At 37.9% G+C, this 288,358-nt stretch overlaps 2 protein-coding genes and 2 long non-coding RNA genes across 12 annotated transcripts in view; 3 read left to right on the top strand and 1 right to left on the bottom strand.

The window, feature by feature from the left end:
• Positions 1-48,056: 48,056 nt before the first annotated feature.
• On the bottom strand, positions 48,057-272,500 carry LEKR1 (leucine, glutamate and lysine rich 1). 9 transcript variants are annotated; one of them, XM_064492258.1, is made up of 15 exons: positions 272,427-272,500; positions 269,328-269,445; positions 199,625-199,744; positions 191,857-192,032; positions 176,050-176,235; positions 141,409-141,490; positions 130,971-131,048; positions 130,426-130,629; positions 105,932-106,025; positions 94,369-94,533; positions 90,774-91,073; positions 63,261-63,405; positions 62,311-62,350; positions 53,832-53,967; positions 48,057-53,442 (listed from the first exon to the last, which is right to left on the bottom strand). In XM_064492258.1, the coding sequence occupies exons 2-14, from the start codon at positions 269,363-269,365 to the stop codon at positions 53,859-53,861; spliced, it is 1,737 nt and encodes a 578-aa protein (XP_064348328.1). In that variant the 5' UTR covers positions 269,366-269,445; positions 272,427-272,500; the 3' UTR covers positions 48,057-53,442; positions 53,832-53,858. The 9 variants fall into 9 exon arrangements, 8 of the variants coding, with proteins under 8 accessions (XP_064348328.1, XP_064348327.1, XP_064348334.1 ...); XR_010383326.1 differs by lacking the exon at positions 48,057-53,442 and adding an exon at positions 55,001-55,165 and having other exon boundaries at positions 53,838-53,967; XM_064492257.1 differs by lacking the exon at positions 48,057-53,442 and having other exon boundaries at positions 53,779-53,967.
• A 48-nt stretch (positions 272,501-272,548) lies between these two features.
• LOC135322637 (uncharacterized) lies at positions 272,549-278,567 on the top strand. Its single transcript, XR_010383319.1, has 2 exons — positions 272,549-275,734; positions 277,763-278,567. It is a non-coding gene; the product is annotated as an uncharacterized LOC135322637 (long non-coding RNA).
• A 21-nt stretch (positions 278,568-278,588) lies between these two features.
• LOC116149386 (translation initiation factor IF-2) lies at positions 278,589-283,931 on the top strand. The gene is made up of 5 exons (XM_064476896.1): positions 278,589-278,607; positions 278,897-278,955; positions 279,104-279,355; positions 279,588-280,428; positions 281,834-283,931. Exons 1-4 carry the CDS (start codon positions 278,589-278,591, stop codon positions 280,236-280,238), a joined length of 981 nt encoding a protein of 326 aa, XP_064332966.1. The 3' UTR covers positions 280,239-280,428; positions 281,834-283,931.
• A 2,650-nt stretch (positions 283,932-286,581) lies between these two features.
• Positions 286,582-288,358, top strand: part of LOC135322639 (uncharacterized) — a 16,550-nt gene continuing 14,773 nt past the window's right edge. The window contains exon 1 of the long non-coding RNA XR_010383321.1: positions 286,582-288,342. This is a non-coding gene — a long non-coding RNA (uncharacterized LOC135322639). The remainder of the gene's footprint in view (positions 288,343-288,358) is intronic.

The raw sequence follows: 288,358 nt of genomic DNA, 5'->3' as shown, positions 1-288,358 counted from the left end.
GATTAAGTTGAACAGATCTTGAAGTGAAAGATTATTTTGGATTATCTGGGTGTTAAACCCAGAGTCACGAGGATCCTTGTAAGTGAGCGGTGGAGTCAGAGAGAGGTTGGAAGAGGCCCCGCTGCTGGCTTTGAAGGTGGGGGAAGGGGCTTCAGTCCAAGGCGTCCAGGCGCTAGAAGCTGGGAATCTAAGGAGACAGAATCCCCCTTGGCGCCTCCAGGGGGAATCAGCCCTGTCTGCACCTTGATTTTAGCTCAGCGAAGCCCATTTTGGACTTCTGACCTCCTGAGCCATAAAATGTAAGTTTGTGTCTCTATTTGCGGTAATGTGTTACAGCAGCAATGGGTGACTAACACATGTCTCCTGAGCCCTCCATCCCACTGCTATTTAATTGGTGGTTTTAAAAAATAAGTTTGAAAACAAATTTGCCACCCCTTCATTTCTACTTAATGATATAAAAACTAAATAATTTGGAAAATTATGGTAAAAATACCAAGCCCCTTTCATTCAATAATGAATGGTACATCCTTGATCAAGCTGGACTCAGCTGGATACAAAAAATAAACTTAATTTTCCTTTCGTCATTATCCTTTTAAGCCCCCTCTGTTGAATTATTCTTCAGCTTTTGGGGGTGAAACGCTGGGCGTATCCTAAAGCTTTTCTGGTCACTTTCAGGTATTAAGAAACATCTCATTTTTAGGAATGGGAAGTCCAGTGTCACAGCCAAGCTTTAATCTCTCATTTAATATAAAGCTTTTTCCCATCTGAAGCCTGCGGAAGCGCCCAGGGGCACTCGGGAGAAAGGAGGCTACCCTCTGGACTAGTTCCCCACCTGATTCTTCCATGCTCTGCCGCTCACTTTGCTGGCTGTGGCTCCTTCAAGGTGGGGATGAGAGGGGCAGGTTGGCTTCACGGACTCATGTGGCAGATGTGCAAATGATTGCTCTTTGCTCAGGGAGCATTTTGAAGACCTCCAACCACATGGTTCTCCAGCCAAGGGTCTCACCCACTGGCTGCCTCCTAACAACTCTTCCCTCAGTCCCTCTACCCACTGCATCCCCGAAAAGAACCCAACTTTATGTCAGGAGCACAGCACCCCATCTTCTTGGGTGGGTCTCCTTCCAAGTCTCCACTGGAACCACAGTGAACACACCGCCTTGCTTCACCCAGCACTGCAGTTGCAGGCCACCCTCTTGGGCCCTGCCTCTCCACTGTCCTGTCCCCGGCAGCTCCAGCCCTCACCTGGGGTCTCACCTGGAGATTTCTCCAGGTCAGTTTCAGTGTTCTGAGCCATCCTAGACCAATTTGGCCAGGCACGACCACTGGGTTGTTTGTGGGAGGTGACAGGAGCTACCAATGTGTAGAGGTAGGTGAGGGTTATTTCTTCATAACTCTGCTATCAGGTTACCATGAAAGCACTTTGTCTTTGCAGAAAAGATTCACTTATGGGAAACATCATGGTATTCGAGAGGTAAGATTCATATCAACTAGAGGTTTAGCAACAGACCACCAGATTCCTTCAAACCAGGTGGTAGCTCCAGGGCCATGGAGGAATTGAGCCTCCAGTACCTGTCAGGGCACAGGCTACAGGCCCCCACGTCTACACTCAGTTCACACGAGTGTGAGGAGAGTTGCAGATATTGGGCCAAGTCACAAAACTTGAATCCTATTCATTTCACACACATACAAATACATTTTATGCATTCATTATGCTAGTTAGCAAAGCCTCGGATGGTGCCCAAAGAGAGAGAACTGTATCCAGTGGGGGCTGCCTCTGGAGTGTGGGTCAGAGGACAGCTTAACACACAAGCGTCACCCTGCCTATGCTGAAGCCTTTCTTTCAATTTATATCACAGACACGAAGTCAGGCTCCAGTCCCCCTGAACTCCTGAGGACACAGGTCAAGCCCTCCTGCGGAGCCTCTCCCACCTCTGTCTCAGTCCTGTGACAGCATGGGGCCGAACAGGTTCCACCGCTCTGCTTGTCAGCCCCTCCTCCTGGGAGGCACCCCACCTCTTCCCCGTGGTTCTCTGGAAGCTCCCTCCACTTGGCTTGAGATGGAGACTCCTCTTCTCAGCGTACTGACAACTCACCACTCTCGTCCTCCTCATCAACCCTCTCCCCTCCTCCCTGCACCCTGAGGTGACGGGCTCGGGGGCCCTGGGCCCCATTTTATGGGTTGCTGCTTAGCAAGTTCTGTGTGGATGGTTTTGCTGCCCTCCACAGAATGTGGAGTGGCTGATAATCCCTCCGTTCTTAGCTTTGAGGGGTTGGCTGAAATTCTGCAGCAAGAGAAAAAGCTACCCCCGACCTCACCCCCCCACCCCTTAACATCCTGCTACAGAGCAACAGAACTGGTCACGTTCTCCTTTTCGCCCCAACTGCTAAGGCTGGCTTTAATACTGCCTGCAGTAGCTTCTCCTAGGCCTAGATTTTGGAAACCCCTGGATCCGTCTATCCCCCCGCCCCACCCACCTCCTAACTCATTCACGCCGGCTCCCTTCCCCTCTCTTCCCCACGCTCTGCTGTTGTTCTTGTGCCCTTGCTTTCACGATTCTGTCACTCGCTCATTTGCAAAGCTGAGGCAAAGTTATCTAGAAGTAAATGAATCCTTAAAAAAAATTATAAAGTTTTACTGTAAGTTTCCCAGCGGATGTTTCCACAAGGCACCAGGCAAGCATGAGTGTTTTTCCTATGAGAAGTTACAGCCTCAAAGACACACAGGTAGCATTTGCTCCACTAGAAGTGACAACAGCCTTTCTCTTTAATCAGACAATGAAAGATAAATTGTACGACACTGGAGAGACATTTGATCGCAAGTTCTGCAGAATCTGGACAAACATTAAGGGCAAGTGTTTAACACAAACATTTCTTATTTTCAAAAGACTGATGATGGCTAAAGGAGCAGGAATAAGACACAGGTGCTGAGAATGTGAGTGCTCTGGGAGTCACTCTACAAGGCAAAGAGGGAAACATATCCCTGCTTCTGAGAGTGTCAGAGCATCAGGTCAGGGGTCAGAACAGTTATGCAGTCACTAGAAGGGACAGTCTCTGGCCTACAAGATCCAACTAAAACCTTCTGAAGTCTATTAATACAACAAGACTGATAATGGGAGAAGAAACAAGATGGAGGGAACAGAGAAAAGGGAGAGTAACTAAGGCAAAGGCTAGCAGTACCCACCCTACAGTGTCCAGGAGAGGGGAGGGAGTTTAGAGTCTGCAGGCCGATGGCAGGGCTACTCTGAGTGAAGAGATGAATGGAAGGGCTGTAGCCAGTGGACTCTGAGTAACACAGGTTCAGAGGAATTCAGTATTTTTGGTTCATGGTGTCATGATCCCCATCATAAAATGTACAGATCGGGCTATCTTAGCTTGCCGTCCTTTGACATTTAATAGAGAGACTTCTTGGGGGGGGGGCTTGGTTTTCCTTGAAGCTGGGAGAGGATGAGCTGATCGAATCACAGCGTATTAGGGCTCTAGAGAGACTAGTGTACTAGTGCTTCACTGCTCTGTGTAAATGAATTGAACAGATCCTCTAGGTCAGCCTCGGTCTCCGGGCCATTTATTTAGAAGGAGGTGGTCTCAGGGCACTGCCTTCCCTTAGAGCAGTGGCTCTGACTCTCCTGGACGGATCTGTTTTGCTGAGCTCTACTCCCCAAGAATCTGATTCGGGGGAGAGTAACAGCCCAGTGGTAGAGTGCCTGCTTAGCATGCTAAAAGACCTGGGTTCAATCCCCAGACCTCCATCAAAATAAATAAATAAACCTAATTACCCCCGCCCAAATAATAAATAAATTGAAAAAAAAAAAAAAAAAGAATCTGATTCGATAGGTCCAGAGTGGGGCCTGGGAATTTGTGTTTTCAACAAGCAAGCACCGAGATTATACTGAGCTGCAGGTCCAGGAGCCACTTTGAGAACCACCAAGAATGCTCTTCCCCCACTCCTAGGCTATTCCCCAGATCCACTGAATCAGAATTTCTAGGAGAGGGAAACACAGGCATCAATATTTTTAAAACTCCCTGGGCAGTTCCAAAGATGACCCCACTAGCAGGCCTGCCATTCCAAGCGAATGGTTTCTCAGTGAAAGGCAGACATAAAAACACCATCATTTGGGCAAGACAGCAGCAATAAAATAACACGGGGGGTATAAGTGAAGAATGATAGTTAACACCTGCTGAAGGCCTACGTGCCAGGATTGACTAATTTGCTTCTCACAACAACTCTACCCATTTTGTAGACGTACGAAGCAGGCACCTGGGGAGGTTAAGTAATTTGTCCGAGGTCATGCACCTGGTGACAAGGCTGGGCTTTGAACCCTGGCATCCTGGTCTCAGAGCCCCTGCCTGAGGCCTGCACAATAGGGTGCCGGGTCCTCCCAATCCGTGGTGGTGTATTAACAGCCTGGCGTTCTATGAACAGAATTCACAGTGAACATGGAAGAATCCCCATCATCTATCAAACTAGGTTAGAATCCAAGATTCAGCACTTCATAGCGACGTAACTTGAACAAGTCCTCTAGCCCTTCTGAGCCTGTTTTCTCAGCTGGAAGGTGGGTATAAATGTGCCGACCTCAGAGGCCTGCAGGGAAGGTTGAAAACATCTGCCAGGTCCTGGATCCAGACAGTGCTTGGCACACAGCTGAGGTCTGAGAAATGTTCGCTCTCTTCCTCCTAATCAGCCTTTCCTCTGACCCCCAGGAGAGTTTTCCCCAGTTGCTTCCTGAGTAACTTTGCAAATACTTGCCTCACCATGGGCAGATACCTCTGAACAAATACACGAGGGAAATGAGAAAGTTCTCCTGCGGTACAGAAGGAAGCACTGAAGTCAGGCTTTCCCGCACAATGAGTTGAGCACTCAGGACACTTGAATTAAGGAAATCCGTGCTCCTGCCTGAGGAAAACAAGAAATGACTCAGAAGCTGTGGTGTCCCAGCATATCCCAGAGCAGCAGCTCTGCACCCAGGGGCCCACGCTGGGGGTGCTGGGTGGGGCCCCCACAGCTGCAAGGTGTGCTGCTGCCAGTCAGTTGTTACTAATAAAAAAGTACTGAAGCTTGTGAGTGACTCACTTGAAACAGTAACACATTTGACTGGCTCCACTTTCTTGAGGGGAGAGAGGCGAGCTGCGCCAAGCTCGCTGGGATCCTACACATTACAAAATTCCGGGTAGGCCTTTGGGAGTCTTGAAAGTGAATGTCATCCAAAGAGACGACAAAACTAAAAACGATGGCAGGCAGATGGAAAGAACATTCTGAGGCAATCTAGAAAAAAATTTATATCCTCACTTCTGGCAAGTTTTGAGGGGGATCATAAAAGAAGATGGAGGTACCTTAAACAAAGATGGTATAAGTAACTCAGAGAAAGAAAAAGAACAGGTTTAACGATGAACAATTTGATGTGTACGCAAGATACCTGAAAGGCAGTGTGTAGAAGAAAGAGAAGTACCATTTTGTGCTTCTGTCTGGGCAAAAGATGTTGAGGTGAAAAGCATTTGTGTGAATTCCAAATAGATTTTCAAACCTAGAAAAACAAAACCTCCATTGTGGATTAAGTCCTTCCTGTTTTGAACAAAAGCTGGAATAGCTTGCTTTGGTTTCTGAAGTTAACAACAGCAGAAAGGGGACCTGTTTTGAATCTGAAAGAAGCAGGGTGAGACAAGTTAAGAATCACCTTAGTTTTCCTAAGCGTATTAGCTTCTTAAGGGTAAAGGTTTTTGAAATGGTCACTGAATTGTGGCCCAGGACATCGTTCATTGTAAAACTTGGCCTAAGGCACGTTCAGAGCTGAGGGCAGGGTCCTGGGGTTCAGCCCAAGTCACCAGCTTCCCCGGGGCCCCCCAGGACCCCCCCCATCACCTGGAAGGCCCTCCCACCAGCCAGGCTGCCACCTGCAAACTTCCCGCTGTTGGTCGATTGCTGAGCAAACACAGGTCATTTGCAAAAAGTACAAGGTTCAATTTGCCAGGCAGGGAAAACCAGGCACAGGAGCACAGGCATGCAGGGACCACGAGGGTTGGAGGCCGGGACGAGGCCCTCCTGGCTCCCGCCTTCGTTGGGGCCCCCGGGCCCCCGGCCGCCAACTCCCCCCCTCCCCCCGCCCCGGCCGGTGTCGGGCGGCAGATTACGCCCGCGGGGCCTACCTTGCTTCCGCCAGGCTGATAACCTCCAAAGTCCTGGCGGGCAGGGGGGCCCTCGCCTCGCACAGAGCCGCGGCCGAGCCTCCACCTTCCCCGGCCCGTCTCCCCCGGTGCCCGGCTCTGCTCCCCGCCCGCGGCGCAGGGCTACGGGGATGCTCCCAACAGGGCGGCCTTGATCGTCAGTAAGTCAGCTCACCTGTGAGCCCCGTGACCTTCCCTACGGCGTCCTAGATTAAAGGCCAGGGGTTTTCCCTTATATTGACTCTAATTTTAAATGCATCTTCTCTTCCCACACCTAGAAGACTCACTTGGCCTGGGATTTCATATTTCTTCTCCCCTGTTTCCAAGTCCTCTGTGTACACGGGCCTAGGGGCCAAGGACCAGGCATGAAACTTCTCTGGACAGGGAGAACCACTTTTATATTCTCCTCTTCAGACATTTAGGATTGGATTGATGGTGAAAACGATTTTAGGTATTTTAGCCTTTGCCTGAGAGTATTTTTCTTCTTTTTTCTTTTTTTCTATAAAAATAAGTACATAGTTGAGATGACTCATCTACATGTAATTTGACTCATAGATTAACTGCATGTAATTTGGTGCCCTGCATTTTTCATTCAGCATCGTAAGTGTTAATATTTTTCTACCTCATTAGAAGTCTGTAAGGGGAGTATAGCTCAAGTGGTAGAGCACATGCTTAGCATGCAAGAGGTCCTGGTTTCAATTCTTAGATTGAATCTCCTCTAAAAAAATAAATAAGTAAACCTAATTACCTCCCCCGAAAGTAAATAAAATTTAATAAAATATATGTCTGTTGTCATTTGTGCTGGCCATTTCACCACTGAGGAGGCCATGGCATATTTACTAACTCACTCCCCTGCTGTTAGGCATAGGAGTGGTTTCCAGTTTTCCACTATAAAACATAATACTGAAATGAGCATTTTTTCTTCATAAAGATTTTTCTGCTCTCTGTTGCCCTCCTTAGAATAGCTCACTAGAAGAGGAATTCTGGGTCAAAAGTAATGAACATTTTCCAAAGGCGTTTTGATGTGATGAGGTACCAGAGTAGCACTAAAACAGTTTGGAGCCGTGGGGATTTCAAAAATAACTGTGACTGATACTGAGAAGATGGAAAGAGAGATGAGTGGCAGGGGGAATCCTTTTAGGGCTTTAGGGCCTTGTTCTGATACTATAAATAAATAAATACATACACATATACCTAAATAAAATGTCAAAAATACACGAAACAATTGTATGCTTGAAGTCTTAGCCCTGGATTTTAACCAATTTTACTCACAGCCTACACTTAAGTAGAAAGTTGGGAGTGTATCTGGTGGGGGGTGACGACTGCTCACTCCAAGTGCAAATTGGAGCAACAGACCCCACACAACTGGCGTCACAGTTCTGTGACTACAGAAGTAGAAAGGAGCTTACAAGTGTTCACCTTAACTTCTCCTTTTAGTTGAAGAAAAGGTCAGCACATCTAGTACTGAGGTTCTTAACCTTAGGTGCATATTATAATCACGTAGGAAGATTTTTAAAAATCTAGGTTCCATCCCCAGATATTCTGATGTCATTGGTCTGAGGTGGGACCCAGGCATCTATACTATATACCAGTTCCTTAGGTGACAGTAATATGACCTAGGACTGAGAAGCCCTGGTATTGCAGGAAAAATATGGGTTTTTTTTTAATGTGGGGAAATGCACATTTTTCATCTTATTATTGTTATTATCATCAATGGCAGTGCTGGGGATAGAACCCAGGACCTCATGCATGCTGAGCATGTGCTCCACCATGAGCTACACCCTCCCCCCAAAAGTATGGGCTTCAGAGTCATTAGTATTTGGGTCAGATCCCAGCTTTGCCATTTATTAGCTGTATGATTTTGAGTAGATTAGGGATCTTTCTCCTCCTTGGAATCCTCATTTGTAAGTCATAAGACTGTCATGAGGATTAAATGAAATACCATATATAAACTGTATTTCAGGGTTCCTGGCTCACAGTTGGCATTCACAAATGTTGGGTTCTTTAGTATGTACCTAAGGCCTCATAGCTAGTTAGCCAATGGCAAAACTAGACCAGTCAGAACTATGCAGTGCAACCAGTAAGCACCCAGTGAATGCTTGTTGGTGTTCCCTTGATAGAATAATCTTTAAACATGAATATGCATGTTACTGAGAAGTTCAAAATCCATGTTGAGTTGGTATTAGAACAATAAGGCCTTACCTCTAAGAGATTTATCTCACTTGGCATTGATTTGCATCCCATTTTTAGATCTTCAGCTAAAAAGGAAACATTTTTATTCTGATTAAACAATTGATTATGACAGAACTCCTGATAGAAAAAAATATACGTTTATAATTACATAAATGTATGAGAATGTTTATGTAACTCATACAGAAATGTATATAATAAGCTAAAGATATATCAGTTAAAATGTCCTTCAAAAAACTGACATGAAAATTGTAAGACCCCTCAAGCAATGAGCTGACTAATAACTATTTCCCTTTTCACTGACTTTAGCTTAAAGGTCTTTAGCATAATATTTTCTGTCTCCATCCTATGATAGATGATAGACAGAAAGACAGGGCTGGGTTTAGTTTCAAAAGACCTGAGATTGAGGTCTGGCTCTGCTATTCACTGTGTTCAAACCTTGGGTGATCATTTTTCTTTGCCCTGTGCTGCCTCATGAGTAAAATGAGGGCCTTCACCACATGATCTAGTTTTAGCACAAAGTCAGTCTAGAGCTGTGATGCTGACCCAGTAGGACACAGTTATTCAGTATGCGTTAAGCACCTGCTGTGTGCCCAGCACTACGGTAGGAGGTCTTCTGGGAATGACAAAGCCCTGGGCCTTACGGGGAGTAGCTTGGAGTCTAGCTAGAAGAGAAAAATCCAACATATGAGAAACAACTAGGGACCGATTTCCACCTAAGAGCTGTGATTTAGTCCAGCCAAGTATCTCTCGCAAGAAATAACCGGGAACATCTAAGACATGACAATCACGGAGAAATGGAAGGGGGCTGAAATTCACTTTCTGCCTCTGAGCGCTTTATTTCTCTTTAGTCTCCGACACAAAGTCTGGGATGGTAATAACCTGAAACAAAACCGTATAAAGCTGGATGCAGCCAGGCATTCCCTAACCGCACACTCCAGCCTTTGGTCCGTGTTCTACATCCCATTATTTTGTCCAGTTTCCAGCAGCCTTTGCAAGCCCCGGCTTGGCCCCATTCCTCTTTAGACCTTGTGTGCCTCCTACAGCTCTCAACAGAGCCCATACTGTGTAGAAGGTACACAAAGGGGCACAGTGTGCAAATGGCCATGTAGGAAGTGCGGCAGCAGGAATGTCTGAGCCGTGCCATCTCACAGATGGCCCCCAGGAGGGCAAGTCCCGAGCTGTGAGTCACAACCCTTGGCAGGGGTGAGCCTCTGAGAGACTGGTGGGCATTTTTGTCTGACGGCATTCTAAGCAACCCCCCAGTCCTTCAATTACCCATTTGTAACTATCTCTTCCAGCAGCTGAGGGTGGGGGGGAACAATCGTTGCAGCCCATATACAGAACCTCAAAACTAAAACTGTCTGGATTATGAAGATAGAAGAGGAAGTTTGAGGGACTCAAAATGAAAGTTTAACAAGAGCTGCCTGTGAGCGTGTTGCTTCGGAAGCTCTTGGCGCATTGGAAGTGATTTCCTTAACAACGGAAGGGAAATTGACCAGGGGCATGAGTGTTTCATTCACTTTTCAGATGAGTACAGTGGCGTTGCCAAGAGAAAGAGAATGTCTGCTCTAGTTCCGAGTTTCAGCCTTTAGCCCAGCCACACACTCCCTGTGTGTTCTTGGGCAACTCTTTTCATCTCCCTGGGTCTCAGTTTATCCATCTGTAAAATGACTGTTTGATCCAGGTAAAACTGTATGGTCCTTCCTGACTGGAATATCCTGCTTTTATGCAAACCATCCTGAAGGTTGCTAAATTATGCACTGCTTCACCCAGAGAGCTCTAACTTGTGCAAGAGATGAATAAAGCGGACTCATTGACTTTCTGACTAAGTGGGGCTGGGGCCCCTCCATGCTGCTGTGCTGTGCTGTGCTGTGTAGGCATGACGGGTCTCTGCCCCAGGGAAGAGAGAGCTATTTTGAGGCAGGGCTGATTAGAGATAAGGTGTCTCCTTTTTTCTCTGGGCTCTGGCCCTGACTCACCCAAAGTTCTTGGGCTTAGAGCTTAACCCTTAATGGAGGATGTAAGCTAAGCCCTCTGCTTGCCTAGGAAACAGACGCCCGATACACGGCTTCCCAAGCCCCTGCTTTATCAGTGTCCATTCAAACATTCTTTGACCTCTCCTTGCTTAGAGAGCGTCTTTGAAGAGCAGCCCTTGCCTGTAACCTCTCCCCTTGACATCTCTTGTTTGCTCTTTCCTGTTATTACCAGTCTTCTGGGTTATATAAAGGAGAACGTCTCCATAATCCTCTTAACAGCAAAGAAATCTGGCCACCCCTGTTAGGTAAGGGGATGGAAGTGTCACAAGATTGTTGAAAAAGGCACTGGGTAAAGCTGCAGAATACTTTCTCATGGAAAAACCCAGAACATGAATGACACAAAAGACCACTAGAGTTATGCTGTTTTTAGTGCCAACAAAATTAACCTATAAGGCATGATTATCCTAATATTTTAATTTAAAAATTTCTTTAAGTCAACATATATTTTAAAAAAGATATGTTACAAAGTGCTTGAGATTTTTTCCTTTTCCTTTTTTTTCCATTTATTTCCACTCTTGGTGTGTTATCTTTGATTGATATGCTTATTTTTTGGCTTGGGAATGCTGAAAGCGCCCTTGTGACACTTGACATGACAGGACTGTGAGGCCGTGGCTTGGGCTGTGCCTGATTTTATTCCGCTGCTTCACTCCTAACAAGCTGGATGCAGATGGAATTGTTAAAAACTGACTCATTTTTCAAAGACACTTGAGAGAGTTCACCTCTTTAAAAATAATGTGCACCAAAGCCCTTTCTAATGAGAATGATCACCCCTCTGTTTGTTTTGAAAATCAAGGTTTTTTGAATTTTAAGTTTTCTTGAAGTAAGAGACAAAGCCCGTGGAGAGCACTGCTCTGAAAAGAGCTATAGAGTCACAATGACCCAAGACCATGAGAAAATTAAACACACTTCTTTGAAGTTCTCTTTCTTACCTGTGAAAATAGAATTGTGGGTGTGTGTTGAATTCACAGCTGTGGAGCTGGATCAGGGAACAAAAAGAGGCCAGCCGGGGCTCCAGGAGCCCGAGGTCCACTTCAGGCTCTGTCCCCACCAGCTGTGTGACCTTGAACACGTCGCTTTCTGCTCTGTGCCTTGGTTTCCTCATCTATAACATGGGAATTTTGTACACAATGGCTTCTAAGTCCCTCTCAGTTCTAATATTTTAGGATTTGAGCAGTTTATTATTTGGAAGCAGCTACAAAAAAGAAGTTGGTGGTATTAGTTTCGAATCAAGTTACAAAGCAGCTAGTTGGGGCCAGTGCCATCTTGGGGCTGTGTTAGGCCTTCTGTAAGTTATGAATTCAAGCATCCTTTTGCTTAACAAACATTTATGAGCACCTACTGTATGCCAGGCTCTGCACTAAGGGTCAGGGAAACAGAAATGAATAAAGCCCAGCACTTGTAAGAGATCTCTGAGTTACACAGAGGACACAGGCATGTGAAAACTCACCAACCCCCCCCAACCCATGATTTACGTATTTAATCCATTAGACTCTCAGATTCCTGATTACCAAGTTATATACCAGAGACACTTCCCACCCCACCTGCTCAGTTTTACCTCATGCCTCAAAGTCACTGGGTTGAAGTGAAGCCAGGGGTTACTATTGATTGTTTTAAAATTTTTATCATGGAAATTTTAAATGAAAGAGAGAGAAGGAGAGAGAACCATTATGTAAACATTCCTCAGCTTCAATAATGATTAACCTTTTTAATCTGTACCTTCCCTCAACCCCAGATTATTTTGAGGCAAACCAAAGACATCATATCATTTCATCTGTAGATATTTTAAGAATGTATTACTCAAAAACAATGGTTCTTGCAATAAAGAATGAAATAATGCCATCTGCAGCAACATGGAGGGATGTAGAGATTATCATAGTGAAGTCAGTCAGACAGAGAAAGACAAATATCATATGATATCACTTATGTGTGGAATCTAACAAAAACAACACAAATGAACTTATTTACAAAACAGAAACAGGCTCACAGACATAGAAAACAAACTTGTGGTTACCAAAGAGGAAGGGGTGGGGAGGGATAAATTAGGAGTTTGGGGTTAGCAGATTCAAACTGCTGTATATACAACAGAGAAACAATAAGGACCTACTCTATAGCACAAGGAACTATCTTCAATACCTTATAATAACCTATGATGAAAAAGAATATAAAAAAGAATATATTTATACATATGTTTAACTGAATCACTATGCTGTACACCAGAAACTAACATAGCATTGCAAATCAACTATGTTACAACAAACAAGCAAACAAACAAAACCACAGTGGTTCCCTTTTAAAGGACACCCTATAATGTTTGCAGTGGCTGTTTCTGGCAATACAGTGATCTGCAGGCTGGCAATATAGGTGTTTTCCCTTTAAAAAAATTCATCAGGGGTACACATATGATTTGTTTCAGTGTATGTATTATGCTTCAATAAAAAGATAAACAAAGTAAAACCACAACATCATTCCCACACCTGTTAAAAATCTAACAGTCAGCCTAGAGTGACCACATCTTTGCTTCTGCCTGGAAGACACTTAGCATCTAGCTTTCCCAGTATTTCAAACTATGTCTCCAATATGTGTCTCATTAGAAAGTGAATTATGACAGTTGTGACATAAAGGTGTACATCTCTAGTTTGTAAAAAAAATAACGATAATAATACTTTGATACTCAGTCTCTAATTAATGAGGGACAATTTTAAACAATGTGGGGATTCAGCACTGAAGATGGGTGGAGGGCATGAAGAGGGGAAGGGACACCCAGCATGGCCTGGAGTTGGGGTGGGGGACCCTGCTGGTTGCAGAAGCAGCGTCCACAGACACTCGTGGGCGTTCACAACACACACACAACAGGCAGTGAGCGTGGCCTCAGAGGACAGACATTTGGACCAGAGGAGAGAGTTTCAGGGTCAGCTCTGGGCTCCCTGTGATGAGATGGTCAAGGACTGCCCTGTCTGCCCACAGCGCAGGGAGGCCTGGGGCGCTTGGCGCTCTTAGAGCTGCTCCGGGCTGGGCCACCCTGGACCTACCCCGGCGCGCGTGCACACACACACACACATTCATCCCACAGAAATGGGTGAAATGGCGGTGCTTTTTGGCTACTAAGTTTGGGCTGGGCTGCTGTACAGCAGAAGTCAATTGCTACCTTCCCAGCTCCTACACCCGCCTGGGTACACTCCTCCCCGGGGGGCTACAATATTACCAGCTTGTGCAGCCTTCCAACAGTCTGCACAAACAAGCATGTAAATATTCTCCCTTCCCCCTGCCCCCCCCTCCTTTTTAACAAACGATAACACACAGTTCCTAACCTGATCATATTTGTTGGACGTAACTGTCTTTTGGAGATCATTTCCCACCAGTGCACGAGGGGCTGTGCAGCACACAGTTGTATGCACACACCAAACATTTTAAAAATTAGGCCTTGGTTGATGGCATCTAGACCGTTTCCAGTCTTCTCTTTCCAGCTATGCCGCAACGAACACAACCGCCTAGGACTCCATCCTCTGCACATATTTCTGCAGGACAAATCCTAGCTGCAGCTCACAGGATACACGTGCAGTGGGACATAAGCTGGAGGGAAGGGAAAAGCTTTCTGTTCGTCAGTTCACCCTTTGTCCTGGGCCATGGCTGTCCCACGACACATCCCCACCATGTCCCCTCCTGTCTCCTCTGTTGACAAGGGCGAAGCTGCCAGGCCCAGGAACGAGCCCTCTGGAGTCTGCCCAGCTCATCTGGCCCTCTACCACCCGGGACAGCACAGTGAGGGGTGGTCTGACCCCCTGCCTCCCTTCCAAGCACTAGAATGTGAAAACACGGATGGGAGAAGCTTCTGGGAACTGCACAACTGTGCTTGATTCTCGAGACAGTTGAAATGATTTACTGAGAGACACTAACGAGGCCAATAAAGGCAAGAGTCCTGGGGCAAACAGACAAGAGTCTAGAGCAGCAGGACAAAGGGGCCCATGTGGAGTGAATTCTAATTAAACACCCCGCCCCCACCTAACCCCCCAGGCCATGAACCCCAAGGAATACTCTAGCCGCAGACCTAAACAAAGCAGAGCAGACTGGCTATGAAGTGTCCCCTCTGACTCTGGAGGAGGATAGACACCGAGCACTGGCACCCGTGCTAGGGACCCAGGGGCCAAGTCCACGCCCACCTGCCTGGTTTTCAGCTGGCTCCCCTCTTCCCATTTCCATCATCCCAAGACCCACTTCTTAAAAGGCTGGGGCTGGATCTCCCTGCTTCCTGGGAGGAAACAAGTTCCCAGAAGAGACTGAAACCCCACCATGACCTGCTGCCCTCTGAGTGTGGCCCCCGAGGCCCAGAGCTGGGAGTTGCTGTCTTTCTCCCACACCCTCCGCCATCCGCCCTCTCTTCTGCTTGGCCGAGCTCGGCATCTGCCCTGTTCCTTGTCAACACTTACGTAAACCTCCCCCTTCCTCCCGACTCTCTGCCTCATGGCTTTGCTCGCAGACCCCTGTCGTGGCTGCTGATTTGGCAGGTGGCGCCCGCCAGTTCAGTCCCAGAGGTGGCTGGCCCTCCTCCGCCCGGATGTGGGGAGAATCCTGGGCTGGGAGCTCCCGGAGCAGGGAGACAATTCTGTCCACACCTGATAAGACTGACGCCAAGGTGAGGTCAGAGCCGGGCGAGGAGTCCGCCAGGCCTGGGGCAGATAACCTGAGGGTGCGCCGGGTCCTCGGTGGGTCTTGGGAAGGAGAATACCTGCATGAGCCAAAAAGTAAACTCCGAGGAACAGGCAGGAAGGAACAGGGGATGGAAAGGAAGCCTGTGAGGGGGAAGCTGTAATGTGGTCGTAGGGATCTCCTAGGGGCCTCCATCTGCGCACACTCAAGGCTTTTATCTCCAAAGCTGCAGACACTTGGCAGTATTTTATCTCTCGCTTCCTGTATCTCGGATGCTTGAGCTGTTGGATTGCTACACACTGCTCTGGGCTTTATGTACTCCCTGCCTGGGTTCCTCACTCCTGGAGAGGGTGGGCAGGGTGTCTCTTAATCTTCCTGCTTAAAAAAATAGATCTTTAATAAATACTTGTTAGCTCATGCCTTTAAAAAAATCACAACTCCACTTTCCGGGTGGAACTTAGTTTGGATGATACTAAATGGCTACTGTCAACTGAGGAACAGTGTGCTGATGTTACCCAGTTGAACCTCTCTGCCTCCATTTAGTGGGGGAGAAAAGGAAGCCACAGAGAGGCTGAAAGTCTTGCCCGAGCTCACACAACTTGCAAGAGGTTGGGCTGAGGTTTGAACCCTAGTCTGAAGGACTCCCGAGTTCAGGCTCCTTTCCCTCAGCACCCGAATGCTGCTCTGAGGCTGAGGGGGAAAACACTAAAGTTGGGAGCAAAATACCGCCAGGGGATCAGACTTCCTCTCCTCCCACTCGTTGCTATGGGTTATGGGCCCATGATGGGCCCCTGCACCAGGGCCATCTCTGGCATCACGTGGAGGGCAGGAAGCAGCAGCCCACGGTAAGTACAAGCAGGGCCCGGGCGACATCTGGTTTTGCACATACATACCAGTGGGAGAGCCGAGAAGGGCAAACCTCTTCCCCGCTCCCCTGCCGTGAACTGTGGCTTGTTCTGGGTTAGAGAGGGAGGCTCACACAATGCTGGCCGAATACTTCTAAGGCTACCTAAATGGCACTAAAATGGTAATAAAAATAATACACCATCAGATTCTTTCCCTTTATTCTAATCCCAAGTCTCAGAACCTGTGTGGCTGTGGGCAATGTGGGCAAGTTGTATAACCTCCCCAAGGCTCGTCTCTTCACTTTCAAAACAGGCTCAGAACTGCAATGTGTTATAAAATCCAACACTGCACAAATGTTTGATGCTTGAGTAAACGAAATTTAGGGATTGTCCCACTTTTTTTTGCATCTCCTGTAGCACCTAGCATGTTCTGGACTTACGTGTAATTAATGAGTATTTGTGATTTTGAGGTTGTCTTTAAAGTTAAGAATGAGGGCAAGCCTCATCTAAAACAAAACAAAACATTAGCTCCACTTAAACATGGAAAAACTCCTGTTAAGAGAGAGCCTGCAATTTGCTTCAGGACCCACGGGGAGTTGCGGTATTGGAATTAATAATAAAGATCTGTTAGTTCTCTGCCCTTTCCCCAGCCTCCTTCTAAGACGTAATGTGGAATCCTGCTGTTTCTGCTCCAGATAAATCAATAATAATCTTCAACCCAGTGAGAGGCAAGTCCTGGGGACATACTCCCAAGTTCACGGCGCTGCTGAAATCAGATTTCTTGGAACCCATTTACGAGCGGCTTTGCCAGATTGCTTACTGAGCCTAAAATACTGCCCACGTGTGGCAACCTTGACTTGGCTGTTTCCATGAGTCCTCTGTTCCCTTAAACGTGCCCAACGTTTCCAAGTCACACGACAGGGACTGGGCTTCATCTTTATCTTACTGGTAATGACGGTCCAGATTCGGCCCGTTCTCTGTGCACTGCTCACTTCCCGGCATCGATTCTGCTCTGACGGGAGCAGAGAGGGCGGGGGAGGGGCTGCAGGTGCCCACTGAGGGTGGACGCCTTCTCTTCTCCGTTCCTCCACTGGGGCTACTTCTGGGTAGAACTTTTTCTCCTGCTTTCTACCTACTTATCCATTTGTTTATTCCCCCACTTACTTAAATGAACGAACTGAGTCCCTGTAGAAGGGAGCACCGTGGTGGCTGTGGGGGTACAGAAAAGGTGTACACAGAGGGAGGATTTGCACTTCGCTTTCAAAGAGCTGAATGCATACAGAGAAAAAAGACATGAACCTAAGAGTGCTAACACCCTCAAACGCCAGCAGTATGATTATCTCCAGGGTGCAGACTGAGAAATTTTTATGCTCTTCTTTGTGGGTGTCTGTGTTTCTCATTTTTCTTTCAATGAGCATATATCAGTATTTGTGTAATAAAAGTTATTCAAAAGCTGACTACACTGTGAACAGGTGCTGAGTGCACGGGGAGGTGCAGATAAAAACACTGGACAGGCAGAGAGGAGGAAAGTGTCATTTCCAGCCCCAAAGGATTTGAAGAGGCTTCTGGAAAAGGTCATTGTTGAGTTGGGACTTCAGTTGGAGGGAGACCTTGCAGTGGGCACCTGTGGGGTGGTCTGCCTAGCCCTCCTCTCCTCCCTCCTGACTAGCTCCCTCTCTGTGGTCCTCAAGGAGCTGCCTCATTCCTAGATGACCTTGCCCTCATCCTCATGGTATCCTTAAGAAGGGCCCTGCCTGAAAGCTTGGAAGGGCCCATCTTGGGGGCAAGCAGGAAAGCTAGAGGCACAGGTGTTAGAGGTGAGGGTTAGAGGCTGTGCCCCCTGCCCTCGCTCTACAGATTCCCTGACTGAACCAAGGACAGGCGGCTGGAACCCAGGCCTTGGACAATTTCAGCCATGCTACATACTGATGTGGTGGCCCCACACTCAAGTCATTTCAACCCCTCATCTTCTGCCCTCAACCCCACCTTGGCTTCAACATCTTGTCCACCTGGAAATAGTGTTCAGAGAACAGCAGCAGCCACCCAGCTCAGGTGTTTCACCTCAGGTGTCCCTGACCCCAAAACACAGGCTCAGCCTGATCGATTGGCCTGACTGTGACTCTCTGGCCAAAGGGTGCTGTCTGGCCACGCGGGTGGAGGTGGCAAGATCACGTGGTTTGTTTCTGTCCTATGCTCACTCAGTTACCTTAGCAACAGGAGACGAGGAGGCAAAGTACCACTTACCAAGGCTTCATCCATTGATCCCTCGAGAGGCGTAAGTGGAGGGCGCTCCTGGGAGTCAGGTGGCGGGGGGGGTGGTGGTCCTACTGGGCTCTGCTGGCCCCTGTCTGGCTGCTCCCCACAAGTCCTCCCTGGGCCTCTCCTAAACGGTCCTCTGGGGAGAAGACTTTCTGTTCTCAGTGGCTTTGGCAACCATTTGTTGGCCAATCTTCTGCGGCTTAACTTGTCCCTCACCACCTGTGATGGAGAAATGTCTACTGACCAAACAGATGATTGGGCAGGCCTTCAGCTGGGGAAGGAGGAAAATAGCTTTGGTCCCAGAGCTTGAACATATAAAAGAAAAGAGATTGAGGTCAAAAATAATTATGAGCAGCTCAACTCTACAAATATCTGTAACAATAAAAATAGTATCTTCAGTGTGGTCTTTGAAATCTTCAGAGAACTTTCACATCCATTCTCATGTCATGTTCTGATAACCATCCAGGGAGGCAGGCAGAGAAGACAGGATGACCTCCGTGCTGCAGTGGAGGGTGCTGAGGCCCAGGGAGGCTGAAGATCCCAGGGTTTCTTGGGCAACTGCTGAGCCAGACCTGGACCTCTGCCTCCTGGCCTCGGGACCTTTCCCTTGGACATGACCCATGAGAGCTATTACAAAGCAGAAGCATTCTCCAACCTTATTTGTGGTCTTGATTCTTGGACTAAGCACATGTCAAAACCTTTCTGAAGACAGAAAACAAAGATGCATTCATCCAACAAACAATACTGAGCATCTAGCATGTGCCAAGCTCTGGGCTAGGCACTGAGGACTGAAAAACGAAAGATGCGGCCTCTGTCCCTGAGCAGCTCTGTCTATTAGGCACTTGCGCTTGCTTAATTAAATCTCCCATGTTGGTATTGGATGGAATCACCAACCATGAGATCCTCCCAAGTAAAACCTCCCACCCTGCAACCATTTTTGTAACCCAACAGAATTCCACCAGGCTGCACCTGTGCTCGGAAAAGGCACACTTCTCCTCAGATTCCTGGGAGGAAAACCAGGAACAGGGAGCAAAGATGAACAGCCTTAAGCAGATGTTAAAGCCACCTGTGGCTCTGGGATGAGAGAGGCCCCTGGCTTGGTGAGGAAGTGCTTCCTGGAAACCAGTGGGGAGTAGCCGGTCAGACCCAGGCTGAGGGGCTGACAGGGACCCGGAGAGGCAGCCTTGAGAAGAGATGCAAAGGGAAGTTGGAAGGAAACCTGAAGTCCTTCCTTTGAACATGCACAGCCATTAAAGTCCTGTTTCCACAGATGGGGATTTGGGGGCCACACTCCACCTGCAGCAAACCATTTTCTGACCTGATGTGTAGAATCTTAGAGGCAAAGGCTTAAAGATCCAATGTGGCTTGACAATGTGGGGTTTGTCACTGAAGCCTGAGGAAAAGTGTTCAGTGTTTAACCTCTGCATAATCTGTAGCCCAGCACTTACTGTGGGTTACACTGGGTAGACCTGAAGACACAGTGAAAGGGATTCAGAAAAACCCACGACTGAGCGAGTTCACGGTACAAGCAGGAACATCAGAAGGCAAATTAGGGCCCACATGGTTTCGGTTTTAGTGTACAGGGACATAACCCGTAACACAGGAAAAGAAGTTCTTGCTTTGTTGTTTTGCTTATTAAGACCACTTCTACATTAGCCCATCTTTAAAACATCAGAGAAATGCTCCAAGAGCCCGACCACTGATGCAAGTGACAAATGGGGTTGAATTATCCTCATGTTATAATCATGGAAAATTAGACCTGGGAAGTGGAAGAGGCCTTAGAGATCATCTAATTCACCGATTTTATTTCTCTATGAAGAATCTGAAGACTCCGTCATAAAGATAATAAGCCTGGTTACCTACCACTTGTTGGTCCCCTACTCAGGACCCAGTGCCTGTGTAAAGAACATATACCAGTTCCCTGGGGCGGCTGAAACAAGGCAGCACAAATGACCGGGGGGGGGGGGTCTGGGGGCTGGAAGTTTGAGACCAAGGTGCCGGCAGAGCTGGTTCCTGCTGAGGGCTGAGCAAGAGAAGCAGCTCCACGCTGTGCGCTTCCAGCTTCCGGTGCCCTGCTGACATCCCGGGCCTCCCTAGCTTGTGGAAGCATCGCCCTGCCCTCCGCCTTCACGTTCGCATGGCATTCTCCCTGAGTACATGTCTGTCTGTGTCCTCTTTTTTTAAATAAGGACCCCAGTCAGACTGCATTAGGGTCCACCCTAATGACCTCATCTTCAATTAACTAACTGTATCTGCAAAGACCCTAATAGGTCATATTCTGAAGCAGTGGAGTTATCTCAACATACGAATTTTAGGGGGACACAATTCAACCCGTAACAGAACTTAACCTACACTGTATCTGGTCCTCACAACAAGGCTGCAAGCTTGGCACGATCCATCTTCTACAGATGGGTCAGGCCCCGGAGGTGGGTGGTGCCCAGGGGCACAGGCAGGTGAGTGTGGAGAGTGTGGACTCTGGAGCCAGGCTGCCTGGGGTGGGAGCCCCGCCCCTCCTCTCGGGAGTGAATGACTGTGGGTACGTTGTTTCACCAACCTGTGCCTCAGTTTCTTCACCTGAAGAAACAGGGATAATACAGGTCCACCATTTCAAAACCTTAAAAGCTCCAAAGGCCAAAAATTATATTTGTAACATGTCTGGCAATAAAACCTGACCTGAAATAAATTCATTTGATAAAGAAAAATGTCTTGAATTGGCATGAGGCTCCTTGATTTATGCAACATGTACATCTGGCTACAGAAACATTAGGACGTCTGATTACAGGATGCTGTCAGATGCTGCAAGGTGTTGTGTAGCCTGCAGGACATGCACTGTGTTGTCCTTCTCACGTCCCCAAATATATTAAATGTAATAATAATAATAATAACAATAACAACAACAATAACAATAATAAACTGTCTTGTTTAAAGTCACTCAGATGGTAAGCCAGGAAAAGAAGGTTCTAGTCCTTGAGAGCAGGAGTGTCTGACACCATAAGCTGTGCTTTCCATGCTGGCTGAGCCACCTCTGAGACACCCGGGCTGGGACTCATGTCCTGTGGTCCTTAAACCAGCCTTGTTTATTCAGTATACTGAAGTACTCTCTACCTTCTGGGACGATTATTAAGTGAAACCAGGTCCCTTTTTGAATTAGTTGGTGGGGCTTCCATGATAAAGTGCCACAGACTGGGGGCTTAGACAACAGAGACGTGCTTCCCACAGCCCCGGAGGCTGGGAGTCTGAGACCAAGGTGACTGTCGGGTGTTTCTGAGGCCCCGCTCCCTGGCTTGTAGGTGGCTGCCTTCTCCCTGTGTCTTCACATGGTCCTTCTTCTGAGCACACCTGTGTCCTAATCTCCTTTTCTTACAAGGACCCCAGTCATACGGGACTAGGGCTCATTTAAAGACCTTATTTTTACTTAATTACCTCTTTAAAGTTTCTGTTTCCAAATAGGCACATTCTGAGGTACTGGGGGGGGGGTTAAAGCTTCAACATAAGAATGGAGTTGTGTGTGTCACAATTCAGCCCCTGCCACTATTTTAAGAAACTAGATGGGTAGGGGAGGGTATAGGTCAGTGGTAGAGTGCATGCTTACAGCACACGCATGAGGTCCTGGGTTCAATCCCTAGTACCTCTATTAAAAAAAAAAAAAAGAAACTAGACAAATTCCTCTCATACTAGATGCATCCCATACACTTGCTGGCTCACTTCTGCTCCAGTGTTTTTCAAATTGTGGTCCAGCATCTAATTGGACCTGAAGTCCAATCACTTGGGCCCTTAATAAAAATAAGCCTGTTTCCCAGTCTCTGAGTTAGAATCTGGGGGAGGGGATTGCAGGGCTCAGGTATGGAGTTTGCTTGGTTTTTACATTTATATAAAGGCTTAGTTTAATTAAAGAAATTTAGGAAAATCCAGGTAGCAAGGTAGCCCCCCACCCCTCGCTCCCACTGCAGTCCACCCCCGCAACCTCCATCCCCCGTTTAGCGCAGGCCAAAGAGGAGCCGGAGGTGGGGGGCAGCCCTGAGGGAAGTCGGAGGGTGGAGCACAATTCCTCCTGAGGCTCCTACAGGGTGGGTCACCCTACAGGGTGACCACAGGGCCTCCTTTCCTGCTCAGAGCCCCCGAGGCCCCTTCAGTGCAGACAGGCAGAGCTTCGAGGTGTAGACTCGGGCACAGGAGGCCATCCTCCCAGGCAGTGCCAGGGTGTGGCTTGCAGCCTGACCATGGGCTCCAGGCATTGCTGGTGGGCAGCATGCCCACCCCTCGTCCCAGCTCCCACAGACCGCAAAGCCCTCCCCTGCCCCTCAGAATGGCAGATGACCCGAGCCTTAAGAGATTTAAGAGACCGGAGATGGGGCATTTTCCAGAGCCACAAGCTGAAGCAGGGAGCAGAGGGGGAGGTGGTTCCTGCAGTCACTGACTCTGCTCCAAAACTTCCAGTGATCTCTCCCTGGAGCTGGGCAACTGGTGGGGTCCTGCTGGCTCCTTGCAAGCTGATGTTGGGGAGTAGGTTTGCCATCCACGTGAGCACAGCCTTGTAACCATGACCCAAGTGGGTGTCAATGGCGGGTGTACATTTGTGCACACACCCATGTCTCATGCCGGTGTCGGGCTGGCCACCAGCAAAACAGCAGTGAGTGGGAATCTAACTGGGAACAGTTTCCCCAGCACCATGACAACCATCAAAGCAAATGGCGATAATCCATCCCTCTCCTTTCTTTGCTGGTATTGGTTTAGATTTCTCATGTCTTAAAATACTTGCCTGGCGGAAAACGCAGTGACTCACCTGAACTAGGACTGAACAGAATAGGCAGAGGGTGCTGTCTTCTGAAGAACTGTCAAAAATTGGCATAGCGTCTGAAGTCTTTCATGTCACACACTGTTCCTGTCAAATACAGAGACATTTCCTACTCTCTCATCAAGGCTGGAGTTGCCAAAGAAAGTAGTTATGATGTGTCAAACTTTGGCATTCGTATTAAACAGAGTTTAATCAGGTAGGTTCATCTGAGAATCTCTACCACGTGGTCTACCTAGTGCACAACAGGCCCCCTTTTTGTTAGAACACTGTCAAAAATGGAAGTTCCTGAGCAGAAACACTCAGCTCCGTGTCCAGTCCTCTGGTGGCATCTCAGACAGTGTTAAATCTAAATGTTGGGATTCCATGAATCCTGAGCACTTCATTGACTTAAGAACTCCCTCAAAGCTGGTAATTTTGAAACTGTATGGTTTGTAAACTTGAATTAATAAAAAGTAAGGTCAACAATTTTACTGTCCATTAAAGTGTGTTTATTGGTCCTCTCTTACTTCCACCTGAATTCCACAGGCTATAAATTGTGGTTTATTGGAAAATACTCTGGAGCCAGTCCTGATTTCAAAGCCTAGGTTTGCCACTAATTATCTGTGTGACTTTGGCCAAGTTACTTTACTTCTCTGAATGACAGTTTTCCCAACTGCCAAAGTGGAATTGATAGATTACATGGCAGTGAATATTAAAAGAGATCACGAATGTGAAAGCTGCCAGCACAGAGTGTGATCCCCGGATGCACATTTCTTTTCCTGCAATTTGAAATGAGCATCATTTCCGGCTCACTAATGTTCTAATATTGGCACACTTCAGTATGTGGCTTTGCATACTTTTACAATGTCACAAATAATCCTCCAAGAAAAATTAGAAATGCTCAGGATACAGAGCCTGAGACCAGCAGTCGCTGAAGTCAGGAGAGGTGATTTGGGTGCCCAGACAGAAAAAGAAGAGCAAAGGCCCCCTGGTCACTTTCAGAGACTTGGCAGGAGGGAGCTGCAGTTTCTCCTTGAAAGGCCCATAAAAATTCTCTGTGAAACGTGACCAGCTAGGGGCAGCTCCAGGGGCACAGGCAAGGCCCCTGGGAGCCCAGCCTTTCCCACACACTGCCTCCTGGCCTATACCCTGCCCCTGACCTGCCACCCCTGGTTAGGTCCAGCTCCAGTCTGCACTGACTTCCCCAGCTCTTCCAGTCAGAACCTCAGGTTTCAGTATTTGCTGGGGCTTCCCCTCATTCTTTCATTTCTTTGGTCTCAGCTTCCCACCAGGGAGAAAAACAGGCTCAAGCCTAGCTGTACCCCTTTTTAGTTGGGTTATTATGGATAAATTACTTAGTCTCTTTGAAACTCAGTCATCCCATCTATAAATGGGGATCCTACATCGTTAGGCTGTTGTGAAGACTCACGTGAATAAAATGCACATCAAAATATTTTGTGAAGTGCTGAGAAAAAAAAAAAAGGGAATTCAAATCCTCAGTGTGTATACCTTACCGGCACATAGTAGGTGCTCCAAGATTTACGTTAGGTTAATTTTTGATTAAAAATCTTTGCCATGGGAATACTGTACAATTCCCAGACACATCAAGTCCTCCAAGGGGGTCCATGGGTTCCGAGGTGATTTCTAGGGGGTGGGATCTGACATTTGCTGTGCACTGGTCATGTCCAGGCTCAGGCCTGGGGACAGCTCATGGGATCCTCAAGGTCTAGGTGTTAACCAAGATTCCCTCACCACATGTGGGGCAAATGAAGCCATACCAGGATTAATAACCCAAATGTCAGTTTGTTACCACCATCTCTCATGTAGAACTTAATCCCAGCAAAGCGCCTTCCCTCCTGTACTTTCAGGGAGTCCCTGGGGGGCGGCTCAGCGGTCCCACCATCAAATCAACAGGGCGGAGCTCCAGGCCCCGCCCCTTTCCCTGCTCTGCTTTTTAGCAAGCCTGTGCCACGGAGAGTGCCTTCCTCCCTGTTATGACTGTTTCTGGGGTTCCCAAAAAGGTGAGCTTGTACCTCAGTAAACAATCTGTTAGCGTTTAGAGGCAGCTTTGCCCAGGAATCAGACATGAATCCAACACCTGGTAGGGCCCAGGATGCATCAGCCGTATTAACACAGTGTACTCAGAACAATGCCCTTCTTGGACCTGGATGCTTTGTCCCCTGACGAGCTCACAGTGCTAGGTTCCTGGTGGCTCCCCTGACCCCTGGGGTTTCCCCTTAGCTCAGCAGACATGACACGCCCAGCCCAGCGCAGCTCCAACGGGCGCTCCCACTACACCATGAAGACAGGCAGGCTCAGAGCGGGAAGGAACGTATCCAAGGTCACGCAGCCCACAGGCAGCGCAGATGAGAGCCAAACCCAGAGCAAAGTCCAAATCCCATGTTCTCTCTGATCCAAATCCCATGATCAAAGTGGCAACGTGACACGTTGTTCTGACCCCGGCGTTCCTACAGCAGGGCACGCTGTGCTGGGTCACTGTTTACTGTACATACTTTTCTCCTCCCTGGAGGCTTCCGTCTCTTTCTGCTTGGTTTCTATTGGGATTTATGCTTTCAACATAAAAAACTGGGGATTCCTTGCCATTTCACCTTTCTTCCCATCCTGAGTTCCCTCCCCCTTTGACTTAAAAAAATTTATTTCCCTGTGATTTGGCTCATGGTTAAAAGCACCATGGAGCTTATGCAGATGAGAGAACAAGCAGGTCTTGGCTACAGCAAAGAGACACCTTAGCCAGGGTTAGTAGATCTGAGAGAAACACAAACCCTTCAGCTCGTTCCCAAAGACTCTACAACTTGGCCACCCCTCTGCTCCAGCCGAATGGTCCTGACCGTGACTTCTCATTCTGCCCCCAGCGGTAGCTTAGTGCCCAGAGGGGTGGGCCTGTGCCCCTGCGTACTCACCCCAACACAGCTGTCCCTCCCGGGCCATCCCAATGACCTGCCTCTGCTGCTCTTCCTGCCTGACACTCCAGTTTCCAGCAGGGGCCCGCCCCTAGTCCTGGCCTCAGCCCTCTGGGTCCAGGATCTTGACTTTCTGTCTCGGCCTTGCTGGAGCTTTTCTTGGGGAGCTTTTCTTCTCCCTTTGATGCTGCCAGGGGACCTGCCTACATCTAAACCCTTCTCCTGACCCCCAGAAAAGATGACCGCATTTCCTCCCCAAGCACGAGTGCTCGACTTGCTCTAGACTCGGGCTGTACCAGCTCCACTTGTCACACAAGACAACTCTTCGGGGAGGGGGATGGTGCACACCGGGCTGCACCCTGAGCTGGCCACTTCCTGGGGTCAGGCAACCTGTCACTTTCTTCAGTGGGCTCCTAAGGTACTAGCAGCCATGGTTCTTGGGTGCCCAGGCAACTGGGGGAACTGAATCTTTACCTTGATTTCTTAAAGACCCTATTTTATAACACAATCCCCCAACCTCACACTTCGTGCCCTCCCATTCTTTCTTTTTCTCCAGACCACTTGTCACCATTGTGATATACTAGGTGTCCCCCTCCCCTCTTGAGATCTGAGTCTGCTTTGCTTGAGCACCTGGCCCACGGTGGCTGCTCAACCGCTGTCTGCGGAATGGATGACTCGGATGCCCACGGCCTTGGCAGGCAGCACCGAGAGCACATACCAGGATGCTGGGAAGAACAGGAGTTCTCGTTCCTCAGATGTCACAGAGCCCAGCTGCCTGAGGCTGCCAAAAAGGATTTCCACACCTCCTCCATCTTAGCCAGGGCAATAAAATGTCCACAAGTGCTTCCCAGCACCACGGTGGGCACTGTGGGAAATATAAAGCCTTCGGGCAGCTTATTATCCTGGCTAGCCTCTGAGCCACCCACCCTGCTGGAAAATGGACTGTCTCCTGCAAGCCCTCAGCATGCCTGCACATCTCAGTGGAACTCTGAATTATATGCTGTCCCCCCGCCTCCACGCCCCGCTGGCTCCTTCCTCCTCAGACACGAGCAGTCTTACTCATCCTCATATCCCCAGTGCCCAGCACAATGCGGAGAAGCTACGAAGGGTGTGATGAATATTTGATGAATAAATGAACTCCTGGGTTCCACAGGAGAAAGTCAGCCCTTTCTGAATTAATTATGTGACTCAAAAGCCAGGGCATGATGAGTTTATTTCTCCTTATGGTGATTAATGATTTTTTTTCCCAAAGAGTTTTTCAGTTCTGCGATTTAAGTTTTATATATCGTAAACTTTAAGATAACCCTTATGGAATAATGCTCCTTCCAAAAAAGACACAGCATAAATTTTACAGTAAAATTGATGACTATGTTTCCTCTCCCTGGACCTTCCATATCTCCTTTTACTTAGGGCTGATTTTTCTGTTTTGAAATAATGTGTAGTGTTTTATGATATTGAAAGTAAAAGTCTGTGAAGAAAAGCTGATGCTGCCTTTATAATCTCTCCTGGGATAATTAAACTTTGTATTTACTACAGAAAGCTTTTTTTTTAAACAGGCAACAATTATCCAGTTTCTCTTAGATTTAGGAGAGGGTGTTTTACTGTAAAAAGAGGAAATAATACACAGGAAAAGTAAGACAGTCATTGTCACATCCAAGAGAGGAGAGACCGAACAGTTTCTAAATGGAACTATTTATGGGCTGCACTGAGCTTTCAACCAGACTGGACATTGTATTTAGTTGATTATAGTCCTCAAATTCAATGATCAGAAATTAGTTTAGTCAGTGTGGTAAGAAAATTGAAGAAGAGAAAATTTCTGCTTTGATTTATGATTTTCAACATTAGTTGTCTCCACTGATCAACCTATGGATAAGCTGGATAAGTGCCCGGATGCCAACCCACTTCATGCTATGGGAATACTCCACTCGTTCTGAGAGTTTTACAAAGTTAAACCCCTAAAGGCAACGTGGTGTGCCTCTGTTGTGCCTGCAGTACAGCATTTTCTGCTAACAGCATCCTGACTGATTTGGAGGGGGGATGTGGGGAGCCACGCCTCTCCTCACTCTCAGTTCCTGAGGTTAGAAACAGTCATGTGATCTGCGCTTGGCCAATCAGGGATTGACTCAGAGATGGAAACATGAGTAAAGCTGGGCCAACGGGAACCTGATTTGGGATTGCTGCTGACACCATTGAGAAAGACGTGCTTTGTCTTTTGGGCCTGCTTATTACGCTTGGAGCTGCTGCCTGAGAGTGAAACCAACATAGAAGAATAAGACAGATGATAAATTCAACTCACACTGCAGCTTGGATGTATCAATAAAACATAATTTCTCTTGTTTACCCGTGATCAATCTGGCCCTTCACTGGTTAGTAGGGGGTGAAACCAGTTTAAATCTTGGTCCACCCCAATAATTTCTATATCCCCTTTGAGAACATGCTCAGTTTCTCAGATGGCTTCCCTCATCTCCTGCTCCACCAATAAAGATGATAGTCCCTGGCTGATATTCACCTGCTCCCTCCATCATGGCTGACCTGGTTGATAAAATACTGAAACATGCCTGGAGCAGTTGGTAAATAGGCACTGCCTTGAGTTCCCTAAGAACCACCTCCCTGGACTTTTCCCTGAGCTCCTCACAACCCATCAACAAAAACATTAATCACGGATACAGTAGGGGACTCCATTCAGACTGGTCAGTGCCTGAGCCTGTAAGATTTTTAAATGTTTTGGTCATCATCCCTGTAGGGTGTATATGGTGAAGGTAGAAGAGGGGTTTGTGCTTCCGTGTCCTCATGGTGTTGAGAGAAAGGGAACTCTTGGCCTTATACCCATCCTTGGACATAGCTGCCTGTTGTCTGCCCATGTGAGGACAATGTCCACCTCTTGCTTGTACTGGGTGTTCTACCAGCCTCTGATGTGAAGTCTGTGGATGGCGAGTTTGTGGCCCATCCTATCACCTGAGGCAGCGCTCGCTCCCTGCCTGACTTGGCCTCTTCTCTGCCCTTCCGGTGTTTCTGACTTCTGGCCATGACTTCCTATCAGTCCTGATCCCAGGGTCCACCCTGCAGCCAGTACCAATGAATCACCCCACTACAGTGATCACCTCCAGCAAGCTGGCCACAGACTTGCTGCTACGTCTGGATAGGGTCTAAGCTACATGGGGACCTAGGATAGCTTAAAAAAGTCCATTGTGGGCCTCCCTCCATCTGACCAAAACTAGGCTACCCAGGCTCTCTGTCTCATATTCAGGAAGTGTGGCAGGGGTAAGGTTCTCCCATGTCTGTGGGGCTAATCGCTACTTTTCGAACACAAAGGCTCCTCCCAGGCCTCCGGTCTTCTGCTGCTGCTTCTGTACCGCACAATCCTCCTTTCTCCCTGTCTAGACCTCCCATACATAGAACCTAAGATTCAGTCTACCAAACCCAGTCCCTGATCTTCTAAAGAGGAAGGTAATGGAATGAGAGGTCATTTTCTCAAGGTAAGAGCTTGAATTACATGGCTATTGTCCTGTTACACACTCTATTTTTGAATGCTGGAGCTAAGTGTTACCTTTTCTTTCTCTTTGTATATCTTCTGGAAAGAATTTTCATCCCTTCCCCCTCCAGCAGATAAATGCCTAAATTCATATGCTCTGAAAGGCAAAAAAGAAAAGTACATTGGTAACTTCAAAACATAATCCTTGTTACCTCTGCTGACATCTTTTAAGCACCAAAACCTAACCGTGCCTAAAGCCAGTATACCCAGTTTAGCAAACCAGTGGATTCCATTTTGGGTTGAGCTGGTTAGAGCTGCATTTCAGTCACTTACTCCCTGGAGTCCTGACTGACACTGGAATAACAGCATCTCTTTCACATGATTTGTGTGGCCTTTGGCTCAGCTGCACATGCCAATGGGGCTGGTTAAATGCATTTGATGGTCAGACTGCTGCCGTGGCTGAGTCCCGCCGGACATGGACAAAGCCTGTTCTGAAGAGCTCCCCAAGTTCAGTCCTAAGCCTTCCAAATGCATTGCATCCTCTCACATGGTAGAAGGAAAAGAATGAAGTGGGAGGAATCCTTCCTTTGGGTTATCTGGGGTTGGACTCCCCTCTCCTCGCATTTGCCCTTGTGGAGGCTCTACTGAGACTATCCTACCCCTCCCTGTTAACCCTTTCTGCTTCTCTTTACCCTCTAAGCATGTTTCAGTTTCCCAGAGTAAAAAGACAATAAAAAAACCTCATGCCCAGCTGTAACTTCCCCTTTCCTGCCCAACCAACTCCCCTGAAACAGTGGGCTATACCCAGCACGCCTGCTGCTCCTCCTCCCTGACTCCATTTACTTCTACTCCACTGTGACTTGGTTTCTGCTCTCACATCCCCACCGAAACTGGGGTCACACGAGTCATTAATAACTTCCTCATTGCTGAAATCAACAGGCCCATTCCCGTGCTAGCGTCCTGGACATCTCTGTGGCATTTCCCACTCCCAACCACTTCCTCAGCCTGGGCAGGCTCTTTATTTGGACTGTTGGATGCCACTGTTCTTTTTCTAGTTTTCGTCCCACTTCTCTGCCCCCTCCTCAGGATCCCTATTTGATCCTATGAAGCTGGTATCTGTCAGGTTTCAGTTCTCATCCACCCCATGATCTTCTCAGTCTGCTTGCTCTGGGTCATCTCAGCCCCGCCCCAGTTCCAGTGACCACCTCTATGTTGACCCTTCCCCAATGGACATTTCCAGGCTTCTCTCCCATGCTTGGCACCCATGTTCCTAACTGCTTCCTGGAGGTCTTCCCTGGAAGTTCCACAGTCACTTAAAAAATACATTCAAAACAGTCTTCCTCTCAGACTGGTTTCTACTCCTCTGCTCGCTATGGCAGTAAATGGCACCATCATCCATGAAGCTGCACAAAGAACCAGGAATCCTGGGTTCCTATTTTCCTTTCCCCTTTCCCTGCTTATTGAATCAGACCGTTGAACCTGGTAGTATATAATGGATCTCCCAAAGCAGTGTGTGTGAATGGATGAATGAACTACGGGGACAGAGAAAACCAGTGTGCTAACTTGAGTCTAAAACTTGATGCCATTTTACCTTCCACAGTTTTTCCCCTGCTTCCTGGTTAACAGGAGGGATCATCATTGTACCAGATGGTATTCAACTCTGTTCATTCCTGTACTCCAATCTGATGCCCTAGGCACTTAACCATCTTCTTATCCATTTACCCTCATTGCTCCTTCTTGTGTCTGCCCAGGTTAGGAAAAGAGGAGAGAGGCCTCTGTGATAAAGTAGGACTTCAAATATAAATTTCACCACCTTGCAGAACACATTTCACCCTGATAAGAGGTCCTGATGTATCTCAGCAGCCACTGTGAGTCAGAGTGAGAGTTGGGAGGGGAGGAAGGGAAAAGGGAGGGGGAAGGATGGGGCAGTGGGAAGAAAGATAAACAGAAGCCATTTCCTCCTTTCCCTGTCTTGCCAGGTCACGGAACCCTGCGTGAGTCTCCCCAAGTGCTGTGCATGGGAAAGTACCTTCCTTCTCGTGCTGCCTGACTTCTGTCTGGAAATGAGTACCGTGATTGTCTCATGAATGCCTGTGTGTCTAGCAGTTTCGACTTCTTAAAACACTGCAAGGATATCTGAGTGACTTCCAAGAGCAGGCATTGTGCTAAGCAACGTGCACCTTATCTCATTTAAGCCCGGTGACCCTAGCAAGTAGATTCTTTTTTTTTTTTTTAAATAATTTAATCTCCACTTTGTAGACGAGGAAACTAAGGCTTAGAGAGGTTAACTGCTTCAGAAGGTCATCCAGCCAGTAGTGGAGTCCTGCAAATCATCAAATCAAACCCAGGTCTGTCATTCTATGCCCAAGTGTGGGGCGACTACTGATGTATTCGTAGTTATTTTTCATACCATACATACATTTAATACATAGTTACAACCAGGCACCAGATAAATGCTCACTGAAGGAGTGCCTAAACCATGCCAATAAGAGGTGGAACTGGTCCCAGCTGGCAGAATCCAGAAAGGCATTTCCCAACGTCTCCTTGGACGTCAATTTTCTCACCTGTAAAATGGGGGTATGAAACAAATGCCCTCTAAGGAGCCTATAGCGTTGTGTGGCTCTCTTCCAATGGCGCGGTGCTTCCAACGTGTCGCCAGGAATCTGGACTTAGAGCCCGACCACCAGGGCTGGCTCCTCCACTGGCGCCCCCTGCCCCGCCGCTGACGCCCGCGCCCTCCCCCGCCGCCCTCGCCCCAAGCCCAGAGCGACGCGGCCCCTCTCCGCGCATGCGCAAACGCGGGTGGCCGGATTGCAGGCAGAGTGCAGAGGCGACTCCCTCCCCCAGCTCGGGGGAATCAATGCCCCCAGTAGGGTTGGGGTGGTCCTGCCCGGAACGGACCGGGGACCACGGGGCAGGCGCCTGGCTCTCGTTAGGAAAGGCCAGAGCCTCCCCACAAGGCCCCTGGAAAGCTGTTCCCGTGCGGGAGAGCGTGTTCCAGCCTCCGCGCCCTGGCGCTGGACGTGCTGGGAGGCACAGAGGGGCCCTTCTTTCCCAGCACAGATGGAAACGCTCTCCTGGCACTGCGGCCTGGGGTGTGGAGGAGGGGAGGGCCCCGCGGCCCCGCCGACTCAGAAAGCCTGGGAGGATTTTCCACTCAAAAACCATACTGCTGATTAAAATAAAAACGTCTAAGGTCACTGAGGACATTCATCCACCTCGGGGTGGGGAATGGGAGGTGTGAGGCGTCACCTGATAGCATAAGCTACTAAAGGGCAGCAGGCACTGCGGGAGGCTCGCCCTTTACTGCTGCTTCGGGATGAATAACAGAACCTGAGCAGCTATTTTTACACGGGGTGAAACATGGAGAGACAGAGCGAGGGCGCGCGCGCGCGCGCGCTCGCACACGAGGTGGGGAGAGAGAGAGAGAGAGAGAGAAGAGAAGAGGAGAGGAGGGGAGGGGAGGAGAGGAAGAGAAGAGAGAGAGTTGGGAGGAGGTGGGAGTGACAGCGGAGAGGACCTAGGGAGAGACGTGCAACCTCTTCCCTACTCATCCCGTGATCTGAGTCCACTTCCAGCTGCAGATTCCCTCCCCAGAACTTAAGAATTATTTGTTGTTTTGAAATCAGAGAAGGAAAAAGGAGGCTAATCAAAAAGTTGGCCTTAAATGGTGAAAATAAATGCGATATCAACATTCTGAATTTGTCCCTGTTGGTCCCCTAGTCCTTTCTCAGTCCCTTGCTTGTTTGCCATCTTTTGAATGTCTAAGTCCGGGGTGGTGGATCATGGAATGGCCTCTAGGTGGTCAGGGTCAGTGGGCTGGAGGAGACTGGGAAAGAGGAGCCCTTCTACAGGGATGCCATTCAGGTTGTCACTGTTTAGTGTACGATTTCTTCCTGTTTGGACTTAAAGTCCTGCTTTTTCAAACACGGAGTTTTAGGCCATGGTGAATTCTGGGAAGGCAGAAAGATGTCAAGAAAGGGTGATTGCTGACCCAAGAGCCCAGAGCATGTGCCTGTGCTTTCCTCTGTCAGGGGAAATGCGGTGCAGGAACCACCACTCACAGGAGGTGTGTTGAGAGACAGCCGCAAGCTGCCACGGGAAACACTGCTGACATCCGTTCACTTTAGACCACTCCATTTACTTTGATTCCATTGAACTTCATTCCATTTTCTCCCCAAGCCCGAAGAAGTCTAGAAAAGGGGACATTGAAAATAATTTAAAAGTTAAACGAGGCATGAAATAACCCATCACATTAAAGTGAGGTTGCAGAGATTCACCATCTTAAGGGATTGCTTAGAGGACCTTTTAGAAGTTTTCTGTTGGAGAATTATGGACACAAAAAAACGGAACAAAACTAACCCCTTCACTGAGGAGGAAAGGTTACCTGGAGCTCATTATTTCATTTGTCACGTCTAAGATTCATCAGATCACAATAAGGATATAGGAAGGGAATGTGTGGGGTGGGGGTGGGGGTGTGAACATGCTTCATCTGTGACTAATGTCTCCAACAATGAGAAGAAAGTAATCTTTGCCTTCTGTAGAGGGAAGGTGGAATTCAAAGTTGTGAAGAATCATCCTACCTGGAAGCCACCACAGCCTCCTAGGTTCCAGCACAGCTGGGCTCTTAGATGTTCATCCACTTCTTCCAAAGGCAGGTCAAAGAAGATGGTGTTTTATTGAGATAATACAATTCAAGGGCTCTTTCATAGCAGAACCCCCCCCCCCAAATACCCCCATTATCTGGATACCAGTTCCTTCTTAGCCAAGGTTGACAGGAAACCCCTAAATTATTATTATTGTTTGTTTGTATGTATGTTTGTTAATTCTGTTTTGGTCTTAAAAACATAGCAGAACTTCTATATCCAAATGGATAAAGACCCTGAGAGCTTTCAGATCACCAAAAAAAAGTGGGAGCAGAGCCATCCACATCAGGTCCCCAGCGGATGATTCTACGCTAGTACCCTCTCTTCCATTCCCGACAGGTTTTCTGATGGTGCACATGGTATATTCAAGTGTGAGCAAGTCGATCCCTCCCTCCAGTCACCTTTACCGGACTGTCACTCTGTGTCTGCAGCAACTATACACCCGTCTGAAAATGATAAAAGCAGGCTCCTGAGGAGATAGGGTCTTACAAGAGATTAGTATCAATTATCTGCCTTTGTGGATATCCTATCAGTTATCACATTTATTTTTAAGAAAAAAATGTTTAAGCTATTGGAGCTGAAAATTCAGTTTATTTTCCGTATAATATGGTACAGAAGAAAGGGTTCCGGAAGTGGCAACTTAATTTGTATCTAATTTCAGCAATAAATTGCAGACTGCTTTCAGCTTGAATGAGCAGTGAGGTATAGCTCCCAGTAGTTACTTATTTTAGCAGCACTCCCTCAGGATGAATGCTAGCTATTTTCAGTTGCATGTGGGAAAACCAAGGGCACTGCCAAGCTGTGGCAAGTTGGCATCGCATGTATGAGCTGTCAACCTCGATGCTTAGTTCCACTCAGATTCATTTCTGATTTTCAGTTGGCGTGTGACCTTTTTCTTTATTCAACTTGAGGTCCTGATCACTTCCTTTCTCTGCCTTCCTAACTTCCCACCTATCTCTACCCACATAGGCAGCTTCTGGCTGAATCCATCTAATAATAACGGCGTGAATGCCAAGTGGGTTGTATAAAATCCTTAGGGAGAGATGTGAAATGAAGCACATTGTTCTTAAGGGCTCCCAGGGACCACAGTGTACCCATTGACAAAAACAAACTAATATGCTGCGAAATTATACGTCTTTCTCTATAATTTATGCAGAATGAGATAATGCTGGGATCGTGCCTGAAATAGCTATGGTATATGTGGTAGGCAGCCTCTAAAACGGCGCAGGGTACGCCACCTACTCGTATTCACTCCCTGGGTGAACTGTCCTCACATGTGGGCTGGACCTGGTGAACCTCTTTAAACAGAAGATGACAGAAATGATGGGATGTCACTTTGGAGATTAAATTTCAGAAGACTGTGTCTGTCTGTCTGTCTGTCTCTTCCACCCACCCCTCACCTCTATCTTTCTGCCATCTGCCATGTTGTGAGCTTCCCTACAGAGACACATGTGGCAAGGGACTGATGTCTCCAGCCAGGAGCCAGGGATAACCTGAGGCCACCCAACAGCCATGTGAATGAGCCTGGAGGTTGTTCCTCCCTCAGCGGACTGTTGAGATGTCAGTAGCCTTGGCTGACACCTTGAATGCAGCCTGTGAGGACCACTGAGCTATGCCTGGATTCCTGACCCACAGAAACTGAGATAATTCATTTGTTGTTTTAAGCACCTAAGTTTTGGAGTTATGTGTTATACAGCAATAGAAATATAATATTAGTACTAATATTCCCTAAAGCAGGTAGTTAAGAGCCTCCAGTGACCCCATTAGAGGTCTGTCTCCAGCCTCATCTCCCGCCTCCAGCCCCACCATCATCTCTGGGGCTACTTTTTGGCCACACATTATTCTTAGGTAATTTTGTGTCTTTCTATGACATGTTTCTTCTGCCTGTATCAGCCAGTGTCCTCTTTTCCATATAAATTCCTGCTTACCCCCCGACACCTGGCTCAGACTGCCTTTTGGAAAACCTTCCTAACTCTGCCAGGCAGAGCTCCTGTCCCTTGCCTTGGGTTTTGCCTCTGCCTGTGCTGTAGCATGTCATGCTGTGCTGTCTTGATTGGCAGACCCACTAGGCTGCAACTCCTGGGGGGACAGGAAACTTTTATTCATCTTTCAATCCCTGGTACCTTGCACAGCACAGTGATAGAACACCATGCCTGGAACGGAACAATGACTGTTTTGCAGAAGCAAGGATCCGAGGCAGAAGAGGGCCCCTGGTAGCTAGTATCTGTGGCTCAGATGGTGCTCTAGCCTCTGAAGAGGGGCTCACTGCAGGGGAGCTCGTTGGAATAGTACAGGTATGGAATACATTGTAAGCCTATCTCCTCCATCACCATGTCCTGATAATTGTGCCTCCTGTACTGAATCTTCCCCCTTTCTCTCCTCCATGGCTCTTCTCCTAGTCTTGAACTCACCTGTAACACCTTACTAAGTGGTCTCATGACATCCACTTATGATCCTTTGCAAGCTCTTCTTGCCAAGCTTTGGCAGCTGGAGCAATCCTTCTAAAATGCACATTTGATCACATCGCCTAACCACTGAAACACTTCAGTGGCTCCCTAAGCATGGCCTGTCCAGCCTTGCCGTGCATCCTGCCCTTCTCACTGTCTGTGCTCTGGTCACACTCACATCTTTCACTACCTGGAAGACACAAGTGCTGTCCCACCTCAGAAATGCATGGGACCCGCCTGCCCTAGTTAATCCTATTTCTTCAGATTTCATTTCACTTATCAGTTCCTCAGAAATTTCCCTGACATACCTTATTAAATCAAACCCCTTACATACTCAGGGCACCACAAATTGCAATGTCATGTTAATTTGCATATTTGATCAAGGTCATTTCCTTCTCTATTGCGTAAGTTCCATGAGGGCAGGGACCTGTGTGTTTTTGCTGACGTTGTATATTTGGTACCCAGTATGACCCAGCCAAGAGCAGGCATTCAATCAGTATTTGTTGAGTGAAATGAATGAATTATGGGTGCTATTAAGGGTACATGGAGGAAAAACAGGAAGAATGAGGATTGAATGGAACCCAAAGCTGGGGCACAGGAAGGTAATTTGAATGTACACCATCCTAAAATAGGATGTTGGCGTTTCCTTAGACTAATTACAAAATTTACAGAGTGCGCACCACTTATAGTTATACGTAACTCCCCTCCCCCCAGGCCACAACTGCCTCAGGGGAAACCAAGGATTTCAGGTCAGTTACCCGGGGGGCTTTGGCTCTGCCTTCTCACCTTTTCCACCCAACCAGCCACACCAGCTCTACCTCCCTGGGGACTCGTGCCAGCTCTCCTCGGCAAGGAGGTGGGGAGGGCTGTGCTGGGGCCAGAGACTCACCGGGGCCCCTTTCTCAGGGGCTCCGCGTGTTTGCGTCACTGCCACCCCAGCGCGGCCCTACAGCCCTGGTCATACACAAGCGAGGTCGGCTGCCAACCCGCAGCGCCACCCTTCTCCGCTGGGGGCGCAAAGGCCGCATCGCGCTGGCTGCCCCCGGGGGTGCTTCTGCGCCCCTTCCCCCTCACCCGCTGTGGAGGGTGGAGGGGGATTGGTTCCCACCCACCCGCACCCTTACAGCTCATTAGCCTGCGATGGAGCAATAATCCATTTCCCTCGCCTCTCCCGTAGGTGATTCCCACCCTTCCTAGACTGTCATCTCTCCCAGCAGTTTTGTAGCAGGCAAGTCATTTCCTTTTATTTGTTCATGAATCGTAAATCAGGGGTCTAGGGCCTGCCAGTGTGTTTCATTTCCCGATCCGGGTTTCATCCAGGGCCCAGGGAGCCGGACAGGACTCGAGGTAGCAGCCATTCATCCCACAAACATTTACTGCATCAGAGAGGGAGAGAGATGAGTAAATGCTGCCCTTGCCCCAGGAACTCATCATCTTCTGGGGCTCTTTACATGCACCTTCACCTCTGGATGAGGTATTCAGACGTTTGGCCACAGCTGAGAGGCTATCCTCTCTACCCTGATTGTTGCCAAGAGCCAGGAGTTCAGAAGAATGTTAATCTGTTTTTCTTCCAGCTTTTCCTACACAGATGACAATATCATTACCCTCAGCTTTTATGGTGCAAGCCTATACACAGATCACAGGGTCCAGGAGGGGTCGTGAGTCATTTGAGATAATTACCTTTTTTCTTTCCTAGGTCTTCCAGATCTGTGAATCAGTGATGTGGAAAACCGGGCCTCGGAAAAATTCAGGGAGGCTTGAAGTGAGCAAAGCAGAGCAAAGTGTTGGCAGGAGCCGAGGGCTGCCACAGTGGGAAAATCAAGCAGTGCGTCACTTAAAGGAGCTCATGGTGATGTGTACCTCCTCTTAGCAGCCTCTGCACAGGCTGGGACAGTCAGATCACTGTGACTTGGGCAGGGATGAGTACACAGCACAGCCAGGGTGTTCTAGAGGTGTGTGGTGTCAGGACGGCCTGTGCCAGCTTTATTTATTTTCCTGAGTCATTTGAACAAAGCCCTTTTTGGGCTAACCTTGCGGTGACAGGAACCCACCACAAATCCAGAAGCTTCTGCCCCCACTGCCTTTGCTCCCGAAGCACAGTGCTGTTGTCTGTTGAGTGGTGTGGTCCTCATCACATGGCAGCTGATGGATGAGCCGTCCCTTCTCCGGGCTGTGAGCGCCTCCAGGCAGGAACCTTGGCCCAGTTTCTTCCGCGTCTGCAGGGCCCAGCGCAGCGTGCAGCATCTAGTAGGCACCTGATGCATAAATGAATGGCTATCGGGACATACAGGAGGCTTAAGCGGGAATGAGTTCAACAGTGACGTACTGTGTTGGTTCTCCACAGTGTGCAGGACCCAAGGAAGGAAAAATTTGTCCTTTCTAGAAAAGGCCTGTCTCGTGTCGGGGTTGCACAAGGGAAGGTGGCAGCCAGCTGGGGATCCAGGTGGGTAGAGGTAGATGAAAATGGGGAAGATGACACAGGAGATGATGTTCATCTCAGGGAGACATCAGAGCATCCCAGGAAGAGCCCAGATTCTCCAGGAAATTGAGAGAGTGCCTGGGAACAGGGTTGGGAGACCCAAATCTCATCCCCCACAAAGGCCCCCAGGCAACGCTGGCATTTTCCTATGGCTGACCACTAGGGGGCAGGCACTGGCAGGAGAAGAGGTGAGGAGGCCGCATGACTGCTCCTGGGCTCCAGGGCTGGGCTCATCAGGCTGAAGTGCACCCAGGCTCGCATCCAATACACTGGGCTGTTTGTATTACCCAGCCAACAGGGCCCGGCCTCTCTTCCTGCCTGTCGTGGCCTCTGTGATTTTATATGGTGTGGCCTGTGACATGAGAAACCATGAGACCATGGTAACCAAAGAACACATCTCGGTGTGAATGTTAATAAACAGGAAAAAAGTAATCCCTGGCTTTGTTCTTATACTCACCATTTGTGGTTTTTCTACCCATGCCTCACATATCCTTTATTATCCTGAACAATCAAGAGGAACTAAATTCCACTACTTTTAAAAATAAAAAGGTAAATGGGGAAAGTATGCCCGGGTCTCCTGCTTCATCTAGGCTTGAAAATAGTAACACATTTCCTCATGTGCGAGTTACCACTTCCTCCTGATACTCTGTCCACCGCTCCTCATGTGTACCAACATACCATCTCAAGGGAAAATCATTTTCTGGATAATTCCCACATGCCTTGAGGAGTCATTTCCTTCTAAGAAACTCCTGGTGATGGGAACTCTTGGTTTAAAGTTTTCCTCAGCCTCAAGGATTGAATGTAAACAGTCCTCCTGTACAAATTATCCTCCTATACAAATGATCAGGCCCATAGACCCGGGACTCACACTAGAGTGAGCATAAAGAAAGAAAACATTTTACCAGGCCAGACCACAGAAATGAAAGTCCTTGTGTAGAAATGAGTCGCTTCATACAAAATCAGAGGTTCTGCCTGCTGAGAATGTCCGATTAGAAGCCCATCAATGCTTCTTAACATTAATGGAAAGTTTTGTTTTAATTCAGTTAAAGCCTCTTTAATGAATCGCACCTTTAATTGGAATGAGAACAAACCAACCATATTGCATGAGCCAATGGAAAATGGTAAAACCGTGCTAAAAGAAACGGTTTTCTAGTGGAATCAGAATTCTTACACAAACCTTTTCAGACTGCCGACTTTTTTGAATGCTACCCCTGATTTCATTCCAACAGCAATCACAGCTGAGAAATATAAAGATAAAGCATGTCAGGTTACTTCAATGGTTTGCAAAATTCTCAAGAATTTTCTAAAAATATGCATTTCCAATGATACATAGATTAGTTCCTCTAAAATGGCTTGATTTTCAATTAAAAACAAGCAAACAGGCTTGGATATATTTGGACACAGATGTTGCTGGAGGTTCCAGATTCCATTGTTTAAAGGTATTCTGTAAATATGACAAAAAGTGTTGAAAAGGCATCCATCTGATTGGGTATTCAGGCTTACAAAGAAAGTAATTACAGGGCCAGAGACTGGGAGTCAGCCCATATTCATCTAAATTCCCTTTTGCACATCAACATGGCTTGACCTTGATTTTTTTAGATGCAAGTAAAGGACATTGATGTAATTCACATAAACCAGTTTTTAAAATTCCCTGAGGGGTCTGGAATCAGAAATGACAGACTTGATGGACATAAGCTTGAAGGAGTAACCAACTCTTAAGTAATTACAGTGGTTTTAAAAACAGTATCTTCCCTTCTTATTGAGTTAATTTTCATCTTCTTTCTAGGAAACATTTGTTTGCCTGGTACTTTGGAAAAGATCCAACTGCAGGCATTCCCCCCCGGCCCCACCACCCTTTGGCTTTTGAGTCTCCCCACTGGCCCTTGGTGCCTCTGCGGTGGCCTCTGTGGTCAGCAGCCATCTCTGCTGCTGAAGTGACCTCCAACCTTCCTCGCCTTTCTCTGAGGGCAGGGGCCTCGCTTCTCTTCCTGACAAAGCACTTTCAGTCAACTCTTGGATTTCTTCATGGTTGATTAAACTGTCTGTGTTTATTCAGGACCCTTCTCCTCTTTCTGTGTCCGGCTGCTGACCTTTCAGTGGGTTCATTGTAGAGGAGAAAGCTCACAGGGCCGTCCATCTGACTGCTTTTTTGCAGCTCTGGTAAAGACTGGATCCCGGAAAATGTTTAGGCCATGGAAATATTAGTACGTCTTCAAAGCTTATGACTGTTCACCTGGGTATTTTTCTGAGTTGCTGTTACCTAGTGAGGCCTGAGGCGTATGAATAATACTAGGTGCCCTGTGAGTTATAACCCCTTGCATCTCCCTTGAACCTCACTGATGCTGATTATCTTGCCAGTAGGCTCCACAGGGCTTCACATGGTCTGTGGCTCCTCATGAGAATAGATTTAGTCTTTATTGCTTGGAAATGGAAAGGAGAGAGAAACTGAAGTACAGAGAGTTTTGTGCAGTGGCCAAAAGACAGGCCAGAACAAATACCTTAAGGCAGAGCCCCCTTTAAGAGATTCTTGTCAGCATGATCCCTGAGCCCCAGCCTGGAACCCTAGTCTGCCTCCCCCAGTGGCACCCACGCTCCAGGCGCAGGTCAAATGCAAGTTCTATCATGGGCAGGGTCACCCCCTTCACCCAACACTTGTTACTATTTTCAAGCCTAGATGAAACAGAAGACCAGGGCATATTTTCCACATCTACCTGCTGTAGGTCTGAAAATGACATCTTTGTATTTTGCCTGTTTGTGTGTGACTCTTACCACTCTGTCTTGACTGCAAGTGCTGGGGCGCGGGGACTGTGCCTCTGTGTCTTCGCCTGTCTGGACACCTCGGTGCATACTTAGTGAAAGCATGGCTGAACGGAGGTGTTGATGGATGCCCTCCGAAGGCTTTCTCCTACATTCCTTCAGTGCCACCTCACTCACCCATGATAACGCTACCCTCTCTCGCCATTTCGCAGAATGCGCTCAGCTCCCAGCCTGTCCAGTTGGCGTGGCCTGATTTCCCCCTTTCTTTATTTGTCCGTCTCACCTGCATATAAAGTGCTACTGAGTCATTAGTCTCCATCTCACATTGTAAATGCTTAGGGGACCAAGGTGCCATTGAATTTTCTTTGCCAGTTACCTGACAATAACACAGTGAGAGGCCAGATGCTCTCTAGATGCTTAACAGACTTCAGAAGACGATGCTTATAATCAGAGAAGTGGATCACTAGAGGTGACTCCTGGTTCTCTTCGAATTACTTGGCGGTCCAGGACTTGGTGTGTGTTTTCGCTCACCACTGAGCCCTCCCTCGTTATGAATCCCCCATATACATTCTGTTTGGTTTAGCGGCACATGAATTGGTGCAAGATCAGGAGAACAATTCTCTGAAGGCAAGGCTTCTGGGCAGCGGCTCTTCGACATTTGGGGATAATTCTTTGTCGTGGGGGGGCTGTCATGTGCACTGTAGGATGTTTAGCAGCATTCCTCGTCTCTACCCCACTAGGTGCTGGCAGCATTCCCCAGCTGCAGCAACACAACCGGCTCCAGACACTGTCAGATGTCCCCTTTGGGAGGGAGGCAAACATGCAGGTTGGGAACTACTGCCTAAGGGTTAAAGGATGGAGGGGGGAAATGATCACAACCAGGGTTTCTTCCTCTCTTTGGAGGTTTTTTGGTTTTGTTTTTTTAAATGTAACCATCATGGTGTTCTGGCCTAGCCAGCGTTGAAGAGAGTCACCCAAAATGCGTTTAAATTATGTAGTGCTTCACCTCTTTGCCCTTTTTTTCCCTGTTAGGGGCCAATTTTTACCTCCATCATTGCCACTGGGTTGGGCCCTGCTTTCTGTGGCTTGATCTCATCTTGCTTTAGGAATCCCACTGGATTTCAACAAACTCTGTGGCGCACATGCTGAACAGCTGGGAGAGGCAGCCAGCCGGAGGCGCCGGGCAGCACTGCCTGCAGTCCCTGGCCTGGACACTGCCCTTGTGATGACACTGTGCTCCTCACTTTTGGAAAAACTAGATTTTTCTTCCCTGGGAATTAAAAAGCCATTGGGGGCAATAATTCACACGAAACAAACTCACCAGAAACTAGGCTATGAACCAGACTGCTGTGGCAGTACGGCTTTAAAATGCGCATCTTCCCAGAGTCCACCCGGGGTTTGGAAGGCAGGGCGGCAGCATGCATGTGGTCCAGAGTGCATGCAGAGCCCCCAGGCCACGGGCGCCAGGCCCTGGCTGGGTGCCTGGCCCCTTATGTCTGTCTCAGCTGCCAAGGGATGACCCCTGTGGGCTGGTGGGTGGGGGTGAGGGGAGGAGGCTGGGATCCGAGAGGACAGTGAGAGCTGAAAAATGTGCACCATCTTTAGAAATCATTTACAGTTTCTGCTTCATTTAGATGTCAGGTCCTCAGGCTGAGTGCCACTTACCCTTCCAGAGCAGACATCTTTCCAGTAGACACCGTGCCTCCCAGTATCGGGATGATCGGAAAGCTGCAATAGCTGTGACAGAAGTGCAATCAGGACAGAGGAGTCAGGTGATGTCATGAGATATTCTCTCTGAGCAGTGGAAAAGCCTGGTGAAACAGCCCCGCTTCTGAGGAAAGCTCATCTCCCTTGAGATGGGAACAGTCCCCGCTGCCCCATGGGGGGCTGATCACTCATGAAGGGGGCTGATCGCCCCTGCAGGCTCTGCTTCTTCCGACCCCCTTGCCCTCCTTCCCTTGAGGACCACTCCTCTGTCATATGCTTTCCTCAAGGGTCCGGCCACTGTGTTGCTAACACAGTCTCATGGGAGTGACTGCAGGCATTCTGTGCACAGCTTCCAGAACACAGGCATCAGTAAGGGCTTCTCCCAAACAGAGCTGCAGCTTCATGGATGCCCTGAGCAGTGACCCTGGGTCAGGTGTGTTCTCCAGGCTTGTCACACTGTGGGATGTCTTCTTCTTGACTGGAGTCTAACTTTGACAGACATTCTGCTAAGTGGACAGGGAATGCCTTTGTGAAGTTTGTATTTCTCCTAATAGAGGGGTTGGAAAAAGAAAAGCACATTGTGGTCCCCTTGTTTTCAACCAAGGAAAACAGAATGTCACCTCTTCTTCCACGCCATCAAGGTGGCTGGTGCTGCCTTTGGAGACCTGACCAGCAGAGGCTCTCTGCAGCTTGGGTCCTGCTGGGAACACAGCTCAGCGGGGCTGGCGGCGGGTCCTCAGGGTGTGGAAATGCATTAGCTCGACCTGCTTTTCTGTCACGAACCAAATAAGGCAATAAACAAACCATACCGAGGCCCCTTTTTGCCACTTGAGTCTTTCTCACTCCCATTGCTGGGCCTTTGTCAGCATCCTTTGTCACTTTTGAAAATGTTATTTCTTAGAAAATAAAAGAACAGTGTGGCCATGGTTAGTGTTGCTGGTAAGTCCCATTGCTTGAGGTACATTTCATACGATAGAAAAATATGAATCTGATCAGTGTGTTACAAAGCTTGTTACTACCGCAGCCTTCATCTTTGTCCCCACGGCACCTATGCTTCAAAACTGTGTTCTTCAAAAGCCATTGATTGTGCTGGGGAAACGGGATGAGCAGTGCGGTGTGATGCTGATTTCCGTTCAAAAGGAAAGAGAGGAGCACGAGAAAAAGCAGTGTGGTTCCAACAGGGCTCTCTGCAAGTGCTGTCTCCACACCGGTCTGGGTCGGGGAATATTCTATATTTTCTCTGTGTATTTAGTTTGCATGACCTCTTGTTCAGCCCTGTCTAAGCCATTATTCCTGACGCTTGTTTAGGTTGTGTGTCTTTTCCTCCTTACAGGTACCTCTGCTTCTCAGGGCTTTCACACTTGGCGTGAGCATCCTCTATCAACATAAAAAGATGTGGGGTCCTGGGTCCTGAGGACCAATGTGGAGCAGCTTTCTGGATCACTAATTTTACTCACAGATTTTTGGGAAATGTTTTTTATATTAAATAGTGATGTAACAGTGAAGCTGTGTGTTCAACTTGCATGAATTTTAAAGATAATGTACAATGCTTAAAAAACATGTTGTGCTTATAGCAGATGGTATAAGCCACTTCCTGAGACTCCTAAAGTGGGTCGTTCTATGAGCTGAATTGTGTCTCCCCAAATATGTTGATGTTCTAAGTCCAAGGACCTCAGAATATGAACTTACTTGGAAATAGGGTTGTTGCAGATGTAATTAGTTAAGTTTAGACAAGGTCATACTGGAGGGGAAATTCAGACCCAGACATGCACACCGGGAGAACACCATGTGAACACAGAGGCAGAGATGGGGATGATGTGTCCACAAGGCAAGGATGCCAAAGATGGCCAGCAAGCCCCCAGAAGCCAGGAGACAGGCCTAGAACAGATTCTTCCTCTCAGCCTCAGAAGGAACCAATCCTGCCGACACCTTGATTTCAGACTTCTGGTCTCCAGAACTGGGAGACAGTACATTTCTGTTGTTGAAGCCCCCCAATCTGCTGTACTTTGTTACAGAAGCTCTGAGCAAGCTAATCCAAGGAGTCAGTCTTTTCTCTTGCCGGGGATGCTTCAGGGGCAGAGTTTGAGAAGCCGTGAATCGTGCCATTTAGGGTTGGGCAGATCTGGCTTTGGGTTCTGGCCATGCTACCTTCAAGTCGTGTGGCCTTGGGCATGGATCCAAATGTCCCATTGTGATGATGTGAACAAGAGGCTGCATGTGATAACACCAGGGTCGGGACCCGGTAACTGTTGGGTTCTCAGTAGATGTTGTTCCTGTCTCCCTTTTCCCTTCGACCTTCATGTCCCTAGAGGTCATTTTGTCAGAGAGACGAGCAGCTCAGGGCCTGGAGAGGTAAGATGACTTGTCCTCAGTCACACCATGAGCTGGTACAAGGATATCGAATACAGGCCACCAGACTCCACACCTGTGCCATGGTTCCCCTTGATGTTGTCCTTCTGGGGCTCCCCACCCACCACTATGAAAATTCTCTGCACACTGTCTCCCACAAACAGTGGCAAAGGCGAGAACTAGGAGGGCCTCTAGGCCCTGATGCTCTGCATACAGTCCAGTGAGAAGCTCTTGCTATGAAGAGGCTCTTGCACTACCCAGACAGCCTTCTTCTTCTTCTTTCTTCTTCTTCTTTTTTACTGACGTGTAGTCGATTCACAATGTTAGTTTTAGGTGTACAGCAAAGCGATTCAATTACACATATACATATAGATACATATTTCAGGTTCTTCTCCATTACAGTTCATTACAAGAAATTGAATACAGTTCCCTGTGCTATACAGTAGGTCCTTGTTGTTTATCTATTTTATATATAGTAGTGTGTGTCTATTAATTCCAAACTCCTAAGCTATCCCTCCCCACTTCTTTCCCATGTGGTAACCACAGTTTGTTTTCTATGTCCATGAGTCTAAGTCTATTTCTGGGTTGTAAATAAAATGTGTATCCCCCTTTTTTCTTTAGATTCCATGTATAAGTGACATCATATGATATTTGTTTTTCTCTGTCTGACTTACTTCGCTTAATATGATATCTCTAGGTCCATCCATGTTGCTGCAAATGGCATCATTTCATTATTTTTTATGGCTGAGTAGTATTCCATTGTATAAATATACCACAACTTCTTTACCCAGTCATCTGTTGATGGATATTTAGGTTGTTTCCATGTCTTGGCTATTGTAAATAGTGCTGCTATGAACATTGGGGTGCATGTGTCTTTTCGATTAGAATCCCCTCCGGATATATGCCCAGGAGTGGGATTACTGGATCATAGGGTAAGTCTATTTTTAGCTTTTTAATGAAACTTCATACTGTTCTCCATAGTGGCTGCACCAATTTCCATTCCCACCAACAGTGTAGGAAGGTTCCTTTTTCTACACACCCAGTCCAGCATTTATTGTTTGTAGACTTTTTATTGACGGTCATTCTGACTTGTGAAGTGATACCTCATTGTAGTTTTGACTTTCATTTCTCTTGTAATTAGCAATGTTGAGCATTTTTTTGTGTACCTGTTGGCCATTTGAATGTCTTCTTTGGAGAAATACCAGATAGCCTTCTTAACAGAGGAAATGCCTGTTGTTTTATTGTTTATGTTATTCTTTTTACAAATTCTTAACAGGTAATGGTTAGCATGAAGTAATTATTGCCTTATAAAAAGGTTATATTTTGTTTAAAAATCTTTTGCAATGTTCATTACAGGAAAAAAGGGCTTGGGCTTTTTAAAAAGGAATCAGTTGTAGAGTCAGAGGACTGATCAAGGTTCTAACAACTGCGGAGGCCTGTCCTGCAGGAACACAGCCTGGTCCCTGGTAATAAGCCATTGATAAGCAAGGGATTAAATTAGTTGGTGGTGACTAACTCCAGATGCAAAGTGGCCTAAGTTACTTCTTCCCGATAGAGTAGGGTATTGGGGAGAAATCAGTTTGCAGATTTAGGAAGGTTGCCTACATTATGACTCAGTATCGAAAAAGATCAAGGGTTGGTGTAAAACCTGCACAGATTTTGTCCACGCCAGGAAAGCTGGACACTCTCTGGACAAAGCTACGGGTCTCCTTCCCCAAAGCACACCAGGCACACCTCTCCACGGTGTTGCAGTGGTTTCAGGATTCCTCTTCCACTCACTCTTAGGTCCCCAACCCAGGTTAAGAGCCATCACCCTCTCCCTTATTGGCCCCCTAAGAAAAAAGCTAAGTGCTAAGTTAAAGGGGCAGTTATGACTTTTCTATTTAATGACTACAGCTGACTTGGGAAAAAATGCTGTGGCTTAGAGTGAAGAATAATTATTGGTACAGCAGTCTTGGTGGGAGAAACTGAAAACCAAGGTTTACTGAGGTAACAGAACAGTGGAGTCGGGAAGCCCTGGCTGGGTTGCAGGCTGTCAGTGTGCGGTTTCCAGGGCTTTGAATCATGGCTGTGCCTCTTTCAGCCTCAGTTTCCCTGTTTGCACCCGTGGAGGTAACAACACCCACCTCACAGCTGCCTCTTCAGCAGTGAATGGTATGATATCCTCAGTCTCAACGCGCTATGTAAACGGTCATATGAATAGAAGGTGATATTAATATAGAAAATAAACTTAGTGGCTGAAATACCTAACATATTTTTTAGAACTTTGTTCTGCATTTTGAACATTTTAATATATTCTAATAAAAATTATATTTCATGAAAAAAAAACAATGGGACCTGTTCAATCCCATGTTTGAGTTTTTGTATCTCACAAAAAGCCTAAATCTAGAAGTTGCAAACCAGCCCACAAATGTGTTATTTTGCTTGCAGAGTGTTAACCAAGCTTTGTCTGGTCTGTTTTTTAATCAATTGCCAACATTTCAAACGAGAAGGTTTCCTATAGAAAACGAAACTTCTATAGAAAACGAAAACAAAAACCTAGATTTCAGCTTCTCTTGGGGAAATGGAAGCTGAATTCCTGGCACAGCTGGCTGAGATTTCCCAAGGCCCACTGCTCCCCACCCTGTGTTGTTACCTCAGGCCATCCATACCGAAGGCACCCCCATCTCCCTGGTGTCACTTTCCCAGCAAGAGGCCTAGAGTTTCAAAAAACAACTTCCTTGCAAAATCAAACTCGTAAGGAGACAGCAAGTGCTTGAAGGATGCTCACACAGAGGATGTCTCATCTCTTACCCTCAGCTGGGTCTACAGGGACCAGGTGTGGGTGAGTGTGGTTGGTGTGGACAGCATTTCTTTCTTGTAAAATGAGCACAGGATCCCTGTGAGGATTTAATTAGATGACATATATAAGCACCTTGCAAGAATCAACACTTGGTAAACGGTAGCTCTGAGCAGGCCACTCAGGGCATCACAAAGATTCTGACAAGTAATCCACAGTTCAGACTCCAGAGATGATGGCCACAGTCAGGTATGAGGTCCCTATAGCAACCAAGCACCTCTGAGGATCAGGCTGAGGAAGAAGATGCTCCCTGAGTCCTGAGACCACAGTTTCTGAGAACCAGGATTCAGGCCCCTGGACTTGCACAAGAAGATCTGGAACCCAAGGTGGACACAGACCCTTGGTGTAACACAGATGCCCTTGGCCTTCAGTGTCACCAGGAGTGTTAGAAAGCTTGGGAAGTGGGAAGAGCCCCACACAGCAGATTTGACGTGTACCTGCTTCTGCTCCAAAGAAACTTTAACCAGTGTCAGCCTGCTGTGTGTGCCCCGAGCGCTCACTTCCAGTGTAACACACAACTAACTCCTGCAGAGAGCCAGTGGCCAGGAGCCTGAAAACCCACGGGACAGCCTGGGCTTCTTCTGGGTGGGAGGGAGGCGGCTACCCTGACCCTGCCTGGCGTTATCTTGGAAGGTACGGCCAGTCCCTAGAAGCCATATCCAGGAATGAGCTCACCACTTTCTTCTCCCTGCCGTGGATTCCACCCAAGCCTGTTTTATAGGAAGTTGACTTTCATCTGAGCAGAAGGGGACCATCCCTGGGTTGAGTAAAAGATGAATAAATGATTAGTGGCTGCCATTAACGGATCTTGCAAAGCATTTATGTTGTCTCACAAAAAGGATCTGGTTTTTACATATCTGTCTTTTTAGTTCATTTGTGGCAGGTAGAAGGCTGCCAAAGTCATTTAATGATGCCAAGGGTAAGGCTCACTTTAGGAAATGGGGTAGCCAAGGATTTGGGGTTTCCCCACACTGTTTCCTCCTTCATCTTATGACCTGAGAGAGGCAACTCTGAGTCACACACACCGAGTGGCCTCGTATTAAGGAAATAATCCATTTGCTATGATAAACTGGGGAGGTCCCTTAGAAAGAAAACCAGGGCTTTTTTCTGAGTGGGTCCTGCCCTGGAGTGGGGCAAATGATACAACAATGAGCCCAATGTTGGGGATGCTGAAGTAAAAAGGGGTGCATTTTTGACAGGAAAACACAAGGTCATCTCAGTTCATCCTGTAATCAGGGCAGAGCTTCTGAACCAGGGTGGGAGGGTTCCCGGGAAGCCTGGATTCAGGGAAGTCTGGGCTGGAGCGCTTCTCAGTAGCCATAGGCACGCAGGATCCCTGGGGAGACCCAATGCCCCCACCCGAGGGAAGCTGTCCTCTCTGCTGAAAGCCTGAATTTCCTAAAATGGCTCCAGGGTCCAAGGAACCCCTGGACAGACAGTCTCTCCAGACACACTTTTGCTGCTGACTGTTAATAATTTCAACTGTTCCCCACATCTGCTTCTAGGAGATCTCATGGCTCTGTTCCCTCAACTGGTAGAGATGAGGACCCCCACCTCGATAAATTGTGAGCTTGCTAGCTCCTTATTGACCTTTAGGCCTGCATTCTCTCTCTCTCTCTCTCTCTCTCTCTCTCTCTCTCTCTCTCTCTATCTCTCTCTCTCACACACACACACACACACACACACACACATGCCATTGAGATTATCCCCTTGATCTCTGGGCCATCAATTCTGGGCAAAACCATTTGAACAATGGTTACTCCCCCAGATCTGAAGGACTGCACCCCCTAGTCAATGCATCCAATAAAACATCCTGCCATTCAGTACAGGCTTGTTCTCTGCCTGAAATGTGCAGAAACATAATGGTCTCAAGTGTGAAATGGTAATGACCAGGGCTTGTCTGCAGACTGGATATAACTGAACCTGAGTGTTTCTTGAGGTTTCTTCCATTCCTAGAAACTCCCGATTCTGAGATCCTTCCAAATATTCCAAGTGACTTTCTAAAAGCACATTGGGCCTCACAAAAAATTACTAATGACTGAACCAAATAGAGAATCTTATTTAGTTCTGGCCGCAGAAGGAACTGTATGATTTACATTTTAGACAAAAACTCTTTCCCCTATAAATACTGCATAAAAATGGCAAGAGTCTTGACTGAATATTAATGTTACCATAGCAAGCCAAGGGGAACCTATGGAAATCTGAAACAGAAATATGTGGCCTGTTAGTCCAAAAAAGGTAAATGCAACAAAGAAACAAGTTGGCCTCATCTTCCATCCTGAAGCACCACGGAGCCCATGCTGGCCACCAGCACAGCCCTCTGGTCCTCTCCCACCAGGCAGGGTCCTGTCTTTGCTCAGATCTTCCGAAGGCTTTGGAGCTTACCATCCCACTTGGCACGGGCAGAGGTTTTCCCGTTGGTAAAATCCCCACAGTATCAACTCTCTTTTCAGAGGACACTTTGAAGCCCACCTGTCTTCCCCACCAGCGGGAGTTCATCAGCCCCGCATGTGCTGGGCCAACTCTCACCACCTCATCCTAACATGGTGGAGGCATCTGTCTCCACTGCTGGAATTAAGCTTCTGGAAGGCAGAGACACTCTTCTATCTGTGGGCCCTGACCCAAGTAGGCACATTTGATACATTTTATGAAGTCTGCTTGAATTGAAGAAGGATAGCAATTCCTCCACTCCAGATGTGTGCCGAAACTTCAGACTACTTGGAATGTCTTACGAGAGTGGGGGTGACTTGCATCATCAGGATTTCTCAGCTTCGCTACTAGCGACATTTGGGCCGGATCATTCTTTGTGGTGGGCGCTGCCCTGTGTATTGTAGGATGTTTAGCAGCGTCCCTGGCCTCTACCCACTGGATGCCAGTAGCACTCCCCTCCTCCCAAGTAGTGACGACCAAAAACATCTGCAGACATTGCCAATGTCCCCTGGAGGCAGAAAGGGCCCTGGTTTAGAACCACTGATGTAGGTGATTCCTGAAGGAGGCTTGAGAGGACGTATCAGACACCTTGCCCGACAAGGATCCTACATGGACTTGCTCCTTACTCCTATAATCATCATTGTTATAATACATCAGCAGAAGGCTGCTATTTATACCTTCTGGCCAAATATTTCACCCTGACAGGCTGTCACAGCACTAGCCAAAGATTGGAATTTTCTTTTCTTTTTTTTTTTGGAATTTTCTTAAATGGGTTGGGGAAAGAGAGAACCGGGTGAGAGCTCATCCCCTGTGAAATATGAATATCCTTTTTGGAGACGTTGTTGTCTTGGAGACAGCACAAGAGCTACTAGGAGGTGCCTGGGGTCATGCCAGGGAGACTGAAATGGCAAAAAAGAACAACAAAAGCTTTAATGAGGGCCATGGTTTTTTTTTTTCTTACCAGGTTGTGAGGAACCAACACTGCTTAATCAATTGACACATACAACTCAAGGAAGGTGCACACCTATCTTGACATAGGCCCCAGCGCTGTGGGTATAGATAGATGGTTTAAATATTTTTGGTGCAAGGAGATAACCCCCACATGTCATCCACTGGCCTCCGGGGGCTGAAGCCATCCATCAGCCAAGCAGTGACCACAGGCAAGCGCAGTTGTGATGAACTGCATTTGCCCAAACATGGAAAATGCTACTGGAACAAACCACCACCTTTGCTTTTCTTCGAAGCTCTGACACTCTGTCATGTCAGGGAGCCGAGTCCGAGTGATGCCCCAGCAGCCAGGACGGACTCACAGTCCGGGACCCGGGAGAGCTGCGGGACTATCTTCCTCCTCGCCGAGGCGGTGGCGATTGGTTTGAGAGGCAGAGACTGAGGCATTGCGCATTCCTGGCCGCGCAGGGATTTGCATTTCACCGAGCGGGCACTGACGGCGGAAACTGAAGCTGTTACGTAAGGCGCTGGCTCGTTGCCCTTCCACACAGGCCTCCTTCCTCATCACAGCGTTCACCTGCCTGGAGTGGGGGTGGGCTGAGGCCTGTGGAGTTGTGGGGTTGGGTGGGGAATGGCCTAAGGTTTGGTGCAGCACATCTCAATACAGCTGCTGAACGGAGGTCTGCCTGCAGGAGTGATAACACCTGGCCTCTCTCACCTTTGATTTCTGTTGGCTGCATTCAGATTTGGGTAGCCAGCTAGAGGCCACAAATGAGAAAAATCAAAGATCCCTGGCAACAACAGGTTCTGGTACTTCTCTCTGGCACCAGGAGAGAAGCTCTCTGACGTCCTTGCAAGAGACGCAGTAGGGCTTGGCCACGCACTGTTGCACCAGGAACCAAACATGGTAACAAGGACAAGAATGACAAGAGTTACAGTTTCTGCTCTGACGCACAGGTGCTGACAGAAGACTCTGCATGTCTAAGGACAGATCTGCAAAAAAAGTATCGAAGGGAATGTGGATCCTTGGCAAGGAACTGCAGCAATTTGCCAGTCAGAGCAGCCTGGAGGCGTCTCTCTCCAACCTCAGTTTCCCCATGGATAAGTTGGGAGCAATGTCTGTGGCAGGTGCCTTGCAGCCCAGTTGGAAGAGCCAGCTTAAACAGTGGCTCTTAGCTTGCAGCCAATGGCTGGACAGTTTCGGGGGGCCACTGAGCCCTGAAATCAACATTAGCATTTTGTCTGGGTGTTTATGCACATCTTCCTTGGGAGAGGGTGGTCTCTTTCCCTATTTTCTCAAAGAACATACATTAGTTATTCTCAAAAGAATAAGAATCATTGGGTTAGATCATGTGTGAAAGTGGTGTGTAATCCATAAGCACCCCCACATTAACCTGTTATCAGCAAAGACTTTTGAGGAGAAAGGGGCCCAGAACAGCACTTCCTACGTGCGTCGGCCACACAAGATCAGGAAAACACGGTTCCTGGCCTCCTGGAGCATATGACAGACTTTCAGCATGAGATCAACACAGAACAAAAACTGGAAAGAAAACAACAACGTGCTTAGAAGTCAGAGGAATGTATGCACCCCTTAAATTCCGAAACATGGGTGGGGGAATGGACTACTTGCGGTGGGGTTAGAGGAGGCAGGTGGCCCGGGAGAGTGCAGATGAGGCTGGACACCCCTGGATGCGGGGACCCTCCGACCCGGGCTGAGGCTCACACAGGAAGAGGAGGCTGCGAGCGTGAGCCAGTTTCGGGATGATAGTTGGTCCTAGGTGGCCCTACAGACACCTGGCCCACTATCGGTCCCTCAGCCCTGCCCCCCCCCCCCCAGGGCTCAGGCCCCCCCCCCCCCCCGAGCAGCCCTGGGGGAGAGCAGAGCTGTCAGGACAGTCTCTTCCTTGGGAATGCAGCTGGGTGACTCACACGTTCCAGGCAGGGAGCGCTGCACGTCTAGACTTCATTCTTGCTGTGATGAGTCCAGGCTGCCTCCGCACAGCTAGCGTAGTCCCTCTGGTCGGGCCTCATGGGATCACACCCAGCACAGTTAGAAGACAAAGCACTGGAAAGTGGGAGGAAAACATTGGAAACTATTTGCTATTTCAGAAAAAGAATATTGAAGTGTTCATCATGGGAAAAATCAGAACGTTAATGTCTTTCCACACTGTATGGCCTGGCAGTTTCTAAAGCCTGCATGTGGTGGGGCTGCTGGAACCCTCCCTGTGCAGGGGGCTCCCCCGTCCCGCATGGACCCTGGCCTCACTGCCGGGCAAGGCCACCCTCTCCAGCTCAGCAAGGGGCCTGGAGCAAATGGCCATCTCCCCACTCCCCTCCGAGGCCCTGGAAGGGCTTTTCCAGGGAAGTCTTGGGATCTTGCCACAGCCCTGCAGATGTAAAGATCCTGTAGTTTTTTCTAGAATGTGCTATCAAAGGCGGAAGTTGATTCTGGCGACCAGTTCAGGACCCTTCTCCCCAACTAGTGCCCCAACACCCACTTCCCAAGGGAGCAGTTAATTACCTACAGTCCTGATCACCAGAGGGAATATCTTAATCAGCTGGATCAGCAGCACCCCACAGTGATTCCCCTAATGAGAGGAGTGATGGGACTCTGAGACCTGGGCTGCTGTCCTCTTTCCAGAAAGAGTGGAGTCTGCCATTCGCTGACCACCCTCCTGACCCCAGTGTACCTCTTTATGACACACCCCCATCCTAGGAACACCTCCTTGACACCGTGACTTTTTATGTCCTCCAAATACAGTGAGGCTTTATTACCTTGCTTCTGTCCCTGAGATTGACCTACCCCCTTTTCATTCTGTCACTGCTTGGCTGAATGATGGGGTATCTGAGGTGGGAACCTGGTCTCTACTTCCTGTTCCCAAGGACCAGATGCACCTTCAGGGCTGATGACCTTGTTCGTCCCCTGGGATGAGGAGTAACTCCCATCAGCAAGCAGGGAAAGACAAGGCTGGGAGGTACTGCCCTAAGGGGAAGAGCCAGCCTCCTAAAGTTACTCCGTGTCCTGATCCCTGTTCAGTATACCCCCAACAAAGCCAGGCGAAGACATCTTCCGGCTCCTCTCTTCTGCATCAGCTCACCAGGCGGAGGAGGGGACTCCAGCCAGGCAGAAGGCAGCGTGTGGGGCCTGGCTTTGGCCCTCTGTCAAAACTCCTTCCAGTCCACTTGTTCCCTGGTTGCTTTTAATCAGTCAAAGGCCAGTGTTCCAGATGAGATAGAAGAGGCGAGGGGAAGAGGCTAAAACTCTGTTCAAGTTAAAGCAGGATTATTCATTTCAATTATTTGTTCATACCGATTTTCAGAATGGTGCTTCATACATTATGGCTCATATTTAGAATTTCTAATTCCTCTCTCCCCACAGCCTGACGGTCTCTGGGTCTCTTTTCATTTCCACAGAATCCTACTTTGGTGGGGTGTGGCAGGGTAGGGAGGCGGGGGCTCAGTGTGGTAAGTGACTCTGGGCTCAGAGATGAACCACGGTTAAGCATTAGTGTATTTCCTTTGCTAGGGAACGTGGAACGGCAGATTGTTTTTTGGTTTGGGTGGCTCTGCCCTGATTCACCTCTGGGAATTACTTCTTCCACATATGGGAAGCTGTTAGTTGAGGTGCCTGCCTGTCCCTGGCCAAGGTCAGGCACTCGAATCTTTTGAGGTCAGTCAGATCTGCCTTCCCTGGAATCTGAAATTGGAGCAAAGTCATTGCAAGACAGAAACCAGCTGGAGCTCATTCCTTTTCACAGCAGTGTACCCAGGGGACCCTGGTGAGGGGTCCTGTGTCTTAGACCCTCCATTTGATGCTACTTTCTGCCTGTGAAGTTCCTCAGTTCCTGTCCATTTTGTCCTGGTTTCTGAGCCTGGTTTGCTAGCCATTGAGACATCAGCTGTTTTTTCCAGTAAATTCCCTTTTGGTTTAGATTAGCCAGGACTGGTTTCTGTTGCTTACCACCCAAGGAATCTCAGCTCATACCCGCAATGAGCCTGGGTTTCTAAGTCCCTTAAGTCATTCTTGGTCTCAGAATGTTGCCCCAAAGCTGTGCTAGAAGCCAATGAAGTCTTTTCATTGACACAGACTCTTTAGTAGTCATTTCCTAGAATCCAGCTCTTAGTTGCCAAGGACATGCTGGTTATTTGTAGACTGTGGTTTATAACCTGCCTTTTGGTTTCTTTCAGTATTCTTTTGTTCAAGTCAGACGGCGGCAAATCTCTCTGCCCCGTACCTTGGGAACAGACTTGATTCCCACGTGTTCTGCTGTATGATGCTCCTCAAACACACGCTAGGGATATGCAGATTGGAAAGCATTTTTGCAAACCAAATTGCAAAGCCATAACCAAGAGGTTTTTAAATATTCTTTCTTTCTGAACTAGTAATGCAACTAATTGAGGACTTGATTTTTAAAAAATTGTCAGAGAAGCAGAAAGATGAGTAAGCATATTTATTATATTATTATTTTATAGTAATGAAAAACTCAGAAACAACTTAAATATCCAGGGAAATAAACAATGGTCTAGTCATAGGATGATATGTGATATACCCATTCAAAAATCACAGTTTTGTAGAATATTTAATACTGCGAGGAAAATTCTCATACTATCTTGTGTACCAGGGGGTAAGTAAACTAGCACACAAAACTATGTACAGAGTAATCTCAATTTGTTTTATTCAAATTGGGAAGGACTGCACCAACATATGAGCAGTGGTTATCTCTTTATGGTTTAGTTGGAAATCCTCTGAGGGTAGGAACTATGTCTCACTTAAAGTGATAGCTCTAATTCCTAGCTCAGGTCCAGTCATATAGCTTGCCTGGTGAAGCAGTGAGGGAGTTTCTTTATATTTTTCCATGGTTTTCTTTCTTTTTAAGTAATGAATGTACATTTTATGTAAAATTAGAAAAAAATATTTTAGCCAATAAAACTTCAGTGCATAGTGTTTACTGAAATCCTATTCATGCTTCAAGGTCCTTGTGTCAGTTTTAAAACATGGTGACAAATATTTGATTGCTCCTTCTGTAGAGAGGTGGGGTCTGTGTCCCCTCCCTTTACACAGGACTGCTTGGGCAAATGAGCATAGTGGAAATGAGGCTCTGTGACTTCTGAGGCTAAGTCATAAAAAACCTTGCAGTTTCCCCCTTGTTCACTGAGCGTCCTTGATATTGACGCTCTGAAATGCAGTGTAAGAGCTTGACCATTCTGAGGCTGCCATGCTGGACAGGCCATCTGGGGGCACTCTGGTTGGCATTTCAGCTGAGCCTGTCCTTCATCCTACGCACCAAGCACATGAGTGAAGACTTGGAAGTGAATGCTTCCAGCCCCCTGGTATCTGAGTCACTTCTAGGCAACTGAGGTCCAGTCACTATGGAGCAGAGACAGGCTGTCCACATAGTGTCTCATCCAAATTCCTGACCCACAGACTCCCTGAGCATGATAAAATTGTGATTGTTTTATGCCACTAAGTTTGGAGTGATTAGGCAGCAGTAAATGCCAAAACAGCTCTCCTCAAACTTATCCCTTTGTGAAGACTTCCCCTGTCTTTCCCGTCCTTCCCATAATCCCAAATCCTATATTAAAATTAGTCATTCTTGTTTCCCAAAGCCCTTCTCTATACCTGTATCAGAGTACTGACTCATTGAGGCTTTTTCCAGATGATGAGTTCCTTAAGGGAAGCAACTCTGTGAGTCACTTTTGCATCCTCAGGGCAGTGTCTAGCACACTGAATCTAATTAATGGTCCTTCTATTCCTTTTTCTGTTAGTATAATGCACAAGAGAGATGAGAATTGACAGAGAAGACAAATTTGGTGCCTACGTCAGGTTTTCATGGAGTTCTGGCTACCTCCACGCTTCTGGGCTGCAACTCAATATTGCAGCGGGATGGCGTTATGCCTGGAAACCATCCCAATTCTTAGTTTGCTCAGGCTGCCATAACAACTGGGTGGCTTAAATCACAGAAACTTATTTTCTCACAGTTCTGGAGGTTGAAAGTCTAAGATCAAGGTGTTGGTAGGTTTGGTTTCTCCCAAGGCCCCCCCCTTGGCTTGCAGATGGCAAATCCCACTGTGTCCTCACATGGTCTTTCCTCTGTGCACGCACATCCCTGGTGTCTCTCCTTCTTATAAGGATACAGTCCTATTGAATTAGGGTCCTACTCTTATGACCTCATTTAACTTTACGTATTTAAAGGCTCTATCTCCATATCCTGTCATAGTAGGAACTGGAGCTTCAACATGTAAATTTAGGGGTGGAGGGAACACAATTCAGTCCATAACACAGTGGAGTCTTAGTTATTGCTCACACTCCCTGTAGTTGTAGATGTCAGTGAAAGGAAGGACTGAACTCAGGGATCCACATTCTATCCACACGTTGCTGGCTGTAAGCTCCAGGCTTATGCTCTTCTTGCTCTCATATCCTTTTAAATGATGGGATGCTTAGGTGGTAGATGCCTGTGACAGCTCGCCTTTCTCCACAGCCAATGTGACTTCATGTAGCTTTTATTTGCTTGGTTTTTGTTTGGTGCCCAAGGAAACCTCAAACAAATCTTCAGTATCAGCCACAAGACAGTGCTGACTGCAAAGGGATGCACGGCACGTTGCTGCGGACAAGTGGCCTTTCTCCCGCCGCAACCTGGTCACTTTAGAGTAGCTGAATAAAGAGCATCCAAAAAGGGGCCTTGGGAAGAAAGCTGCCATGTGAAATCGGAGGATGATCTTAAGGACGTGCAAGAATGCCAGCAGCTAGGGCGACTAGCAACTACTCTTTAGAATTTCTCTTCTCAGATTAAATCCTAGCAATGTCCTTTTTCGTTAATCTTTGTTTTTATTGCTTTATATCATATTCTGAAGTGAGAGAGAGAGAGAAACACAATATTCTACTGAGATGAATTGGATTTGGGGCTATTTTTTGCCCATATCTGTGAGCTACAGGTGCTGAATAGGGAACAGAGCAAATGTTCAAGGTTATGCACTTGCCTTTTGCAATTCAAATTAAGTGCACCTATCTTGCAATTTTTGTCCCTTGTTTTCAGCTGGTCTCTGTCATACTACCTCACTGTCAAACCAACCCTCTCCCCATCCCTCCCACCACCTTACTTCACCACTTAAGGAATGAGAAAACATTCTGATTCACACTCTCACTAACCTATGCTCTACAAGAATCAATCGGCTTTCATTTTCACATAATGTAACATGTTTACACAATTACCAACTACCCTGCCTGCATGGAGTGTTCTAATATTACAAAGTTCTTTATGTGAAAATCAGTTCACGTTTTTATCTGCCAGTTGAAACTGATAAGAATTTTGTTCCAATCTGTAAGAAGGCTTTATCCCTGCTCAACACTATAAAGTCCTCAAGATTTTATCCTTCTTGAATTATCTAAAGGTAGGGAGAGATTCAATTTGCTAAGAGTCCTTGTTTTTGACACAAAGACAAATATCTGCTCCTGAGCTATACTTCACAAAGCAATGATTCATTTTAAAAACCTCTCAGGACCATGAATCCTCCAGATAGAGAAAATGAACCCAAGTCTTGCTTTTTTCATTAATTTTAGGATGTTCTCTCTCTGCTGCTTCACTTCAGAAAAGAGGTATAATTACTATCTTTATGAGTCAGACTCACAGCCCAGCACCTGTTAGAAAATTAAAAAATATTTTCCCCACATCACATTACAAAGGGAGGCCCATTGTTCGCGTGCAGTTTCTGGTGTTCACTGACTTGCCAAAATGACTATATTGGAGGCTTTAAAAGCCACAGTGATAATGAAAAAGAATGACTGGAGACTTTTCCAACTGCCAATCCATAAAGATAGTAACATGAACTTGATAAATTCTTATTTTCATTCTTTTTAAATTATTTGGAGATTAATAAAGGAGAGTCTGTTTCTCCCAGGCATGAGAAAGCAGCAGATGCAAGGTGTTAGGTATGGAATTCAGTCAATGTGAATTACAGAAGGAGATTCGGTATATGTGAATATATTATTGACATAGAGATTAGGGAATAATTGTAAGTAAAGCTGATGTCATGACACAAGACCTATCCAGTTTTTACTTAAAGTACTTACTATTTATAACTTAGATGACTGATTTCTTGAGTATGTGTAAGCACATTTGACTGTCCGTTATGACTGGATTACTGCATTCTGTTGATTTTTATTTTGTGGTTGGCTTTATTCCTTTGATAACTATGTAAGTTTAAAAAGCTAAAGCTCTAAACTGTTCTTAGAAACAGTGATCAGTACATATATGTAAACTAAAAAAGTGCAGGACATTGTATATATGTATTTACATGCAATATATTGTATATGTGCAGTCAAATTGTAACAACTCTACCTAATAAAATTGAAAAATTAAAAAAAAATACTATCCAGTTCAGGAAGGAGCAGGGTGTGATAAAAAAATCTTTACACAGTCCATTTCTTGCCTAAATGCTGTATAAGGAGATAAGGTCAAAATACTCTTGTTCTCTGCACAACAAATGCAGTGTTTGATCCCAATGCCAAACAAAACACCACTTAGACCATCGCCTCTCTCAACTCTTGAAGTCACTTTCCCAGTGACTTCAAAAGGTGTTTCTGTGCAAGACTAACTTGAAATTTACTCTGAATGAGAAATACACGCTGCACAGTCACAGATTGTTTGGGGTACTGCAGGAGAGTGCTGCTAACACTCACACCCAGCTGACGTACACGTAACATTTCCAGGCTTTTGCCACAGGTGTCAGGGGGAAAACGAAGCAGAGCAGAGATGGTGCATGCCCTGGCCAATGGTGACAGTAAGTGAAACAGAGTTTGGAAATGCCTTAGTAGTGAGGGACGCCAATACTAGTTTTTGTCTTTTTAATCTTGGCTTTTTTGATTAGATATTTTTTATGTTCTTCTTTTCCTGAAGCCATAAATCTATACTGAATGAATTACTGGAGAATTGATTCAATAGGTGATATGTAACTTATGTTCTTCACCTCTTAAAGAAATTTCTTATTTCATCCATTTCTTTGTAAATAATTATGAGTTCAACAGCTTATTAATGACATGGTCATTAGAGCTCCTGGGGTTCATTCAAGTACGCGTTGGAGAATTGTTAGGGGTGATTTGAAACCAGGCCAACCAATGCTTCGTGGTCAAACACTAAGTTGTTATCTGCAGAAAAACAAGGTTTCTATCTTCCTCTCTAAAATTTTTTATAGTATTTAATGCAAGAAATTAACTATCTTGTACAGATGTTCCTTAATTGATCATCTCAGCATAATGATTGGCACAAATAACTTAGTAAAGTTATTGCTACTAACTAATATATAAAAATAGATAAACAACAAGTTTATATTGTATAGCACAGGGAACTATATTCAATATCTTGTGGTAACTTATGGTGAAAGAGAATATGAAAATGAATATATGCATATTCCTATATGACTGAAGTATTGTGCTATACACTAGAAATTGACACAACATTGTAAACTGACTATACTTCAACAAAAATACATTAAACAATAAAGTTATTGTTGAATGAATAAATAAATGAAGAGAAAATAATATAAAGTTAAAAAGTATGGACAAACACTTTACTTAAAAATCAGCATTTCTTTGACTGACAAGGGATTACTTTCCAAAATATACAGGCAGCTCACACAGCTCAATATCAAAAAAACAAACAACCCACTCCAAAAATGGGCAAAAGATCTAAATAGACATTTCTCCAAAGAAGACATACAGATGGCAAACAGGCACACAAAAAGATGCACAGTATCACTAATTATTCAAGAAATGCAAGTCAAAACTACAATGAGATATCATCTCACAACAGACAGAATGGCCAACATCAAGAGGTCTACAAATAATAAATGCTGGAGACGGTGTGGAGAAAAAGGAACCCTCCTACACTGTTGGTTGGAATGTAAATTGGTGTGGTCACATGGAGAACAGTATGGAGGTTCCTTAAAAAAAGTGAAAATAGACTTATCATATGATGCAGCAATCCCATTCTTGGGCATATATCCAGAGAAAACTCTAATTTGAAAAGATATATGCACCCCAATGTTTATAGCAGCATTATTTACAATAGCCAAGACATGGAAGCAACATAAATGTCCATCGACAGATGATCAGATAAAGTCGTGGTATGTTTATACAATGGAATACTACTCAACCACAAAAAGAATAAAATAATGCCAGTTGCATCAACATGGATGGACCTAGAGATCATCATATGTAAGTCCACTTATATGTGGAATCTAAAAAAAAATGACACAAATGAACTTACTTACAAAACAGAAATAGACTCACAGACATAGAAAACAAACTTACGGTTACCAAGGTAGGGAAAAGGGGAGGGAGGGATAAACTGGGAGTCTGGGATTGGCAGATACAAACTACTATGTACAGAATAGATAAACAACAAAGTCTTACTGTATAGCATGGGGAACTATATTCAATGGCTTGTAGTAACCTGTAATGATAAGGAATATGAAAAAGAATATATATATAATTGAATCATTATGCTGTGTACCAGAATCTAATATAACATTGTAAATCAACTATACTTCAATTAAAAAAAAGTTTAAAAATTAGCATTTCTTTTCAGGATTAATTTTAGATAGCAATGTGTGTTCTAATTTGCTATGGACTAAAAATAACCAAAGACTCAAAATAAATGAAACACATACCTTGGGGTTTTTCCAAAAAGAAAAATATATTCTACATTAAGCACTGCATTGATTTGCTTCTTCCAGAAGCAGATGACTAGACGAAATTTCTAGCTTTGAATTTTTAAATTACAGAAAAGAAAGAAAGATAGGTCATATGGTAAGTGAGTTAACTTCTGTTTCTGTCCTTTGGTTCCCAGACCTCTGTATTCTTTTGACTTGGTGATTTATAGAGATCTTCAGTTCAGCACATACACTGCATTTTGGAGAATGTCCCTCCATCTCCACAGAGTATTTATTGCCTTTAGTTTGCTGAACTAGATATGATAAGAAATTTACCCAATGAAAACAACCAAAATGCTAGACAAAACAACAAAGAAAACACTTTTAAAAGGCATCAACAAGATGGCACAAAAGTAAAGAATGTGCAGAGATCAAAATTAAGACAAAAGTAGCAACTTCTGGAGAGGAGAACCAAAGCCAGCTTTCTCAGTGTTTTTGCCAACATCTGGAAACCTTGAACTTTTTGGAATATGTTTGAGAGTAGAGGACAGGAGATAAAGCCTTGGGCCCACACAAAACTGGAAGTCTTATAGGAGGTTCTCAGATAAAGCTGAAATCTCAGAGGGCTTTACTTTCTGTTCAAAGGGTGAGTAAAAAATAACCATTGTAAATTGACTATACTTCAATTAAACAAAAAACCAAAAAACAAACCTGCTATGCAGAAGGAGACAGCCACACATCTGATTCGATCTTTATGCTGGAGGAGAATGGGAGGAAATTCCACCTGAGAATTTGTACCTGCAGCCTGGCCCTCACATGGCTTTTTGTCTGAGTTTATATCAGCTATATCTGAAAACTTGAAAGAAGAGAATTTTAATGAAAGTGCTCCCAATAATGTTTGTATAATTAACTGGGAAGAGCAAATGCAAGTCTTTTATGGAAGAATACAGTCTCAACCCAGGTCTCAAAGAATTTCTATAGATAAAGTTCTGAGGAATTTAAGCTCACATAAAAACACACCTAGGCAAATTCTGCCCGTCACCTCCCCACCCCCCCACCACCGCCAAAAAAGAAAATAAAGCACCGTGAGTGAGAACCAGCAGAAACAACAGGCAGCAAAATTAGGTTTGCAAAGATGATCAGACACAGAATATAAAATAAACATGTTTGGTATGTTTAAAGAAATGAAAAGTTTGTGAGCAAGGAATAAGAGAGATTTTTTAAAAGCACAAATCAAGCAGATTGAAGAAAAACTGAATAAAACTTTTACAAATGGAAAACTGCTTAATGCAGAAAGATTATGAAGCCAAACAGAGGAAGGTCTGAGATGCAAGGAGAAATGGTGAGCAAAGCAATTCTCAAATGTTAACAACCTATAACAATAATAGCAATGGCTAATTTGCGAGGTTAAACAAACAAGATAGAATTCAAATTCAGTCACATTATAATATAAATTAGAACGGGGTGGAAAATTGTAGCTTTAATATTCTAAAGTACTTGCATTGTTTGGGTGAAGCATCAAGAGATTGAGTAAGCATGTTAAAATGTCTGGGTAACTCCTAAAAACAGGCATAGACATAATTACTTCCAAAGGAGCAGAAGTAGGGGGTGAGGGTGGGAATAAGGAAAAGAAGAAAAGAACCAAAATCTATTCAGAAGATGTCAAGAAGGGGAGAAAAAAGAGAGAGAGAGAGAAATAGAAAGCACATGGTAAGATGGCAGAAATATATCCAAGGAAGAAGAGCAAAGATAGAGAGTTAAGATCCTCTGCCCTAAAACAAAACAATGGGAGTTCATACACACTCTAAAATGATGGTGTTAATTTCATACTGTTAACAATGATAAAAGAGCATAAATGACCTTTGAGAATAACAGGCTTTATTTTAAGTATCTCAGGTACAGCAGTGGTTCAGCATATTAGAGACCCATGTTTCTCATCACAGGGCTTTTAATGGGATATTGGAAGGGGCTGCACCAAGGCCTCCTGTTTTATATTAACTTTAAAGTTAAAAGAAACTTTAACTTTTGAAGATCTATGTCTCAAAAATGGACTTTTATAGACAATTTTTAGGAGGACTTTTGTGATTACTAAATTTAGAACATGATTCTATTCTTATAAATTTCGGCCTTTGACTTTATCTGGAGAGTTCTATCTTGTGAACAGCTGTATCATTTATTATTTCTCTCTCCTTTTGTACCAGTCTTAATACTCTCCCCCCTCCCCCATCTGTATTTATAAGGAACTTCTTTGTTAATAAGGCTATAGCTAGGACACCATATTCTAGAAATAAATCAGAAAGCACAGGACCTGAAGACTTAATGTAGAAAATGACACAGTTTAAAAAAAGGAATGTGAGGCCCATAATGTTCTGCTTCTACAGGATGCTAAATCACTTCCTAAAGGGGCCTTGTAGGATTGTGCAGTAGATCTTTTCTGTAGGTCTGTTTTGTTACTTCCTACATGCTTTCTTTCCTTTGTTCTAAGTTGTTTATTTTTCTTTTCCTTCCTTCCTTTCTTTTCTTTCTTCCTTCCTTCCTCCCTCCTTCTCTTTCTTTTTTCTCTTCCTTCCTTCCTTCCTTTCTTACTTCTTTCTTTTTCTTTTCTTTCTCTTTTCCTTCCTTCTTTCCTTCTTACCTTCCTTCCTTCTCTTTCTTTGTTTCTCGATTGCTCATTCTCAAATGAAGCTAGATCTTTATGTCAACAGACAGGGTACAGGGATGTCTCTCAAATTTGTTCTCGGGTGAGGGTTACATCCTTTCTCAGAGAGACAACTAGGGGGCAAGGCGATCCCCAGTCCAGTTCCCAGCTTACAGTGCCTATTTGCCAGTTCAGGCTTTGCCACTTTCTAGCTGTGTGATTTTGGATGAATTGCTTAACCTCTCTCTGCCTCAGTGTGCTTATCTGTAAAAGGAAGCTAATAAATATATCAATCTCATAGGGGTCCTGGGAGGACTGAATGAAATACTTTTAAAGCATGTAGCACTGTGCATTGCCCATCATAAAAAAAATGTCAGCTCTTACCATCTTTTTATTATTGCTGCTATTACTACCGCCACCATACTGCTACTGGAACAGCTGCTCCTCCTCCTCCCGATAGCACTGTCGGGCACATTTCTTTACTCTTGCTGCTCCGTCTCTGCTATGCTGATCCACTGCTATCCCTGAAAGACTTCCACTTCCCAAGATATAATGCATTACTGCCCATCTCTCCCTCCCCACTGCCACTCACAGAAGATTCCTCTTTTTTTTTTTTTTTTTTTTAAAGGAATGGCCATCTCAGAATGTTCCCAGCAAAGTGGCCTGAGTGCCTTGAGGGGTAGCACCCATGTGGCCAGCGATGGTGGTCTATGTTCTTGTTGTGACTTGGTGGTCTGTATGCTGTGTGTATGTGACCTTTCCTTTTCTATCACAGGGCTTTTAATGGGATATTGGAAGGGGCTGCACCAAGGCCTGTTAGTCGGATGCCATGCCATTTTACACTGGAAATCTAGTTCCTGAAACTGAGAACACAAAGTGAGGGCATAAGCCTGATGCCTGTGCAGACCTCCCCTTTCTCCAGGTAAGGAGGAATCCATGCTTTTTTTATTCATGCCCTTTTGGTAATGAATGAAAACCCCTCAGTCAGACCTGCAGTGAGACCCTGATCCTAACCTGAGTTGGCTAAAGGAGTATAAGAGCCTCATTTTTACACACATTTAGATAAGTCATAAGATCTGAGGTAAATTATCCCCTCAGAAGGACTAGGACTAAATCCGAAGGCAGCCAAAGAAAACTGCTGAGACAATATTCTTATCACATTTCCAGGAAAGTTCAGAACCTTTACGAGAAGAGCTATACTGAGACTCATGTTATTACACTTGGATTAAGGTTTGCATTAAACTTTTAATGACTGAGTTTCAATATCATATGAATAGTCAATTTCTGCATTAAATGTTTAATTTCTGTCACACTAAGGAAAGTCAGAAGAGGTATAAATAATGAAAGTAAATAGACAATTCATAAAGGTTTTGTGGTTGAAATACGGTCAAGACCATACACTTAGTGAGGTCACATGCCCTCAGACCCATTCAGATGCCCACCCTTCCTGGCGCCCTTCCAACAGCTGTCCTGATCCTGGAGGGCGGGGATGGTTGCAGAAATTCCAGGTATCTGGGGGCCACTGATAATTAAAGAGTGCACTTATGAAGTCAATATTAGAAACATTTGGGACATCACTAACTAAAGTAGGAATGGCAATATAGATTCTATACACATGCTACTGAAATACATCATTACCAATGAAAAGTATCAAATTACAGGTGGCTTGACCAACATTTTCAAGGGCCTTTAATACATAAACAAAACAAACTCTAATATTGGTTGTATGACTGTATTTGAGTCATAAATAATAAAATCAAAACATGGAAAAAGATCTCTTTCCATCAAGTAGGGCCATCTTTCCTATTACTTTCAGGGCACAAATGATAAAAACAAGGATAATCTCTCTTCCCCAAGTTAAAGCAATGGAGATATCAAGAGTTTGGAGACATTAATAATGACTGGCTCAGAGTTCCAACTATGTAGTTACAAAGAAGTTAAGCCCTTCCTGACCCCAAACTTGATCTTTGTGTCGCCCATTCCTCTTCACTGCTTCTCCTACTGCTGCCTGCTGGGTATTGAAGGAGAACTTTCTTCTTGGTGACTGCAGGTCTGCCTTACATTGCATTAAGTGGATGGGTTTGGTCAGTTCTGGGGTCCCTCTGGTTAAAAGTGTCCCAAGAGTTCCATGGGGACATGGTCACAGAGAACCACAAGGACCCACTGATACTGCACTCAGAAGTTTCCTCTTCTGAAATCTGGGCTCAAGGCACTTGAATCTTGGCAGTAATCTTTATTCCCTAGAAATCTAAAGTTCCAGATAGAAAACTACAACTATAGAACTCATTCACTTTAAGATGACAGAAATGCTTCAACATTTTATATTATATGTCTGTTGAATTCTTGGGTTTAAATTATTATTATTTATGAGAATTATTAATAGTTATAACAAATAATCATACAAGTTAAATATTAGAATGTTAATAAAAAGTATTCAAAGACTTTTAATGGCAGATGAAGTCAATCCCTTCAATTATTTTCTGAATTTGAAAGTTTAAAGAATGCAGTGGTGTAATAAGATGAGCTGACTTAAAGCTCACAGGCAAGTGAGTATAATGCCTTATTTGTTAAATACAGATTTTGAAATTGAGAATCTGGATCAAATTATATTCAGCTGCTGTTAGTTCTACCTTTAAAATAAATTGATCTAGGTATAATACTGCAAGTTACTGTTTTACATTTAAGTAATCTGATTAGGAACTACTTTCAAGGGAGAAAAATTTCCTTCATAATTCTACTAAGTTATCTAAGTATTCTATGTTTCACAAGCCCCGAAAGACAACCAGCATTACCAAATTTTCTTTTGGGAATCAGAGATCCAAATATACATGTTATTATGAAATTAAAATGTAAGATTATTCAATGACTTACTAGTAATCAAAATGAAAGTATTTCTATTGAATTTTTTAAAAAATAGCAAATCTCCAGTTCTTTGCAAACCCAGAAACTTGGGTGATATTTATGAATATTGGCTGAATATTGATTTTCTTTAATTCACAAGTTTTCCTGGAGAGCTCAGATTCATAATCAATAGGCAAAGAAGTAGAAATGGAGAGCAGTGGAAGCTAAGGTGTTGAATGGGTCAACATTGGTGGGGGTGGCGGTGGTCTCAGAGCACCACTGGTTTCACCACTGGCAGAAGGGAACTGAGGATGTCAAGGCTATTTCCGTCCAACACTAATGCATAGCTCTTAGAGGTGGAATATGCTGGGGGCAGTGGCACCACTATGAACAGTGATCTCATACTTTAATATGTACACAAATCATCAGAGGATCTCATTAAAATCAGATTCCATTCAGCAGGTCTGGGTGTGAGGCCTAACATTCTGCATTTCTAATAAGCTCCCAGGAGACACTAATCCTGCTGGAGCACTTTGAGTAACAAACATTTAGAGCACTGATACCATTCTTCCAGTCTAGAAATGAGCTGTGTGCCCAAGAGTTGATGGCCCAGACTCTCTCATCAAGTCAGCTGTTAAGCAGCCATAAGAAAGGAAAATGATTCAGCCTCTAAGGGACCTATCATCTCCTTCTGTAAAGTCACAGGCCTGGGCCAGGTGATGTGTCAGGTCTCTTCAGAACTACAAAATTTAAGGATTTTAAGATAATCCTTATTTTTATTTTGGCAGCTAGCTTCTGTGTTTTCCCTCATAAATGGTTAGCAGAAACTGGAAAGTTTTATTGCATTGTATCACTCCCGAAGGTCACTATTGAGTTGTGCTTTGTACTCTTTGAGCCAAGATGATACCTATTTTTTATGTCAGTTTCCTCATTCTTCCTTCATAATTCTTAGAACACTCTTCAGATGTACATTTTGCTTTAGGGAGAATTCTTATGAATACCGGGCCTGTGGGTTAGTTATCTGTTGTCCAAATTAAAATGTGGTTCCTATTATTTCACATTTTTCAGAGAAGCTGTAATATTCTTAAATAAAGGGTGGTCCTTTAATTGGAGCCCACTTCATACACTGCACCCCTGCTAAGTGGAAATGGCTGGTAATGGTTTCTTTCCCTTCTCTGAAAGGAATCTGAGTCAGCTGCTTCCAGTTTAGTCCCACCATCAACATCATTATTCAAAACTCTTGTCTGGACTACTTTACCAGTCTACCAACTGGTGATCCACCTCCAGCCTCTCCAGTCTGTAATTATTCCAATACAGCCCTGCCAAGGTGAAATTCCCAAACATCGACAAAGCACGTGCCACTTCTAATAGACTCCTGCGACCAGCTCATACTCAACACCGTCACGCTCTGGCCTCAACCTACCCTATTCAGGTTCCCACAGCTTCCCTTCATCAGGTATTTTCTATGTATCTATGACTCTGTTTATACATTTCCTCTACCTGGTATACCTTCTTCTATAAAGCCTTATTCCATTCTTCAAGACTGACTGGAAATTCCAATTCTTGCTTAAGTGTTCCCTGATTCTTCCACCAAGAAGACTTTTGATTCTCTTCTCAACACCTACTGCCTTATATTGTAAACTTCTGCACATGCTTCCTCGCTGCCTCTATTATACAATTCTTGGGCATCTGTAATACATCTTAATTATCTCTGTAACTCTCACAGTGCCTTTTAAATTCTCCATATCTGTTGAAGAAATGAATGAATATAAAATATAGCCTAAGTATTAATCTATGGGTCAAGATGCTCAGAAACTGCAGAAGTTTAAAATTATTCATTAGTCTTATCTAGTGTTTATTTTGGGCAAATTACTTAGTCTCTGTGACCTGGTATTCTTATATACATATATGTAAGATATAAGATATATAAGAATATTATCTATCTATATGTGGAGGGTAAAGGATTTTTAGTACATTTTTTTACTCACTTAATGGATATAAAACAGTATTCTATATAAATGCTAGAGAAGAGAGAAAACTTTGGACTTTCTGGATCATGGTAAATATTGTCATAGGATAAATGTGTTTCAGATTCAACCACTGTGTTACAAAATTTTATCTGTTAATTCAGAATATACAAAGATGATATAATTTATATTTCAGATTCTAAAGATGCAACATAATTGCATTGGCATCACAATTTATTACTACATGGTAAATATTTTCAAAAGGAGAAGTAGGATTTCTTCCCTCAGACACCATAGACATTGTCTTAGGAACACTCTCTTTATTGTCTATGATGGTTTGGGGACCATTAAAGGTATCCTGTGCAAGACACAGCATACATTAACTATTTTCTTAAAACATAAAAAAAAAAAACCCCATAATTACTATAGGATTTGTGAAATTTGGGCACATACCAAATTGATTTCCTGTGCTCTATAAGGTTCAACATGATGGTTAGGAATTTTCAGCTGCAGTGTATTAACCCTTTTAGGATACTAGGTTGTTCTATTAGTAATATTGTAATTATTGTAAGAACATTAAAAGATAAAGCTTGAGAAAACTTGCTGCATAATCAAATAAAAAGAAATTAGCTATAACTAATTTTTAATACAAAACTATTTAGACTAATAGAACAATAAAAGATCTTAGTCTTAAAAATAGACTCACCATATGGTCCAGCAATCCCACTCCTGGGCATGTATCCAGAGGGAACCTTAATTCAAAAAGATACATGCATCCCAATGTTCATAGCAGCACTATTTACAATAGCCAAGACATAGAAACAACCTAAATGTCCATCGACAGATAACTGGATAACGAAGTTATGGTATGTTTGTACAATGGAATACTACTCAGCCATAAAACCTGCCATTTGAAGCAACACGGATGGACCTGGAGACTGTCATTCTAAGTGAAGTAAGCCAGAAAGAGAAAGAAAAATACCATATAATATCACTTATATGTGGAATCTAAAAAAAAAAGAATTTTTTACAAGACAAAAACATAGTAAACGAATTTATGGTTACCGGCGGGGTTAGGGGTAGGAAGAGATAAACTGGGAGTTCAAGATTTGCACATACAAATATATATAAAATAGATAAACAAGCTCCTACTGTATAGCACAGGGGATTACATTCAATATCTTGTAGTGAGTTATGGTGAAAAAGAATATGAAAACGAATATATGTATGTTCATGTATGACTGAAGCATTATGCTGTACACCAGAAACTGATACATTGTAAACTGACTATACTTCTATACAAAAAGATCTTAATCTTATGCAATTTTTAATATTAATGTCTCTTCCAGTCAATTCCATTGCCAGAAAATATGACCTTTAAATAGTTCTAAGTATAAATATAATAATTTAATTCAATGGACTTTAAAAAATTTCTTGATAAGTCTGTGTTAGATATAGAAGAATTCTCCCATCTTCATCCACCAATCCTAGTTTAAGAAAAAAAACAAATAGGATTATAATTTTCTAAGGAATATTTTTTATGATATTATTTTCTTTGGACACCTATGAATCCTTCCACTGAGGTCATGGAAAATGTATGTCTATAGAGAAATTAAAACTATTAGACTTAATATCCATTACATGCATTTGAGAACCCTATTTTGCCATAATATCCACTCTTTTTTTTTTTTTTTAACATTCCTGATACTGTTTCATGCCATAAGTTAATTTATCAGTGAGAAAATTTAGGAAAGTTTGAATGTGTTCTTAACTCTCAGGTTACATAGTCTAATGCTATTCTCTTTTCTTTAAGTGCCTTTCTTCAAAAGATGTAAGTACACAGCTTGAACTGCTTTAAACTGTCTAGGTTGAAATAAATGTAAATATTGTCTCTCTGTTTATCCATGGAATCACTCTCTGACATACTTGTGGACCACAGTGCAGCTTTGCTGCAGATTATGATTCTATTCTCAGAGTGATTATTTACAGAATTACTCATTGTAAAGCAAGAGTGTAACAAGCTGAGAAACCAGGTTTTGCACTGATGGTCCTTACATCACTTTAGAAAAGCTTATGGGTGGCTGTCTTTACAAATTTAAATATGTTCATAATTTAGAAAAGATGTATTCCCATGGCTCTTGAAGAGAGAGCTGAAATGGAAAGATTGCAGGAAAGCATGTATAATATAGCAAAAACTGTCACCCAAAATATTCTCTTATGCTTTTACTAAACCTTCCACCAGCTTTTGCCATCACCTTATGTCATGAATATTTGTAACTGGAACATGCAAACACCAGTTGAGAAGCATGAGGCCTAGTGGAGTGGTCTCCAGAGTGCGGCACGAGTGCTGCTAGAATCATACAACATGGTTTTAGGGGGTAGACCAACAACATTTTACATCTTAATAGATACACATTTATCTTAAAGTATATTAGAAAAAATATGACTGGCATATTAAACTCATTACTTTATAATTATTCTTCCTTGGGTCAAATTTCCTTTTTATATAAATTTAAGTTTTAAAAAATGAGGGCATTTAAAAATATTAGGTAAACACAGCATAGGTGCGTCTGACAAAAGTCATGGTAGAGGTCTGGGACTCTCTGGTGAGTGGAATAGTGAAGTGGAAAGGTTGGGATCAGGTAATAGTGGTTCTGGTTTGAACTCAGCCACTAACTAGCTGTACCATCTTAGCCAAGCCAGAACTCTTTGGGCGTCTATTCTTAATTTGTAAAGAGATTACTCTTTACAAATTGCTCTTTCCCTTCAAGAAGGCGTTAGTGGCAGCTTCTGGCCATGGCCAGATTAAGGCTGGAGACATTCGCGACAAGGAGGTGGAGGAGCTGCTGAAACAACTGGAGGTCCTGAAGGTGGCGCTGTCCCAGCTGCATGTCCTAAAGTGACAGGTGGTGCAGCTTCCAAACTCTCCAAGATCCCAGTTGTTAGCAAGTTCATCACCTATGTTCTCATTGTCATTAACCAGACTCAGGAAGAAAGCCGGAGGAAATTCTGTAAAGTCTAGAAGTACAAGCCCCTGGTTGGTGTGTTGCCCCAGAAAACGCGTGTATGAACCATGGGCTCAACAAGCATGAAGATAACCTGAAGAAGCAGCAGAAGCAGCGGAAGGAGCAGCTGGACCCACCGTGTGAGACACGTCACGGGAGTACTGGTTAAGGCCGCAGCATCCAGGAGCCAATAAAACACAAACTGGCTAAAAAAAAAAAAAAAAAAAAAAGGAGGGGAGGAGATTGTTTGAGTGACCTCTACGGTCCACTGCACCATCACCATTATGTGATGTTATAGTCCCTTGTCAAATGCCATTATAAGGTGCATTATAAACCTTAACACTAGATGTGCTCACTTAAACTAGTCAGGGAAATTAGCGGACCTAATGTGGAATGTTTTGAGATTAAAACACCCTACTGGTAGATTACATAAGTCTTTTGAAAGATTGGAGATAAACTTGGTTTTGCTCAGTAGCTTTACTTGTTTTTGCACACAGGAGGGATTCCAAGTACCTTTGGATTCTCTCCTCAGTGTGGTAGCCAAATAGCAGAGTTTTATGTGCCACTTTTCACATGTGTTACCATCATTCTAATCTGGGAGTAAGAAGCCTGGATGTCCACAATACAGTCAGATGAAGGATTTGTGTAAAATCAGTCATGGAAGAAAAATACACTTCTATTAGATGGAGAAAAGGATAGATGAACACTAGCCTAAGGTAAAGAGTTGTGTTTTAAGAAACAGGAGGAGCCCGAAGCTTTAAGATTACGTAAAATAGCCTGTCTAGTTTCTGGTTTTAATTTTTCACTCTGAAAATAGAAAACATGTTAAACAGATGCCCATTTTCAGGGGTAATAACATTTGAATCCCAAAGTAGCACTGTGCCTGTACTAAACTGTCTCAAATTAGTTTTCTACACAATGACTTAAGAATAATACTAGTTCAAACCAAAATCTGACTCTGAGTACCAAAAAGCATTTGATGTATAAAATCTATACCAAGTGATATTTTCATGACCAAAAAGTAAACCACCTTTTCCTTGGAGTTGCTGTCTCTTTTCCTAGAAGGTCCCCAGACTGTCTTCCTGAAGATTACCTATCATTACTTCTGACCTAACTTAAAAAGAAATTAGATTAACTAATTACATTACGAGGTGAAAAAGAGAAACTTTTGATAATGATGATGAACTCTGCTTATTTCAAATAAGCACTTTGAAAATTATCAAATTAAGGACTAAAGTACTTTCATTTTCTATTTGGAATACTAATTACATCTATTTAAACTACTCAGCTCAACAAACAAATGAACAAACACCAACAAAACCTATATGATCTATTTTTTTGTGGAAATATATCTGCTTGTAATGGTGCAAAAAAAAAATGCTATGGATGAACATTTTTACCAATGATCTCTAAAAGGGCATATTCATAGAATACATCTAAATAACAATACATAAATACAGAAATTGGCCCTCTGGAATACCAACAACTTCATCATCTGCTGTAGTTTCAAAGGCCTCTTGGAAATTGTGACCACAATTTTCTAGCTTTTCCAATTATCTTGTTAAAAATATCTGTCAATATGCATTCGTGATCTGCACTAATAATTTGATCTTTATCATCCTCAGTTACAGTGAGTCTCTGGCCTTCTGGAAAACACAGACATGCTGTGTGGAGCCACTCCTGACTTTGGATCCATCACTGCTGACTCAGTCTCTTCCACAGAATGGCAGCCAGTCTCTGCCTGGTCTCACTGACCGAAGACGGTCGCCCCCGGGGAGGATGTGGCTGGGGAAGAGTGGGCAAACCTGAGCTGCTGACCCTGCTGGGCTGAGCTGAGACTGGGGAAGCAGTAGGTTTTGACACTCCACGCAGGCTGGGGATTCTGATTCCCTTTTCTGAGTTCAGTCTTGCAAGCCTTCTCTCTCCCTGACTGCCGCTGGCTGCGGCAGAGGAGGTTAGGCTGCCCTGGCTGAGGGAGCACGGTGACAGCGGTAACTGTCCCCTGAGATTCCTGAGCTCCAGGAGCTGTTCTCTGGCTTGACTCAAGGCCTCTGTCAGTTCAAAGCGTTCTTCACACTCTCTACGCACTGTTTCCTGAAGAAAAGTGTTCTGAAATGAGAAAAAGGGGGGAAAAAAGGCAGCCCTCGCTTTAAACTGTGTACATATGGATAGTTATTGGAAATATACACTGAGAACTGAACTGGAAACCAGAGGTCTGTGTTCTTTAACTGTCTTTGTAGATATTCTACTGCAGGGACAAACAAGTCTAAAATGCAACTTGTTTGTGAAGCTGGAAAGAACTTTAAGAGAACATTTAGTTCAACCCTCGCAGCTTGCAGAATAGGAAAAAAGAACCAGGGTCACGTGGATGGTGGTGGTGGGGCTGGTGCTGGAACCCAGAGCGTCTAATGCCTACTTCTGTGGAGTTTCATCTCCTCTGTGTGTTGTGTCTCAGACAGTCTGTGCTGCACATGTGATGTCTACTAGTTAATATCTGTAGTGCCATTAAATATGTTATTTTATAATAAAGGGAAACTACAATATATGACAGATAAAAATAGCTCAAATTGTAAAATTGAAAGCATAAAATATATCAGCTATAGCATTTCGATATTAAAATCAGTTATTTTATGTGGTACTTTCTCAATAGAACTTAAATATATTGGCCATCTTCTCTTCTGCAAGATATATATCAAAATAAAGAACAACATCTGCTTTGAACTCCATTCAGTAATCATACATCAAGTTACTGGAAGCTGTAGTGGATTCAGTTCCTGCCCTCAGTAAGTCTGCAGCATTGTAAGTTTGAGCAGAGGCACTTTTTATGTCCCCAACAGAATTTGGAGCCAAGGGTGGAAGCTATGGGGGTTAAGACAAGGAAGAACTTTTTAATAGTCAGTGCGATCTAAGGATACTCCAAAGGGCTAAATGTCATTTGACTGGGAAGTACTGGAGCAAATTTAAGCTTCAAATGTGTGACTGGACTATAGATCATTAAGACTCCCTCCCATAATGAGACTCTACATGTCTAGTTGAAGAGTAATAGCTGTCTTTTATCCATGAAATTCACCAAAAGTACTTCAAGGCCCATGGTAAGAATTAAGTCTTGGATATCCCTAATGTCCCAACATTCATGTCTGCAGGATGTCAAAAAAGAGATTGAAAAGTAAGCAGTTCAAAGTGGTATCCAAATAAGTAAACACAATTAAAGTGATTGTGCTACAGGATTCTTCAACTAAAAGCAACTTTCCATCTGGCAAACAAAAGTTCAGGACTGGATGGCTTCACTGGCAAATTCTACCAAACATACAAAGAAGAACTTACACCAATCTTTCTCAAACTCTTCCGAAAGATTGAGGAGGAGAGAACACTCCCAAGTTCATTCTGTGAAGCCACCATCACCCTGATACCAAAACCAAAGACACTACCAAAAAAGAAAAATTACAGCCCAACATCTTTGATGTATATAAATGCAAAAATTCTCAACTAAATATTAGCAAATCAAATCTAACAACACATGAAAAATATCACACACTATGATCAAGTCAGATTTGCCCCAGGGTCACAAGGATGGTTCAACATATGCAAATCAATGTGACATATCACACCAATAAAAGAAAGGACAAAAATCACATGATCATCTCAGTAGATGCAGGAAAAGCATTTAATAAAATTCAACATCCACTCATGATAAAAGAATCTTACCAAAGTAGGTATACAGGGAATATATCGTAACATAATAAAAGCTATTTATGAGAAACCCACAACCAATATAATACTCAATGATGAAAAGTTGAAAGCCCTCCCACTGAAATCTGAAACAAGACTAGGATGCCCATTCTCATCACTTCTATTTAACATAGTATTAGCAGTCCTAGCCATAGAAGTCAGACAAGAAAAAGAAATAGAAAGGAACCAAATTGGAAGAGAAGAGGTAAATTGTCACTAAATGCAGATGACATGATACTATTCATAGAAAACCCTAAAGACTCTACACAAAATTACCAGAAGTGATAAACAAATTCAGCAAGGTAGCAGGTTATAAGATTAACATACAGAAATCTGTTGCATTTCTTTAAACTAACAATGAAATACCAGAAAAGGAAAGTAAAAAAACAATCCTTTTAAAAATCACATTAAAAAATACTTAGGAATAAACCTGACCAAGGAGGTAAAAGACTTACATGTGGAGAACTATAAAACAGTGATAAAGGAAATTAAAGATGATTTAAAGAAATGGAAAGATATCCCATGTTCTTGAATTGGAATAATTAGTATTGTTAAAATTGTCATACTACTCAAAGCAATCTACAGATTTAATGTGATCTCTATCAAATTACCCAGGACATTTTTCATAGAAATAAAACAAATAATCCTACAATTTATATGGAATCCCCAAAGACCCAGAATTGCCAAAACAATTCTGAATAAAAAAATGAAGCTGGAGGCATAACCCTCCTAGATTTCAGACAATACTACAAAGCTACAGTAATTAAAAGAATGGAATTGGCACAAAAACAGACATATGGGTCAATGGAACAGAATGAGAGCCCAGAAATAAACCCACACACCTATAGTCAATTGACCTTTGACAAAGGAGGCAAGGATACACAATGGAGAAAAGACAGTCTCTTTGGAAAGTGGTATTGGAAAAGCTAGACAGCCTCGTATAAATCAATGAATTTAGATAACTCTCTCACACCATACACAAAAATTAACTCAAAATGGCTTAAAGACTTAAACATAAGACAAGACACACATAAATCTCCTAGAAGAAAACATAGGCAAAAAATTCTCTGACACAAATCTTAGCAATGTTTTCTTAGGTCAGTCTACCAAGGCGATAGAAACAAACCCAAAAATATACAAATGGGGCCTAATTAAACTTAAAAGCTTTTCCACAGCAAAGGAAACCATAAACAAAACAAAAAGACAACTTACAGATTGGAAGAAAATATTTGAAAATGATATGACTGACAAGGGTTTAACTTCCAAAATACAAACAGCTCATATACTCAATAACAAAAGAACAAGCAATCCAATCAAAAAATGGGCAGAAAACCTAAACAGACATTTCTCTAATGAAGGCATACAGATGACCAATAAGCCCATGAAAAGACACTCAATCTCGCTAATTATCAGAGAAATACAAACCAAAGCTACAATGAGATATCACCTCACACCAGTCAGAATAGCCATCATTAAAAAGTCCACAAATAATAAGTACTGGAGAGGGTATGGAGAAAAGGGAACCCTCCTACATTGTCAGTGGGAATGTAAATTGGTGCAGCCACTATGGAGAACAGTATGGAGGTTCCTTAAAAAACTAAAAATAGACTTACCATATGATCCAGCAATCCCACTCTTGGGTATATATCCAAAGAAAACTCTAATTTGGAAAGATATATACACCCCAAAGTTCACAGCAGCACTATTTACAATAGCCAAGACATGGTGGCAACCTAAATGTCCATCAACAGATGATTGGATAAAGAAGTTGTGTGTGTGTGTGTATACACACACACACACATATGTACAATGAAATATTACTCAGCCATAAAAAGAATGAAATAATGCCATTTGCCATAACATGGGTGGACCTAGAGATTATCATACTAAGTGAAATAAGTCAGACAGGAAAAGACTATCATATGGTATCACTTACATGTGGAATCTAAAAAAAAGACACACATGAACTTATTTACAAAACAGAAACAGATTCACAGACATAGAAAACAAACTTATGGTTATCAAAGGGGAAGGGTGAAGAAGGATAAATTGGGAGTTTGGGATTAGCAGATACAAACTACTATATACAAAACAGATAAACAAGATCCTACTGGATAGCACAGGGAACTGTACTCAATAGCTTGTAATAATCTATAATAAAAAAGAATATGAAAAAGAAAAAATATATATAACTGAATCACTATGCTGTATACCAGAAACTAATACATTGTAAATCAACTATACCTCAATTAAAAAAATGACTCCCCGTTAGGTTAGCTTGTTTGTAAGACTAGCCAAGGCATTCCCAAGTCTGATGCTCAGTGGAAAGCATCCTTCTAAGGGCTTACTGACTAATCTACTGTCAGTGGAACTAAATAACAAAGCATCAGGGAAAGTAGCATCTTCCCGTATTTGAGTTTCTTGTGATTATGGTCAGAATTCCATTCAATTCCAAATTTGGTAATCAAAATTGAAGAAAATGGAGCAATTCCAGATTAACAGTTGCATAGTAATATTCTATAAAATCAGCGGCACGCCTGGCTCAAACAGCCTCACCATTTACATATGTTAGTAGTAGACACATATGATCCATATAACCATATATATTTTTAAATAATGGGGGTTAATTACTTGCTTCCAGTTAATTCTTTTTTTTTTTTTTTTGAGGAACAGGAGACCAAGGATGGTGTCTGTGGCTTTATCATCTGGTTCTCATTAAGTCTTCCTGAAATACTTGTTGAAAAGGCAGGAGAGGGAGGGCTAGAGAAGAGATTTATAAAGTGCCTATTAGGCATCATCTCATTCATTTCCTGCTCCCAACAACTCTATTTGCCAAAGAAAGACACTGAAGCTCAGACAGGTATGTAACTTGCTGAGAGTAACCCAGCTTTGAAGTGGTGGGGTCCTGCCTGCCTCCAGGGCCTGGCTCCAAGCTGCCTATGCTTCAGGTAATTGTCTAATTAATTATATCAAGCATGCAGGGGCCATTGTGTTCCAGGACACTGAAGCAATAAAAACAGTAAGACATTGCACCTGGTTTTGCCCAACTTTTCTAAACTTAATCTAAACTTTCTTTTAAAAGGATAAAACAGTGCATTTTGTTCCCTTTCCACTAGTAGATTAAGTAGGCAGAATGTATTGAAGTTATTAGATTTAAGAGGCTTTTAATAAATTAGTATAAAAATTCCCTTGATTAAGAAATCTATGGAAAAGTTAATTTTGCTTGAAAATGTGAAAGTTAGCAGTCAGCAATGAGGTCAATAAATTGGTGACATGAATAATAGGTGCACCAATATGGAAGGATACAGTGATGGGTGATGTGATGACAAGTGCTCTCATTAAAAGAAAAATAAGCTCCAATCCATTTGCTAAAATTAAATTCCAGTCTCAAAGGAAAGGAGTAGTGCTCTATGGAAAACGTCCATAAAGCAAGTCACTTGAAAGCTATTTCAGGCAAGTGACACTCCACTAAAGGAGGAAATGGAAGGGTGGAGTGAACCCAAAGATGTCCCTGTGGCAAGTACAGTGAAAGCAAAGCACCCGCCAACTCCTGACTGAGGTTTGGAAGGGCTGCTGACCATCTTCGTCTCGGGCCCACTGCTCTGGAAATCATCCTTCTTCAAAGCTATTAGCTTCCAGAACAAAGAACAAATCCTCTTTCTTCTGTTCTTTCCCAAACCAGAACCTCTGAACTGAAAACAGGATCCAAAGATAGGACTTCTATTTTTGTCATGTCAAAAAACCATGACATTTCAGATAAATCTCAAATATCTGTACTTCCTATGACACCACTAACCCCTCTTTTAAAATGGGGATGCTTATTAACTCAGTTTTGTATAACACACAGTTCAGATGTTATAATTTATTCAACCATAGAGTTCAAAAATGGAAATAGAACACATCAAGTTTAGGGAATTGCGAGTTCAGAAGTGGAGTGTGCGTGACAGAGCATAACAAGAGCACACGTGGATGTGGTCAGTCAATGAGACACATTGGTGGAAAGTTCCATCGTATGTGGAAAAGAATCATTCACTCGTGGTTATATTGCTTTCAGCAATTTAGGCAAAATGTTTGTCTTTTGAGGTTGTTTATATTTTTGGAAGTTTGTATTGCTGTAGAATTTTGATACGCGTTTTCACTGAACAACATGGGAAAACGTCTAAGATGGAATATGTTTTGTAAGGTTGAAAATTGTAGGCAAACATGAGACTAATCAGTGAAGCCATAGCATTCTAAATCTTCTAGGTGGAGGTATCTTTGGCCATATTTTGGAATGGTAAAATAGTGTTATTACTGGATTGCAACTAAACTGTAAGTCAAAATGGAAGGGAGGCATGAGTCAGGTGCAAAGGGGTGGTGGGGTTCTCCAGGCAGAGGTGGGCAGAGAGTGCAAACCCCTGGCAGTGAGAGAGGGAGAGTCACATCTTGGGATGACACATGGCTTAGTATGACTCAAGTGCAGAGTGCAAAATGGAAGAAGAGACCAGGACTGAGACAGGGAGGAGTCAGGAGAGTCAGATCAAGGATGACTTTGGTAACATGCTAATAATAGAGTTTTAACTTCATTGTAAGGGCCATCTGAAGTCATTGAAAGGTTTATTTTGATCAGGGGCTGGAAGGTCAAATCTGCAAGAAAGGAAGATCCCTTTGCCAATTCTGTGGAAAACGGCCCTGAACAGGGTGAGATGGGAGGCAGGGAGGATAGGAGGCCAAAGTTTCCAGGGCAGAGGTTCCTATCCCTAGTGGGCCTTGGCTAGCATGGTCTAGCAGGAGGTGAGCTAGCATCCCTGGGTCCATAAGCTCTGCCAGTTGGTGGAGAGCATCATCTATAGGTTTGTCTACAACATTTTCTGATGAAGGCCACTTTGAATGGACTTAAAATATGGCTTAAGTGCACTCCCACTGGGTAAGCAAATGTCAAAATGAAAATATAAATTAGCTCACCATCTGTTTGAAATTTCTAATATTAAAAAAATGGCCAATTCCCCTCACTCTCTGCAATGTAAGACTGGTTTATTTTTATGTTTGTTTTCACTTTTATCCTTAGAGACAGCTGGATTGCTTTCAATTCCAAAAACAGTGGAAGAAGCAAGAGAAGGCTTTGCTGGGTAACTTGATCATTCTGAAGGTGAGAATTCCACTTGTGATGGCAATCAGCTGTATCTGGCACAATTTGGGGTGAACATGCCAGGAAAGCAAGTCCTCAGTGAAGAAGCACAGATGGGTGTCTTTGCTCATGCCTTCTACCCAGAGAGGTCGGAATCACTCGTGGAATGATCAGATTATTTACAGTTATTTATTTAACTTAGTTACAGTTTCCACTGACCCAAACTAGATACATCCCAGGGTGAGTGAGTGGTTGGCCAACTGGGTGGGGAGCTGAGGTGAAAGGAAAGTCTGTGGAAAAGGTGTGGAAACCAAAAAGATGAGTAGGAGTTAGCAAAGGATGTGCCCAAACTTCCATTTAAGGCTTCTGTTCAAGTAATCTGATCAGCCCAAAACACTGCAGAAAAACAGTGGATGGAAATGGCCCTTTGGTAAAGCAGGAAGGAGAATGTGAATACATTTCCAGGAAAGAAGTGAAATGGATGGCAGGAAGGTTGTTCTTAACATTGTTATTTCTATGCTTGTGAACATGATGGACCCTGCGAAAACTAAGGCAGACATATCAAAACAGAAGTGGAAACAGAGGGGAATAATCCCTTGGACTGATATGCCTCAAGAGTGGATTTTCAGGATGGAGAGGAAGAGCCGAGGAAGACATGGTGTTCAGGATCTACTTTTCCAAGTCAGTGAGCTAACTTTAATGAAGACTTAATTGGTATTGATTATATACAACAAAAACAATTTCTCTGTATTTTTTCTCATTCTGTCAATTTTCTAGCATCTATTCAGGGCTGACTCTCCAACATGTGAAAGACAGTCTTGCCTGGATCTCAGTCTGAGCCCCCTAGCCCTGCCGAACAACCCTGGGAACGGCCCCTCCGCATGCACCACCCCGTCCTCCCCTGCTCCCTGTGCAGCTGGAGGTTAGAGAACTTCCACTTACCCCTTTACTCTTCGGAAGAGATTCAGATGTTCTCTTTATTCAGTTCCAAATTAAGAACTACTCATTTAAAAAAATAATTTATTATTTTTTAAGCTTTTCTGGGGGGCAGAGGCAATTTAGGTTTAATTATTTATTTAATTTATGTATTTATTTTTTAAGGGGCTTACTGGGGATTGAACCCAGGACCTTGTACAAGCAGTCTACCACTGAGAACTCCTTCCCCCAGAGAACCACTCATTTTTTAACTTACTAACTTTGGTTTCTCATAAATAGAGCTACCAGAGAAATGTGTGCCATTTTCTCTATTCAAATAAATACACAAATGAGGTAAGTATATATCCTAAAACTAAGTAAATCCTTGTAAAAAAAGCGATTTGTATTTGTAAATGCATGCAACCCTAAAATTTAAGCTTAGAGTTTACATAAATCCATCCTTGCCACATTTATTAATAAACTTTCCTAAACAAATAGGTTTTCTTTTCTTTAAAAAGACTTCATATTCGAAAAATATTCAAAACACCAAAAAATTTAAAAGTCATCCACAATCCCAATTTTAAAAAGCTGTAAGAAGTGAAACCCCTGCCCATCTTCCGACTCCCTCAATGGTAACCACTGTAAATAGTTTGGGGAAAATTCTTCCTTCACTTTTTCTTGTCATTTCTCTCTGTCTGTATCCTATAGAGAAACATATATACTCTCCTTTTTTGTTTTTTAAACAAAAACAGATCCAAGATGCCGAGAAAACTGCTGTTATAAAGAAAGAAAGCAAATACACATCTATAATCCATTAGCCACAACTTTGACATTCAAAAAGCTCAGAAAAGAAAAATATGTGTAACTCATAGCATTGGTAATAAAATCTGACTGGACTGATTATCTTTATTTATTTCACTCCGTGGGGCCATTCCTATGTTCCACTGCATAAATATTAATGTCACTGTATGGGAGGGGCTGCCCTAAATCTCCAGGAACATATGTATTTTACTAACTTTCTAAAATTCAAAATAATTTGAATTCCAAAAGCTATCTGAAACCAAAGTTTCTGTACAAGGGGTTGTGGGCATCTTGTCTAAGTTGCATGCTCTCCTCTTTGGACACTTTTTTTCCTCAGAGTCTTTGGTAGTCCTCTCCAGTTTCCCTCCTACCTCACTAGATGTTCCTCCTCTGCCACCCTTGCGGGATTCTCCTCCTCCTTCCAGCCTCTGAAAGATGGAGTGTTCTCAGCCCTCTCCTCTATTACCTCATTCCCTGGGTGATCTCATTTAAGTATCAGCTGTTTGTAGATGTCTCCAAATCAGTATCTCTAGTCAGCCTTCCCCTGAACACACTGCCCATTCAACACTTCCACTTCAATATCTGATATACATATTGAGATTAATATGTCCCAAATCAAATTCTTGATATTCCTCCCCAATTGTATTCTTTACTAGTGTTTCCCGTCTCAGTAAATGTCACTTTCACCCACTCAGTTGTTGAGATTCCAAATTTTGGAGTTATCCTTGATCACATCATCCAACCCATCAGCAATTTCTGTTACATCTACCTTGAAAATATCTGGCCCCGTCTCACCTCTTTTACCACGATGACCATCATTGCTTTTCTAGACCTTTTCAAGAGCCTTGTAATAGGTCTCTCTGCTTTCATTTTTGCCCCCCTCCTTCAACCTATTTTTCACACAGCAGTCAGAGTTTATCCCCTAAAAATAAGTCAGATCATATTGCTCCCTTGTTCAAAATTCCAAGTAGCTTTTCATCACATTTAGAAAACAATCCAAAGTCCTACTGCAGCCCACAAACACGCCACATGAACTGGCCCCTCCAATCTTGCTTTCTATCCACCCTCCTTGCTCGCTAAGCTCCAGTAGTGCTCGCTGACTTCCTTGTGGTTTCTCCCAGGATGCTCCTTGCCACAGGGCCTTCACACTTCCTATTGGCTCTGCCTGGAATGTTCTGTTCCTCACTTTAGGTCTGCTTGAATATTGAGTCCTCTGACTACCCCATTTAATAGAGCGCCTCTCCTTCATCCCTTTACCTGAATTACTATTTCTTCTTAGCATCTATTTAAAAACAACTACTTAAATTTTAGACGAATGCATGAACAACTGTTTTAGGCACACAGATGTATACCTAAGCTTGCCTCTGGGATTCTCTGGGTTCATGGAGGAGCTCTCCTTTTATTCAGACTTGGAATAAATAGAAGTATGTCAGGCACCTGTCACTAAAGTTTAAGCTAGAATCTACTTTTTCTTCATTTTTTAAAAAAAATCTCCTTAAAGGCTCATATTCTGTTATTTGCTTTATCTATAACTTTCCTGGTTTGTCCTTTATCCTTTCCTCTGCCACCCTGTCAGGTCCTCTTTATAATTTACTCCTTTCCATTAATTTAAATTATTTTTTAAAATTAAAGTAATACATTACATACAGTTAAAAATTTAAATAATACTATACAATTATAATGAAAAAAAAATCATTCCTTCACAGTTCCCAGTCCTGCCTCACAGGAACAACCATTTTCAGGTTTTTAAGGTGTCTCTTGTGATATTTATCTCTATGTTCCTAAATAATATCATTACACAGTATCTCATGGCTTTCCATTTTGAGGTTGTTTTCTACTGATTTCATAGAATGAAAGATGAGGAGTTATCTTCTTATTCCAACTCTTAACAGATGTTTCTCCTCCCCTATTAGGAGATATCTCTGCTCCCCTAGGGGAAATTCCTATCTCAGTTTTATTGGGAAATCTTCCCAATTTATATCACAAATTTTAGTCAAAACTATATTTCACCTTATATGATTATAGCGTATAAATATTATTCACATCTTAGCCATGCAGTGCACTGTGATTACCTTTCCTTTCTTGCACAGTTTCCTTCTAGAGTTTATTATTATCCCAGTCTTCATCTACTTCGTTGTCTAGGTGTTGATAACTAATGGTTATCTGTTTCACCAAACCCACTTACAGAAGTGCAAATATACTCTCAACATGGTCAAGCACTCCGTGTAATCCATCAGCTTCTTATTTTTCAGATACACGCTTCTAAAATCCCTCTGTTCTTCTGCTAAACCCAGCCTGATTGTTTTCTAAATCTGCACTGCTGTAATTCTTGGATTTCTGCCCACCATGGTCCTGGGGACTCCCTCTACCTCTCTCTTGTGTCAGAACACTCATTTCCTTATTCCTATGTCTTCTCCTTTCTTAGTTTACTCCTTCATTGTCGTGTCATGCATCCTCTAACGGCTTTCTGAGGAAGGCTGAAAAAGAAGTATCATTTTTGAGAACTCTAATAGCTGCAAATATTATTTGACACTTGGATTTGACTGATCATTTGCAGGATATAGAAACCTAGGTTGGAAATAATTCTCCTTCAGAATTTGGAAGCCATTGTCTTCTATTTTCTACTGCTGCTGTAAAGAATTCTGAGGTCATTTTGATACCCAACCCTCTTTAAGTGATCTCTTTTTTTTTTCTTGGAAGCTTATAAGTACTTATGTTTATCCTTAAGGTAATGATGGCTCATGATGCTGGGTGGACTCTTTCAATATAGAAAATACATGCCCTTCAGTGCCTGGAAAAATTCTTGAATTAGTTCCTGGATAGTTTTCTCCCTTCCATTTTCTCTGTCCTCTTTTTCTGGAACTCCTATTAGTGAGGTATTAGGTACCCTGGCTTGATCCTCTAATTTTCTTTTCTTCTCTCCATCTCTTTGCCTTTCCCTTCTACTTTCTGAGAAGATTTCTTCAGCTTTATCATCAAAGCCAAACATTAAATTTTTAAATTTCAATTCTTGTATTTTAATACTCATTCCTTTTCTTTTTTTATAGCCTCCTGTTTATTTCATGGATACAACATCTCTTTTCTCTCTAAGGATATTAATTATGCTCTTTTTTGAAGCTAACTTTTGCTTCCCGTGTTGTTTTATATTTGTTTCTTATGAGTTATTTTTTGCTTATTTGTTTGATCCTGATTTCTGTCTTTGATATTAGAGGTGTTCTTCAAATGACTGGGGATCCTTGGCTTTTCATGTTTAAAAATGAGTCTCCAAAATGTTCCTGGAACCTCTGTGTGCCTAGGTAGGAGAGCTTATTGACTGGGATATGTCTCAGTGGGTAGATGGGACATGGATATAACACTTCATTAAGAGACCCCAATTGTCAGTGTCCATAGTTTTCTGGCTACTGACACGTAAGCCTGGTTGTCCATGTTCTGGGAAGTGAGCGGGTGACTTGGACTGGGAGGTCTCACTCTGTAACATACAGACTTTACTCCAGCTCTTGCCTTATCCCATACGCTGCTGCTGTATATTACTTAGGTCCAAAAGACCCTGGCATTCAGTTTTTCTAGAATCTAGACCTTGGGTATCCTGCCAGGATGGTGGGTGGAGGCTGCTTGAGGGGTTAGAGAGGGCATCCAAGCACTTATTTGCTCCTTTTACAATCATTCAAACAGTCCTGTTTTCGGATCCACTCTTTTCTCCCTCTTTCAGAGGTATCTGGTGTCCCCAATTCCTGAGTCTTCCCAGTGTCATGTCACGTGATTGAGTTTGCTCCTTTTAGGATTCCAGCCACTCCTACACTCCTCACAGGCATTAGGTTTCCATATCCTACAGTCTGCTAATTACCTATTATCCATACCTTGCTTTCCATTTTCCAAAATTTGGTCAACACATCTTTTTCATCTAGTGTCACCTCTTTTCTTGTTCTCTTCCTTATGGATTTATTCCTTTTTTATTAATTTACTGTCATTTTAGTGGTGTTTTGGGACAGAAGGAGAGATAAACATATGCATTCAATTCTGCATGTTTAACTAAGAGCATTCCCTTCTAGTTTTGAATATCTTTCATCTTCATTAGCTAGCTAGCTACAGGAACTGGTAGAACTGAAAACTTCTGCCCCTTATGTTTTCCTTATCTATAGTCTTAAGACAACAAAAATACTGAACTCTCTGTACTGGCTTTCCTTTGATAGTTGTACACAAATTGTGTTTTGAATTTATCACATTCTTCCTCTGGATCACAAGGCTCCTAACAGTGGGGCCATGCTGTCTTGACAGGACTCACATGGAGCTGGCAGGAAGCAAAACTGCAGCAAGAAGCACGTGATCTATTTTAACCTGATTTTAAATGACAATGCCCTGTTCTTTAACATACTATGTTTCTTTTCTGACTTCTTCTTTTTTTTTTTTAATGTTCTAATTTTTTATGTCTGTGTCTTCTCCCTATGAAGAATTTTCAGGAGGCTCCTTCCCACATTTCCATTTCCCATACAGTTTTCTTTTCCATTTTCTTTCCTCTTACTGACCTGCATCTTTTGTTGCTGCACCTTCTCAATCCTTGTTTCTGTGGCAGCCTCCACTAATCCCTGCTCCATGCAGGAATGTCTATTCTGTCCTTCAGAGGCTATGGCTTTCCTTCTATCCTTGAGAACTTCCTTTATACAATTAAAAACAAAGTTCTACCTATTCTCTGGCCTCTTGAATGAGAGCAGGGCTTTCTTCCCCTTAATTAGCTTCCTTCTTAGACCATTAATTTATCTTCTTTCTAATGGGAATTTGTTCTCCACTTAAATGAGGCTTTTCTCCTCCAGAACCTGAGAAATTTCAAGTGTCCGGAATGCACCATCACAAAAAAAGTAGTGCTTTTCACTTTACACGCTAACAACCTCTATTCTTTCTGGCTCATAGCTCCTGTGACTTGTATTAGCTCATTTCCTATTTTTATAAGAATATTCTGGACTTCACATTATTCACCAGAGAAGCAGCCTTAATTATTTACTCTCACAGTTCAGTTGTAATTATTTAACTTCTAATGGAAAGTCTACCCCCTGGCATGTCTTTAGGTAACTTTACTTTTGGGATGATTCTTTGCTATTCCCCAGTAATGATCCATGATCATTTATATACCAACTCAGTGTTTTGTATCGTTCAAGAGTCCACATTAAAAAATTATTTTTTGCATCTCTAAGTGGCTTCCTTTTACAACTAAGAAGGAGGAAGAACCCCAGTGTACTTCTTTAGTGTGCCAGTCTAGTTTTTCTTGCCAAAATTACCTTCAGGGGCCCTGAGACTGGTAGCCTCTAAAATGGCCCCCAGTTACCCCCACCCTCTTGCTGTTTACACCCCCGTGCAATCCTTTTGTGTTGAGTGTGGGTGGGACTTGTTGACTCATTTCTAATGAGTAGAAAGTAGCAAAAGCAATGGGATGAGGTTAGGTTACAAAAAGACTGTGGCTTCTATCCTGGGCACCTTCTCTTGTACTCTCTCATTCTGACTTGCTTGCTCTGAGGGAAGCCAGCTGCCACACTGCCAGCTCTTCTGTGGAGAGGTTCATGTTGGAATAAACTGAGGGGGGGCCTCTAACCAATAGCCAGCACTGAATTGAGGCTCTCAGCCCAGTATCTGTGAGGAAATAGATCTTGCTAACAACCACATCACTGAGCTTGGAAGCCAACCCTCCCCCAGTTGAGCCTTTAAATGATACTGTAGCCCCAATACCCTAACACCAACTTCATGAGAGGCCTTGAGCAAGAGGCACACAGCTAAGTCCCACATTCAGATCCCTGACCCTTAGAAACTATGAGATAATAGATAGTTGTTGTTTAAAGCCACTGAATTTGATGATCATTTGTTATGCAACAATAGATAACTAATGCAAGCCCTTAAGTCTAATTTTTTAACTTTTAGTCTATGCTTTTTATATAAGTTTCTTTTTAAGTTAATCTTTCTTCTGATGTCAATTTAATCACTCACATAATATTTCCTTTAAAATTCTCTTTGAGAGAAAGGAATGGCAGTTGTCAGTCTTATTCATAATTGCATATTGATGCAATTCATTTCATAATTATAATTAAGGCACAAACTTTTTATTTTGGCTTATAATTTAAATATAGCAAGAACATGGTATATTTTTAATAATCAATATTACTACTAGCACTTTCCTTTTATTAAGATGCCAATAAAACCAACAAGAATATTACTTGTCACTAACATTCAGAATCTTCTTTCATTTGCCTTTATTTGCTATACTGTCATAGATGGAACCACAGATTCTAATGTGACAATATTCTAATTCTAGGTTATTGAAGAATTGCTCCACTGTCTTATTAATCAGTTTGGGCTGCTATAACAAAATTCCAGAGTCTAGGTGGCTCAGACAGCACAGTTTTGGAGGCTGGGAAGTCCAAGATCAAGGTGAGGTGCCTGCTTCCTCATTCATAGACAGCCATCCTCTCGCTGTGTCCTCACATGGTAGAAGGGGCGAGGAAGCTCTTTCATAAGGGCACCAAGCCCACTCCTCTCTCATGACAGAATCACCTTCCAAAGTCCCACCTCTACATATCATCACATCGTGGATTAGAGTTCAACATATAAATCTGGGGGGACATACCAACATTCAATCCATAGCATCCACAATTCCTAAGCTGCTCAGCAGTTCAGAAATAAGACTTTGTTAGGGGAAAAAATTTTCAAATCAAAATAAGTCTACTCCAGTTTAAATAAAAACATTGCTGAAATAATCATGCATACATAGGAAAGAAGACCAATACGTGTAAGTTGTAAGTTTAAGTTGACAGAAAAATAAAACCCCAAGGAATAGTTACATTTAAAATATATGTCCAAAATATTAACTTAAGCAGCAAGTGCTCTAAAAGTTTCCTTGGCAAAGATTTAATGTCAAAACAAATAAGACATAAATATATAAAGATTTCTAATCTTAGAGGTTTTAAATCATCATTTGTAACAGTAGAACTGGCTGAGGAAACCTTAGAGATTATGTAGTTCAATGTCTTATTCATTTTACAGAAAAGGAAGCCAGGTCTAGAGAGGTTAAGTGCCTGCCTAGTTAAGGACAGAGCCAGGATATGACCCCAGGTCTCTGACTAACAGTCTAGGAGCCTTTGCATGACAAGCTGCCTTTCATGTTTTTGTTTGTTCATTTGTTTTTTGAAAGAATATACAACTCATTCACTGATTGTAATGGTTCTATCATCTGCTTCCTACCTCTTCCTGGGACTGGTTGAATTTTTGTATCAGTTGTGTTTGTGCCAGCATCACTCTTTCCAGTTCATCTGACTTCTGTTTCATTTCCTTCCTCAAGTCCTCTGAAATGGAATCATTACTGTCAATTTCCTTCTTCAAGTGTGATTCAAACTCTGCAAGCAAATTTTTAAGGTTTTCAATTTCTTTCTCCTTTGACTCGGATTCTTTAGTATATTGAATATGAGATTCATGGAGTTTTTCTTCAAGAGTGGCCACTTTCAGCCTTAGGTCTCTAGTGGCACCTTCGATTAAGTCAGATACCTGTAAGATAAATCTTGCATTAGTTTGTAGGCAATATTCTCTAGGTAACCACAGAGTTCTCGTGGTTTTAAGAGGCTTATTCTAAATAACTGGTGTTCTCTTCTAATCAGATGAAAGCAAATTCTATGACATGTAGGCCTTCAAGATTTTCTTTTTATGTATGTATGTATTTATTTATTGAGTAAAAGTAGATTTATTCAGAGAGATACTCCATAGACAGAGTACAGGCCATCTCAGAAGGCCAGAGAGGCCATGAGGTGCAGGGTTGGGTGCTTAGTTTAAAGTAAAAGTAGATACACACTCCATAGAGTGCGGTCTGTCTCACTTAGAAAGGAAAGTGGCCACAAGGTGTGGGGCTTGTTTATGGGCTTGGTAACTTCATAAGCTAACAAGTGGAAGGATTATTCCAACTACTTTGGGGAAGGGGCAGGGATTCCCAGGAACTGGGCCATCACCCACTTTTTGACCTTTTACGGTCAGCCCTCAGAACTGTCATGGCACCTGTGGGTGTGTCACGTCCCATGCTAATATAATACAATGAGCGTATAATGAAGCTCAAGGTCTACTAGAAGTCAGATCTCCAACCATCTTGGGCCTCAAGGTCTATTGGGGGTTTACTTTTCCGCCATCTTGGTGCTAACTGCTGTGTCATTCCTTTTTTGGTTGTGCCCTGCCCCATTCTTTCCTGTCTCATTCTCCCCTCAGAGATTTAACTCCTAAATGCTTATAGGGCTGCAGAGGGGTGGAGGTCCATCTTCCATCACTGTTTTAGAGCTGAGTAGGGGCATTGGCCCTGCCTATCATGGAGTAAAAACAAGAATTTCTTTTCAAAAGTTAAGACTAAAATTTTATTTTTTTTCACCTAAAATGGCATTGCATTAGTCACTTGGGCATACTTGGAAATATACAAATCTCTGTGGCTGAACTGGGCTACCAAGGACAACTCAAGCCTTAATCAAAAGTGTCTTGTCTGGACCACTCTAGAGTAGCTTTGGGACCTAGAAATGCCTAATATTTGGGGATGCATGTAGGAGAGCATCACAGTTACAGTCTACTCAAACCATACCGATGAGTTTTCCTTTGATGTATTTCTTTTCTTTCTTGAATGTGATGACTGGAGACACCCTAGATAGTATATCTTCTAGAGCAGCACTGACCAGCAGAACTTTCTGTGATGATAGAAATATTCTGTGCTGTTCTGTATGGTAGCCACTAGCCACGTGAGACTATCGTTGGTGGTGTGCTGGTAAATGTTTAACAATGGACTCACACACACACACAAGCCAGTTTTATATCCAGTTTCCATGGTGTAAATACTGTCACTAAAGCCAGTTCCAAGTTATGAAGGTGACATCACTGAGTTGGAAAGAAATGCACACAATAGACTCTTGCTTCCTCTTACTGGCTGTTGAGCACTCAAAATGTGGCTAAAGTGACTGAGGAACTGAATTTTTCATTTTAATTAATTTTAATTAGCTGAAACTTAAGGAGACCCATGTGGCTCCCGTATTAGACCATGCAGTTCTAGAGGATACCAGAATCATTTGAAAATATAGTTCTTCTCAAGATGGTACCTCTAGACAAAGAGATAAGAGAATAACTTGGAGAAGCTTCTCCTCAAAGTCATGAAAGTCTTTAGAAGGGAAAAGACTGCTTGTTTTCTTTCTCCTTAAAAAACAAAACAAAGAACAAAAAACAGGCCAGGAAGACCAAAGCTGCTTCTGATGAAACATATCCTTATTATTCATGCTATGGATATTGTCATAGCATGTCATGCTATAGGATATTGTCACTAATAAATATTAGTACAACAAGAAAAGCAGCCCATGAAGAATCTGGAAAACATTCATAGATCAAAGTTCCAAGGATTTTGTGAACTACTGCTTAAGAGTTGTGTATCCAAAATCTGTTTCAAATGTTAAATTTACATTAACAATAACTTTTACAAGAAATCTATTCACCATACTTAGTAATTTTATAAATTAAATTAAGATTCCTCTTTCTTCCATTAATCCAGGAACGAAGAGGGTCACTGCTAGGTCTGAACAGTAGTTGCGATAATCCAGAGGAGGGCTGACACTGGAACAGAGCAGGTTACCCTTGGGAGAGGAGGCTCACATAGCCACAAACATGTTTTCATGTTTTTAAAAAGGGAGTCAACATTGAAAAAATCAAGGGAATTCACTCACTGAATCTGGATTTATGACTTCTTGTGAAAAAATTGCAGCCCCTGGCAAGTTGGGGCCTGCCTTTCAGCACGCCCCTGCTGACAGTCCTGAGCCACCCAGGACTGCAACAGAGGTCACAATGTGAGGGGAGGAGGGGGCAGGGGCAGGAGCCAGGAAGCAAGAGGCCTGTCTAGGACAGAGCCTGTCCAGAAGAGGTGGGGCCTTGCCTGAGCCCAGGTTACCAGCTCCCAGCACATGCTCCATTGTCCCAGTAGGACTTCACTTACAAAACATAAATCTGAAGATAAAATTATTAAGAATTTCAAGACAGCATTTGCAGAGCATTAAACCTGAAGCACGAGGCCTTTCTGAGTGGGGCCCTGTGACGCTGCACTTGTCACATACTCAGGCAGCTGGTCCTGCCTCTTGTTCACAGTCAGCTACTGAAAAGACTGTACCACAACCTCTGGACACCAAAGTAGGGGCTAGTTAAGTCTCATTTGGTGTTTAATTTACACAGACTCTTAACGAGTTTATTCAAAACATGGCTTCACCACTGGGTCTTGGTTAACATACACACACACACACACACACACACACACATTCTATGCTCAAGTCTGATAAAAATAGGGGAAACTTGACCAACACTTAATTTTAAGTTTAGGACACATTGTTTAAGAAATTATGGAGGTGTGACTACATTTAAAAATACTACCCTTCATTCAAAAATATTTAGAATTGAAAATATTTGTAATTAAAGGGGATAGGCTTTAGTGGTTGATAAACTTTTAATTATGTAAAACACCTCATTATCTTTTCATGTTAGATATTTGAGGAATTGGAATATCTAACCATGCTAATTATTAGTTATATAATTATGCTGTTTTAAAAATAAGTTTATTTTAGTAGGAAAAAATTCCATACACAGCTGGATTGTATGCTTATATAATTTATCTCAGTTATTCATTCTGGAGAATAGGCAAACCATCCTACCTCCCTAAAACTAAGGCACAATGACTACGAGGTAAGCTTCTGGATTTATAACTACAGTAGTGCTCCTAGGAGGAGATAACCAACATCTATAGTTTTAAACCCCTTAAATAATGATAAACATCATAATGACAGACCTTCATTTGTAGCTCCTCTTGTTCTTTCTTATACTTTTGGATTATTTCTTGATGTTTTTCCTTTTCAATATCAAGTTCCAGTTTAGCTTCTTCCTTAAAGAGAAGAGCTTGCTCCTGAAATTCAACTAAATGTTGGGCCCTTTCCTTGGCGAGTTCAGCTTCAATCTAGAAAACAGCATTTAACACACATATAGAGCCATTTTACCTTAAGATAAGTAAACTGAGCTTATTTTCAACTTTAATATTTTTCCTTCCAGTTTCTACTAGATATAATTGACATGTAGCACTGTATAAGTTTACGGTGTACAGCATAAAGATTTGATTTATATATATCTGAAATGATTATCACAGTAAATTTAGTGAATATCATCATCCCATATAAATACAAAATTAGAGAAATAGATTTTTTTTCTTGTGATGAGATCTTTTAGGATCTAATAATTATTAAAAATTCTAATATTATTTTTAAAATTCTAATATTTAAAAAAACCTGACTTAGAACTTGGTCCAGAAAAGTTGACCTTGGGACAAATATTCTTAGATTTTCTAAGATCTTCAAGACCTGCAGAATGAGTAGAGAAGGTAGGACACTATATTATAACAGTTTTCAGAGATTAAAAAAAAGCTTAGTCTTCTGTACATTTATAGTGTAAACTTAGTCCTTGGCAGGGACCATATAAGGAACAAAACATTGATTTTGAGGCTCATATACCAAGTTCCACTGGAAACTCAGAGTTGGATACAAGATACCAATGTTGATTTTTTAAAAATAGTCCTTTCTTGATGGAGACCAGAGACAGTTTTGGAGCCATAGATTATCATTTTAATGTGACTGAGGCCAGAAGGATGATTTAAGGAAAACACAGTCAGTGGCGCCTGTATCTAGATTTTGACTCAGAATCACAGTGCTGGAAAAGACCTTAGAAATCCCCTAGTTCATTTTCTCAAGCTTCCATGAATTGTGGAAAGAATAAACAAAGGCTTTGGATTCAGAGTTTAAATCCTGGCTCTAAATCCTGGCTCTGCCACTCTAGCTGTGTGATCTTAAGTTGTGACTATAATCTCTCCTGGTGGGGTTATAACTATTTCCCTTGGGGGTCATTATGAGGATTAAATGAGACGAAACATCTGTGTGAAGCTTGAGCATGAGCAGGAATTCAATAGTCAGTGGAGATTATTTCTACACCGTGACTTAAGTCTCTACCATGGAATCTGCATCAAATGATTGTCTCTTCTGTGCCTCAACACCACTAGGAACCATAACTCACTCCTTCCCCAGCAGGCATTTTCATTTTCAGACAGTGCTAAGCATTAGGAAGTTTTTCCTTTCGTTAAGCCAACATGTCTTTCCCTGTGCTTTTTAACCATTGGTTTTGGCTCAGCCTACTAGAGCAAGACAGAGAACAAATCTATGAGTACTGGAGTCATTCAGGTCTAGGAGTTCAACTAGTGAGATTAGAGAAGCGATCCCAGTGACAGGCTGGCTCTAAATTTATGTTGTGCCATGATTATAAATTCTAAGAGAGAGTAAATGCCAGACAACTAGGGAGAAAAAATGCTAAACCTGACTTACTGTGACTGTGACTCTCACGCCACTAAGAGGAGGAGAGAGATCAACTTAAATTTCTCAAGGGAACACTGAAACCATGGTACCAGGAAACAGAAAGTTTGCTAAGTTTGCAGAAAGCCCTTTAAATTACATAAAATGCAGATAGGAGACTAGCCCCAGTGTGGGGTCAATGGGGTTTACTGCACTGGGTGTAGGACTAAGCATTTGCCTCAAGGCAAAACAATTAACTTTTATACTCAATGCACAGAGTTATTTTGGCTCTCTCAAAAATAAATTTCTGGATTGTTTGGGGGAAAGGATACTGAAAATCATTTAGGACATGATAGAATTGTTCAGATGTATTGCTATCCGACTACAAAAGACGAGGAAAGCCTCAGGGTACTCAGAAAAGAGCAGATGTTCTTCTGAATCCCAGGTACTTATATTCACCTGCCTCTTGGTAGCCATTTAGATACGTCACAGGTGTCTCAAATAAATCGTCTGAACCAGAGTTCTTGAAACAACCCCCTCCCCACCTGTTCCCTCCTCAATGCTCCCCATCTCAGGACACAGTGCCACCACCTACCTGGTTATTCAAGTCAGTAACTGGGGCATCATCGTTCACACTTCTCTCTCCCTTACCTTCCACACAAATCCAGCACCAAGTCCTGTTCATTTTGCCTCCAAAAGATGCCTTGAATCCATCCATTTCTCTACATCTCTACTTCTACCACCCTAGTTGTGGCCACCATCACCTCCTGACTGGCCTCCTTACTTCTACTCCTGCCTCTCTCCAGTCCATGATAGACACAGCAGAGTGTTCTTCACAAAATATAAACTGGATTTTTTCATTCCTTCTTCATGGTGCATTAGTATAAAATCAAAACTTCCAGACATGATCTTCTACTGGACCACCAGCAGCCCATATGACACATTTGAGTGAATCAAGAAAACACCTTCCTTAGATGAACACAGCCTAGTGCTGGCACAGGACTTGGTGAACAGAGCCCAGGCTGGATTCAGCTCCCTCCTCTCACCTGGCCTGTGCAGTTATTCACCCCAACACCAAATACGGCAGCCCTGGACTTCTCCAACCTGACTTTCACCACTTACCCCCTTTGATAACTGTGCTCCAGCCACACTGGAGCAGGTAAATCAAGAATACACGAAAAGGGGAAGCCAAATGCAGAACATTTGGGAAAACCTGCAAGGTGTAACTTTAAGAGTTAATAAACCACAAGATACCTTGATACTATTAAAAAAAAAAACCTAAATAAACACTTTTTGAGAAGCTCAAGAAAAATTTGTGCTGAGGTACTAAAATATCAAGTGTCTGAAAGATTCCTTGTGTGGTTAATTGGTACAGCCAAATAGTTATTTTAGGATAAAAAGACATCTTTCAAAATATGGACCGATGGCTCAAATTAAGAGAACAAGAATGCACACAAACTAGGCAGGACAGGACAGACTGTAAACTAGATGACAGAAGGACTTTTAAAAACAGAAGGTCTTTAAATTTCTTATGGAGAAGAGGCCATTTAGGAAATCAGCAGAGTCCCTGATGAAGATGAAACAAAAGAAGCATTCAGGGAAGGAAAGTGGTGGCTGGCTGGGTTGAATGAGCAGAATGTTCTGTTCTACCTGAGTCAGGAAGAAAGGAAATCCTCTCCTCCCTGAACTACTCTTTGAATGAGCTAGTGTAGGTAAGGGGAGGAAAAAAGGGAAGGAATAGATGGAAGGTGGAAAAGAAAAAGCACAGTAGATAGAAGAGTGATTTACTATTTCTGATTTGGTTTTTAATTTGCACAACCTGAGAAAGAGAAGCAAAGTGATGAGCTTCAGGTAGGATTTCTAAACATTTAAGACAGCTATAATGGGAAGCCAAAAAACAACTGAACATATTGACTCTGTAGTACAGAGATGACACTACCGGTTCCTTCATGATCTGAAGAGTTTGAACAAAATGATGAGCCCACAACCACAATGATTTGCTTAAGCTGGTATATTATTTGTCATTGAGAAGACAAATTCATGCCCAGTTGTCATGTTTATGTCTTTCACATGTTGATAGGAGCTGTTTGTTCAAAATATCTTAGATGGCAGGACTTCTGTTTATACAAAATAAATGAATTAGGATACTTAATCACTATGAAATCACCTTCTTTATCTTTGGTAATATTTAAATATCCAACGTTCACAGCAGCACTATTTACAATAGCTAAGACATGGAAACAGCCTAAATGTTCATCAACAGATGACTGGATAAAGAAGATGTGGTATATTTATACAATGAAATACTATTCAGCCATAAAAACTGACAACATAACGCCATTTGCAGCAACATGGATGTTTCTGGAGAATGTCTTCTAAGTGAAGTAAGCCAGAAAGATAAAGAAAAATACCATATGAGATCGCTCTTATGTGGAATCTAAAACAAAACAATACAAAACATAAATACAAATCAGAAACAGATGCATAGACATAGAATACAAACTTGTGGTTGCCAAGGGGATGGGGGGTGGGAAGGGACAGAATGGGATTTCAAAATGTAGAATAGATAAACAAGATTATAATGTATAGCACAGTGAAATATATACAAGATCTTATGATAGCTCACATAGAAAAAAATGTGACAATGAATATATATATATGTTCATGTATAACTGAAAAATTGTGCTCTTCACTAGAATTTGACACAATATTGTAAAATGATTGTAACTCAATAAAAAATGTTAAAAAAATTCTGATTTCTTTCTCTGAAATCTTTGTTTGATAGTAATATAGCTACTCCAGTTTCTTTTGATTTGTTCGAGCCTATCTTTTTTCCATTACTTTTAACCTATTTGTTAAAATATTTCTTTATATAAAAGTACATTTCTTGTTGGCAATGTATAGTGGAGTCTTGCATTTTTGTCCAACATGACAATCTCTTTCTTTTAATGGGGGTATTTAGACCAGAGCGTGGCAGACTATGGCCCACAGATGGACTTCATTTACACACAGTCTATGACTGTTTTTAAGTTAAAATGGCAGAGCTGAATGGTTGCAACAGAGACTGTATGTCCCACAAAGCAAAAATATTTATTAACTGGTCTTTTACAAAAAAAGTTTGCAAACCCCTGGTTTAGACCATTTACATTTGATTATTGATATGATTAGCTTTAAATCTATCTTGTGTTTTACATTTGACCTACCTCATCTTTTTTTTCCTTTTTCCTCTTTTTTTTGTCTTCTTTTGGATTATTTTTTTTAATTCAATTTTATCTTCTTTGCTGGCTTATTAGCTGTAACTCTGTTTTTCTATTTTTGTGGTTGGTTTAGAGTTTATGGAATATATTTTTAACTTAATGCAGTCTATCTTCTAGAGATACATCACTTCATGTATTGTATAAGAATCTAAGTGTTCTCACCACCACTACCAAAACAACAAAAGTAGTTACATGAGGGGAAGGATATGTTACCTAACCATACTGTGGTAATTATTTTGCAATATATGTGTGTGTGTGTGTGTGTGTCAGATCATTATGTTGTACATCTTAAATCTACACAGTGTCACATGTCAATTATACCTCCATAAAGCTGGGGAAAAGAGGGGGCTGTGATGGTTGGTTGAGGGGTATAACTAGACTGAAAGGACCCCTTCCTCCTTCCCTTAGATTCCCTGCCGGTGTTCCCCACTCACCAATCCCAACCAAAGTCAGAGGGTCCAGGAACTATTGCTCTCATCCATTCAATTCAGGCTTTTGGGGTAGAAAGCAGGATTTCAAGGGTGCAGAGTGGCCTTAGTGGGGCAAATGAAAGGAGTCTGGCTTAACCCATGAGGTAAATGGAGACATTCTCAGAGAAGGGTAGTCTACCAGGCAGATACCCCCAGGAGGGTCCGCTGTACTTCCCAGCTCACTGTCAGTTTGTCAGCCCACTGCCCTATCTCTTGGCCCATTTTTTAACTGGAAACTTCAAAGGGGATTTGTTATTTTCCCTTCTAGCCTCCATCGTCCTTTTTTCTAGCAGTAATACCTGCCTTTTTTTTTTTTTTTTTTTCCTCAAGGATTTATTCTTCCCCTACTGTCAGTCTCTGGGTGAAGTGGGATTCTGGCCTGCAAGGGTGAGCATGTGACCCAGTCCTGAGTGAATCAACATGCCCAGTCTTGCTAACTGTGGTAATTGGTCCAAAATTGAGCACATGGTTCAGTTAGAATCGAACAGCCACAGTGAATCTTTTGCTAAGAATGTGGGAAAGAGATAGGAGGAACTGCTGCTCCCTTCTTGCCATCAGGAGAGACAACCTTGAGTCTGAAGACGAAATCAAACTGGCAGAAAACCAGCCTGAGAGCCCTGACTCTAGCTTGGCCTGAAGGGAGCTCACCATTGAACTCTGCAGTTAAGAAAGCCAATAAATAACATTTTCACTTCAAAAAAAAAAAAAAATCTTAAATATTATAGTTCCATCTCTTCCTTCCCAGATATTGTGATATTGTTGTCATATATTTGGCTTCTACATGTTATAAATCTCAGATTTTAATATTTTTGTTTAGTGTATTATAATTTAAAGAAATTTAAATGATAAAAAAATCATGTATTTATCCACATGTTACCATTTCTGGTGTTCTACATTTCTTTGTACAGATCCATATTTCTGTCTGGTACAATCTTCCCTCTAAATAAAGGACTTCTTTTAACATTTCTTATCGTGTAGGTGTGCTGGTGATACATTTTTTCCACATTTTTCATTCTGAAAAGATCTTTATTTCACTCTGTTTGAAAAATATTTTCATTTTGTATAGAACTCTAAGTTGGCAGCTCTCACTGCCACCCTCCCATCCCTATCCCACCCTTCTTCTTCTTTCAGTCCCACTGTCTTCTTGCTTACATTGTTTATGATGAAAAAAAAATCTGCTGCCATCCCTATCTTTGTTCCTCTATATATGTCTTTTAGTCTCTGGTTGCTTTTAAGATTTTCTTTTTATCACTATTTTGTAGCAGTTAGATTATAATGTCTCTTGGTGTGCTTGAGGTTTGTTGAGCTTTCTGAATCTGTGGGTTTACGGTTTTCATTAAATTTTAAGTTTTTTTAGTCATTATTTCTTTAAATATTTTTTATTCCTTCTCCTGTCCTTTGAGAATTCTAATTAGGCCACATGAATTTGTCTCACAGCTCACTGATCCTCTTTGTTTGAGTCTCTTTTCTATTTTATTTTGTTGCATAGTATCTAATGCTGTGTCTTCACGCTCACTAAACTTTTCTTCTGGGATGTTTAATCTTCCATTAATTCCATCCAGTGTACTTTTCAATCTCAGACACTGTAGTTTTAATCTCTAAAAACTCAGTTTAGATCTTATTAATATATTCCACATCTCTACTTTACATGATCAATTTTTCCTGCAGCTTTTGGACATATGGAATACAGTTACTGTAATTATCTTAATGTCCTTGTCTGCTAATTCTAATATGTGTTTTTCTGAGTCAATTTTTATTTGTTGATTTTCTACTCATTATGAGTCCTATTTTACTGTTTCCATGCATGGCAATTTTTGATTGGATGCCAGACATTGTGAATTTTACCTTGTTAAATGCTGGATATTTTTGATTTGTATAAATATTCTTGAACTCTGTTCTGGGATGTAGTTAAGTTTCATCGAATCAGCTTGATTTTTTAATGTCTTCCTTTTAAAATTTGTTAGGCAGGACCAGCTCAGCATTTAGTTCAGGGCTAATTATTCCCCAATACTGATTCAGGACCCTTCTGAGAAGTCTCCCCAGTGCCCTGGGAATTATAGGTTTTCTGGTCTGGCTGGTGACAGCAGGCATTATTATCTGCCTTGTGGAAGCATCTGGTACTCTTCTCTCTAATCCTTTCAGATGGGTCTCTCTGGCTTTGGGTAGTTTCCCCATATATATGCACTGATCATACATATACTTAAGGGAGATCTTTGCAAATATCCAGCATTCTTTGTGCAGCTCTCTCCTAAGAACACTATTCTGTGAATTTTAGCCAGTTTGATCTCTCTGGACTCTTAGTAATGTCTCCTCAACAGAGAATCTGCCAAATTCCACCTGGATTCCCACTCCCTGCATCATGGCCTTAATTTTTTTTTCAAGGCACTATGTCAGGGCAATCATGGGTTACCTTGTTTATTTTCTACCTCCAAGAATCACTGTCCTTCACTGACTGATGTCCAGTATCTTAAAAACATTGCTTTCTATCTTTTCTCCAGTGTTTCAGTTGTTTTAGAAAGGAGAGTAAATCTGGTTCCTCTTAGTCCATCTAAGCTGAATACAGACATTTTGGACTTTATATTTAGCTCTCATTTTTTAAAGAGGGGAGTGGCATCAGTTCTCATTTCCTAGCTGTATAACTTTGGTAAATTACCTAACTTCTCTGATCCTTATATTTTTCCATGTGCAAATAGGAATAATAGTGTTATAATGATTAAAATTACATTGATGAGAGGCATTCAGCACAAGGCTTGGCATATGGTAAACACTCTAATAATGGAGACTATTTTTATTATCTAGATTAAGGGTTTAAATCAGATGACATCTGCAGGCTATTCCAGACCTAAATTTTTATGATTTTATTAATTCAGTTTTGAAAATTACATCGCATAATTTAAAAAACTAAAGTGTGCCCACAATATTCATTTTAGCTGTGTATTTATTATACATAAATGAAAATTGAAATTTGTAAATGACAATTTTATCCCTGTCAAATTTTATTTTACAAGTTGTCCTTTTAAATTTCACTGAAATACATTACGAATTATTAGGCCATTTGGTTTTTCCATTTTGAAGAAGAATTTAAGATTTTTTTTTTGCCTCCCCCCCTCAGTGCTAGAATTGTTTCTTAAAGTAAACTTTTTCTCTCTGTATTTTTACTATCAATCCATTTGCTTAGCCAGGAAGTAAGTTTTGTTTAACTATTGGTTTCTAAAAACTCTATGTACTTTTACAACGGGGGCAATAGTATAATTTTAAAATGTTCCATGATGTGATACCTTAGTAATAATCTATGAAAATATTTGGTTGGAATTTGTTTATGGCACTGCAAAGTGATAGTAAGAGACTACCATTTATTGTAAGCATTCTGGCTATAGATTTTTTAATCACAACATTTTAGCTGAAAAGTAACAACACTTCATTTGGAGCCAGTTTTAAATGTTCAGCATGCACATTAACTTGCTTTCCTCACATCAGAACAATACTTGAAATAAACAAAAATCCATGACAATTAGTAAATATGCAGTTATTTTAAAATGTGCCATCCTTGTTGCATAGCAACTATTGATTCTATTATGTTCTTTTTATATACTCTAAAATAATTAAGCACAGGCACAAATTGCTATCTACTTTTTTTTGAATGTTAAAAGCGTTTAAGTTACGAAGTTTATTCTTATATGTGTATTATATATTTGTAAAGGGAACATTTCATTCCTACGCAGAGGCACAGTGACCCAAGAAAGAGACAACAATGTCATATTAGTGATTCTTCTTTCTCATGAGAGGACTTTCAGGGAACTTTTTATTCATAGTCTCAGTAACTAACAACCAAGCATAACTGGCATTTGTTGACTTTATTGCTCTGGATCTTGATTTACTGCTAAGCTAAATGATAAGATCTATTAACAAGAAGTCATGCCCTTTCAACAAAATGAAATGTCCATTTTTATTACAGAGAATTATACAGGCCAAAATACATCTATGATATAATTAATCTATTAGAAAGATATCATGGTCTTTTTTTTAGCATTTTATTTCATTAATTTTTTTTTGAGGGAGGAGGTAATTAGGTTTATTTATTTATTTATATTTGGAGGAGGTACTGGGGATTGAACCCAGGATCTTGTGCATACTAAGCATGTGCTCTAGCACTTAAGCTATAGCCTCCTTACTTCGTGGTTTTAATAAGAGCTCAGAGAATCTTACATAGGTTTATTTTCAGTAACAAATCAACTTAGTATAAAGGAAGAACCTAAAACTTTTAGATGGTCAGATGCTGCATTAGCACTTCAGGGATGGGCACAGTGAGCAGCAGTACTAGACCCTAGCAGTACTAGGGTCATGAATGCAGAGATTCCACATGTAGATTATATCTGAAGGTTCTTGGTGGGTGTGACCATGGAGATGAGGAACTTCTTACATAAGCAAACGCAAAAAAGTTCACTCTGTCAATCTAAGAGGAGCTCAGGAGCTTGAGGGAAAGGAAAGATCTGTGAATCTCCAACCACATTAATTCCATCAGTGAGATTCCTGAGTCAAAATATGGGACATTTACAATATCTATATATATTATTGCCAAGCTTCCCTCCAAAAGATTGCTGTAATTTTCAGTCCCTTAAACAGTTAAGAATGAAAGACTATCTCATTAGACCTTCACTACAACGTAAAACTGAAGTAGTAAAAAATAATCTCTGATTGCTTTAATTTGAATTTTTTTGATTGCTAGTTAGGTCGATCATCTTTTCATATTTTTAAACATGGATTGGTAAGTATCGGGGAAGTGAATAAGAACAGACTAGCCAAATGAATACACTGAGGCTAAAAAAAATTAAAAAGAAATAAAGAAGTGTGGGCTTTAGAGAAGCAGGAAAAGAAAAAGCCTATGCTACAAAATAAAACAAAATAGTAATGAGACACTTAAAGCAACTTCAATCCATACTCTCAAATTTTAATTGTTGCCTATATGGAACTGTCACTATAGTGATCATTTTTGTTATCGCCTGAATGTGCTGTCCCCAAAGGACAAGGGAAGGAGGGCTGATTTATACTCAGTACTGGCTGAGTATGACCAACTGTGTGAAGACCGGAAGTGAAAGTGATAAATTTAGAATTGACCTGATCCAGCAACAATACCTAAAGGATTTCAATCTGTGGATAGCAGAGTGGGGGATTCCAGGTGAAGATGTTAGTTTGAAGGCAGCTACCACTGGTTGCTTGAGGTTACAAGTTATAGGGTCTAGTCACCAAGGAGAAGAATCCGATTACCAAATAGGTTGTCAGGGCTTCCGTCAAACAATCTGAATTTCAGAAGCCAGCTCTAGTTCTAGATGCAAGTTAAGGCATAATCAGAAAACCAAGACAGGAGGCTAGAGCTAGGGATAGGTGCTGGGAGGGGACGAGAAAACGGCGGGGAGGTTTTGACTCAGTGTGCACCATAAGGCCTAGAGATCAATCAGGAAGTATCAGAAGTTGATGACAGGGAGATGATGTCTCTACCTCCACGACTAGAGCTGTGTGCATGGCCTGAGAAGGCAGGGGCTAACAATTTAAAAAATATGATTTGTATTCTTTAAAATGATGAAAGCAACACACATTCATTGTTGAAAATTTGAAAAATATAGACAAGCCCAAAGGCAAAAATCAATGTAATTTTTTCATACTCTAAGAACAAACATTTTCTTTGTAAGTAGTGAGCTAAATATTTATTCATTTTATTTGCCAAAAGTTCATACCTGAATAATTTTAAGTCAATTTTCATTCTCTTATATTATTTTCTTAAAAGCAGAGAAATTATAAGAATGAATTAATATTCCCCTGCTTTTAGGATGTGGTCAAATGCAGATTCTGTCACTTTATGGGAAAAAAATGTAAATATTTATAAGTAAAAATTACACTTTTACATGAGAATCAAGAGGTATCTTCATCTTACATAATTTCAAATTATATTTTTATCTTTTTATTTCCCATTTGTTGTCTAATATTTTTGAAAACACATATATCATAAGCATGTTTGGTCTAGGAAATTCCAGAAAGAGTCAAAAAAGTGCATAGAAGCAGGGAGGGTGTAACTCAGCAGTACAGTACCTGCTTAGCATGCATGAGGTCCTGGATTCAATCCCCAGTACCTCCATTAGAATAATAAAAAAAATAAGTAAACCTAGTTACAACCCCCCCAAAAAAGTTTTTTTAAAAGTGTGCCTAGAAGCAAATAAATCTATCTGAAGTAGTCTGATAAATGGACAGAATTTTTAAAAAGCAAGTAAGACACATTCTGCTGAAAGCCACATTATTGTTACCTTCTCCCTCCAGTTATCATCATTCAACAGCTTCTGTCTAAGGGTTTCCTGTAGCTGCTCGATGCTTTTCTGATGTGAAATTAGCATCGATTCCCTGAAAACCATAAACACAACAGATGAGTCAAGAGTCACCGCTAACACTCTTCTTAAGTTGTAGTTCCTGCGTCAGAGAATATTATTTCACAACTCAGTCTGTTTATTCTCTTCAGCAATAAATATATGCTGCTATTATATATCCTTTTAACTGTTGTTAACAGCTATTTAAAAACACTGCCAACAAGGTAAGTATTTTCTTAGGTTTAATTTTTGCTTAATAAGTAATACTATTATTTTTGCTTGAAATAGTAACAACATATGTGGAGTCACAAAAATAGTAAAATATCATACACTGTGGTTCCAAAGTTTATGACTAAATTCTAGCACTAGACAATATTTTGTTTCTTTAAAAAAGGAAAATATGTTGGGATATGCCACAAAATCAGCACGTTTGTGGTTCCTGCTAGATTTATTTTTCTTTTATTTATCTCAAATGCTGATAGGAAAAAAACTGAATTAAGTAGAGGGTAAAGTCTGAGATGCTATATGGTACAAAACGTACTAGAAAATAGAAAACACAAAGAACAATTTAATGCACGTAATTGGATCTTAAAGCTTAGTTTGTGATCCTCCAGGTGGAAGTAAGAGTGATAGGCTCACGAGAACATTTCACAGGGGCATTGGAATTGAGCCTTTAAATATCACAAATCGTGGCAAAAGCATGCCTGTTGATCAGGGCTTCCCCCCGCCCCCTACTTATAATCACCATGATCCTTCTCATTTTCTATGTAGGTGATTCCTCCCTATTGCTTATTCCTGTTTCTAAACCCTTTGTTTTCCATCATCACCCTCTTCCCTTTAGCTCTGACCCCTTTTCTGAAACTTGTGACTTTCATTTATAACTGCCTGTTAGACATCTCCACCCTAATGACTCACCAACAGTAAAGATTCCACATGTCAAAACACAAACTCATCATCATCTTCTGCAGTTTGCCTTTCCTTTTGACTTCTGAAACCTTCAAAAGTCAGAATCTTTAGCTTAAAATCCCTGAGTCATCTCTGACTCTTCCTTCTTGTTTTACTACATCCATTCAATAACAAGTTCTAAATATTTTGCTCCTTGGTGCACCTCAAATTATTTCCTCCCTTCCTTTCCCACTACCAACAGTTAAGGTTCTTGACTTTATTTCCCACCTAGAGTATTGTAATAGACTCTCAATCTATTTATTGATCTCTATCCTAGTCTCACTTTTGCAATATTATTAAACATTTTCTTACCATAATAAAAACCGTGTCTATATTTCTAGGTTAGAAAATTTTAAGGACCCAAATATAAGACACATTTGACTTGGTAACCAGGATTATGAATAGCATTTGAGGGAAAATGATTGAAAAGAACAAAACTTCCCAGACTTTTTCTCCCCAGAAGTGTGTCAGACTAGTTACCTTGACAACTTTCCTACTGAAAATAAGTATTTTTTTTCTTATTAAAAAAAAATCTTAAAATTCATCAGTGATCTGGACAAAAAAATGAAAAAGACTCAGGGAACAAAAATCAAGTGAAAACAGAAAAATGTTATCAGTGGAAAACTAGTGAAATCTGAAAAAAGTGTATAGGTTAGTTAATGATATTATACCATGTTAATTTCTTAGCTTTTACAAATGTGCCATGGTTATGAAAAATGGGCCAAAGGGAAACATAAACTCTCTGTACTGTCTCGGTAAATTTTCTGTTAATGCAAAATTATTCTAAGCTAAAGTTTTTTAAAAATGAAGTGGAAAGAAGAATACCAACAGTAAGCAGAGCACTGAAGCCAAATATCACCGTGAAGGTACTTTCCAAATTTGATGAATTTGAGCTTTAAAAATTTCACAGCCATAAAGGGCACTGGAGTCAGGAGAGAAGGAAGAATCTAAGAGGAAACTCATCTGCATAAAACTGCATCTCAAAGAGTGATACATGCAGTATGTCATTTTTGTCATACTATATGTCAGAATATGAAATTCCCACCTAGTGTGTATAAAATACAAATAACACCTCCACTCAAGGAACAAAAAGGAGATTACTGGCTTTGAATTCTGGTGCTAGGTAGAGGGGGAAATACAAATCTCCCACGAGAATTTGTAAACACAAGCCAATCCTAAAGCAGGTTTGTATCCTGAATTCACATTACCTGAGTGGCCCAAAAAGCTTCATATTAAGAAGATACCTTAACATGGTGTTAGGTTAACCTTGCCTCCAGATGCCTGGTAGGAAAAACACCAGTATTTTGGGGGAGAAATCTATCTTCAACCTGAGACTTAAAGAATTCCTACAGATAAGGATTCAAGACCTATGACATCATAAGTTTTAAAATCACAAAATTATTTTTTAAAAAAGTCAGTAAGAGGAAGAATGAGCAGACACAAATGATAGTATAATCAAACTCACAAATTCTAAAGTATTGAATTTTCAGATATAGAATATGAAATAAGAATGTTCAACATGTTGGAAGAAATAAAATATTAATTTAAATGACTAATGAAATCTGAAAAGATCAATTGAACTTGTAGAAATAAAAATATAATAATTGAAATGAAAAGCTCAGTAGATGGTCCTATAGCATATTATTCACAGCTAAAAAATGAAGTAAACTGAAAGGGAGATTCAAAGAGATTATACAGGCTGCAGTACATAAAGTCAAAAATATGGAAAATATAAAAAAGAGGTTGATACATGGAGGGTAGAGGGAAAAGATCTAATATTTATCTATTTATCATTTCAGAAGCAAAGGAGAGAGAAAGGAGAGGAAGGATATTACAAATGAAAAACACCAACCCACAAATCTAGGAAGCCCAAAGGATTCCAAGCAAGATAAGTAAAAATAAATCTCATAACTCAGCACTTGGTAGTGGAAATGAAGAATATCAAAGTTAAAGAGATCTTAAAAGAAGCTGGAAAGAAAAAAACCCAGATTAACTTCAGGAACCCAAACATACTGAAAACTTACTCTCCAAAAGAAACAAAGGAGGCCAAAGACAGCAAAATAATATATTCAAAGTCCTGTGAGAAAATAACTGTCAATCTGAAGTTGGGTACCCAGCAAAACCATCTTTCAGAATGAGGCTGAAATTAAATATGCTCAGAATAATAAAATCTGAGTGTTTACTACTAGCTAAAGGACTTCTAAAAAAATGCCTTTTGCAGAAGGAATATGATCTCAGAAGGAAGGCCAAGCATGCAAGAAAAAATGGTAAGCAAAGAAACTGGCAAGCACACAGGCAGGGAGGGCATCTTGGGCATGTGATCAGGACAGTGTACAGGGCTCGTGTTCCAAAGGGGTCCCTGCACCTCAGGCTTAATACTCTGTGGCCACCACTGAGAATTCTTAATCATTTTATCTTTGAATCTGTGTTTTGTAAGTGAGGTCTGCTGGGACAATCAAGCATGTGCCAGGGGTTTGGAGCCTTGGCTCACACAGTCCTACCTCCCACCACCTCCCTGCTTCCCCAGGATGGTTCTCAAACCTCTGCTCCCTGACCCTTGCCCAGCATTTGCTGCCATCCTCCGCTTCCAGTGGGGATGCAGACCTGGGCGCGGGCATAGGGAGGGCTGGGTCTCCCATGTGTGCTCCCTTTGCTGAGTCTGGGGCAGGGCCTTGGTACCTGTGAGAACCTGCACCCATTCTACGATTTCTCTGTGCCCAAGGAAGCACAAGATTCAACAGCAAACAAACAAAAATACCATGATAGGCTGAGAGATAGTGAAGGAAAAGAAAAAGCTGCTTTTTAGTTTTCTAAACAAGGGGCCCCACATTTTCATTTTGCACTAGGCCTTGAAAATTACGTAGCCAGCCCTGCATGTAGGTACTTGTAAATAAATATCATATGTATAACATGTTAGTTTTGACTGTGTGCAATTAGTTGGGCTAACAAAAAGACAGAACTAGAACACTAGACAAAAATGTAGAATGTGTGTCAGGATGGCAACTATCAGAACTCAAGTGTTTTTTGGTCCTTGTACTATTCAAGAGGAGTTTGAGATATTAATTTTAGACTTCACTAAGCATGCATGGGAAAATTTCAAAAAAACCACTAAATGGATAGAAGTAGAATATGCCATTAGAGGAAATTGCACTAAGAAAATAAAAGAAACTCTAACAATACTACCCACCCCCAAAGGCTCAAAAGGAGAAAAGGTAAAGAAAAAGAGGGAGAAATAGAAAGCTTAAAGTAACAATCATAATAATGGTAAATAAACTAGACTCATGAGTTCAAAGAGAAAGAGGCTTGATAAAAACAAACTTTGGCTATATATGTTCTGTATAAGAGATATTCCTAAAGCATAAGGATATGAAAATATTTCCTTTTTTGGAGAAGATTTAACAGAGAAATCTTAAATAAAAGGAAGTACATAACTATATTAATGTCAGACAAAGTAGATTTTAAGACAAAAGTCATTACTCAGGGCTGATAATGCTAACAGATTAATTCACCATGTATATTCTAAACTTATAAGCACCTTTTAAAATAGCCTTAAAATATATAAAGTAAAACTTTATAGAACTTTAAGGAGAAATTGTCAAACCCACACCATAGTGGTAGAATTAAACACAGCTCCCTCAATTATACTAAATCAATCTGGGACCACCATATAAGTCATGGAAGTGTACACTGCCCAATTCCAGGCTGTTATGTGAATGGCCCTACTGTAATCTGTAATGTAGCAACCTAGAATCAAGCAAACAAAAAACTAAGTAAAAATATAGAGGACTTAAACAATGCAAATAATAAGATTGATTTAAGGTACCCACTTTTTTTTTTTTTTTTAACATTTTTCATTGATTTATAATCATTTTACAATGTTGTGTCAAATTCCAGTGTTCAGCACAATTTTTCAGTTATTCATGGACATATACACACTCATTGTCACATTTTTTTCTCTGTGAGTTATCATAACATTTTGTGTATATTTCCCTGTGCTATACAGTGTAGTCTATTCTACAATTTTGAAATCCCAGGCTATCCCTTCCCACCCTCCACCCCCCTGGTAACCACAAGTCTGTATTCTCTGTCTGTGAGTCTATTTCTGTCCTTTATTTACGCTTTGTTTTTGTTTGTTTGTTTGTTTTTGTTTTTGTTTTTTAGATTCCACATACGAGCGATCTCATATGGTATTTTTCTTTCTCTTTCTGGCTTACTTCACTTAGAATGACATTCTCCAGGAACATCCATGTTGCTGCAAATGGCATTATGTTGTCGGTTTTTATGGCTGAGTAGTATTCCATTGTATAAATATACCAAATCTTCTTCATCCAGTCACCTGTTGATGGACATTTAGGCTGTTTCCATGTTTTGGCTATTGTAAATAGTGCTGCTATGAACATTGGGGTGCAGGTGTCATCCTGAAGTAGGGTTCCTTCTGGATACAAGCCCAGGAGTGGGATTCCTGGGTCATATGGTAAGTCTATTCCTAGTCTTTTGAGGAATCTCCACACTATTTTCCATAGTGGCTGCACCAAACTGCATTCCCACCAGCAGTGTAGGAGGGTTCCCCTTTCTCCACAGCCTCTCCAGCATTTGTCATTTGTGGATTTTTGAATGACGGCCATTCTGACTGGTGTGAGGTGATACCTCATTGTAGTTTTGATTTGCATTTCTCTGATAATTAGTGATACTGAGCATTTTTTCATGTGCTTTTTGATCATTTGTATGTCTTCCTTGGAGAATTGCTTGTTTAGGTCTTCTGCCCATTTTTGGATTGGGTTGTTTATTTTTTTCTTATTGAGTCGTATGAGCTGCTTATATATTCTGAAGATCAAGCCTTTGTCGGTTTCACTTGCAAAAATTTTCTCCCATTCCGTAGGTTTTCTTCTTGTTTTATTTCTGGTTTCCTTTGCTGTGCAGAAGCTTGTAAGTTTCATTAGGTCCCATTTGTTTATTCTTGCTTTTATTTCTTCTAGGAGAAAATTTTTGAAATGTATGTCAGATAATGTTTTGCCTATGTTTTCCTCTAGGAGGTTTATTGTATCTTGTCTTATGTTTAAGTCTTTGATCCATTTTGAGTTGATTTTTGTATATGGTGTAAGGGAGTGTTCTAGCTTCATTGTTTTACATGCTGCTGTCCAGTTTTCCCAACACCATTTGCTGAAGAGACTGTCTTTATTCCAATGTATATTCTTGCCTCCTTTGTCGAAGATGAGTTGACCAAAAGTTTGTGGGTTCATTTCTGGGCTCTCTATTCTGTTCCATTGGTCTATATGTCTGTTTTGGTACCAATACCATGCTGTCTTGATGACTGTAGCTCTATAGTATTGTCTGAAGTCTGGGAGAGTTATTCCTCCAGCCTCTTTCTTTCTCTTCAGTAATGCTTTGGCAATTCTAGGTCTTTGATGGTTCCATATGAATTTTATTATTTTTTCTAATTCTGTGAAATATGTCCTGGGTAATTGGATAGGGATTGCATTAAATCTGTAGATTGCCTTGGGCAGTGTGACCATTATGACAATATTGATTCTTCCAATCCAAGAGCATGGAATATCTTTCCATTTTTTAAATTCTTCTTTAATTTCCTTCATCAATGGTTTATAGTTTTCTGTGTATAATTCTTTCACCTCCTTGGTTAGATTTATTCCCAGATATTTTATTACTTTGGGTGCTATTTTAAAGGGGATTGTTTCTTTACTTTCTTCTTCTGTTGACTTATCGTTAGTGTAAACAAATGCAACTGAGTTTTGAACGTTAATTTTGTAACCTGCTACCTTGCTGAATTCTTCAATCAGCTCTAGTAGCTTTTGTGTGGACCTTTTAGGGTTTTCTATATATAGTAGCATGTCATCAGCATATAATGACACTTTTACCTCTTCTTTTCCAATTTGGATCCCTTTTATTTCTTTCTCTTGCCTGACTGCTGTGGCTAGGACTTCCAGGACTATGTTGAATAGGAGTGGTGATAGTGGGCATCCTTGTCTTGTCCCAGATTTTAGTGGGAAGCTTTTGAGTTTTTCACTGTTGAATACTATGCTGGCTGTAGGTTTGTCATATATAGCTTTTATTATGTTGAGATATGTTCCCTCTATACCCACTTTGGCGAGAGTTTTTATCATAAATGGGTGTTGAATTTTATCAAATGCTTTTTCTGCATCGATTGAGATGATCATGTGGTTTTTGTCCTTTCTCTTGTTGATGTGATGTATTACACTGATTGATTTGCGTATGTTGAACCAGCCTTGTGTCCCTGGGATGAACCCCACTTGGTCATGATGTATAATCTTTTTTATGTGTTGTTGGATTCTATTTGCTAAAATTTTGGTGAGGATTTTGGCGTCTATGTTCATCAGTGATATTGGCCTATAATTCTCTTTTTTTGTAGTGTCTTTGCCTGGTTTTGGTATCAGGGTGATGGTGGCTTCATAGAATGAGTTTGGGAGTATTCCCTCTTTTTCAATCGTCTGGAAGAGTTTGAGAAGGACTGGTATGAGTTCTTCTTTGTATGTTTGGTAGAATTCCCCAGTGAAGCCGTCCGGTCCTGGACTTTTATTTGTAGGGAGGTTTTTAATTGCTATTTCTATTTCCTTTCTAGTGATCAGATTGTTCAAGTGTTCAGATTCTTCTTGATTCAGTTTTGGTGGACAGTATGTTTCCAGAAACTTGTCCATCTCCTCTAGGTTATCCAGTTTGGTTCCATATAGTTTTTCATAATATTCTCGTATGATATTCTGTATTTCTATTTTGTTTGTTGTAATTTCTCCATTTTCCTTTCTTATTTTGCTAATTTGTGCTCTCTCTTTTTTCTTCTTTGTGAGTTTGGCCAGAGGGTTGTCGATTTTATTTACTTTTTCAAAAAACCAGCTTTTGGTTTGGTTGATTTTTTCTATGGTCTTGTTAATCTCTATTGTATTTAATCCTCTCTGATATTTATTATTTCCTTCCTTCTGCTGCTTTTTGGGGCTTTTTGTTCTTCTTTTTCTAATTCATTCAGGTGGTGGGTTAAATTGTTTATTTGAGATTGTTCTTCTTTTTTGAGGAAGGCCTGTATCGCTATAAACTTCCCTCTTAGCACTGCCTTTGCTGTGTCCCATAGGTTTTGAGTGGTTGTGCTTTCATTATCATTTGTCTCAAGGTATTTTTTAATTTCAGCTTTGATTTCCTCATTGATCCATTGTTTTTTCAATAACATATTGTTTAATCTCCATGCTTTCCTTTTTTTCTCCTTTGTTTCTCTGTTGTTGATTTCCAGTTTCATGGCATTGTGGTCGGTAAAGATGCTTGAGATAATTTCTATCTTCTTAAAATTGTTGAGGTTTCTTTTGTGCCCAAGTGAATGACTGATCCTGGAAAATGTTCCATGTACACTTGAAAAGAATGTATATCCTATTTTTGGGGGGTGTAATGCTCTGAAAATATCCACCAAATCTAGTTTTTCTATTGTAGTATTTAATTTCTCTGTTGCCTTGTTTATTTTCTGTCTGGAAGATCTGTCTAGTGATGTTAATGCAGTGTTAAAATCTCCAACTATGATTGTATTCCCATCAATATCCCCCTTTATCTTAAGGTACCCACTTAATAAGAAAACACGTAATTATTTTTCAGCTCACATGGAATTCACCACATATTAGGCCAGAAAGGAAATTTCACAAATTTAAAATAATTATTATACTATAAACCTGTATAGTCCAATATAGTAGCTACTAGCCACATGTAGCTACTGAGCACTTAAAGTGTAACTAGCCCAAATTAGGATGTGCTGCGAATGTAAAATACACACCAGATTTGAAAACTGTACAAAAAAACCCTAAAATGTCTACGATAATTTTTTAAAGATGATTATATATTTAAATGATAATTTGGATATATTGGGTTAAGTAAAATACATTAAGATAAATTTTACCTATTTATTTTTACTCTTTTAATATGGCAATTAAAAATTTTAAAATTACAAATGTAGCTCACATTATACGTCTACTGAACACCACCATTATTGTCAATATTCTCTGCAAACAAAAAATGTAAATATCTCCATGAATTTGGAAATTAAAAAAATGTGTTTCTGAATAATTCATGGATCAAATGAAAATCATAATTGATATTTTAAAGTCACAATTGATATTTTAACTTATAATTGAACAATAATGAAATTTCTAGATATCAAAAGTTATGGAATACAGCTAAAGCAGAAAGGATAAATAAATTGTGGTATACTTCAGAGTATAATAGAGATAAAGAAATGAATGATTCTCAGCTACATGTAACAGCACAGTTGAAAATTACAGGGACATAATCTTGAGCACAAAAAACAAATCATTGAATAATACATGTAGTTTAATTTTTTTCCATGAAGATAAAATATATACAAACCCTTACATTTTTTTAAGGAATACAAACATACTTGGTAGAATTATAGAGTGAAGCAAAACAACAAGTGTTTTCTGTAGGTCTCTGTAGATGCTCTTTATCAGTCTGTGGAAGTCCCTCCTTTTTCTAGTTTGCTGCAAAAGGCAGGTTGGTGGTTACCTCTGAGCAAGAATGTGGAATTAGGGAGAACACCAAGGGACTTCAATGCTAATGGTAAAGTTTTTCCCCACCCCCTAAACTGAGTGTTCATTGTATTGTTCTTCATACTTCATACCTATCTAAACTTCTATGTATCTATTCAATATTTATAAAAACATCAATGATAAAGCCTGAGCACAGAGTAAAATGGTTATCTGGAGGAGAGAATTAGAGGGAAAGACCAAGAAGAGGGAATGGGTAGGTGAGAAGCAGGGAGAGGTTTATCATCCGCTATGCACACTATGGAAAAGGCAGTGTCAGCAAGCCCAGGAGAGGCAGAGGTGAATGAAGGGCAGGGTCCCTGTCCAAATGGTGCTCAAAATCCAGCAATGTAAAAGGAAGATTAATCTTTTAAAGTGTGAGGCGGACCCAGCAGGTTCTGGTGCTTGCTCAGCAGTCTCTAGCCTGGAGAAAAGGAAGTGAAACAGAAGGAACAAAGAATGAGGACAGCAAAAGGGGGATTACACTAAAAACCTCATCTGTGGCTTTCTTCCAAATATTTGGCCATTCTTGTCTCCTTTGCAGACTCATCTTTCTCTACTTGTCGATTAAATGTTCATGTTCCTCAGCACTTTGTTCTGGGGCCTCTTTCTCTCTCTCTCTACTCTTTTTTCTAAGTAATCTTATCCACTCCTGTGGTTAAAATGCAATATAGATGTTGACAACTCCCAGATTTTATCTCCAGCTCACATCTGTTCTCTGGGTATCTGACTCATGTGTCCAACTCTCCATCTGACTGCTCTACTTTTATATTTCACAGAGTCATCCAAAACTCAACATGTCTGTGATCTCAGAGGCTTTACAATGTCAAAGTTTATTTTTTGCTCATGTTATGTGTCACCGGCTGCTCTGCTCTGCATGCTTTGTTCCAGCATGTAGTCCAAGAAGCAACTTTTACCTGAGAACACTGTTTTTGAGGCAGACAGAAAAGAAAAATTGCCAAAACAGAGGATCTATTAAAGCTGCTCAGAACTGGTGCATGTCACTTCGCTCACATTTCAGTGACAAGAACAAATCAAATGGCCAGTTCTGATGTCAATCAGGTGTGAATAGTATAGTCCTCTCACTGGAAGGTGCACAGTAAGTCACCTGGCAGCAGGTAAGTCCATCACAACTCTGAAAGCCTACTGGAAGCAACTGTGAGGATTTCTACCCTGGAGATGGGGAACATTCCATGCTTAGACTGTGGTTCTTTCACCTGGGAGTAATTTCTCCATCCATTTTTCTCCATAGCTCCTGGCTTTCCTTTCTGAGATGTACTATCTTTTTCATTATACAGCTTTGCCACATCAGAAGAGGGCGTTAGAGATTTTGCCCTGTTGAGAGACAAACCGCTTTCTCAACTGCCTTCCTATCTGTAGAAGATTTGGTGGGGGGAGATGGTTTCAAGAGGATTTTTTAAAAAACAGATTTATTGAGATATAATTGAAAAACAATAAACTACATGTTTAAAGTATATACTTGGATGAGTTTTGACATCTGTATAAACATATGTGTGTGAAACCACTGCAATAAAAATAATGACTATATCCATCATCCCCAGTTTCCCCATGCCCTTTCTAAATCCCTCACTCCTGGTCTCTCATTCTTAGCAGTCAAGAGTTTGCTTTCTGTCATTGTACATTAGTTTGCACTTTCAGAATTACATAAAAATTCTCTATAAGTCATATGGTATGTTCTTTTTTTGCGTCTGGCATCTTTCATTCAGCATAATTCCTTTTAGATTCGTCCATGTTGTACCATTAATCAATAGTTCATTCTTTTCATTGCTGAGTAGTATTTCATCATATGGATATACCACAATTTGTTGATCCATTCACCTGTTGATGGACATGGAGGTTGTTTCACAGGTTTTGGCTTTTATAAATATAGCTATTAATATCAGTTGTACAAGTATTTGTATGGATATTTCCCTTCATTTCTCTTGGGTAAATATCAAGGAGTGAAGTGGCTGAGTAATAAGATAAGTGTATGTTTAACTTTTTAAGAAATTTCCATATTGTTTCCCAAAGAGGTTGTACTGTTTTACATTCCAATCAGCAGAGTATGAGAGTTCCAGTTTCTTCACATCTTGCCAACAATTGGTATGTATGTTTAGGCTTTTAATTTTTAGCCATTCTGAAAGTGTGTGGTCCTATTTCATTACTGTTTTAATTTGCATTTCCCTAATGACTAATGATATTGAGCATCTTTTTAATGTGCTTATTGGCCATCTATGTATCTTTGCTGAAGTGTCTGTTCAATACTTTAGCTCATTTTTATTGTGTTGTTTATGCTCATCTAACTGAGTTTCTCAGTTCTTTATATATTCTGAGAACAAGCCCTCTATGAGATAAAGATTGTGCAAATTTATGACAATGCCTTGTCTTTTCATTCTCTAAATAGTGTCTTTTAAAGAACAGAAGCTTTAATTTTGATGAAGTCTAATTTATAAGATTTTTTTTTCTTTTATGGATTATGCTTTTGGTGTCGAATCTAAAAAATCTTTGCCTAATAGAAGGTCACAAAGATTTTTCTCCTGTTTTCTTCTAGAAGTTTTATAATTTTAGGTTCTATATTTAGATCTATGGTCTATTGTGAATTAATTTATGTATATTTCATAGATGAATCAAAGTTCATTTTTTTTGCATATGGATATAAAATTGTTCCAGCACCAATAGTTACAAAAACTATACATTCTCCAATGAATTGCTTTGGCACCCATGTAGAAAATCAATTAACCATATATGTGTGTCTATCTCTGGAATCTTAATACTGTTCTGTTGATCTGTTTGTCTTTCTTGAGACTAATACCATGCTGTCTTGATTATTTGTAGCTTTACAATAATTCGGGTAGTGACTTTGGATCTTTGGGCTACTCAAAGTTTTTTTTAAAGTTGCTTTGGTTAGTCTAGGTCCTTTGTATTTCCATATACATTTTAGAATTGGCTTGTTAATTTCTACAAAAAAGTCTTCTGGAATTTTGACTGTGATTGCATTGGATTTGTAAATCAATTTGGGGATAACTGTTATCTTAACAACCTTGAGATTTCTATTCCATGAACATTGCATATCTCTCCATTTATTTAGAACTTCTTTAATTTATCTCAGCAGTGTTGTGTAATTTTCAATGTATAGGTGTGGCACATCATTTGTCAGATTCATCTCTAAGTATTTCATGTGTTTTGAAATATTTTTATAAATATTACTTTTTAATTTCTATTGTTCTTTGCAAATATATAGAAATTAGCTTGGCTTTTGGATATTGATTTTTTTTTCCTGCAACCTTTTGTTAAACTTACTTATTAGTTCTAGTAACTTCTTTTGTAGATTCCATAGGGTTTTGTATGGTAGTAAGCATATCATCTGTGAATAAAACAGTTTTATTTCTTCCTTTCCAGTCTGATGGCTTTTCTTTCTTTTTCTGACTGTATTGACTAGAACTTTCAGCACAAGGCTGAACAGAACTGTTGACAGTAGATATTTTTCTCTTGTTCCTGATCTTAGGAAGAGAGTATTTAGTCTCACTACTAAGTATGATGTTTCTGTAGGTTTTTGCTGATGCCTTGCATCAATTTGAAAAAGTTCTCTATTCCCACTTTGCTGAGATTTTTTTTTTTATTAGGAATGAATGTTGTACTTTGTCAACAGCTTTTTTGCTTCTATTGACACAATCACAGAGTTTTAAAAGTTTTAAATAACAATAATTGATTTTTGAATATTAAACCAATCTTGCAATCTGGGGATAAACCTCACATATGCATGATTTATTTCCTTGTTTTTTTATGTTGCTGGATTCAATTTGCTAAAATTTTGTTCAGAATTTTTGCATTTATGCTTCTGAGGGATGTTTGTTAATTTGCTTGTAATGCTTTTGTCAGATTTTGGTATCAGGGTAATACTGGTCTCATGAAATAAATTAAAAACTATTCCTTCTTCTTTAATTTTCTGGGAGAGTTTGGGTAGAATTAGTACTAGTTCTTCCTTAAATGCTTCATAAAATTTCTCAATGAAACCTTCTGGACCTGAAATTTTCTTCACGGGAAAAATGTAAACTATAAATTCAGGTTATCTATTTCTTTTTAGTGAAACTTAGTATTTTATATTTCAAAAAATGTGTCCATTTTATCAGAGTTGTCAAAATTAATGGCATAAAGTTGTTCATAATATTCCTCTATTAATGTATTAATATCCAAAGAATGTATTATCACCACTCTCATTTCTGATATTGGTAAATTTTGTCTTCTCTCTTTTTTCCTGATGAATCTGACTTAAGGTTTATTAATATTATTGATCTCCTTGAAGAAATTGATTGTTTAATTGATATTCTATATTGTTTCTCTGTTTTCTATGTCATTGGTTTCTGCTCTGATCTTTATTTACTTTCTTCTACTTATCTTGGGATCCATTTCCTCTTCTTTTTCTAACTTCTTAAGGTGGAGGCTGACTTTCTTCTATTTTCACACAGTCATTTACTGCTGTAAGTTTGCCCCCTGAAGTTTTGCTTTAGTGATGTGCCACCACCTTCCAATGTTTTTATTTCCATTTAGTTCAAAAAACTTTGTAATTTCCCTTTTGATATCTTCTTTGACCCGTATCTCACTTAGAATTGTGTTACAGAGTTTATAAATATTTGGGGGATTTTTCAAATACTTTTCTGTTATTTATTACTAAGTTAATTAGATTGTGATCAGAGAATACACTTTGCATGATTTGAGTACTTTTAAATTTCTTTGGTTTTGTTTTATAGCCCAATTATGTTGTCTATCTTGGTAAATATTTTGTGTGTATGCTCTTTCTCTTGGAGAAAAAAAAAAGTGTATTCTGCTGTTGTTGGGTGGAATGTTGTATAAATGTCAATTAGGCTAAGTTGATTGTAAAGTTCAAGTCTTCTGTAGCCTTACTCATTTTCTGGTCTACTTGTTTTATCTATCGTTAAGAGAGAGCTATTAAAATCTCTAACAATAACTGTGAATTTGTCTACTTCTCACAGTATTATCACTTTGTGCTTCATGTATTTTCAAGCTCTGTTATTAGATGCACAAACGTTTACGATTCTTACAAATGGATTGATCCATTTATCACTATGAAATGAATTTATTTATTCCTGGTAATACTCTTTGTTCTAAAATCTACATTGCTTGATATTAATAAACACACATTCTAGCTTTCTTTTGATTAGTGTCAGCATGGTATATCTTTTCCCATTCTTTTACTTTTAACCTTTTGTGTCTTTACATTTAAAATACATTTCCTATAGGCAGTATATGACTGAATCTTACTTTTTTATACAATATGATAATTTCTGCCTATTTAATTAAAATGTTAGAAATTTACACTTTATTGAATTGTGATATGGTTAGGGTTAAATCCATCATCTTGCATATTTGTTTCCTATTTGTCCCATCTGTTGCTTCCTTTGCCTTCTTTAACTGCCTTGTTTTGGATTTTGCATATGGCTTATGATTCACTTTTATCTGCTTTGTTGGCATATTAGCTATAACTCTTTGTTTAGTTTTATTTAATGGTTGCTATAGGGTTGATAATAGCCATCTTTGACTTGTCACAGTAGGCTAAATAATTGTCTTCCAAGATATCCATGTCCTAATTCCCAGACTCTCCTAAATATGGCCAAAGGGCTTTGCAGATATGATTACATTAAGTTTTTTGAGATGAGGAGATTATCCTGGTTCATCTGATTATGCCCTAATTATAATTATCAAGACTTTATAAGACAGAGACAAGAAGGTTAATGTGGGAGAGGGTGGTGACATGATAATGGAAACAGAGATTAGATTAGATTCACAGGTCTAGGATCCAAGGAATGCCAGCAGGTTCTAAATGCTAGAAGAAGCAAGCAATGTATTCTCCTCTGGAGCTTCCAGAAAGAACCAGCCCTATTGATTTTAGCCCCTTAACACTCATTTGGGCTTCTGACCCCCAGAACTGTATAAATTTGTATTGGTATAAGCCACTAAGTTTGTGGTAATTTATTAGGTCAGCAATAGAAAACCATGCTGGTCTACCTTCAAGTGATATTACACAACTTCAGGTATAAGATTAGAATCTTATAATGGTAACCGTGATAAAATAAGGAGCAGCAGTCAATGGAAATAAAGTAGCACTTCACCTGGTTTTCAAAATACTAGTACCATAGAATGGATGTGGCTGGCCACGTGCTTGCTAGAAGTGGCTAGGCAGCAGAGTTCTGGCAATTTGATCCACTTTATGTCTTAATTCAGGTTTCCTATTTGAAAAGGGGTCTTACTGATTAGAAAATTCCAATGAGCATTTCCAGATGGGTGCCTTGAGTAAATTAGAAGTTACCTTTACTATAAAATGGATAGTACTGAATATTTGAGATGCTCGAATTTCAGTCTCTCTGGAGATAGTTATAAAGTGGCAGAGTGCATGCTCAAGCATACACAAGGTCCTGGGTTCAATCCCCAGTACCTCCTCCAAAAAACAACAAAAAAAAATTAAAAAACAAAAAAAAACAAAAGTAGAATCCATTCAATATACATTCCTCTGATGGACCCAGTAAAAAACACTGCTGTTATATGTGTCCCTTTAAAACAAAAACTGAAAGTCTAGTAGATTATAGAAGCTAAAATACAGTAAGCGAAAGTTCAAACAATGCTAGTGAAGTGATAATCTTTCACTGAATTGACAAAGTTATGAAGTTCCTTATGACATTTCCACGAAGTACAAAGCATTTTGAGTGAACTGTTATAAAAGTTATGAACTTGTATGTGTGATGATAATTTTGCTTGCTATTATAGCTACAGAAATGAGGATTTTCATATCTTTTTGATTCCTGCTGGGCTTCTATTCTTGACTCAGTGTGATTCTTTAATGAGACAAGGCAGAAAGAATGATTATACATGATGTTACAAACACAGTATTCTTGGTTAACACAGAATGGGCCCTGAGTAATGTATGTAGAGATGATTATATGTGTGAAAAAGATAATCCTAATTCCAGAAATGAAATCACACTTGTGTAGTACACTCAAGAAAAAGCTTGCATATTATTCAGGACTACAAAACCATCTAAAAACATCGATAAATAAAAAGCAGTCTTATCTTGAAAGAAACTATAAAGGATCAAATTTGACTCTAGTGAGACTTTTTGCTAGAAATCTAGAGAAATTATAAGAAAATAAAATATTATTAGAAGCACATTCCGTATTTTTCCATGTTATAAAAAGCTGAAAATGTATAGTTGTTTTTGAATATCATGCAGACATCCAATTTCCTCTTCAGAATCAATTCCAGAGCTACTGATGCCTTAGAATTATATGAAACAACACAGATTCAGGTCCTACATTTGGATTGTACTAAGAATTCATTAAAAAGGTCATCACTAGAATCCAGAAGTTTGAACTGATTTTTGGCAAGTCAGAAGCTGACCTGCTACCAGAGTTTTGAATCCTGTGATCAGTGCTTTGATTGGGATTAAATTCATTCCCATCCATTCATCCATCCATCCAGCAAATATTTATAGAGTACCTCTATGTGTCAGGCACTGTTTTAGTCTCTGGGGATACAGTGGTTTTTTCTTGCTGTTCATTGGAAATACATTAGTGCAATTCCCCACTTTTAGAAGAAACGAAGATCCTGATGGTAAATGACTATCTAAAGTGATACGATTCACAAGAGGCAAAGCTGGTTCAAGCTTATACCAGCCAAGGGCTCTCTATCCTGCAATATCATTAGATAGTTTTTTAAAATAACATTTTGAAGTTGGCACAACAGGCAAATTAGAATCTACTCACAATTAGGAGTATTTATTTTAAAAACTTTAAATTCTTAGACCAAAGGAAAATGAGAATCTAATTTCTTACACATATGCAAAAACCTAAATTCCCTTAATTGTAGTTAAAACATAACTGCAAACAAATGTCAAACCATAATGCCAAATGACAGCTTTAAATTCTGTTTCACAGGTTCTTTTAGTGATGTCTTCACACTGTCAATCAAAGAGATAATTTTTATTTTGCCCCAACTCCTGCCTCTGTTAAAAGCAGTGTTTGTGATATTATAAGAAGTTAGGCAAGTCTTGTTTTGAGAGCTGTTGATAGACAGGAAATCAGAGAAAGAGGTAAGTTTTGGGGAAAATATCTGATAAGGTTATTTTAGAATGGTATTACTTAGAACACTTCATTACATAATGCTTTAAACCAACAGGATTCCATCCAAACGAATCATCCCATGGACTAATCTTTACAACTCTAAGAGTAAAGTGGGTAATATTGAATTCAACAGACATTTACTAAATATCTGTATCAGCAGTGCAGGGTATAAAAATTAATAAAATATGATGCTTTAACAGGTTAGTGACTTAAAGGAAGATAAGAGAGAACTAATACTTTTTGGGAACCTACAACCTAACAGGCACAATACTAGATGATTTAATCTTCACAGGAAAATAGCTCTTATTAATATGCCCATTCACAGATAAGGAAAATGCGCCTTAAAGTGGTTAAGCTAGTTGTCCAAACTTGACATGGTCAAGTTGGGATTTTAAACCTATGTTTGCCTAACGTTAAAGCCCATTCTTTTTGTACTAAGCGACACTAACATGAAGTAACAGAACCCTTGAAACCTTGCTTCTACATTCCTTCTTAAATTCTACATTTCTTATTGCTGCTAGCCTTCAGGAAAGTATGACAAGCTCCATCAAACACCAAGTTTCTCTTCTAGAATGTACTGTGAAATGTTATCATTCTACTTTTGTTCTGAAGATATAGCTCCACTTCTGATTTTGCCAAGGCACTAGAGAAGGGAAGACAAAGGTCACCATCTTGTATTTATTGAATGCCTGGAAGAATCCTGAAAGAGTGGAGAGGTGGGGTAAGTGAGGGGAGGAGGAGAAGGAACACAAAAGGGGCTCCCTGAGTTTTTCTGCTTTCTGCAGGGCTGGGAGTTCCCTGAACACTTCATGTTATAGCATGATAAGAAAGAGAAGTCACACTGAGAGAAGCTGACACAACTGAGCCCTTCAAGACAAATGCTGAGGGAATGGTGCAAACTGTAGTTGAGGGAACATGGGTTACAGTTAGATACATGGAGCTTGAGTTCTATCTTTGCCAATTCTGTAGCCCTGAGCAAGACATTCAGCCTTGCTTAACCTCAGTTTCCTCTAGTGTAAAATGTGGAAGATGATATCTGCTTCACAAGAGAGGGTCACAGCTCTGCTAGCCTGAGCCTTTGTGCAAATTTGAAAATGGCTTTCCCTCTGGGTTGATGCATTAGAAAAAGTGCTCCCTCTGGGTAGGGGCAGATCTAGGAAGACAGGGTTTGGTAAGAGGGGAATAGCACACTTATGCAAGAAAAATAAGCCCCTTCCTCTGTGGCAGGTGGTGAGGAGGGCAGAGTTCAGGCCGGTTTTTGGGTCCTGACCCATTCTGCTGACTGCCCCGCAATGATGCATCTCACTCAGGGCAGTGTGAAGACAAGGTCATGTCCACGGAAGCACTCAGAGGGCTCCCCATGACTGCGACCCCTGTGGGTGGTGTGTGAGAGAGCTTGAGAGGGAGAAAGCAGGGAGGAGAGAGGAAAGGAAGGAGGGAGGAGTGGAAGAAAGCCTGAAGAAGCAGGTACGTTTAATCATGGGGCTGTGTCGCACACAGGAAAACAGGACACTGCATCAATCTCCTGAAATAATTTGTTAGATTTTATGTATATTCCTCTGAGGTGAGGGTTTATAGCTGTTAATCAAATAAAAAAAAAAGAAAGAAAAAGAAAAAAGAAAAGAAAAGACAGAGAAAGAGAAGAGGATGAGGAAACTGAAAAAGAAGTTAATGTGTATGTGAGAGAGGGAATAACCTTGCTTGTGGCCTAAAAGATACGCATCGAGGGGACAGGGAGCAATTAAGTAAATTTCATTTAAGACAGATAAATAGTTGGCTAGCTAGGGAAACACATGGAGATTATTTATTTCACAGAATAATAAGCAACTTGCACCTAACTTTGGACACAACGAAGCTTTTTGTCCAAAAACGTTCTCCACTAAACCTGTCATGTTATTGGCAAGTACATCACAATAAGTACTCTTCTATATTTTTTTCTTGGAACTTACCAAGATAGGTCTAACACAGCTCTTGGGAATGAATGCACCGGGTGTGGGCTCTTACAAACAGCTGTGTGTTTCGGCAGTGCGGTTGTAGGCCGCACGTTACCACATAAATGAATTTCTCTAAGTGTTAGATGTGGGCAGTCTCCAAGCTTAAACACATGTCTTTCTAAAATGTATTTGTAGGTTGATTATAGAAATTCCCGAAAACATTTTACCATAGAAATAATTTTCCATATAAAAGGAATTAGGCCTGCAGGCCAGCCCACAAAACCCTATTTAATTCATAATACTTCTGAAGTGGTATCACAAATTCATGGTCCTGGGCAGAGTTCTGGCCCTGGCCGAAGACACCTTGTAGCCTGGAAGCATGAGAGCTGAGGGCTCGCCCTCTTTACACAGAATTTTTAAAATAGCTACACTTTTCTCTGGCACTGTCCCTGTACCTTGCTGTATCCCTCCCCACCCACCAAGGAGACCCCCCTCTCCAGGCCCAGTGTGCCTGTGACCAAGCTGGCCAGGCCTTCTCTACTCTCAGCCCCTGGGATCTCGAAGGATCACTTCTCTTCTTTACAGTGGAGCCTCTTCTCCTACTAGAGCTTCTCAGCTGAGTGTGGGGGAGGAAGCAATGCCTAATTAATTAGATTTGTCCTAATGTATGAATTATTTCCTCGTCTCTAACTCTTTTCCTACCCCAAACTCAGAAGTTCTGCCAGTTGTTTTCTAGGGCCAGTTCTGGCTTTTCACATCTTCTTTTTCACCTCTTCTGAAGCTACATAGCTTCTATGGTTCACATTTTCCATAATGGTCCCAGTGGCATCATTGGCAGGGGCTCTGCTGTCGGGAGGGGTGGTGAGTGGAAGAAACTGCCTGAGTTTGCAGAACACACTGGTACTGTGGGCGAGTTGGGCTTTGGCCTTTGGGGAGCACATCTGGCAGCCTGGCTGGTTGCTGTCCTTCCACGGCAGTGGTTTGGGACCTTGCTGTGTAGCAGATTCCCAGGCACTGCCCGGTCCTACTGAACCAGAATCTCTGCTGGAGTCATCAAGCATCTCTATTTTAAGCTTTTCCTGAGCCCAGCTTCTTTTTTTGGAAGGACTTTCACATCTCCAACTGCTTAAGGACACCTTTATTTAGAGATCTCATTGGTGCTTCAAATCAAAGATTCAAAAGCAAATTTGCTCAGCTGAGAGACAGTTCACTGAAGGAAAGAAAGTGGAGAGAGGAAAGCCAAATTCAGGCTTGAACTTCAAGGAACGTCTGCTGTCAGGTGATCGAAGGAGGGAAGGGCAAAGAACCAAAGCAGAGACAGGAAAGGGGCAGGATAGCATGTTGCCCCTGAAGCCAAAGGAAAACGAAGTTTTAAGGCAGGCTTAGATAGTAAGGTCAAGGCCTCTGAAAGGTCACTTGTTCTTTAGGATGTCTTTTTACCCTGGCTTTCATATATCCCTCTGGCTCAACATGATGTAAGCCCTGGCTATTTGCTCCCATCCACTTGGTATAGACATTCAGATCCAGTTGAAATGTGCAGAGGGTGAGAGCTGAAGACTTTCATTTTTCTCATGTCTCTTAGGCTTAACTATGCACAAAATCCTTTGATTAATATCAAAACAGTAAATGACCTGACTTGCTCCCACTTCCAACATCTTCTCCATTCAGCAGCCAAAACCATCTTTCACCAGTGTCACTCCTCAGCTTAAATCCCTTCAATGGTTTCTTTTCATTGCACTGAAAATAATACCCAAACTCCTATGGGCCCATGAGGCCCTGCATGACTGGCCCTCACCTACCTCCCTCACACTTGCTAGGACTCCACTATCACTTCTGAGAACTCACCAAGCTCATTCTCTGCTTGTAAAACTCTTCCCTGGTCCTTTGTATGGGAACCTCTCTCTACTTGTCTTCTTTATGTATCATTTTGGAAGTTACTTTTACAACTACCCTTTCCAAAGCAGGTACCCCTTCTATCAGTCTCTACTACAATACCCTTTACTTTAAATTCACTATCACAATCTATAATTATTCTTGTTAGTTCTCTAGTTTTTATCTTTTTAATAGTTTGTCTCTCCCATTAGAATGTAAGCTTCACGAGGACAGGGAAATTTCAGATTCACTGTTGTATCCCCAAGGTACATAGTACCTGGCATTTAGTAAATGCTCAACAAATAATTGTTGACTGAATTACCCAAAGCAAGTCCTTCATTCACTCAACAAATATTTATTGAGGGGATACATGTGCCAGATTCCAAGGATACAACAGAAGACAAGGCAGACAAAAGTCTGAAAGTGGCCTAGGACAAAGAAAAAAGGCAATGCTTATGTCTAGGAGTACTCCTATGATAATCTGATAACTTATTGATCCACAAGCACATTTTAATTTTTATTATGTGACAGACAGCATGTCAGTAAACTTGGTGCCACCAAATGACTAGGTAATACCATGTCTGCTTTTGGATAGACTAAAGTATAGAGAGAAAAGAAGGAAAAAGGGCAAGAGTATGACAGAGAAAAAAAAGCCGGGGTAGAAGGGAGAAGAGGAGGAAGCAGTCCAGTAATATCTCTGTTCTCTGAAAATTTAAAGAAATTATCTTTAACACTTATAATAGAAGGTAAGACTAGAATCATACTAAATTTTTTAAAAACATGGCAAAACACAGTGTGCTATTTCAAAGCAATCAATCTCCCAAGAAAGTTCTATATTTATTCCAATGATATTATTAATCCTTAAAACATTCATGTAACTGCCATCTTTAAATTGCTGCCAGAGATAATTTATTAAGTGTAGAAAAAAAGAAAATATTTTACTTATTTTTAATCCCCAATGATAGTTCCCAGACTGATTTCCCATCATTTTCCCTGAACTTGCTTTCACTGGATCTATTGAGATTGTTTTCAAAATCAAATTCATTCCTAAAGGTCAAAGATTCATCATACTGAGTATATTCTAAAACATGTACACTTAAGCTAATCTTCAGAAAAGAGTTCCAGAAATGCTTGAACAGAGATAGGATCTTCACAATGACCACTATGAAGGAGACAGAATTCATCTGGATAAACAGTTAAGTCTAATTAACCTGACATCACTGGAAATGGGGTATTCTTTTCCTTCTATATACTTAGAGTATATAGCTGATTTTAATCTTTCTGACTCAGGATCATCATTATGGCCATCAGTTATTAACCCATGTTATAAATATAGGGACACTGAAGGTGACTGATGTGTGTAGGGCTGTTTGTCTCTATCTACATTGGGCCAAACTGCAATGCTTTTAAAGTTTTTTGTTTGAGCTTATAGTTTTTCTTTCTTCTTATGCATGGTCAATCTTTCAGTTACCATTCCTTCTTATTAGTAAGCCTGGCTCTTGCAAATGTCCTGCTTATAAAACTGCTGCTTCTAATATGCTATGGGCTTAACAGTGACACAATTGTGAAATGGCAGAGGTAAGAGTGGAATGAAAAGTCACATAACTACAAGGCACATTATCTTTGCAAGAAGCAGGTTATTGGTGTGGCAGGGTGAGGAAGCAATAGTGGGTGGCAATCAGCTCTGTGGTTGTTCATCCTATTCAATCAAAGAGAAGAAAATGTGTATCATCCCAGGAGGGACCAAAGACAAGCCTTGTTTCTCTGTGAACTAGACAGAACTCTGTCTAGCCTGGAGTAGAGACAGATATGACCCAGGGCACAGTGCTGGTGAGAAAGTTTTGAGACAATGAACCTAATTCTAAGCTGCCTGCTACCCACTCCCAGGGCCCTACTCTCAGACTCTTCCTCTGGGAGCAAATAGCTACCCTTAAAAAGAATGAAAACAAGATTATAAATCTAAATTATAAAGCAGCCAAATACTCATAAAATAAATAAAATTTAAAATGATAGTAAGAATGAAAACCAAATAGCCAATCACACCTTCTGTGCACAGAGAATAACACAAGACAGAAATTCTTGCTCTTATGGAACTTGTGTTCTTATGGAATATAATAGTTATATCAATAAATGTAAATCGCATAACATCTTCTATTAAAGACTCCCAGATTTTACAAAAACCAATACAACAAATCCCCCAAATTTGTACTATTTATCAGATATGAATTCAAAACAAAAGGACTCAGAAAGAATGAAAGACATATCAGGCAAATGAAAACAAAAAGAAAGAAAGCAGGGTTGAGATATTAAGTACAGATAAGGTTAATTTAAAGACAAATTAATTAAGCAAAAATATCAGGGTGGGTGTAGGAATATGCTTCTTAGTATCCCTGACATTACTAAGTACCAGAGGTACCTTTGCCTGTGGAGAGCCCTCAATAAGGTGTTGATAAATAAAGAGAGAAGAAAAGCAGGAGCTAATAGAAAGAAAATGTAATATAAAAGATGTTTTTCTGTTGGAAAATGATAGAATCTACCAATTATTGGCCATGGTGAAATTCAGTAGTTTTAAGTACCACACATGGTCTTTTTGATTATTTCAATAAAAATCTAACACCAAATGCAACGTGGGTTCCATCTTTACTTCCAATAACTAACTGTGTGATGTTAAGCAAGTCATTTAACCAATTTGGGCTTCAATTTAATCATTCATGGAATAAGGTGGTGGGATGCAATGACCTTTCAGGTGAAATATAACTTTAATCTGAATGTGACAATGAATATATGTATGTTCATGTATAACTGAAAAATTGTGCTCTACACTGGAAGCTGACACAACATTGAAAACTGACTATAACTCAATAAAATAAAATTTAAAAAATAAAAAAATCTTTAATCCTGTGAGTTCACTGTTATCAAAATATATAGGATCTTGATGTTTCAAATAAATATATAGAATACTGACTTAAACACAAAGCATATTTGGAAGAAATTATTCTTGACTGTACCTTTCATTTTTCAGTGTTACAACCTCTTCCTTTGTCTGATTCAGAAGAGTTTTGGTTATCTCTAGTTCATTTTCTGCAAAATTAATTCTTCTTTTTAAGTCTTCTTCTCGTCTTTCTTTTGCAGTCAGTTCTTCTTGTAAAGTTTTATATATTTGTTGACAAGTCATTGAAGAGTCCTCTTTTTCTTTAAGCAATCTGGTGTGCCTAAAATGGAATAAGAAAAAAAATCCACCAATATGCATTGAACACTATATTTTTATGTTTATTAAAGATATATAAACATTTCACTTAACTAAAGATTTTAACTCTAACTTAAAAAATTAAGAATGCAAAATAAATGGACAGTTCTGTGGTTTTAAAGTTTTCATATCTAGGCAGGGGCAAAATCAATGAACAGCTTCAATATATTACAATATCAAATTAGGTATTGTATATATAAAGAATACAATACGAAAAGATAAGTACGTTTTAAAGAAAATGTTATTTAAAATGTGGTTTCAAATTCAATTACTAAAAATATTAAATAAAAAATTTGCAGTGTATACCGTGACTCAGAAATAATGGATTCAAACTTCAGTTTTCTAAGTTCTCTTTGACACTCATCAGCTTCATTAGATTTATTCCTAAAATAATACAAAAGAGGTTCAAATGTTTCAAAATAGTTAATGAATCTTCTTTCTTTTTTAAAAACATGTTTTTCCTTTATTATTTTTCTTATCTTCATATTCTATTTGTGGTTACATATACAGATTTCCATGAAATTAGAAATATATAGTCAAAGGGTTTTTGTTTGCCAAAAAATAACCTAAACTGTTTGTCCAACTCTATGTGTTTTTCTATATCATCATTTTATTCAGCCATAAAAAATTTCTTAGCATCTTCATTTTATTAATTCTTTAAAGAAATCAATATTTAGTTCACTTCCATAATGGCCAAGTAACCTTCTATCAGACCGATGTAAGCTTTAGATAACATTAAAAAAGGAAAGAAAAGAAAAGAAGAACACCTATGTGAAAGTGACCAAAAGCAGGAAGATTCTGGAGGGAAGCTGACACTTAAAAGTGGCAGCCATGGGGTCAGGTGTTTTGTTTTTGTTTTTGTTTTTGTTTTAATGATTTTTAAACTTGAAGGCAGGCCCCAATCTGCAATTTCCATGCAGGAAAACCAAAATTCTGATAGAAAACTGGTAGAAAACTCACGGTTGTTCTAGCTTGAAGAACTACAGGACAGTGTTTACAGACAATCACTACTGCTGGAAAGTGAAGAGTGAACCCTGAACAGGAGCAAGCCAGAGAGAAGGAGTCCCAAATACTGCATATAAACTCTGTCCACATGTCTGGCTGAGCCCTGAACTACATGTGTCCCAGGCAGACTCCAAGCAGCCCAGTTAAGAATAAAAGAACTGAACTGAGATTTGCCCTAGAGACAGTTTGCAGTTTGAGGCTGACCAAATTTATTACCTGCTTACTATTAAAGTAACACCACTCCTACCACCAACTATAGTATTTGGAGAAATAGAATCCAGAATTTCCATAACATAACATTCACAATGTCCAGAATATGATAAAAATTATTCCACATGGAAGACACAGAAAAGCATGGCTTATTCTCAAGAGAAAAGACAATTAATAGGGACTGACTCTGAGATGCCCCAGATTGAAATTAGCAGACAAGGATTTTTGAAGGCACAATTATAACTTTGCTCAAAAACATACAGGAAAATCTACTCTAATTAGTGAAAGGATAATGAATCTCAGCAGAGAAATAGAATCCATTAAAAAGAACAAAATGGAAATTCTAAAACTGAAATAAACATTCATTTTGATCTTATATGATTGAGTCATAACAATATTCAAAAAGGTAAGATATCAAAAAAGATTAATATTCCAGTTTAAGTTTGTATAGACTGCTCATTAATAGTTCATTATCTGAATGTACCTTAAAATAGCTTTATAAGCTATTTTAATAACAAGTTTATAAATGTACGAAGATACGTTAGATTATTAATAGGGTTGCCCTACCTGCAGAATGACTTTAATTCCTAATAAACAATAATTTATTTATATCATGAACATGCACAACATTCATTTACTTTTAAACCTTTTATTGTGAAATATAAAACTGTAAGCTACAAAAAATTGCATAAACAATTATATAATGAATTATTTTAAGGAGAAAACCCTTGTATCTACCAGCTAGCCTAGGAGCTTCATGCCCCTGGTCCTAGTCATAGCCCTCCCTAAAATGACAATTCCCATGAATTTTATGGTAATCACTTTGATTTTCTTTGGAGTTTTATTGCCCAAGTTTTATCCTTTAACACTGTATTTTAGTTTTACTTTTTCTTTTGTAAAAAATGTTTTCCTTTATTATCCACTTTTTGTAAAATAGCTTCATTTAGGTATTGTACTGACATACAATAAATTACATACAGTTTGACAAATTTGACATGTATATAAGCCCATGAAACCATTACCAGAATCAAGTCACACATGAATTAATACTTAGGGCCTAGATATTGGTCTTTAATACTATTCCCATTCAGAGGAACCAGGACTGCTCAGAGAAATAGCTGATTCCAAGGTTGGGGCTGAGTAGGCATATCTGAAACAGCTCGTTATACCAGAAAGTGCTTATAAAAGACAATGGGATCTTGGTCCAGTGTCACAAGAGCCAGCCTGAAGGGGCCCCCACTGGCTAACCTTAGGACAGTCTGTGTACCTAAATAATAAGTACAGTGATAAATTGTAAACTATCGAAAATAGGGGTTCATGAGTCCATACCAATAATAAATAAATCAATAACAGAAGAAGGGAAGCCCTTACTTAAAGTAGAATGCTGAGGGCTCACTGATACATGGGGAGGGAGTTGGAAAAATCATTATCTAGTGATGACTGTGATAAAGACTGGATAAGCCAAAAATCATTAATGGATGTTACATCTAGGGGTAAATATTGATGAAAAGTAGAGCATTTGCATGTATTTAAAATGTCTCTTATAGACTGTTTACTAGTTGAAAGGGAGCAAAAACCCTCATAATAATACAGTGGAAAAATTAAGCAATACCTTGACCAAGTGACTAAAATTAACATCACCAATGGGGCAAATGGTCATGTGCCTCCAGGTGTGATGCTCTGAGACGTGCACGTCCTCACCTATGTGGTTGTCCGGCTGAGAGCACATATCCTTAATCCAATCAAGAGGAAACATCAGAAAAATACAAAATAAAAATTGGTTTTAATTTTAAAAAAGTATGCAGGATTCTGCATTCTTCAAAAATGTCTATGTCTTAAAAAGACAAAGACAGACTAGAAATATTTCAGGTTTAAGGAGGCTAAAGAGACATACCAAGAAGGCTGACACTACCTGGACTGTGTGCTAGAGAAGAAAGTGCTATAAAGGCCCATTGACAAAGTCAGAATACGAATGGCAGATTAAAGTCAATGACATTGATTACTCCGCTGGTTATGCAAAGTATCACTGTCCTGAGGAAAGACAGGCTGAAGTATTTAGAAGTAAAAGATCATGTTGTATGTAACTTATCCTCAAATGGTGCAGGAAAAAAATTGTGTGTGGGTTTTGGGGGAAGAGAGAAAAAAAGGGATGGAGGGACAGCGGTTGGGGTGAAGAGAAAACAAATGGGTTAAATGTTAATAATAGGTGAGTGTGGGTAGAGACTACAAGGGTGCTCTTTGTGCTATCATGATGTTTACAACTTTTTGTAAGTTTGAAATTATTTCCAAATAAAATATTAGAAAAGAAAGAATAAGGAAAAGAGTAACATGCCGTTAGAAAAGTGGGCAAAGGTTGTGCTCAGGTGAGTCACAAAGGAAAGAGCCAAATATGCAGGGGTACAATTTTTCATTAATTAAAGGAACAATTTTTTTTTAGTTATAATACCCAGTATAAGTTAGAAAGCGGAGAAATGGGTATTTACAAACGCTGCTAAGATTATAAATCAGTATAATCTTATTGGAGGGTAATGAGTCATTACCCTTTAAAAGCCTTAAAAATACGCGTTTCATTCTAGCAAAAATTATCCTAAGGAAATAACTGTGTGAGAATAGAAGGATTTATCTACTCATGTATGACTGAAAAAATTGTGCTTTATACTGGAAATTGACACAACATTGTAAACTGACTATAAATCAATAAAATAAAACTAAAATAAATACATAAATAAATGGGAAAAAAAGAGAAAGATTTATCTATATGAATTTTCAGAGTACCTTACTTATAAAAGAGAAAAATTTGGACATTTTAAAATACAAGGGGTTAGTCAATACGTTATGGTTCATCCACAGATTTGACTACTACATAGTCATTTAATAACTATAAATATATCATGTAATGGCATGGGAAAATATCCAGGATATGTTACTAAGTGAAAATGTTTAAAATATGCATTACTCAGAAAAAGGGAGTATAAGGATATGCTGAAATATAAATATAATGTTCTGTTTTGTGTATTCTTGTAGTTCCCAAGTTTTATACATTTGTATTGAAATCAAACAAAAATGTTCCTTTTAGAAATGCTTTGAGATTCAGCAGCCCCAACCACAACTTTCACTCTATGTTCAGACTCTAACACACTTTTCCAAATCTAGAGGCAGGGACAGGAGAACTCCTTTAAGTGGCTATTTGACCATGTGGACAAGTAATTTTGGCTGCAATTAAAGAAAAAAAAGAAAAAGCCCTAGAGTCTACCATCCCGAGAGCTCCCCTCACCATGGTCAGCTCACACCCCCATGCCTGTTAAGCCACCTTTTCTATGATCGGCCCTTCACTGCCCAATTGTGATCTTCACTTTCATTAGGATGGGGTGAATTGGAAGGAACAGAAAGAATGCCTACATCTCTTTAAACACTGCATTCCTTCTTTTACTCTCAGCAAACAGTGTTAATCCTTTCTCTTGAACTGCTTTGAATAAGCCTTCAGAAAGGCCCCTGCTGCTTCTGCCAATCAAAGCAAAGGAAATAAGATAAAGTAATTGGATATTTTCCTCTAATTTGAAAGGCAAGGGTTGTACCGTTCCATTCCTTTGTATGAAATAGCCATTCTCAAACTGCCTTCTTTGCTGTCCAAAAGGCATCCCAAATCTAACAGATCAAAAGCGTTGTTTTTTATTTCCCTCATATCTGTTTCTTTTACAGAATTTCCACTTCAGTAAATGGCACCAACACATAATGATACTAATAGGTAACACCTTGTACATCTCACACTGCCCTCAAAACAGCCCTTATTCAGCCTTTGTTACAGTTGAGGAAACTGAGAACAGAGAGATAAGTAACACGCTAAGTAGTACTGCTAAGATTTGAACCCTGGCCGTCTGGATCTGGCTTCTAGCTGTTAGTCACCATACACTACTGCCTCTCAACCATCTACATTGGTGTGGAAAAGTCCCAAACCCCATCCTTTATTATTTTCTTTCTTTTCCAGTCTTCCTCCTCTCCAGCCACATCCACTCCATCAGTAAATCCTGTCAGATTGACCCCCAGCATATATTCCTTTCCATCTCCACACTGTAGCCTTACACTAAATCAGTCAGTTTTCACTTGGATGAATGCAATCTCCCACTGAGCCTCCCTGATCACTCTCTATTCCCATTTCATTGCATTCTCCATGTAGTAGCCATACTGACCTTTTTAAACAAACCAGATCAGTTCACTCTCCTGCCCAAAACTCTGACGTCACTAGGGCTGTATTCCTCCTGGCAGCTCCAGAGAAGCTGTTTCCTTGCCTTTTCCAGCTTCTAGAGACCACCTGCATTCCTTGGATTGTGGTCCCTTCCTCCATCTTCAAATCACAACACTTCAACCCCCGTTTCCCTCCTCACACCTACTTTTGTGACTCTGACCCTCATGCTTTCACCTTACAAGAACCTTTGCAATTTTACTGGGCCTGCCTGAATAATCCAGGATAATCTCCCCATCTCTAAATCCTTAATTTAATCACATGTGCAAAGTCCCTTTTGCCAAATGGGGCAATGCACACACAGATTTCAGGGATCAGGACATAAAAATCTTTGGGAGTCATTATTCTGTCTACCACAACTGGCCTTCATGTTTCTCTAACCTGTAAAACTCACTCTCAAGAATTTAGGGCCTATCCTTGATCCCTCTGCTTCCAGATGTTAGCTTATTAACACTGTTAGCGCCTTTCTGTTACTTGGATCTTAACTCTAAGGCCATTTGCTCAGGGATGCCACTCAATCAAAAATATACCACTCCTGCCTATCATTCACATTCTTTTATGCCTGTTTTATATTTTTGCAGCACTTAATATTACCTGAAATTACCTAAACAGCTCTACTGTAGCGGTCAATCTTGTTACTGCAATATCTAGTGCCTGTACACAAGTCATGGCACATAGATTGCCTCTCAATGAGTATTTTGTATTGAATGAGTGAATGAAGGAAACTTAGCCTGTTAAATCTAGGATCACATAAAAAGTGGATCTGTACTCTGACACTGGATTGCCACTAGGCCACCTACTTGCTAGGCAAAAAATTCTCATGAATGACCAGAGAGGAAAGAGGAAAATCAGAACATTGTATCTCAGAAGGCAATAATAATGTTCCAAGGACATCTCAACTGTGTAAAATGCTCCTGAAAGGTCAAGTAAGAGCTTTATAAATTAGAAGTTTATGATGGTCATAGCTGATTATTGCTTACAATTATTAGTTAAATGAGGAAGAGGTGGCTGCTAATAAAACTAAAGTGTAAGTAGGTTACAAAGGTCCCCAAATTAGAAAGTATATTTTATATAGCCACTTCAGATGTATTCACTAGTAACTGATAAATTATAAATTACTTTAAGTGAATTTTGTTCTTGTCATTACATATGTGAAAATGAATACACTCACACTGTAAGCTAGTTAAGCAATATATAGGTATACAGAGTGAAATAAGAGTCTCCACACCCACCCCCCCGACTCTCATGTCCAGAGGAAACTGGTGTAATCCTACCAATCATTTATTCAATGAATTTGAATCTATATATACCTGTGTATACATTCAGATACATTTTTGACATGAATGGAATCATTTTTCTAATCATATTTTTAGTCTCTCAAATTCCTAATAGTTTTTTTGTAACAGCCTGTTCTTTAAGGTTACAATCCTAGACATACTTTGAAGGATATCTTAACTTTCAAAATTTATCTTGATATCTTCTGTTTGCTATTTTTAATTTTCTTGGGTGTTTTCCTGTGTGAGTTCCAAGCCACCTGAAGTAAGTAAGGTTGGGGGAAGGTTTTTCTCACATACCTGGCAATCTTTGGTTGGGTGTTCATCCTCAGCCTAAGATTCTCTGTTAACATGTCTGCTTTTCCATTTATTGTTGCCCTAGATTGTTTCTGAAGGTTGTGATGAAGGGGCAGGGTATGGTGGGGACACTGGAGGTTTGCTGGGATGTAGGGACCCTGGCCTCTCCTGGGGTTCAGTAGCTGCCAGGCTCCCTAGCTCCAGTCCCCACATGCACTGCTTTATTCTGCAGATGCCTTGCGAATGCTGCTTTAGAAAAGACCTGTTGATTGGTGGGGCAGGGGGTGGTGAGGGGCCAGTGGCTTAAATGTTGCAAATATGATTCCTCACAGTGGACTGCACTGGACCACTTGAATCAGAATCATGTGAGGAGTGCATTAAAAATGCAGATTACTCGGACCCACCTCAACCCAAATGTAAAATCACAATATCTGTGGGAATGGAGCCCAGAAACTGATCCTGGGATTGGGTCTATGGGGGAGGTCATAGCATAATATAAGTTTCAATGAGCTCCTCAAGATTCCTCTGCAGACTGGAGTTTGAGAACCACTGTTTTGAAGGTTTGCCAGATCCCACTCCCTTCTCTTTGTTAACGATTCCAAGAGAGGTCCTGCCTGTCACATGCCCACCGCATAATTGTAATTGGTTTATTCCTTTGTAGAGTTGACTCTATGTATTCTCTTTCAGGAATTTCTAAAAGTTTTTTACCTTCTATAGCAATCTCTCTTGTTAGTCTTATTTACTATGTGTGTGTGTGTGTGTGTGTGTGTGTGTGTGTATATATGTTATAAAAGTATATTTCCTAACCTACACACACACACACACACACACACACACACTTAAAAGTAATAAAGCTGCATTTCACAGCATCCATATTTTTCATTACTTACAGCATCCATATTATGACACAAATACAATTTGTAGAAAATGTCATCACTTTTCAGGGCATCATTTACATGCTTCCTCTTTAGCAAACACGACTGGTTACCTTCTAGATATGCACTATAGCTTTCTTCCTAGCCCTCATTATCGTCTTTATCAGAATAAATCCTGCTTGGCGTGAGCTAAATGTGGTAGTCCTGTCCCCCTGGCCAGTAATTCATTTAGGAGAGGTGTGTAACGGTTCTAGCCAAAGAGATGTAAGGAGGGGGCTGTTTCGTGGCTTCTGGGAAATTTTATTTCACTTCTAAAGAGACACCAGAAAAACAGGCACTTCCTGCCTCTGGGATGGTTACATGCAGATGTAGTACCTGGAACTGCAGCCACCTCATGATCACAAGGGACTTAGCCTTGGGGTGAAGCCAGTGCTGAGGGCAGCAGAATGGAGACAGAAAGAACATCAAGATCCTTGGTAACGTTATTGACTTGCTGGATTGACTAAACCTGAAACCACTCAACTTCTGTTACTTATACCTTAAAGCATCCTAACTGATAAAATGTCTACTCTCAAATACATAGCAAATTTCTTATAAATCTTGGAAAATATTTTCTTACAAATATTGGGAAAAAAAGAAACTCAAGTTCATCCATTTAAAAATTGCCTCTTCCCCTTAAGTAAAAACCCACAAAATTTATATCTAGACATTTAAAAATCTTTAAACAAAACAATTATCTTAAGTTGGATAGGCAAAACTCATTTCTACCCCCAGCCCCAACAAGGATGAGGATTAAAAATTTAAAGAAACTTGGTTTCATAGCACCTTCCAATTTCTGGAAGTAAAAAAAGGTTTGGGTATGTATAATAAATCTCCAATTTACTAAGAAATTGTATGTCAAAAATTTTTTCAGTGAGTTATTTTGACTTCAAAATGGCCCACTTAAGAATTTGGTTTTAACCTATAATAAAATAGTAGGTGTATACTACTGGGGACCTCCTGAGCTCTGAATACCCTGAATAATCCCACTCGGGCTCTGACCATAAATGCCTACCCTACTTAACTTCATGTTAGCAGTGAAGGAAGGTAGACGGAGTAGAGATGGAAGAGATAGGTACAGGTAGCACAGAGAAAGGCCTCAAGCAGTGGGGACCATTTAAGTGGCTCTTTCTTTCATAACTCAAATTTTGTAAAAGTGGATACTCTGTCCATTTTCTAATTTTAAGAAGTTCTCATACAGGTAGGAAGTACCAATTTTATAAACTGAAACAACAGCATCAGCATTTCTGCAACTGTAGAGTGATTTTCCCCAGGTAATTCATTTGATAGACTTCAGTGAGGTGGTATATTTCTCCCTCGAACTCCAGTCTACTCTGACTCTTACCATTTCTCAGCACTCATAAATTATGTTAAAAATATAATCAACAAAAAATACCACAAAGCATGTGTTAATATGAAATGAGCAGGCTCCTGGTACATGAGAATTCTGTGCAAACTTATTCAGTAATACTCAATTTACATCACACCCAATGAGCTTTACTCCTTTTCCTCAGTATGTTTATTTCTGTGGTTAGCATCTCTCCTAATATGCCAGGACTCCACTCTATATGCTGAGTCTTAGTATGTCTACAAACTCCCTTTTAGCTTAGCTGGGTACCAGCCCTACCTCCCTATGCTTGGGCTGTGTCCTCTTCACTTCTTGAGCTCCATGAAGCCAAAGTCACACAGTAACTGTACCCTGCCCAGGCGGCCCTCCACATGAGATATCCATGTGGCCAAAGACCTCCCTGATGTAACTAGAGGGTGGGGCCTAATGCTTTTTTTCTGGCAATCCCCATCTTGCTTTTCTTTTTCATGTTTCTTCTCATCAAGAAAGTTGCTTGCTGGGCCTGTGAGTCATCCTAGGACCCCTTGTCCACTCATTCCTTCAACCCCAACCATCATACACAGTTGAACTATTATTTACTGTACTATTGACCACAGTGTTATAAAGCATTAACATTTGGTTTTTCTTGGCTTTCAAAAATAAATTATTTTGCTACAAATCAAAGTATACATTAATTTGACAGAATATTTTTGGAATTTGTTCTTTCTTGTGTAGTTAAAAATTTTGATGAACATATTGTTCTTAGGAGTAGTCCATGGTCAACTCAAAATTTGGTTGCTAAGCATTCTAAATATTTATATTTCTTATGTGGTTCATCCTTCTAAAATATAGGAACTGAAAATCAAAGCTACCGGATTATATACCACAAAGGAAAAGAATTTACTTACTTTTCAAAGATTACACAAATTCTATTTTAGTGTTATAAGTACAGATGTACTATATTTATACTACAATTTTTGAAATTTCTGAAATAAAATCATTCTTAAAAGAAATAGTGTTCTGGATATTTTACAAGGGCATTTTCTTATCATTTGTTTTCCAATATTTTCTTTCTCACGTATATGAAGAATAAATACTCTAGCATTTCAAAGATACTCAACTGTCCTTTTTAACCTAAAATTGACAATTTTAAGAAATAACTTCAATATTATTTCTTCTGGACAGATAATAAAGAGCCGATAAGAGAACAAGTTCAGAGAATATGAAGTTACTATATTTCAACAACCAGGGAAAATTCTGGTCTCTGAATAGGTTAAGTTTCTTACTGAGATAAAGAAACATTTCTTACTGAGATAAAGAAAAATTTTAAAAATTTCACATATTTAAAAATTTTTACAGGTCCTTCAATATACAATCTAGGCCAGAAAAATAGCTGAGAAAAACAGCAGTAGAGTCACAGAGAACACGTCGGGGTCTTTCTAAACTCTTACGGGTTGTTTAATATTCACCATCTTACATGAGCTTTTCTTTATAGTTGTCCATCTCAGTCACTGCCTTCTGAAGTTTTAGCCCAAGTGCTTCTACTTGACACTGTAAATCTGGAATGACATAATGTATTCATCTGATTAGTACATTTTAGGTGTCCAGATATTTTCATAGAGTAAACAGAATTCTTTTAGAGCTGCCACTCAGCTCCTGAAGAATAATACAGCTGTTTATTCTACTTTGCTTGGATGACCATATGCAACTCATCCTTACTCTGAAACTCCACAGAATTAACGGGTTTTGACAGACTCAATTTATTGGCCTCTTTCTGCCCCCAACATCATGCTAATTTTCAAACAGCTAATGGGTTAAATTTTACTAATTTTTTTGAAGGAAATTTATGTTGCTGGCACACACATGGATTTTTTGATCACGTGGCTCACTTCTGAAACACTTGACTGCCTGAGCTGGTTCTTGTGGCCTGGAACTGAGAAGTACTGCTGAGGCTTCTGGTATAGAACTGAAATAGACAGACCATGTGCAAGGCTTCCGCTAAAGAATCTGCTAACTCTGGGTAGTACCTACCAGGCATTTTAATGACTTTCAAAGCCAAGAAAATATAAGCAGGAAATTGGCTTCCTAGAGTGTTGAACTGGGGAATTCAAGCAGTGTTTGAGGAAGACTATTCAAGTAGCCACGTCTAATGTGTGTGGAGGCAGAACTGAAACTAGAGCAAAAAGAACAAATTGCTTGAACGACCTGAGTCCTGTCACTAGTCTGTCTGTGTGGACTAGCATCCGAACCCCAGCCCCAGTAACAGCCCTGTTGGTACTCTTTTTGGGAATAAGGTGGAAAACAAACTGACACAGGTGGACTAACTGATTTCTATGAAGAAAACAATTTAAAACACTGAAATTTAAAAAATTTCCATGCTACATCTGTTCAGCTGTTTTAATAACATTTTAATAGGAAACTTTAAAATCTTTATGCATCTGTATGAACATATAGACTTTCTATATGTATCTTCTATCTGTCCTCTTAACTTTGTTTTATGATGATGAGGCAGTTCCTTAAATCAGAAAATAAATTCCCTCTAAGCAAATGTTTTAACTAGACTTTACTAAATATTGGCATAAATATAGCACATCCACATATACTATTTAATGTTGTCCCTCAAACTTCCATGTAAGTGTGAATAGCCCTGTTTTTCAGATGAGTAAAAATGAGATATTCTCTGATTCTCTTGCCTAATATCTTACAGTTAGTAAATGCATTAGTCGGCAGCCAAGCTGACAAGATTTTAAACTCGGGTGAGGGGATCAAACTGAGAAAATGACCCCTTAAATAAATACGTAATTCAATATAGACTTACCTTATAGGTAATATATGTGCAGTATATCTTTTCCACTTATCAAATAGTGATATCATTATATGAGAGAAAAGACAAAATAACGTACACACGGAGAATTTAGTTTTGAGTGTAACCTTCTGACACAAGGCAGTCTCTAATGAATGTGTTGCTTTGTTATTAAGTACATGTGGGCTTGCAGGCAGTTCTAATCACACAGGCACAGCTAAAACATTTCTTCCTATTCTCTGATGAATAAGGAGGGAAAGAAGTTGTTTGTTGATGGTGTACTATTCCAGAAACTGCAGAGTGCTTTCTCCTATATTGTTTAATTTATAGTCACAGCTATCATGAAAAACAGGTACATATTTTATTTTTACCAGATGACTCTAAGGATTAGAGTAATTAACTAACTTGTCAAAGATCACAGAGCTAGTTAAAAGTGATCTCGCGATTCAAACTCAAGCTGGCCTTACCCCAAAGTCTTCACCTTTCTAACTTTCTTACGCTGACTGTCAAAATATGAAAGCTACAAGGAGATATGATATTTATCCATGGAAGTGTGGTTAGTGCAGCTATAGATGTGACTAGCATATCCCAGAATCTTTAAAGATGTATATTTACAACAAATGAAAAGTATTATTTACTACTACATAAAATATGTAGTAAATTAGTGTAGTGTCTAACTCCAAGAGGTGGTTTAGATTTTAATTTTTGAAAATTTTAAAATTAATATATTATAATTAATGAAAGATATTAAGACAAGTATGGGTATCACTGTGACTGACTTTATAAAACTGACATCAGAGAGAACAATTATGCCTTCCTATTAAATATCCCTTGGTGCTTTCATCAGGATATAATCTTAAACTAGACAAAGCATAGATCTGAGCCCATGTGATAAAGTCTATGTAATAACTTCTAAATACAGCTATTGTTAAGAGGAAAAATTGATTATCTTAAAAAAAACTCCAAAAATTGGTAATTGATATGTGAATTTTATGCAATTAATTCTCAATTACCTGATCATTGGTAGAACAGTATACAGTAAAATGGCAGCTAATTCAAACCCATTTTTACAGCATTGTGAAGTAGTCTTAGTATCATATCTGAATATACTTATGCATCACAGTCACAGAACTTATTAGATTTAAAGGAAAATAAACTACACAATTATGATCCAACTCAAGAAAGGAAAAGCTATTATACTTTCGGTATTATTCTCCCTACCTACCCACCTAAACTTCCCTTTCTCCCTATTTCAAGATAAACATGGATACTATAGTCTTTAAATCACAGTATCCAATGAGTAGGGAAGCCACTTCCTTCAGATTATTCACTATGTATTTACAGCATCTCTGAGTAAAAATAGGGAAAGCAAATAAATGTTTTACTTTAAAACACAGAAACCCCTAGAGGCTGTCATGTGAAGTAAACAGAAACAGAAAATATAAGTAATGTCAACAAATAAATCATTTTACTTAAAGAGAGAAGATACCACATAGAATCGAGAAAAAAAGATTCATTGTGAATAAACCATAATGTAAACAGTCCACCATTGGACTGTTTAATTAGGAGTTGGCTAATATATTTTCATAGCTTTTAAAAAACTTTTAGTTGTATTTTCTCTAATCAAGAAGTGCTAAGAATTATTTTGAATATACACAGGACATATCTTTGCTGTTCTGAATGAGGCATAAGCATCCTATTGGTTTACTATTGGTTCTGAAGGACAAGTAGGGTCCTTTTGTTTCTTGGAGCGGAGTGGCCAGTTCCTGTCCTTAATAAATAAAGGCACATAGTTAGGAAAAGCAGCAGAGAGATTAAGCCACCTGCACAAGACAGCTCCTTCAGTTCCTGAGGCAAGGAGTTCTTAAATAAGTGTATTGTTCTGTGCAGTCCTTCTCTATAGTTAAATAAATTCAACTTCAATTTTCTGTCATTCAGCATGACATTGGATTATGAGGCAAAAGGCCCTGAATGCCTACAAAAAGAAAGGAAGCATTGGCTTTAAACACCATGCAGATGTAAAGCGGAACCCGTGGAAACAATCCAGAATTTACAACAGCAAATTCTACTATAATGTGACTGCGTTCTTTGCAGATATTAAATAAGAAGAAATGATTTTAAATGAACAAGACAAAAAGGAGCTCTTAGCCTCTCTTCATATGAAGCCAGCTGCTTGCTGGATAGCATTACGCAGGCATCAGATTTGGGGTATTTAGTCATTTAAGAGAATGCTGTTATTTCAAAAGGTTTCTAGAAAATACAAATACAAAAGGTATTCATAGTGAGCTATTTTATAGCAGGATATAAAACTTTACAGTCACTCGGAGGGTACATTAAGTTAGTATAATGTTTAAGAAAACAATAAGTGAAACTTTTATAGTGCAAAGATATTTCAAGCTTCAAACTTCTGGATAAAGAAAACACCAGAAAAAAATTTAAATCTGATTCAAAGTGCAATATGAAGGAAAATGATTCCAAGTTCAAGCAGCAGAACAGAGGAACAAGCAGGCAGGAGAAATGGCACCCAAAGATCCAGATTCAGGAGAATATTTTTAAATGAAAAAGTGTAGGCTATATATATATATTTAAATGGTAGAAATAATTGAAGAAAAGGAAAAACAAAAGCTCATCATTCTTTTAATATACTCCTAAGACAGGATAACACAGAGATGGAATGCATGAACTCTAAAGCCAGACTGTCTAATTTCAAATCCTGGCTCTGCTTCCTACTAGCTAAATGACTTTAGGCATTTTAGTTTACTTACCTACAAAATGGTTACTACAGCAACGGATTGTTCTAGAAATTAAATGACAATGTATGTAAAGAGAACAGCACCAGGCACATAGTGAGCATTACATAACTACTGGCTTCACCACTGGCGGTGGTAGTTAGGCCACTCTACTCCTCCCTCCGCCCCGACTTCTGCCCTGAATCTCATCACTTCTCAGCTGAAGACCTTGTTCTTGCAGGTGGGTCTGGTGCTATCAGTGGTTATTTTTGTATGGAGAAGAGTAAAAATGAAGGTTTTTAACTGTGTGTTTTTTAAAAAAATAATCTATAGAAAAACTATGGCAAGATGTTAAAACTTATAAAATATGGGTGATGGATTCACATACATTTGTTGTATTATCTTCTGTATTTTTCAGTGTTTGATATACTTTATAGATATATTGTTTACGGAGGGGTCTTGCTTGCACAGGTCAAGGATAGCATGTTCTATACTAAGGAGTCTAAGCAACTCAGTTCTCTGTGCCCAAGGTGCAAAAGAACACAAGGGGAGTAGAACTTGGTGGGGGTAGGGGGTGAGGTTGAAATTGTAAAAATAAGCTATTTGATCTTGTGACTATGGAGAAGAGAAATTCAATTGCAGTGGGAGGAGGATATGGTAATAAGGAGGATTGTTGATTTTGTTTTTGCTTTAAGATATTGGGACATATTTATTTATATCTGATTAGAGGGTATCCACATTTGTCAATTTAATGTATACCTTCTAACTTGTACTTATGTGTGAAAAAACAGTACTTTTTGCAGATGTTTTTAAAAACTACATAAATGGTATGAAGCTATAAATCTCATTTTAATTCTTACTTTTTTTACTACATTGTTTTTGAGACTTACCCATGTAGTAGTATATAGATGTGATTCATTCCTCTCTGATTGATATATATTTAATTATATGCACATATCACGTTTCACTGATCTAGTCCAATAGTGATAAAATGTAGGTTGCTTACAACTTAGTGTCACCACAAATTATCCTGCAATAAAAGTTTTTTTTTTTTTTTTACCAGAGGTGGGATCAAGATGGCACAGTAGAAGCACCCTGAGCACTTGGGCAGGAGCAGAACCAGTGCCAAGGTGGATACTATCATTGCCAGCATGCACACAAGTGCACATACTTGGGAATGAGTGGAAGCAGCTTAGTAATGTGGCTTCAGCCCCTTCATCCCTGTCCCAGCCTCTAACCAAGGCATGCACACAAGGGAAAAGTAGAACAAGCTCAGAAGTCCAGCCTGAATCCCTCGAGCCACAGCCATGCCCACAACCAAAGCAGAGACTGCCATCACATGAAGGAGAAGCCTTGCTCCCTCAGGGATCCTGCTCCAGCCCGTTGTGCCCTGGCTCTGCCCCTGATAGGGCACTGCCTGCCATTGAGCCTAGGAGGAGCCCTGGCTCATGCCTGGTTCTGGTTCTAACCCCTCCAAGTCCAGCCCTACCTTCCACCAAGGCAGCTGCCAGTGTACTCTGGGAGAAGATCTGGCCTGTGCTCACTTCAGATCCATCTCTCCTAGCAAAGCCACTCAGTACATGCATACTGCATAGGGAAATTCCCAAATAAGGACACATATTCGAGACCAGGGTAGGTAAGAAGTTCATCTAATTCCATAGAGAAAAACAGAGAAAGTTAAACAGAATGAGAAGACAGAGGAATATGTTTCAAATGAAAGAACAAGATAAAACTCCTGGAAAAAGCCCTAATGAAACAGAGAAAAATAATTCCATGCAAACGGAAACCTCAAGGCAGCTGGGTAGCAATACTCATAACAAATAAAGTAGACTTTAAAACAAAGTCTACAATAAAAGACAAAAAAGAGTATTATATAATGATAAAAGGACAATATAAGAAGAGAATGCAATATTTGTAAACATATACACACCTAACATAGAAACACCTAAATATATATAAAGCAAATATTAACAGATACAAAAGGAGAAATTGACTGCAAAACAATAATACTACAGGACTTTAACACCCCACTTACATCAATGAACAGATCATCCAGACAGAAAATCAATAAGGAAACACTGCCCTTAAATGGCACATTAGGCCAGTTGAACTTAATAGACATCAATAGGACATTCCATCCAAAACCAGCAGACTGCACATTCTTTTCAAGTGTATATAAGACATCTCCAGGATAGATCACATGTTAGGACACAAAACAAATCTAAATAAATTTGAGGAGACAGAAATTACATCAAGCATTTGACCACAACAGTATGAAACTAGAAATAAGGAACAGGAAGAAAAATTGAAAAAACATAAACAAGTGGAGACTAAACAACATGCTACTAAGAAACTAAAGTCAACAAAGAAATCAAAGAGGAAATCAGAAAATACTTAAGACAAATGAAAATAAAGACATAACTTTCCAAAATTTAGGTGATGTAGCAAAAGCAGTTCTAAGAGAAAAGTTTATAGCAACACAGGCCTATTTCAAGACACAAGGCAAATCTCAAATAAGCAGCCTAATCCACCATTTAAAGGAATTAGAAAAGAAGAACAAATAAAACCCACAGTCTGCAGAAAAAAGGAAATAATGATCAGAATGGAAATAAATGAAAGAGACAAAAATAGAAGATCGATGAACACAAGATCTGTTTTTTGAAAGATAAACAAAACTGATAAGCCTTTAGCCAAGTTCATTGAGAAAAAAAAGAGAGATGACCCAAGTAAAATTAGAAATGAAAGAGTAGTTACAACCTATATTGCAGAATTACAATCAAAAGAGAAGACTACAAACAGTTATATCCAACAAATTGGGCAACCTGGAAGAAATGGATAAATTCCCAGAAACGTACAATCTTCCAAGACTGAATCAGGAAGAAATAATCTGAACAGACCTATTACTAGTATTGAAACTTAATAAGTAATCAAAAAGCTTCCAGGAAACAACTCCATGACCAGACAGCTTCATAAGGAATTCTACTAAATATATAAAGAGGAGTTAATATCTGTCCTTCTCTTATGAAAAACTATATGGAACCAAACTGGATAACCTAGAGGAGATGGACAAGTTTCTGGAAACATACTGTCCACCAAGACTGAATCAAGAAGAAACTGACCACTTGAACAATCTGATCACTAGAAAGGAAATAGAAATAGCAATTAAAAACCTCCCTACAAATAAAAGTCCACGACTGGACGGCTTCACTGGGGAATTCTACCAAACATACAAAGAAGAACTCATACCAGTCCTTCTCAAACTCTTCCAGATGATTGAAAAGGAGGGAATACTCCCAAACTCATTCTATGAAGCCACCATCACCCTGATACCAAAACCAGGCAAAGACACTACAAAAAAAGAGAATTATAGGCCAATATCACTGATGAACATAGACGCCAAAATCCTCACCAAAATTTTAGCAAATAGAATCCAACAACACATAAAAAAGATTATACATCATGACCAAGTGGGGTTCATCCCAGGGACACAAGGGTGGTTCAACATATGCAAATCAATCAATGTAATACATCACATCAACAAGAGAAAGGACAAAAACCACATGATCATCTCAATCGATGAAGAAAAAGCATTTGACAAAATTCAACACCCATTTATGATAAAAACTCTCACCAAAGTGGGTATAGAGGGAACATATCTCAACATAATAAAAGCTATATATGACAAACCTACAGCCAGCATAGTATTCAACAGTGAAAAACTCAAAAGTTTCCCACTAAAATCTGGGACAAGACAAGGATGCCCACCATCACCACTCCTATTCAACATAGTCCTGGAAGTCCTAGCCACAGCAATCAGGCAAGAGAGAGAAATAAAAGGGATCCAAATTGGAAAAGAAGAGGTAAAAGTGTCACTATATGTTGATGACATGTTACTATATATAGAAAACCCTAAAAGGTCCACACAAAAACTACTAGAGCTGATCGAAGAATTCAGCAAGGTAGCAGGTTACAAGATTAACGTTCAAAAATCAGTTGCATTTCTTTACACTAACGATGAATCAACAGAAAAAGAAAGTAAAGAAACAATCCCCTTTAAAACAGCACCCAAAGTAATAAAATATCTGGGAATAAATCTAACCAAGGAGGTGAAAGAATTATACACAGAAAACTATAAACCATTGATGAAGGAAATTAAAGAAGAATTTAAAAAATGGAAAGATATCCCATGCTCTTGGATTGGAAGAATCAATATTGTTAAAATGGTCACACTGCCCAAGACAATCTACAGATTTAATGCAATCTCTATCAAATTACCCAGGACATATTTCATAGAACTAGAACAAATCATAATAAAATTTATATGGAACCATCAAAGACCTAGAATTGCCAAAGCATTACTGAAGAGAAAGAAAGAGGCTGGAGGAATAACTCTCCCAGACTTCAGACAATGTTATAGAGCTACAGTCATCAAGACAGCATGGTATTTGTACAAAAACAGACATACAGACCTTGGAACAGAATAGAGAGCCCAGAAATGAACCCACAAACTTTTGGTCAACTAATCTTCGACAAAGGAGGCAAGAATATACAATGGAATAAAGACAGTCTCTTCAGCAAATGGTGTTGGGAAAACTGGACAGGAGCATGTAAAACAATGAAGCTAGAACACTCCCTTACACCATATACAAAAATCAACTCAAAATGGATCAAAGACTTAAACATAAGACAAGATACAATAAACCTCCTAGAGGAAAACATAGGCAAAACATTATCTGACATACATTTCAAAAATTTTCTCCTAGAAGAAATAAAAGCAAGAATAAACAAATGGGACCTAATGAAACTTACAAGCTTCTGCACAGCAAAGGAAACCATAAGTAAAACAAGAAGACAACCTACAGAATGGGAGAAAATTTTTGCAAATGAAACCAACAAAGGCTTGATCTCCAGAATATATAAGCAGCTCATATGACTCAATAAGAAAAAAATAAACAACCCAATCCAAAAATGGGCAGAAGACCTAAACAAGCAATTCTCCAAGGAAGACATACAAATGATCAAAAGGCACATGAAAAAATGCTCCATATCACTAATTATCAGAGAAATGCAAATCAAAACTACAATGAGGTATCACCTCACACCAGTCAGAATGGCCGTCATTCAAAAATCCACAAATGACAAATGCTGGAGAGGCTGTGGAGAAAGGGGAACCCTCCTACACTGCTGGTGGGAATGCAGTTTGGTGCAGCCACTATGGAAAACAGTGTGGAGATTCCTCAAAAGACTAGGAATAGACTTACCATATGACCCAGGAATCCCACTCCTGGGCTTGTATCCAGAAGGAACCCTACTTCAGGATGACACCTGCACCCCAGTGTTCATAGCAGCACTATTTACAATAGCCAAAACATGGAAACAGCCTAAATGTCCATCAACAGGTGACTGGATAAAGAAGAGGTGGTATATTTATACAATGGAATACTACTCAGCCATAAAAACCGACAACATAATGCCATTTGCAGCAACATGGATGCTCCTGGAGAATGTCATTCTAAGTGAAGTAAGCCAGAAAGAGAAAGAAAAATACCATATGAGATCGCTCGTATGTAGAATCTAAAAAACAAAAACAAAAACAAACAAACAAACAAAAACAAAGCATTAATACAGGACAGAAATAGACTCATAGACAGAGAATACAGACTTGTGGTTGCCAGGGGGGCGGAGGGTGGGAAGAGATAGACTGGGATTTCAGAATTGTAGAATGGATAAACAAGATTATACTGTATAGCACAGGGAAATATACACGAAATGTTATGGTATCTCACAGAGAAAAAAATGTGACAATGAGTGTGTATATGTCCATGTATGACTGAAAAATTGTGCTGAACACTGGAATTTGACACAACATTGTAAAATGATTATAAATCAATAAAAAATGTTAAAAAAAAATCTGTCCTTCTCAAACTATTCCAAAAGATTGAGGAGGAGGGAAATCTCCCAAACTCATTCTATAAGGCCACCATTACCCTGATACCAAAACCAGACAAAAACACACACACAAAAAAAAAAAAAAAGGAAAGAAAGGAAGAAAGGAAGAAAGAAAGAAAGAAAGAAAATTATAGGCCAATATTTCCAATGACTATAGATGTAAAAGTCCTCAAAAAAGTATTAGCTAACTGAATTCAACAGTACATAAAAAGGATTACATACCATGATCAAGTGGGATTTAACCCAGGGTTGCAAGCATGATTCAATATCCACAAACTAATCAATGTGATATACCACATCAACATAAAGGACAAAAGTGACATGATCATCTCAATAGATGCAGAAAAATCATCTGACAAAATACGACATTGATTCATGATAAAATTCTCATTACAGTTGATATAGAGGGGACATATCTCAACAAAATAAAGGCCATTTATGAAAAACTCAAGCTAATATCATGCATAATGGTGAAAAGCTGAAAGCTTTTCCTCTAAGATAAGGAACAGACAAAGATGCTCACTCTCACCATTCCTAATTAACACGGTATTGGAAGTTCTAGCCACAGCAATCACACAATAAAAACATAAATAAAAGGAATCCAAATTGGAAAAGAAGTAAAATTGTCACTATTTGCAGATGACATGATACTATACACAGAAAACCCTAAAGTAGCCACCAAAAAACTATTAGAACTAATAAATGAAATCAGTAAAGTTGCAGAATACAAGATTAATATACAGTAATTTGTTGCTTTCCTATAGACTAATAATGAACTAGCAGAAAGATAAAAATTTTAAGAATCCCATTTACAATTGCCTCAAAAAGAATGAAATACCGAGGAATAAATTTAACCAAGGAGATGAAATACCAATACTCTGCAAACTATAAGACACTGTTGATGGATACTGAAGATGATAAAATAATTGGAATACTATCCTGTGTTCATGGATTGGAAAAATTAATATTGTTAAAATGTCCATACTACTCAAAGAAATCTACAGATTTAATGTAATCCCTATCAAAATACCCACATTTTTCACAGAAAGGAAACAAATAATCCTAAAATTTGTATGTAATTACAAAAGACCCCGAATAGCCAAAGAAGTGTTGAGAAAAAAGAACAAAGCCGGAGATACCATGATCCTTGACTTCAGAATATACTATGAAGCTACAGTAATCAAAACAGTATGGTACTGGCACAAAAACAAGACCCATAGACAATGGAACTGAATAGAGAGCCCAGAAATAAACCCATGCATATATGGAAATTTACTGTGTGACAAAGGAGGAAAAAATATACAATGGGGAAAAGACAGTCTCTTCAGTCAGTAGTATTGGGAAAACTGGACACCTATAGGTAAAATAATGAAAGTAGAACATTCTCTAACACCATATACAAAAATAAACTAAAAAATGGACTGAAGACCTAAATGTAAGACCAGAAACCATATAACTCCTAGAAGAAAACATAGGCAGTATACTCTCTGATATAGGTCTTAGAGATTTTTTGTCTCCTCAGGCAAAGGAAACAAAAGCAAAAATAAACAAATGGAACATAATCAAACTTAAAAGCTTTTGTACAGCAAAGGAAATAATCAACAAAATGAAAAGCTGACCTACCTACTGAATGAAAGAAATATTTGCAAATAATATATCTGATAAGGGGTTAATTTCTAAAACATACAAAAAGTTCATACAACGTAATGCCAAAGAAACAACCTGATTAAAAAATGGGCAGAAGGCCTGAATAGGCATTTTTCTAAAGAAGACATATAGATAGCTAAAAGTCATATGAAAAGATGTTCAACATCACTAGTTACCAGGGAAATGCAAATTAAAACAAATGAGATATCACCTCACACCTGTTAGTATGGCTGTTGTAAAAAGACAACACATATTAAGTATTGAGGAGGATGTGGAGAGAAGGGAACCCTTGTGCACTGCTGGTGGAAATGTAAACTGGTGCAGCCTCTATGGAAAACAGTATGAGGTTCCTTGAATGAAAAATATAACTACCATATGATCCAGCAATTTCACTCCTGGAATAAATCCAAAGAAAACAAAACAGTAATTTGAAAAATTATATACTCTAATGTTCATAGCAGCATCACTTACAATAGCTAAGATATAGAAGCAACCTAAGTGCCCATTAACAGACGAATGTATAAAGAAGTGGGGTGTGTGTGTGTATATACATATATATATAAAATTATATATAATAAAATATATATAGTGGAATAGTACTCAGCCATAAAAAGAATGAAATTTTGCCATTTGCATCAGCATGGATGGATCTGGAGGGTATTATGCTCAGTGAAATAAGTCAGACAGAGAAAGACAAATACTGTGTTTACTTACTTGTAGAATCTAAAAAAATAAAGCAAATGAACAAATGTAACAAAACAGAAACAGACTCAGATACAGAGAACAAACTGGTGGTTACCAGTTGGGAGAAGTGTGTGGGGAGGGGCAAGATGGGAGAAGGGGATCAAAAGGTACAAACTACTAGTACAAAATAAACAGGATACAAGGATGGAAATAAGATACACCACAGGGAACACAGTCAATATTTTATAACTTTAAATGGAGTATATTCTATAAAAATATTGAATCATTATGTTGTACACCTAAAGCTGATATAATATGCTAAGTCAACTATACTTAAGTTAAAAATAAATAAATAAATAAAATTTATAAAGCTTCTTATCCATCTTCTTGTCTGCTTATAGGGGAGTTTTTTTTCAGTGTGTTCCTGGAGCAAACTCACGAGGTCACAGGCAAACACATACTTTAAAAATGCCAAATGATTACTAGGATGGAGGCACCAGCTTACACTCCCAGCTCACTAGATGAAGGTTCTTGCTTTCCCAACACTCACTAGAAGAGGCTATTTAAGTTTTTTTTTTTTTTTTAATCAATCCACAGGGTGCAAAGGTAGTGTTTCATTGTTGGTTTAGATTGCAGTTATCTGCTCACTACTGAAGATAATCATCTCATTTTATACTTCTCAGTCATTCATAGTTCTCTTTTTATGATTTGCCTTTCCCCCAATATCTTTTCTATCCACTTCAGTGGAGCCTTCTTCTTCATTCTCCACAGAAATAACACTTTTCAAGATTATGAATGACTTTCTATATTAACAATTCCAAAATTTAATTCTCAGTTCTTATCTAATGCAGATTTTCAGTAGCATCTGACACATTGTTCACTTTTTCTTTGAAACACTCCTATTGTTTGCTTTACACTGTAGTATCTTGTTTCCACCTTCCTCATTCACTATTGCATTGGTTATTGTTTCTCGGTCTCTATTGATATTTCTCGGTCTCTATTGATATTTCTCGGTCTCTATTGATGATTCTCATTCTTATATATACTCTAAATATTAGGAAGCACCAGAGGTTCAGCCCTTAGCCCTTTTCTCTACCTGCATTTTCTCCCTAGTATCTCACTTAGTCTCATAGCTTTGAGTAGCATTTATATACATGTCTCACATCATCATCATCACAGATAAGTGTTGAGTATTTACTATGTGCCAGGCACTATATTCTAAGTGCATTATACTCATTTAATGTAAACTAACTAGAATGTAAGTTTCATGAGAACAAGAATCTTATCTTTTATATTCATAGTGTCTGAGACAAGAAAGGTGCTCAAAAAATAACTATTGAAAGAATGAATGAAATTTTGTGGCTACCAGAAATAAGAATTCCAGCAAAGACACATTTAAAATTATGTACCTAAGATTAAAATGAGTGGAACTGAAAGAGTTGCACAGTTTTCAATGGTAATATCTAATATGTATCTTGGCATTAAAATGCAACTTTCTTATAAATATGTTCTTTTATTTCAGTAGATTTTTACTGAGTACCTACTCTGTTATAGGTAGGCTCCATGATGGCTACATTCAGTATATAAACATCAGTAAGATATACTTCCTTGTCCTTAGAGAAAGTAAAGTCAAGTGCCTTATTTTTCCTTCATGAATGATAAATTATGTTTTAAATAACAAATCAATAACTCCTTTAAAATTAAACCTGTTTTATTTTTCTACCACTTTAAATTATTTCATTTAGTTAAACTGTTAGTTAACTATGTGGCTAAAATTGTGGGATTTCTTATCAGATATAACCAATATGAATGAACACAATCAGTAAGCTGCATTTAGATATTACATATATATATATTATTGTACCATGGTTTGATGAACTCAGCCTTTCACAAAGTAATATCTCACTTAATTTTTTAATGAGCATTAACAGAGAAAGGCTTTACAAATGTAAGAATAGATATCAATAATAGAAGAAAGTTCTTTAATGAGTGTATTCAACTATATCAATTGCAAATTAACATTTTTTAACTTAAGCAAACTTTTTATAAAGCTCAGATGGTGAATACAGCCACTTCGAAAGTTCATTTCATTTTAGGGTTTATATTTTAGAGGTTTGATTCACATCTATATCAAAATAGGAATACTTGAAGTACATTAACATTTTCTGCATAATGCCAGAAGGGACTGAAATAACATTTGGAGATTATAAATCAGATGCTCCATCAGGTGTGGATTTACAGTTAAAAAGTTGCAATTTGGTCCAGATGTAGTTAGATTAGAACCAGACATTTATTTATCTAGGTGTGTGGGAGGAGGGGAGAGTGTATTTAAATCAAGCTAAGGAGATAATCAGATATTTAAAATTTGGAAATAAATTATATTCTAATACTAAGGATCAAGAATTTACCTCAGAATGCAAAAAACAAAAACAAAAACAAAAACAAAAACAAAAACAAAAGCTTCTAAAACCCCAGTGCATTTTTTTTGTTCTGAAAATTAAACCAGCCAAATATAACATAATGATAATTGTAACTAATAGGGGCTTATAAAACATTAGAAATCATGCATGGGTAAGATAGGAGGAGCCTTAAATTCCATTTTTTTAAACCCTGGTTAAATCATGTAATCACTCTTTCTCAACTGGCAATCCTGATGATTTAGAAGCTTGTGAATACATTAGAACATTACTCTGTTTTCTGATAAATTTGTATAAATAAATAAATTCACACAATTACATATATCTTATTATTTTGAATGTGTATGTGTGTGTATACCAAAATAATGAGATTTTTCAAGACTGAAAAATATTAATAATAGATATGGACAGCCTAGAGTGAAGTAAGCAGGAAGGGACAGGGAGCTATACTGAATAGAATATTAGCTGAAAATATTTATGGGATAAAAAAGAAAAAGACCTAGGGTTAATAATAAGGCAAATGAATAAACGGAATATAGGGGAGTTTCAATCTAAAAATATTTAATAAATTTTCAAATAGATTCATATAGCCATATAAACATCAACTTTCTTTAATTAATCCATGTGCTCTACCATCAGAATGCTTACAGAAATTCTTGTATGCAGGACTAATTCTATGCAAACTGGAAAGGAGGTAGAGTGCATTCACAGCCATACAGAGTACTGATTCTATCTTTTGCCCCCTTTCTCCTTGTGCTGGGAGGGCAGTAGAATAGGCAAAGGGCAAGAATTCCTTCAAAAGGCTGCTTTTATACTACAAAACCAGTTCATGCTAATTGCAGTTAAAAATTCTACATCATTACATAGTTTAAAAGTAACAAGCATAAAACCAAAAACACTTTGTAATTATAAGAATGAAGAGATCTGCAGACAACATTCACACATATGTGAAAAGATTTAGCTATGGGGATATTTATCAGAATATTACTTTAATAGAAAAAAAGTGAAAACAATTATTCAAAATAAGATATGATTTAAAATTATGATTCATCCAAAATTAGAATATTATGAGTATTTTTGACATGGAAAGATTTCACAATGGAAGAAATGAAGGGGTTGGAGATTATGAAACTATTATTCCACTTATAAAAATATATATATTCAAAACAGGAAGTCTCAGAGGATCACATCATATAATGCTATGTGAATGCTGGAATTTCCTAATCAATAGTGAATATGGCTTATTTTGGCAATAGGGAACAAAAGATTCATATTAAAGTAGCTGAACACTGAATCATGTAATATACCTATACCCATCTTATAACCATTTCATAACCTATGGGTGGCTTGTGTCTACTAGTTCTCAGGACCTCTTCTGCCTTTCCCTTACAGAAATTTGTTTTATTTACCAGAGCTGGAAGTGGCCTCTATAGAGGCTTTCTCTGAAATATATACTGATGATAACAATGAGTATGCTTTGATGTTTATAAGCAGTGGAGTTCAAGGGTTAAGGGTCCAAGTTTTGGAGGCACAGTTCTGGACTCAGGCTCTAATTCTGCTGATCAGAGGCTGTGTTGCCTTGGGCAAATGACTTAACTCCTCTAAACCCCAGTAATCTCATTCGTAAACTGGAGATAATAAAAATGCTTAACCCAGGACGATGATAATAAGGGAGTACACTGTGGCTGCACTGTTTGACATGTGTTAGTGCTTTGTGAATGTTAGCTATTATTTAGACTGTAGTAGGAAAGCTACTTAAATTCACAGGAATGACTTTTTTTTTTTTTTAAATGATATAAGGAGAGTATTAGTGGCTAGTGGGAAAGAGATGCTGGTAAGAAGTAAGAGACATTGGACATGGGGTGGGAAAGGGGAAATGGGTCATTTATTTCTCATTCAGATAGCATTGCTATTATTCATGCTACTGGTCCATAAATGTGGATGATTTTTAAGAGTCTATGAGCAGCAGGTGTGCTGTGTGCCTGGGTGAGTCCATGTGTGAGAGTGACTGGCTGTGAGTGTCGTCAAGAGAGTGTTCATGTGGGTGTTAGGGACAGGGCAGAGGAAAGCTCCTTCCTTTCACTGCTCAGCTGGAGCTTCCCTGAGGATGCAGAATGCTTAGTGTAGAAGCCATGTACGACACAACTTTTCCTGTTAAAGTGTAGACTGCATCGTGTAGGTGCCTAATTAATAACACTGAATGACCAAATTTTTTGATGATTGGTGACTAAATGGGCAGAAGATGATCTAGGTTAAGGCAGAGAGGAAAGAGAATTGCATCACATTAGACCACAAGTATAGAATGGAACAAAAATGGGGCAAGGAGTGACCAGGATGGTGGAATAGGAAGACACTAAGCTCACCCCCTCTCATGGGCACACCAAAAGTATACCTATTTACAGAGAATTAGCTATAAAAATGAACTGAAAACTAACAGAAAAGATTTTCCATACCTAAATATAAAAAGAAGGAACTACAATGAGACAGGTAGGAGGGGCAGAGATATAATATACTCAAGGCCCACACTATCTGGTAGGCAACCCATAAATGGGGGGATATTAACAACTGCACTGAGTCCTAACATAGAGCCAATAGTTTGAAAGGAGCCTGAGTCATACATACTTGTGCTCTTGGGGAGACAGGAGGGAACTCGGGCTTCCCTGAAGATGGAGACACTGGAGGTAGCCATTTTGGGGAGCTTGTTCTACCACAAGGACACTGGCAAACACCATTTGGAATTCTCCCTCTAGCCTGTTAGTACTGAGGGGCTAATCTGTCTACCAGCAACATGACACCACCTGGGCTCTTTGTGCCTGGCAACCAGCTGCCGTGGGACCCATCCCTGTCCACCAGTAAGCTGGCAGCCACAGAATGGTGAGGCAAAGTCTGGCACCCAACTATGCCAGTGGCCAGCCCTGCCTACCAGTGCACCTACAGTAGTAAGCTCTGTCACAACAGAAGGCCCACACAGACCACATGGGAGCATCCATAGAGAACAGAGCTCTCGTGACCAGAGTGGAGTGTGCTTGCTGGTCTGCATAGGACGTCTCCTATATAAGGCTACTTCTTCATGATCAGAAGATGCAATCAACCTTCCTAATACATAGAAATAAACACAGAGAATTAGACAAAATAAGAAGACAGAGGAATTTGTTCCAAACAGAAGAACAACAACAAAAATTCAGAAAAAGAACTAAATGAAATGGAAATAAGCAATCTACCCAATAAAGAATTCAAAGTAATGATCATAAATCTGCTCAAGGAACTCGGGAGAAGAATGGATAAACACATAACAAGTTTAACAGAGTTAGAAAACAAGTTTAATAGAGTTAGAAAATATAAAGAAGAACCAAACAGAGCTGAAGCATAATATAATTAAAATAAAAAAAAAATACTAGAAGGAACCAAAAATAGATTAGATGATACAGAAGAACAGATCAGCAATTTGGACATAAAAGAAGTGGAAATCACCCAAGCTAAACAGAAACAAGAAAAATTTTTTAAATTAGGATAATGTAAGAGATTTCTGTGACAACAGCAAGTGTTTTAACGTTTGCATTACACTGGTCCCAGAAGGAGAAGAGAGAGTAAGGGGCAGAATACTTATTTGAAGAAAATTTCAGCTGAAAATTTCCATAACCTGGGAAAGGAAAAAGATATCTAGGTTCAGGGGGGGAGGGTATAGCTCAGTGGTAGAGCGCATGCTTAGCATACACAGGGTACTGAGTTCAATCCCCAGTACCTCCTCTAAAAATAAATAAACATAATTACCTCCCCCAACCTAAAAAAAAAAAAAAAAAAAAAAAGAAAAGAAAAAAGATATCTAGGTCCAGGAAGCATAGACAGGCCAAACAAGATAAATGAAAAGAAGTCTATACCACACATTAGAATTAAAGTCCAAGGCACATTATAATTAAAATGGCAGAAATTAAGATAAAGAGAGAATCTTAAAAGCAGCAGGAGAAAAGCAACTAGTTACATACAAGGGAACTCCCACAAGACCATCAGCTAACTTTTCAAGCAGAAACTTTGCAGGCCAGAAAGAAATGGCACATTATATTCAAAGTGTTGTAAGGAAAAAACCTACACTCAAGAATATTCTACCCAGCAAGGCTATCATTCAGATATGAAGGAGAGAGAGTTTTCTTTTTATCTCAGACAAGGAAGAGCTATAAGAGGTCAGTACCACTAAACCAGATTTACAAGAAATGTTAAAGGGATTTCTCTAAGTAGAAAAGACCACAACTAAACATAATAAAATTATGAAAGAAAAAAAATCTCACAGGTAAAGGTAAACATATAGAAAAGGGAGTAGATCCACCACTAATAAAGCTTGTGAGAAGATTAAAAGTAGTTAAATCATCTATATCCACAATAAGTAGTTAAGGGATACATAAAACAAAAAGATGTTAAACATGGTGTCAAAAACATTGAACATTGCAGGGGAGTTAAAATACAGAGTTATTAGAATGCATCTGAACTTAAGAGATCAACTTAAAATAATCATATTTTATTTATATATATATAAATAATATATATATAAACCTCATGGTAACCAAAAACCAAAAATCTATAATAGATACACAAAAGCAAAGAGAAAGGAACTCAAACAATACACTAAATATAGTCATTAAATAAGAAGGGAAGAGAACAAAAGCAGTCGAAAATAACAAAAAGAACTACAAAAACAACCAGGAAATAATTACAATATGACAATAAGTACATATCTATCAATAATTACTTTAAATGTAAATGGATTAAATGCTCCAATCAAAGTCTGAATAAGTATGTTTTAAAAATGACCTATATATGTACACTGTCTAAAAAAGATTCACTTTAGATATTAAAGACATACAGAGACTGAAAGTGAAGGGATGAAAAAAGGTACTCCATGCAAATGAAAATGGAAAGAAAGCTGGGGAGGCAATGCTCATATCACACAAAATAGACTTTAAAACAAAAGATTTTAACAAGACACAAAGAAGGACATTATATAATGATCAAGGGACCAATCCAACAAGAAGATAAAACAATTGTAAATATATATGCACTCAACAAAGGAGCACCTAAATACATAAAGCAAATATTAACAAACATGAAGGGAGAAATAGACAGTAATATAATAATAGTAGGGGACTTAAAACATCACTTAAACAATGGACAGATCATCCAGACAGAAAAATCAGTAAGGAAACACTGGCTTTAAACAGCACATTAAACCAAATGAACAATAGATACATATACATCTGAAGACAGCACATTCTTTTCAAGTGCACATGGAATGTTCTCCAGGACTGATCATATGCTAGGCCACACAAAAAGTCTCAATAAATTTAAGAAAACTGAAATCACATAAAGCATTTTTTCTGACCACAGCAGTATGAGACTAGAAATCAAGTACAGTAAAAAAATTCCAAAATACAAATACGTGAAGGCTAACCAATATGCTACTAAACAACCAATGAATTACTAAAGAAATTAAGGAGGATTTGAAAACAAGGAAACAAGGAAACTCTAAAATGAATAACCTAAACTTATACCTAAAAAAACTAGAAAAAGAAGAAATTCAAAACCCATAGTTACCAGAAATAAATAATAAAGATCAGAGGGAAATAAAGAAATAGAGACTGAAAAAACAGTTTAAAAGATCAATGAAACTAACAGCTGGTTCTTTGAAAATATAAACAAAATTGATAAACCTTTAGCAAGACTCATCAAGGAAAAAGGAGGGCCCAAATAAATAAAATTAGAAATGAAACTTACAAATGAGACCACAGAAATACAAAGGATTATAAGGTATTTCTACAAACAATTAATATACCAATAAAATGGACAACGTAGAAGAAATAAGTAAATTCCTAGAAACATACAATCTCCCAAGACTGAATCAGGAAGAAATAGAAAATATAAACAGATTGATTATCAGTAATGAAATTGAATCAGTAAAAACAAAACAAAAGACAAAAACAAAAGACAAACAAACAAAAACCTCCCAACAAACAAAAGTCCAGGACCCAATGGCTTCACAGGTAAAATCTACAAAATGTTTAGAGTTAACACCTATCCTTCTCAAACTATTCCAAATATTGAAGAAAGAATGTTTCAAAACTCATTTTAGGGGGCCAGCATCACCATGATACCAAAACTAGAGAAAGACACCTAGCAAAAAAAAAAAAAAAGAGAGAGAGAGAGAGGAGAAAAAAAAAAAAAAAGAAAATAACAGCCTATTACTGATAAACATAGAAGCAAAAATCCTCAACAAAATATTAGCAAACTAAAATTCAACAATACATTAAGGGGATCATACATTATGATCAAGTGGGATTTATCCTAGGGATGCAAGCATGGTTCAATATCTGCAAATCAATCAATATTATACACCACATTAAGAATTTAAGAATAACAATTTAAGAATAAAAATCAGATGATCATCTTAAGAGATGCAGAAAAAGCTATTGACAGAATTTAACATCCATTTATAATAATAAAAAAGCTCTCAACCAAGTGACTACAGAGGGAAGATACCTTAACATAATAAAGACCGTATATGACAAATCCATAGCTTACTTCATACTCAATGGTGAGAAGATGAAAGCATTTTCTCTAAGATCAGGAACAAGACAAGGATGCTCATTCTATTTACTTTTATTCAACATAGTATTGGGAGTTCTAGCCACAGCAATCAGACAATGAAAAAAGTAAAAGAAATCAGAATTGGAAAGGAAGAAGTAAAACTGTGACTATTTGCAGATGACATGATACTATACATAGAAAATCCTAAAGATTTCACAAAAAACTACCAGATTAATAAATTTATTCAGTAAATTTACAGGATATAAAATCAACATACAGAAATCTGTTGCCTTTCTATATACTACCAATGAGCTATCAGAAAGAGAATTTAAGAAAACAATTTCTAATTTGTAATTGCATCAAAAGGAATAAAATACCCAGGAATAAATCTAACCAAGGAGGTAAAAGACTTGTGGTTAGAAAGCTGTAAGATATCAATGAAAGAAATTGAAGATGATACAAACAAATGGAAAGATATACCACACTCATGGACTGAAAAAATTAATACTGTTAAAATGACCATGTTCTCCAAGGCAATCTACAAATTCAATCCAATCCCTAAACACCACTGGCATTTTTAATAGAATTAGAAAAAATAATTGTATGGAAACAAAAAAGACCTCAAATAGTCAAGGTAATCTTGAGAAATAAGAACAAAGCTGGAAGTATTATGCTTCCTGATTTCAAAATACACTACAAAGCTACAATAATAAAAATAGTATGGTACTGGCACAAAAAGGTAGATCAATGGAACAGAATAGAAAGCCAAGAAATAACCTTATGCTTATATGGTCAATTAATCTATGACAAAGGAGGCAAGAATATACAGTGAGGAAAAGATAGGCTCTTCAATAAATGGTGATGAGAAAACTGAACAGCTACATGCAAAAAAAAAAAAATGAAACTGGACCACTTTCTCACACCATATTAAGAAATAAATTCAAAATGGATTAAAGATTCAAATGTGAGGCCTGAAAGCATAAAACTCTAAGAAGACATAGGCAGTATACTCTCTGATAGTGGTTTTAGTAGTACTTTTCTGAATCTGTCTCCTCAGGCAATGGAACCAAAAGCAAAAATACATAAATGGGACTGCATCAAATTCAAAAGTTTTTGTACAGTGAAAGAAACTGTCAACAAAACAAAAAGGCAACTTACTCGATGGAAGATGTTTGCAAATCATATATGTGAAAGGGTTTAATATCCAAAACATACAGAGAATTCATTCAACTCAACATCAAACACAAACAACACAATTAAAAATGGGCAGAGGACCTGAATAGACAATTTTTCCAAAGAAGACATACAGACAGCCAACATACACATGAAAAGATGCTCAACAACACTAGTAATCAGGGAATTATATAAATACAAAACCACAATGAGATATCACATGACACCTGTGAGAATGACTGTTACCGAAAAGACAACAAATAACAAGTATTGGTAAGCTTGTGGAGAAAAGGGAAACCTTGCATAGTATTGGGGGAAAGTAAATTGGTACAGCCACTAGGGAAAACAGTATGGAGATTCCTCAAAAAGTTAAAAGCTGCCATATGATCTAGCAATTTTATTTACTCAAAAAGATACATGAACTGCAATGTTGATTGCAGCATTATTTACAATAGCCAAATTATGAAAGCAATCTAAGTGCCCTTTGATAGACAAATGGATAAAGAAGGTATGGTGTATGTGTGTGTGTGTATATATATATATATATATAATAGAATATTATTCAGTCATAAAAAGTATGAAATCTTGCCATTTGTGACAACAAGGATGGATTTAGAAGGTATTATACTAAGTGAAATCAGTCAGACAGAGAAAGACAAATACCACATGATTGCACTGATATATGTAATGTAAAAAAATGAACAAACAAAACCAAATGAAAACAGACTCATAAGAGAACAAATGGGTGGTTGCCAGAGGGAAGGGGTGAGTGGTGAAATAGGTGAAGGGGATTAAAAGGCACAACTCCACTTATATAATAAATAAGTCACAGAGATGTAATATACAGCATAAGAAAGATGGTCCAAAATATTTTAATAACTCTGTATGGGGACAGATGGTTATTGGACATCAAGGTGATCATTTCATAATGTAGCAGTATCAAATCATTATGTCGTACCCCTGCAACTAACATAGTATTCTACGGCAACCATCTTTCAATAATGAAAAAAAGAATGAATAGTGCTAATCTTTCTGAGAGAGGTGGATTTAGGAATTGAGGCACAGGACAGATTACATAGGATTGAAACAAAATGTCTAAAATTTATCGCAAGGTCCTGAGGGAGATGGTGCAGTTAAAGAAAAGCCAGAAAGGCTAAGATCTAGCCTTAAAAGAGGAAAACCACACTGGAGTGGAAGAATGAAGAGAGGAAGAAGGCTGCAAGGGCAGAGGTGAAGTATGACTAGAGAATAAACCAGAACTACAGCTATCTCAAAGCTTGAGAAAGGAGTCTCAGAGAAGAGATATCCATCTTAAAGAGTGTATGCCTAAGTTCACTGCAGAAAATTCCAAGATTTAAGCATTTGTAAAATGGAGATAATATGTAAATAGAGATAATCTTTATAGGAAAGCTCAAAGTTAGAAGCAAATGAAAAATAAAGGAAACAGATATAATCTTATATGTCTCAAGTAATCAAAGCCCAAGTGGCTTCTAAAGGACACCCTTTTATTAGATTCCATATTCTAATGGTGACCTGGTTCTAAAAAAGGACTCTCTGGGTTCTAGTTAAGACCATCTGGTTTGCAACTTGTCTACAGTCCCTAGGAACTGTATTTTTTTGCAGTTCCCTGCTTTTGGAAACAGAAGCATCCCACAGTGTCCCTTTAATAAGTTAGCCTCTTTTAAGAGCTGTTGGATTTAGTAAAACTAAGGATCACTGCAAACCTTCTTGGTTTTCTGTTTATAAAATCAGCACTTCTCCTTTTTTGGAAGCTAAAGTTGTATTATTCCTCCTGGAGTTCAAAGCTTCAAAAGGAATCATAAAGGCTGGTCAATTCATCACAGTGAACTCCCTGTGAAAATTATGGCTTACAGGTAAGGTCACAGTGGAACTCTGTTCAGAGACTCTTCCATCTGCTATGCAACAGATGACTCCTGAATTAATCATAGCCACTCCCTTCTTCAGCAACTTGTTCTAAGAGCAGTCAAACTGCTGTTAGAACTAATCAGTGTTGACTGGAAAATAAATCAGTGGAATGAACCTTTGGGCAAACAGAAATTAATATGTACAGTTTTCCTTGGTTATTAAAGGTGTATTTAAGGAAATTCTAATACTTTTACCCTAAATATAATCATTTGGTGTGCTATCACTCCAGGAAAACCACTTTAAAATGCAGTTTAATATTCTCTATTTGTCTAGTTCTTTTGTGTTCCTACATTTTATACTGTTGATTCTCCTAATACTCCACAGTATTTAAGGAAGACTATCATATTCCCATTTTACAGGTGAAGCAACTGAGTCAAAGAGAGTAATAACTTACCTAGAAGTCCCATAAAAAAAACATAAACTTGCCAGAAAATTGAAGTGTTTGACTCCTGGATCAGTATTTTTTTTAATTGAACCCTATCACTCATTTTGATTTTTTTTCACTTTAACAGAGGAGCTACTAATTAAGGAATACAATACTTATACATGCCACAACATGAGTGAAAGTCAAAAAACATACCATTATACCAAGTCAAAGAAGCCAGACAGGAAAGATCGTGTTATATGATTCTATTTATATGACATGTCAAGAACAGGCAAAGCTATAGAGAAAGAAAGTAAATTAATGATTGGTGGGGGATGGGCAGAAGGGTAAGGGAAATGATTGTTAATGACCATGAGGTTTCTTTTTGAGGTGACATAAATGCTCTAAAATTAGATCATGGTGATAGTTATACAAGTCTATAAATATCCTAAAAACCACTGAATTGTACACTTAAAATATGTGAATTTTGATATTTAAAATATTTTCAATAAGACTGTTCTTTAAAAATTCTAGGATGTTAAAATATTATGTGCAAAGTAATTTCATTAAAATATTTATGTATTATATATTATACCAGAGAGTCTTCTGAAAGAAAAAAATCCAAAAGTGTTTTCACTAGGAATAAATCTGAAAGTTGGTCAAATAAATTTTAGGAAGAATATTCATGCTAAAGTGATTTATCTGAACTCTGTCTTCCAATATTTGTAACTGCTGACAAAAGTAAAGGACACTGTATTCTACCAGGTGGAAGGAAAATCATTTAAGTGGACGGGTTTGTGGGTCACAGTGACCTCTGAGAGGAGTATTAGCAATTGAGATAAATTATGCATTTTGGAAGTTATATTAGTGTGAGCTGAGCATAAAATTAAAAAACTTATGTAAATAAATCTTTAAAAGGGAACCAAGAATTTAGTCTCCAAAATTTTATTTTGTATGTGTACTTTCCTATGAAAAAGATAACATTTTGGCATTAAGAGTTAGGCTGTTAATTAGAGCCTATGATTTACTTTTAAACCACTATTAAATATATGAACTAGAATTATCATATGTATTCAAATTTTCAAGCATCTGTGTTTCAAAAGACAAACAAAGGGAAAATGTTGGCAAAACAGTTAAAGTTTTCATGTAAGAAAGTAATGATCATAAAGACTATATACTTGAATCAAAGTTGAAATTGTTCAAGGTGATTTAAAAGAAAAAAATGTATCAACGTAAAAATACAAATATGTATGTAACTTTGGAAACAAGCGAAAGGCATCAGAATTAGAATAAGAATTACAACCTATTAGAACCCGAAATGGCCTCTGAAGCCTTAGCTTAACCATTAGTTACCCAGGTGTGGAAAAACACTCATCAGGGCTAAATGGCATATCAGAGTCACCTGGCTAATATGTGGAGGGTCACCATCTTCTGATTCTTGGCCTAGCATGCTTTCAATTAGTACCACACTGGTGGGAAATGTGGGTCAGGGGTAGAGGCTGGAAGACACAACAGAGAGATAGTTACACAGTTCAAAATGGAGAAAGAGAAATTTATTCTAAAAGTAAGAGATATGGAAATATAAAATATTAGAACAATTTATAAATTTTATTTATAAGGAAACAATAATGACATGGTATTCAGTACAGGTTTAAAAATTCAGAATATAAAAAATATGTTTCATGTTAATCAAAAAGTATAACGTGTTAACTCATTTATTACAAGAGAGAACTTAAGAGAGAATAAGGAACAACTAAGAGCATAAATAATAACCAGCCACACTATAGAAGTTCAAGTGAAATGAATTAACAGATGGCAGGATACAGGGGAAATAGTGAAGTGTTTGAATGCTCTGAAGGAGAAAATAGGGGATAGTAGGTGGGGCAGAGAATTAGGCTAGGAAAATAGAAGGGAAGATGTTCAACTAGTATTAGAAAGGAAAACTTACTGTGATGTTTATCACTTACAGCTGGTTCTGCAACTGTGGCGAAGCCAGTAAAATGACTTGAAAGAAATATAAACAATGCAAATACTTAGAATTGGATTTAAGATCATTAATAGTAAAAAGCCACATCAAAAAGTGAATTTAAATACTTTTTATTGTATACTTTGAACAAACAATTATATTTCTTAAAAGTAAGACACAGGGAGACTCAAGAGATGAGTAGTTTATCAGTCTGCCCTTATTTTAATTTACCCAAAGACAATCTAAAATGCTATGCCCATTATGTTAACCCAATGATTTATCTAGGGAGAATATATGCCCTGTGGCTTTTCCTCTTCTCAAATAATTGATACGATTTCTGAAAAGATATTAATAAACTGGAAAATCTATAGATATTATCAAGATAATATAAAATCTTAAGCATATTAATTGGTTAGTAATAGAAATATTAGGCATGCATTTAAAAGAAAGCCAACTAAGAAATAAGATAGTTGAAGTTCCTGAAAGTTATGACAGTGAAGTCGTAAGATGGTACAGAAAGTAAAAGTAAACAAAGTAATCTGAATGACAACAAACTTGGAGCTAGAGAAATTTATAACATATTTTCAATATAGAGGACTAAGAGAAGCTGCCAAGAATGGCTAAAAATAAGAGTGCTGGCACATATAACCAGCATGGGGCTAGAAGGTCAGACATCCAGTGAAGATTCATGAAGACCTGGAGAGCACCTAGTCACCGAGAATCAAAGTGAAGACAAGGCCAGTTGGCTGGCATATGGTAAATGCCAAATAACTATTTGCTGAAAAAAATGAAGTTATTCCCAGGATATGATCAACCCAACGCCAACAAATGGGAATAGATGAGTTGTGGTAAGAGGCCAGTGAACAGGTCAATGGATAGTGGGCAGAGGTAAAAGCAGACTATACCAAACAGAAAATAGGTAGTAAGGGGAGGGGAGCGGAGAGGCTGGCTTGGACCTCTGGAGGTGGGAGCACCTGTGAAAGTCCCAGGACCCTAGAGGGGAGAAGAAAGTGTATCTAGTACGGGACTAGAACACTACCAAGACCTGAGATGGAAAATTTGCTGTCTTTCCTGCACTTTCAGTTCTATAGCTTTCCTAAACCACTGTAACCACTTTGGCAACATGAATTGGAAAGAAACAAAATGTCAGTGCAATCAGTTCACCAGAAGGGTATTTGTGGATAAAGCAAAAGGTACATTAATAAACATTTTTCTAAATATTCTGACAGTTTCTACAAGAACTTGACATGGGAATAAGATTGTTGTGGAGTCAAAAACAAACAAAAAACAACTTGGTGCCCTTCATGAATAGGTTCATAGAAACTTGTCATCTCTAGTTAAGAGAAGCTTTAATGATCCTGTCCACTCTGACCTACAAATTTTCAATGGTTTCAACCAAGAGAGAAGTAACAGCCTTTTAAGGTGGTTTCTTTCTCTGCTAACACAGTTTGGGTGTTACCCATGCAGTGAATCTATTCAACACCAGCAGCAAAAATGAAACCCTAATTTAGTCTTGAAATTATGTGCCATTTTGCTCTGTAATTACACCATCCTTTAGATGAGCCTGTATTACATCTATAACTATATGACCTCTAAATGAAGAACTGAATAAATGACCTGTACTTTTGATTTAAATATAGACTGCACTTAATAAAGGTGAGGACTTAATGAGTATAAAAACCATAGCTAACCAGTATTATACTGTTTTGGTGAGGTGTTTTTTGTTGTTGTTGTTTTTGTAGGAGGTAGAATCTGAGCTAAGTCTTGAAATATGTGTAGAGATTTCTTCTTTTTTGAAGAAAGTTTATTGTTAAAATCAGAAAAAAAATAAATAACGGGAAAAATCACTCATATTTCCATCACACTAAAATTTATTTTCATATCTTCATGTTCTCTTCTGGTTTCTATTGACAAATACACCTATTTTGACATAACTGTATTATAATATACACAGAATTTTGTGCATTTTATTACTATGTAATAATTATAGCATTTCCCATGTTGTCATAAGTCTAAATAATGTTTCAAGTTATGGTATATGGTAATTTATTACCCATTTCCCTAGAGTTAAGGATAAATTATTTCTAATCACTCACTATTAAAAATATGATCTTTGCATATAAATATTTTTTCTGCAGTTTTCTAACATAAATTCATAAGATGGAGATTACTTCATCACAAGCATTATGGGTTAGAAAAACACAATAATTTTTATCACCAAAGGAAGAGAAACTATCACTTAAAGTCTGTACTAGTTTAAAAGGAGGTAAATGTTTTATTTTTGTTTAGTTATTAGTAATTGAATGTTTCCTTCTTGTTTATCATATTTCCTGTGTTAACTGTCTGTTTCTGTTTTTCAACCATTTGCCTGCTTGGGGTCTTGGAGTTTTCTTAAACAATTGAATAAATTCTTTATATGGTATGGATACTAACCTTTGCATACCATATATGATACAAATTTTTTTTGCCCATCTTCTAACTTTAGGTTGGTTGGCACTTTTTGAAGTCAGAGATTCTACATTTTTATAGACAAGATCTGTCAATCTTACTCTTTGCTATTTTCAAAGTGCTGCTTTATCACTCTGTGATTAGGATAAGTTCTATATCTTTTTTTTTTTTTGGTGCTAGTTTTTTTCTGTTATTTTTTAACCTATATAATTTGAGGTTTATTTTGGTGTATTTGGTTTATTTTGTTTTAGTTATCCATATGCCACTTATTACAAAATTTGGGTTTTTTCCATCTGTTAGTGATCCTTATATTAAAATCTGATGCTACTTCTGGATTTGCTATTCTGTTCTAAAAATATACATTGGCATTTGTACAGCTGCTACACACTCCTATAACAACACATTCTAACTATGCTAGAGCTAGGTGGCCAAACATGGTTCTTTCTTCCCAGGCTAATTTTTAAAATATTTTCCTCAAGATCTGACATAGGTACAATTGACACTAAGCAGCAGAAGCAGTAGAGAATTCATCTTGAGATCAGCTGGTGCAGGACCAGAGGAGGGGCGAGGGGACCAAGTGTCCGGTGTTTTAAGAACACAACAGCTGCAACCTCACCCAATGATTCTTATGGCAGTTCTAGCTTCATGGTTTTCTAAGCATCTCTAGGCCCCATTCTCCTTATCACCTTCTCAGAGATTCTGAACATCTAAATAATATCCTTTTGATAAATGCCTTTGATGATTAAATTGGAGTCAGCTTTTACTCTTTATCTGTAGTCATTGCTCCTGTTTCATTCGTTATATTTTTCATTTGTATCTTCTCTCTTCTTCTGATCAAACTTGCCAGAGGTTTGACTATTTTGTTATTTTCTTTGATCAATGTTTTGTTTATTGATCTTCTTTACTGTATCTTTGTTCTCTATTTCACTGACTGCTGCTCTTATTTTTACTGTATTTTTTCTTCTATGTTCTCTGAGTTTGTTCTTATGTATTTAAAGCTTTACATCTCTCGCAAAGCACCGCTTTGACTGCATCCTACAAGTTTTTGATATAGTGCTTTTCCATATTACTAAATTCCAGATATTTTATTTTACATTCATAATAATTTCTGCTTAAATCTCAAAGTTATTTAGCTTCATATTTTTGTAAAATTGTGGATAAGACAAGGATGCCCACCAACCCTATTCTATTCAACACTATATGTAGTCCTGGCCAGTATATAATATGTCATGAACCAATGATTATGAGTGATTCAACTGAATGTTCCTGAGGTCCCATGGGGAAAAAAAAAAAAGAAAAAACAAGAGGTAGAGAAACTTAACAAGCTTCCAGGTAAATGAATGAGTTATCTTTAAAGGAAAAAGAATCAGAGCTGCAGCAGACTTCTCATTTGCAACACTGAAAGCTAGAAGTCAAACCATTAGCATATACAATCTACTGAGAAAAAAGAACTCAAGTATCCTACCCCTAGCTAAGTTACCATTACATCCATCAAGTTGAGAAATATATTTTATTTTGAACTTATAAGGAACATTTACAAAACTTGATCATGCACTCAACATAAAGAAAAGCTTAAAAAATTCAAAGAGGTTATGTTACATTATTTAATCAGAATATCCTGAAGTTAAAAAAATAATAAAAAAGTAACTCTCTTCCAAAGCAATTAAGTACTTAGAAATTAAGAAATATATTCCTAGATAACCTTTCGACTTAAGGAAAAAATGAGAAATTACAGAGTATTTAGATAGCATTGAAAAGGAAAATAATTCATATTAAAAGCTATGAGACACAAAGTTTATGCAAAAAATTTTATACTTTGAAATGCCTCTATTATTAAACCAAAAAGATGAGGAATAACATAATTTAGAAGTCCCTTCAGAAGTCTGAAAAATAAGAATAAAAACAAAAAAGAAGCCAGGAAGAAAAAAGTAATAAACATAGAAGTGAAAAGTAATGTCATGGAAAATAAAAGTAGTAGAAAGCATTCAAAAGCTAGTTCTTTGGGTGTCTGATAAATAATAAGAGATAAATAAAAATAGACAATGTTCAAAATCAGAAATGAGTTATAACCACAGACAGAGCAGATATTTTAAAAATAAGAGTATTACATGCCATATTATGAGTACAAATCTGAAATCTAGATAAAAAGAATTATTTCTTGTCAAAATATAAATAATCAAAGCTGAACTGAGAAGAACTGAAGATTTAAATAGCTAAATTACTACAGAAAACTCTGGAAATATTACATAACTACCACTGAAAGAGGCTTCAGAATCAGATGAGTTCATAAATGAATCTTAATGATCACTGGGTTCATAATCAAGTTTTATGTAACTTTTAAAAAACTGATAATCAAATGTTATTAAACCTATTCATTTATTAACGTCACTTAATTTTAACACAAAACTCTGAAAGAATTGGTGCCCTGTAATAAATAAAAATTATAGACCATTCTCATTTATAAATATAGGTACTGAACTGATAAATAAAATATAACCATGTAGAAAATGATATAGAAAAAGTAAGTTATGTAGGATTTACTCCACAAAAACAAAGATGCTTCAATATCAGGAAATTTAGTAATACTAATCCATTTTACCAGTTGGTTAAAGGAGAAAAAACAAGCTATTATATGAATAGATGCTGAAAAGGCATTTAACAAAATACAAAAGCATTTCTAATAAAATATCTAAGTAAAGTTGGAATAGAAGGAAAATATTTGATTAAAAATAAACAATATTTACCAAAAACCAAACATCAGATATAATTCCAAGTGGCAAAATGCCAAATGATTTCAATTAAAATCAGGAAGTAGACATGGATGATCACTGTCACCATCAGTGTTTAACACAGTCTTAACAGTTCAAATGGATTTAATAAGATATCAACAAGATATGAAAATAAAAATAAAATATATAAACACTGGAAAAGAATAGATAAACTCTTTTGGAGGGATGTTGGGGCTGGTGATATAATTGTATAACTAGAAAACCTAAGACACATTAATAAAAACTACTAGAATTAAAATGAGAACTTTGCAAATTTAGTGGATATAAGACAAACAGAAAAATCAATAGCCTTTCTTTCTTCTATTAATACCAAGACACTGAGATAGAGAAAATAGTTCATTCACAGTAGATTAAAAAATGATAGTCATAAATTTTAAAAGAATGGCAAAAAAACATAGTCAAATAAAACTATAAAATCATATTAAAGAACATAAAACATTTAAAGAAATGAAAAGACATACCATATTCTTGATTGAGAAAACTTTTATAATATTAAGAAGACTTAATATCACTAAAACTAAGTCTCTAAAAATTAGTATAAATATTATAAAATAAACTTTTATAATATTAAGAAGACTTAATATCACTAAAACTGTCAAGTCTCTAAAAATTAGTATTAAAAAAATTAGTGCAATCTCAATTAGAATCCCTGCTGGGATTAGAATTGAATGAAATTATCTTAAAGTTTATGTAGAAGAATAACTGCCTGTGAATAAATATGAAAGAAAAGTATACAGATTTGAAGAGAAAATCTTTACTGGATATCTATCAGAGTCTTTGAATTAGAGGTTATTAATAAAGGATATTAAAGTTCAAATCGAAAAATAACTGCCACCAAATACATATTTAAAAAGTAAGGACAGAGGAAGAGAAAGACTTATCAGCTATGAGAATATGCTATTAAGTCAAATGAATATGATATTAATGCTACATCTAATAAATTAGTGGAACAAAAAAGAGAACATAATAATAGATGCTGATATATATATGAAATTTTGACATATGATAGATAGTAACTTTATTTAGTGGGAAAAGGATGGATAATTTAACATGTAATACTGATGCAACTGGCTATGCATTTGGAAAGAATAAAGCTGGATGCCCAAATCTCATGTCATATGAAAAATTCCATACATATTAATGACATAAATGAAAGAAAACGTAAGACCATATGTATAACCTAGAAATGGAACAGACTGTTTTAACCAAGACTAACTAGAAATTATAAAAGGTAGTAATTTGATCATACCAAAATGAAAAACTTTGATATGGTACAATTTACTGTAAAAAGTCAACAGACAAATTACACATTAGAAATACACTGAAAATAGAAGATTAATAAATACTATACCTGCTCTTAAAATTTATTAAGGAAAATTCTAGTAATGCAATAGAAAATTGGCAAAATCTATGAATAGGTAATTCACAAAAGAAAAAATTAAAATATCTGATTTTCAAATTTATGTTTGGTTTCATAATGCTTCCAAATTCATATGACCACTTATATTCTCTTCCATAACTAGTTTCTCTCCAGATTTCCCTAATCTGTGATGTGATCCCTCCATTAAAGACCCTCAAGCAAAGAGGTTAAGAGCCCCCTGTGACTTCTTTCTCTTGCTTGTCTACGCAGCCAGGTATTCACCTCCGGTCCTGGAAGTCTTTTCAACCTTGATTCTATTTGAGCCTTTCCACTGTGGCCATGGAGAGGGCCACAGAGATACAGTGGGATGAGCATAAGCCTCGGAGTTCAACTAGGTTTGCTTTCATTCTCTGCCATTGACCAGCTATGTGGGAACAGGCATGTTACCTTTCTGTGCCTTGATTCTCTCCTCTAAGATGGGATAATTATACCTGTTTTCCATGGTCACTGTGAGAATTAACTGGAGTAATTTATATATAGGGCTAACATGGTGTCTAATAACATTAGGACCTTAAAAATGTCAGTTCCCTTCCCTACTTCAGGTTCTTATGGCTAGTCTAGGGACTGGGTTACTAGCAAAGATGTTTTCTGATTGGCTAACTGACTTCAATTCTTTGACGTTCAGAACACCTCCATACGTTGCTAACAGCTTAATTTTGCTAAAACACTGCTTGTGTTATATCATTCTCCTGATTTTCAGTTTTCAATGATTCCTTACTGCCTTTAGGAAAAAGTATAAACGCCATACCATAGCCTTACTTCCAAGATCATCATTGCTCTAAGGTAAAAATTTAAAATCTTTGCCCAAGGTTCCCAAAACATATTTTTTAATCTTTTCATTTGGAAAAAGGAAGGAATGCCTAAAAATTTGGAATCACCTTATATAACAGCACATACTGTATTTCACCTTGATATTCTAAACCACCATCTACTGAGGATAATGATATAGGAAAGTAAATTCCACTGTTTTCCTGAAATACCACTTTGTACCTGAAATGTATTTAGTATATTTCCACTTAAGTCTTGCCACTCTAAACGGCAGAATAGGCATGGATGATAACAAACATTTATCACAGAAACTGTTATTGGCATCATTACTAATAATTAGGCATATTTTCAACACAAACTAATTAAAACAAGATTTTGTTAGAATTATAAGAAAAATAAAAATTTAGACATTTCTTTACTTTGGCTATCTGCTAAAAATGGCAAAAAATAACTCTCTTTTACCTAGTACTTCTTTTTGCAAGCCATGGCATCTGATTTGCAAGTTTACTTCCTGTTGTTTGGATGTCTGAATCTGCTGAGACCTCAGTATGGCTGCATCTGACAATAATTTCAGATTTTTCATTTCCTCTTCAAGGCATACATTATTTCTCTGGGACACTGTCAAACTTTTATTTAGTATCCTTATTTCTGTAAAGAAAATTCAAAGTTTACCAATAGGTAACATTGAATCATAAAATGGCTCTCCAAGAAAATGACTATTTTCTTTTAGAAAATTAATAGTTAAAAGTCAAGATGACTTTTCTAAGTATAGTGCTACCTAACCAAAAGATTAAATTTTAATTGAGTAGTTATTCTGAAAAAGAAATGAGAAAAAGGATTGTATTGCTAAATGAGGCATGAAACACTTAAATTGTATTAAATGGCAATCCTGTCTGCTTTTTAAATACTCACATGAATGAATAACACAATACCTGTGTAATATTCTGGGTTTTATTGAAATTAAATTGTTTTCTTGGCAACATGATTCAGAAAAGCAAATTTAAATATGCTAGCATGAGCTGGTTGGGAGGCATTTCTAGAAGATAACCAGGATACATTCTATACGAATTATGAAGAAAGGTGGGAGGGGTGGAGAGAAATAAAAGGATACAGTGTCTAAAACCAATAATTTTATGGGCAGAAAGTATTAGTTAATATACCTTAATGAGACTAATAACACTCTGTCCCCTCAAAATGAGACAAGAATTTCATCATAGTAATCACTTCTCATTATTCTGTCTGCTTAGATTAAGTTTAATAAAAATATGCCTTCACAGCATTATGTAGATATAAATGTGCTAATTTTATATAATTTTGTGAGAAATGCATGGAACGTATTATCCTCAGAATGGTAATTATCAAGCTCTCCCTTCATCAGTCTTTTTAGCACTGCAGTCTTAAGCCATTAAAGTACACAAACGCACATGAAATAATAATAAAAATACTATAAAATTTGTACAACCACAATTAACTGAATCAATGAAGCTGTGATCTACACGAAAATCTGGACAGTCTGCTTTTCCAGAGAGTTCACTTGGCATTCCCTTCCTTGCTTAGTTATCCTGGATCATGTGATGGGTTTAGCATGTGATTAGGTATCAAAGAGGGTCTGCTTGGTTTATTGGTCTTGGAGCCACCACAGCAGAAATAGCAACCACATGGGCCAGTGAAGACCAGAAGTAGACAGCCATGGGGCAGACACGGCACATAGCTGCAGAGGCAATATGGCCAGTAAATGGTTACAGAAATAACACAATATGCTGAACAGAGCACTGAGAAGAGAGCATGCCTTAAGAAGACGGACGAGTAGGATAAGGAATGTGGTCCAAGAAGAGAAAGGCAAGACATCTTTCTGTGGGAAGAAAGTCTGCCTGGAAGAAAAAGTGGCATTTAAGGTAGACCTAGGGCATGAACACAAGGGGTCTGGCACCTTCTTCATCTTTAACTTCTACTCAAAACGGAAAACCTAGAGAAATAAACTGGCAGGGACCAAGTAAGTGGGTCTTCTATATACCAATGATTCCTTTTTATATGGAAATTTTTCCCCTAGGAATAGCTATATGCTACTAAAAATTTATGGATGTGTTCCCATTTGTGTGATGAAAACTACTAGCACAGTAGTACATAGAATTTTTAAAAGACTGTAGCTAAAGAAAATAAGGAGGTTGCAATTTTTCTTCAGACCTAAAAACTCCAGGGTATTTTTGTAGCCAGAAACATGGCTTCTCATGGCTGAATAAACTGTACTGTACCTAACCGTATCTGTCTGTGATTGAGTCAGAGTGACACTGCAGAGGAGCATGCACATGCTGTCACCTATTTATCGTCTGCCAGAAGGATACTGCTTGGGTTTGCAGGCTGACTGTTAGTGCACACTACTATCTGTCTCTAAAATAACTACTCATGTCAATGTGACTTTCTACCTAACATTAAAAGAATAAGAATCTGCAATACAAATTCATTTGTGAAATATATTCTAATACATGGAAAAAAGTACAGCAAGATTTCAAAACTAACAGGAGGTACAATGTTTCTAACATGGAATTAGGAGAGTAAATTCAACAGGGGTCAATTAATTTACCCTTGGCAAACTATACATCCCCTGTAGCTATGGCAATCCTAATGTCAAACATTCATTCCTTTATTTGCCATTAATACAACTTCCTAATTGTCAGTCATGTGTCTCAGTTTGGGGTTCTGAAATTATGATCAATCTATTTTGGAAATTGGACCTATCTTACGCTTTCCCTGTCCTTGCGTGACCCCATGAGGAAGGTCCTCCTAGCCTCATACATTAGACCTACCACAGCTCTTATGCTACCTCTGCCTCTGACTCAATCTGAAACTCACATCAGTTACACCATTTCTATGGCACTGATCACATGCATACATGTGATCTACTACTGGACTGTTATCTTAGGCCAGAGGTAATATCTCATTCATTTTTTAGTCCAATAATTTCTACCGCAACATCCTCGAATTAACAGAAGCTCAATAAATACCTACTAAATGAGGTTTCCACTACATGACTAGTTGACAGTCCTAAATATGTGTTTGTCTTACCTCACCCTTCATTTCAGAGGCAAGTATTTTGAGCCCCAAATTATTTAATGTCAGACTCGGTAAGGCAATAAACACACATCAAAAAGAAGGAAACATTTTTAATAGGATAAGCAAATAGGCCTATTCTAGCCCTAATTTCATCAATTTTATGAAAAATGTGGACTACATTTCCAAGCCTAATTCAGAACTTGAATTTTAAAAGTTTAAGGGTTATTCAGTCAATAGTTATTTTGAGAGTGGAAGCAAATTGATTCTAAACTTGCTAAGTATTCTGCCTTGGTAAAAATACTACTTTTTTTCTAAAATTTCTTCCACTAAAATAGGTATATTCTGGTTTGAGGAAAAACTAATCTATGAACAAGTAAACTTAAAAATATTGTTATATAAAGTGATAATCACTCAGTAAAGAGTAGGAAATACTTCATTTCTATCTGCTATTTAATATTCAGCATATTTTGTCAGCAAGAAAATATTAAACAATGCCTTTTCCTAGAAACTTTGTTCCTGTTTTAGAACTTGATTTTAAATGTAAATTAATTTTAATGTGCAAATCTTCTAAAGTGTCTGAATAATGTGTGCAGTGTATATGGGGTTTACTACATTAGTTTGCTGGGGCTGCCATCACAAAGTAGAGATTGACTTTCTCACAGTTCTGTAGGCTAGAAGTCTGAGATTAAGGCATTAGCTAGGTTGGTTTCTTGTGAGAGTCATGAGGCATAGATCGGTTCCAGGCCTCTCTCCTTGGCTTACAGATGCCGTCTTCTCCTTGTGTCTTCGCACGGTCTTCCGTCTTTGTGTGTCTGTTTCCAAATTTCCTCTTCTTATAAGGACACCAGTCAAACTGGATTAGAGCCCACCAACTTAAATTTAATTATTTCTTTAAGAACTCTAATTCCAAATACAGTTATATTCTGAGGTACTGGGGAGTTAGGACTTTAACACATGAATTTGAGAGACACATTTCAGCCAATAACACTATATATTTTAGAATAGTTATTGGCATTTATATTGTGATTATAAGTATGGAAAAATGGATGAGCATGTGGAGGTATAGAAGATAAAATGGAAAAATGAAAACAATTGAGTTAGAGGAACTAGTATTTATTTTGCTTCTTAAAAAAATGTTTCGAACTTCTTTTTATGTCAGCTTTTCAAATGAAGAACTATACCATGCAGAATCAACTCACACCATAAGGCTATATCCATGGAGATCAAAAATAAAAGCTGGTATTTAAAAAAAAAAAGTATTTGTTATTTAAAATGTGTGTAATGTTGTCAAAGTTTGTAGCCAAAACATGTTTTTAGCTTTTAAAATAAGTGTTATATAATTTGCTAGCTGACACAAGTTTAATTAATATTATTGATCTCAGACAATCAATTTATTTGCCTTGATAAGATTTTTCTGTTGTTCTTAGTCCTATTAGCTTAGTTAAATGCACTTGAAATTATGTTAGGTGATTATGTTTTTAGGAAGGCTCTATAACCTTACTACCAAGGCATATTGATGTAATATAAACTAGCATTTAAAAAACCTCAGAGACTAGATTTATTATTTAATGAAGGGATCATAAAATACTATATAGATATATTAAATTTTTTTTTTTTATTTTGAAATACTTAGATTTACAGAAAGTTGTAAGGAAGCGATTAGGGAGATCCTGTGCCATTTTTCCTCCTCCCTTCTCCATGCTGACATTTTGTATAAGTATAGTACACTATCAAACTAAGAAACTGATCTTGGTACAGTCCATGGAGCTAATTCAGATTTCACCAGTGATACACACTCTGTATGTGTGTGTGTGTGTGTGTGTGTGTGTGTGTGTGTGTGTGTGCGCGCGCGCGCGCGCACATAGCCCTATGCAATTTTAGCACACATGTAGCTTTGTATAACTATCAATAAAATAAAAATACAGGATTGTTCTATCACCACAAAGCTGCCATCTTCTACCCCTTTATAGGTGCACCTACTCCTATCCCCACCATCCCTAATCCCTGGCAACAACTAACCCATTCTCCTTCTCTATAATTTTATTTCAAGAATGCTTATAAATAGACTCATAGAGTATGTAACCTTGTCGAGGCTGGATTTTTTTCATTCAGCATAGTCCCTTGACCATGTATTAATAAACTGTACCTCTTTAATTGCTGAGTAGTGTTCCATTGCATGGATGTAGCATAGTTTGCTCTTCATTCATTGAAGGACATTTGGGTTGTTCCCAGTTTGGGCTATTATGAATAAAGCTGCTATGAACATTGAGGTGTAAATTTCTGCATGAACATAGGTTTTCATTTCTCTGGGACAAATGCCTGAAAGTACAATTGCTGGGTCATGTGGTAAGCGCATTTTTAGTTTTAGAGAAAACTGCAAAATTATCTTCTAGAACAGCTGCACCATGTTATATTCCCATCAGCAAAGTTGAGTGATTTGGTTTCTCTGATCCTTGTCAACACTTGGTATACTCAGTTAAAATTTTAGACATTGCAATAGAAGTATAGTAGTATCTCATGGTTTTAATTTGCATTTCCCTAATGGCTAATGACGTTGAACATTTTTTTCTTGTGCTTATTTGACATCTGTGTATCTGCTTTGATGAAGTTTCTACTCCAATATTTTACTCATTTTCTTATTGGACTTTTTTTTTTGATGTAGAGCTTTGAGAGTTTTTAAAAAGTAGATTCTAGATACTAGACTTTTCTCAGATTTGTGCTTTGCAAATACTTGCCTTTCCATCCTCTTAACAGGGTCTTTCACAGAGCAAAAGTTCTTAATTTTGCTGAGATCCAACTTATTAATTTTTCCTTTTATGAGTTCAAGTCTAAGAACCTAGGTTACAAAGATTTTCTTTTTCTCTATAAGTTTAATAATTTTGTGTTTTACATTTAAGTTTATGATCCATTTTGAGGTAATTTTTGTGTAAGGTATGAGGTTTGGATCAAAGTTTTAGATTTCCAGCACCACTTGTTGAAAAGGCGAGGCTATTCTTCCTCTACTGAATTGCTTGTGCACACTTGTCAAAAACCAGTTGGGCTGTATAAAACAAACAAGCTACAAGGATATGTTGTACAAACAGGGGGTGCATACATAGTTAGTTTTGAGCTAGTGTTTTCATTTCCTTTGGAGAATATATAATTTTTTAAACTATTGGTGAAGAGCATTAATTTTGTTCCCTTATTTAGGAGAAGAGCTACAAGTCCACCAAATGAACACTTCTGCAGGATAAATGAAAATCTAATACAACAGAAGGAATGTGGACTTCAGAATAAAAAAAGAATAATTTTAGTTACAACCCTCTCCTCTGACAACTCCTCCTCCTCCCCACCAACACTGATGAGATAACTGACCAATCCAGGATGTCAGTTGCTGGTTGGGTTCCAGGTGGAATGTTGGGGTGTTCCCTGGGGCTTGTTGTGGCTGGTGGATCCAAGGTAACTGGGCAGAGCCCTGTGGTGGATCAGTACCATGGAGGGGCTGCTGTCCTCTGTGGAGCTTGGTTTTCGGCTGATCCTTAGGAAGCCGAGTGCGGTCCTGGTTTGGCTGCTGTCCAGTGGCCTGTGTTCTCAGTTCATGTTCCAGAGCCTCCAGTGGGAGACAGTGTTGAGTCTGCCTGTCCTCAGCTTATTGGTGGGTGTCTTATTTACCTTCAGACTTATTCAGTCTGTTAGAAGTCAACTGAATGGAAGACATGAAAAGCAGCTGGCAGAAACACTCACTGCACAGATTGAGGAGAAATGTCACTTCATCGACAAGCTTTGTGTGGCTAAAAAGGAGTATGTCAGGATGGAGACAACTTTAAAGAATGCCAGGCTAGAGAAGAAGCCAGTACATATACCCAGCCTCGCTGATACTTACAGAAAGTTGATGACAGTTAACCTGAGCTCGAGGAAGGAAATCAATTTTCTCAACCAAGAACTGAAGAAAGAGAGATCCCTGCAGTCTATGTAAGAAGAGATGGCGGAGATGCTAAAAGTGCTCAAGATCCTGGAAGAGGTCATGAGAATCAGGACTCCACAAGGAGCTTTTACAACCCAGCCAGGAGGCCAAGCACCAAGTCCTGATGGTCCGTTTCCTAGGAGTGGGCCCTCATATTAAAGCTGTGATGTTCTCTCCCCTCCATCCAGGCCTCACAAACAGCCAGGCTACATTCACTCATTTAGTCAGATCTTCATCTGAGCTGCACTGAGGCCAGTGAATGGAGGGAAATCCCTTCCTTTGGACCAGAGTTCCTCCAACTTTACAAGTGAGCACGGCAGTGAATTCCTTCACGGGCAACATCTCTCATCTAAAATATATTGGAATTCCCAGAACACACCACGAAGCATGGGACTTTTTCTATATTCAGCAAATGTTTGGAAGATCTCTTATTAGTTGTGAAAGAAATAGATAATTGAGACTGATCTTCTACTTAGTTTGAATCTATATAATAGCCTCATTTCTCAAGACAGTTTGGGTAACTATCATATATCAGCAATGTAAGTGAAGTATATATATAGTTATTCTGTATACAAATACTGCATTATAACTTGAAAATGTATTTAATTTGTCAATATAAACTTTTAGATGGCCACAGCATTTATTTCTAGAGTTTAATTCTGAAGTCATAAGTTTAAGTCAAAGAGCCTTTTTTTATGTGGGTATGTATATTTTAAAAAAAATAGATGATCTTCTTTAAGATGAAGTTAAATTGTACCCTTAGAATAAACTTTTATCATTTAAGTTTTATATTTTGCTATAGCAACATCCATATTAAAAATAAATTTGATAAAGAAGATGTGGTATATTTATACAGTGGAATACTATTCAGCCATAAAAACCAACAACATAACGCCATTTGCAGCAACATGGATGTTCCTGGAGAATGTCATCCTAAGTGAAGTAAGCCAGAAAGACAAAGAAAAATACCATAAGAGATTGCTCATATGTGGAATCTAAAAAAACAAACAAAACAAAACATAAATACAAAACAGAAACAGACTCATAGACATAGAATACAAACTTGTGGTTGCCAAGGGGGCAGGGGTGGGAGGGGACAGACTGGGATTTCAAAATGTAGAATAGATGGACGAGATCATACTGTATAGCACAGCGAACTATATACAAGATCTTATGGTAGCTCACGGAGAAGAAAATGTGACAATGAATATATATGTATGTTCATGTATGACTGAAAAATTGTGCTCTACACTGGAATTTGACACAGCATTGTAAAATGATTATAACTCAATAAAACAAGTTTTAAAAAATTTAAAAAAATTAAAAAAGAATAAAATAATATCAGTTAACATATTTTGGTTCCTTACTGTGATAGGCACATTGTGGAGTGTGTATGTGTATGTGTGCGTGGGCACGCATTTTACGGATAAGGACACTGAAGCGCAGAGATTTTGTAGAGTCATTATGTGAACTTTGGTTCTCTGGCTCAGGAGCCTTGTTCTTAGGATTCCAATGCACCTTTAAATATTTAAGAATTAAAATCCACAACACAAAAAAGGCCAGTATAGGCTGGCACTGACATACTGGCTACGTGGCCCTCTTCTAGGCCTGATGGTCAGGCCTGTAAAAGGGCAAAGACACCAAGGATCCTGCATTCCCTCCTGACTCTTCCTGATTTCTTCCACAAGTTCTAATTATTACATTTGACTACAGTTGGTTTAATAAACTTAAGTAAAAGCTTAATTAAATGGTTAAGACAACAAACTAGAAATAATAGTAACAAAATTTAAAGGGTGACTGCTGAAATTGTTTTTCATGTATAATTGACAACAAGCCCTTATAATTTTTATAAATAGAAAATAAATCAAAATAAAATTATAACATTTTAAGTTTTTAAAAGTATAAAAAGTTCTATTCACTATTTATACCAGCATTGTCTAACAGAAATATAATGCAAGCCACATATATACATTAAAAAATTTTAGTAGCCATGTTAAAAATGTAAAAAAAAAAAAAAGCATGTTAAATTAATTTTCACATTGTGTTTTATTTAACTCTACATAGCCAAAATTACTGTCATTTCAACCAAAGGCTACAGCCACATTCAAAGTGCTCAATAGCTATGTATGGTTGGTGGCTACAATACTGGACAATGTGGGTCTACACACTTCCTAGGCTCTTGGTCATCTTTTTGTGTAGGTGTGATAGTTGCTCAAGCTTTACAAAAATTAACCTTCAACAGCATTACACCCTATTTTCTCTGAATCTAAATTTAGGATAAAGATTATTCACTTAAAATTCTATATTGTGAAATTGGCATGTTTATATATTTACGAGAACTGCTGCTAAATTTAAAGTGTGTTCTTGATCAAAGAGAATATAAAAAGGAAAGCATCAGCATATTTTCAGTTTTGTATATACTTGTACATGTTTGTATGTCTATGCCCTGAGGCTTTGGTTGCACCGATAATACTGAGTAAGGAGAAAGTTTTTTTAAAGGAGGGAAAAGCCCTTACAATAATATAGCTTCAGTTTCACACGCCCCATCTGTTAGGTTCACTAAGCTCTTGCTTGGAAACTGAATATACTGTTTTCGTGTATGTATTTCCATCTCTGAGCTTCTGCAGTGATCACTGTGTAACTTCTAAGCCCTCCCACTTCTGATGTAAAAGTGATATGATTTACTATAATGGTAAATGTCAAAGTTAAGGGTTGAAAACTACTCCCATTTTCTCATGTTAGATAAAATGTAAAATGTAATATTACTTGTAAATAAAAAGCAAAATGGGCATACACTTTGATGCTTCAATTCTGCTTTTAGGAATTAACTATGCTAAAGAAAAAATGGGACAAGATCATAGAGATTCATGAGTAAAGAAGTTCACTGAAGCCTTACTTACAAAAGCAAAAAACTATGATCAAAATGTCCATGAATAGAAAATCAGTTAAATAAGTTAAGATACATTCCTATAATGAGATACTACGTCAACACAGTTTACATTGTTATTTGGTATGACTGTGTATTTCCATGGCATATTATACAGAAAATAAAGTTTAGAAAGCTCTACATCAAAATGTTAACAGCAGACATCTCTGTGTAATGAGACTGCAGATGGTGTTATCTTCTTCCCTTGCTCTTTTTCTGTACTTTCTGTTTTAACATTGAAGCTATTTTATGTTTATGGTCAGAAAAATCCTTAAAAGCATTTGAATTTGAGGGGAAAAAATAGGATTATCAAGTTTTGCATTTGCCTCCTTAAAGTTCAAGAAACAAGTCTCAAACTGGCTTTAAAAATTAGACTGAGAATTTTACAACTGATAGTAACCCACAACTTCAGGAAGGTGTAACTCATAAACAAGGCCACTCCTCTCTCCTTACTACCTTTCTCCAGATATAGAATTGATATGTGAGTATTACCAAAGACATTTAGAAAATACTCAGAGGTTTTGAAAGGCACAGACGGACTACCAGTAATCTAGGTTAAAATTTGCATGTACTTTTATTTCAGTTTAAATTCCACAATGTTCACTGAGCACCTACTACGTGACAGGCACAATTTTCTTAAAACACTAGAAATACAGCATTCAGCAAAGCTGTCAAAATTCCTGTCTTCCTGGAGATTATAGCCTAATAAGAGAAGTCTGGCAGTAAACACATAAATCAGTAAATGGGTAAGAATATTTCTGGCAGTGATAAATGTTATTAAACGTGAAACAAAAATAGGATACAGAAGTGTAAGGGAAGACTACTTTAACTAGGGTGGCCAGGAAAGATCTCTCTGTTGACATCTGAACTAAGATCTAAGTCATAAGAAAGAGCAGCTACTTGTTCTGAGAGCCTCTTTGCAAGTCTCCCCTTCATGAACCTGAAGTGCTTTCCTCTGTCCCTATATCATATAGTCATGGCCACTGGACACATTCAGTGAGAGTCAAGTGAGTAAAGTTTTCTGAGGGAGGAATAATACTCCTCCATGCAGAGAGGTTGTTAGTGCCTCTTTGCTTTTCTGTCTCTTTCTGTGATTGTGACATATTGTAGTCTATGTGTTCCCTACGTGGTTAACCTAAACTAAAAGTCGTAAAGTGGACAATTAGTTTAAAAGATTTCCCCAAAGAAATCATGGATTAGAGAAGATACTAATAATGCAAAATAAATGAAAACAAAAACTGGTAGAGCTGATGCTTCTCCTATTCTGATATGACTGAGTTCATTACTGACATAAGGTAAATATTCTATAGTAAGATGGGATAAGACACTCAAAAATGAAAAAATTATCGACGAGATGATTTGAAATGTGGACTAATATCCTCTATACATGGCCCATTAAAATGGCTAAAATTTAAAAGACTGACAATACTAGGTGTTAACAAGGATATGGAGCAATCAGAACTCTCACACATTGCGGGTAGGAATTTGAAAGGATCAACCACTTTGGAAAACTATTGGGTAGTTTTTTTGTTTTTGTTTTTATTGAAGTGTAGTTGTTTTACGGTGTTAGTTTCAGGTGTACAGCAAAGTGATTCAGTTATACATATACATACAGCTTCTTAAAAAGTTAAATATATCCTACCATATGACCCAGCCATTCTACGCCTAGGTATTTACCAGAAAGAAACAAAAACATATATTCATAAAAAGATGCATGTAAATGTTCAAATAATGAAAATGATGCATAAAAGAAGAGTATATTTATATGAAATTAAATTCCATGAAGTATATCTATATTATTAACTGCAGTGGACACTGTCAGTGCCCTGCCCATATCTCTTGAACCTTTCAATGCTCTTCTACTGACTTCTACCTCCTACTATTTGCATCTCTGTGCTAGAGGAATCTTTTCCCTGGAACTGCAGACAGCAGCACTCCCTACCACATGGCAGGCTAGAAGTGCCAAGGAATTTACACTGTCTGGGAGCAGCACGTAGCCAATGACTCTTGGGAGTTGATGCCCAGCTCCCTCACTCCTTGAGTGAGGAATTCTGAGGCATGCATTTTAAACCATTTCTCAGAGTTCCTTCATGGGACTACGCTCCAGTTGCCCACTGTAATGGTACAACTGTTATTGGCTGCCTTTGTCTCCCTATATCTGGGCTGCTTTCACTTCCCAAATAAACTACCTGCACTAATATCTTTGATTCAATGCCTGCTTCTGTGAGAACTAAGACACTAACATACATGTGATATTTTATTTATATTAATGTTGATCTCAAAAATACCACTGAATGAAAAAGCAAGTTCAATGTATGATATGGTATCACCTATGTAAAATTTAAAATTAATGTAAAAATAATAAATATAATTAATATATGCATAACATTACAGTATAAATAATATATTTGAAATATGATTTTTTCTTTTTTAAAAGGTAAAGTTTTAAAAGTTGTCAATTTTGCAGTTGAAAATATGGTTGTTATAATCATTTATAATTGTCTAAATTTAATTCTTAAAATTAAAATGATATTGTTATATATAAATGCACTTCTGAAGGCACATATTATGTAACAAAATTAGGAAGCTGAAGTTGTATGGTTAGAGTGATTTCTTTTTTCCAACATCTAACTATAAACATTTTTTAGTATATAGAAAAGTTGGAAGATTTGTACTATGAACTCATATATACCAGCTAGATTCTTTAATTGGCATTTTACTGTATTTGCTTTATCACACAGCCATTCATCTACCCATCTTACATTTTTATGCATTTCAGGATAAATCAATATACTTGACTCCCTAAACATTTTAGCATGCACATTGTTAATTAGTGTTCAATATATATTTCTAATTTTTGAGTGAAATTTACCTACAAAGAAAAGCACAAATCTCAAATGTACAATTAGATGATTTTGAAAAATACATCCACTGTGTAACCCAGATCCCTATCAAAATATTAAAATAGGGAGCACTACCATCACCACAGAAGGTACCCTTGTGCCTCTTTTCCAGTCAATCCTTCCTCCTCTGAGGTAAGTACAGTTCTGTTTTTTTTCCATGGTAGATCAGTTTTACCTATTCTAGAACATCATGTAAATGGAATCTTACAAAATATTTTATTTGTGTAAGGTTACTTTCAGACAGTGTAATATTTTTTGAGGTTTATCCAAGTTACTGCATTACTGTAGTTCATTCTATATTCCATTCTTTATTCAGTTCTGTGTTTTTTTTGACACTCCTTTCTAGCGATGTACTTCTGGGCTTTTACCAATTAAAGGCTACTTTGACTAAAGCTTGAATAAAGTTGGTGAATATTCTTATACAAGTATTTTTGCAGGCATATGTTTTCATTTGAAGGAGATGGTGAATTCCAAAGAGAAGAATTTCAGACTCATCAGATAGATGTATCTTTAGTTTTATTTAAAAAAACTATCAGATCTTTTTTTGAAGTGGCTGTAGCATTTTATACTCTCACTAGTTTACATGAGGTTCCAGTTGCCTTCCTTTCTCACCAACATTTGATGTCGTCAGTCTTTTTCATTTGAGCTAATCTAGTGTACCAGTATCTCACTGTGGTTCTGATTTGCATTTCTCTTATGACTCATAATGTTGAGCACTTTCTCATCTCCTTATTGGCCATTTGTGTATCTTTCCTTGTAAAGTGTCTGTTCAAACCTTTTGGCCGTTTTTGATTAGATTGTTTGTCCTTCTAATATTGACTTAGAGGTCTTCTTTACATAACTTGGACAGCAGTCCTTGTGTCACAGATTTTTTTAGTATTTTCTGCCTGTGGCTTACCTATTTTCTTAATAACATCTTTCGATGAACAGAAGTTTTTAATTTTGATGAAGTCTAAAGCATCAATTTTTGTTCTTTTGTAGTTCTTACTTCTGTAAGAGAAACCTTCTTCTATGCGAGAAACCTTCATTTACTATCAATTCATGAAGATATCTTCCTGTTTCTTCTTTTATTATTTCAGCTTATATATTTAGCTCTGATTTATCTTGAATTAATTTTTATGTACAGTGTAATATAGGAGTTGAAGTATGTTTTCCTATATGGGTATTCAGTTGTTCCAGATCAATTTGTTGAAAGACTTCCTTTTTCCCATTGAATTTCTTTTGGTGCTTTGTCAAAAGTGAAATGATCGTATCAACAGGGGTCTATTTTGTTCCCTTGATCTTTTGTTGCTCTATAAGCCAGTATTACATTGATTTGATTACTGTGACTTTCTAATAAATCTCAGAGTCAGGTGATGCTAATTCTCCATTATTATTAGATTTTTATATAGCTTTATAAATTTATTTCTTAGTGCTTGCTCTAGGAATTATACATCCTTAACTTCTTAGTCTACATAGAATGAATATTGCACCATGTCACATAAAATACAGAAATTGTGCAACCACATGGGTCTATTACCCCATCCCTCTGTCCTTTATGCTCTAGTTGTCATATGTTAAATCAACATAGTTTATAACACCCAAAATATCATAATTCTTAATTTAAATGAGCATAGAAATGTTTTTAATTCAAATGAAAAAAAGAGTCTTTCATATTTACTGATATTTATCACCTATGGTACATTTTAATCCTTTCCTGGGGCTCTGTTCATTTTTTTTGATGTTTATCTCTTTTCTTCAAATTGAATAATATCTATTGATTTAACTTAAAGTTCATTGATTCTTTGATAATTGCAATACGCTATAAAAGTCTATCCATTAAATTTTTATTTCAGATATTGTATTTTTAAATTCTTGAATTTATAATTTTTAATTGTATCTTGCTGAGATTTTCTATCATTCCTTACTAGCTTATTTTCTTCTATGTCACTGAACATATTTAACAGCTGATTTGAAATCCTAGCCAGCTAATTATATCATCTGGTCCAATTCAGGGTTGGTCTCTATTGACCGCCTACTCTTTTGAGTATGAGCCATTTTCCTGCTTCTTCCTAAATCAAGTAGTTTTGGACTGTAACCTGAACACTGTGGCTGTTATGTTATGGAGACACTGGACTCTGTTATGTTCCTCACCGTACTGATTTTTTTTTTTTTTTTTGGTATTGTTTGGTTTTAACAGGTAGTTAGCTTGGCTGAACCTAAATACTAAAAACTGTTTCCCCTAGGGTAGGTGGTAGGTAATATCACGCGCTTTAGCCATAGATGGGCTGCTTAGAGTGTTCCCTGTACACATGTATTTCAGGGACAAGCCAGAGATTCAGGAAGACTTTACATGCAAAATTTGAGCTCTCCCTTTATTATTATCTCTTTTCTAGGATATGCTCTCTCTTCTCAAAGCTGGGTCTGCTTTGACCTCTGTCCTCCAGTCTTCAAGCCAAAAAGACTACAGATTTCTAGCAAAGTTTTAGCTTCCCTGCATGGAATAGACTATATCCTGCCCTCAATCTAACAGCCTTAAAAAAAAACCCAAAACCAAACAAACAACAACAAAAATAACCCAAGGAATTCACCCAGCACTATTCTCTTCCTTCAATTAAAAAAAACTAGTATACTATTTTTAGATCAGTTTTAGGTTCACAGTAAAATTAAGCAGAAAGTACAGAGAACTCTCAGGTAATCCCTGCCCGCCGTACATGCATAGTTTCCCCAACCACCAACATCCCGCACCAGAGTGGTAAGTTTGTTATAATAAATAAACCTACATTGATGCATTGTCACCCCTATATTCGATAGGTTTTTACAAATGTATAAACACATGTACCCACTATTACAGTATCATACAAAAGTAGTTACACTGCCCTGAAATCCTCCATGCTCTAACTATTCATCCTTCTTGCCTACCCTGACAACCACTGATCTCTTACTGTTTCCATAGTTTCACTTTTCCAGAATGTCACATAGTTGGAATGGTCCAGTAAATAGACTTTTCCAATTGGCTTTTTTAAAATTAGTAATATGCCTTCTTTTGATTTTTGACGTTCCCTCTATTATGTACTTGGTTTTGGTCACTCTCCAGTGTTTTTCGGTAGTTATTTTGTCCAGAATTTATAGTTGTTATCTGTAATCTGGGAAATCTTATCTAAGTAGAGCTACTCAGCCATTAACAGAAGAAAAAGTTTTAAAATACAAAATCTGTACATTTAACAGGAATAACCAGACTTCTGGCCACAGTTCAAGATAGATGTTTCAGAGCTTATCTTAGATCATGCCTATGATTATTGAATTTCAGGGTTGAAACAGATCTTAATGGTCATCTAGTCTACCAACCAATAACAGGTTTAAAAATTAATCATAATTCCCATTACATAAAACAAAATATTATTTCATTATTTATGATGCACCATTTCCCAAAAAGGACAATTATGTTCTAAATATATGTAACAAACCTGTCAAAGCCGTTTCACTTATGGATTTAATTTGTAGAAGAACTTCTCCTTTCAGTGAAGTCCAGTTTTGAAAATTATCATATACTTCATTTTTAATACTGGTTAGCTCTCTTTTAGTAAAAGTAAGTAATGAAAGAGTCTTATTCCAGAAATGTTTGTACTCCGTCAGTCTCTGACTGTAAAACAGTAGAGAAAAATTAGGATTTTAAAAAATAGCAGCCATAGTAACACATATTTATTTGAAAAAAAGGTTTTCTTTGAAAAATGCTTTTAGAGTAACCACCTAAACTACTGTTTAAATGGAGAAGTTTTGAAAGTGAAAGGAGGTGCAATCTGTATTATGCTGAGATGACAGATATAAACTGGGGATACCCCAGGAAGACTGAGGTCACCCCAATTCATTCTATTGTGTTATCGTTTTTACTATAAAGTTATTACTATAAAGATAGCTAACTATTTTCATACACATTTTTTCTTTTGATCTTTTAAAATTAATTTAACAGCAAGCATTTAGTGAAGAAAATTTGGTCAAAAGTTACTTAGTCACAGAGCCTAAAAGAGAATCTCAGATTTCCAGACAGCATCTTCCTGTACCATGGCTCAACAGGCAGTGTAAAGCCTGCGGTAACAGTAAATAAAACCTTTTAAAATGACTGATCCAGTGCTTTCACTTCAAATGTCACAGCTTAAAGTAACCACATTTTTTTTTTGCCACCTCAATGACTTTTATTACTTCAGATGTTCTGGCTATAATTTACTTAATAACCAAGCAAGATGCAGACACAGATCTGAGCATTATCAACAAAAAGATAATGACTGAGGCCATGGGAGATAATTTGTTTGGTTAATATTTGTCTCCCTGAGTAGACTAAGATCTATGATGCAGAGACTATATCTGTCTTGTTCATCACGGTCTCCCAAGACCTAGCACAGTATCCACCACATAATATGTACTCAACAAATACTGACAAATGAATGAATGAGTGAAAAAACAGATCACTCATTGGTATGAAGTAAGAAGTACTAAGGATAAAATACTGGACAATACTAATGTTTATGAGACTAAAACAGAAGAGAATCCCTCAAAAGGCCAAGGAGGAGCAATCAGTAAGTCAGAATAAAAGCCAAAAGAATAACTTCTGAAAAGCCAGAGGATAAGAGAATTTAAAGAAGAAAGTAATGGTCTGTGTTTAAGACCTCCAATAAACGCTGAACAGAGTCCATAGTATATGGTATTAAGGAGGCCTTTGGTGATCTTAGATAGAGGCATTAGGCAGGAAAAGACTGAGCAGTAAAGCAGAAGTGAGAAAATAGTTATGTGGTAGAAGCATTCAAGAACTCTGAGGTGGCAAGGAGAGAAAGAGGAAGATGCATAGTAGAATGGTTTGTTAGGAATGGAGACACCTGGGTGAGACACACAGCTGAGAAGACAGTCTGAGTGCAGTGACAGAGCCTAAAAATAGACAAGAGATGGGACCATTTCTTGTGCAAAGACCTAGAAAAGGCAGATGTAAAGCAAAGGCTCAAAAAATTAGCCTTTGCCAGGAAGAAGAATGGTGGTGTCATTCTGTGTGGTCATTAATAAGGTCTACCTGAGTGACCAGAAGCCACAGGGGATCCTCAATCAGCATGCAGACCTGGAAGCTAAGAGAGATGTTGATTTCAGAAATCAAAGAGAGCAAAATAGATCACTAAAGCAAGGGGACCAACCATGAGGATGGGAAGTCAGAATGTGAAGCCACAAACTGGTAAGACAGAGAGACAAGAACCATGAATTAAGTCAAGGTTAAGGGGCTAATGGGCCCAATGTAAGGTAGCTGCTTGGAGCAAGCCATGTATATGGGGGTCAAGGCTTGGAGGGGTATTTAATAGAAGAAAGACTGGATATGGATGCATGTGCTTCTGTAGGGAAAAAGGCAGGAAACAGAAAATTCAAGCTTGTTAGCTAAGAGCAGATCCACCACATTTTGTGGGGCCTAGATCTCATATGATAGGTGTGGATAGACAGGTGGCTTTCTTGTAAAAAAGAATACAAAAGTTATAACTACAAAACCAGGTTTAAAAGTGTGCAATTATTTATAGAATGAAAAAAATCACTACAAATAAAATTGTAAAAGTTAATAAATCCCATCAATATCACAAAATACAGAAAAACAATATAACTATTAATAAATAACAGCTCTGCATTACTTTTTTGTCTACAATTTTTAGCTACGTGCTCTACAAGCATCTTTTCATATGAGAACCATTTTATAAAAATACTTTATGTGGAGAGAATATAAAAATTATACAGTTTTTATCTAGCATGGCCATTAGTTTTATTATCAGTGATAGTTAGAAAGATTCTTTCAACTTCATAGCCCCTTATTGGTAATATCATACAGATATTAAAAATTGTCAAATTTGGAAAACTCCTTATGAAAAAATTTTAATATACAACTATAAGATTTTTGGCATTTCAAGTTTTCTTGGAAAATGACATCCTAAAGTGTCTTTGAAATGATGAAATTCATGAACCAGTTTATCTCAGATGTCCTTGAAATGTTATACTATGATTTTTATGTCATATTCAGTAATGTTAGTAGTTTCGTCAAATCAGCAAGAAACTTAAACCTTTCTCCAATATATTCAAAAATCAACTCCACTTCATTGAATGGATTACGAAATAATCCAAGAGATTTTATTGAAAATGTATCTCATATGATGAAATCTGAAAAAAGTTACAAAATTTTTACAGTTATAACTAAACCATCTTACTTTTGCCAGGGGCCTTCCTAGAATCCTGGAAGGGGGTCCTGAGTGAGGGGTTCTAAAACTCAAGTGTCACTTAATTTATAGTAAATATGCCTGTGTTGATAACTTTAACTCTGTGAAATATAAGGCAAATATAACACAGCTGCTGAGAGATGAGTAGCACAGGGGATTCTAAGCAAAATAATGAGGATTTAGAGTATTGGAGGAACTGAGGACCTGGTGTGTAACAACCTGTAAGTAGGTATGAAGATTGAGGGTTTTAAGGGTAATATAATTAAATGAGCAGAGGTAAAAGTAGCTGGAATATTGGTAGTCTATGCAGAAACATCCTCTATGTAGAAAATCCTAAAGAATAACACACACACACACACACACACACACACACACACACACACACACAAATACTAGAACTAATAAATTGAGTTTACCAAGGTAACAGAAAAATAAACCATAGCAAAAATTAATATTGTCTGTATACTAGCAATGACCAATCCCAAAAATAAAATTAAGAAAAAAATCCACTCATAATAACATCAAAAAGAATAAAATATTTAGAAATAAACTTAATAAAAGGAGTGTAAGACTTATATACTAAAAACAAAACATTTTGGAAAGAACTAAAGATCTCAATGGAAAAACATCTCATGTTCATGGATTGAAAAATTCAACATTTTTAAGATGGCAATTCTCCCCAAATTGATCTATAGATTTAATGCTATATCTACCAAAATCCCAGTAGGCTATTTATCAGAAATTGACAAACTGATCCTAAAATCCATTTGAAAATACAAAGGAGCCAGAATAGCCAAAACAAACTCGAAAACAAAGAAATTTAGAGGGCTTACATTTCTTGATTTCAAAATTTCCTAAAAATTACACTATTCAAGAGTGTATGCTAATGACAGTAAGAATAGATATGTAGATAAATAGAATAGACTAGTATAGACAGTCCAGAAATAATCACTTACATTCATGGTGAACTGATTTTAGGTAAAGGGACCAAGGCAATTAAATAGGGAAAGAACTGTCTTTTTAACAAATGGTGCTAGAACAACGGAATATTCATATGAAAAAGGTGAATTTAGATCCTTACCTAACATCATTCACAAAAGTTAACTCAAAATGGATCATAGACTTAAATTTAAGAGCTAAAACTATAAAATCTTTAGAAGAAGCCACTGAAAAAAATCTATGTGACTTTTGGTTAGGCAGAGTTCTTAGATACATTTCCAAAAGCACAATCCGTAAAAGAAAACATTGATTAAATTGTATTTCACTAAAAATAACAACTTTTGTTCTTTAAAATATACCATTAAGAAAATGAAAAGAAATTACACAGACTGGGAGAAAATATTTGCAAATCATATTTCAAATAAAGGACTTGTACCTAGAACATACGAATAACTCTTAAAATCTAATAACATAAAAACAAAATGAAAAACAGACAAAACATTTTAATAGATATTTCACCAAATAACCATACAAATGGTTAATAAGCACATGAAAAGACACTTAACACCATTAGTCCTTTGGGAAACACAAATCAAAGCACAATGAGGTATGATTTCACAGCCTCTAGAATGGCTAAAATTAAAGACAGACAATAAGAAATGTTAGCAAGAACACAGTTGAAACTAGAATCCTCATTCCTGGTAAGAATGCAAAATGGTGAAAGCACTTTGGAAAATAGTTTGGCAGTTTCTTAAAAGTTAAATATCAATTTACCATATGATTCAGTAATTCTACACTTAGGTATCTACCCAAAAGAAATGAAACATACATGCACACAAAGACTTGTATGTGAATGTTTATAGCACTATTATTTATAAGTGCCAACAAGTGGAAACAATCCAAAAATCCATCAATTGGTAAATACATAAATAAAATGTAGTATATCCATACAATGGAATACTATTTAGAAATAAAAAGGAACAAAGTACTGATGCAGGATACAACATGAACTTCAAAAACATCAGTAAAAGAAGCCAGATATAAAAGACTACATATCGTATGATTCCATATATCTAAACTGTCCAGAAAAATACAAACCTATAGAAACAAAGATCAGTGGTTGCCTAGGAATACTGGTGGTAAAAATAGAGATTGACTGCAAATAGCATGAGGATCTTTTGGGGATGATTCAAATGTCCTAACATTGGATGCGATAAAGGTTGCACAACTCAGTATGTTTACTAAAAATCATTACACTGTCCACTTAAACTGGGTGGATTTTGTAAGACGTAATTTATATTTCAATACAGCTATTTGAAAAAAGATATGAGGTTATTAACTATGGGATCAAGGCTAGAAACAAAGTAAAGTCAGGAAATTGTTGGGAAAATTAGAATACCAGCAGCCTTAATGTGGCTGAAGAGCTGAAGTGAAAAGTGACAGAGCTAGAAGGAGAGATTTAAGGAGTTGGCATTGAAAATTTCAGAGATGACAGAGTCTGGATTTACAAATAAGAAAAACTAAAGGATAAGTATAATTCAAACAATTCATGAAAGATTCACAGTAGGAATTCTGTAAAACCAAGCACTACTAAAATGTTTCAAATATGGATTGATTTGGAATATTGGATTTATATGCAACTTTACATAAAGCATATCTATACTCCATACTGTTTTTAGTATCTATTTTACAGGTCTTCAAAAGTTAATTTCCATTCTCAAAAGACACTTTCGTTGGAATAGCAGATGTGCCGAGCCAACTGAGGCATATCACAGCTACTCCTCATCACTCCCTTACAAGCGACAGGTTGGAAATGTCAGGGAAAACACAGAGCATGAAGAACACTTTGCTGGAGGGTAGGTGATTAAGCCCAATTGCAATTAAACAAATGAAAGAATAATTTAAAAAGGGCAATGTGACTCAAAGACATAGTTCATTGATCTCTTGAAAGTTCCTTTTGGGCTCCATAAATAAAGATGATTACATCTGAGTAGGCAAAGCTCATGCTTCTTTTCTTTACCACTTTGAGATTATAAGCTCCTTTTCTTTACCCATAGCAAACTTGAAGTTTTATGTTCTACTAGGTATTTTTTAAAAATAACCAGTAAACTAGTTTAAAATTTACTATTGCAGCAAAATTACTGAATTCTACAACTTTGAGTTTGATTTTATTTTCATCATATTGCCTTTTCCTACGCTATGTGCCTACTAGTGAGAGTATGAATAAAACCAGGAATTATTTTTATTCATCTATCAAAAACTTTTATTTATACTAAGTGTCTAGTTAGATGATTATTTACAAAATTGTTTTTAGTAAGTGCTAGTTTTTTATATAAATCAGACTCTGAACTCCCAATTTGTGATTTTTTAGCTAAAAATAGAAATCACAGATCTAGTGAAAACATTTGGAAAAAATTAGCAGTAAAAGTATAATGCAAAATGATGACAAAATTAGAACATAGAATAAAATAACATTTAAATATGTCTAAGTTTCCTCAAGAATTTGAAATACTATAAATCACACGTAAAATATGAATAATAAAAACTGATTGTATCAGTCCATAATATACTGAAGCAGCACTAATTATTTAATCTAGTCCTGGCCTAAGCTTTAAAATTTAGTCAGTTCTGCCATCCATAATGGCATCTGTGGGTAAAACAAATGGGACTTCCTTAGCAGACCTGGGCCAAAGCTGTTGTTGGAGCCAAGATTGAACACTGATGGTCTTGACTGAAATGGAGAGTTGGGGTCATCTGGGTGGTATCCTGCTGGTTCAATACTAGAGTTCTAGGAAAGGGCAGGGAATCTTTATGATGACAAAAATTGTCATCTTTTTTATGAATAGATTCATTCATTCATTCAAAAATTATTTATTCAGCATCAGTTATGTGCAGGACATTAAAGAAAGGTAGATGGCCAACAGGTTATCACCAGATATTGTATAAAGATTATTAGCCCATATAATTTTTTAATAGAACAATATCCCTGATAATAACTAGTAGATTGGGAAAAATAAGAACCTAACATTCATAATACTCACCTGGTATATTTTTTTTAGTCACCCAGAACCTATGTCTATGTTCATTTAACCTATTTCCCTTTTCTAAGAGCTAAAAGTTACTCAACTGGAAAATTAATCATTCTAAGACAAACAAACTTATTTACGAAACAGAAACAGACTCACAGACATAGAAAACAAACTTATGGTTACCAGAGGGGTAAGGGGGTGGGGAGAGATAAACTGGGAGTTCAAGATTTGAAGATACTAACTACTATAAAATAGATAAACAACAAGTTTCTACTGTATAGCAGAGGGAACTATATTCAATATCTTGTAGTAACTTACGGTGAAAAAGAATATGAAGAAGAATATATGTATGTTCACGTATGACTGAAACATTATGCTGTACACCAGAAATTGACACATTGTAACTGACTATTCTTCAATAAAAAAAATTTTTAAAAAAAGAGACAGTCATTCTGTCTGATATTCTCAATATATTCAATTCCATTTTTAAAAAGTACTATTTTCTTTAGAACATTGGGTTTTAACCTTCAGGTATTTTAAGCCCTCCAAAGATATACAAAATTAGAATTAACACCATTTATGTTGAAAATTACTAAATTTAGGAGGTCTATTACTATCCAGATAGAAAAGTTTCCCTATTCTATTTTTTTCATGTCACTGGACTATCAGTCAGAAGATCAAATACACCAAGAAATACTGGTCAAGAGGAAAATGAATTTAGTTACTGTGCTGTCATTCTAAATGTCAATGCAAAATAAGAACAAGGTGTTTGCCTGATTTAAATTTTATTGGCAAAACTATTCAGTTGAGATAATAGTTTTTTTTAAAAGTGAAGTGTTTCCATTTTTTTAACCATACTATAATACTAAACTATATAAATATAGAAATTATATTATTAAAATGTCCTTGAATGTTTATAAAGATTAATATTATACTATTATATCACTAAAATGTATTTGAATGTCTATACCGTTAGTATTAAATGAGCAATCTTTTCAATCTTGTAATTTTTAATTCTTTGAAGATAATCTTACCTGAAGATTTGTGATTGTCTCTGTTTAATTTTTAACTCATGTTGCAAATGACTCAATTCTTTCTGTACTCTCTGCAATTCATTTTGGTGACTTTTTAATTGCATGCTTGCATCTCGAATTCTAAAAATATAAACAAATAACATCCATTACAAGTCTAAATATTCCATCATGAGTACTTTAATAAATTAAAATTTAAATATGCTTTTAATAAAAATAAATAAAAGAAGAAAACTATGCATCTTTACATATGCTAAATGAATGTATAGAAAAAGTATGGAGAGATACATACCAAAGAGCCACTATCCCTGGGGAGGAAAGTGGAATCAATAGGCAGGAGAAAGGCAGCAAATATTGAAGGAAAGCATAACTTTCACTCTATATTCTTTGTATCGTTCAGATTTTTGCAGTGAACATGTATTTTTACTTGAAATACTAATTTAAAAGTAACTGAACAAATACCAACTTTTAACTTTTATTAAAGTAATATAGATACATAACTTTAACTGTCAAATATTACTAAAAGAATTTAAAGAAAAAATAGCAATCATTTAACTTTACCCCAATTCTCACTGTCAAAAACGACTACTTTCAACTTTTTTCTTCTAGTATTCATCTGTATATTATTAAATAACATGCTTATACTGTTACTTCTTAAATTTTATTTTAGATACTATCTAGTGAATCACAAATCAGGTAAGATCTGGTTCTGCTACATACAACTGAGACCTGACTATGATGGCTTAAATATACAAAGGTATATTATTGCATAAAACAAAAGTATTGGTAGTCAGTCCAATACTGATATGATTGCTTTAGAGTGTCATCAGGGCCCCAGTATCCTTACAACTCTCTGGTCTACCATCTTTGGTGTGTGTCTGTTATTCTCATGATCAGTGCATGATAATGGTAGAAATTCCATTACTTTCCCACTCCAGACCAGCAGCAGAGAAGAAGGCTCCTCTGTCCCTTTCAAGGAGACTTCCTGAAAGTGCCACTGTACACTTCTGCTGAACTAGGACACATGGCAGTATACCGCTGCAAGTGAAGCTAAGAAACGTAGTCTTTTAACTGGAAAGATCAGCCCCAGATGTGTCCATAATTCTTTTACTAAGGTGGAAGGAAGAATGTATGTTGGGGTAGGTAACCTGCAGTTCCTAACACAGTCCTAATAAGAATTAAACCTCCCATACACACCTATACACCTATACATCCACACACACAGAGCCTTCCTTCCCTCATCCTCCCAATATAATTAAATCAATCTTTTTATCCAGTGTTCCTCACTAGTAGGCTATATATTATGTCATGATCACTTTCTTTTCTTGTACAAAGTTTTTGCCATTCCTGGGTTAAAGACCATCTCCTTTTCTTCCTTCTTAGTTTTCTGTGTACCTATCACTTCTTTCAGATCTGACAGAAGTGTAATTCTCCTCTCTCAATACCTTCAGACACAGCAGATAATCCTTCCATACCATTTCTTTTCCAGGAGGCAGCCTTCCTAGAACTCTCTGTTCCCCAGCTCCAGTCTGGTTATGCTCTGGTTTGACTGCACAACTGTCATCTTGGGACTTCCTTTCCCTATCATTTCAGAAATTGTCCTCAGCTTTCTCTCATGTCGGATCTCCTGCATCCTGGTGCTAAAGTCTTCCTCCTCCTTGGTTTACTCCTTTTGGTGGAATAAATCCTCCAGGAGCTTTTTGTGCATGGGAGGTAAATCTGAGACCTTGAATATCTAGAAGCATCTTTATTCTACTTCAGACTGAACAGTCTGGCTGGATATATAATCACAGATGAGGAAAGTATTCTTCACCAGAAAATCAGTCTCTGCTCCACTGTTACCTAACTTCCACTGCTGCTTCTGAGAAGTCCAATGATACTCTAGTTCCTACTTCTTTGTATGGTATACATGTTGGTCCTCTCCACCCCATCCCTATCACAGTTCAGAAGTTTTAAAATGTTCTCTTTTTACTTTGTATTCCTAAATTTGTATTCTTATATCACAATACATCATTATTTCAGTCTTTTGTCATTCTCTATGCTGGGCACATGGCATTTCCTTTAGAAATGGATGTTTAAAATTTTTTTTTAATTTATAATGTATTTTAGTTTCCGGTATACAGCATAGTGATTCAGTTATACATATGTGTGTGTGTGTGTATATATATATACACACATACATATACACACATATATATATTCTTTTTCATTACAGGCTACTACAAGTCATTGAATATAGTCCTCTGTGCTATATAGTAAGACCCTGTTGTTTATCTATTCTGTACATAGTAGTTTGTATCAGCCAATCCCATGTTTTTTAGTTCCAAGAATTTCCCCCTAGGGATAAAGATTCCTTCCCCTCCATCTCTTCTGTTTTCTTTCTGGAACATCTTTCTATAATTTTGAAAGTGGGAACTCCCAGAGAGATCCTATTTTCTTATCCTTTCTTTGCCATCTTACCACTTTTAACATTCTGTTCTACTTTCATTATCTTCCACCCTGCCTGTGAAATTGTTCATTTCTGCTATTATATTTTAACTACCAAGAATTCTCACTTATTCTCCAAAAGGTCCTCTTTTACTATCCCTTGTTCCTGTTTCATTGATACAATTTCTTCATTATTGTTTTGAGGATATCAATTATAATGTTTTTTTAAATTTTCTTCAGCTTACTGCATTGCTTCTGTTTCCTTTGGGTTTATTTTTTTTTCTCTTTTTTGCTTTTTGTCTTTCACATTTGAGGCTTCTCTCAAAAGTCAGGAGATCCTTTATTATCCATTCATATTTAAGAATGGGGCATTTAAAGGATATCTGGTCCATTTTTTACAGGTTCATGATGACACAGGGAGAAAAGCAGGGAGAGGCTTTTCTAGATAAAAGAAGTAAGAAAAGTGACAATCAAATGCGACATACTGACTTGTATAGAGCAAGAGTCAGATGAATAAACTGCAAACTTTTTTTCTTTTTTAAGAATTGAAGAAATTTGAATATGGATTGGGAATTAGATAATACTGAGGAACTGCTAATAATTTTGGGATAATAATATTGTTGTTATATAAGAAAATGGTACATCACACTGAAGTAAATAGGGATGAAAACAGCATGCTGTCTTGGAGCTGTGTTGAATTAATTCAGAAAAAAAACAACAGGAACAGATGAAACATATGACAAAATCTTGGTAATTTTTGAATCTGTGTTAAAGGGTATTTATTATGCTATTTTCTCTTTAGAAAAGCAAGTGGATAAGGTACCGAAATGCTGTCTCTAAGCTTCTGGGTGGGAGTACAGAAGTTGTTAAATGATGGGCTTCACTGTGGGGAAATCAGGTGGGGAACTAGCTGTTTTGATAGCACCTATGCCAACTGCCAGAGTCAGGGAAAGGTAAGTAGAAGCCTCTGGGATGGCAGAGTGGGAGTGAAGTTCTGAAAGCCTAATGCAACTTTAAAACATTTTTAATGAATCCTACTATTTTTAGCCCCACTATGTACACTGACAAGTATTTCCTTAAGCATACTAAGAGAAACAAATCAACCAAATGTTTTCAGGAGTCACATCTTTAAAAAAAAAAAAAAATCAAGGGGAGGGTACAGCTCAGTGGTAGAGCACCTGCTTAGCATGCACAAGATCCTGGGTTCAATCACCAGTACCTCCATTAAAATATAATAATAAATAAATAAACCTCATTACTCCCCCCTCCAAAAAAAAAATCAACAGAGGAATGTAGGGGAAAAAAAATTTGAGAAAATATATACCCGAATAGATGCTTTAAAAATGATAAAATATATACAGTAATATTAATAACTAGCAAGATATTAAATGGAACAACACTTTTATTTTGATAAAAAGCCCAATCCACCAAGAAAAAATACTAATCATGAACCTTTGTATACCCAAAACATAGGTTCAAATTATATTTTAAAAAATCTGTTAAAAATCTAATGAGAACAAATTAATAATCATAGTGAGAGGTATTAACACATTTCTCACAGAAATGGAATGGTCACAATGACATGAAAAATAGTCAAAAATATTGAGGATTTGAATAACATTATTAACAAGCTTATGTATGACCATAATTGGAACTTATATCTAATAATAAGGTCTTCCAAACATATGGTATAGCCATAAAAATTGACCATGTAATCAGCCGCAATTGAAATTTTAATATAGTCTTAAAAAGAAAAAAATCTTCTACCCACATTCATTGCCCACGATAAAATTACATGAAAATGAACTGCAGATGTGGAAACTTCAACATACATCTAATAACCCTGGGCCAAAGAGGAAATAAAAGTTGAACTAAAAATTATTTAGAAATAAATGATAATGGAAACACAATCTATCAAAGCATTTAGAAGAAAATTTATAGCTTTAAATACTCATTTTTAAAAAACAGTAAATGGGTATTCTGAATGTCATGATCCAAGAGAAAGAAAGGCACAAATGACAAAAAACAATGAATGTTCTGGAGCAAGGCGACCCCAGTAGCAATGAGCACACCCAAAGCCCATACCTTGGTGTCTAAGCACTATTCCCCAACAAAAGAAATCAGGGCATCTTAGAGAACTGGTTGATTCCAGGGGTGGCATAGGGAAAATTTAAGGTGAGCCTAGGACATTTTGTGGTGCCAGAAAGTAAGGAAAAGCTCAAAAAAAGATGGAGGCACGTTGAAAGGGCACAGGTGCCACCTGAAGGAGCACCAATCAGGCAAAACTGGAACAACTGAGCAACAAAATAAAAAACTATATTGGATCATGACCCACAAAAGGAAAGTGAATGAGTCCATATTGATATTAATAAATAATTAAATAGTTAAATAAATGGAAGAGAAGGAACAGCTCTTCTGTACAGAGAAATTCCAATTAACAAATGTGGAAGGAATGAAGAAAAGAAAACAGCATTAGTAAGAGCATAGTAATTAACTGTTGTAAGCAAAATCTATTGATAGCTGCTAAAAAAGTAGGTGAAAGTTTGAGAAGAAACAGAATATTTGAATATTTTCAAAGTTTCTACTCTAAGATATTTATTCATTTCAAAGGAAAAAATAATAATTTTATGATGGAGGAACCTGCCAAACACCACCTTAGCCAAGCAGTCAAGGTGAACATCATCCATAATAAGACATATTGACATCATATATACTCTGACATGATACACTGAGAAGGGCACATTAGTTCTGTGGTATTCTTGCCAAAAATGAATAATCTCTATATGGTTACAAATAAATATAAGACAAACCCAAACTGAAGGGATTCTACAAAATAACTGGCCAGTACTCTTCAAAAACCACAGGTCATGAAAGACAAAGACTGAGAAACTGTCACAGATCAAGGAAGACTAAAAAGATAAATGCTCTAAATGCACTCTATGATTCCAGATTGAGTCCTGGACTGGAAAAGAAGGCGTTAGTGGCAAAACTGATCAAATCAAACAAATTCTGTAGGTTAGTTAATAGTATTATACCAATGTCAATTTCTTAGTTTTTATAATTGTACTATAGTTGTGAAAGGTGTTAACATTAGGGTAAGCTGCGTATATGGGAACTCTCTGTACTACTTTTGGAACTTTCTGTGAGTCTAAAATTATTTCAAAATAAAAAGTTTAAAAAAAGAATCATTTGTACACATACAATGAATAATGTGTACATGTCAAATACATCTGTATTATAAATTACGGTGTAAAAAGGTGGGTGCATATTAGATTTTGGAAGTTATGCAATTTTTATATAGCAAAAATAGAAAGAAACACCTTCATGGTCAATATTAGAAGAACATTAAGTAACTTATGTTCCTATGGAACATTATACAAAAAAATTTTTTAATGAAATAGATATCTATGTCCTAGCATGGAAAGAATACCAAGACTTAATAAGAAGGAAAAAGAAAAGCAAGTTGTAATTTACAGATCAACAAGAGTTTTCAAACACTCCTAGTGGGAATATAAATTAACATAACTATTTTGAATAAATAGTATGATCTACTAAACCTGGCCATATGCATAATATTATGCCCCAGAATTTCCACACCTGGTACATACCCAACAGAAAAATGTGCTCATATATTAACCAAGACATGCACACTATTATTCATGGTAGTTTGGAAATAACCCAATGCCCATCCACAGTAGAACAGATAAATCCATTGTGGTATGTTCATCCCATGGAAAGCCAAACAGCAATAAGAATGAACAGCAGCTACACACGACAAGACGGATGCATCTCACAAATATAATGGTGAGTGAAGGAAACCAGATAAAAGAACACACACCATATGATTCCATTTATATAAAGATCAAAAATTGGCAAGATTAATCGATGGTGTTCTAAGTCAAGATTAGTAGATTCTTTTGGGTGGGTGACAGTAAGAGAAGTACAAGAGAGCTCCTGGGAGGATGTTAATGTTCAGGTTCATGACTGGGGTGCTGATTACATGGGAAGTTCACTTTGTGAAATTTAATTTATCTGTACATGTATTATTTGTGCATTTTTCTCTTATATATGTTTACACTTCAATAACAATTTATAAAAAAATAAAATTAGAATTTTAAAAATACCTACTCAATCTCATTATGTGTGTTTAAGTACATCTAAGGTTGATAAATATGGGGAAAAAAATCCAGAAATATTAGAAGGAAATTTAAGCTTATACAGTATATTGTTGGATTAAATGAAATTTGTATTAAACATTCCTTAATGAAACACAAGGAATATAGCCAATATCTTATAATAACTGTAAGTGGAACATAAACTTTAAAGATGTTATAAAAAATAAAATAAATAAAAAAGCCCACTCCAACAATTAAAATTTACCTAGAAAAGAATTCTAAGCCTATTTTTTACAAAACAGTTTCCTTTTTATAATTAAAAAATACACATTAAAACACTTTCCAATATCACTCATTTTGCTATAATCCCCAAATGAATGTTACATATAAATAGCATCTCAAACCCTCTGACAATACTCCCTGAGAAATTAGGTCACATTAGTCCATTCTGTTTTGGCTTTGCTAACTCTGCTTCACTTCTTTCAAATCAAACTGATACGGTTAAAAATGACATGCCTGAAAGGCACTAATGTTCACTTTTACTGTATGTATTATATCAACTTTATGAAACAGATAATTCACAAAATATTATAATACAGTATGTACTGTGCAAGCACACAGTTTTCTCTAAGAGTCATAATTCTGCACAGATTTTGAGCTCTATGCTGATTGATGTGAGGACATGCTGTTGTCTAGTCAGAGGGTGTTCCTGAAAACAGTGGAACTAACAGCATGTTCTAGCGGACAGAGTCCGGTACGGGGAGTTAGACGACTTGTGCTATAACCCTCTTGCCAAACGCAATCATGATGACAACACATTTATTACCCTTATCTATTTTCTAGTTTTTCTCTTAGCCAACTTGATTAAAGTGGATTGTGGTAAGAATACAGAGTTGTAAAAAAAAATGGGAAAGGTATTATTGTCTCTTCTTAGTTATTTTCATTTAGATCATCTATTAATATTATTCATAATAAAAAGATTCTAAAGGAAAATACTTTAAATCAACAGAAAAAGAAAGTAAAGAAACAATACCCTTTAAAATAGCACCCAAAGTAATAAAATACGTAGGAATAAACCTAACCAAGGAGGTGAAAGACTTATACATGGAAAACTATAAACCATTGATGAAAGAAATTAAAGAAGACTTCAAAAAAAAATGGAAAGATATCCCATGCTCCTGGATTGGAAGAATCAATATTGTTAAAATGGTCATACTGCCCAAGGCAAGCTACAGATTTAATGCAATCTCTATCAAATTACCCAGGATATATTTCATAGAACTAGAACAAATCATAATAAAATTTATATGGAACCACAAAAGACCTAGAATTTCCAAAGCATTACTGAAGAAAAAGAAAGAGGCTGGAGGAATAACTCTCCCAGACTTCAGACAATACTACAGAGCTGCAGTCATCAAGACAACATGGTATTGGTACAAAAAACACACATATGGACCAATGGAACAGAATAGAGAGTCCAGAAATGAACCCACAAACTTTTGGTCAACTCATCTTCGACAAAGGAGGCAAGAATATACATTGGAATAAAGACAGTCTCTTCAGCAAATGGTGTTGGGAAAACTGGACAGGAGCATGTAAAGCAATGAAGCTAGAACACTCCCTTACACCATACACAAAAATCAACTCAAAATGGATCGAAGACTTAAACATAAGACAAGACACAATAAACCTCCTAAAAGAAAATATAAGCAAAACATTATCTGACATACATCTCAAAAATGCTCTCCTAGGGCAGTCTACCCAAGCAATAGAAATAATTCCCTTTTAATTAACTTCCCTGCACTCTGTAGTCAAACAGTTAGAAAATGTAGCAAGAAAACTGATCACATCATTGGTATTTTACCACCTATAACCTAAACTCTTCTTTTTTTAAATCAAATTCCTGGTTCTAAGGATTCATTTATTCTTAGTCTTTCCCTCAAACTGCTTTTGCAGCAATCTTAGAAAACAGGTGGAGGTTCAGGGTGTGAAAAAATAAAGTGGGAGATTTTCAGGATTGTATCCTACCAAGATCTGACAGGCAAAGACATCTAACAATCAAGGGGAAAACTAGGGCTGCAACAAAGAAATCAATCCAAACAAGATAGTACTTGAAGTGCTCTTGGGAAATTGATTTTAGACATTGATATATGACTGCCAATTGTAAGAAGTGGCTTCTGTACTGTTCTTTGGAATTAACCACTACCTAAATACATCTAGAAAACTAAAATACCTTTCTAGAAAATAGGGAATGGGGGTGGGAAGCCCACATATGTAGGGAGATAAATCACTTAGGGTCCAATAAAACTAGAAAAAAAATCTTATTTTGCAGAGAAAAGTCATTAGCACTTTGTGAAACCCTAGAGGCAGAAACCAAACTTCTTTGCCTATTATCAGGACTTACGGCAACTTCAAAAATATGAACAGGAGAACGCACAGGACTAGAAATATCACTAACATACAAGTGTATAGAACAGTAGCAATATTTAAAACAAAATTATTTGTGAATACAAACAATTTCCTCTTGAGTGGTATTCTATTGCTTTTTTAAAAAATTAGCATGATATTTATATCATCCTATAGAAGTTCTAACTTAGTTACTAAAATATATCCTTTCACTAAGGTAGTTTTAATTTTATCCTGAAGCATCATTACGCTGTATGCCATCAATGTACTCAATTGTTTGACTCCTTCTAAAAGGTGCCTGCCTTGTTGGATTAAGGATAAGGAGTATTTACATGATCTAATAATAATAAGCCATTGCTTGACTGTGATACCACACATTCATATTCATTCCCTCCTCTCTCTTTTCCCCTCTGTCTCTGTCTCTCCCCACCTTCTTCCAACAAGATGAGAGAATGGTACAACATTGTGTGTTAAATTAACCTCATGTAATTAACCTCATTTGAGCATTACTCAGTCTTTGATTATTCACTAATTTCCCTCCTGCTCTCTTTAATATGTAGAGAGTCTATTAAAGTAATAGAGCTTCCTTTGACTAAATATGATAATCTTAAGCTTTACTAGAGCAGAAGCAGAAGTTAAAAATCTTAACCCTAACTTAATAAAAAACCAAACACACAATTCTGTATTTTAGGGTTGATGTATATACTTCATAAAATGGAGGCAAATAATTTTACTGTATTTTTTTGAAGGCAAAGGGAAAGAAGACAATTTAGAGAAAAACTGAAATCTCCATTGTTTTAAAGTGCTCTTAATAAAATCACACTTTTAAAATTGCTATGTCATTTTAAGGTACTCTTAATAAAAATTACATTATTTATTGTTTAATGCAAGAACTTACGTTTCTTACTTCCCTAATGGTCCTCTCCCAGTTCTGGCAGCATAGTAGGCATTGATAAATATATTTCTGTTGATTAAAGGACGAAAAAGAATACAAAATCCTTGGATATTTTCTCTTTTTCATGTAGTAGTTATCTACTGTTTTGTCCACCTAATATAATTCCCTTTCTTTTATGAATCATCAACCCTTTATGCAAAGAATTGGTTCTTTCTACCCCACTCTTGCAGATCCAATCATTCATATGACTGCCACAGAAGTTTCCATGTTCTATGACCCAACCCCAGAGGCTAAGTGGATGAACCACCTTCCTCAAACTGGGTTGGAGGTCTTTTCTAGGATTATTTTCTTGGGACCTGAGAAAACAACAGGCACTCCCTCTCAGGTGGCAGTAGACGTAAGAAGTAAAACTTAGGCATTGTAGGCAACAGCTTTTCCTTTAAGTGAAGAAAGCTAATCAGCAGTTTAGGAGAATTAAGCCAACATGCAAAGAAAAGCAGAATGAAAGGCAAAAATGAAAATCTTAGGGGTGGTCATGTCCTCTGGTCAGGTTATTCCTGATGCCTAGCTTCACAGGCCTTCCCACTCTTCAAATTTTCCTTGAAATCTGTGATCTATGAAACACTTTTTGTTAACACTAGTTCGAGTCCTAAATAACAGGTGTTTGAAGGCTGAATGCTTTCCACCAATCCTTAAGAATAAAAAATGTAGTTAAATAAGCAAATGACAATAAATAGGCAATTCAGAGAAAAATATTCTGAGTAAAAAACTAAAAAAAGTACATCACTAAAATTTAGAGAAATGTAAATTAAAACAATAATATTTCAATCTAATAAATTTTAATGTAACAAAGATTTAACAAAAATGAGTGTATCCAATCCTGGCAAATTACAATGACACAGCATTCTCTTACATCATTTGTGGAAGTATAAATTTCTATAAAATGTTTTCGTAATGCATTTTTGAAACTACGTGTTAAAATATCCATATCCTTTGGTCGAGGAATTCCACTGCTGGGATCAAGCCTTAGGAAACAAGTCTTAATATAGGAAACTTTGTTTGCTTTGGCTTTGAAGAAAGCCAATCACCACAGTAATTTGCAGTAGCAAAATTTTGAGAAGTAATACAAACGTTTATTAAGGAAATGATTAATTAATTTACTCAATGCAATATTAGTTATTAAAAATAATTTTACAGTGGGTGTGTATAACAACATGGAAAATGCTTACATTATAGTGTTGGATTTTTAAAAATCAGGATATCAGATTGCATAGTTAAATGTTTTTTAAACTATATATATATACAATCAAAATAATTCAGACATGTCTTTGACTATAGAAGATTTTATAACATAAGCTGGATATGACTCAATAGGTTAACAGGGAACATGATTCGCATTCTGAAGACTGATTATTAGTGAAAAGCTGATCTCCACAGGTATTAGCACCTTGTGCAAAGGGATAAAGGCTGTTGTTCTCCAAATACACACACAGCGACTCTGTGTAAGGGGCTGGCTGCTCAGTTGGCTGCCTTTTTTCTTTACTGTTAGTGGTTATGAAATGTATAACAATTCCTAGAAACCCAGTTTCAGTACAGTCTTACATGCTGTTCAGGATGTCCTCATCAGTGATATTTAAGTATGTGTTCCTTAAATAAACTACATTTATTTATTATGTTTACCTTGCAATAGTTGAACAGCTATAAAAGATTATTAAAAACTTTTATTAAAATTCTTACAGAAAAATAACATTATGATGGTGAAATCTCAGTTTCTCAATCCCTTTTTCTCCTTAAAATATACTTTTTTTATAGATTTTATTGATTTATAATCATTTTACAATGTTGTGTCAAATTCCAGTGTTCAGCACAATTTTTCAGTTATTCATGGACATATACACACTCATTGTCACATTTTTTTCTCTGTGAGTTATCATAACATTTTGTGTATATTTCCCTGTGCTATATAGTGTAGTCTATTCTACAATTTTGAAATCCCAGGCTATCCCTTCCCACCCTCCACCCCCCTGGTAACCACAAGTCTGTATTCTCTGTCTGTGAGTCTATTTCTGTCCTTTATTTATGCTTTGTTTTTGTTTGTTTGTTTTTGTTTTTGTTCCTTAGATTCCACATATGAGCGATCTCATATGGTATTTTTCTTTCTCTTTCTGGCTTACTTCACCTAGAATGACATTCTCCAGGAGCATCCATGTTGCTGCAAATGGCATTATGTTGTCAGTTTTTATGGCTGAGTAGTATTCCATTGTATAAATATACCACCTCTTCTTTATCCAGTCACCTGTTGATGGACATTTAGGCTGTTTCCATGTTTTGGCTATTGTAAATAGTGCTGCTATGAACACTGGGGTGCAGGTGTCATCCTGAAGTAGGGTTCCTTCTGGATACAAGCCCAGGAGTGGGATTCCTGGGTCATACGGTAAGTCTATTCCCAGTCTTTTGAGGAATCTCCACACTGTTTTCCATAGTGGCTGCACCAAACTGCATTCCCACCAGCAGTGTAGGAGGGTTCCCCTTTCTCCACAGCCTCTCCAGCATTTGTCATTTGTGGATTTTTGAATGATGGCCATTCTGACTGGTGTGAGGTGATACCTCATTGTAGTTTTGATTTGCATTTCTCTGATAATTAGTGATACTGAGCATTTTTTCATGTGCTTTTTGATCATTTGTATGTCTTCCTTGGAGAATTGCTTGTTTAGGTCTTCTGCCCATTTTTGGATTGGGTTGTTTATTTTTTTCTTATTGAGTCGTATGAGCTGCTTATATATTCTGAAGATCAAGCCTTTGTCGGTTTCACTTGCAAAAATTTTCTCCCATTCCGTAGGTTTTCTTCTTGTTTTATTTCTGGTTTCCTTTGCTGTGCAGAAGCTTGTAAGTTTCATTAGGTCCCATTTGTTTATTCTTGCTTTTATTTCTTCTAGGAGAAAATTTTTGAAATGTATGTCAGATAATGTTTTGCCTATGTTTTCCTCTAGGAGGTTTATTGTATCTTGTCTTATGTTTAAGTCTTTGATCCATTTTGAGTTGATTTTTGTATATGGTGTAAGGGAGTGTTCTAGCTTCATTGTTTTACATGCTGCTGTCCAGTTTTCCCAACACCATTTGCTGAAGAGACTGTCTTTATTCCAATGTATATTCTTGCCTCCTTTGTCGAAGATGAGTTGACCAAAAGTTTGTGGGTTCATTTCTGGGCTCTCTATTCTGTTAAATTGGTCTATATGTCTGTTTTGGTACCAATACCATGCTGTCTTGATGACTGTAGCTCTATAGTATTGTCTGAAGTCTGGGAGAGTTATTCCTCCAGCCTCTTTCTTTCTCTTCAGTAATGCTTTGGCAATTCTAGGTCTTTGATGGTTCCATATGAATTTTATTATTTTTTCTAATTCTGTGAAATATGTCCTGGGTAATTGGATAGGGATTGCATTAAATCTGTAGATTGCCTTGGGCAGTGTGACCATTTTAACAATATTGATTCTTCCAATCCAAGAGCATGGAATATCTTTCCATTTTTTAAAGTCTTCTTTAATTTCCTTCATCAATGGTTTATAGTTTTCTGTGTATAATTCTTTCACCTCCTTGGTTAGATTTATTCCCAGATATTTTATTACTTTGGGTGCTATTTTAAAGGGGATTGTTTCTTTACTTTCTTCTTCTGTTGACTTATCGTTAGTGTAAACAAATGCAACTGAGTTTTGAACGTTAATTTTGTAACCTGCTACCTTGCTGAATTCTTCAATCAGCTCTAGTAGCTTTTGTGTGGACCTTTTAGGGTTTTCTATATATAGTAGCATGTCATCAGCATATAATGACACTTTTACCTCTTCTTTTCCAATTTGGATCCCTTTTATTTCTTTCTCTTGCCTGACTGCTGTGGCTAGGACTTCCAGGACTATGTTGAATAGGAGTGGTGATGGTGGGCATCCTTGTCTTGTCCCAGATTTTAGTGGGAAGCTTTTGAGTTTTTCACCGTTGAGTACTATGCTGGCTGTAGGTTTGTCATATATAGCTTTTATTATGTTGAGATATGCTCCCTCTATACCCACTTTGGCGAGAGTTTTTATCATAAATGGGTGTTGAATTTTATCAAATGCTTTTTCTGCATCGATTGAGATGATCATGTGGTTTTTGTCCTTTCTCTTGTTGATGTGATGTATTACACTGATTGATTTGCAAAATATACTTTTTTTTAAGTGTGATTTTTAAAGTTTTGGGGAATAATATAATGAACACATTTTAAAAGAAGAAACTGACTCCAAAAAGTTAGTAGCAGTTATCATAGGAAGTAATTTCAAAGGCAATCTTTTTCATTACTTTCCAAATACTTTCCAAACATTCCATAATGTGTATAGCAAAAATAAGAGAGTTAGTTTTTCTTATACATAATAGATCAGCAAATTATTCATAAGTTAATGTTTGAATCAACGAAAAAAATTAGTACAAATGAAACACTATAACACATTTGCTAATGCACTACAAAGTATCATTAGATTACATTAGTTGTTTTTAAACACCAGCCTATATATATACACCTATTTTTCTTTGAAGAGATTCAGGAGCGCTATACGTGAGCTGCTAGAAAAAACACATACAACTTTAAGATGTTCAAAGAATCTTTAAAGTTTAAAGTTTCCTTTTCTTCCCATTTTTAGGTTTGAAACAATAGTAACTTTGCTTCAATAAAAGGAAAAGAGAATATGCGACAGCTTCAGGTCACTATTTATATTTTCTGATAAGACTGTAATTACACTAAGGAGAAAAAAGAAAGATGAAAGGCATTCACTTAAAAATGTGCATTACATGCCCACTATGTGTGTGATACCACATCAGACATTCATTAATTTGGAAATAAAGGAATGGTACCCTTTCCTCGAGTGACTCATAGTTACATTTGGAAGACAGTAAAAAAGGAAGACAGTTACATTCCAGTGTAATAAAAATGGTAAAGGAAGAAGGCAGATGAGAAAGGGCAGAGAGAGGCAAGTAATCAGCTGCTTTTTGTGTCCTGGAAAGCGTGAAGAACTTTATGATTAGAAAAGTCTCTCTGATTGCACCATAAATGCTGTTACAAACAGGCAAGGAGAAGAAAAGACGGAGGAGGTCGGCCAAGTGTAATGGAGGGAACACAATAAAATTTGTTAGAAAGACTTTCATTTCCTTCTCAAAATATTTAATAATCAAGGGGAAAAAAGTGAGTTATTGTGATTACTTCCACATCAAAGGTCACTCAAAGAATTTTATTAATACTGAAGTGACATTTTAAATGCCCCCAAAAACTTTTCAACATATTACATATGCTCTTCATTTCACCAAAGAGAATAAGAAAATAAGAAAAAAAAATTTAAGTAGTATTGATTCAAAATTGAAATTAATGCCTGTCAATAAAGTTATAAAATGAATCTCCAACTAAAAATTATTCAATCACATAAAAATATAATAGTCAAAGTATTCTTGCAGTTAAGAAAACTATTTTACTTTTGGCCAATTTTTTTGCTGTCAGTGTTTTACTAAATGTTTTCTAACTGAAATCCTATAACCTTAAACTGAAAGTTTCCTAATGCAATGCCATGAGGAAACGTAATGTGACTTTTTAAGATCATCAAATAACGGCAATGTGGTCTCAAATTAATTTTAAGCAGATGCTTATAAGGTTCACAAAAGACATGTCAGTTATGGGGTTGGCTAGGAACATAGTTATACTCGTATCTCTGTAAAACGTTCAATGATAGACAGAACCTGGAACTAGGCTGGGATGAAGACTTTCTGGATTCTGCTGTGTACATTATGATATTTGCCTATTTTAGAAGTTCAATCAGTCCCTGAACATGTATTATTTGACTTGCAGAATGAATTTTTTTTTTATGAGCACCAACTTAAAATTTGAGAGATTTTACTTAGAGATTCAGATACTCTGCCCTTCTGTGAAGATCAAGTAATACAGAAAAAACGAGCCCACATTCCCCCAAAAAACAATCTTCTGGAGCTGCTGCCTCATTTAATGAGCATGCACCTTTCCATTCACTATAGCTAACACCCAGCCTGTTTCACTCACTTATTCTGTATACCTGTCTTGCTCCATAATCATTTGATTTGCCATTCTGCCTAATTCTAAAATTTAATAGCTGGATTTTAGATGCCTTTAGAAGCCATTTAATGCCGAACTGAATGAGCCTTTGCCAACCTCAAATATTTTTTCTCTGAAAATTATGAAAAGTGGTTGTCTGCCATTCACTTCAGGAATTCTGTAGAATGAATTCTATTTTTATTTTGAAAAATAAAAAAATATATCTCTATCTATGGAAAGAGAGAGAGAGAGTGAGAATGATAAAACCATAGAGAAAAATCTAAATTTATATTAACAGTTACCAAGATATTAAAACTTGAAGGCAAGGAAAAACCATGACTCCTCCAGAAACTGCAGTGATTCCTTAGTTGAAAGATTAGCTGATATCTATCCTACAGACAGCAACTTGGCTCTCACAAAGCTGGCAGGAACAGGCCTTTTTCGGCTCTTTTCCTATTAACAAAAAACAATAACAACAGCAGAAAGAAATGACCCAGTACCAACTATGCAAAAGGCCCAAAGCAACATGCTTCATAGATTTTCTGATTTAAACCTTTTGAGGGATCCTAGCTCCAGCTTCTCTATTTCCTTTTAGTTTCAATAAAGGGATTTTTACCTGATTTTTAGCAATTTCTTTGCCATATCAAATGTTTTATTAACCTCTACTTTAGTGTTGTCAAGGTGTGTTCTACAGTAAGCCCCCATCACACATTCCAAAAATGGTTTCACAATAAGCTAAGTTTGGAAATAACAGGTTTCTTTACTGTATGACTTCTCAGAGCTTTTACTATGCTAATGTGTAAAGTGAATCACCAAGAAAAGATTGACATAGAGCAACTTAAATTTTTGTTTGTTTTTGTTTTTATTTTTTTATTGAGTTATAGTCAATTTACAATGTTGTGTCAATTTCTGGTGTACAGCACAATTTTTCAGTCACACATGAATATACATATATTCATTTCCATATTCTTTTTCACTGTGAGCTACTACAAGATCTTGAATATATTTCCCTGGCTATACAGTATAAATTTTGTTTATCTATTCCAAACTTAAAATTTGACCATAGTATACTTTTTCGATAACATTTCACAGGAATACCTTGGAACACACTTTAAGGAATAATGCTCTATTTTCAGTATTAATTTAATAACCATTCTATGTGATTACCTTTATTTAAAGTGGTATTCATTTCAATAGGGTATCAGAATGTATAAACAAAAAGCAGAAAGTCAAGTGGATAGCAGATACTCCCAACAAGAATAGGGACTCCTCCTTTCCTAGTGAGTCCTGAAGAGGACTCACATCTGGTCCATAAGCTGCCCTCTTCAGAGGGTCCCCTGCCCACAATGGAGTCTGGTCCATTAAAGACTTCCCTCTCCTACATACCATTTCAGTGGTTGTCTCAGGCTCTGTCCTACACATTTTCTGGAAAATCAAACTGGTTTCTGCCTCCAGACTCTTTACTTCACCTTTTAATTCACCTTGGCCCACTGCTTTCAACTTGGTAGACTCCTTGGGCAGGCTAATGTGCCCCATCCTTTCCCTAACCTGGAGAGGGCAACTGGGGCACATTCACTACCCCAAAACCAATTTTCTACCCCAGACCCAGACAATTTCTTTGACTATGAGAGATTGACAGTACCACACCTAAAGACGGTATTCTTATTATCTTGGTGAAGTTGAATGTTAGTATTTTTCTTGTTTAAAGATCAGTGAGGCCAATCCAAAAGACACGTGAAAGGAGCTAATGAACAGTATATTCTCATACTCACAATTTGTCACATTGTCAGATTCACAAAGTCTGACCTATCTGATCTTCACATATTTCCCAAGTAGCCCACACCACGGACTTCAAGATCCATGGATTAAAAATTACAGCCAGGGTAGGTTTTTCCAGTGCCATTCCTCCACCAGTGTCTTGAAGACAGAAACTACATTATTCCTTTTAGACTTCTCCACTCCCCAAAATATAGAACCTGAAACCTCCCCTGACAGCAAAGGCATAGTTAGAATTCCAGAGCCCCTCAGTAACAGAGATTCCCCTATATAACCTGACCTTACAAGGCTCCAGTACCCCCACAAAGGGCTCTATTGAGAAACAGAAGCCAGCTAAGGAAGACCTCTTGAAAGTTTTTGGATAGTTCCTTCACTGCAAACAGGAAGCTAGCATTAGTAGGCCTGAGGTGCTTCAAACAAGCTGACCATCAAACCAGGCGAAATCTTAGCAATAATTCTCTCCACTCAGAGTCTCATCTATTCATTTATTCATTCATCAAAGAACTTCAGCTAATTCGGAAGACTGGTTGATTGGTCAACTGGCACTAAAGGTAAATACTCTAACTGCAGGCATGCACAGAATTTTATGAGAGCACAGAGGAGGATTCAGTCAAGGAAGTTAGAATGGTAAAGGATTAGTTAGGGTCAATGTGGGGCAGAGGAATTTCAGCAAGGAATTTCAGAAGGGCATTAGCCAAAGCAGAGAAGCTTGAGAGAAGATGGCATATTCTGGTTAATTCTTAGTGCTTCCTGTGGAGTAATTATGATTGAGGGCCAACTGAAGATCACATGAGCCAGGTTATGGAAAGTGCACCTTCCCTCAGTACTACGGCGCCCCTGGGGGATCTGAGGCAGGAATCAGATTGGCATTTTTGAAAGATCGCTCTACCAGAAGTCACCTAAGAAACTTCCATAGAGACTCAGGCCCAGGAATATTTTGTCTGTCTGTCAGTCTGTCCTCCCATTGAGTCCTCTCCTTTAAATCTTGTTTCTCCTATAAAACTCAACTTATAGATGCTCTCATTGATTGACAGCATCAATCCGTGCATATTCTACCTCACAACAACTGCCACATGATTTCCCCACTTAGAGACTCGACCTCCTGCCCTTATGCCTTTCTCCTTTCTCCTCTCTCCTGCATCTTAGGACACCAATTCTGTCTCCAGGCTTGAGTTCAACAGCCTTATCCAACTTTCTGCATCAATTCATTCTTGTTGCTGAATTTTTTTATGCTCTGTTAATAAACAAACTTCTATCTTGGTTTCTTATAATCTTGTCTTCTATTGGTAATCTCATCTAACACTAGATCCTTAATATTCTCTTTCCAGGCCAGGATCACAGTCTTACAATTCACTTTCTCTGCCTCTGAGTGATTAAATCAACTTTTGGATTCCCCAACATAAGTCCTACTATCAGATGGGGCAACTTATTAGTTACCAGTACTTCGTCTTGAACTTCTCTTGTTAACTTCTTGTCCAACACATCAATGCTTTTAGAAAGTCAAGGCTGAGTATGGAAGGAAAGTAGGTAGTAAAAGACAACACCTATACAGTACATAAGGCTGAGGCTGTTTTCCTTAGCACCTGTTCTACCCAATCGATGGGTGTAATCCCACGTCCAGTCTCTTCTAATAAACTATGTACTTATCATAAGAAATTGAGCCATGCTCAGTTGAGTTCTGGAAGGTGATAAGTGCAATTTATTCTTATTGGTCTCTCAGATGATAACCTGGCTCATCAGATTGATCCTCACTGAGACTTAATCTTATGTCACATGTCATGAAATGATAATGTTATGTTTCTCCCTTGTTAGCCCTTTAAGTCCTTCCTTCCCTTATCCAGATTAAAAAGATTCATAAACCCTTCAATTCTTCCATTCTTAGAAACTAAGTAGTATTGGGCCTGTCTTGTAGTATTTATAATTTATTGAATATGGAATCATATAACCCCAAAGGCAAAAGTATATACTTTTTTCTTACCCTTTGGTAATCTTGGATTTATTTCTCAAAATTCAAATTCTCCTGAATGAAGCTGGAGGTATCATGCTCCCTGATTTCAAACTATATGACAAAGCTAAAGTAATCAAAATATTATGATACTGGCACAAAAACAGAAACATAGATCAATGGAACAGAATTAAGAGCTCAGAAATAAACCCATACATATATGGACAATTAGTTCACAACAAGGGAACAAAGAACATGCAATAGAGAAAGGACAGTCTCTGCAATAAATGGTGTTGGGAAAACTGGAGAGCCACATGCAAAAGAATGAAACTGGATTACTATCTTACACCATACATAAAATTTAAATCAAAATGGATTAAAAACTTGAATGTAAAACCTGAAATCATAAAATTCCTAGAAGAAAACATAGGTGGTAACCTCACTGCATTGGTGGTAGCCAAGTTTTCGTGGATCTGACTCCAAAGGCAAGGGAAACAAAAGCAAAAATAAACAAATGGGACTACCTTAAACTAAAAAAGCTTCTGCACAGTCAAGGAAACCATCATCAAAATGAAAAACCAACCTATGGACTGAGAGAAAATATTTGCAAACCATATATCCAATAAGAGGTTAATATCCAAAATATATAAGGTACTCATACAGCTTAACATCAAAAAAACAAATAACCTGACTTATAAATAGACAAGTGACTTGAACAGACATTTTTCCAAAAGAGACATACAAATTACCAGTAGGTATATGGAAAAGTAGGTGATCAACATCACTAGTCATCAGGGAAATGCAAATCAAAACCATAAGACATCACTTCACACCAATTAGAATGGCTATTATCAAAAACACAAGGGATAACAAATGTTGGAGAGGATGCAGAGAAAAGGAAACCCTCGTACTCTTTTGATGAGACTATAAATTGGTGTATCCACTATGGAAAACAGTATAGAGAGTCCTCAAAAAATTAAGAATAGAACCACCATAAGACCCAGCTATTCCACTTTTGGGTGTTTATCCAAAGGATAACAAAAACACTCATTCAAACAGATATACACACCGCTATGTTCACTGCAGCATTATTTACAACAGCCAAGATATGGAAACAACCAAAGTGTCCACTGATGAATGGATAAAGAAATTATGGCTTATAGACACATGGAGTACTACTTAGCCATTAAAAAGAGTGAAATCCTGCCATTTGTGACAATATGAATAGATCTTGAGGGCATTATGCTAAGTGAAAAAAATTAGACAAAGACAATTACTTATAATTTCACTCAGATGTGGAATATAAAACAAAACAAAACAAATCAAAACACAAAATAAAACAAAAAAAAAACCTCATAGGTACAGAAAACAGATTAGTGGTGACTAGAGGGGAAAGAGGTTGTGCAGTGGGCAAAATAAGTGAAGGGGGTCAACTGTATGGTGACTGATGGTTACCAGATTTGTGGTGATGATCACTATGTAGTATATACAGATGTTGAATTGTAATGCTGTATTCCTGAATCTTGTATAATTAAAAAAAAATTCTCCAGGAGTGTCGGAGTGTAAATAAATATAAAGATGCTTATCTAGCTTCCCATAAATACTGAAGTCTTCTTTGTTAAAAAGAAGCACGGCTTTTAGAAAATAACTGCCCATTTTCTTAGGGTAAGCTGATAATGCTAATCTCAACTAACAGCATAAAGACATCTGAGTTGCCTGGTAAATATACTGCAATATCACAATGTAATTGATTCCAAATATACTAACAGAGAATTTCTAATAGGTGGAACAAAAGACTGGGCTGAAGTTTGTCTGCATTATTTATGATGGAAATATTAATGTAATAACCGGTAACAAACTTCAGAAAAGTACTTAAGTGTGAATTGTTACATTTGGAAATAATTAAAAAGTAAAACATTAGATTTGAGGGTTTATTAAATCAAATTGGTGAAGTATTAAATCATACATTGCTTTGTCGTCCTGATTTTATTATTTATATATACTTCAGTGAATTAAAACTGAGCATTTATTAAACATTCTCTCATCTCAATATTTAGTAATTTAGATCACTCTTGCCAAACAATGCTGAATTTTTAGGTCATACAATATATACTGGGTCAATTACATTGCAATATAACTTCTCAGATTTTACTTCTCCTCATTTTGGCATTTAAATAAATGAGTTCAGCATGCTACCTTATATGTTGCTATTTTATTGATGTTAAAATGTTTTTCAAAATCATATTTTCCTACAGTTCAGAAAACTTTTATAACAACGACAACAATAACAACAAAAATAATAAAGAACTCTATTGAGCATTTACCAAGTGCCAGACACTGTGCTTAATAATTTACATGAAACATCACAATATTCCTACGAGGTTGATCCATTATCAGCCCCATTTGACAGTTAAGGGAATGGCGAGGCAAAGAGGTAAGCAAACTGAACAAGGCCACATAACCAGCAAGGACCGAGCCGGGATTTGAACCCATGTAGCTTGTCTCTCATTCTGGTACCAATGTGGAGTTGACCATACTTTAATTTTGCACTTTTGATTATTTATTTGCATATCACTTTAGAAGATGAGTTTTATATGCTTGTACTTTGATTTCTGCCTTGATTAAATTGATACTTAATGGCTATTGACAGCAACTGAGGAGTTGGAAATGGCCTTACAAGAAAGAGAACTGAGCAGCAGCTGAAATCCACAAATATTATGCACATGAAGGAAAGTTAGGCAGAAGATTAACTTTACACATACTCCCAAATAAATATTTTTTTTAATCCCCTCACAAAACCCAGGGGTTCACAGAGGGAAAGAGTTTAGTGGTAATTCTCATAAACCTTTGTTTTCATGCACATAAAATGTTTTCAGAATTAGCCCCAGTTAGTCAGTGTCTTTCTGCATAGTAAGAATTTGGCATGCTGCTCCTTTCCTCCTGAGAGAGAAATCAAAATGCTTGCCAAAGCACTTAATATTCTAGCTTCCACTGCAAATCTCTTTCATCTCCTTCTAACTCCCTCCAAATTGGCCTCAGATTTGGGCAAAAGAAAGAAAGGCACTGAAGGAAAGAGGCACAAGGATAGTTGTTGGTGTTGCTATTTTTTCTACTGCAACAACAAAAAAATACTAATAATTATGTGACACAAATTTTCTTTTAGTGTAATTCTTGCTATCAACCCTAGAAAGCTCTCTAGTTGTGGCTTCCTCACACAACAGCATAAAATCCCAGGCCAATAATATAGTGTAAGTGAGGTACTAGATGACTGGCTTCTGACTGATAGACAATTTTGTTTTACTTTAATAGCCAAGTTTTTTTCCTCTAAAAATGATAGGAAATAGAGAAAATTATAACCTATTCTTCTAGATAGTAAGATACGAGGAATAATATATCTAGCCAAAGAAAACAAGATTAATAAAGAAAATCTAGGATTTAACATTCACAAGAAAATAAACTTTCCATTTTAGAAAGTAAGAGCTATAAAACAGGTTATACTAATGTTTCTTTTGTCAAAGGCATACACATAACATGTTTTCAGCTCATATTCTAATTAGTTTTTCATTAAGTTAAAAAAAGAAAAAAATAAGATAGGCTTGTTTGAAATGTGATGTTGGTGAGAAAGACCTAAAAACATTAGATAAAGTCTGACACAGAAGAACAATGGTGGAAAATACTCCAAGAAAATGCTGCTTTTAACAGACGCAACTTAAAAAAATAAAGACAGGCTAAAAGCAAAGGATTAGAGAAAGAGAAAACAAATAAATCTAAGCAAAAGGAAAGGAACAATAGAACACAGCACGTTTATTAGCTATCTTCTTCCTCAGATTAGCAGCCCCCCAGATCTGCTGGACACTCTAACTAGGCATTTTCAGTCCTTTTATTTTTGTTTCTCTCCTGTGCCTCTTCAAAATCTTCTGGCTTAATATCAGAAGAAAGCTATTAACTTCATTTCACAAAATTATTTATTTTACAAAACCGAAGTTATTAACAAAAGAATAAGGAAAACTTAAATCACACACCTATCTATGTATGGCTTAGTGAGTGTTGTAGATTTGGCACTAGTTATTCTACTTGGCAATGGTGTACTTCCAGTCTAAGCTTGAGTCTGAAATATATTCTGGTGTTAAGACTGGCCACAAATACTACCATACCTTCCAACTGTACATTTGCTTTTTAACCTAAGTGTTGACCAACTGCTTTGTTTTACTCTTCTGTCCCTTCCCTATCCTAATCCCCTCCCTACTCATAACTCTACCACCTTATTTGACCATCTCTGATGCAATTACATTCAGTTGGATAGTTTCATTAGTCATAGTGAAAAGCTACATAAACTTAGGCCGCCTATTGGACAGAATAACATATTGAAAATGAAGACTCTTTTTATTCCTTGATTGTATCATTATGCTCACTGTTATCAGAACTATATTTGCACGTTAATGACAGGATATGGACTGAAAAACTCTCTTGAGTTTGTCAAAATAATAATAGAATGATGCAAAATACACATGAATGAATATTCAAATATCTTTCTCAAGATATACCACCTGGAAAAAGTTAGAAAATGATGAGTCATTCATGAATAAATGAATGAGTTAACCTACATCTTTTTCTACAGATTTTTTCAAATGGCAAGAAGAGGGGCAGAAGGATTACCCTGATCCCAGAACCTCACCACAATAATTATGTTCCATTAATTAAAAAAAAATTCTAATAAATAAAAAATGATTCTAAATTAGATCAACATTAGGATTAAAACTCACATAATTATATGAGTTGCTGTGTGAGTCCTCTCTCCTGAGCAATAATCAGGGACTTTCATTAATATACCAATAAAGCAAAATGTATAAAGTAATCATTCACATGTTTTTAGATAGAGAATTACAAATTCAAAGCTATGATTCTGATGGCCACACAAAACATCTAAAAAAATTCATAATATTTATAAATACATGTTTCTAAATATGAAGCCTTATTCCCTGAAAAAAAATCTATTATTTTACTAATATACAATTTGGAAAAGAATGTTCCACATGAAAATAAATGTGATTTTCTTTTACCTTTATCTCATGTACAGTATAAGTCTTTGAACGAAAAGGGTCCTGAAGACAAAAAAAAGCTTTAAAAAGAAATTTGTTAAGTTCATCAACATAATTATTGACATACAAAAAATTTATTATACAAAGTGAAAATTTTTTCTCCTCTGAGCTTTGATTAAAAGCTAATACATTTAAATATGCATTTTCCATCCCCAGCCTCCCTGCTACACTTCATCCCCAACTTGGGCAAGGCAAATGTTATAAATCATTTTCAGTTTTTCCTGTTTCTCTGCCCCTTTTTCTGAGCTCAGGCACAGGCATTCCACAGTGTACCTGCTGGCTTGCAGCAGGTAAAACACATCCCTCTTCTTCCAAGAGCAGACGATGACAAAACCCAGGACTAATCATATACAAGTGACAAAACTCAATATGAAAATTCATGTTCATTAACAGAAAATGGAATATAAACTCTAGGAAATTGTTATGATTCAGTATTTTAAATTATATTTGAATGATGCACTTTCCAATGTGTCACTGACATTCATCTGAAACCATGTAGAGGCAAAGTGAGAATATCTTTCACAGCAATGTAAGCATTTATCTGGGTACAAATATTAGAGGATTCATCATGAGTGAGGTTGCCTGCTGAGAACAGAAACTGAAATGCCAGGAGGCATATTAAAAGCCAGTGTAAATGATGCAATTCATGGCAGACAGCCATTTAGAGGCCTACATGCACTTATTGTTAATAGAAAACAGAGGTGGCAGTAAGAGAAACACTGTTCCATTTCTCCATTCTTGACATGAATATCATTTTTAATATACAACAACCCATAAGCCTGAGCACCTTCCAGGAGGTGTGTAAACACTTCTATGTTACATACTGTGGTAAAACTAAAATGAAATGTAATATGAAAATGTTTGCTTCATGATTAATAATCACATGTTTCAATCACTCAGCAAATTAGCACACACCTTCCATGTGCCCACCACTAGGTGCTGGGTCTTCTGGGTGATACAGGGAAAGATAAAGATAATTACTGCCCTCAAGGATTCTGACATATTAAAAAGGAAAGACTTAAGAACAAACAGCAACAAAAGTACAAAATAAGACAGTACCTACTCAACTGCTAAACTGTTAGAAAATACAAGTGCTACATGATATCAAAAAGAGATTATTATGGGCTGGAGCAAATGGAGGTAACATCATAAAAAAGAAGGACCTTGAAGAATCAAAATAATCTAATCACAAAAAAAGAAATGAAACGGGTAGTTTACTTTGGCTAGGAAAAAAAAAACATGTGCAAACACACAAAAATGAGAATGGCCTCAGAAAGTTTCATACTAATTTAAATCTATATCAAAATTATAAACTTTTTAACATATATAGATGAGTTACTTTCCCAAGATTAATCATAAGTCCTAGGATAGTTCCAGTTTAAGATTGTTCAAGAACAATTACTGAGGATAAGCAAACCTGACCTGTAAATGACAAATTGCTGAAGGCTCACTGTGGACAACTCTGAGAGGGACCTAGTCATAGTGCTGCCTCCATAATACTTGCGATTTACCTCTGGGAACTCAACCAGGTTCCCATAGTAGATATTAAATAAAAATCCCCTTCTGATTCTAGCAGGGGGGAGAGAAAATGAATATGCCAGAGCATTCTGTTCTTCTTAACAATATCTGCACCCATGGGAAACTAGTTAACCAGAACCTAACCTACTGAGGTATTATCAGAGCCTAATAGGCCTTGCAAAGGGGAATACCCAACTCCAGGTCACTCTAGCCATCCTGTCCCAAATAAGGGCTTGGGGTTGGGGGTGGACATGGGTGGAGGTGAGAAATCTTGTGAGGTTCACAGTACAGAGACTCACTACAAGAGTGAGACTTACTCATAGGACTATAGATCACTTCCCTTCCCCCAGCACCTCACCACCACATTACTAAAGGCCTACTGATAGCAGTTCTTTTTACCTTGTACCTTATGTCCAGCTATCAAGAAAAAATTGTAAGGCATACCAAAAGGCAAGAAAACAAAATTTGAAGAGACAGAGCAAGCATCAAAGTCAGACATGGCAGGGATATTGGAATTATCAGACCATGAAGTTAAACAACAATAATTAATACACTAAGAGCTCTAATGGATGAAGTAGACAGCATACAAGAGCAGACAGGCAATGTAAGCAGACAGATGGAATTCCTAAGAAAAACCTAAAAAGAAATGTTAGAGACTGAAAACATTATAACCGAAATGAAGAATGCCTTTGATGCGCTTATTAGTAGACAACATAGCTGAGGAAAGAATCTCTCAGTTAGAGGATGAATCGATAGAATCCTTGAAACCTAAAAAAGCAAAGAGAACTAAGAATGAAAAAAACACAACAGACTATACAAGTATTGTGGGGCAACCACAAAAGGCATAACACATGCATACTGAGAATAAGAGAAGAAGAAAAAGAGAAGGGACAAAAGAAATATTTGAAGCAACAATGACTGAGAATTTCCCCCAGATTAATGTCAGACACCAAAGCACAGATCCAGGAACCTCAGAGAACACCATGCAGGACATGCAAAACAAACAAACAAACAAACAAAAAATACAACACCCTTAGGAATATCATCTCTAAAGTACAGAATATTCGAGGTAAGTTAAAAAAAAATACTTAAACATGCCAAAGGACAGAAACACTTATCTATATAGGAACAAAGTAAGATTTACATGTTACTTCCCCTCAGAAAACTTGCATGCAAGAATAGAGTAGATAAATATTTAAAGTGTTAAGAGAAAAACCCCCTACACCCTAGAATTCTGTATGCTGTAAAATTAGCCTTCAAAAGTGAAGGAGAAATAAAGACTTTCTCAAAGAAAAATTGAGGAAATCTGCTGTCAGTAGAATGGCCTTGCAAGAAGTATTTTAAAAGTTTTTTGGAGACAAGGAAAATAATACAAGTCAAAAACTGGTATCTACATCAAGAAAGAAAGAATATCAAAGAAGGAATAAGTGAAGGTTAAAAAAAACTTGTTTTTCTTATTCTTAATTGATCTAACAGATAACTGCTCAAAATGACAATATCAATGATGTATTTGATTATGAATGCTTATGTATATAACTTACGAGTGTGTGTGTGTATATATATGTTTATGTATGTTTATATATAAGCGAGATGAATGACAGCAAGGATACAAGGGATTGGAGAAAGAAATCAGGATTATTTGTTATTATAAGATACACACAATACTATTCATGTAGTGGTATAGTGTTATTTGAAAGTGAACTTGGATTAGTTGTAAATGTATACTGCAAACGCCAGAGCCACCACTGAAAAAGCAAAAAAGAAAAAAAAAGTATAATGTATATGCCAAAAAAAAGAAAAGTGAATCATATAAAATGTTCAATTAAAAACACAAAAGACAGGGAAAAAGTAAAAGAAAAAAAGAACAAAGAACAAGGGCAATAAGTAAAGAGCAATACAAATATGGTGGAAATTAATTCAACTATATCAATAATCACTGTGAGTGGTAAAGGTCTAAGTATACCAATTAAAAGACAGAGATTATCACAGTGAATCCAAAAAAAAAAAAAAAAAACCCCCACAAAAAACAAAAACAAATAAACTACATAGTCTGTTACAAACCTACTTTAAATATAAAGACACACACAGATTAAAAGATTAAAAACAAACAAATGGCACAACATGAAACTTAAAAGCTTTTACACAATGAAGCAAATAATCAACAAAACAAAAAGACCATTTACTTAATGGGAGAAGATATTTGCAAATGATGTATCTAGTTAAGGATTAATATCCAAAATACACAAAGAACAAACAACCCAGTTAAAAAATGGGCAGAGTATCCAAAAAGATATTTTTCCAAAGAAGATATACAGATGGCCAAAAGACACATGCAAAGGTGCTCAACATAACTAAACATCAGGGAAATGCAAATCAAAACCACAATGAGATATCACCTCACACCTGTCAAAAGAACTATTATCAAAAAGATAACAAATAACAGATACTGGCAAGGTTGTGGAGAAAAGTAAACATTTGTGCACTGTTGGTAGGAATGTCAATTGGTGTAGCCACTATGGAAAACAGTATAGAATTTCCTCAAAAAATTAATAGTAGATCCAGCAATTCCACTCCTGGGCATATATCTGAAGAAAACAAAAACATTAATTCAAAAATACATGCACTCCAATGTTCATAGCAGCATTATTTACAATTGCCAAGGTATGGAAGCAATGTAAATACCCATCAATAGACAAATGAATAAAGAAGAAGTGAGACACACATCAACACAAATACACACACACACACACACACACACACATACTGAAATATTTCTTAATTTCTCCTTCTGATAGTTCATTGTTAGTACATAGAAATGCAGAAAATTTCATGTTAATTTTGTGTCCTGCAAATTTACTGAATTCATTTAGCAGTTCTAACAGTTTTTTGATGGCATCTTTAGGATTTTCTATATATAGCATCACATCATCTGCAAACAGTGACAGTTTTACTTCTTCCTTTCCAGTTAGTATTCTTTTTGTTTCATTTTCTTGTCTGATTGCTTTGGCTAGGACTTCCAATATTGTGTTGAATAAAAGTGGTGAGGGTGGGCATCCTTGTCCTGTCCCTGATCTTAGAGGAAAAGTTTTCAGCTTTTCAGCATTAAGTATGATGTGGACTGTAAGTCTGTCATATATGACCTTTATTATATTGAGGTTTTTATCCCACTTTCTAGAGAGTTTTTATCATAAATGGATGTTAAGTTCTGTCAAAAGCTTTTCCTGCATCTATTGAAATAATCATATGGTTTTTACTGTTCAATTTGTTAATATGGTATATCACATTGATTGATTTGTGAATACTGAACAATCCTCACATCTCTGGGATAAATCCCACTTGATCATGGTGTATGATCCTTTTAATGTATTGTTGAATTTGGTTTGCTAATATTTTGTTGAGGATTTTTGCATCTATGTTCATCAGTGATACTGGCCTGTAATTTCTTTTTGTATGTGTGATCTTTGGTTTTGGGATCAGGCTGGCCTCAAAGAATGAATTCAGAAGCATTCCATCTTCTTCAGTTTTTGGAAATAATTTGAGAAGGATAGGTGTCAACTCTTTTTTAAATGTTTGTTAGCATTCATCTATGAAGATATCTGGTCCTAGACATTTGTTTTGGGGGACTGTTTTTATTACTGATTCAATTTCATTACTAGAAATTGATATGTTCTTATTTTATATATCTTCCTGGTTTAGTCTTGGAATATTATGTATATATTTCTATAAATTTACCCATTTCTTCTAGGTTGTCCAGTTTATTGGTGTATAATTTTTCATAGTAATCTCTTACAATCCTTTCTTTTTCTCTGGTGTCTCGTGTAACTTCTCTTTCATTTCTGATTTTAGTGGTTGGACTTTCTCTTTTTTTCATGATGAGTCTGGCTAAAGGTTTGTCAATCTTGCTTATCTTTTTAAGGAGCTGACTCTTACTGTCATTAATCTTTTCTATTGTTATTTTCAGTTTATATTTCACTTATTTTTACTCTAACATTATTTCTTTCCTTCTACTAAATGTGGGTTTTGTTTTTTCTTCTTTTTCTAGTTCCTTTAGGTATAAGATTAGATTGTTTGAGAATTCTCTTGTTTCTTGAGGGCGGTCTGTAATGCTATAAACTTCTTTCTAAGAAGTGCTTTACTACATATGATAAATTTTGGATTGTTCTGTTTTGATTTTCATTTGTGTTCAGGTATTTCCTGATTACCTCTTTGATTTTTTCAATGACTCGTTGGTTATTCAGTAGCATATTTTTTAGCATTCAAGTATTTGTGTTTTTTGCAGTTTTTTTTTCTTGTATTTAATTTCTAGTCTCATACCTTTTTTAGTCAGAAAAGATGCCTTATATGATTTCAATCTTCTTAAATGTATTGAGACTTGTTTTCTGGACTAGCATATAATCTATCCTGGAGAGTGTTACATGTGCAGTTGTTTTTAGATGGAATGTTGTGTATAGGTCTATTAAATCTACCTGATACGTCATTTAAGGCTAGTGTTTCCTTATTAATTTTCTGTCTGGATGATCTGTTCATTATGTAAGTGAGGTATTAAAGTCCTCTACTATTATTGTATTACCATCTATTTCTCCCTTTATGTTTGCTAATACTTGCTTTATGCATTTAGGTGCTCCTGTGTTGTGTACATATATATATTTACAGCTGTTATATCTTTATAGATTGATTCTTTGATCATTATGTAATATCCTTCTTTGTCTCTTGTTATAGTCTTTGTTTTAAAGCCTCTTTTGTCTGACATAATCATTATTACCCCACCATTCTTTTCATTTCCATTTGAATGGAATATCTTTTTCCCTTCAGCAACTCTATGGCTTTTTATTGGAGTATTTAGTCCATTTATATTTAAAGTAATTATTGCTAGGTATGTACTTACTATCATTTTGTTACTTGTTTTCTGGTTGCTTCTATAGTTCTTTTTGTTTGTTTCTTCTTATGCTGTCTTCCCCTTTCATTTGATGACTATATTTAGTGTTAAGTTTGTATTTGTTTCTTTTGTGTGTGTGCAGCCATTATAAATTTTTGGTTTATGATTACAGTGAGGTTCATATATAACCGTCTATATTTATAGGTGACTATATTTATATTTAACTTGATAATCTCTGAAGTTTCAACACATTCTAATAAGCCTCCCTCTTCTACTTCCTTTTTTGAAGATACACAGTGGATTTATTAATACAGCATTAAGTTTCTTTGTGTAAAAAAAATTTTTGTACATAGTAATAAAAAAGATAAGGCAGGATGCATCAAACACAAAACTTCTGGTTCTTTCCCTCTGGGTTCTTTCAAAGCCACTGATGTGTTTTTGATGTCATTATTTTACATCTTTTTATTTTGTGTATCTCTTAAATACTTATTGTAGATACATGATTTTACTACTTCTGTCTTTTAACCTTCCTAATAGCTTTATAATGGTTGATCCACTAACTTTACTGTATGTTTGCCTTTACCAATGAGATTTTTCCTCTTGTAATTTTCTTATCTCTTGTTGTAGACTTTTCTTTTCCACTTAAAAAAGTCCCCTTAAAATTTCTTTTAAGGCCAGTTTAGTGGTGCTGAACTCTTAAACTTCTGCTTGCCTGTAAAATTCTTTACTTCTACTTCAATTCTGAATGATAAACTTGCTGGGTATTCTTGGTTATAGGTTTTTTTCCTTTCAGAACTCTGAATGCATGGTGCCACTCCCTTCTGACCTTCAAAGTTTCTGCTGAGAAGTCAGCTGGTGGTCTTATGGAAGTTCCCTTGCAGGTAACTAGCTCTTCTCTTGCTGCTAAGGATCTGGCATTTTAGCTGAGACCTGTAAAAGGGAATAGAAGATTCTGGAAGGGGAAGAGTCCCCATCAGAAAGTACAGTACATTCAAAGGGACAGAGTTGAGAGTATGGTACATTTCAGAAACTGGGAGAAAAAAAAAAGTCAAGGATGACTGGAACAAAGAGAGTGAGGTTGAGGGATAACCATGGGCTACAAACCACACAGAGTCTCAAACCATAAAGAGGATTTTGAACTTTGTTCTAAGGTAAATGCAAACCTGTGGCAGGTAAAGTGGTAGAGTGTAATGATCAGAGATGTATTTTGACACAATCATCTCAGGTACAGACTAAAGAATAGATTAGAAATGGGCAACAGGTCATGTAGGAAGACAACTGTAGATGTCCCAACAGACAATGGACCAGGATGGTGGCCGTATGGATTGAGAAGCAAATGGACAGATTTAAGAGATATTTAGAAAGAAGGTGGTAAAATAGGAAAAATCAAGAATGATGACCAGGATTGATAATAATCATAATTATAATTTGGTACATAAGTAATTCATACATTTTATTAAATGTACATATATATATAAACACCTCACAACAACCCTATTTAATACTCAGAATAACCTTGTGATATAGGTAGTATTATTACTCCCATTTTACAAACTAGGAAACTGAGGCAAGTCCACACCACTAGCAACTTGTGGAGACAGGATTCAAACTCAGTCAGTCTGATTACAGAACCCAGATTCTCAACACTACCTTAAATCCAGTGTAGCAATGATGGGGGTAACATTTCCTGGCATTAAGTACACAAGAGTAGCAGATGTGGACAGAAGATGACCAGTTCACATGGGGCACTGTTGAAGCCAGTGATGCAGCCAGGTGGAGATACTGATTGGAGAGTTGAATAGATTAGTCTGCAGCTCAGAGGATAAGTTAGAAGCATAAGTGGAGATTCATAAGCCCACAACACAAAGAGGGTAACTAAAGCCTTGGGAATGGGTAAGAGCAACTGGAAACAGAAGAGAGGATGTAGAATGAAAACAGAAAAGAGCTATAGACAGAGCCCTGAAAGGGTCCAGTATTTACAGTGAAGGAAGAAGTGGAGAGGCCAGGAAAGGATAATGGGGGATGGCAAAGATCATGAGAGGCCACACAAAACCCAGAAGAATATGATATTATAGAAGTAAAAGAAGAGTACTTTGGGTAGAAGGGATAAAATACTATGTCAATGCTTCTAAGAAGTCAAGAAAAATAAATAACTAGCATTTCTTAGGTTTAGTAACATGCCAGTAACTGGTGATCTGAATTAGAACATTTTCTTTGAAATGATGCTAAAAGAAACCAGATTACAGTGAGCTGAGGTATGTATGGAAGTGAGAAAATAGAGACAGTAAGTCCAGATAATTTATTTGATAAGAGTAGCAAGAAAAGGGAGGGGAAGCTAAGGTAGTAGCTGGAAGAAGACTCAGATTGAGTTAAGGTTTCATTTGTTTGTTTGGAGAGTCCTAAGGAAATGTCGCTGGAAAGGACAGAGTTTGTAGAGAAAGAGAAGGTAAAAATATGATAGAAAGAGGAAATAATAGGTAGTATCAGGTTCCTGACAGCTAGGGTACCAGTTTAAAGAGTGTGGTGAGCTGGAGTCATTCACATTAGGGGTTTTCTAGGTTGATATGACAGAAGTATACTGGGACAAGAAACTTTAAAGTACTATCAAGGGAATGGTTAACATCACAGACTGGAAGCTAAACTGGACAGGAAAAAAGCGGTAACAGAAAGAGACAGAGAGCACGCAGAGGCATCAACAGACTTCAGGCCTCAAAGAAATTGATCAAGTTGGAAGATGAGGAGACTATAACAGACAATGGGTGTCTGAATTAATAATTTCAGATGTGGAGCCATTTTGGCTGATGAAAATTTTTTTTATTTTTACCACATCTTTAGTTTACTTTAAAATAAGGCCAGTAATACATGAACATTTCTTGCTGAATTCATCACACTGTTTCCAGGGACAGCTTCCCTAACAGCTCTAAGAACTCAACCAATATTTGATAATACTGGATGGTTTTTTATACAGTTGAGTTTTTTCAGTCCAGCAAGACAAGGCTCATGATCCGGTGTGCCCTGTCCCTTCAGAGCAGGTCTCCAATGACAGTTCCTTCATGCTGCTGCTTGCCATAGCCATATCTGTTTGGTTTCTTCAGCTAACCCAGATAATGATAGTACAGAAAAATAATTTAATCAACTGTGTGAGCACTGTTATTTAATCTTTTTATTTGCTTATCCATCTATAAAATGGATATAATAGGAATTGCTGATCATACCTCATTCAATGAGTTAATTCATTTTTCTCCAATTTGAAAGTATTCATTCCCATTTAGAATGTAAATAGTATATACAGAATCTAGGAAGAAACTGAAGTGCACACTTTTTTTGAAGATGCATTAATTCAAACACACAACAAATAAATATCATCCTATTCCTAAGCTAAAATAACATGACCTGAGTTGTTTGTTCAGGCCTGTTGGTAAGTGAAGCAGTAAGGAGGTGGGTGGAGAGATGATCAATGATTGAGAGAAAATGAACCGAAAGTTAAGCAGGACTACATTCCTTAGAACAGTTTTGCTGCCTCCAGCATTAGAGGGGCAGCCACCTAGTGCCTATTAGGATTGCCTTTAGACAGGCAGACAGTGCCGGTTCTCAGTAGGGCCTCACTACCTCCCGAATTACCTCCTGTAGACCTCTAGTGGATTTCTTCTAGTGCTAATTCAGCCGCCTTTAAATAAATACATTTTAAATAATAAATAAATCAAACCCATTTCCCCAAACACTTCTTCCAATCCTACTCCTACAAAAAGGCTTTGAGTATAGAAATCCCTGAAGCTCAGGTAAGAGGATTTATGGAAAAACTGCACTTAGCTGTTGACCCTCAGGGTTGACGTATTTGGTCTCTTGGTTTTCATCCAATACCCCCTCCGTTTTTTTCCCCGTGTTGTTAATTTTATTATGTCCTTTTAAAACACCTCATATCCTTTTTGAAAAGAAGTGGGGTGTAATAAATAAAAGGTAACAAGTTCTAAAGTTATGCTTTCTTCAAAGTCTCTACTCCACTGAGCAGAAAACACTGGGTGTGGACCTAATCAAAATTGGGCTAGGCATTTTAAAACCCCCAATTAAACTGAAGTTAATAGTCATAATAGAGCTGAGATCAGGATATTTCCTAGTCCCAGGAACATCCCTTGTGAGATATTAGGCAACGTTTAGATATCCAAGGTAGGTGGGAAAGTGATATTATCTGTAGGGGGGTGGGAGGGGGGACTGTATGCTATTAACTTTAGTTAACAAACACAGAAAGGGAAAAAAAAAAAAAGGAAAGTGAGGGAAACGAAACAGAACTGAATTCCTACCAGGCACAGAGTAATGCATAGATCATCCCTGTGAAGTAGTTGTTTCTCTGACCATTTTATAGATGAAGAATCAAAAGTATAAGAAGATTATAAGGCAAGGTCATAGTGCTAAGTAATAGCAGAGCCGCTACTGTTTGTACCAGATTATACACTGCTTTGATTTATTCTTATAGTTCTTACCAGGATTTAGTCCAATAAAAATCATATTTTATCTTATAGTGATAAATAACTGATTTTAAACAAAGGAAATTCAAGGGAGAAGATAAATAGAAAGAATACTGAATGGGACAGAAACTCTACAGTGCTGATTAAGGAGCTTGGGGGAAAAAAGACCTCCTTTAAAAAAAGCAAAGCAGAAAACATACTTTATTTTAGTAACCATGTTGCTATAGCAACAACATATTGATACACAAAGGAGCTTTCAAAGTTACACTGGTAATAAAAGATACACATGTATACATAGATCTATCAACGTTGTTGAATAAATTTCAACTTTCATAACCTTGCCAGATGTAGTAACAAGGAAACCCACATAAACATCATTTACACCAATTGTAAAAACCCCTCTTAACTTCTAGTATTTACTGTTTTTATGTGTCCACAGACTAAAGGAATAATGGAAAACAGTATGCTCTATACCTAAGGACTTTGGTCTGGAACACAATCTAGTGCTGGTTAGGAGAACAATGAAAAGATAGTAAAAGGATGATCTGGTCTTAGAACTACCTGGTGTGATTAAAACTTTTTTAGATTTCTCAAAGTTTAAGTAATGCATAATACAAATACCAATATAATAAATTCATATATATACATCTAGACTAAGAGAAATATGATATAAACATCTAGGTTTAAATGATCTGTTAATGACCCTGTGTCTATTGGAGCCATTTTTCAGTGGCTTGAAAAAGAACATACACGTTTCCAAATGGTACTCAACCTTTCTTTTCCTGCCTTCCCCATGTTCATATGCCCAATCACACTCCGATCAGTAACAGCTTTCATTTCACTGAAGAGATTCCCACTCAGCCCCAGAAGGAAGAATCTTAGGAGAGAGCTGAGGATTTGAGAAGGCCCCCAGAGATCTGAAATGACTGCCTAGGAAGTATGCCCAACCCATGAAAGCTATAGTTCTGCATCAGTTCTTTGTTCTACAAAATCTTGATTATTCAAAATTCAGTTGACCCAAACATTCTTAACATATATGCCTCCCACACTACTTCCATCAATAACAGAGTACTACTGCACAAGTAGAAAAAGCTGAGCCTGCATAAGGCACGTACAGAACACAAGACCTTCAAAAAAAGAAGTCCTTGATGTATTTCTTTTCTTGAGATAGTTTTTTTTTTTCCTCTCAGGAAACTAAAGTAAGCATGCACCTGCTACTTCCTGGAAGGAAATGTAATGTCCAGAGAAGTGGGCCCTGTTGGTGTCTTCTCCTTATAACAGAACCTGACTTTATTTAAGGAAGCAATGAGCCAACTCCCTGAAGTCAGTTCCCAGGACTCCCCTGCAGTTGTGGGAAAGCTTTTGACCTCCAAGTACAGGCATTTCCCGTGACTACTTCCCTCTTTGTATTTCTGCCTAGATTCTCCTAAGATTCTTCCTTCTGCCTACCTTTGGCAGTGCAGAAGCCACCTTGAGATCATGAGGAGACCAGCATCAGGCTGAAGGCCTACTCACTGACAAAGACGGAGTGAGAGATGGCAAGAGGATGGGTCCCTGGTGCAATCTGAGCTGTCTATACCCCTTCCCCTTCTTCCTGATTCAAGAAACAAATAAACTTTTGCCCATTTAAGCCACTTGCTGCAGAATGCACTCCTAACTGACATGACTGGTCTTTGTGGGAGGTAGGTTTGGCAGAGGAAGATAGCAACTAACAAAACGTGCCTTGTTTACCCCGTTATCCTCTACTCGAGCCAGGTACTTCCATTTCCTCCAACTCTCTTCATTTATAAACTCAGAAAGACTCCATTAATTTGATCCCAAACTGTAGACTCAATCTGGCGGTCTGAATTCTTAGTATGTACCTACACCCCTTCTTTGGGCTGACTGGTCTCGACTTGACTTCTGTGGCTCAACTGACTTGTGAGAATGGCCAACTATGATCAACAGAACTGTTAAGTCTGGCTCCTCATGGACAGGCCTATCCTACCTCTGCTTAAATTTCTATGCACTATCTCAATTTGGCATAAGCAGAAGAGAAATCAAAAACAAAATATTTAGCAGGCACGTGGAGTATGCATAGACAATGACTGACTTATGTGAGCTAACTATTAACATTTGTGAGAATTTAAGGCATTACTTTAAAAAAATGTTCTTAGTTATTCAAAGCAATTTCTAATTTGACTAAAAAAATCAAACCAAGGTCACAACTAAGTTCAAGTAGCCCTGTTACTCCCAGGTCCTCCCTCTTACAACTAAAAAACCCAATCACAGCACAACATAAGCACAGGAAGACTCTGAAAGGTGGGAGGAAGGTAGATGGCCTACTGACTTTGGGACTTGAGAAACACCGAGGTGATGAGATCTCCGAGTATCCTTATTTTCTTCCATATATAGCCCACACAGGGCACTGCAGAAGTCTCCAAGCCAGAACCAACAGCAGCCACAGACCAAAAAAAAAAAAAAAAAGCTCCAAGAAAAGTCTGATCTACTTAGCTGATCAGGGAAAGCATGACTAAATAATAGAAAACAATCTTGGTAATATCTGCCCTCTCCAGCCAAATATCAACTGTAAACTTGTACCGCCCCACCTCACAGTTTCAGGGCAGCCACAAGCAAGCAGAGGGTTGATCTTCCACACACCACATCCCTGCCCCACAGAGGCAGGTGATGCAGTCCAATTCACCTGGCTGGTGTAGCATTGCTGGTGAAAGCTGGGAGCTGATCTTCCATTCCCCTCTGTAGACGCAACATATGCACCTACTCTCACACCAGAGTAGTGTCAGTGGGTTCAGCGGGGAGCTAGGGATCCACCCCAACCCTGCACCAATGAATCTGAACAAAGCGGATAGGTGAGGCTCAGTGGGGAACTAAACTGCCATACCCAACTGGCAGCAAAGATCAAATGAAGCAGTGAAAAAAAGGACTAGTGGTACTCCTAGTCTGCCTCCCCACCCATATCCTGTGTCAGAGAGTCTCAGACAGACGCCAGCCAGCATCAGTGAGGTAGAAAAAGATGGTGTGAGACAGAGTAGTCCACACTCTGCTTCCCTCCCTGTTATGTCAATGGAATATGCTGAGCCTCTAATCCCAGCTAGCATCAACAAGGCAGAATCAAGTGGCAGGCAGCAGGGCTGGTTGGCACCCTACTTCTCCCATCCTTTGGTGTCAGTGGGCACAGAGAGAAAGCAGGCTTCTGTCCCCACCCTGCTGCAAAAAAACAGTATGAGTCAGCCCTCTGGTTCCCTCTCCCTGGTGACAGTGAGTTCAGCAGCGGGGAACTGATCTTGTATCACCACGCAGAGACACAAGGCAGTGTAAGTTGGTGACCCACTTTTGCCAGAAAGGTGTGAATGGTGCCAAGGGGGACATGTTAACTTCCACTCCACCAGTCTGAAACAAGGCAGTGTGAGTCAAAACCCCACATTTGCTAAAGTAGTGTCAGTGGGCCCAGCAGAAAGCTGAACAACACCCAGCTGGCTTTCAGGCTATACCTCAACAGGGAGAGGGCCTGCTAAATAAAAGATAAAGTAGGATCCAGAGTCTCATGACATAATTTCCAAAATCATCAGGTTTCAATGGAAAATCACTCAACATGCCAGAACCAGGAAAATCATAACATTAATGAGAAAAGATAATCAACAGACCCAACATTGAGATGAATTAGATAGTGGAATAACCTGACAAGGCTTATAAAGCAGCTATCATAAAAATTTTTTAAGTAAAAATTCTCTTGAAACAAACAAAAAGTAGAAAATCTCAACAAAGAAATAGAAGTCACCAAAAACCAGAAATGACAGAACTGAAAACTGAGCCACTGGATGGGCTGAATAGAAAAGTATAATGACATAGGATGGCATCAGTGAACATTAGGATATATCAACAGAATTCACTCAACCCGAACAAGGGAGAAAATAGACAGAAAAAATAATTAACAGAGTCTCAAGAGACCTGTGTGACAATAACAAAAGAGCTAACATTCATATGATCAGAGTCTGAGGACATGAGAAGAAGGAGGAAGTAGGATTAAATAATATTCAAAGAAATAATGGCTGAAAACTTATAACTATATTAAGAGATATAAACATACAGATTTAATAAACTGTAGGAAAGATACTATCTATCCAAACAGAATAAACCCAAAGAAATCCATGTTAAGGCATGTCATAAGTAAATGATAGACTGTGATAAATTATGAATCTATACTGAATTAACTAGAGCAACGACTATGAAGCCCATACAAAACAATATACTTAAAACACTATAAATAAGTCAAGATATAATCCTAAAAATGTTCAAGAAACCAACAGGAAGGTAAGAAAGAGAAACAGAAGTAACAGAACCAGAGGAAACAAACTGAACAGAAATAAAATGGCATACATAAACCTTAACATATCAATAATTACCTAAATGTAAATGATCTAAATACACCAATTAAAAGAGACAGAGTGGATAAAAAAAATAATTCAGCAATATGCTATCTATAAAACTCACTTCAAATTCAGTGACAAAGATATGTTGAGAATAAAGGAATGAAAAAATATCATGTAAACAGTTTTATGTTTTTAAAAAAGTGGTAGTGGCTATATTAATATCAGAGAAAGTAGACTTCAGAGCAAAGAAAATTACTAGAGACAAAAAAGGATATTACATAATGATGAAAGAATCAATCCACCAGGAAAACATAACAATCCTAAGTGTGTTTACACCAAACAACAGAGCTACAAAATACGTAAAGCAAAAATTACAGAACTCAAAGAGAAATAGACAAATCCATAATTAGAGCTGGTAACTTCCAACACTCCACTTAACAACTGACAGAATCACTTGACAGAAAATCAGCAAGGAAATGAAAGAACTCAAAACCATCAACTACCAGGTTTTAATTGCCACATCTAGGAAACCACCCAATAACAGCAGTATAAACATATTTTTTCAAGCATCCATGGAACAGTCACCAAGGTAGCACATATCTTTGGCCATAAAACAAATTTCAACAAAATTTTAAAAGTTGAAATCATACAGAGTATGTTCTCTGACCATAATGCAATCAAACTAGGAAAGTAACAGAAAGATGACAGGAAAGTCTATAAACACTTGGAAGCTAAATAGGATACTTCTAAATAATCCGTATGTCAAAGAAAAAGTCTCGAAGGAAATTTTAAGATATATGTACACACACACACACACATACAGAGAACTGAATGAAAATGAAAATACAACATATCAGAATATGTGCAGCACAACTAAAGCAGTATAGAGAGTAAATTTATGAGTGAAATTTTCTAATATCCAAGAAAAATCTACTTGTGCTTCTGTTGAGGGAGGAGAAAAGCAAATATTTTTAAATATGCCAGAGCTTTCTATTATGTTTAACGAGGCCTGCCCTCAGGAGAAACTATTCTTTACCAGAACTTAATCTGCAGGGATCTTATCAGAGCCTAACTGAATCTGGCAAAGGGAAAAACTCAGCCCTAGCCCATTCTAAAATCCCGTCCCACCTGAGGGCAGAGGTAGCGGATGGGGGATCTGGCAACTGAGAAATAGCTGTGAAGTTCACAGTTCACTGGCATAGACTCACTACAAGCCTGAAACATAACCATAGACTATAGAACACTTCTCCTTCCTCTCCGACATTACTACCACATTACTAAAGGCCTTTATACTTCAATTCCTCTTACCTAGTACATCATGTCCACCTGTCAACAATAACTTGCAATGTATATTAAAAGGCAAAAAACACAGTTTGAAGACACTGAACAAGCACCAGAATTAGAGTGAGATATAGCAGGAGTGTTGGAATTATCAAACCAGAAATTTTTTAAAATCATGATTAATGTGATTTTAATAGCAAAAGTAGACAACATGCCAGAACAGATGGATAATGTAAGCAGAGAGATGGAACATCAAAGAAAGAACCAAAAAGAAATGCTCAACATAAAAAACACAGTAACAAATGAAGAATGCCTTTGATTGGCTCATTAGTAGACTAGACATCACTGAGGAAAGAATCTCTTGCTGGATGATATGACAATAGAACTGAAAAGCTTCTAAAACTGAAAAGCAAAGAAAAAATGAAAAAAAAAAACCCATAATAGAATAGCCAAGTTGGAACAACTATAAAAGGCTTAACTTAACATATGCACAATAGGAATACAAGGAGGAGAAGAAATGGATAGAAGAAAAGAAGAAATATTTGAAACAATGATTGATAATTTCCACCAAATTAATGTCATATACCAAACCACATATCCAGGAACTTCAGAGAATGCCAACCAGGATAAATGCCAACTTAGACACATCATCTCCAAACTACAGAAAATCAAGGATAAAGAAAAAACTCCAGAAAGAAACTAAAGGGTAAAAACACTTTACCTACAGAAGAACAAAGATAAGACTTTTATATCCAACTTCTCCACAAAAATCATGAAAGCAAAAAAATAATGGAGTGAAATATTTAAAGTTTGAGAGATAAAACAACCACCAATCTAGAATTCTGTAGCCTGAGAAATTACCCTTCCAAGCTGAAGGAGAATGAAGACTTTCTCAGACCAAAAAAAGGAAAATAAAAATTGAGGGAATTTGCTGCCAGTAGATCTCCTTTACAAGAAATTAAAGGAAGTTCTTCAGAAAGAAGGAAAAGATTATTGGGAAAAAATTCAGATCAGCATAAAGAAAAAGAACATAAGAGAAGGAATAAGTGAAGGTAAAAATAAAAGCTTTTCTTTATTCTTCATTGGCATAATAGGTAACAGTTTATTCAAACTAATAGGAGCAACAGTGTATTTGATTAGGTATGCTTTAACATATATATACACACACACAAATGCATTTATATACATATTTATGGTATGCTTACTTATAAGTAAAATGAATGGCAGCAATGATACAACGGATGGGAGGGAAGAATTAGGAATATTTTGTTATTATAAGGCATTTGCACTACCCATGAAGCAATGTAGCATTATTTAAAAGTAGTCTTGGATTAGTTATAAAAATACATAGCAAACTCTCAGGCAACAACTTAAAAAGTAAGAAAAAGAAGTATAACTGATATTCCAAGAAAGAGAAGATGGAATTATATAAAATTCTCAATTAAATCCATAAGAGGCAGAAAAAGTGTAGATGACAAAAACAAAAATGGAGAAAAAGTGAAGCATATAGAAAACAATAACAAAAAAATGGTAGATACTGATCCAATTATATCAGTCATTATTTTGAATGTCAATGATCTAAATACACCAATTAAAAGACAGAGACTGTCAGAGTGGATTAAAAAACAAGACCCAACTATAATACTATCTTCAAGAAACACACTTCAAATACAAAGACACATACAGGTTAAAAATAAAGGAGTGGATAGCAATATATCATGTTGACACCAATCAAAAGAAAGTGAAGTATCTACCTTAGTTTCAGACAGAGACTTCAGAGCAAAAAAAGTTATCAGAAATACAGAGGGTATTACATAATGATAAGGAGTGAGTGCTCCAAGAAGACATAATAATCCTTAATGACACAGCCTAACATATCAAAATATGTAAGGCAAAAGCTGATAGAGCCTCAAAGAGAAACAGTTTAATTCACTATTACAGTTGGATACTTAAACACCCTTTTATCAAAAAAGGACATACTCAGGAGGCTGGAAATCAGTAAGGATATAGTTGAACTCAACAGCACCATCAATCAACTGATATTACTGACATCTATGGAAGACTTCATCCAACAACAGCAGAATAACACATTCTTCTCAAGCTCACATGAAACATTCACCAAGATAGACCATATTCTGTGCTGTAAAACACATCTTAACAAATTTAAAAGAATAAAAATCATACTATGTCTGCACTCAGACAACAATGAACTTAAACTACAAATTAAACAGAAAGAGCTGGGAAATCCCAAAATGCTTGGAGATTAAACAACACACTTCTCAATAACAAGTGTATCAAAGAAGAAGTCACAGAGAAACTTAAAAATACTCTGAACTAAATGAAAACGAAAATAAAACGTACTGAAATTTGTGGAATGCAGCAAAAGCAGTGCTCACAAGGAAATTTACGGCACTGAAAGCATTTATTTGAAAAGAGGAAAGATCTAAAAACAATAATTTAAACTTTCACCTTAGGAAACTAGAAAAAGAAGAGCATATTAAATCCAAAGTAAGCAGAAGAAAGGAAATAATAATTAGAGCAGAAATCAATGAAATCAAAATAGGAAATCAACAGAGAAAATCAATAAAACCAAAAGCTGGTTCTTTGAAAAGATAAACAAAAATGATCATCTTCAAGCAACGCTAAAAAAGAAAAAGAGAGGAGATACAAATTGCTAGTGTCAGAAATTAAGAGAAATCATCACTAGAGATCCCTCAAAAAACTAAAAATAGAATTACCTTATGATCCAGCAATTCCATTCCTAGGTATATATCTGAAGAAAATGGCAGTATTAATTCAAATATATATATATATATATATATTTGATGTTCATAGCAGTATTGTTTACAATAGGCAAAATATGAAAGCAACCTAAGTGTCCATCAACAGATGAATGGATAAAGAAGACATGGTATATACATACAATGGAATACTACCAAGCAATAAGAAAGAATGAAATTTTGCTATTTGCAACAACATGGATGGACTTGAAGGGTATCAAGCTTACTGAAATAAGTCAGAGAAAGCAAATATTGTATATTACTTATATGTGGAATCTAAAAAATATAACAAACCAGTGAATATAACAAAAAAGAAGGAGACTCAGATATAGAGAACAAACCAGTGGTTACCAGTGGGGAGAGGAAGAGGTAAGGGTAATACATGGGTATGGATTTACAAAATACAAACTATTAGGTATAAAATAAGCTATAGGATATATTGTACAACACAGGGAATATTTTATAAATGGAGTATAACCTTTAATAATTGTGAATCACTATGTTGTACACCAAAAACTTACACAATATTGTAAATCAACTAGACCTCAATAAAAAAGAAAAAATAATTTTAAAAAATTTAGAAGAAATACTATGAATAACTCTATGCCCACAAATTTGATAATCTAGATGAAATGAACCAATTCCTTGAAAGAAATGCCAAAACTCATACAAGAATTGACAAACTGAACATAACTGTATCTATAAAGAAATTGCATGAATAATTAACAAACTTCCAAAGTAGAAAGCACCAGGTCCAGATGGATTCACTGGTAAATTCTACCAAACATTTAAAGAAAAAATTGTACCAAATCTCTCTTTCAATAGAAATAAGTGAAGAGACTATTCAATTCATTCACTGAGGCCAGCATTACCACAATACCAAAACCAAAGACATTACAAGAAAACTACAGATCAGTATCTCTCACAAACATAGATGTAAAAATTGTCAATAAAATATTAGCAAATAAAATTTGAAAATATATAAAAAGAATTAAATACCACAATCAAGTGGGATTTATTCCAGATATTAAAGCTGGTTCAACATTCAAAAATCAATTAATGTAATCCAGCACATCAACATGCTAAAGAAGAAAAATCACATGATCTTATCAATAGATACAGAAAAAAGCATTTGACAAAATCCAACATGCATTTATGATAAAAAACGCTTAGCAAACTAGGAATAGAGAGAAACTTCCTCAATTCTATAAAGAACATTTACCAAAAAAAATGACAGTTAATATCATATTTAGTAGTGAAAAAATCGAAGCTTTGTTGCTGAAAAACCAGTCTCTGTACCCCGATAGCCAAACTGAGAGTTGGAGGCAGAGTTTGGGGAGGATAGAAAAGAACAGCTTTATTGCTTTGCCAGGCAAAGGAAGTCACAGCAGGTTAATGCCTTAAAGACTATGAGCCCATCTTGGGGTTGAGGTCTTACACTTTATAGAAAAACTGGATGGATTAGAAAAGGTAATAAAACAAGTGCTTATAGCAAGGTCACAAAATAGAAAGTTAATTATACAAATGTCAGTAACTTCACTATATACCATGAACACATGGAGTAGGAAGTTAAAAACACATTACCACCTACATTAGTGCCTCCCAAAAATGCAGGTATGAAATATACAAACTCTAATGAAATATGTATAAGAACTATATGAGGAAAACAATAAAACTCAGATGAACAAAAATAAAGAACTAAATAAATGAAGAGATATCCCATGTTTGTGAATAGGAAGATTCAATATTGTCAAGACATCAATTCTTCCCATTAATTCAATCCCAAACAAAATCCCAGCAAGTTATTTTGGGGTTATGGACAAACAAAATCTGAAGTTTATATGGAGAGGCAAAAGACCCAGAATAGACAATTCAAAATTGAAGGAGAAACCCTCCCTGGTGGTCTAGTGATTAGGATTCGGCGCTCTCTCAAAATTGAAGGAGAAGAACAAAGTCGGAGGGCTGACATTACCTGGCTTCAAGACTTACTATAATAGTGTGATTTTGGTGGAAAAATGGACAAAGAGATTAATGGAACATAATATAGTCCAGAAATAGACTCACATAAATACAACAAAGGCACAAAGGCAATACAATAGAGCAAAGATAGTCTCTTTAACCAATGGAGCTGGAACATTTAGACAACATCTACATGTAAAAAAAAATGAAAGAAAGAAGAAAAAAGAAATCTAGGCACAGGCCACACATGCTTCACAATAATTAACTCAAATGAATCATAGACCTAACACAAAATACAAAACTGTAAAACTCCTAGAAGATAACATAGGAGAAAACCTAAATGACCTTGGGTACAGCAGTGACTTTTTAAATGCAATTCTGAAGGTAAGATTTATGAATTAATAAGCTAGATTTCATTAAATTTCAAAACTTCCTGCTCTACAAAAGAGAATGTCAAGAGAACTGGAAGACAAGTCACACACCGGGAAAAAATATTTGCAAAAGACACATCTGATAAAGGACTGTTATCCAAAATATACAAAGAACTCTTAAAACTCAACAATAAGAACACAACCTGATTTTAAATGGGCAAAAGACCTGAACAAACACCTCAGCAAAGAAGATATACAGATAGCAAGCATATTCAAAGATGTTCAACGTCATATGTTATCAAGGAAACATAAATTAAAACAATAAGAGGCTACTACACACCTAATAGAATGGCCAAAATCCAAAACACCAACACCACCAAAAGCTGGTGACGACATGTAACAGGAACTCTCACTCACTGCTGATGGGAATGCAAAGTGATAGAGCCACTTTGGTAGTTTCTTACAAAACTACAGATACTTTTACTTTATGATTCAGCAATCACACTCTTTGGTATTTATCCAAAGGAGCTGAAAATGTATGTGCACACAAAAACCTGCACATGGATATTTACAGCAGCCTTATTCATAACTGTCAAAACATGGAAGCAACTAAGGTGCACTTCAGTTGGTGAATGGATAAATAAACTATGATTAATTCACAGAATGGAATATTATTCAGTGCTAAAAGAAACGAGCTATGAAGCCATGAAAAGACATAGAATAAACTCAGATGCATATTACTAACTGAAAGAAGCTAATTCAAAAAAGAAGCTAACTGAAAGGCTACACACTATGATTCCAACCATATGACATTCTGGAAAAGGCAAAGTTATGGAGACAGCAGACAGTGGTTCTCCATCCTTAGAGGGGAGGGAGGGACAAACAGAACACAGAGGATTTCTAGGGCAGTGTATCTATTCTGTATGGTACTACAGTGGTAGATATATGGCCATATACATTTGTCAAAACCCGTAGAATGTACAACATCAAGAGTGAACCCTAATGTAAACTATATTTTGAGGTGATAATGATGTGCCAAGGTAGGTTCACTGACTTTAACAAATGTATCACAGTGAGGTAGGATTATATAGTGGGGAGAGTTGTACATGTGTACAGGCAGTGGGTATATGGAAACTCTCTGTATGTTCCACTAGATTTTGCTGTGAACCTAAAACTGCTCCAAAAATTAAAGTCTATTAATTTTTTTAAAAGTCAGTTACCAAAGGGGAGAAGGATGAAGGAAGGGACTAATTAGGGATATGCAATGAAGAGATATAAATTACTATGTATACACCAGATAAGCAACAAAGAACATAGCAGAGGGAATTATAGCCATTATCTTGCAATAACCTTTAGTGGAGTATAATCTGTAAAATACTGAATCACTATGCTGTATACCTGAAATTAATATATTTAGATGAACAATACTTCGATTTAAAAAAGCCAGTATAAAACATTCGTGAAGTATAAAGTTACAAAATATAATTTAAATAATTAAGTGTTAGAAAAGGTGAAGTAGGTTAACAAGAATATTTTATATTAAAACATCTAATCAAAAAAGATAGGTCTTATATATCCAATCATCTAACTTTGAAATAGAAACTGACTGAAAACAAATTAGCCTTGACTTTGATGAAGTAACTAGTAAGAGAACTCGAAATTTTTTTAAGGATAGTAAATATATACATATAAACAAGAGTATAAACTAATGAGATAGTAAAGTAACAGATTTGATCAATTAAGCTAATATCTGGCTCTTTGAAAAGGTCAATATAATAGACAAATCTGTTTATTTCTTAGAAAAACAAGTTTTCTCTCTCTTTCTTTACACTGTATCTCTCTTAACCAGACACAAATAATCATCCCAAGAAAAGATAAAGGGGGTCATAAAAGATACAAAGGAAATTTTTTAAATAAAGGGATAACATATATTACTAACTATTAAGAAATTTGAAATGCTAGTGAAATACTTGTCTTTCTAGAAAAATACCAATTTCCAAAATTGATCCAGGAAGGGGTAAAATCCATAAATAAACCAATAATTGTAGAGGAAACATAATGGGCCATCAAAACTCTACTTCTCAGAAAAGATACAAGCATACTTTTTAAACAATATCTGCCAAAGCTGCAAGGAAGAGGCAACTCATGTGTTATTCAAAACATCTAGTAAGCACAAAAGGTGAAAGTCTTCTTAACTTTTTTTAAGAGGCCAGTATAAGCCAGTCTTTATAATATAAAACATGAAAACTACTGGTCAACCTCAATAGTGAACATGGATGCAAAAATCTGTGTAAAAAATTAGCAAATTAATCCAGCACCATACTAAAGGAACAATAATTTTCATAAACTATCACACACATAACTAGTAATATGGATAATTATTTCAGTGGTACAAAGACACATTTTATTTTAATAACTGTATCTTTATTTTTAACTTTCTTTTTATGGCAAGTGATAATGTTTTTCCATTTATTATTATTATAGAAAATTTCCTTTACACATATATAATTAATGGAGTATTTATGGAAGAATACTACAGAGTGTTCATAGCTGTGGAAAAATATCATGAAGAAGGTAAGAAAATGCATAAAATTTAGGAAACCCTGAAATACACACCATAATCCAAATGGCTTTATACCAAAAATGCAAGTATTATTTCATATTAGAAAATATATTAGGAGAGAGTGATGTAAGCAACATGGGAGAGTGAATGTATAGGTAAATGAAGGTAGGATGTTATCTAAAAAGGACTATTTGACTCATAGACATAGAATACAGACTTGTGGTTGCCAAGGGGGTGGGGAGTGGGAAGAGATAGACTGGGATTTCAAAATTGTAGAATAGATAAACAAGATTATACTGTATAGCACAGGGAAATATACACAAGATCTTATGGTAGCTCACAGAGAAAAAAATGTGACAATGAATATATATATATGTTAATGTATAACTGAAAAATTGTGCTCTACATTGGAATTTGACACAACATTGTAAAATGATTATAAATCAATTAAAAAATGTTAAAAAATAAATAAAAAGGACTACTTTATCTATGAGACATTTTATACAAACTTCATGGTAACTACAAAACATAAATGTGGAGCAGAGACACGAAACAGAAAAAAAAATGATAACTGAGAAAAACATCATAGAAAACTACCAAACCAAAATGGCAGGCAGAATCACAAGGCCTTCTCCAAGAAATAATGAAGAAATAGAGTAGCCAGAGAACAAAAGATAAATTGGCAGTACTAAGTCTTCTTCTATCAATAATCAATAATCACTCTAAATATAAATGGACTGAATTCACCATTCAAACAATACAGAGTGACTGGATGGTTTATAAAACAAGACCCAACTACATGCTGCCTCCAAGAGACTCATCTCAGTTATATTTAACAAATGTAGTCTTAAAGTGAAAGAATAAAAGATCATACTACAAGCAAATGGCAGCAAAAAAAAAAGTGGGTATAGACATACATCAGACAAAATACACTTCAAGCCAAAAAAGATAATAAGAGACAAAATGGACAGTATATAATGACAAAGGAATAATTCATCAAGAAGACATAACAGTTATTAATATATAAACACCTAACACAGGAGCACAAAATATATAAAACAATTATTAACAGACCTAGAGGGAGAAATTGATAGTAACCCAATAATAGCAGGAAACTTTAAATCCCACTTACATCAATAAATAGATCACCTAGGCAAAAGTCATCAATGGAACACTGACCTTAAATGAAACATTAGTCCAGATGGATGTGACAGATTTGTACAGAACATTCCATTCAAATGTAGCAGAATACACATTCTTTTCAAGGGCACATGGAACTTTCTGAAGAATAGACCGTATGTTGGGACACAAAACAAGTTTCAATAAATTTAAAGACTGAAATCAATCAAGCAACTTTTCCAATCACAATGGTATGAAAACAGAAAGTAACTACAAGGAGAAAGCTGGAAAAATCACAATCATGTAGAGATTGAACAACATGCTACTAAACAACTATTGGGTCAATGAAGAAATGAAAGGAGAAATCAAAAGTTACCTGAAGACAAATGAAAATGAAAATACAACATACCAAAATCTATGAGATGCAGCAAAAGAAATTCTAAGAAGAAAGTTTATAGCAATACAGACTTACCTCAATAAACAAACAAAAAAATCTCAATTAAGCGATCTAAGATTACATCTAAAGGAACTAGAAAAAGAACAAATGAAGTCTAAAGTCAGTAGAAGGAAGGAAATAATAAAGATCAGAGTGGAAATAGAGACTAAAAAGATAATAGAAAAAAAAGCAATGAAACTAAGAGCTGATTCTTTGAAAAGATAAACAAAATTGATTGGCTAGATTAAGGAAAAAGAGACAGAAGGCTCTGATAAATAAAGTCAAAAATGGAAGAGGAGAAGTAATAGTTAGATACCACAAAAATATAAAGGATTATAAGAGACTATTATGAACGGCTATCTGCCAACAAACTGAACAACCAAGAAGAAATGGACTTATTTTTAGAATCATAAAACCTTCCAAAACTGAATCATGAAGAAACAGAAAATCTAAAAAGATGGATCACTAGTACAGAGATCGAAATAACAATCAAAAAGTTCTCCCAAAACGAAAGTCCAGGACCAGATGGCTTCACAGGTGAATTCTACTAAACATTCAAAGACTGAATAACTGTCAAACTACTCTAAAAAACTGAAGATGAAGGAACACTTCTTAACTCATTTTATGAGACCAACATCACTGTAATACAAAAACGAGACAATGACAACACACACACATACACAAATTACAGGCCAATATCTCTGACGAACATAGATGCAAAAATCTTCAACAAAATATTAGCAAACTGAATATAGCAACAGATTAAAAGTATAATAACCTTGATCAAGTGGGATTTATTCCAGGGATGCAGAGATGGTTCAACATATGCAAATCAATCAGCATGATACATCAACATAACAAGATGAAGGATAAAAACCATATGATCATCTTATAGAGGCAGAAAAAGCATTTGACAAGATTCAACACCCATTTATGATAAAAAAAAAAACCTCTCAATAAAGTAAGTATAGAAGGAATGTACCTCAATATAACAAAGAACATATATGACAAACCCACAGCTGACATCATACTCAATGGTGAAAAACTGAAGGCTATCTCTCTAAAATCAGGAACAAGAAAGGATGTGCACTCTCACTACTCTTATTCAACATAATATTGGAAGTTTTAACCAGAGAAATTATGCAAGAAAATAAATAAAAGGCATCCAAATTGGAAAGGAAGAAGTAAAATTGTCACTATTTGTAGATGACATGATTTTACATGTGGAAAACCCCAAATACTCCACACACAAAAAAACTATTAGAAATAAAAAAATAAGTAAAGTTGCAGGGTAGAAAAATCAACATACAAAAATTGGTTTTGTTTCTATACACTAATAATAAGCTAGTAGATAGAGAAATTAAGAAAACAATCTTATTTACAATTGCATCAAAAAGAATAAAATACCTAGAAATAAATTTAAACAAGGAGGTAAAAGACCTGCATACTGAAGACATTGTTGAAAGAAACTGAAGAAGACACAAATAAATGGAAAGATAATCTATGCTCATGAATTTGAAGAATTAACATTGTTAAAATGTCCATATTACCTACATCAATCTACAGATTCAATGCAATCCCTATCAAAATCCCAAAGACATTTTTCACAGAAGTAAAGCAAAAGCTTCTAATATTATATGGAACCACTAAAGACTCCAGATAGCCAAAGCAATCCTGAAGAAAAAGAACAAAGCTAGAGGTATCATTCTCCCTAATTTTAAACCATATTTCAAAGCCAGGTAATCAAAACAGCATGATATTGGGGGAAAAAGATACATAGATCAATGGAACAGAACTGAGAGCCAAGATATAAACCCATGCGTATAGGGACAATTAGTTTACAAAAAAGGAGTAAAGAATGTACAATGGAGAAAGGATAATCTCTTCAATAAATGGTATTGGGAAAACTGGGCAACCATATGCAAAAAAATGAAACTAGATCACTATCTCATACTATGCACCAAAATCAACTCAAAACAGATTAAAGACTTGAATGTAACACCTGAAACCATAAAACTCCTAGAAGAAAACATAGGCAGTATGCTTTTTGACATTGGTGTTTGCAGTATCTTTCTAGATAGGTCTCCTCAGGCAAGAGGAACAAAAACAAAAATAAATGCAACTACGTCAAACTGAAGAGCTTCTGCACAGCAAAGGAGACCACCAACAAAATAAAAAGACAATCTACCACATGGGAGAAGATATTCTCAAATTATATACCTGATAAGGGTTTAATATCCAAAATATACAAAGAACACATAAAACTCAACAATAAAAAAACCCAAACAACCCAATTAAAAATGGGCAGAGGATCTGAATAGACTTTTTTCTAAAGAAGACATATAGATGGCCAACAGATACATGAGAAGATGTTCAACATCACTAATTATTAGGGAAATGCAAGTCAAAACCATAATGAGGTATCACTTCACACTGTTAGATTGGCTATCAACAAAAAGGCAAGAAATAACATATGTTGACCAGGATATGGAAAAAAGGGAACACCTGTGCACTTTCAGTAAAAATGTAAACTGGTGCAGCCACTATGGAAAACAGTATGGAGATTGCTCAAAAAATTAAGAACAGAACTACTATATGATCCAACTATCCTATTTCTGGGTATTTAATTAATTAATTAATAACTAATTAATTGAAAACACTAATTCAAAGTGATATATACACTCCAATGTTCATCACAGCATTATTTACAATAGCCAAGATATGGAAACAACCCAAGTACTCAACAACAGATGAATGGATAAATAAGCTGGTATATACATGTATATACCATAAACACACTGGAATACTACTCAGCCATAAAAAGAGATGAAATCTTGTCATCTATGACAACATGGATGGACCTTGAGGGTATTATGCTAAGTAAAATAAGTCAGACGGAATTTCACTCACATGTGGAATATAAAGAACAAATAAACAAACAAAACAAAATAAATGAACAAACAAAACTAAACCAAAACAACCACATAGATACAGAGAACAGAGAAGTGGTTACTAGAGGGGTAAGGGCAGGGTGGAGGAGGGTGAAATTGCTAAAGAGAATCAACTGTATGGTGACAAATGGAAACTGAATTTTTGGTGGTGAGCACAATGTAGGACATAAACAAATACAATGTATATATGAATGAAACATGTTATAAAACAAGGCTACCTCAAAAAAAATCTAAAAATTTTTAAATGATAATAAATAAATAAAATGTTTTAAAAAAGAAAATCTATTAGTATTACTTACTACATTAACAGAATAAAGGAGAAAAATCATATATTCATCCCAACAGAAGATAGAAAAGCATTTGTTAAAATTTCAACAACTATTCCTGATTAAAACACTAAACTTAAGGATCTAAAAATAAAGGGGAATTCCTTTAACTGATAAAATTCGTCTCCAAGAAACCTATACCCAATACCCTTTTTAACACAGACACACTAGTCGGGTTCACATTAAATCAGAAATAAGACAAAGATGCACCCTACAAGTTTACTATTCAATGTTGTTCTAAAGGTCCAATTCAAGTTAATGAGACAAAAAGAAGGGGTGTAGTAGGGTGGGGAGGGTATAACCATTAGAAATTAAAAGGTAAGTTACTATTTGCATATAATGTGACTCATATATATGTGTACATATACAAAATGAATATATATATATATATATATTATATATATATAATATATTCAAGAAAATGACCTAAAAAACAAATACAAGTAGTGAAAGAATTCAGTAAGGGAGCTACCTACAAAATCAATGTATAAAAATCAATGGCATTTAGAAAAATTTTAAAATCTAATGAACAAAAAGATGCCATCCCCAATAGCAACAAAAATTACATGTCTAGGAATTAAACTAATATGCAATTTTCAAGAAAATCATAAAACTTTATTAAGGGATTTAAATAAGGCTTGAATAAATGGGGTGGGAAATACTATGTTTTAGAATTTAAAGACTCAAGATAAAAAGATGTCAATTCTCAAGATGTCAAATTGCTCTAAAAAACAAATGCAACTCCAATCTACATCATAATATAGAAAGTTTTATGGAATCTGATAAGCTGATTCTAATTCATCTAGAAGAGAAAATGTGTTAGAAAGGCCAGGATAACCTGAAAAGCAAAATAAACAACTACACTACAAAATGTCAATACATATAAAGCTAAGGTAGTTAAAAGTGTGTTGCTGACCCACTCCTATATACTAAATATTTCTATTCCCTCAGTATTAAGTTGAAACCAACTGCCCAATGTGATGGTATCTGAAGGTGGAGCCTCTGGGAGGTCACTAGGTCATAAGGATGAAGCCCTCAGGAGTGTGATGAGTGCCCTTATAAAAGAAACCCCAGAGAGCTCCTTTGCCTTTTCTGCCATGTGAAGACAAAGCAAGAAAGCAGTTGTCTATGAACCAGGAAGGGGGCTATCACCAGATAACAATAAGCTAGCATCTTGATCTTGGACTTTCCAGCCTCCAGAACTGTGAGAGATAAATAATGTTATTTATAAGTCACCCAGTCTATGATAGTTCATTATAGCAGTCCAATTAGACTAAGACACTCAGTGATAAGATAACAGATCAAGAGCATAAAACAGAGTCCAGAAATAGACCATAACAGGTGGCATTTCAAATCAAGGGAGAAAGAATGAAGAATTTAAAGGATGATATTGGAACAAAAAGCCATACATTTATGAAACAACAAAAAAACATGAAATTATAAATCTGACTCACAAATACTAATTGCAAGTAGATTAAAAAGCTAACTAAAACAATAATACTATAAAAGTTTTAAACATACGTTGTTTTTCAAATTGCTTGAATCTAGGTTAGAGCTAGCCAGAGTTTCTGTTGTTTGGAACCAAAAGAACTTGACAAAGAACCCTTACCAGAATTTGGCACAAGATATTTTTTAAAAATTGGTACACAAAAAATTACAACAAACAATAAGATATGCAAACATGAGAAAATATTTGCAATATGTAAACAAAGTATAAGTCCATATTATGTTAGAAACTCCTATACATAAATAAAAATAAACAAATAACTATAGAAATTTTGACAACATACATGAACAGATAATAGAGGAAGAAATATAAATATCTACTAAATATATGAAAAAAGTTCAACCTTATTAACAATAAAGAAATACAAATAACAATGAAGTAACATTTTTTCACTCAAGAAAAAAGTGAAAATTTGAGAAAAATTAAAGACTCCAATATTAAGAAGATGTAGGAAAATAGCCACTTTATAAATTATTGGCCAAAAATAAGTTAATCCTATCTTCTCAAGGGAGAATTTGGTATAAGGACCATCAAAATTTTAAACTGGCATTGACTTTCTTTCAGCTATTTCACTTCTAGGAATTTATCCAATGGGAAACATATGCACGTAAGAATATAAATATAAATACTATATGTAATAATAAATATTGGAAATAATCTAAACATTGAAAAGAGACATGCTTAAGTAAACTATGGAGTTTCTTAGTAAGGAAAACATTGCAGCAGTTAAGAACAAGGTAGACCTACGTGCATTAACATGGAACAGTTTCCAATATACATAGCTAAGTGACAAAAGTCACAGATCAAGAAATTTAATACATTAAAAACTAGTCTGTTAAAAGATAAAGAGCTTTAAAACAACATGGCTCATATATATATATAGGTTGCACTGCATTTATTAAAAATACATCTATAATAAAGTTTAAGGCCTAATGAAGGATGTAGAAAGATATATATCAAACTATTAAAAGTAGTTTTATCTCCAGTAAGAAAGCAATCAGAAGGATAAAAAAGGACTTTCTTGCCTTTTCTTCTGTATACTTCTTTTATTTCATATATTTATATATTACTTATATAATACAACGCATTATTAAAGAAAGTGAAGTGTGAATAACACCAAACAAAAGAATCTGATAGGCAAAAACCCTCCAAATTTAAAATTTTAAACTGAATACTTTAAACTTTTTATTTTTCCAATCAAATACTATAAAATACTTTATTATTCAGAATAGAAATTCAAGAAAATATAACAAAATTTTCTTAGTTAAGGGTAAGAAATATCAAGCTCAAATGATATTTAATATAATTATTAAAACTTGTAATAAAATTTAATAGACGTACTTAGTCCTAAGAGACTTAAGAAAGTTTCTACTTTACGACATGATTTTCATTATATTCATTAGTTCATGGTTTACTAACATCAACAGTTGATATTTTAAATAGAGAAATATTCATTCAAAGGAAAAAAGAAAAGTTGTAAAACAACAGCAGAAACCCTTCCGTAGAAATGTTTGAATAAGCTCAGTAAGGTGTCTTTTGGCAGACTAAATTGCTGATTAGACTCAACAGCATTAGGAACCCAATCTGTAATTTTATTCCAGTTTTAGTGATTTGGAATCATGTGCCAATTTTAATGTTTCGGCATCCTTTTCAAAACATGAAAACCTTATTCTATAAATCTAAATATTCAAGGCCATTTAAAAACAAATGTTAGATATCAAAAACTACCAAAACTCACCTGATTTTTGAAAGACAATAATCTTAATGATAAAATTAAGATACATATCTGGGGAAAAGTAAAACTCAATCCATCTCAATTTATAGTTACTGAATTAACTGGTTTCTAATTATTCAGATAGTAAATATATACCTCAAAGGAATGTTCAAACTATATTTAAGGATTATATTTAGTAACCAGTAATAAGTAACAAACAAACTCAAATGTATTAAGGTGTAAATTATACTTGATATAGAGAAATTCTAGAAAAACATTCAAAGTTTATTTTCTGTACTTTTCTTCCAAACTAAATAAATGACGGAAAGGAATAACATACTCTAACCTTTCTGTTTTGGATTCACTGTCAGTTTTGTACTGTTCAAAATCTTGGCTAAGAGATTGTAGCTTTTCTTGAAGTCTCTTTTCACGGTCTACACTTTCTTGATAAAATTTCATCTCTTTTTCCATTGCTTTCACTTTTTCTTCCATAGCCTTAAACTCATGAAGAATTAGATAGCTGACTCCACAGTACTTACAAAACTTTTCTTCAGGGGACATCTAGAAAGTAGAACATACATTTACTTGAAATGATACTTTCAAAATTTCTAAAAAATAAAGTTCATCTGAAGATGTCATTGTAACCATGCTAATCAAATAAAATAAATGTATACTGCGCTATGTCATGGAGTAAAAATTATAACATTGCATACATCTGGATAAAATTTTAAAAACTGGCATGATATTGACTCTGACACAAAATCTTGGAATTAAAAAAAGGTCTTTTGGAGTAATTACTTCTCCATGGTATCTCTACGAAAGATTTACTTTTGAAATATTTTTCCATAAAATAAAACTAAAAATGATGAAACATCTTTATAATTCTTGTTTTAAGATGAGTTTTCCATGAAGTAGGAAGAAATCACTGACCTTTCACTGCCAACTGCACTGTGACCACAGAGATGCCTCTTGGCTTATTCAGATCTCATTTTCTTCACTTATAAAATTATGGCTTTGGATCAAATGAACAATAAGTTCTTGTTCAGTTTTAACATTTTATGATTTTTACAGAATTTAACATTCTGTCATAAAACCACAAATAGAAAAAGTACTTTGAACCTAGTCTCTATTCTCTTAATCAGATAGTTCTTTTCCCCTCAGGTAGGTATAGTTATACCTATTTTACAGATAAGGAAATGAAGATTGTTGAAGTTAAATAACCAGCTGATAGGTAGAGAAGTTGGAATTAAAGTCAAGTCTATTTAAAACCAGCATCTATGCCTGTAACCATTTCTATCATATTCATCTACCATGTGTATGTCAGCTAAATCCTCTAACTTCCTTCAATATAATCTTCATATATCTTTGGCCAGATCGGGGAAATGAAAAATGGAATTTTAGCAAAGTCAAGAGAGAGGTAATTCTTTTTTCTCTCTCAAATATGTAAATATTCCTCAAGTAGCCTCTACATGTCTTGCTATTCACAAAGATAAAAGACAGCTTCATTAAATATTTGATACTGGGCACTAAAATGAAAGTAACCTTGGATTATATGAGGAATGCTTACTTTTTGTTTAAAAATGTCTTTTTTTTATTGAAGTATAGTTATTTACAATGTTGTGTTAGTTTCTGGTGTACATACAGCATAGTGGTTCAGTTATACATACATATACATATATTTTTTCATTATAGGTTGCAAGATATTGACTATAGTTCCCTGTGCTATATAGTAGGTCCTTGTTGTTTATCTATTTTATATAGAGAGGTTTGTATCTGCTAATCCTGAACTCCTAATTTACTCCTCCCCCTACTTTCCCTTTTGGTAATCATAAATTTGTTTTCCTCGTCTGTAAGTCTTGTTTCTATTTCGTAAATAAGTTCATTTGTGTCATTTTTTTAGAATCCATATAAAAGTGATACGGTATTTGTCTTTCTCTGTCTGACTTATTTCACTTGGTATGATAATCTCTAGGTCCATCCATAGTGCTGCAAATGGTATTATTTCATTTTTTATGGCTGAGTAATAGTCCATTGTATATACATCTTCTTTATCCAATCATCTGTCAGTGGATATTTAGGTTGCTTCCATGATTGGCTATTGTAAATATTGCTGCTATGAACATTGGGGTGCATGTATCTTTTCAAATTAGAGTTCCCTCTGGATATATGTCCACGAGTGGGATTGCTAGATCATAAGGTAAATCTCTTTTCAGTTTTTTAAGGAATCTCCATACTGTTTTCCTTAATGGCTGCACCAAACTACATTCCCACCAAGAATGTAGGGGGTTCCCTTTTTCCACACCCTCTCCAGCATTTATCATTTGTGAACTTTTTGATGATGGCCATTCTGACTAGTGTTAGGTGATACCTCCCATATGACGTGGTTTTGAATTTCTTCTTCATTCTAGATAATTTTCTCTGAATATGTTCCAGTATTCTATATCTGTTTCAAAGTATTATGCCCAGAATTGAATACTTAAATTGGTCTCACTAAAGCAGTATACGAGAGGAGTCAAACTTCATTCTAATACTTCATCAATAATATCATTAGTAGTATCATCTAACGCAACCTTAGATCACAATGGTCTTTTGTATTTTTAGCAATTATATGTTGCTGTTATATACTATAACTGGCTTTTATATTAAATAAAGCTCCTATTTAAAATACACCACAGTGTAAAACCATGACTCATTATACTGAATATGCCAATCCATTCCTTCCCATCTATGTCCTCTTTTTTAGAGAAACTACCTTACATAGTCCTTGCTACTCTGTTGGTAATGTGACTAAAACACCTGCTACCCATCCACCCTAGCATAGCTGATTGGTAGATGAGGGTTGGACCTCAGTCCCAGAAGAATCAAGAGAGAAAAATGGAACCAGTCACTGTCTTATACCCAGTGGCCTTCTAATTCCTCACTTCAGTCCCTGTTGAGACCTAGCTGCCTTACTTGCCCTTTGGGATCCATGACCAATCTTCATCATCTATTCTCTTTTCTCTCCCTAAAGCTCCCTATTCCTTGCAACCAATAACCCCCTCATTCTATTATGTGAACATTTGGCTTTTCATATGCAAGTACAGAATAAGAAATATAACTGTAAATTTAAAGAAGTAAATATATATTTTTAAATTTTATATATATATATATATATATATATATATATGTATGTTTTAGACTCAAACTTTAGTTAGTGACTTTGGTACCCAGAAAATTCTAAGCTTTGTGTCTGCCACAAAGTTGTTCCTTGTAAGTTGCTTTATCCATCTAATTAATTGATTGAAAAAGAAAAAAACGTTGAATATGACAAAGTTGAGGATAGAACTCTACAGCAGGCCCTATCTCCTTGATTGATACGAATTCATTACTCGGCACATTCCAGATACAACTCTTCAGCTGGTTACAAAACTATCCAATTATTTTTGTAATCAGCCTATATTTATTCTTACTATCTTCAGGAATATCATGACAAACTTTGTCAAATGCCTTCATAAAGTGCATATATTCTATGTCAACTACAGTTCCTGGATCTAGTGACTCTATACAGAATGCAACGGCAAGGCCTACATGGTTCTTTAAATGAACATAAAATTGGTCCACAGGTTATTGTTTTCTCTAATATATCCTCACAAATCATCCTTTAATATTATATTTTAGAATCTTGTCTGGGATTGAAATTGACCTCACTGATTGCAATTTATAGTCATTTTATACATAGCAGGGCATTTGTATGTTATCCCCTTACTCTCTACATGTTCTTAAAGATCACCAAGAGCAGCTCTGCAATCCCATTGAAAGGTACTGTCAGTCCCCAGGAATGTAATTCATCCAGGTCAAGAGACTTAAGCTAATTCAGAGCATATGAGTATTTTCTTACAATCCCTTTGCCCATCGTGAGTTTTGATTCCTTCTCATCAATTTGAAAATTATATTCTTACTCCAAGATATTTTCATCCTTTACCTATTAAACAGAGTTCTTTCCCTGCTCCTGGGAAAGTGCCTTATCCCTATTCTAAAGAAAACTCTTGCTGGATGGAGTTATTTGCAGCCTGATGTACGAAACACAAATAGTATAAACTTCATAGTTGTAGAAGCTATTAGAATGTTACTCCACCACAGCAATCATGATGGTGAAAGCTGAAATAAGTGAAACGTACATTTTACAGAACAGGTCTTCTAGAAGTTCAGCAAAGAAAACCAAAAGATGACATTCATTATGATCTAGGAAACAAGACAAAGGTCCATAAGAGTATTCTCTAGACTTCACTTAGTACAACCTGAATCACTGAGTGATCTATGTTAAACAAGTACATTGAACAAAAGTTTTCAATGCTATTAGATTGTAAATAGTTTTATGCAAGTAAAACTGCAACAGGAAAACGTAGTAACACTTTCAAATTCTTTGTATCTGTGTGGGCTAATTACTTAGGACATTTCTGTGAAACTTGAGAAGATATGAAAAACTATAATTATGTTCCCAAATGAAGTAAGTAAAATTTATCTTTTTTGGTAAAATATAATTTGTGTTTCATTCTTATAACTTGGCATTATATCATCTCGTTTTGTAAGTAAAATAATGACATGCTGTCATTCTTGAGAAAAAGGCTATCATTAGTAGGATGCTTTTGCTTTTTACAAGATGCACTTTGGAGGAGGCATCAACAAATGTAGTATATTAAACAAATGCAGAGCCATTTAAAAATAAATTATAAAATAAACTTCTCAAGTGCAGTGTTTGTACTTTTAAAATTATAGTTATTTAATATAAAAGTGATGCATATTTTTTAAAAGGTTAAATTAGACTTCAGATCCTTTTCAAAGTTCCTGTCTGTGCTTCAAGTGGAAAAGGCACTCAGTGACCTCCTGCTGCCCAAGTGAGGCATTTTCTGCTCCAAAAATTGTTCTTCCTTTCTTTCCCCACCCATCCCATGCTTTTTTGTACTTATATAAGGAGGAAAGAAACAGAGAAACTATTCCACTGCTGTAAAAGTGACAGCAGTATAAAATGTTAACCCTTCTAAGTTTTATATTAAAAAAGATGCCTTTACTCAAAACAATCAGGGTCTAGCTAGTGAATTTCATTCAGATTAGGAAAAAGCTTTTGAGACAGGACAATGAACCTTTTGAGTCACTAGTCACACAGACCACCTAACCATTTCATTAGGCCATCAAGACCCTTCCTCATCAATTAAGTCAACTGGCTGCACCACCAATTTAAAAATCAATTCAGTGAAAAGAATCTACTGAAAACCCCTATTCCCACATTTTCAGCAAGACGGGGTTTTTTTTTAGATATAGACAGGATTTGTTTGTTCTTAAATTTATATAAAAAGGCAAAGGAACTAGAAGAGCTAAAACAGTCTTGAAAAAGAAGAATAAAGTGGGAGGAAAATTTCACCTGATTTGAAGGCTATATTATTGCTATAGTAATTGCTATAGTATTGCTATAGTAATAAACACTATGTAGTACTGGCCAAAGGATAGATACATAGATCAATGGAATAACAACAGAGAACCCAGAAATAGGTCTACATAAATATGCCAAACTGACTTTTGGCAGAGGCGTAAAAGCAACTCAGTGAAAGAAAAATAGCCTTTTCAATTGGATATACATAGGGTAAAAAAAAAACTCAACCTAAACTCACACACTATACAAAAATTAACTTACAATGAATCATGGACTTAAATGTAAAACATAAAAATATGATTTTAGAAGAAAGAAGCCTAGGAGAAAATCTTCAGGATCTAAACTAAGCAAACAGTTCTTACACTTGATACAAAAAGCATGATCCATAAAAGGAAAAACTGATAACTTGGATTTCATTAAAATTTAAAACTTGTGCTCTGTAAAAGACCCTGTAAAGAAAATGAAATGACAAGCTACAGACTAGGGAAAAATATTTGCAAGCCATGTATCTGATAAGGACTAGTATCTAGATTATACAAAGAACTCTCAAAACAACAGTTTAAAAAAATCCGATTAGAAAATGGTCAAAAAGACATGAAGAGACATTTCACCTAAGAGGAGAGGCACCAAATAAACCCATAAAAAGATATTCAACATTAAAAAAAAAAAAAACAGAAAAGATCAATTAAACTAAGAGCTGGTTCTTTGAAAAGATAAACAAAGTTGATAAACCTTTAGCCAGACTCATCAAGAAAAAGAGAGGGCCCAAATAAATGAAATCAGAAACGAAAGAGAACTTACAACCAACACCACAGAAATACAAAAAATCGTAAGAGAACTACTACAAACAACTATATACCAATAAAATAAACAACCTATAAGAAATGGACAAATTATTAGAAATGTACAATTTTCCAAGATGAACTAGGAAGAAATAGAAAATATGAACAGATCAATTACCAGTAATGAAATTGAATCACTTATTTTAAAACTCCCAACAAACAGAAGTTCGGGGCCAGATGGTCCCACAGGTTAATTCTACCAAACATGTAGAGAAGAGTTAACATCCATCCTCAAACTATTCCAAAAAATTGCAGAGGAAGGAATGCTTCCAAACTCATTCTACAAGGCCAGCATCACCCTGATACCAAAACCAGATAAAGATCACACTCAAAAAAAGAAATTATAGGCCAGTATCAATGATCAACATAGGTACAAAAATCCTCAACAAAATACTAACAAGCTAATTTCAACAATACATTAAAAGGATCAAGCACCATGATCAAGTGGGATTTATTCCAGGGTTGCAAGGATTTTTCAGTATCTGTAAATCAGTCAATGTGATACACTCTTATTAACACACTAAAGAATGAAAACTACATGATCATCTCAATAGATACAGAAAAAGGTTTTGACAAAATTTAACATCCGTTTATGATAAAAACTCTCACCAAAGTTGTATAGAAGGAATAAACTTCAACCTAATAAAGGCCATATATGACAAGCCCACAGCTAACCTCATACTCAATGGTAAAAAGCTGAAAACATTTCCTCTAAGATCAGGAACAAGAAAAAGATGCCCACTCTCACCACTTTTATTCAACATAGTATTGGAAGCGGTGAGAGTGGGCATCTTTTTCTTGTCATAGCAATTAGACAAGAAAAAGAAATAAAAAGAATCCAAATTGGAAAGGAAGAAGTAAAATTGTCACTGTTCGCAGATGACATGATACTATATATAGAAAATCCTAAAGATGACACCAAAAAACCACTAGGGCTCTTCAATAAATTTGCAGGATACAAACTTAACATACAGAAATCTGTTGCATTTCTACACACTAACAATAAACTATCAGAAAGAGAAATTAAGGAAACAGTCCCATTTACTAACACATCAAAAAGAATAAAACACCTACGAATAAACCTACCTAAGATGGCAAAAGACCTGTACTCAGAAAACTTTAAAATGCTGATGAAACAAATTGATGATGAAACAAACAGATGAAAATATATACTATGTTCACAGATTGAAAATACTAATATTGTTTAAATGACCATACTACCAAAGGCAATCTACAGATTCAATCAGTCCCTATCAAAATACCAATGGCATTCTTCACAGAACTAGAACAAATAATTTTAAAATTTGTATGGAAATACAAAAGACCACCAATATCCAGAGTAATATTGAGAGAGAAGAACTGAGCTGGAGGTACCATGCTCCCTGGCTTCAGATTACACCACAAAGCTACAGTAATCAAAACAATATGGTGCTGACACAAAAACAGATATATAGATCAATGGAACAGAATATAGAGCCCAGAAATAAACTCATGCACTTATGGTCAATTAATCTATGACAAAGGAGACAAGAATATACAATGGAGAAAAGACAGTCTCTTCAATATGTGGTGCAGGGGAAACTGGACAGCTATATATAAAAGAATGAAACTAGAACATTTTCTAACACCACATACAAAAATAAACTCAAAATGGATTAAAGACCTAAATTTAATACTGTAAACCATAAAACTCCTAGAAGAAAACATAGGAGAAACACTCTTTGACATAAGTCATAGCAGTATTTTTTTGGATCTGTCCCCTCAAGCAAAGGAAACAAAAGCAAAAGTAAATAAATGTGACCTAATCAAAGCTTTTGTATAGCAAAGGAAACCTTTGACAAAACAAAAAGACAACCTACTGAGTGGGAGAAAATATTTCCAAATTGTATAACTGATAAGGGCGTTAATAATCAAAAGATAAATAGCTCATATAATGCAATATCAAAAAGACAATGAATAAAACTCCAGAGAGTTACACTGAATGAAAAAAAAAACGAATCTCAAAGATTACATAGTGCATAACTCCACTAGTATAACATTCTTGAAATGACAAGATTACTGGAGACCAGATCAACAGTTGCCAGGGGTCATGAACTGGGGGTAGGGTAGTGGAGGTGTGTGAAAGAGGATGTGGATGTAAAAGGGCAACATGAGGAATCTTTGTGGTGGCAGAACCCTTAACTGTATCAATGCCAACAACCTGGTTGTCATATTGTAGTATAGCTTCACCAGATGTTACCATTGGGGGATGCTGGGGAAGGGTGCATGAGCTCTCTTGGTATCATTTCTCACAACTGCATGTGAGTCTATAATGATCTCAAAATAAAATGTTTGATTTTAAAATAATAAAATATAAAAATCTGGGACTAAAATACCAGAGATTAACCCATAATTTTTATTGGGCAATGTTAAGAAATGTTGGTTTCATACATAAATTATACATGACACACCTATGTTTATCTAAATATGCTTCCAAAGTATATTTCCCCCTATTTTTCCAGAAAAACGTCACCTTAGTAAACTCCATGACATTCTCTGGCCAGCCAGCAAAATTTTTGGACTACAAATTGACAAATGCAGAGTTTGCAAAATTCACAGTAATTAAAAAAAAACAATGATTTTTTTCCTAATGAACTTGGGTCACAATATTAAGTGAATAGTCTCTCCAAAAATTATACAGCTTCCTATTTCTTTTGTCACTAGGTTTTAAAACTGCAATTACTTAAAAACACAACACATCTACCCACACACATATCACTACTTTTCCAGGATGCTGGTGCTAATGTTTCTATGACCATGTTCTCTTTCTTTTTTCTCTACTTTAACTCAACACAAAATCTGACCCTAGCCACAGTGGCCCAAAATGACCTGGAAAATTAAGTTTATTTTTTCTGGCAATGACAAACTGTGCTTGGAAATATAAAACTGTTATTCTGAATAAATTTCAAAGTTCCAAAGTACTAAAATTACTTTACTGAAACAGGACAAAATGAGCTGTTACTGGTAGGGAAAAGGATTGTCATCCCAGAAAGAACAGTGTGCTCTCCAGCCCTTGTACTGCCACTTCTGTTTGGTAAAATAAACAACTCTGGTCTTTTTATTTTACTTTGTGTCCTGTGGTAATAAATATCTCCTGAAGCTAAAATCCTATTACAAGTGCTCATTTTGTCACCATTTAAAAAAACAAGAGATCCATTTTACTTTTGCAAAATAACACTGATTTGTTGAGGTTGTTCTGACTTCTGTGTATGTCCTCTAGCAAAAATAGCAAGAGGAAAATCATTCATTGCTCTTTTTCTCAAAAGAGGAGTTCATATGTCTCTAAAATGGGTGGACATTTAGCAGGTGAAAAGATACAGGATTATTACTTTGCTGATCTATAAGTATTGTTTTAGTTTTAAACTGAACTGTACTATCATTACAAGTACATTCTGCTTTCAGTATGCTGGATGAAAATTCTAGCTTCAGCCGCTTATCGGAGGTCAGAGATAGGTACAAGTCAGCTCAGTCTAGAGAGCAGATTCAGAGATATGGTCTCAGAACTTACAGAAGTAAACTGTAGAGTCTAGCAGCAGACAAAGGCGACGAGTATGGTCTTGCTGTCCAGCCCATGGGCCTGTTTTACATTTTCTACCACTTGGGGAGATGCAAGTCTGAAATGTGTTTTATGCTCGGTCAGAAATTGTGATAAAAAGCAAAAAGATCTGGGAATGGGAGTTAAAAGATTATCTTCTTCCTTCCCTAAGATTCCCTAAGAAGATGAGACCAGAGGGAGATGATTTAACAATCTTTGCTTTCTAATTGGGCAATAGACTCTTTAACTAGATCTTAGTATTGTCAGCACTCTTCTCCACATTTTCCCTTTGGTGGCCATCTCCCTACATTTACTTTTTCTTGTAACTCTTTCTACTGCTACTATTTTGCTATTAATAGTACAGTGTAGTACAGCCATTTTCATTTCCTTTATCACATATCTTTCATGTAATTTATCAACCACCCCATTTCCGTATTATATAGCAAAAGCACAGAAAGAAAGAGGAAAGGCTCCCCTCACCTTCCCTTCCCTGATTTCTACACTAACCTTCCTTGCATACACACAGGAAAAAAAGGAAACAGCAGGGGCTTCTTTAGAAAGAAGAGCCAGCGTAAAAACTAACACAAAAAGCTAACAGAAGAACATGGGAAAAAAAAGTCTTTGAAAGACCTGTCACTCTGTACTGATCCACCCACCTCATGTCCTTTTTTATCCAATAAAGAAATGTTGCACAATTTCCAAGCCATTATGAAAAACAAAGATTTTTTCTTTATCTTAATAGTGAAATGGTTCTAAACTGAAGTATTCTTATTGCTATTATAAGTTATATATCTATTTAAAATGATTCTGTATAGAATGATGTATGTAAGCTGACTAAATAGATAGATGCCTGGTCACTAGGCAATTTAACAAGTTACATTATGGACAGTAAAGAGGAATCAAATATAGGTAAGAAGTTATGGAAAACAAATAACTGACATCCTTACACCAAGCTTTAACAGGTTGTGGGATGCACGTACATGCTGCTTTATAATCAAGTACCCAAAACAGTACCTTATGCATTATAGACACTTGATAAATATTTGTTCTATAAACGTATTTAACTTAGGTCTGAAAAACTGCAAAGCTGCACTTTACATTCTAAACATTCAGCAGGCTAAGGGCTACTTGTCCAGGGCCTTAGGCAACTGAGCTACTCCTGGCCTCCCCACCTTTCTGCACTGTATGGACAGCTGCCTGCCATCCCAGCTTTGAGAATATAACTGTATGAAATGCTTGGTTTTAACATTTTTAAATAATTTACTTATAAAGTACCTTAAAAAGAATAAAAAACATTCAACTCTCATTAAAACTTTGTTAAAATAATACATACTCTTTCATGTATTTAAAACATTTGCATTGTTAAACATTCTCTAACTTGGCCAGCTTTTTCTCACCAGTAAGATTTTGTTCCTTTGGACCAGGATGCCCTATTCCTACCTGTCTGTAGAAATCTTTGGCCTCCAAGAGCCAATTCCAGTTCTATCTCCTGCATAAAGATCCTCCTTGACCATCCTAACATTCAAGGATTCCTCTCCCCACCTTCTCCATTCTCAGAGAAGATACTATCTTATGACATGTAACTCATACACTGTCTTTTAGAGGTTTTTTTTTTTTTCATTTTATTATATATCTTCTTTGTGACAGATGACAGGGATCTGAGTATGGGCATTGTTTCTTGCAGACTGTTTTGTTTTGTTTATTTTAATCTCTACCACAACAGGATAGTATATGAAAGGAACTCAGGTGAGGGAAAGAGACAGGACACTCCATGTCTTCAAACACATCTAAGCACCATTTCTCAGGTAAACGTAACACAGCTGTGCTCTCTCTGTGCTTACTTTCTCTTACACCTAACTTAAAAGGTGAAATGCAATGGTTTAAAAGGTCTTTTCTAGTAATGTACCCCTCTTCCAGTTCCTGCCAGATTGCAGTTCACATAAATCTGAAGGACATGCTGTAGCAGTAAGCATCAAGTTAAATCAATGGCATGATTAATGCTATCAGGCAGCCCAAAGCAACGTGCACAAAGGGTAAAAGTGTATCTGAGAGCTGACTGCAATTTTTAATTAAAAACTACGGATTGGTGGTTAATTAAGAGTTGACTGTAGATTTACTAAAAAACCTGACTGATTAATGAACGCTAACGTTTGAGGTTTTAATTCATAATTTGTCAATCAGTTTCAAAAGGATGTTTTTAAATTATGCTGTTAACAATGTATGCATCTCCAAACTAAATATGGGGGAAATGCTTTTGCCTGAAGACAGATATGAACTAACAGAGAGAGTAGCATATCAACTGTGAAAAAGATCGTTAACCAGATTAAATGAGCTGCTATCTATGAAAGGGCTTAACACAGTGCCTGGTGTGTGACAAGTGATAAGAATTAAGGTGCAGTTGAAATATACCCTTGCAGAGAGACACTTAAAATTCCTGCATCATAAAAACAATCAAACAAGCAAACAAAAAATTCCTGCATCATAATAAGTTACAAACTATAATTTCTGCAGTGATCTACTACTAATTATTTGTTTCACAGTTAGAGAAAAAGGATCACTTAAAATTTTAAACAGACCCATTTATGTCAGCTTTATTTTTTTTTTCTGAAAAGCTGCTATAAAAATATCTAAATAAAGTATCTGGTCATTGCTCTTTTCACAAGGGCTCCCGAAACAACTGTTCAAATATCATGCTAGAATTATGTATCTGTCTTCTTTCACAGGACAAACATTCTTTGCACTGAACTGAATTCTACAGTTTTGACCATCACAGTTACTCCCTTTCCCTACTCCACCAATTCATTGCAGATCCCCTGGCTAAAACAAATACAAAACCTTTGAATTCATTCTGCCAGGTTTTAGAATTTTTTGTTAAAATGTTCCTAATGCTGTAATAACATAGCATCGTACCTTTTGGATTTCTTCAGGTAATGCATGCATGGGGACATGACGATCCATAACTTCCCAAAATACACTGAGGGAGCTCTGAGGTAAAATAATCAAAAGACATTGATGGCAATAGTCAGAACTGAAACAATATGAAAAAAAATTCAAATTAGAAGAGAATTCTTGGCAGTATTTGGGGATCAATGGCGATAACTGTGTCAACAGATGTTTGTTTCATCAGGTCAATGTTAAAAGGTAAAACTGGAGTAGTCTCCTTAAGTTATTAGGCTAATAAAACAGAAAAGACCTAGAGACATATAGAGACTACTGAATTAGAAATAATCATTTCTTTGGAACTTTATAGTCTAATTGTAATTTCTGTGGTGGTTTACTACTAGTTATTTGTTTTTAAAATACAGAATAAGGATCACAAAATTTTAAATACACCCATTTATTTTTTTTAAGTTCTTTTCCTGGAAAACTGCTAGAAAAAATATCTAAATCGACTATTTAGTTCAGCAGCTAAGAAAGGCAATCGTGACATGAATGCTAGTTTTAAGTTTTTAGAGTTTAAAGTTTATTTAGATTAAATATGACATGCAGGCACTGAACAGAAGAGTCATCAAAGCATGAGAAGCCAAGTGCCAATTTTACCTAAGATGAGCATTTATATAATTTTATGCAGATATTTTACTTTTAATAGATTTTCATTTTCTAATAAAACAATTCAAAATAAAATTCTATCACTGCTTTCACAAAACCACACAAGATGAATGAAGGAGCACTTTAGGCTCTTTTTTTTTTTATCTTTCCCAAATATGGAGAAAGAATAGATAGTCCAGTTTCATGAGAGAGAGATGTTTATATTTATCTAAGGAGTGAGCAGTGAGGGGGAGAGAGAGTAAGGTGATATAGGCAAAATTCTATAGCAGGAAAAAAGGCGTGAGGGCCAGGAGTTGTGGACAAGGAACAATCTAGAAGTTCGGGATAAAAATGTCTTATCCTGTACACCAGAAATAGACACAACATTGTAAACTAATTATAACTCAATTAAAAAATAAAAATAAAAAAGTCTTATCTTTCTGATGGAAGTGGAGGATTAGTGAAGGCTTCCTGAGGTTTTTTGCTTTTGATCAGGACAGAATTTTGACAGAGACTGGAAAGGTACTCGATCAGAGACAGCAACCCGAACCACGGCAAGGTGCCAGGGAAATTGTAGTTGACAAAAATCCTTGAGGAGGCAGCATTTTTCTTCAATTGTGCAAGTAGTGGTAGAAGAGAGGATTCTCCATCCTCTGTGTGAGCACAAAGCCTCTTGTTTTAATGAGCTGCTGTTTAAAACAAATAACTAATGAACTGTCTTCCCATGTAAATGTAGTGTGTGTGTGTGTGTGTGTGTGTGTGTGTGTGTGTGTGTGTGTGTTAAATGGAGTTAACTATGGGGGTAAAGTTAACTGACATAGCTAACATAGACCCTGGTGGCCAAGTACATAATAATCTGATGTTTGGCAGACTGTCACAGTGATGTGGCAGGAGCTCATTATTCACAGAAAGCTCACTATTCTCATTTCTGCCATTGTACAATGGGTTCACCATCAGTAAAATAAGATGACATTATCTTAAACTCTATTGGGAGCAGAATCTTCCCTAAAATTACCAACTAAATCTCCTTTTAAAATTCCATGTATAAATTTGAGAGCATGGATCTAGTGACAGTATAAACAAGGCAAACCGTTTTCATTTAGTACCGTCATTGTAAATCTATTCCAACTTTGTGGCCTAGTTACTATACTGAATGGAAAGAATTGATAGATCTGACTATTGAGGAAAAATTAAAAATAAAATATCCTGCCAATCAAGGAAATCTCTCCAGGATGCAGAAAGAAAACAATTTTATTACTGAATAAGCATTTAACTGGACTGTGATGCACAACACTGCTAATATGTTAATGAGATTACAAAGACAGAAGGAAATCTCACTCTTTATACAGCCAAGAGATACAATCCATTACATACATGTCCTCAAGATAAATGGTAACTTGTCCTCAACATAGCTTGCTATACTCTCTTTCACACTTCGTTTTAAATTCATTTGGTAACTGAAGCAGCCACCTGCGCTAGCTAACTGCATTTGCTCTAAGGAATACAAATCTCTGTGACAAAGCAGTTGGGTGACTAAAAGTAAGGCGCTTAGGCTAAACTCTCAAGGTGATATGGAGAGAGGGACCCTATCTTCTTTGATGTTTACATGTTAAAGAAACTGCTCCCAGGTCCTCCAGAGAAACATTCTGGGTCTTTAAAAGTTTTGCATACATATTAAAGGGGCAGAGGAAGCATTCACAAATAGGAGGCTTCCCAAGAAAGGGAGGGAAGAGGGTATCTTTCCCTTTAGCAAGAGGAAAATTTTTTTAATTTTTAATTTACCCTTACGTTATTTTGCGGGTTTTTTTTTAATCCAATGAGTCCCCTTTATTCTTTCACATTACGCACTTTCCTTTGACAAGGGGTGTGGTTATAACCTGCAGCAACCACGCAGGTATTTGTGAACCTGCTCTCTAACAGGATCACAAGGAAGATATCAAAAATACAGAAACTTCCTTGATTGTTCACTTCTGATTCCCTTCCTGACCCAAGTGTCAAGCTGGGCCATTATCTCACGTTCCGCTTTCAGGTCGTTCCCTAAAGCGCTATTCCTTTGGTGTGAATCACCCCAGATGAGGAGGGCAAGGTCACGTGAAGAGAGTGTTCACGTCCTAAGACCTTTCTGAAGGGCGAGGTGGGATTTTCCAAGTAGAAACCAAGTGCACATCCAGCCAAAACGGCTGCAAGAGTTTTGAAACCTGTCCCTATCTAACCTCGTTCCCTCAGGACCTGCCATGGGAAGAAGAGGAGGAGGAGAGTGCGGGAGTGAAACCGAGCCGCGCACTCCGGGGAAGAAAAGAGCGTCCGGACACGGGCCGCAGCGGGGGCCAGAGGCGAGGCACGGGGCCCACCCTCTGAGCGAGGCGCCACAGCGCGGCTTTCTGGCCTTCTCCCCGGGTGCCAGCACGCCTCCGCTCCGGAACTGCGCCCAGGGGAACCCGGTCATCCCGGGGCTCAAGGAAGCCATTCATTGCCTCTCACCTAGACTTCGATTCCGCAGGGTGCGAAACGGCTTTCCCGGTCTCCCAGGAGACCGTGCTGCTCGTCGACCTGACGTCAGGGCGCGATGACGTCACGGCCCACGCCGTCGCCGACGCGGAAGCGGGGCTCTTCTGCGCCGCCCCGGTCACAGGCGCCGGGCGGAAGCGGGAAAGCTGGTGGTCCGCGAAGGGGCTCGTCTTGCGCAGCATGCTGTGAGAGGGAGTCGAGGGGCGCTAAGGGCGCGAAGGGCAAGGTGGGGGAGAGCGGGCTAGAGTTATGGTGGTTGGAGGGAGACAGCCACAGTCCTGCGGCGAGTTGGAGAGACTGGGTCGGGTGAAGGCCGAAGTTCTACCTCTCACCACTGGGTCCAGGGCCCTTGTAGCGGACGCAGCAGTGGACAGTTTTTGTTCTTAAGGGAAAGAAGAGCGATGCCTATAGAGTTCACGGGTGTAAAGGGAAGCTCTGGTCGCAGTCGTTGCAGGAAGGGCAAGTTGATTGGGAAGGAAATAGTAAAATTTTCATCCTAGTCCAAAAGTAGTCAAGATGAAGAGCTGAGTTCAGAAGGTATCTTGAGACTGTAGTCCACAATTATAGAAGGCTGCCCACCTTTAGACGTGACTTACTTTTCCTTACTTAGTTCAAAACAAAGTTTATTGATGACCTACTACCCAACAAGCACTGCATAACCAGGCCGGGGTGATGCTCAGTGACTAATCAATGCAGGCAACGCATTCATAGTACAGATCTTTCCTTTTTGAGGCTTTTATAAGGTCCAAAATCAGCTCTTCCAAGAAATAAAACATTCGCGGCTTGCTAGCAAGGAAAGAGACTTACTACAATTGAATGAAGTAAGGTTAAGTAAAGACAAAGAAAATTAAAACCTGTGATTTAGAGAAGTGATCAAATGATGCAGAGAGCAGTGCTGGGACAGTAGTCAAATTGCTGATTGATAGCTATTTATTAATGAAAATGACAGCGTGGAGTACTGAACAGTTATAAATCCTTGCTCCTCAAAGCACTGAAAGTCTTAGAGATAGATGTAACCTGACCGATATTTTTGCCCCAACGCCTACCAGTGATTTTCTGTTTCCACTCTATAAAAGAGGACAGCTTTCTTCATCTGGGAAAGATAAAGAATAATTAGAGGATTGAAGAGAGGATTAAAGGGAGCAGAGGATAGCAGATGAAATGGTCAAGCACTGCATGTTTATGAGAAGCGCAAAGAACTGTCAGCTGTTCATCCTCAGGCTGTTTCTTTGAGGGACAGTGAAAGTAAGACTGTTCTTATTTTGTAACAGTGAGGGGTTAGGTATAGAGCACAAAAAAAAAAAAAACAGTTCATCTACATCCATCAAGTGCTTTATCTGGAAAAGGAATCGTACACCTGAAGCAAGATCACTCTTCTGAGGCTAGTTTGGCTATAGTATGATTATTAGCAATAATAATATTTATTGAGTACTCTGTGCGTATGATAAGGAAAGGAAACTTTAAGGAAGGGAGAAGGTCCAGCTGCAAGGCTGTATTATAAATCACCGTGTGATCTGACTTCATGTGTACTTATTCAGCTCTGCATTGGCCTTGAGAACAATTTCCCTTACACTGTAAATGTCCCTTAGACCTTTACACTGTCCAGTGTCTCTTACTGTCCAGTAAGAGAGCCACATTTGACTACTTAATTTGGTTAAAATGAAATAAAAATTTTAATTCCATTTCTTTATTGCACTGCCCACATTTCAAGTGTTCAGTAGTCACATGTTGCTACCGCATAAGACAGCACATATACCGAACATTTTCATCATTAAAGTTCTATTGAACTTTGGTAGGCCTGGTAAAAATTCAAGGGTGAAGAGAGTTGATAAATTATGAAGAACAGCCCTTGTTAAAAGGTAGCAGTGGAAACTTATTCCTGAAGACCAGAGGACAGATGAATTGTGACAGGGTGTTACAAAATAGGTTTTTTTTAAGTTAAAAAAAAAAAAGTGATAAGCCTCTCCCCAGTGTTGGTGTGTGTTTTTTCTTGGCTCTCAGTTGGTCCCAGTCTCTCCATTTATCTCTGTCCAGGTCTCTTTCCTTGTTCTTTTTGTTTTTCCACTTCTTTTCCTCACTTCATTATTGGCCATACTGGAACTGAAGTGGAGTTTAAAATATTCACATCATTGGACTTATTGAATAAAGTTTTGTTTTATCCACTTCTTAAATTTTAAATCAGCCAAGTTTCACTTTTTACTGTGACTTTTAAAAATAATCACTGATAGCCAAATTAAGTTCCTTTTAACCTCTTCTGTGACCCTTTGTTGTTTTTTTTTCCCCTGTGGGTCAATGAAAGAAAAAAAAAGTACTGAAAGGAAAAAAAATACTCCCTAGTTCTGAGAGTAGAGTCTCTGTAAAGTGACTAAACTAGGTCTTTCCACGTGGCCTGCTGACATTTGTGTTGTAGTATTAACGTTTATGAGAACACGGTGTTTGTGCTTCTGTTTCTGTATGAATTTGAATTTACCTAAGATATTTATCCAGCAGGTCACTGTCATTCATCCCCTTCATTCTGGTAAGTAGTACTATGCCCCTCCTTTCCTCACCCCGCCACTCCCCTCCCCACATGAAAAGCATGTGGAAGAATAGGTACTTTGTCTGCAAATCTGATACAAATATCAGGAAGTCTACCCAAGATTGCTAATTTTAAAGTGAGCTCAAAAGAAAGCATGGCAAAATTAGGGTTAGCCCAACTTTATTTTTATCCTGTGAATCAGAACACAGTACAACACTATCTCCTCAAAAGCTTGAATAAAATGTTTGCAGACAGGTCTCCCAAATTAGAAGCAACAGTGGTTTCAGTGCTATTTCTGGGCTCCATCCAATGCAAGTGCAGAATTTTTAAAAAGCTAACATTTATTGGGCTCTTTTTATTTGTCAGGCATCTGATACACAATGTCTTATTTATTGAGAATCTTTCTAAATGGAACTCAATCAGATCCTACTTATTGTTTACTCTCACCCAGATGATGGAAGTGGCCAAGGGCATAGCCCTGCACATGAGCACTGAAATATACTTGGATGGAATGTGAGTGTTAGCAGAATCACCTGGGCCTCGGTAGTGTGTTTGTTGATTCTGCCAGCCAGCCAGTACCCACGGGGCATCAGTCCTCTCTGGATTAGTAACATATGTAAATACCCAAAAGGTATTTAATTCTGGGACCATAACTTTGTTTTATACTTACTGTTTTCATAACTTTTCCCATACAGCTTCCAGTTGTTTTTTTTAAAGGGTCAGCTACTAGTGACTGCTTGCAACACATTTTATTCCTACCAAGGTATGGATTAGATTTTCTTTCCTAATTTTTTTTAAACTGCTAATCAATAGTTAGACTCCTTTGTAAAACTATTTTGTCTGTTTTGAACCCCAAATAACTCTGGTCAAGAGGTGGCTTGAGGACAAAATACTCTTTGTGGATTTATACTCTGTATATTTTTTAATCCATCACATGTGCAGTGTAAACTTGAGTACCTAATAAAATGAAGGTCACAATGTTTAAATAGCATTTCTCTCTAGGAGTTCAAATGTTTTGTCATCTGTGCAGGAATAAATTGTGTTCTGAACTCTTTAGCCCAGCGAATATAATTACTGAACATAACTTCCAATGGGACAAGTCAGGTCTTAAAGCAATTAACATCTGCTCTCAAGTATTAAAAGTAATTCAAGCACTACAGTGAAACCTTTGATGATCATAAGTGTATTCTCTTGTGGCGTCTTCACTATTGATAAAGAGCTTTACCCAAAAATGTACTATGCACCAAATGTAATTCAATATTTGTTACATGAATATATTTATTTTTTAAATTGAGATATAACTGACATGTAACATTAGTTCCAGATATCCAATAGAATGATTCAATATTTGTTTATATTGTAAAATAATCACCACAGTAAGTATAGTTAACATCCATCACCACATGTAGATACAAATTTTTTTCTTGTGTTGAGGGCTTTTAAGATCTACTCTTTTAGCTCTTAGATCTACTCTGTAACTTTCAAATATACAGTATGGTATTATGAACTATAGTTACCATGCTGAACATTACATCCCCAGAACTTTTTTATTTAAAATATATTCTTTAAAACTTATCATCCAATATCTAGTCTATAACATGTTAGTAAATCCAAAGACTGAAAATTGATAACTGTTTCATGCATTAAAAAAAAACTTTTTAAAGAACTTGCTTTTTAAATGAAATTATTGCTTATTTCTGAGATTTCCATGAGATTCTAATGAAGCATCTAAAAGTCTAATTCACATTTATTTTGATAAGTGATTGACAGAAGTGATTTCATTCTACCTTTTTAGAGATAAATCTCATGTTTCTGTACCTATAATTTTAGATAGCTGCAGAATTTATATGAACCAAATCAGAGCAATTTTCCTGTCATTTTATTATATCTCTATTAATAGAATACTTTAATGCCATCAAATAAGGAGTTGTGAATCATCTTAAAGATATTTCCTTATGAACTACTGATAAAAAAAAAATCAAACATTATTATCAGATCACATAGATGTAATTATAGTAGCCCTGATTTCCAAGGGTGTAGAGCAACTAGCAGTCTTAAACACTGCTTTTAGTGTGAAAAGTTAATATTTATTATGTTTTAAACACCTTGAAATGTTGAGAACAATTGTAGTGGACACCTGATTCCCCTTCTATCTTTTGTTCAGAAATCCTGACCCCATCACCATTCTCTCCACCTCCACCCCTAAACACACGTGCATCAGCCCAACTCCAGAAATTAGCTCAGATGAGGTCAGTTCTGCCAGCCACTTCCCCTTACTAGGGATTTAAATTGGGAGTGGGCCTATGACCCAATTATGACCAAACAGTTTGCTGGAAGCTTCTGGGAAAGTTGTTTCTTATTAGCACATATATTTAGTGTTCATCACAGTCTTGTTTATAACGTTTAAAAATCAGAAACACCAACATGAAATAAACTGATTTATCAAACAAGAAGATGGTACAGCTGTTAAAAATGATGATGTAGTTCTTTGGTGATGAATGTCCCAATGGATTGTTCTGTGAAAAAAGCAAATTACAAGTAGTAGTATAAATTTTAAAAAATGTATTCCAAATAGCATTCTAAATATATGTTTGTTAGTTATTACTACCAATATGTATTCTATTGGGATATCAGGGTACCTCACAGACTCAACAGAATAACTGAATAACTAAGCTTCAAGAAAGCAGGAAACAGGACTGCTTTGAGAACTCTGGAACTCTAAAAAGCCATGGAATGTCTCAGTCCTTTGAGTCTACCACTCACTGAAAGTTGTTTCTGTTCTCTTTTACAGTGTCTGCACATGGTGGGGCAGTGGTGGCTGACAGTCCAGTTTTGACACCAATAGGAAGATAGGGGACTTCTGTTCCCAACCTCGTTAGAAAAATGCCAGGAAATGACTGTTTAGCACACCTTGAGTTACACACCCTTGACCAAATCACTGAAGGCAGGAGTCAGGTACACACCTCCTGACTAGTTGTTGTGACCAAGGAGTCAAGGCCACACATGATGACACCTCCCTTGCTAATTACACGTCTAGAAGACTAGAGGCAGAAGCAGAACCCAAGGAGGAGGGGCAGAAAGGAAGAATCCTAGCAGACAAAATAAACATTCCTATATATACAAGTGAGAATCTGAGTTAGGCGGGAGAACATTTCAATGTTAAACAGTGAATCTTGCTCCGTTTCCACATGTGATAAATTGAGAGGTGAACATGTGTATTCTGAAAGAGCTTCCTGGGAGTTTATGGTAGGTGTCATAACTGGAGAGAATCCCCTCTCTGTAATGGTGTGTTATTTTTACAACAAAATGTATGTGTGTGTGTGTGTGTGTCTAACTAAGCACTGTAAGCCCAACGGCAATAATAATAGGGAAATAAATAGAAGCAGTGATCCACCAAATCAAAACATTATTTATTTAAATAAATAAAATAAGCTAATGTGAAATTTCGAGAGCTTTCAGTCAACTGGAGTAGTTTTGCATGTTAAACTGTCCTAGTGTGGATATTTTTGTTTTGCCCTCCAAACTTCATTTATCACCAAATCTACAAACATTTGAATCATATAAATAGATAATGAAATAAATACTTATTCACATGATTTTGAGAAGCAACTTGGTTCATGGCGTCCTATAAAGCCAGTTAGTTTTGTTTTGTTTTTTTAAACGTCCTTGGGACTCGACTCGCCATATAAAAGAGATCTTTCCAGTTAGTATGTCAAAGAAACCAGGCACCTCTTCTTTTAAAATAAAACATTAGACAGAACGCTCCTAGCAGGAGTGTAAGTTTGCACAGCATCACGACTCTGTTACTAAGCTTTGTGCAGAGTGGGCAAAACTTTCGAGCAAAGCCGCCGTCCTTGCTCTGGTTCCTTCCTGTGGTAGCATGTCACACGAACTGCACCTGTGTGCTGTTCCTCTTAATTTAAAGCTTTCCTTGGAAAGCTTCCCCAGAACGACTGCTTATTGACAGAGCGCCTCTGGTTCCCAGTTCGTTTAATACATCCTGTCTGAGCGGGTTTTATTACCGAATGTTACCCACGTCCCGATAACAAGGAGACGGCGTGTCCTCCCTGGTGAACTCACTCCCTGTCCCAGAAATACAGCGTGACTCCCCTCCCCGCTGCGGTTGTAAAAGTGGAAACCGGGCGCCGCCCTCCAGCACCTGCGCTGCTGCCCGGCGGCGGCGGCGGCGGCGGTGGGCCAGGAAGGCAGGGCTGTCCGGGGCACGAAGTGCGTGCGGCCTCCGGGCGGCGGGTCACGCAACCCCGCGGCCCCGCCCCCGCCTCCTGCTCTCGCCGCTTCCGCACTCACTCGCGCTTCCTGGCGAGCCCGGAGCCCGCCTCGCGTGCAGACACGGCCGCCTAATCCCTCGAGGAATCCTGATTCCGCCCGACCCCCGCTGACTTGAGCCCGAGCGGCCGATGCCCTCATTTTAACACCGGAAAGTGCCCAGCACCGCTGCTGTAAAGTAAACAGCTCGGGCGGCGGGACGAGGGCTGAGCGGAGCGGGCAAGGGATCAGTCTCGCCCTGCGGACCCCTCTCGGCTTCCAGAGCAGCCCCTGAGCTTGCTCGCCGCCTGCCGTATCAGGTCGCTCCTTCGGGAGCCACAGCTGCGTAGCGTCCTCGCGCCCTCCGGGGTTTGCGCGGAACGGGGCGCGGGCGACCCGCCCCGGGACAGGGACACCAGGAAGGGAGTCCCAAGCCCCCACCACAGCCCCGCCTGCCGGGAACCGGGCGCGCACCGACCCTCAGGGGCGCACGGAAGGCGAATGGCGTTGCCCGGCGACTGACCCCGGCCACTCGGCGCCTTCCCCAGAACTCCGATGCGGGGGGGGCAGCTGTGCGTCAGGGGGCGGCGAGGGGCAGGGTCCGCCGAGGCCGAAAAGAGCGAAGACCACCGCCTGGGAGGTCAGGTTATTTGCTGACGTCCGGGGGGGCCGTCTTTCTACAGCCTGAGAACACCCGGTGGTGTGGTGATAAGCAGACTGGGCTTTCTGCGCGGCGGGCCTCGGAGGGGCAGCGGGGCTCGTCCGCACGAAGGCTCCGGGATGGGCGCGCCCGCGGCCCCGGCGCCTCTCACGCTATGCCGCGTGCAGCCCAGGCAGCGCGTGTCGTGACGAGAGACGATGAGATCAGTCAGTTACCACAGCGTCGGGGCTGGGAAGTGCAGCCTGTCACGCAGCCCGGCCTCGGCCGCACGCCCGCTCTGCCCGGTGGCCTTGGCCGCGCCGGCTTCGGCTCCGGCTTCGGCAGAGGGAGCTGGGGGTGAATCAGCCCCTTCCACGGGGTGGAGAGCCCGAGAGGAAAACCGTACAAAATGCAACGTGCGCAGTTAGGGGGCTGGATTGGATGAACAAACCGGTTTGCGAGCAGCACACTGAAAATGACCTCTGTGAATCAATGTCTTATACTGTGCCCAGTAGGTAACAGAAAACCACTATAACACACCGAACTCGAAGGTCGTTAAAATGTGCCTTTAATTTGTTCATATTACTTTGTTTAACGGGCAGTGCACACGGCTTGCATATGCGTGCATGAGATTTAATTTATACATTCAAGTCTGGGGGCATGGTTTGGCAAGAGAAATAATTGTGAGTTCAGTAAAGAAAGTCAGGGTACAAACAGTGTGATTACTTAAAAGGACTAATGAAGTGGAAAAAAAATTCAGACCATAACACGAGGAAGCCATTACATTCATCTTTTCATGGTCTTGAACATCTTGTACCAACTCAACTATAATACACAGCGGAAACTTCTAATTAGACACAGAAAACGCAAGTATTTAGCTGTACCAGGCAAACACTAAAAAAAAAAAAAAAAGTCTTATGTATAGACACATGATTAACAGCCACAACATGAGAGAGAAGTATATCTTTAAAATTGTTTGTGTTTCAGTCATTTCCTTAATATCCATGTGACTCACTGGTAGGTATACCACTATGAAACATTAGGATTAATCACCATGGGAAGAAAAATTTCTGCTATGAATTTTAAGTATTATGAGAAAAAAATTTTAACAGATTATAATGTTCATCTGATGCAAGTTCAGTAAGGAAATACGGTCTTGAGCCTAACTGCATCAAATGAATGTTTTGAAAGAAGGAATGAATGAGTGAATGAATGAATTTGTAGGCAGTACTCCCTGATGGTTTAAGCTGTGAACTGAAGTGTCATGAGTGAGTCATGCAGCCCTGCCACTGACTCACGTGTGATCCTGGTATGATGGATATAATGCTCACAGCATACCTACTTCGGAGGTGTGGGGAGGACTATTGGTTACTCACCAAAGGTGCTTTGAGATCTTTGGAGGAAGATGATACGTTCAAATATTATAATATACTACTATTATGGCAACCCAGATATAAAATTACAAAAGTATAACATAATGTTTAAATACAACTGTGCCACCAAGTTTTTTTTCATTTGTACTTAGTCTACTAAGTACTGAACTGTAGTGTGGGAGGCTGCATCCTTACATAAAATATTTGGCTTACAGACATTTCATTGTCGGTTGACAAATAGTTCATGATGTGCAGTGGAAGTTTTAAATAATTGGTATTAGAGTATTTGTGGTGATGGTATTTTATAAGAGAGCTGAGACCTCCGGCCTATGAAGTGCTTAGGAGAAAACTCATTTTTGGTGACTTTCTAATTTGATCTGTGGAATCTTGAAAGCAGGAGACCTTCTTGGTGTAATTTCCTGTTGCTCAGTGACTGAAAGTCTAGGATTAGAGATTTAGTCAACATACTAAGGGGCCTACTGTGTGTCAGGCATTGTTCTAGGTGTTTGGGATAGAGCAGTGGAAAGACAAAACTGACTGATTACTTAATGTTTAAATGTTTTGGGCCTCTATTTAAATGCAGATCACCTTAGGAATAGTAATATGGTATATTCATCTTTGTGTGAATATAACACCTGCTCCTCGTCTCAGCTCTTAGAAGAGATTCCCTGAGAGGGAAAGGAAGTCACCAGAGTGGTAAGTGGCTTTAACTTGACTCACAAGGCAGATACCATACTTAATCAGTCTCTTCTATTTAGAAAATCTTAAGGCAGAACCACCCAATACTGCCCGTTTTCCTTTATTCTCCACATCAACATTGCCCTCATCTTTCTTAATGCCCTCTGCCATCATTGTCAGGCTCTGCATACCCTTTCTGCCCAGGCACCTACACCTGTGCAGTTTGTTGATTGAATAATGGTGCCTGGCAGAGGAGGTGGGTAGGCTTTGAACTCCAGCCCCTACCTCCACCTGCTAAGATAATATACTATCCACCTAAGGAAGGGATGTCTTTTTTTTAAATTTGAATGAAGCACCATAGAATGCAGTGGCTGAAGGAGAAATGAGCTAACCCCTGTCAGCACCCAAGATGTCCAGTTAATATCCAGATTGATGAAGACTAGCTGATGCTGTGTGAAATGTTCTGCAGCAAAAGGGAAACTCTGCTGGAGCAACAACCTGCCTTTTCCATTTTAGCAAACTGGAAGAACTGTCAACTCACTACAGGTTGCCTCAGGATTGCATTGCAACTAGAGAATGTGATACTGTCAGACAACATGGCTCAACCTTTTGGCTGAGCTCATTTGTAGAGTTTGATATTAGATGATTTGATATAGGATCTATGTCCTACTGAACCCTGGGGACAGTCTTGGTTGGTATGAAAGCCTTTTCCTTTTCCCATTGCTAACTTCTCTGTGGTCTGTTGGCATTTAAATCGTATTGGGAACAATGAGTGGTAGAGACTGCAGTCAAGATGTAGTGACCTGATTAGTCCAAACTCCTGCAGGGAAGACATGCAAATAGATAAGCCCCAACAGGACCTGAAGAACCATGTGCTTTTGAAATCCTGGGTGGATGAGCCCCACCCTGCCTACACCTTAAATCTCCTGGTGCTTTGAAGGTATAATTATTGCCCAGCAACTCCTGGGACAGAGTTAATTAGATCTTTGTATGATTTAATTATAAGAAAATGAGAGTTTAAATGTAACTTACTAAAATGTGCAAATGTATGCATAATATAAATATATTTTTTAAACTTGGAATTAATTTCATTGAAGAGCATAAAAATGATCCATCTGCATTAACATCTTTTAAAATATAGTCTCTTTCTAATAATAGTTAAGCAGATAGTTTTGTAGCTTAACATACAGCCTAAAGTGAATGAGGTATATGAAGGAATATGATTACTCAGCACTACATAATTTATCAGCTTTCTTATCAAGTAAAGATTCCTGTGTTATTTCTTAATTATTATTATTATTATTTATAAAATTCTTTAGCAAGTATTGCTTTCAATTTTATGTAGTTTCAAAGTAGGGAAACAAAGAGATTAAGTAATATATTCCATAAGCCTTATAGCTACCAAAGATAAGAATTAAAGCAATTGTGGAACTTTACACATAGAAGACACCTGGTAAATATAGTTTATTCCTGTAGACTGATTAACATAATTCCCTACCTCAGACAATAAATGTAGCATGCAATAGATTGTTTCCTGTTTGATGACAGAGACTGCTTCTTGTTGATATTTGCATTGCTAGTGCCACCCAACAGTGACGACTGAATGAATCAATTAATGAATGAGAGAGAAAACCCTAAGAACTGTAACATCCAAGCACTTCAGTCTAATCCCTCGGCCCTTCCAGCTTCTCTCTTGCTCAGTGCCTTCCTAGATTATTGATGCCTTACGTGAGCAATCAGGAAAAAGGAAGCAATCCAGATGGGAGGCTAGCTGTGGTCAGATGCCTTGGAACTGAACAAAGTATTTGCAGATGTTTCAACAAGTGGAGGGGTTGGGCTGAGTCTCAGCCACAGGAAACAGCTTCACACCTTGGGGCTACTCCAATAAAGGTATCATCACTCACCAGCACAGGATTCTGTTGGAAACTTGAAAAGGCACTCGGAGTTGGAATGCTGCATGAATCCAGACTTGCCTCAGGAATGCCACAAGTGATCAGAATGAAGTATGGAAATTAACATGATTTGTAAAAATAGCAGTAATGATCATGGTTATCTGGGAATCAGATCCTTTAATCACTTTAGACAGAACTAATGAAACTAGAAGCAACCATCATTGATTTTGAGAGTCTCCTTCTAAATTAGTTGGCCTTTGGCTTTTGGAGAGCAAAGTTCAAATTCCAGTTCCTGTCTAACAGGAAAATAAGTCAGACACAAAGTAGACAGATTGTCTTTTAGAATTCAGACTGAAATAGCGGGGCATAAAGAAGATCTGAGTCTTGAAGAACCTTTGTTTTTAAGAGTTGCTGAATTCATTCACCTACTGTGGTGTTTTTCACTGTGCCTTCTGAGGCTGATCACTTTAGATTTATAATATTTGTCTTTGTTGGCAAATCTGTTTAAATGTAAATAAGAAATTTTTTATTTTCTGATGGAAAAGTTCTTAATTCTACTATGTGCTGTGCATGCGATTTCCAGAGCATGTTAACTTTCTGTGTAATACATGATGGGGCATGTGATTATAGGTACCAATTGCTTGATAAGATTAATAGTAAGATACAGAAGCACCTTAAAAAGCTCAGGACTAGGCTCAGCCGTTTGTTGGCTATGTGCCCTGGTCATATTACTACCTGAGCCTGTTTTCTCATCTCTGGTATGGTAACAACTGGAGAATGGTTTGGTTTTTGGCTCAGTGGGCAAGGAAAAGATTATTCTCTAAAACAACTGAGTGCTTGGCAGCATTGGATTTGTTCCATAAAGGCCTCAATTTATAAAGTGAGAACTAGTAGCAGAGCTGTGAACACTTGACTAATAGAGCTAAGCTTTGTCTTACCCCGACCCAACGAAAGTTTTTTGAAAAATTATAAGGAATAGATGAAAATACTGGAACTATTACTAGAATTGACAGGATATTTGGCGGTAGGGTGGGGCATTGTCGAGCAAAATTAACCATAAGATTATTAGAGAATCATACTTATGTTGCTATTCTAAGTCAATTGCCCTTTCGGAATATTGGAATTCAGTATACAAAGACTAATCACCAATCGTGGCAGCAAATCCCTTTGTCTTTTTTTTAAATTAAAAAAAAAAAATAGGTGTGTTATATTTGCTCCATCTCCCCAACTCCCTATTATAGAATTAGATCATTAGAGCAAAGAAGAAATTTAAATGTCATTATCTGACATACATCTCAAAAATTTTCTCCTAGAAGAAATACAAGCAAGAATAAACAAATGGGACCTAATGAAACTTACAAGCTTCTGCACAGCAAAGGAAACCATAAGTAAAACAAAAAGACAACCCACGGAATGGGAAAAAATTTTTGCAAATGAAACCGACAAAGGCTTGATCTCCAGAATATATAAGCAGCTCATATGACTCAATAAGAAGAAAATAAACAACCCAATCCAAAAATGGGCAGAAGACCTAAACAAGCAATTCTCCAAGGAAGACATACAAATGATCAATAGGCACATGAGAAAATGCTCAATATCACTAATTATCAGAGAAATGCAAATCAAAACTACAATGAGGTATCACCTCACACCAGTCAGAATGGCCATCAGTCAAAAGTCCACAAATGACAAATGCTGGAGAGGCTGTGGAGAAAGGGGAACCCTCCTACACTGCTGGTGGGAATGCTGTTTGGTACAGCCACTGTGGAAAACAGGTGGAGATTCCTCAAAAGACTAGGAATAGACTTACCATATGACCCAGGAATCCCACTCCTGGGCTTATTTCCAGAAGGAACCCTACTTCAGGATGACACCTGCACCCCAATGTTCATAGCAGCATTATTTACAATAGCCAAGACATGGAAACAGCCTAAATGTCCATCAACAGGTGACTAGATAGAGAAGATGTGGTATATTTATACAATGGAATACTACTCAGCCATAAAAACCGACAACATAACGCCATTTGCAGCAACATGGATGCTCCTGGAGAATGTCATTCTAAATGAAGTAAGCCAGAAAGAAAATTACCATATGAGATTGCTCATATGTGGAATCTAAACAAATAAACAAACAAAGCATAAATACAGAACAGAAATAGACTCATAGACGTAGAATACAGACTTGTGGTTGCCAAGGGGGTGGGGGGTGGGAAGAGATAGACTGGGATTTCAAAATTGTAGAATAGATAAATAAGATTATACTGTATAGCACAGGGAAACATATACAAGATCTTATGGTAGCTCACAGAGAAAGGAATGTGACAATGAATATATGTATATTCATGTATAATTGAAAAATTGTGCTCTACACTGGAATTTGACACAACATTGTAAAATGATTATAAATCAATGAAAAATGTTAAAAAAAAATAGTAAGACTTCAAATCCAGAAGCCTGGAGTATCTCTCCATTTATTTAGATCTTCTTTAATTTTCTCATGTTTTATAGATTTCAATGTACAAGTCTTATATTTCTTTTGTTAATGTATTCCTAAGTATTTTATTCTCTGTGATGCTATTGTAAATTGAATCATTTTCTTAATTTCATTTTTGGATTTTTCATTGCTAGCATATGAAAATACAGTTGATAATCTAATATTAAAAAAGATCAAATTCCTCCTTTTATGGATGAGGAAACAAATTCAGAAAGGGTAATTTATTTATTTATTATTATTATTATTATTATTATTATTATTATTATTATTATTATTATTATTATTATTATTATTATTATTATTATTATTATTATTACAGGTGCTATGCAAGGCACCAGTCTTGGTTCTGGGCATTCAGCAGTGAACCAGAGAGATATGGTTTCTTGCCCTGAATCCTACAGTTAATGGAGGAGCTGAAACGTGAAATGAATATGTGGATTTCTAATTAAAAGAGCTTCCATTAATCGAGTACCGACTCTGGACCAGGCCCTAAGTTTTTCACCTACATTAAGTCGTGAAGTCCTCGCTACCTTGTAATAAGGTGGAACATAACTTCCCACTTCTGACATCTCCTTCCATGGGGAGGGAGCTCCATTAATGTAATAATCTTGATTCCTCTCGAAGACACCTGAATTTGGAAAGAGGAACAGCTCGTGAGGAGCCCAGCGCCACCCCTCCTCCTTCCTTAGGACTGAGCTGCCTAAAGGAAATGTTTGTTCTTCTTGGTCTTCCAGGCCCAACGATGAACAGGGCAGAAGTAGGCCTTCTCAGGTCTTGTGCCTGGGGAGACAAGTCTCATACTGGGATTTTAAATGAGGACGCTCACTGTCAGATGCCAGCTTTCTCATTAATAAAATCTCTGTATGCGTGCAAGAGAGAGGCATTTCATAAAAATAAGAGTAAGTAAGCAAGTGTGTTCTGTCATATTTGAACCATCCCAAACCAGCCACGTTCTCTCCAGCATGCATTCCTGTGCTTCTTATTCTGACCCCACCTGCCTCAGCATCCAGGAAAGAGTGTCTTAAAATAGTATCAGTATAACCTTCAGGGATCGTGTGGCTGAGAAGCAGAGCAACTTGCACAGTAGCCTGGACCTGTTGCAGATGGTGCATAAAATCCACCATCAAACCTTCTAAGCAGATTTGGCCCAATTGCCTCAATTTCTGAAACTGGGAAGGTTTGCAGTTGAGCTTTTGGGGAGGCAGAGTGGTAAAGATTTATAGATTTAGAGGACCTAGGTTTGAGCCTACCCTGGGTAAATCTCTCTAACTTTGACCCTCTGTTTCTTCCTCTATATAACAACACAGATTGCCTTACTGAGTTCACCTGGTTTGTTGAGGCCCAGAGAGGAAAATGGACGTATATGTGCTTTGTAAACTGTAAGGATCTATAAACATGTGAGTTGTTTTACAGGCTTAAAGGGCAGTCTTTTAAATAATAGTTCTCATTTTTACTCTGGATTTTAAGCTTGAATTTATACAAAGGTGGTTGTATGATTAGCGATTGATAATGGACTGGATGGTTATTATTTAAAGGCTGAAAACCAGTCTACCAACTGAGCTCTCACCTCTTCCAAACAATGTTAATTACTTATTTACTAATTAATGTAACTAAAAATGAAACCCTCTCTCCCATTGCTGTCTACATTTTTATCATTAGTCTTTTGCATTAGATAGTGCCTCTCTCAATGACTCCCTCTGAATTTTGTAAAATACTTTCCTGCCAGGAGGAAGCAACAGTATACATAATAACTGGAGTGGAGTTGAGGAAGGAGAAGAGAAAGACTGAAGGCAGGTGAAAGGCACAGAAAGAGTCTGGGCTATAAATTTCAACCAAAAGTACTGATAAGGAAACAGGAGGGAGCAGAAGGTCCCCAGGAGCAAGGGAACCTGGTTTCAAAGTGGCACCTTTAACACAGACTGTTTTAAGCCTGACTCTCTCTATCAAGCTACCATGTCTCAACCTGCAAGTCAGAAGAAATGGATTCCAGTCCTGCCTGTGTGACCATCTAGCTGTGTGATGTTGGGTATGTAACTTTGCCT

The sequence above is a fragment of the Camelus dromedarius genome, chromosome 2 (assembly GCF_036321535.1).
Source record: "Camelus dromedarius isolate mCamDro1 chromosome 2, mCamDro1.pat, whole genome shotgun sequence".
Classification (NCBI taxonomy): Eukaryota; Metazoa; Chordata; class Mammalia; order Artiodactyla; family Camelidae; genus Camelus; species Camelus dromedarius.
This window is presented reverse-complemented; position numbering and strand designations above follow the sequence as displayed.

What these genes read in the sequence shown, in the direction of transcription:
- LEKR1 (XM_031449690.2), bottom strand. Translation starts at nt 269,365, where the DNA reads ATGTCCCCATGCATGCATTACCTGAAGAAATCCAAAAG. An exon ending in AACTATAAAGAAAAGCTCAT is followed by an intron (nt 131,049 to 141,408) that starts GTAAGATGGTGA and finishes GTATTATTTTAG; the next exon opens with GAATAAATCTAATGAAGCTG. An exon ending in TCAACCAGTCCCAGGAAGAG is followed by an intron (nt 75,110 to 90,773) that starts GTAGGAAGCAGA and finishes TTCTCATTTCAG; the next exon opens with AACACTTTTCTTCAGGAAAC.
- LOC116149386 (XM_064476896.1), top strand. An exon ending in CAGAGCGCCTCTGGTTCCCA is followed by an intron (nt 278,956 to 279,103) that starts GTTCGTTTAATA and finishes CGGTTGTAAAAG; the next exon opens with TGGAAACCGGGCGCCGCCCT. An exon ending in CCTCGAGGAATCCTGATTCC is followed by an intron (nt 279,356 to 279,587) that starts GCCCGACCCCCG and finishes ACAGCTGCGTAG; the next exon opens with CGTCCTCGCGCCCTCCGGGG.